The sequence below is a fragment of the Corythoichthys intestinalis genome, chromosome 14 (assembly GCF_030265065.1).
Source record: "Corythoichthys intestinalis isolate RoL2023-P3 chromosome 14, ASM3026506v1, whole genome shotgun sequence".
Lineage (NCBI taxonomy): Eukaryota > Metazoa > Chordata > Actinopteri > Syngnathiformes > Syngnathidae > Corythoichthys > Corythoichthys intestinalis.
In genome coordinates, this window is record NC_080408.1 from 6625966 (window position 1) to 6869758 (window position 243793).

At 40.2% G+C, this 243793-nt stretch overlaps 5 protein-coding genes across 14 annotated transcripts; 1 reads left to right on the forward strand and 4 right to left on the reverse strand.

The window, feature by feature from the left end:
- Positions 1-5296: 5296 nt before the first annotated feature.
- LOC130929902 (uncharacterized) lies at positions 5297-34282 on the reverse strand. Its single transcript, XM_057857521.1, has 20 exons — positions 33851-34282; positions 29859-30769; positions 26857-26931; positions 26687-26777; positions 21689-21822; positions 21555-21614; positions 21365-21498; positions 21129-21297; positions 18822-18955; positions 14061-14183; positions 13898-13991; positions 13723-13814; positions 11359-11537; positions 9707-9800; positions 9454-9630; positions 9296-9357; positions 9118-9225; positions 8791-8893; positions 8584-8734; positions 5297-6879 (listed from the first exon to the last, which is right to left on the reverse strand). Exons 1-20 carry the CDS (start codon positions 34044-34046, stop codon positions 6694-6696), a joined length of 3273 nt encoding a protein of 1090 aa, XP_057713504.1. The 5' UTR covers positions 34047-34282; the 3' UTR covers positions 5297-6693.
- Positions 34283-34874: 592 nt separating this feature from the next.
- On the forward strand, positions 34875-73478 carry gpsm2 (G protein signaling modulator 2). 4 transcript variants are annotated; one of them, XM_057857066.1, is made up of 16 exons: positions 34875-35039; positions 35370-35408; positions 41356-41681; positions 53676-53897; positions 53976-54111; positions 57382-57521; positions 57598-57721; positions 57812-57927; positions 59297-59452; positions 59997-60105; positions 60182-60311; positions 60380-60456; positions 62617-62799; positions 62870-63032; positions 64982-65172; positions 70832-73478. In XM_057857066.1, the coding sequence occupies exons 3-16, from the start codon at positions 41617-41619 to the stop codon at positions 71003-71005; spliced, it is 1986 nt and encodes a 661-aa protein (XP_057713049.1). In that variant the 5' UTR covers positions 34875-35039; positions 35370-35408; positions 41356-41616; the 3' UTR covers positions 71006-73478. The 4 variants fall into 4 exon arrangements, with proteins under 4 accessions (XP_057713049.1, XP_057713050.1, XP_057713053.1 ...); XM_057857067.1 differs by having other exon boundaries at positions 41446-41681; XM_057857070.1 differs by lacking the exon at positions 41356-41681.
- On the reverse strand, positions 71473-109897 carry wdr47a (WD repeat domain 47a). The gene is made up of 17 exons (XM_057857065.1): positions 109730-109897; positions 106869-107038; positions 106717-106800; positions 106530-106614; positions 99275-99406; positions 99028-99204; positions 96876-97387; positions 94857-94974; positions 93435-93616; positions 91403-91642; positions 91255-91318; positions 87260-87420; positions 87022-87191; positions 82511-82681; positions 82323-82454; positions 81740-81958; positions 71473-76934 (listed from the first exon to the last, which is right to left on the reverse strand). The coding sequence occupies exons 2-17, from the start codon at positions 107024-107026 to the stop codon at positions 76792-76794; spliced, it is 2748 nt and encodes a 915-aa protein (XP_057713048.1). The 5' UTR covers positions 107027-107038; positions 109730-109897; the 3' UTR covers positions 71473-76791.
- Positions 109898-123275: 13378 nt separating this feature from the next.
- On the reverse strand, positions 123276-217348 carry camsap2b (calmodulin regulated spectrin-associated protein family, member 2b). 5 transcript variants are annotated; one of them, XM_057857019.1, is made up of 24 exons: positions 217150-217348; positions 216846-217000; positions 200074-200333; positions 180147-180326; positions 174232-174315; positions 169278-169310; positions 168442-168583; positions 163039-163178; positions 151503-151593; positions 151300-151395; positions 149216-149285; positions 146474-146755; positions 143250-143919; positions 141513-141659; positions 141241-141451; positions 136340-136523; positions 135575-136238; positions 134350-134486; positions 131136-131350; positions 130964-131063; positions 130287-130352; positions 123986-124101; positions 123796-123914; positions 123276-123718 (listed from the first exon to the last, which is right to left on the reverse strand). In XM_057857019.1, exons 1-24 carry the CDS (start codon positions 217215-217217, stop codon positions 123419-123421), a joined length of 4530 nt encoding a protein of 1509 aa, XP_057713002.1. In that variant the 5' UTR covers positions 217218-217348; the 3' UTR covers positions 123276-123418. The 5 variants fall into 5 exon arrangements, with proteins under 5 accessions (XP_057713002.1, XP_057713005.1, XP_057713003.1 ...); XM_057857022.1 differs by having other exon boundaries at positions 216846-217057; XM_057857020.1 differs by lacking the exon at positions 169278-169310.
- A 7570-nt stretch (positions 217349-224918) lies between these two features.
- ticam1 (TIR domain containing adaptor molecule 1) lies at positions 224919-242233 on the reverse strand. 3 transcript variants are annotated; one of them, XM_057858283.1, is made up of 3 exons: positions 242086-242233; positions 231948-232082; positions 224919-227043 (listed from the first exon to the last, which is right to left on the reverse strand). In XM_057858283.1, exon 3 carries the CDS (start codon positions 226940-226942, stop codon positions 225278-225280), a length of 1665 nt encoding a protein of 554 aa, XP_057714266.1. In that variant the 5' UTR covers positions 226943-227043; positions 231948-232082; positions 242086-242233; the 3' UTR covers positions 224919-225277. The 3 variants fall into 3 exon arrangements, with proteins under 3 accessions (XP_057714266.1, XP_057714264.1, XP_057714265.1); XM_057858281.1 differs by lacking the exon at positions 231948-232082 and adding an exon at positions 241077-241199 and having other exon boundaries at positions 242086-242222; XM_057858282.1 differs by lacking the exon at positions 231948-232082 and having other exon boundaries at positions 224920-227043; positions 242086-242227.
- Between the last annotated feature and the right edge of the window lie 1560 nt (positions 242234-243793).

Consider the following 243793-nt stretch of genomic DNA (forward strand, 5'->3'; position numbering starts at 1 on the left):
TTTACGCTGGGCTCGTTCGTAATCCAGGGACTACCTGTACCTGCCAAAACCAGTTTTCTTAATTCTTAATTTCTGTGGTTTTAGGAGGTTTGACTGTTATGACTGTTATGTCAGGGAATTCTGGCAAGAAATTCTAGCCACTATAACCCCTGGAACAAGGCAGTTCATTTTCGTGGTTTAATTTTCCCCTACGCATTTTTTATAAAAAGTGGTATGAAAAAGTATCTGAACCTTTTGGAATTTCTCACATTTTTGTATAAAATCACCATCAGATGTGTTTTGATCTTTGTCAAAACCACACAGATGAAAAAACAGTCTGCTTTCACGAAAACCACCCAGACCTTTATAGGCTATCATATTTTAATGAGGATAGTATGTAAACAATGACAGAAGAGCTTTGGTTGCAATAACTTCAACCAGACACTTCCTGTAACTTCAGATCAGTCTGGCACATCAATCAGGACTCATCTTGGCCCATTCTTCTCGGACAAAACTGCTGTAGTTGAGTCAGATTCCTGGGATATTTGGCATGAATCGCTGTCTTTAGGCCATGCCAAAGCATCTCAATGAGGTTCAAGTCTGGACTTTGAATTGGCCACTCTAGAACATGTATTTTGTTCTTCTGAAACCACTCTGAAGTTGATATACTTCTGTGTTTTAGATCATTGTGTTGTTGTTGCAGCATCCATCCTTTTTAGCTTCAACTGTCTAACAGACGACCTCAGGTTTTCCTGCAGAAATTTTGAATTCATTCTTCCATTAATGATTGCAAGTTGTCCAGGCCCTGAGGCGGCAAAACATCCTCAAATCATGATGCTCCCTCCACCATGCTTCACGGTGGGTATGAGGAGTTGATGCTGGTGAGCTGTTCCATTTTTCCTCCACACATGGAGCGTCCAAGTGCCTTTTTGCGAACATTAAACAAGCAACAATGTTTTTTTGAGACAGCAGTGGCTTCCTCTGTGGAGTCGTCCATTGAACACCATTCTTGGCCATAGTTGTACATATAGTTGATGTGTGCACAGATATATTGGACTGTGCCAGTGATTTCTGTAAGTCTTTAGCAGACATTCTAGGGTTCTTTTTTTACCTCTATTAGTGTTCTGTGCTGAACTCTTGGCGTCTCCACTCCTTTGGAGAGAAGCAATAGTGCCAAACTCTCTCCATTTGTAGGCAACTTCTCTAACTGTCGATTGATGAACATCCAGACTTTTAGAAATGGTTTTGTAACCTTTCCCAGCTTTATACAAAACCACAATCTTTGATCACGGGTCTTCAGACAGCGCTTTTGACTGAGCCATGATGCACATCAGCCAATGCTTCTCATCAAGACAATTCTTACCAGGTGTGTGTTTTATAGTGGGCAGGGCAGCTTTAAAGCACTCATCAGTGATTGGGCACACGCCTGACTTATTGTTTTGTAAAAATTGGTTTCAATTGCGCTTTAGGTCTCCTTAGGCAGAGTGATCACTTACTTATTTTTCCCCCTTCTGTCATTATTTTCATGCTATCCTCATTAAAATATAAAAACCTATAAATGTTTGGGTGGTTTTAGTTAAAGCAGACACTGTTTTTACATCTGTGTGATTTTGACAAAGATCAGATCACATTTGATGGTTTAGAAATGTGAGGAATTCCAAAAGGTTCAGATACTTTTTCATACCACTGTACTCTAATTCGGTCAGCATTGAGTTGGGAGCCCCTTCACTGGCTGAGCGGAGACTTAACGTGCGAGACGACCTTTGTACAAACACCCATCTCCGTGCAATCCACGACGGGAGAAACACCAATTGAAGCATACTATTGCAACGTACGTTTGAAGGTCCAAGAAAAATATCCGAATGCACCATCAGCTCATTTCAGCTCGTTTATGTTAAGCAAGCCGGCGGGTTTTACATTTAAATTTACAGGTTGGCGGAGAGCCAGACGCACTCATCAAAAGAACCAGATATGGCTCACGAAACATAAGTTCCCAACCCCTGGTTTAGGAAGTCAGAATACAGAATATAGCTTTTGTCTCAAATCTCAGTGTATATTGCAGGTGTAGGTACACCTGTATGGAGTTGCAGGTGTACTGAATTGTACTTGGCACTCCGATCAGTGTGTTCTCAGGTTAATGAAAACTAAAAACCACACCTCTTTTCCATAACAATCGACTTGAACCATTCATTAATGTTACTTTTCCTGACACCCAACAACATTAGAAAGCTGATAGCCCACAACAAACATTCCTCTAGCATGGACTGACTTTGGCAGCGAACTTGCTGAATCCACAACACAACAGAAACCAAGTAAGAAAAAGCATTATGGCCATTGGACGCATTAAATAGGCAGGCGAGTAGCTCGGAGGACTAAAATTGATACTCATTTAACAATGCGGGATTTTCCTGTAATGTTATTCTGGCCTAATTTTTGACTTTGATTCATCGTTTATGGCTTTAGCCCCATGGCGGATTATGTAGATTGAATGACAAAACCATTGGAGAAGCATTCTATTAAAGTGATAGTAAACACCTTTAACATGTGCATCCATGCAGAAAGAAAGGAAACTGAATTTCGTTATTCTGATGTGTAATAGTGGAGAAAAACATTAAGAAAAAAAAAAAAAGTCCAAGACTAGATATATGGTTTTAAAAAGGTGTCAATGTTTGAAAAATAATGCACTGGCAGGTTGCTACCAAAATCTTCCATTAGAATAGTGTCTACGTTAGTTGACTGGCTGCAATGGACCTATCGCAAAACCATACCCCCAAATCCGAAAAGTCGGACATCTAGCCATGTATGTGCATAGGAATGCTATGTGGTCGTGACTTGAAACATAATTTCTCTAACTAAAAGAAGGCTCACCAAATGCACGCCACAGCTCTGTCGTCGACCACAGAAACAACTGAATGTCAAGAAGGACACTTATGCTTGCTCCAAGGTAAGTTAATGATCGATTTGTAAAAAAAATATACACACACATATGGCGGGAAACACAGACAAGACTGAAAAAGCAGTTTCTGCTCTTGCACTCCTCTTTGAAAGAAAGTGCTGTATTCTAAGCCAAAAGAACTGTTGTGTTTGATAGAACAATATGTCTATAGACCCTACCCACGTGACGTCACAACTCCGCCCTCCTGACTGATGCCGCCCAATTGTCCGTCAACACATCGTGTTTACCTGTTACGGCTACGTACATTCCTCCTATTTACGGCGTGTTTTTCTGCTCGTTAACATTAATAATCAAAATGGTGAAGGCGTGTGTGGCGGTCGGTTGCAATAACAGAGAAGATAGACGGAGAGACTTGAAGTTCTACCGGATTCCAAGAGACCCGGAGAGGAGAGAGCGAGATGGGCTGCTGCAATTCGACGAGAAAACTGGGCTCCAAACGATTACCACAGATTATGTAGTAGTCATTTTATATCTGGTAAGATGCATTTAATATATATTTAGAGGGTTTTTGGCTGACAACCACAATTAAGATCATTGCTAGGCTAATCGCCGACAACATACACGTATGTATGTAGTGAGAGTGCTATCGCTAAACCATATAAACATTAAAAGCCCTAGCTCCATTGACAAACGACATGAAATACATTAGACTTGACAGTGGATATTAGCAAGAACAAAAGATTTTGAATTGAAAATTTCGTAACTCACCTTTCCAAGCACAAGATAGATTCCTGCCGAATTTTCGTGGACGAGGACCTGTTTCACCCAACCAGCAAACAAGTATTTATAAGCCTCCAAGCTCTTAAAGTTTTTCAAACTTTCGTGAGAATAGGCTGATTTTGTGTGGACAAGATAGTTGGAGATATCAGGGTAGCAGATGTCAGGCAAATACGGCGAAGACAGCGGGTCGAAAAACATTGATTTAGGCATCAAATATGGATCTGGCGAATGGATAAACTGAAGATTTTCCACATAACGCCTTTTATGCAACGCATCCAGTGAGTTTACGGCATCCGAAAGCACCGGGTCTTCCATGAAATGCATTACAAATTGCTCGATCAATTGAGACCATTGATAATACAGACACAAAATGACGGACAAGGGGGCGGAACAATACAGCGATCACGTGATTTTGTGACGTCGGTGGGTAGGGTCTATATGCTGGCATAGCAGATTCATGGCGCACTTAGCCTCCGAACTATATTTAATTTGTCCGTTTTACCCTGGAAACCCCCGTTTACAGACGTCGCGCAACCACTTTGGTTTCAACCTAGCAATAAAAGAAGGTAAGGAATTATATTTATTATTCAAAAGTTCTGTCATTTTTAGCTCAGAATAATTAATTGATGTCTAATATTTCGTTTGAAAAAAATCGACTTTGAAAATTTTTTTACCCGCATATTTTAAACTTTTAAACAAATTTCATCGCAATGAAAAATTTGGCGTCTGTAAATAAGTCACGGATATCTACCTCATAACTATCACTTAATTGTATTTTTTTTTTTTTTTTTTGTTACTGTCGCATTTTCCCCGATATGGTAGATGATAAATAATCGATCAAAACAAAGAAAAAATGAAAAATAACGTTTAAAAGAGTAAATATATCAAAAAAGAAAATCTCGACCACTCCTTGATGTCTGCGATTTCTGCATCGAGACCCTTGTTATATTACCATGTTTCACCCATAAAAACCCCAAAAAATCCACCTGTGGCCATTCACAGCTTTGTCTTGACACTCAGTGAAACATGCTACATGGAGTTTTTGGATCGAAATCAGGTAAGTACGCGATAATATCGCATTAAAGTCATGGCGTCTGTAATTCTGCTCCCGCGTACTCTCACCTCCAGATAGGATTTCGCTGTTTAAAAAAAAATATTGTTTTTAAAAATGCCCTCCTGTTAAATTTTTTTCTTTTTTCCAGAAAATTGAGATTTTAAGCTTTCTAATGATGCATCAAACATGCGTATGGTACAATTTTGAAATTTGGCCAAATTGGGGGTCTCGGAGCGGAACTTCAAGTCACCTGAGTGTTTTCCGCCATATATATATTTGAAAGCATATAGTTAAAACGTCGACTTAATTATTAATGTTAGTTTGCTAACATTTGACTGCCTACGTGTTTGCTAGCCTGTCACTACTCAAATCAAATCAAATATAACAAATCTAAGCTGTCAAGACCCCAGCATTGAAAAAACCCGCAAACTTTCTATAAAAAAAAAGCAAGATATACTTAAGTTTGGTCACGGACGCACACAAAGGAAAGTTGAGCATTTATTTAGATGTTGCACATGTATGTTTATGATGTAAATTGTTTAATTATCACCTCTGGATAAAATTGATAATCCGAATGGAGAAAACACACATGACATAAGGTTAAGTAGCTAACGGTATAGCTAGATAGCAAGATTTTGCCTTGATTATAATAATGGTCTCCTCTCTGTAGAGTTTATTACCATGGACACACCCCTCCACTGCATACCGTCTGCTTCTAGATGAAATTCTTTGAAACAAACAAAAGACACACAAAAAAACATTTCGTTTTTTAAAAAACATGTCTATTGCCAGTTGTGGTTGTGCAAATTGAAGAAATGTAAACACCCTTCATCATTCATTCATAAATCATTTGTTCACTCAATCCTTGTCACTCAGGGAATATAACAGAGACTAGGGCTGACCGAGTTTTACGGGTGGCGGGGCTTTTGTGATAGGTCCATTGACCGCGCTAGAAATCCAATTCATTTTGACTGGATTGGACGTCTATCGTCGTCAATGGCATTGAACACAGAGTCTGTCTTGTGGGCTTTCACAGGTAACTTCCTGTTCATTTTAGGGCATTTACATGTGACTTCCTGTTGATTTTAAGTCACTTCCTTTCCATTTGAGGTCAGTCTTGCGTCACTTCCTCTTCGGTAACCCAAAATCAACAGGAAGTGATCTGTAAAAGCCCCCAAATCAACAAGTCACCCAGAAATGTCCCGAAATCAACAGGAAGTGACCGAAAATCAGCAACGGGTTGCTACAAAAATCTTCCATTAGCATAGTGTCTACGTTAGCTCACTGGCTGCCATTGACCGCACTCGACGTCCAATACGTTTTGAACAGATTAGACTTCTTGCGCTGCAAATGGAACTGAAACCAGAGCATGTTTTGCGGGCATTTACAAGTCACTTTCTGTTCATTTTAGGTCACTTATTATCCATTTGGGGAGATTCTTGCATCACTTCCTTTTCGGCAACCCAAAAACAACAGGAAGTGACCCGTAAATACCCCAAAATCAACAGGAAGTGACCAAAAATCAGCAAGAAATGACATGGAATGCCAGAAAATTAACTCATTGCCTGTCATTGGCTGCCATAGACGTCCAATCCATTTGAAGTAGGAGGGATGCCAGCGAATGAACGTATATTGCTCTTTTTCTCTGCATGATTATTGGATGATCTTACTGTGGCCGAATACCTTCTTGATTGAATCAGTGATTTTGGCGTATTAACATCTATGGGTGGCATTTTTCAATTTTCATTCCGTTGTCATGAGTTGAACCGGAGACCTTCATAATCATGCTAGCGACACGTGCTTTGTTATAAACGACTACAGAACAAAGTGTGCTTCTATTTCTGGTGTTTTTCATTGTAGCTGCTTGTGTTTGGAGACTTGGCTTCTAGTACTCTCGTTCCTCGCTTTGAACTTCCCCTCCTTGAAAGACCAGCATCCCCCACTACTACTACTGTACTATTTAAAAAGTGTCTGATGTGCTTTGCTATCTTTCTGTGAACTGCTGCGATGTTTCCCGACCCCTCGTGGCTGAATTTTGCACATTCCCCTGCGGGAGTAGTTGCGCTTTGGCCAGATCGGCTGTCAATCTCTTAGCCATGCGGTCCGTTGTCCTTTTCATGCTGCGGGCGGCCTCAATAGCTTGGTCCAGGGACCTGTTCATCTCCTCCTCCTTAAAAACAGGAGCAAATAAGTTGTTTGTAATACAGTCCCTGACAAAAGTCTTGTCGCTTATCCATTTTGTAGAAACAATTGCTTATAACCTGACTTTTAATTATTCAACTGGTTTCAGAAATGGCTCATATGAAAGCTAAGACCCTCCCTAATGATGTTGAATGTACAAAAATAATATTTGTTTCACTGAAAAAAGATTCATTTAACGAAGACATAAAGGTCAAATTTTGGCATGACAAAAGTTTTGTCGCCTACAGATAGTAGTGTGAAAATTGAACAAAAAATCTATTTCAAATACAAAAAATATGTTACATAAGATAAGCAAATTAAGCAGTGGTGCTGTGAGATCCAAATTTAATATTTTGTATGACTTCCATGGGCATCCATGCAGTTCGGCAAGGATTCATACAATTTATTGATGAAGTCATTAGGAACATCAAAGAAAGCAGTCTTGCATCTCTCCCAGAGATCATCAACATTCTTGGGTTTCGTCTTCCATGCTTCCTCTTTCATCCTGTTCATGTCTGGTGACTGGGCTGGTCAGTCCTGGAGGATCTTGATCTTCTTCGCCTTGAGGAACTTTGAGGTAGAGATCAAAGTATGCAATGGAGCACCATCCTGCTGCAGAATTTGTCCCTTTTGTGGTTAGGAATGTTACAGGCAGCTAAGATTTGTTGATATCTCAGACTATTTATGTTGCCTTCCACCCTGCAGATCTCTTGCACACCTCCATACTGGATGTAACCCCAGACCATGATTTTGCCACCACCAAACGTCACTGTTTTCTGAGTGAATCTCGGATCCATGTGGGCTACTGTAGGTCTCCTGCAATATTTGTGGTGACTGTGGTGTAATTCAATGGAAGATTAATCCGAAAATGTACCTTTTGCCACTTTTCCAGCGCCCATCCTTTTGACAGGCTGTGGGCCTTGGCAAACACCACACAGTTTTTTTAATTGTCTGCACCCTGAGAGATAAATAGTCTGAAATATCAACAAATCTTAGCTGCCTTTTACATTCCTAACCATAAAAAGGGACAAATTCTGCAGCAGGATGGTGCTCCATCGCATACTTAATCTCTACCTCAAAGTTCCTCAAGGCAAAGAAGATCAAGATCATCAGGGACTGGCCAGCCAAGGCACCAGACATGAACATCATTGAGCATGTCTGGGGTAGGATGAAAGAGGAAGCATGGAAGACGAAACCCAAGAATGTTGATGAACTCTGGGAGGTATGCAAGACTGCTTTCTTTGATGTTCCCGATGACTTCATCAATAAATTGTATGAATCCTTGCTGAACCACACGGATTCAGTCCTTCAAGCCCATGGAAGTCATACAAAATGTTAAATTTGGATCTCACAGCACCACTACTTAATTTGCTTATGTTATGTAACATAGTTTTGTATTTGAAGTACATTTTTTTGTTCAATTTTCACACTACTTTCTGTAGGCGACAAAACTTTGGTCTTGCCAAAATTTGACCTTTATGTCTTCATTAAATGATGTCTTTTTTCAGTGAAACAAATATATTTTTGTACATTCAACATCATTTGGGAGGGTCTTAGCTTTCATATGAGCCATTTCTGAAACCAATTGAATAATTAAAAGTCAGGTTATTAGCAATTGTTTCTACAAAATGGATAAGCGACAAGACTTTTGTCAGGGACTGTATAAGAATATAGCCAAAATGTATGTTAAGACCTTGCTTTCCATCCTGTTGCGAGGACTTTGGAATACAGGGGACAAAGTGTGTTGAAAGTACACATCGCTGGGTAACAGAGCTGTGTCCGACTGGGTGGAACGCTTGCGGTGTTTGTTTCTCACTTGATGTGGCGGTTCCTTCACTTTGTAGCTGAGAAGAAAGATTCAACTGGTGGAATTGGTGATGTGTTGATGTGAGTGGTTTACCTTGCAGGTAGACTGCAGGAAGAGCCGTAGTTGACCTGGAGCAGAGGTCTTTGGGAGGGTTGAGGTTGGACAAAAGACCGTCTGTCTTTGAAGAAAAGACTCTCTGGGGGAAAAAAACTAACGTTTGCTTTTAAAATAAATTCATATCTGAAATTAAAATGAGGGTTTTGAAATTTAAAGCAAAACCAGACTTCAGTCTTAAAATCTAAGGCCATGTCTACACCTAGCAGGGTTTTTTAAAACTGGGGATCCTGCCCTAATACATCAGGCGGAAAAAATAAATGGAACGGGCCGTCAATGGCAGTCATTGAGCGAGACAAAATTGACCTTGGTTGTCTTGCTGCGACTCCTGTTGGCTGATGAATCTGCTGCCTCCCACAGGCCGACTGTCAAACTGCAGCCTCCTCTCGGAGCTGGAAGAATCACTATCTGTACCTGAAGCATAAAAAAATCTACATTATAAACACTAAATCATTGATTTGTTGGAACTGAACCAATGGAGAACCTTTGCTCTTGCTGGGATCCATATCTGTTGAAATCCAATCTTCTAGTCTTAACCGACTGGAACTTTGTCTGCTTATTGACTTCCACAAACTAGAGTTTACATTCGTGGCATTCATATGTTGTGTTTTTATTAAGGAACCGGTATTAAAGTCCTCCTACCTGGCTTGTTTGTGCTGGGTCCTTGTTTTAGTTTTGGTCCTTCGTTCCTGACGATCTTGCCTGTATTTCGAGTTCAGATAATCCAGTTTTCTTGTCAGGTGAGGCAATTGGAGCAGACGTTCTTCTAGGTTCTTTTTCAGCCTGGAAACCTCGACTTGCAAGGTCAGGATGGCCTCACTGGATATTTACACACAAAAAACATCGATATATGTTCACTAAAGGAATTAAATTTTAGTTGATTGTCCATATTTACCTATTACAATTGCACATGTGGCGTTGCTTCTGATCTACTTCCATCGCAGAGTTCAGAATCGGTTCAAAAGCGCGGTGATTGTTTGCAAGCGGGTCTGTCCAGATGATGGGTGAAGATTTAAAGAGCATACGACAGGAGAAAAAAAGTCTTAAATGGCATTATTATGTGAATTAGAATCATATTTTGAGACGACTCGACTATATACAACAATTTAGCAAAGCGCAGATGACGAGAAATTAGTCTTTTAATCTGCAGTTAGCCACGCCTACCATTATCGGGCTTTGGCGTCCCCAACAGGTGGATGACGTCAGCGGTAGACTGGGCTCATCAGTTTTACTATTCAGCCTATTGAGGGGGAATTATTCAGAACGAGGAAAACGCGACGAAGAGAGCCGCAAAATGTCATTGTTTCAGTCTCTCTACTCCAACATATTCTTTTTATCCAAGTATTTTTCCCCAATAGCTATATAAATGGCTTGAGAAGGACCAGTCAGCCTGTCGAGGGGGAACTATTCACAACGAGGAAAACGCGACGAAGAGAGCTGCAAAATGCCATTGTTTCTGTCTCTTTACTTCAATATTTTTACAGGATATTCTTTTTATCCAAGTATTTTCCCCAATTGCTAAATAAATGGCATGGTCATGACAAATAACAGTCTTGTGCTAAATGGAATATGAAATAATAAAAATGCATTTATTTAGGACGACATGGCAAAATTACTCCATAATGGTCAAAACTGTCGACTTCACCTTTACTGTCGCACCTCCCGAACGATATTTTATGACATCTAAATCGGACGTGTCATTTCCCTTCCCCGGCTTCGGAGAATGTAAACAAACCAAAAGGCGTGACAGCTAGCCGGCATGCTAACCCAAACCGAGTGATGTTTCAGAGTCTTCAAAGTGGAAAATCACACATAACTAGCCTGGATTATTTGACATGACGACTGGGTTGTCGATTGTCTCTGCGGATCGGCAAACCACCTGGCGGAGAGCAATTTACAGTTCGTTCCCCGGAGGAGGGTGGCTGCAGTTGTTGTGCAGCTAACGTGCTGCTAATGTGCATGAGGATAACTTTTTACATGCCTATCAATGATCAAACATAAGTAGTCCTTTATTTAAAGAAAGTTTGTTGTGTTTACTTTGTAATAGCTGTATTAATATTTGACATAATACTAAACAAGACGTTTACTCACTTCCTCGTAAGTCCAATGGTCCCACAGTAGATATCCACGGTGAATGGGAACCTTTTGAAACTCCAAAAAGGCGCATACGCCTCTCCCTCATACAGAATGATTTTTCTGCAGCCGTTTGGCTGGCGTGATGTGAAAAATAAACGTATTGATCCGCAAAATCAGCTGAATCCTTCGTCCTCATACACAACAGTACGCTGTATAGTGAAGAGGACGCCTTCTACCGTACACATCACCGCGCCCTCCTCCTCAATGCAAGACCGAAGCCGGAAGTCACCATTTTCATGGCTCGGGATTCAAAAAACTAAATAAATATAGCGATCGCTTCCACACACATCCAAGCGGTCCATATCATTCAGGAGCATAAAATACCGCGTGTAATATGAAATAAACATGCTTTTTCGTGTCACATGCACTTTAATGGATCACCACGATGAAGAAAATATGGGATTAACTCACCATGTAGTTTGAGAGAAGACACTTTAGCGGTATTTTGCACCCACAATTTCACCGTGGTTGAACTTCCAGGCTGCGTTAGGACCGTGGAGTCCCGCCGCCAAGCGCTTACGTCCGTTGGATGGATGGCTGTCTGCAGATTGATGGACGAGGCTTCACTGTCTGAAGTTGTAAATCCATCACTGTTTGAGTTGGGAAAGCATTATTAAACATCAATACTTCAATGTGCCAGCTACATTTACTGAAATGAAGTAGTATTTTAATTGCAACAACAATAAGAAGCCTGTCTGTAATGCACATTTTGAAAAGGTAAGTTAGCATGATTATTATGTTTTTGATGCGCTAGTGGCACTTTTGCACTTGTGTGTATATGTAACAGGTGCATTGCATGCCAAGGAAAACTACCTCCCGGTGCCTTCAAGAGAGCATGCTAGCTGCTAGCCTGAGTTCTTAGCCTAGCAGTAATGATGGTCTACTACCGCGATTAGGGTTGCCAACAGTCCTGGATTGCGCAGGACAACCAAGAATATAGGAAGTTCTGATAGGTACCGCCATTGTTCCGCGCATTCTGGGACTGTTGGCAACCCTAACCACGATGGCGGCGCAGATTTGGGTCTTAACCTGGTCAAGTGGGAGTGATGCATCGCTTTTGCGACTCAAACCAGTTACATTGGTACTACGGTTGTTCCGATCATGTTTTTTTGCTCCTGATCTGATCCCGATCGTTTTTGTTTGAGTATTTCCCGATCCGATTGTTTGGTTTTTTTTCTCCCAATTCAATTCCAATCATTCCCGATAATTTTCCCCGATCATATACATTTTGGCAATGCATTAAGAAAAAAATGAATAAAACTTGGGCGAATATATACATTCAACATACAGTACATAAATACTGTATTTGTTGATTGAGACAATAAATCAAAAGAGGAGAGGTCTGAGATCGGGCAACGTGACTAAGGCTACGTTCATACTACAGGTCTTAATGCACGAATCCGATTTTTTGTCATATCTGTTTTTTTGGCGTGCCCGTTCAGACTGCCTTTGTCCATTGAGACCATTCAAGTATTACGCATGCGCACTAATTCGCAGTCCGACACGCGCTGAAAACAAATCAAAACATCAAAACAAATGACACACGTCATCCATCATTCCAGGGATATCATATTTTGCTTTTCAAAAGGAGGACACAAATAACAGACATAAATAATCCCCGTTTAGGCTTATATTCAAAGTTTATATGGATCGATAGCATGCACGCACGGTCCGTGCACGTCACACACACATACGGGCAGTTTGCCCCGACCTCGGCCGTGTAGGCAATGTTGAAATATTGCTCACTTGGAGCAGAGAGAAAACTGAGCATTCTCAGGCTTATCCTCAACCCATTTTTATTTTTTTATGACTGTTGTCAAGCCCAGCCCTTCCCCAAAAGCCGTGTTCACTGCAAGCTAGGCGCTAATAACGCACAGCGGCACCGCTACGGTAAGCGTCTCTCTCGCTATTTGATGACGTAATTGCTGCATGAAATCCGATTTGGGAGAGTGGACAGTACAGACCGCCGCGACAGTCTGGAAAAATGTGGCCCAGATCGGATTTGAACCACATACGAAAGTGACCCAGATCGGATTTGAAATGGTCCAGTTCTATGCGACTTGTCACGTTCAGACCGTCAAGTTAATGCCTCACTCGAGTCGGAAAAACACGAAAAAATCTGATTCGTGCATTAAGACCTGTAGTATGAACGTAGCCTAAGAGCGTCTCATCGAAGTCTCTCTCAGAGCTCCCCGCGCTGCTGACTTTTATTGAGGGCTTGTTGCTAGGCAGAATATAGCTACAACACTGTTGTCCAACGTGGCAGTTTCGATCGGGCAAGTTCTTGTTTATTTTAGTGATTGATTAAATTAACAGTCACACTCATTGATTAAATTAATAGTCACACTCTTGAGCGAGCAAGATAACTTTGTTTTGAACACACATTTGCACTCGAAGTAGCTTGGTGGAAAAGTACTGAGACGTTGTGTGATGAATCAACATATGTGTGTGTATCTATTTATCAGCAGAATGTGAGCAATTGCCGGTAATGAAAATGTAAGCACATGATTATGGGCTAAAACTCTATTCTTCATAATAGCTTGGGAGAGCAAACTTGTATAACCCGCAGAGTATAACGGTCATACAATCAAGCATATCTTACAGCAAGAAAGCGAAAGGAATTGTCTTAGCGCAAGTCTAGAGTGGACCAATATAAGCACTTTTAAAGTGTTGAAATTAATTCTGTAGAAGTTGAATTAACACTCCCAAATATGCAGTGTACTCATCCTCCTATTCAAAATGGAATGGACGTCTGCTTCTGATAATACATTATACCTTTCTGCTGTAGGATTAGGTTGCAATATTCCACCGGACTGAGATAAATAGGAGCTCCCAAATCCACTATCTGTTTCTCTGCAAACAATCCCCTGCCCCCCAAATCAACATCAGCAAGGTACTCACTTCTACTGTACGTCAACATCCAAACCAACTCAAAAACATGATAGTTGACCTGCGATGATGATTGGTGTACATCAGTGGAGTTGGAGACCTCCACAGCTTTAGCAAAGTCGCATTCTCTGTTTACACCTTCATCTCGTGTGCTGCTGCAATGGAAAATTTGACATCTTAAAAAAGCAAACAAATTAAAACTCATCATAATTAACAACACTGACCTTCTCCCACTGATTCCACTCCACTTGTCATGGCTAGATTTCTCCTCCAAGCAGGCAGCTTCTTTGCCTTCATCTTCAGCATCCAGAAGTCCTTTCTCTGAGACCCCCGCGCAAACAGGAAACCTGCACACAGTCCGTAAAACTCTAGCTGACCGCAATGGAACCAAACACCGAGACGGCAACTTGAAACACAATCTGCCTGTGGGAACCATGACATTATATGAAGATACGCGCACATCACTAAAAGATACTGTACATGTAGTTTTGTACGTGCTGTTTTTAAAGTGATCCTCTGATTTAAATACAGTGCCTTGCAAAAGTATTCGGCCCCCTTGAACCTTGCAACCTTTCGCCACATTTCAGACTTCAAACATAAAGATATAAAATTTTAATTTTTTGTCATGAATCAACATCAAGTGGGACACAATCGTGAAGTGGAACAAAATTTATTGGATAATTTAAACTTTTTTAACAAATAAAAAACTGAAAAGTGGGGCGTGCAATATTATTCGGCCCCCTTGCTTTGATACTTTGTAGCGCCACCTTTTGCTCCAATTACAGCTGCAAGTCGCTTGGGGTATGTTTCTATCAGTTTTGCACATCGAGAGACTGCCATTCTTGCCCATTCTTCCTTGCAAAACAGCTCGAGCTTTCCACAGATTCTCGATTGGATTCAGGTCTGGACTTTGACTTGGCCATTCTAACACCTGGATACGTTTATTTTTGAACCATCCCATTGTAGATTTGGCTTTATGTTTTGGATCATTGTTCTGTTGGAAGATAAATCTCCGTCCCAGTCTCAGGTCTTGTGCAGATACCAACAGGTTTTCTTTCAGAATGTTCCTGTATTTGGCTGCATCCATCTTCCCGTCAATTTTAACCATCTTCCCTGTCCCTGCTGAAGAAAAGCAGGCCCAAACCATGATGCTGCCACCACCACGTTTGACAGTGGGGATGGTGTGTTCAGGGTGATGAGCTGTGTTGCTTTTACGCCAAACATATCGTTTTGCATTGTGGCCAAAAAGTTCCATTTTGGTTTCATCTGACCAGAGCACCTTCTTCCACATGTTTGGTGTGTCTCCCAGGTGGCTTGTGGCAAACTTTAAATGAGACTTTTTATGGATATCTCTGAGAAATGGCTTTCTTCTTGCCACTCTTCCATAAAGGCCAGATTTGTGCAGTGTACGACTGATTGTTGTCCTATGGACAGACTCTCCCACCTCAGCTGTAGATCTCTGCAGTTCATCCAGAGTGATCATGGGCCTCTTGGCTGCATCTCTGATCAGTTTTCTCCTTGTTTGAGAAGAAAGTTTGGAAGGACGGCCGGGTCTTGGTAGATTTGCAGTGGACTAATGCTCCTTCCATTTCAATATGATGGCTTGCACAGTGCTCCTTGAGATGTTTAAAGCTTGGGAAATCTTTTTGTATCCAAATCCGGCTTTAAACTTCTCCACAACAGTATCTCGGACCTGCCTGGTGTGTTCCTTGGTTTTCATAATGCTCTCTGCACTTTAAACAGAACCCTGAGCCTATCACAGAGCAGGTGCATTTATACGGAGACTTGATTACACACAGGTGGATTCTACTTATCATCATCGGTCATTTAGGACAACATTGGATCATTCAGAGATCCTCACTGAACTTCTGGAGTGAGTTTGCTGCACTGAAAGTAAAGGGGCTGAATAATATTGCACGCCCCACTTTTCAGTTTTTTATTTGTTAAAAAAGTTTAAATTATCCAATAAATGTTGTTCCACTTCACAATTGCGTCCCACTTGTTGTTGATTCTTGACAAAAAAATTAAATTTCATATCTTTATGTTTGAAGCCTGAAATGTGGCAAAAGGTTGCAAGATTCAAGGGGGCCGAATACTTTTGCAAGGCACTGTACATGTAGGCTCTTATAAACCACAATTGTTCTCTTGTACTAAAAATGTTAAATCAATGGCAATATTTTATAATATTTAGTCCATATTTTGACCGTTAGTTGGCGCCATGGTTTGCGGGCTCGCAGTGATGACGTAATTGGCATCTTTCCGAATGTGTCGCGTGTTCAACAATTGCTTGTTGCTGCCTAAACTCGTGAAGTAAAATGCCACGATGTGCTGCTTTTGGATGCAATTTCCAGTCAAATGGAAAATAGGGGAGTGAAGTGAGTGGTCAAGGTGGAATTATTATTTTTAGTGAATAAATGTGCATAAGTGGAAGCTTCTCCCCCTTTTTGGTCCCTGTATGCATGTATCCTACCCACCACGCGTTACAACAGGCGCCCAAACATTTTTCCTGGATCCTCAGTCAAGTAAGGGTCCCATAGCGTCTGCAATAACGGTTTTGGATCTGTCCATTTATTTTTATTCGTCAGTCCCACAGCGGCTTTTCGGATCAGTCTATTTTGTGGAATCGACGGCCTAATCGGGGCTATTGCCATGGGATCGGTCTAATTCCTGGATCTTCGAGTGAGTAAAAAACGCGGATTTGGATTAGTATTGCGATCTTTTTTGTTGACTATTCGTCGTGGGAGCTTTCCCTAAGTCATACTAAATAATTAAAGCACTATGGCACGCTACAGTGACGACAGTGACACTGACGTGGACCTTACAACAATGTTGGAGCTCGTCAGGGAATGCGTGTTTGCGCACTGCTGAGCTCCCGAGTGAAGCGTGGTAAAGGTGGAAATATTATTTTTTGTGAATAAATGTGCATAAGTGGAAGCTTCTCCCCTTTCTGGTGCTTTTATAGACCCTACCCACGTGACGTCACAACTCCTTCCTCCTGACTGGTGCCGCCCATTTGTCCGTCAACACATCATGTTTACCTGTTACGGCTACGTACATTCCTCCTATTTACGACGTGTTTTTCTGCTCGTTAACATTAATAATCAAAATGGTGAAGGCGTGTGTGGCGGTCTCTGCAAAAACAGAGAAGATAGACTGAGAGACTTGAAGTTTTACCGTATTCCGAGAGACCCGGAGAGAAGAGAGCGAGATGGGCTGCTGCAATTCGACCAGAAAACTTGGCTCCAAACGATTACCACAGATTATGTAGTAGTCATTTTATATCTGGTAAGATGCATTTAATATATATTTAGAGGGTTTTGGGCTGACAACCACAATTAAGATCATTGCTAGGCTAATCGCCGACAACATACACGTATGTATGTAGTGAGAGTGCTATCGCTAAACCATATAAACATTAAAAGCCCTAACTCCATTGACAAACGACATGAAATACATTAGACTTGACAGTGGATGTTAGCAATAACAAAAGATTTTGAATTGAAAATTTCGTAACTCACCTTTCCAAGCACAAGATAGATTCCTGCCGAATTTTCGTGGACGAGGACCTGTTTCACCCAACCAGCAACGAAGTATTTATAAGCCTCCAAGCTCTTGAAGTTTTTCAAATTTTCGTGGGAATAGGCTGATTTTGTGTGGACAAGATAATTGTAAATATCAGCGTAGCTAGCAGATGTCAGGCAAATACGGCGGAGACCGGGTCGAAAAACATCGATTTAGGCATCAAATATGGATCTGGCGAATGGATAAACTGAAGCTTTTCCACATAACGCCTTTTATGCAACGCATCAAGTGAGTTTACGGCATCTGAAAGCACCGGGTCTTCCATGAAATGCATTATAAATTGCTTGATCAATTGAGACCATTGATAATACAGACACAAAATGACGGACAAGGGGGTGGAACCATACAGCGAGCACGTGATTTTGTGACGTCAGTGGGTAGGGTCTATACACGTATCCTAGCTACCACGTGTTACAATGTACAAGACCTGGATTACACAAGGTGTGCTTTTTGGCCTGTATTGTATGTAAAGCACACGACAGCTCTGGATGCTAAAATCTACATAATTTTATTGGGAAAACGTTTGAAAATGCAATATGCTTACCTTAAATATCTGCTAATAAAACCGGAGTTCCCGAAACCCAACATCATGCACTCTCGCTCCCAACCGGAGTTCCCAACAAGACTCTCTCGCATCACCAGTTTTGCCCAACTTTTGTCTTATCAGGTATTTGCTGCACGCATTTTCCCTGAAGCTCGTCTTGTGAACGACCGACAGTGCTGTCTTGCTCTTCACTTTTCAGATCTGGTTCAAATAGGAAGGGTAGAACTGACGACATGTTGGGAAAGCTAACGAGTGGCAAGCTGGAATTTCGGCATTCGGGGCCAGTGACGTCACGCACTGCGACGTAACAAGAAAGGCGACCTATCACTTAAAATAATTTTACAAACTTATTACTATTAAAACAAAAACATTAAGAGGGGTTTTAATATCAAATTATTATAACTCATACTAACATTTATGTTTTAAGAATTACTTGTCTTAAAAATAGAGGATCCCTTTAATGCATTTTAGATGAATATGTGATTTGTGATACAAGGCTCATGATAACGATGATTTCATGATATGACGATACAACAATTTTCGATACATGGGTGAGGAAAGAATTCTAAGATATTCTACAAAACAACTACCGGTAATAAACAGGAAAACAAGCTATTTTCTTCCTTTTGTTGTGAATTGGAATGAGTTTATCACTACTAGACATCCAATCCGTTTGAACTGGGAGGGTGGCAGCGAATGAACGTTCGTTCATTCGCTGCCATCCCTCCCAGTTTAAACGGATTGGATGTCTATGGCCATCAGTGGGAGCCATTGCCAGGAAATGAGTTCATTTTGGGGCATTTCCTGTAAATTTTTGGTCACAAGTAGGCAAAATGCAGTCTATTTAGACGATGCTCACCCGTTGCTGACTTGCATTGAGTCGTTACTTGGTTCCGATCCATCATTTTTACTGGTGTCATCCTTGTCTTCCTTTTGTGCTTCAGTCATTGTCTCCATTGTAAAACATTCAGTGGTCAAAGTTGCACTTGACTCCTGAAACATGAGACACACTGTTGAAGTAACTTTTTCCATGTAGTCTGCTTTCTTAACTGTAGGGTGAAAACACAACAACCAATGCAATGTTCTATTTGTTAGTAAAACTTTTTAGGTTCAATTTTGGTAAAGGAAATGCTATTGTAAATCAATTAAAATATTCTCTAGCTGCCAGTCGGGGACCTGCCAGCCACAGTGATAAGGCGGTAAGTGGGTCCCACACTTTTTCTTATTCGCATGGCCTCCTTCGCCTGGCTGCCGGTTGCGGAGGTGGGCAGGGATTGGGGCGCCGGTCCCGCGGCGGCTTCTCTGCGCTCTCCTGCTTCCTTCTTCTCTTTTTTGCCCGGGTATCTGCTTTGGGTCGGGTGCAGGTGGGTCGACGGGGTGTCGCCCACTCCGAGTGGGGACCCTGTCCTACCCTGGACCCAGTGGGGGTCTCATGGTGTGCTGTGTCGGTTGGGGGGTTGCGGCTGTGGCTGGTAGGCTGGGTGGGCAGGCAGTGTTTGGGGCAGCCATGGGGGGCGGTGGTGCGTCTTCTCATCCCTTCCCTGAAAGCCAATTAACTGGGGAGTGGACCCACCCTGGGTCCTGGGGGGATGACGGCAGCCCACTTGTTGGAGCCGCGGTAGGAGGGACAGGCTGCGCTGGCTCACCCCCATGATTGGCTGGGGGCGGCCTTGGCCCTGCGCAGCATTTCCACTTGTCTGCAGGACTGTCACACTTCTGGTGGGATTCACGCATGACTGGGTGCAACTAGACACGCCCAAGTAGAGAAACGATACCAGGATTAGCGATCAGGCAGCATAGAATAGGATGTCAACATATCCACATTTACAAGTGATTCACATAATACTGGGTTCTACACCTCACATTGCTGATTTGTGTTTGCACCACCCCACTTAATCACTTCTCTTTCTGACTCTCGCCCCTCCTTTTCCTCCTCGGTCATCAGGCCCCTGTTGGAATTTGATCTTTTAACCAAATTGCTTGAATCCCGCCAGCCAGGTCACCAGAACCGCACTAGCGCGAACCTAACAAGCCAACCAAAAGGCCAAACTCCACACTTGGTTTTTTAACTCCTTGTCCTGACTCCTTTTTAAAAGTTGGAAAAAGGCTTCGAAACACAGGTTGAAAATTTAACCCAAGTCGACGGCAATCAGACGGCAAGGCAAGAACAGCAAACAGACCCACACGAAGAGGGAGGCTGGATCCACGGAGGCAAGAACAGCAAACAGACACAGACGAAGAGGAAAGCTGGATCCAGGGTAACCAAATCACAGGTCAACAAAAGATTCCTGAGAAAAGGATTCTTTTGACGGCTTTTGTGGGCCGGAAGAAGGGTGCGTTTGGGCGTTGCTTAGGGTTATTGTCTGTTGTGGATCGGGCGGGAGAGTGTCGGGCGTTAGTGTTGCCAGAGCAACCAGAGTTGAGGATTTTGCCACCTCAGCGCCACGTGAGGGCTGAGTGTCAACTTGTCAGTCACGGGTTCCTCCGTTATCAGATGTTCCTTGTGTGAAGAGAGGATGTCCTTTCATTGTTCTGGACACTCCATTGCTTTTTATCAGAAGAGCTGTCGGTGGGATTTGGTGGTCCAGACGTGGGCTTGTAGATGTCTGCTTGTCTCGCTCCATCAACATCAATCTCACTATTTGATATCGCCCTTATCTGCCCGTTGTCTTGGTGCTGCCAATGCCAATCATTCCAACTCCACTCATACTTCAGATACATTCTACTTGTTTTCTTAAACTATGACTTCAATGCCATATACAAACAGTAAATATGGGAAAGGATACTATTCCCTTCATCCCCCACATGGTGTCAACCGGAAATACAGTTAGCTAACGATAGCACTACTATATTCATAGTTAGTGTGGACATTGAACGTATTTCTTGTTGTTGTTCTTTTTTCTTCTCTTTTCTCTCTCTCTCTCTCTCTCTCTCTCTCTCTCTCTCCTTTTTGTCCCTCCATAACCATTTCCTGCTCGCTGCTTTCTCCTAATAATCGAAATACAATGAATAATCATCACATTGGGAGTATGTCATCCTCCCATGTGATACATGAAAACTGTTCAGACCAATCGGACACTCAGATTCTATGTGTCAAGCAGCTAAACAGGACATGTTAAAAAAAGATTTTTTAAATATTGTCTCCAAAATTCAGTCCAAGTCTTACCTCAAGTAGCGATAGTGGAGTTGAAGCTTTCACTGATATTTTGGTAGTTGTTTCTTTGGAAGGAGAGGCTAAATAAGGCGATATGACCTGCTCACGCCTGTTTTTATCAATTATCTCCTTAATATCCTCCAAGTACATCCCCACCCTGAAAATATCTCCTTCCACCAGCCTGGACATGTAAAAACAAATCATCACAACTGTACTGTACACACAAATGGAACTTAAAGCTTGCTTACCTGTTTGGGTCAAATGTTCCAACATTTCTGCACAGGCCCAAATAATTCTGCATTTCCAGAGCCCGGTGTTCTTCCTTCTTGCTCATGTATTTTCTTTCCAACTGGTCCTGAGTTTCCATCAAGCTCCTGAGAATCTATAAGCAAGTTTGAATGACACTCTACAAACGGACGTATTCTGACGTCCACTTACCATTTGCTGTTCTTCCATGCTAACCGACATGTTGTTAACACTCTGCTTGAAGTCATCCACCTGCACAGATGATGCTTTGTCATTTTTTTGTTTTGTTTTTGTTTGCTCACACTCACTTTTCTTCTGTAACTCACCGACTGCATGAACTGGCTAATGACAGCTCTTAGCTCAGCAGTCATTTTTTCAGCTTCACTGGTACCATCTTCACCACATGGGTTTAGCTTCATTTCATCTTGGTTGGTTGAGTTTACTTTTTCCTCAAAGTTCTCTAAAATACACAACACTGAGTCAGCACTGTTGAAAGTGCACAAAGATTACCCTTTCTGTGGATACCAGAAACCCAGCTGTGCTTGTTTTGCTACACCTCACAACGGCATTCAATACAGTTGACTATACAGTCCCCAATAGCAGGTGACTGCGTGCCGGATCCGGCCTCAGCTCGCTAGATTCGCATAGCAATCACACTCGCTGAACGTCTGACAGTCCAGATGATAGATTATGACTGTTTCAGAGAGGACCGTGCAGACCGGATGTGCTCAAAATCTGTTTTTATCAGTCGGCTTGTAACTTCACAGTGGCGCGCACCCTGAAAGCGGGCATCCGCGCTGCGACACTAAACAGGAGACCACACAGGTTTCAGGATACAACATCTTGGCGAATGGGAAATTTTAATGGCAAGTGCATTATTTAAAGCAGAGGTGGGTAGTAACTAGGGTTGTTCCGATCATGTTTTTTTGCTCCCAATCGGATCCTGATCGTTTTAGTTTGAGTATCTGCCGATCCCGATATTTCCCGATCCGATTGCTTTTTTTTTTGCTCCCGTTTCAATTCCAGTCATTCCAGATAATTTTTCCCGATCATATACATTTTGGCAATGCATTAAGAAAAAAATGAATAAAACTCGGACGAATATATACATTCAACATACAGTACATAAGTACTGTATTTGTTTATTATGACAATAAATCCTCAAGATGGCATTTACATTATTAACATTCTTTCTGTGAGAGGGATCCACGGATAAAAAGACTTGTAATTCTTAAAGGATAAATGTGACTTTGTATATTGTGACTAAATATTGCCATCTAGTGTATTTGTTGAGTTTTCAGTAAATGATATTGTAGCCATTTAACTGTTCTGCCCAAATGCATGATGGGAAGTGGAACCATGACTGTGCGTAGTCGCACCAATTGATATATCTTCTCTGCTTTGGGAAATAACATAGGGTGTTAAGGAAAAAAAAGATCAACTACTACCTTGCTTCCCCACATTGCTCTCCATGATATTTCTAATTGTTGAGAGAGGGATTGTAAGGCTTTAGCCCATTAAAAAATGCTCCAAAGACTGCCAAAATTCACTTTACTCATTTTACACTGCGTTTAGCTCAATATATAGGTAAAACGGCGCTATTATAATTTCAACGCGACAATGTGTGAGTATGTCGTGCAGCGCATGCGTTAATTGCTTTAAATATATAAACGTGATTAATTTAAAAAATAATTTTAGAATAAAATAAAATAAAAATAATTAGTTAACAAATTTATCCCAAAATCGACGGTAATTAATTTTTTAAAAAATGTATCACATTAAAATATTAAACACAATTAATGCATGCACTGCACGACCCATTCACGTCTTGTCGCGCTCCATCCGTAATGGCGCTCATTTGCCAGTATAAAGGCAGTGTGCAAAATGAGTAGAGTGAATTTTGCCAGCTTTTGGAGCCTTATTTTAATTGGCTAAAACCTTACAATCCCTCTCCTTATGACTAGAATTATCATGGGAAGCAATGTGGGGAAGCAAGGTAGCAATTGATCTTATTCTTAACACCTTGAGTTATATCACATCGCAGAGAAGATATATGAATTGGTAGCACTACGCACAGTCGTGGTTTCACTTGTCATGGTTCCACTTCCTATCATGCTTTGGGCATGGCCTTCAGTCACATTTACTGAAAGCTCAACAAATACACTAGATGGCAATATTTAGTCACAATATACAAAGTCACAAGTCTTTCTATCCGTGGATCCCTCTCACAGAAAAAATGTTAATAATGTAAATGCCATCTTGAGGATTTATTGTCATAATAAACAAATACAGTACTTATGTACTGTATGTTGAATGTATATATATTCATCCGAGTTTTATTCATTTTTTTCTTAATGCATTGCCAAAATGTATATGATCGGGAAAAATTATCGGGAATGATTGGAATTGAATCGGGAGCAAAAAAAAAAAAAAAAGCAATCGGATCGGGAAATATCGGGATCGGCAGATAGTCAAACTAAAATGATCGGGATCGGATCGGGAGCAAAAAAACATGATCGGAACAACCCTATTTGAAATAGTTGGAAACTTTTATTTACTGACAGGTAAATGTCATTACAAATGCATACACAAACATACTGTATATTAGCTGAAACAACTTACAGCCTTATGTGGGCCAAACCAGAGTGCAGCTATCCTTTATCAATGTCAAACGTCTGAGTCTGCTTCTTAATCATACAAGGCGACAATCCAGCCAGACCCAACGCTGCCACCAGAGGGCAGTGTATCCTCGTTCATTAAACAAAATACATTACTTTTGGACTTTTTGGATAGTAATTTTATCAGCATATCAAAAGGGTTAATTCCGACTTGCGCAGAAATTCGGGTTACGTTGCCAGCGTAGGAACGGAACTCGTTCGTAACCCGGGGATTACCTGTACTATATTTTGCTTTGGGGTAAAGCACTTTGAGGACCTATCAGGTTTTTGTAAAGGGTTATGGAAATACATTCGATTTGCTTTGAGAATGTTTAAAAAAAACAAACGAAAAATGAGAGATCACCATATACAGTAAGTTAAAATGATTTATAGTAGTGATAGTCATAGGCGGATCTACTATTCAGGCGAAGTAGGCGATCACCTTAGGCCCCCAACCAGTAGGGGGCCCCCAACCAGCTGCCCTTGCCCCAACGAGCAAGGGCTTGGGCCACCGGAGCCAGCATCACATCACCCCCAACTAGCAATCATGTATAATTATGTCAGCATACCAAACACACAAATAACAAAACAAAAAAGAATTATACAAAAAAAAAAATTAGATTATCTCTCCCCCACACACACGCACTACAATGGACTGTTCCACAATGACGGACTGAGTATCAGTTGCTCAGCTTCATTCAGCACCATTTAGCTTCGCTTAGCTCCATTTAGCATCGCTTAGCTCCACTTAGCTCTCCCGCGTTTTCACGCCACTAAGTTCGCTATTTTTACAGCTCACTTGCTACTTTGTACGTCGGCTGTCGTTTATTTCGAAAACATGAGCGAACGTGCTCTCCATGAGAGCCAAAGTGCAGTGAGCGAGGGAGAAGTTGACAATTGGCTGCTAATGCCTCTTTTAGCTTTTGTTCTTCTTCTTCAGACCAAACATTAAATGCACGACAGCACACCCTGTGGTGAAACAATGCAGTACAGTTCCAATCAGTCATACAATAACACTGAACAGCTGGTTAACAGCATTTGCTAACGAAAAAAAAAATAAATCTATTTGTGACACTACAAGCAATGACGAAGAATGTTTTTTTTACGGAGTGTAAAGCTTTCGGTTTGCGGTTTAGCGAACGTACCTCCGGTGAACATTTCAAAATTAAAGCATGTCATGTTCGTCATATAAATAACGATTTCTGGAGTTAATCCCACATACCTCGGAATTAATATTATAATATGTAGAGTAAATACTACAAAATACAGATGCTACACTAATACTAAGAATAGCTTTCAAATTACACTCTTTATGACATATAGGCTTGGCAATGAATAATTATTGTTGAGTTAATTATCGAGGGTTGATTGAATATTTGCTTGATTGATTGAATATTTGCTTGTGCTCATATATTCCTAATACATACATAATTCATATTGCCATATTTTTTCTTATTTCATATAACCAGTAAATGATTATTGCTTGCTATACTAGGCTGTTTAAGTTAATGTTTAAGTGTTACAAAGTGTTAAAGAGGGTCGAGGTGACAACTGCCTTGCTTCATGGCCGCAACATTGCGTAACTAGACCTTCTAGGACATCTTTAGCATCTTACGTCTGGACTTTCGTCTAGACTTTCGAGGACAATCTTCCATTCGAGGACATCTTCCATGGCCGCAGCGTTGCATAACTGAAGTGTCTGGGTCATTCTGACCACTTTACCTAAGTGCCTTTGTGCCCTTGCTTACACATGTATTTAGTTAGTTCCACCTACATGCTCACACATAGCCAACCAAAATCACATGGGTGTCTCCAGCTTGCTTTCCCCCTCCCTTTAGGGCGGCACCCTTCTGTGTTAGGACAAACCCCCAATAAAAAGAGCAAGGAGGTTTTTTTCCTTAGATCAATTTTGGTGACTATACAGCGTTATCTAGCATTTCTCTGTCTAGTCCCTACTTGCTCTCCTTGGCCAAGAAAACTGAGTGTCTTCTCTCCTTATTTTTGGGTAATTTTACAAATGTCTACCTAAGGGATTATTTTTGAACTTGACAATTATTATAATTATTATACTACTATTATTTATAGTAGTATACTCTAATAATAATGCGAGAATTTTTGTTTTAAAAATTGTTTTGAATAATGTTGGTAGGGCAAAGTCAGTGTTCTGAATCTGTTTACTTTCCATTGTTTTGCACTAGTAAATGCTATCAGCAGTTAACGTCATTGTTTATTTGTGATTAATTATTGTTATTTACATGATTATTTGTACTTTAATCAAGAATTTAACTGTTCCAAAATACTAATCGTACACTAGTTGGCTGACTAATCAGGAGAAAATTTGTCGTTTAGGACAGCCCTAGTGTACCGGAACATATTTCTTCCCCCCCTCTCATCTTTTTAACCCCTGACCCATGAAGAGGCCCCCTGGATATGTTCGCCTTAGGCCCCAAAATTGCCAAGTCCGCCACTGGTGATAGTTATTTTTCATCTAGGTTGAATGACACTCATGTAACTTTAGCAGCCCAAAGAAAAGATGTCGGAGTAACCAGAATTGTGTCATTTGAGCCCATTTGTCTCCATAGAAACAAGCATTATATCCTCTGGCCGTAGTTGGTGAAGCAAAACGCTGTCCTGTCTTAATATTGCATGACGTGCACTGACACAAACCCAGTGTAGGAATGAGAGGAGATGCGGGTTCAACATGGCTTCCTTCACTGGAGTTTCCCAGCTCATCCTCCATGCAAAAGTCCGAGGAAGGCTGTGAAAAGAGATTAGGTGTGATAACATTTTCTTTTTTTAACCTGATTATGTTTGGATCAAATTTTAGATTTACTTACGTTGGTTCCTAACCTCATTTTGTCTATGAGATTCTCAGCCCGGACATATTTGGCAAGTAGTTTATCATATTCAGCCTAGAGATATGAAAACATACATTTAAGAAGTAAATACGTCTATCTACTCAGAGATGATACATGAGCAAAGTAGGCACCTAGTGGATTGCCTATAGATACCACAAGATGGCAGTAAAGTTAATTTATTGCCTGCCATTTAAAGGATATGCATCCAGTTCATTTAATTGCGGACTGGCTGTGAATGCTCATCTTTCAGTGCCATTGACTACATTAGACGTCCAATCCATTTGGACTGGGATGGGCGATTTGAACATTTTTTTTGTGTGTGTGTGTCTTTTTATACCTGTCCTGTTCAGCTGCTTAGACACGGAGAATAAGACTCAGAGTGTCCTTAGGGTCTGAACAGTCCCATTGAGGTTGTTCATTATGTTTTATTTATTCAGAGAAAGAAATTAGCTAACAGGAAGGGGTAATGGGGGGACAGAAAGGAACGAGCAGACATAAGAGAAGAACAAACAACAACAACAAATACATGATCACATACAGTGCCCTCCATAATTATTGGCACCCCTGAAAAAGTTGTGTTTTTTAGCTTCTCATATATATATATATATATATTTTTAATTCAAATAATAATGGACCTTAATGGAAAAAAAAGAGAAAAATCCAACCTTCAATACAAGTTCATTCATTCAGTGGGGAAAAAATCCCACATAAAGAAAAAAATATTTGACATCAAATAATGTGTGTCACAATTATGAGCACCCCTGGTGTTAATACTTTGTACAACCCCCTTTTGCCAACAAAACAAGGTCTGGGGACTGAAATGGCCATGGGAGGAGCTTGATTTTGTGTCTGGTGAACCATTTCTGTGTAGATTTGGCCATATGTTTATGGTCATTGTCTTGCTGAAAGACCCAGTGACGACCCGTCTTCAGCTTTCGGGCAGAGGGCAACAGATTTTGATTTAAAATGTCCTGGTATTTCAAAGCATTCACGATTCCATGCACCCTAACAAGGTTCCCAGGGCCTTTGGAAGCGATACAGCCCCACAGCATCACTCATCAAGCTCAATCTTGGTCCCACACAAAAATACACACGGTCTCAGTTGAAGCCTGGGACCGTGTGCTTTGGTCAGATGAGACCAAGATTGAGCTTTTTGGCAACAAACACTCTAAGTGGGTCTGGCGTGCCACAAAAGATGCGCATGCTGAAAAGCACCTCATACCCACTGTGAAGTATGGGGGTTTGTCAGTGATGTTGTGGGGCTGTTTCGCTTCCAAAGGCCCTGGGAACCTTGTTAGGGTGCATGGCATCATGAATGCTTTGAAATACCAGGACATTTTAAATCAAAATCCGTTGCCCTCTGCCCGAAAGCTGAAGATGGGCCGTCACTGGGTTTTTCAGCAAGACAATGACCCTAAACATATGGCCAAATCTACACAGAAATGGTTCACCAGACACAAAATCAAGCTCCTCCCATGGCCATCTCAGTCCCCAGACCTTGTTTTGTTGGCAAAAGGGGGTTGTACAAAGTATTAACACCAGGGGTGCTAATAATTGTGACACACTTTATTTGATGTGAAATATTTTTCTTTGTGTGGGATTTTTTCCCCACTGAATGAATGCACTCGTATTTAAGGTTGGATTTTTTTCTTTTTTTCCATTAAGGTCCCATATTATTTGAACACAAAAAAAATATTAGAAGCTAAAAATAACATCTTTTTCAGGGGTGCCAATAATTATGGAGGGCACTGTACCTATGCTACTGTAAGTAGTGCTATTGTTAGCTAATTATATTTACCCAAGGACAATATGTGGTCGGCCCGATAACAGAGGAAAAAGTTGAGAAAAAGTGAGTCGAAAGGAGACACTATTAGCTGGGGTTGAGCATTCACAATTCAGCAATGCGAGGTAGGGAACCTAGTATTATGTAAAATACCTGTAAATGTGGATATGTTGACATCCTATTCTATGCTACCTGATCGCCAATCCTGGCACCAGCAATCTCTCTACCTGCGTGCAACCAGTCATGTGTGAACCAACTTTGATGTGTGATAGTCCTGCATAAAAGTGGAAATGCTGCATGGAGGCCGCCCCAGGTCCCCGGGACCGCCCCAGCAATCAGATGCGGGATCAAGCGCAGCTCACTCCTCCTCCCGCAGCTCTGGCAAAAGGGCCTCCATCATCCCGACGGGACCCAGGGCAGTCCCCTGGACCATCTGGGCCCCATTAACCAAGGGATGAGGGGATGCGCCCCCCACCTGCCCCACCACCATTTGTACACCGAGCCACCGCCGTAACACCCAAACCGATGTGGCACTCCACGGGACACCCACTAGGAAAGGATCCCCACCCAGAGGGGGCAACACTTCGCTGCCGGCGCCCAGCCAGTCATTCGCGTTGGGGCCCTAGGAAGATGCCCGGTCAGAAAGACGAAGGCGGGAGCAGTAGAACACTGAGAAGCCGCCACCACGCAACGTGGGACCAGAGCCATAACCCTCCCATACAACCGCAACCTACAGCCCAGACAAAGAGGAGCCTCCCACCCCGGCAGTCCCTCCATACAGAAAAGTGCCCCACCTACCGCCCTATTACTGTGACTGCCAGGTCCCCAACTGGCAGCCATTACCCAGCACTGTAACGTGGTTGTGTGGGGATGGTAGTGCAATGTATACATTAAAATAGATGAGCCCAGCTACGAGGGCAGTGGGACCGCCGTGTAGAACTTCTTCCCAACCACACATTCCACCACGCCGCGTTAAAAGAGGTGTGGGCACGGCAGGGCCGACAACGGGAGGGCAATAGTCACCCCCATCCCCTACCGACCCCAGCCGCCCCACACCCAATGAACAAATGTTCTTGCGCTGTCAATGGCAAATGAGTGAAGTGTTTGTTTTATATTTTTGTAGTTACTTTTATTTAATGCTGTTTTATGTACATTACAAATGATCTATTTTAGATCTATGAATTCATTGGAGGTGTACCTTTAAGTGATGTACCAGAGCAGGACTGGTCTGCTCACGTGTCTCCTTGAGCACTTGAGGCTTCTCTGAAGAATGAAGGTCTGAATCCTGGAGGACCTTGCTGATCACCTCTAACATTTCCGGGGAGGACTGTGTTCGGATCATCGGTCTTGGAACTTGGGGAACAAGCGCAACTGGATTACTGGGACCCTTTGGGATTTTCACCTTCGGTGCAACCTTGGAAAAGTCAGGGAGCGGGTAATGGACTTGACCCTGGCCGTACTTGAGCTCGCTGAATGAGCTGCTGCGCAAATGTGAGACTTTCCTGATGGGGACTTCACACTCTTCACACTTTGTTGGTGCCGTGACACTTTCATCTTGATCGGATGGTGTGTTGTCGCCCTCCTCCAAACAGGTTTTGACAGAAAGAATCTCCGAAATGCCAGAGTTGTCATTTGTCGAGGTGTTACAGAGAGGGTCGTCTAAACTCTCCAAGAGGGAGACCTCTGGAAGTGTCTCGGCTTCAATCAGCCGTCCTGTTTGCTGCAACTCCTCCTGGGAAAAATGTCGCAGCAATAGTTGATTTATCTCAACGCTTGGTCGACTTCGTGGATGGGCGAGCTGTACATCCATTTTGACATTTGCGTCCTCTTTTCTGTTTTCTTTTTCTACAGGAGATTCATCAGAAAGCGAACAGCGAGGTGTGGAATGTTTATTCGTTGCAGTTTGTCTTCCATTAGAGGTCCTGTTACTCTGAGGACTATCCATGGGACTTTGAAGGTTACCATCATAAGGAAGGTCTTCCTGATCCTCATCGCTAGTATTTTGCCCAGATTCTTCATTTTGTCGGTTCTGGAGCTTCTCATTCGGCAATTTGTTACTCTTTGTTGATGGCGCCTTCTCATTGTTGCCGGGATTGGAAGCAATGTCATCTGCAGAAACACGAAATTAACTGATCTTTAATAAGCTTTGTTTCATTTGAGAACATGAGTAAGTAAGAATCTTACAACACACACCATTAAAAAGCATAAGGTTTACATTTCAATTAGGGCTGCAGCTATCTGTTATTTTAGTAGTCGATTAATCGATGAACTAGTTAGTTCGAATAATCGAGTAATCGGATGAGGAACATGAAAAACTTAAATACCTCAGCTGAGCCTCAAACAGTATAAAAAAAAGAGGATCCATGTATAACAAAAGAACAGTTGGCTAATATACATAGCAAAAGTCCGCTAGCTTAAATGCTATAAAATGCTAACTTTTTTTTTTTTTTTTTTTTACAATGCTCTTAACAAATGGTTCAGGCACATATTCCCACAAAAAACAGCTAAACATACCTATAAACTAAATTATGAATGCATAAAAAAAACATTAGCTCAAACAAAAACTTAGCTTACGTTGGTCCTAACAGGGAGCAGTTGGATTCAGCCATGTGAAATGAGGCAGACCAGCGGGCAGTTCATTCACCCTAATCAATAAAACTAAATGCAAACACTTTCAAAATAAACCATTACAACGCCACTTTAATTAAACGAATATTCGAAGCCATAACATTTAATTCGAATATCTTTTCTAACTGAATACTCAAGTTAATCGATTAATAGTTGCAGCACTAATTTCAATATATTTGTACAGTAGAAGCTGTCAACATAGAGTGCATTTTGGTTTTCGGAACTACATTTAGGGTTTCAAAACATGTTAATTAAGAATGTATGAATTTGTTTTTTAGTTGAGTTGAGTTGTGTGTTGAACCACACACTCACCACTAGGGGTGTGACAACATATCGAAAAGGTGATATATTGCGATACTTTGAAGCCCGAAAGGTTATTGATATGCTTCCGCCGAGAAAAGATGTATTGTTTTTAAACGGAACCACGGATCGAAAGACTTGTGTCCTTAAAAGATAAATCTTAGTATGAGTTATAATAATTGAAAGTCAAATCCCTCTTAATGTTTTCATTTGTATAAATTTAGAAAAGTTAGTTTAACTAGTAGGTCGCCATTTTTGTTGACGAAGCAATGCACTATGGGCGGTGACGTCACTGGGTGGCGCTGTCGGGCTACCACAGTGTCACTCTTTAGCTACATAAACAATCGTCGGTCTGCCATTCCAATTTAAACCCAAGCGGAAAAGTGATGAGCAGGATAACACTGTCGATATTTCACAATACGAGCAGCTAGGGTCTCCAGCGGGATTTGAACCCGCGTTTTGCCACAGACGAGCGTAGACCAAATTGAGTCATGATTTTCCTTTTAAAGCAAGCATAACCCACATGCGTTGTCTATGTGGTAAAACCGAACTGAAAATGGAACTGAAAAGAAAGTGGATGGCTTTACCACGGAATTAGAAAACGCGGCTCACTTCATACAGCAAGTAGAAAACAAAAACGGATTGCGTAAAAGGGTTTATTGAAAACACAAAAAAACATGCGATCGCGAAAAGGGATATACAAAAAGGTCCGTGACTGTTGGGCGGGATCAATTAAAATTTCTTTTTTTTTTTTTTTAAAAGCCCCGAGGGAAAACCGCGGTGAGCGGCAGACAAACGAAAAAAACAAGGCAATGCTGCAACTAGGATATACACACTGTCAAATGGCAGCAAGTCAATATCTCGGCATGCCACCTAGGATCGGTTTAAAGACACTGCTGATGGGCTGGAATTGGATGCAGGTATGACGTTGAGAACTCATCCCCAAGCTCTGTAAAATAACAATCTGACCATCAGCCTAATGTGACAAAATCAGGCCAATCGTCATATTAGCTTCGCTTGCTAGCTAGCACAGCTATTCTCCCAATCCAGGCCAACTGCATCATCACCCCCAGCATGCATTGCTCGCGTAAAACATGGTGCCCTCCGTATGTCAAAACGTACTAAATATGACAGATTTTTAAATCAATGGCAATAATATATGTGGCTTATTAGAGTCTACAAGTCGTTAAGTCCGAGGTTCCCTTTAAAAAGTCCAAGTGTTTCTTTAAGCAACTTTAGGCAACTTTTCAGTTTTGGTCGATTTTAGTGATGCTGCTGGACAAAGGCGATAATGTTTTGTCTTAGAGAAGACTGCGTTTCCCATGAGGACCAGAGCACACCCGCACAGTGTTGTAAAATCATGATCTCCCGGGTGCCTGCAGATGAATTAAATGACATTTCTGTTTCCAGCGGCTATGAGAAGGATGAATAGTAATGAGATTATGAATCCAGTTGTGGCTAAACAATAGCATATGACAGTTACCAACTGTGTGGCTTAGTATGGCTAACCCCCCTACCCCACCCAAACTTGTCAGCGCTGACCAGTTCGGTTGAGGGGTGCGGGGGGTCACGCCAGCGAGTGAAAGCCGGGCCGATGTTTATTCTTGAGAATCCTTTTATCCCTGGTAGCCTCCCCTTTTTTTTCCCTCCTCGGACAGAACTTTTTGTATCTTTTGTTGCTCTGCCATCTTTGCAGAATTCGTGCGAAAGCGTTCGCATCGACTTCAGTCTTTATAATGAATATGGAAAGGGGGATGTGAAAAATGCCGTAAAGTAGCCAGCACATTTTTAGTTTTTGGTCTGGCAGGGTTCCTGCCACCCTCCTCAAAGTTAATTATTACCGGTGAAAGCAATACAGACCCCCTCAAGAAATAAAAGAGGTGTCACTCAACTAGTTGTCAGTCGACATATTATCACAAATGTTATGAAAATATTTTATAAAGGTTGAAAAGTTAACTAGTGTTGCTTTAAGCCACTTCTTGTTCATTTGGGGACATTCAACAACAAGAAGTAACCTGATAAACCTCCAAAATCAACAGGAAATGATGTGAAATGCCCCAAAATTAACTCATTGGCTTCCATTGACGGCCAATCTGTTTGTGGTGTTCATTAGTTGTTTTGTAGAATATCCCCATGACTTATTTCTTGACCATGTATCGATAGTTGTCATATCGCCATACCGTGAGATCATAATCGTAATCGTGAGCCTTGTATCGCAAATCATATCGTTAGCTGTACCCAGAGATTTCCACTTCTACTCACCACTGAAATGAATGCCGGTCTCCGACACTGCCGACTCCGCCTGTGACAGATGCAAAGCTAAAGCAGAAGCCTGCAAATCACTCAGGTGGAGACTTTCATCCTCACTGAGATCCACCACGATTCTTTGCCGAAAGCATTTTTGCCACAATAAAGTTGTCTCGCAGTCTTCCTCTGGATCCTTTGGTTCTCCTTCCATGACTCAAAGCAAAATTTGGAAGTGTGTCAGTATTTGTCAAGAAAAGTGAACAAATCCCATTTTTTTTTAAGTCTAGTACAATTTGCCAAATACATGTCACCTTCCTGTATATGTAGAAAGTCAACTATATCTACATTTAAATACTCAAAAAGATGGGTACTTACTCAATAGACAGATATTTTCTGAAACAAAACGTCACTTATTGACATAAACCTGCAAGTAAGTAAGTCCTGAGCTTCTCCCAATTGCCGTCTTGACATATGCTTTCTTGGATAGGTTTTATTTCGGCATCATCATTAATATTGCACAATGGAGTCCATCTGGCGTCGCACTCAGCTGTGCAAGCGTCTGGTTGCCTGGGAAACGAAGCGGAAGTGACACCTGGAAGTGGACACCTGTGGACACTGACTTCGGATCAGCAGAAGATAGATGGATGGATAGAAATTGGAAAAAGAACAACTTGACAAGAGTTGCATTGCACTGTCATAAATAGGAAACATACATCAATGCAAATATTTTTATTTCTTTGAGCCAGACTAATCTCTTTTAACTGTTTAAAGCAAAAGCTCTCGTTTGATTCATTTCACAAGCATCAAATAGTAACAGTAAATTCAAATATAATCGATTGCGTCATCACGCCATCATGATTCAATTATGTTTTGCGGTCGGTAATAATAACCCAATGACAAGTTTAGAATACGTCATGAAATCCACCTATTCAAATCTTTTGGACCAATGACTGAGGTTGTGGGCGTGGCTATCTTTGAATAGCGTCCTACGATTGGCTGCTTATTGAAAACATACTCTACTACGATAGGACATAAAAAAAAAAGTAGTCCTCTTTCTTTTTCGACTCGTCAAGTTGAACAAAATTAATGAAACTGTGTTTATTAAATATTGTAATGTACGCAACGCTCTTTGCATATGAAGAGGATTAATTACTATAACGCGGTGAAATAGGGAGAGAAGAATACTCGAACTGGATCGACTCACGTAAGTTTTCGGCTAACATGCTAAGCGGCTAACCGTGGAGGGTGTTACTAGACAGTTACTCACTGTTTTTAGTATTTGTTAATTAAAAAAAAACCTTTTTTTTATGAGTTGCTATTATTGCTAGCCGACTGTGGTATTATTTAGATTGCCGGAGAAATGCTGAGTAATTTTATTATACGGAAAATGCAGTTACAGTCGAATTGCTTTTCATACATGTTAAACATTTATAATTCGTGTTATTCAGAGAATAGTAACACAACTTGTGAACATTGTCTTAAATATTGACAACTGATATTACTAATTATTATTGTTGAAAATTATTTCCTGCAGGCTATCTAGATTTCCTGCTCCTGTAAGGAAAAGTTACAGGTCAGTCTGTCATTATTTATTATGACATTTTTCCTCTTCTTTTTTTCCCCAACTTTTATTTTGCTACAGGATTTTCTTGCTTGGTGGTTTTTGAACCCTAATTGCCCTCAATGGATTCATATTAGACGTAAGCCTATCAAAATTAGCAGAAACGTCATTAGGTACACCTTACATAGTAATTTACCATGCCAACAAACAGCTTAAAGGAAACCTCGGCTCTAATAAGCCACAATTGTTCTCTTTTACTAAAATATGGTTTTAGAAACACATATATTATTGCCATTGATTTTAAAATCTATATTATTTAGTACATGTTTTGACCTGCGGAGCGTGCCGTGTTTTACGCGTGCAATGCACGCTGGGGGTGATGATGCGGTTGGGCTGGACTGGGAGAATAGCTGTGCTAGCTTGCAAGCAAAGCTAGTATGTTGACTGGCATGATTTTGGCACATTCGGCTGCTGGTCAGATTGTTTTGTTACAGAGCTGTGGGATGAGTTCCCAACGTCATACCTGCATCCAATTCCAGTGTCTCTAAACCGATCCTAGGCGGCTTTCCGAGATATTGACTAGCTCTTCCATTTGACAGTTTGTCTATCCCTTCCTTCCATCATTACATTGTTTTTTTTCGTTTGTCCGCCTCTCACTGCAGTTTTCCCTGTTTTTTTTTTTTTTTTTTTTAATTGATCTCGACCTACTGTCATAGACGCTTTTTGTGTCTCCTTTTCGCGATTGCATGTTTTTTTGCGTGTTCAATAAACCCTTTTACGCAATCCCTATTTTATAGTTGTCTGCATGCTGTCTTAAGTGAGCCGCAATTTCTAATTCCGTGGTCAAGCCAGCCGCACTTTCTTTTCAGTTGCGTTTCCCTTTCAGGTTTTACCGCACGGAGACAGAAAATGCTTGTGGGTTGCGATTGCTTTATAAGGAAAATCATGACTGGAAATGCAGTCCTGTGGTATACGCGCTCGTCTGTTGCACGGCAAACGCAGGTTCGAATCTGGCTAGAGACCTTCATTTAATTTGCTGCTTGTTTTTGTGAAATATCGACAGTGCTGCCCTGCACATCACATTTCCGCTTGGGTTAAAATTGGAAGGGCAGAACCGACAACATGTTGATTTAGCTAAAGAGTGACACTGTGCACACCACCCAGAGTGCATTTTGTCGTCAACAACAATGGCGACTAGAGCTGGGAATCTTTTGGCACCTAACGATTCGATTACGATTACGATTTAGAGGCTCCGATTCGATTATAAAATGATTATTGATGCACCCCCGTCCTTTTTTTTTTTTTTTTAATGTTTTGTACATTAGTTCCAAAATTGTTCAAAAATCTTCTCAGGCTAAACCAAACTACTATTTCACTATCAAGTTAACATATAACAGTAAACAAATAAAAAAAAAATAACAGTAAATAAAAAAACTCCAGTCCCCATTCTGTATCAGCAGCATTTAAACTACATTCAATAATTTAATGTTGTGTATCAACTGTTACAGTTGTTAAAATTGCTCCTGTTATTCCATAATTTCCCTTCTGTCTACTTTTGTCAAAGTTTTAAAACTATTTCATCATTTAAAGATAGATTCAAGACAAGATTCTGCCGATTTAGGAGTATTTTAGATAAAAAGTTAATTAGGTTCGCTACAACAGAGCCTTCTAGAGAAGTCTACTGCTTTAAGATGGCGGCTGTTTACTTACGCCGGAAAGTCTGTCATTTCGCATCTCTGTTCAATAATACATGTTCCAACACCGACGTCGTCTCTCATTTTGCATCTAGTTCTACATATGATATCTACTGCAGCTGTATGGTTGTAGCAACTAGCAACTGGGCGTTGTTTGTAGCGGCTGTCAGCCACAGTCAGGTATGATTGTTTTTTTTTTTATCTAGCGGCATGAGTTGAACATGATATTTACTCTTGGTCCGTTCCTCATTGCGTCCCAAAGACCGCGCTGACCGTGTTTTACTTCCGCTTTACCTGGTATAATTCAATAATCGGAATTTGGATATTTGTGAATCGTTCTCGAATCTTCCACGGCCGAATCGCGAATAATCTAAGAATCAGAAATTTCGCACGCCTGTAATGGCGACCTACTAGTTAATCTTAATTTTACAAATTTTAATAAAACAAAAACATTAAGAGGGGTTTTAATATCAATTATAACTCATATTAACATTTACAGTATCTTTTAAGAATTACAGTGCCTTCCATAATTATTGGCACCCATGAAAAAGATGTGTTTTTTAGCTTATCATATATATATATTTTTTTAATTCAAATAGTATGGGACCTTAATGGAAAAAAAGAGAAAAATCCAACCTTCAATACAGGTGCATTCATTCAGTGGGGAAAAAATTCCACATAAAGAAAAAATTATTTGAATAAATAATGTGTGTCTCAATTATTAGCAACCCTGGTGTTAATACTTTGTACAACCCCCTTTTGCCAACAAAACAAGGTCTGGGGACTGAGATGGCCATGGGAGGAGCTTGATTTTGTGTCTGGTGAACCATTTCTGTGTAGATTTGGCCATATGTTTAGGGTCATTGTCTTGCTGAAAGACCCAGTGACGACCCATCTTCAGCTTTCGGGCAGAGGGCAACAGATTTTGATTTAAAATGTCCTGGTATTTCAAAGCATTCATGATGCCATGCACCCTAACAAGGTTCCCAGGGCCTTTGGAAGCGAAACAGCCCCACAGCATCACTGACCCACCCCCATACTTCACTGTGTGCTTTGGTCAGATGAGACCAAGATTGAGCTTTTTGGCAACAAACACTCTAAGTGGGTCTGGCGTGCCACAAAAGATGTGCATATATATATATATATATATATATATATATATATATATATATATATATATATATATATATATATATATATATATATATATTGTTTTAATTAAATCGTTCTCTAATTGTATTTAACGTTACAGATATAATATGTTACACTCATCCAGAGTCTTCAGTTTAGGCTTAAAGAGCATACGACACCAGAAAAAAAGTCTTAAATTGCATTATTATGTGAATTAGAATCATATTTTGAGACGATTCGACCATATACAACAATTTAGCAAAGCACAGATGACGAGAAATTAGTCTTTTAATCTGCCGGTTAGCCACGCCTACAATTATAGGGCTTTAGCGTCCCCAACAGGTGGATGACGTCAGCGGTAGACTAGGCTCATCGGTTTTACTATTCAGCCCATTGAGGGGGAATTGTTCAGAACGAGGAAAACGAGACGAAGAGAGCTGCAAAATGTCATTGTTTCAGTCTCTCTACTCCCAACATTTTTACAGGATATTCTTTTTATCCAAGTATTTTTCCCCAATAGCTATATAAATGGCTTGAGAAGGACCAGTCAGCCCGTCGAGGGGGAACTATTCACAATGAGGAAAACGAGACGAAGAGAGCGGCAAAATGTCATTGTTTCTGTCTCTTTACTTCAATATTTTTACAGGATATTCTTTTTACCAAAGTACTTTCCCCAATTGCTAAATAAATGGCATGGTCATGACAAATAACTTGTGCTAAATGGAATATAAAATAATAAAAATCCATTTATTCAAGACGACATGGCAAAATTACTCCATAATGGTCAAAACAGTCGACTTTACCTTTACTGTCACACCTGCCGAACGATATTTTATGACACCTAAATCGGACATATGTCATTTCCCTTCCCCGGCTTCGGAGAATGTAAACAGACCAGAAGGAGTGACAGCTAGCCGACATGCTAACCCGAACCGAGGGATGTTTCAAAGTCTTCGAAGTGGAAAATCACACATAACTAGCCTGGATTATTTGACATGACGACCCGGTTGTCGAGTTTCTTTGTGGATCGGCAAACCGCCCGGCGGAGAGCAATTTACAGTTCGTTCCCTGGAGGAGGGTGGCTGGAATTGTTGTGTAGCTAACGTGCTAACAGCTAACTGCTAATGAGCGTGAGGATAGCTTTTCACATGCCTATCAATGATCAAACGTAAGTAGTCCTTTATTTAAAGGAATTTTATAGTGTTTACTTTGTAATCACTGTATTCGTATTTGACATAATACAAAACAAGATGTTTACTCACTTCCTTGTAAGTCCAATGGTCCCACAGTAAATATCCACGGTGAATGGGAACCTTTTGAAACTCCAAAAAGGCGCAGACGCCTCTCCCGCATACAGAATGATTTTTCTGCAGCCGTTTGGCTGGCGTGATGCAAAAAATAAAAGTATTAATCCGCAAAATCAGCTGAATCCTTCGTCCTCATACACAACAGTACACTGTAGCGTGAAGAGGACGTCTTCTACCGTACACGTCACAGCGCCCTCCTCCTCAATGCGAGACCGAAGCCGGAAGTCACTCATTTTCCTGGCGCGGGATTCAAAAAACTAAATAAATATGGCGATCGCTTCCACACACATCCAAGCGGTCCATATCATTCAGGAGCATAAAATACCGCGTGTATTATGAAATAAACATGCTTTTTCGTGTCACAAGCACTTTAAGGTAGGGTTATCAAATTTATCCCGATAACGGCGGTAATTAATCTTTAAAAAAATGTATCACGTTAAAATATTTAAGAAATTATTGCATGCACTGCACGACCCACTCACGCGTTGTCACGCTCCATCTGTAATGGCGCCGTTTGACCCATTTAGAGAGATAAAAGGCAGCGTAAAATGAGTAGAGTGAATTTTGTCAGCCTTTGGAGTCTTTTTTAATTGGCTAAAGCCTTACAATCCCTCTCCCTACGATTAGAAATATCATGGGAAGCAAGGTAGCAATTGATCTTTTTCTTAACACCTTATGTTATTTCCCAACGCAGATAAGATATATCGATATATCAATTGGTAGCACTACGCACAGTCATGGTTCCACTTCCCATCATGCATTTGGGCATGGCTACAGTGCGGGCATGGCTACAGTATCATTTACTGAAAGCTCAACAAATACTCTAGATGGCAATATTTAGTCACAATATACAAAGTCACAAGTCTTTCTTTCTATCTGTGGATCCCTCTCACAGAAAGAATGTTAATAATGTAAATACCATCTTGAGGATTTATTGTCATAATAAACAAATACAGTACTTATGTACTGTATGTTGAATGTATATATTCGTCCGAGTTTTATTCATTTTTTTCTTAATGCATTGCCAAAATGTATATGATCGGGAAAAATTATCGGGAATGATAGGAATTGAATCGGGAGCAAAAAAAGCAATCGGATCGGGAAATATCGGGATCGGCAGATACTCAAACTAAAACGATCGGGATCGGATCGGGAGCAAAAAAACATGATCGGAACAACCCTACTATAAACTAAATTACGTATGCATAAAAAAAAACATTAGCGCAAACAAAAACGTATCTTATGTTGGTCTGAACAGGGAGCAGCTGGATTCAGCCATGTTAAATGTGTTATGTCACATTAACTGTTGCAGCTAGAGGGCAGTGTATCCACCCAAATCAATGAAACTAAATGCAAAGTCTTTCGAAACAAACAATTACAACGATACGAATTAAAGGAATACTCGAAGCAGCAAAATTTGATTCGAAGCTTTTTTTTTTTTTTTTTTAATCGAATTACTCGAGTTAATCGATTAACTATTGCAGCACTACTGTAGAGTATTTCAAGTGGAACAATCTAATGTGTCAGGCTTTGTTTCCCATGAGTGCAAAGGGTGGAGACATTGGTGTGCCTTGTATGACCTCATGGAAAATTGGGCTAACGGTCGGCTCTGGTCGCGAGCTTATCTTTAGGAAGTTCACACTTGCTTTTTTCTCTCCTTTTGGAGCATGTTCTGGACTTTCTTCTGGGTCAAAGCCTGCAAAACCCTTCAGAGCTGCTTCACCTTGCAGCAACTCCATTTTCTTCTCTTGGCTTTTGATTGACAGCCAGTGTGTGCTGCTGACCACCACTGCACTTTCTCTCTCTCTCCCGTCCCATGTCACTCAGCTCGCACACGCCGCTGTTTGGTGGGTGTTGCCATGGCGCCGCGTGGTCAGAAAGAGGCTTCACACACAGCATCTTGTATTCTCTCCGCAGAGGGCCAACCAAGAGGGGCAGTGACGCAAAACGCACAAAGCAGCTCGGTGGACTCTCACTTTTTGGAAATTAGTTTTCTTTCCAAATTTTTTTCTCTGTACAATCTATTCTGTCAACGCAACCATTTGGTCAGGAACGAAACTGGGATTTTCCCTCATATTATGCACGTCAATGGATACCGACGGCTCCGTGATTAGCACAAGAGCTGAGGATCAGTCCTTCCATGTCCGCTACAGGTAGGAGCTCTGGCTGTTTATCATTTCATTCATTTTATATCAAGTCACTGACCAAAGGAAAATGAAGTTTACTTCATTCTCCCAGAGGTGGTGTAAATATGAGTGTCATGGGTTAATGAGTCTTGTGATTGACTGGACGCCAGTCTATTGTTTAGTCGGCATTTTTGTCCAATGTCAATAGGGATTGGTTCTAGCTACCAGAATAGGGGAAATCGATTGATAGGCTCTGCTTTACAGTGGGGCAAATAAGTATTTAGTCAACCACTAATTGTGCAAGTTCTCCCACTTGAAAATATTAGGGAGGCCTGTAATTGTCAACATGGGTAAACCTCAACCATGAGAGACAGAATGTGGGGAAAAAACCCTGAAAATCACATTGTTTGATTTTTAAAGAATTTATTTGCAAATCATGGTGGAAAATAAGTATTTGGTCTCGGGCTGCAGCTATCGAATATTTTAGTAGTCGATTAATCAATGGACTAGTTAGTTCGAATAATTGAGTAATCGGATAAGGAACATGAAAAATTAAAATAACTGAACGGGATTTATTAAAAAAATAAATAAATAAATGAGGATCTATGTACAGCAAAAGAACAATTGGCTAATTTACATAGAAAAAGTCCGCTAGCTTAAATGCAACAAAATCCTTAGGTTTTTTTTTTTTTTACAATGCTCTTAACAAAAGGAGACATATTCCCACAAAAAAATGGCTCAATATACCTATAAACAAAATTATGAATGCATTAAAAAACATTAGCTCAAACAAAAACATAGCTTACGTTGCTCTTAACAGGAAGCAGTTGGATTCATCCATATGTAAAGATGCAGACCAGAGGGCAGTGTATCCACCCTAATTAATAAAACCAATCCAGTTCAATGCCACTTTAATTAAACAAATACTCGAAGCAGCAAAATTTAATTCGAATATTTTTTTCTAATCGATTACTCGAGTTAACCGATTAATCGTTGCAGCACTAATTTGGTCAATACCAAAAGTTCATCTCAATACTTTGTTATGTACCCTTTGTTGGCAATAACGGAGGCCAAACGTTTTCTGTAACTCTTCACAAGCTTTTCACACACTGTTGCTGGTATTTTGGCCCATTCCTCCATGCAGATCTCCTCTAGAGCAGTGATGTTTTGGGGCTGTCGTTGGGCAACATGGACTTTCAACTCCCTCCACAGATTTTCTATGGGGTTGAGATCTGGAGACTGGCTAGGGCACTCCAGAAATGCTTCTTACGAAGCCACTCCTTTGTTGCCCTGGCTGTGTGTTTGGGATCATTGTCATGCTGAAGGACCCAGCCACGTCTCATCTTCAATGCCCTTGCTGATGGAAGGAGATTTTGACTCAAAATCTCTCGATACATGGCCCCATTCATTCTTTCCTTTACACTGATAAGTCATCCTGGTCCCTTTGCAGAAAAACAGCCCAAAAGCATGATGTTTCCACCCCCATGCTTCACAGTGGGTATGGTGTTCTTCGGATGCAAATGAGTATTCTTTCTCCTCCAAACACGAGAACCTGTGTTTCTACCAAAAAGTTCTATTTTGGTTTCATCTAGGGCTGCAGCTATCACATATTTTAGTAATCGAGCAATCGACTGAAAATTCTATCGATTAATCGAGTAATCGGATAAAACTTTTTTTTTTTTGGTAAGGAGCAATTATAAATATAGATGAGAAAACAAGACATTTCATCTAATATTGAACCATTTTCAGTCAATCAATGACTTTATTTTCGATGTACATTGTTGAAAACAGCCAACAATTGCGTCTCAAATGTGACTTTGAAAAAAAAAAAAAAAAGACTAATTCACTGCTTTCACTTAAAAAACTTTTAGATCTTATAAAATATATATATATATTTCTTACCTAAAAATGTAATTACTCTTCATAACACACATTACTTAAAAGTTAGGTGTTTTCCCCACGTGTTTCAATTGAATTTCCACTTGTGTCAAGCTATAAGTTCTAGTTAAGTTTTAAGTTATTCTAAACTGTAAATCATGATAGGATTTTAAGGTTTTGCAGTGTTCAAAATAAATGTTGTGCTGCATTGGAGCACATTAGGCACCAGTGCTACTTGGTGTTTTATCCAGCAATGACTACTGAGCTCAAAATGACAGTTAGCATTATTAAGTTTTTAATTTACACCCTAATCACTCTACAGCGCTGTTTTCACAGATTAGATAAAGCCTGTCTGTAAAAGTTAGCCACGCATCGACAGTTGTCATAATGAATTGAAACCTAGCCCTCCGCAGGGATAACGTTACGTTAGCGAGTGACAGTAACGTTAATCTTATTTATGAGCGCTGAGAACTGTACCGCTTTAAGATGGCGGCTGTTTTATTAACGCCGCCGAGTCGTTCATTTCACATCTAGTTCTACGTGCATGTGATATCTATGACACGCATACAGACGCTACCTGCTACCACGTAGCAACGTGCAGGCGCAGTTTTTAGCAACGTCGGCGCAGTTTGTAACGGCTGTCGGCTGCAGTAAGGTATTTTTTTTTATTGCTTCTTCCTCTACGCACATGACGTCAGTGCGTTGTCCCGCATTAAAAGTAGTCGGCAAAACGTGATGCTTAGAGCTGGCAAAATTAAACGATTCCTCGAGGTGAATAAAATTACTCGGATCAGTTTTTAAACTCGAGTTACTCGGGTTGCGCGAGTATTCGTTTCAGCTCTAGTTTCATCTGACCATAACACATTCTCTCAGTCCTCTTCTGGATCATCCAAATGCTCTCTAGCGAACTGCAGACGGGCCTGGACGTGTACTGGCTTCAGCGGGGGGACACGTCTGGCAGTGTAGAATTTGAGTCCCTGGCGGTGCAAGTAGCCTTTGTTACTGTGGTTCCAGCTCTCTGTCGGTCATTCACTAGGCCGCCCCGTGTGGTTATGGGATTTTTGCTCACTGTTCTTGTTATCATTTTGACGGTACGATTTCTTTACACCAAGCGTTTTACCTATTGCAGATTCAGTCTTCCCAGCCTGGTGCAGGTCTATAATTTTTTCTCTGGTGTCCTTCGACACCTCTTTGGTATTGGCCATAGTGGAGTTTGGAGTGTGACTGACGAAGGTTGTGGACAGGTGTCTTTTCTACCGATAATGAGTTAAAACAGGTGTCATTAATACAGGTAACGAGTGAAGCCTCGTTAGACCTCGTTAGAAGAAGTTAGACCTCTTTGACAGCCAGAAATCTTGCTTGTTTGTAGGTGACCAAATACTTATTTTCCACTCTAATTTGGAAATAAATTCTTTAAAAATCAAACAATGTGATTTTCTGTTTTTTTTTTCCACATTCTGTCTCTCATTGTTGACGTTTACCCATGTTGACAATTACAGGCCTCTCTAATCTTTTCATGTAGGAGAACTTGCACAATTGTTGGTTGACTAAATACTTGTTTGCCCCACTGTAGTTTAAATTTACTGATACAGAATGGGGACTTGAGTGTTTTATTTACATTTTTTAACTGTTAACTTGATACTCAAATAGTAATTTGGTTTAGCCTGAGAGGATTTTTGAACAATTTTGGAACTAATATACAAAACATTAAAAGCGGAGGGGGAGGGAGGGGTGCATCCATAATAAATTTATAATTGAATCGGAGCCTTTGAATCGTAATCGAATCGTTAGGTGCCCAAAGATTCCCACCTCTACTTTATTTGTATATGGATCAATATTAGTTAATCATGGCATGACATCATATTTTGCTCAGCTCCATCCTGTGGACGCATAATGCAACGCCAACCACTATTAATACCACTACTACTACTGCACCTTATAATGCAGTGTGCCCTGTTCATGAAACGTTTTTAAAATACACCATTCATTGAAGCTGCACCTTATACTACGGTGTAGTGCTGCAACGATTAATCGATTAACTCGAGTATTCGATTAGAAAAAAAATTATTCGAATTAAAATTTTGCTGCTTCGAGTATTCGTTTATTTAATGTGGCGTTGTAATGGCTTGTTTTGAAAGCGTTTGCATTTCGTTTTATTGAATTGGGTGGATACACTGCCCTCTAGTCTGCCTCATTTCGCATGGCTGAATCCAGCTGCTCCCTGTTAAGACCAACATAAGCTAAGTTTTTGTTTGAGCTAATGTTTTTTTATGCATTCGTAATTTAGTTTAAAGATATATTTAGCCGTTTTTTGTGGGAATATGTGTTTGACTATTTGTTAAAAGCATTGTAATAAAAACTGTGGCATTTTATAGCATTTAAACTAGCGGACCTTTGCTATGTAGGTTAGCCAATTATTCTTTTGTTGTACATTCTGTATATCCTCATTGTTTTTTATACCGTTTGAGGCTCGGGTCAGGTATTTTAATTTCTTACTCGATTACTCGATTATTCGAACTAACTGGTTCATCAATTAATCTACTCCTAAAATAATTGATAGCTGCAGGCCTACTACGATGCGCCTTATAGTGCGGAAAATGAGGTAAATGTTTATTTTCTCTGCAGTAAATCCTATAGGGAATGACGCACCATGTGACTACTCTGTTGTACGATACCGCCTCAAATTTAACTTCATTACTGTATAAATGAATTACAAGAATGTTTGTGGCATAGTTTGTCCACCTACAGAAAGAATATTAAAGGAAAAATATGTTTCCCTCCCCCATCTTTTTCCAATTTTAAATATTTTTGAAAAAGCTCCAGGAAGCCACTAGAGCAGCGCTAAAGAGCCGCATGTAGCTCTAGAGCCGCGGGCTGCTGACCCCCGATGTAGTGGATGCATAACGCAACCCTAACTACTAGAGCTGGGAATCTTTGGGCACCTAACGATTCGATTACGATTACGATTCAGAGGCTCCGATTCGATTATAAAACGATTATTGATGCACCCCCCTCCTTTTTTTTTCTCTCTTTTTTTAAAATGTTTTGTACATTAGTTCCAAAATTGTTCAAAAATACTCTCAGGCTAAACCACACACATCAAGTTAACATATAGCAGTAAACAAATATACAAAAATAACATTAAATAAAAAACTCCAGTCCCCATTCTGTATCAGCAGCTTTAAACTACATTCAATTAATGTTGTGAATCAACCGTTAAATTTGTTAAAATTGCTCCCGTTATTCCATAATTTCCCTTTTGTCTACTTTCGACATGTGAAAGTTTTAAAACTATTTTAAAGATAGATTCAAGTCAATATTTTACCGATTTAGGAGTATTTTAGATAAAAAGTTAATTAGGTTTGCTTGGAAGGTTCGCTACAATAGCCTTGCAGGGAAGTGTACTGCTTTAAGATGGCGGCCGTTTATAACGCCCGCATCTAGCTTTTTGTAGATGTGCTGCTAACACTACCAAATCTATAATGCATCTAGTCCTATATAAATGATATCCACAGTAACATTATATCGGCAGCAGTCAGGTATGTTGTTGTGTTTTTTTATCTTTTTGCATAAGTTGAGCTAGAGCAGTGAGTTGAGCATTGGTATTACCCGAGGGGTCGGGTAATGGGAAGCATGATGTTTAGCTACTCTCGCTCCGTTCCGTCCCGAAGACCGCGCGGCGCGCTGAGTGTTGTGTACTTCCGCTTTACTTCGCATATTTCAATAATCGGAATTGGGATGTTTGTGAATCGTTCTCGAATCTTCCACGGCCGAATCGCGAATAATCTAAGAATCGGAAATTTTGCATACCTCTACTAACTACTACTACGACTACTGCCCCTTAACAATGCGGTGCACAGTTTAAAAATAGGCTATTCATTGATGGTGCGCATTATAGTGCGGAAAATACGGTATATTAGTTTATTTCCCCAGAAGAGGCGTCTCCAATTACCTACCAAATATCTACTGTCAAAGCTCCTATTGAAGGTCGCTTTAATTTTTAACCAGCGTTTAAATATTTATAGCTTGCTTGCTTTATCTACATGTCAACAATATTGGGGTGGTTCAATTAATTTGACTCTATCGGACCACGAGTGAGGTCCACGACCACATGACATAAATCTACTTAAGCGCTCGTCCGATCTGGAATCCGTTACACTCCTGCCACCGTAATCTCAAATGACTAAGTCATGGAAGAGAGACGATGAAGGTGAGCCGAGAGAATGCCGAGTCGTCGCTTTCTCTGCCCCGCTTGCATTTAGGCTTAACGCAGTTGACGGTGTCACACGGCTTCGGAGGGTTTTGTCGTCTTTAATATCTCTGACGTCAGACGCATCAATGTCATTTGGAATTTTTTTTCTTGGTTAGCAGCAATAAGAGAATAGGTTGTTTTGGGGTTGTGTTTCTCGTTAGCCTGGATGACGTGGGAAACTAATACATGCTTCTCAGATGCACCATGTGCTGTTGTTGTTGTTGTAAGGCAAGAAAAAGCTGCAGGTAGGCTTGGGTGCATCACATCTACTTGGGCTGAGTCTTGCTTGGTTGTACTGTACGTACTGAATTCACCAGACATTCTTTCATGTTATTGTAAGACACTTTAAAATTGTGCGCAGATGGAATTAGGGGTGTGACAATATATCGAAAAGGTTATACTTTGTAGCTTAAAAGGTTATTGATACAGTGGTATGAAAAAGTATCTGAACCTTTTGGAATTTCTCTCATTTCTGCATAAAATCACCATCAAATGTGATCGGATCTTTGTCAAAATCACACAGATGAAAAAACAGTGTCAGCTTGAACTAAAACCACCCAGACATTTATAGGTTTTTATATTTTAATGAGAATAGTATGCAAACAATGACAGAAGGGGGAAAAATAAGTAAGTGAACAATCACATTTAATATTTTGTGGCCCCCCCCCCCCCTTTGGCAGCAATAACTTCAACCAGACGCTTCCTGTAGCTGCAGATCAGTCAGGACTAATCTTGGCCCATTCTTCTCTACAAATCCGCTGTACTTCAGTCAGATTCCTGGGATGTCTGGCATGAATCACACTGTCTTAAGGTCATGCTCTGAACTTATACTTGGCCACTCCAGTACGCGTATTTTGTTCTTCTGAGACCATTCTGAAATTGATTTACTTTTGTGTTTTGGATCATTGTCTTGTTGCAACACCCTCTTTTTAGCTTCAACTGTCTGTCGGCCTCGGGTTTTACTGCTAAACATCTTGATAAACTTTTGAATTCATTCTTCCATTAATGATTGCAAGTTGTCCAGGCCCTGATGCAGCAAAACAGCCCCAAATCACGATGCTCCGTCCACTATGCTTCACGGTGGGGATGAGGTGTTGATGTTGGTGAGCTGTTCCATTTTTCCTCCACACATGACGTTGTGTGTTACTCCCCAACAATTCAACTTTGGTTTTATCAGTCCACAAAATATTTTAGGGCTGCAGCTATTGAATATTTTAGTAATCGAGTAATCGACTGAAAATTCTATCGATTAATCGAGGAATCGGATAAAACAAATATATTTTCAGGTGAAGAGCAATTATAGATATACATGAGAAAACGACATTTTATCATTTTCAGTCAATCAATGTCTTTTTTTTTTTTATGTATATTGTTGAAAACAGCCAACAATTGCGTCTCAGATGTAACTAGAATTTAAAAAAATGACTAATTCACTGCTTTCACTCAAAAAAACCTTTAGATCTTATTTTTAAAAAGTATATACATATATATATATATATATATATATATATATATATATATATATATATATATATATATATATATATATATATATATATATATATATATATATATATATATAAACACACCTAAAAATGCCTTTACGCTTGATAACACACATCACTTAAAGGATTTTTTCCCACGTTTTTCCATTGAATTTCTATTTGTGTCAAGCCATTTTTAAGTTCTAGTTAAGTTTTAAGTTAGTCTAAACTGTAAGTCCTGATAGGATTTTGAGTTTTTCACTTTTCAAAATAAATGTATGATACAGGCTGTATTGGAGCACATTAGGGACTAGTGCTACTTGGTGTTTTATCCAGCAATGACTACTGAGCTAAAATTGACTGTTAGCATTATTGAGTTTTTATTTTACACCCTCATCACTACACAACGCAATTTTATGTTAAAGCCTGTATGTAAGACACGTTAGCCACGCATCGACTGTGGTCATAATTAATAGAAACCTAGCCCTCCGCAGGGCTAACGTAAGGTGAGCTAGTAGTGACAGTAACGTTAATCTTATATATTAGCGCTTAGCGCTCTTTATTAGCGCTTAGCGCTCTACTGCTTTAAGATGGCGGCTGTTTGCTAACGCAGCCCAGACGCGGCCTAGTCTATCATTGTGCATCTAGTTCAACATACATGTGATCTCTATGAGACTCATTGGACGCTACCTGCAACTAACGTAGCATGTGCGGGCTAGTATTTAGCAACGTCGGCGTCGTTTGTAGCGGTTGTCGGCTGCAGTAAGTTTTTTTTTTTGCTTCTTCCTCTACGCACGTGACATCAGCGCGTTGTCCCGCATTAAAAGTAGTCCGAGCAAAACGTGATGCTTAGAGCTGTCAAAATAAACGATTACTCGAGGTGAATAAAATTACTCGGATCAGTTTTTAAACTCAAGTTACTCAAGTTGCTCGAGTATTCGTTTCAGCTCTAAAATATTTTGCTAAAACTTCTGTGGACTGTCCAAGTTCCTTTTTGGGAATATTAAACGAGCAACAATACTTTTTTAACAGCAGTGGCTTCCTTTGTGGAGTCCTCCCATGAACACCATTCTTGGCCATAGTTTTACATATAGGTGACGTGTGCACAGAGATATTGGACTGTGCCAGTGATTTCTGTAAGTCTATAGCAGACACTCTAGGATTCTTTTTTACCTCTCTGGGTATTCTGTGCTGAACTTTTGGCATCATCTTTGGTGGACGGCCCCTCCTTGGGATAGAAGCAACAGTGGCCAAACTCTCTCCATTTGTAGACAACTTCTCTGACTGTCCAGAACTTTATATATGGTTTTGCATCCTTTCCCAGCTTTATACAAATCAACAATCATTGATCGCTGGTCTTCAGACAGCTCTTTTGACTGAGCCATGATGCACATCAGACAATGCTTCTCATCAAGACAATTCTTACCAGGTGTGTGTTTTATAGTGGGCAGGGCAGCTTTAAACCACTCATCAGTGATTAGGCACACACCTGACTTAAATTGTTTGGTAAAAATTGTTTTTAATTACTCTCTAAGTCTCCTTAGGCACTTATTATTTTTTAACCATCTGTCATTGTTTGCATGCTGTCCTCATTAAAATATGAAAACCTATCAATATTTGGGTGGTTTTAGTTAAAGCAGACACTGTTTTTCCATCTTTGTGATTATGACAATGATCAGATCACATTTAATGGTGATTTTATACAGAAATGTAAGAAATTCCAAAAGGTTCAGATACTTTTTCATATCACTGAATATATATATATATGTTGTCAGTGAGTGTAATTTTTTGGATTAGGAATATGCCAACGTATAAACAAACTTTTTCAACACCGTAACTCAAGTTAAAACAATACAGTTCTGATGAATAAAACTAAAAGTTGCACAATTCCTAATACTCACCTTGATTTATGTGGTACAGCCAGGGCTTGAACTTTGCCATTTCTGTCCATTTTGGGTCCCAGCCAGATTGCCTGTGTTTGCGTCTACTTGATCTGAGTCTCAAAATGTGATCTTGCATTTTTCCATTTTGGAAAACGTTATCGTAACATTGAAATACAACACTCGCCTTAACGATTTGGTTATTTCTACATTCCGAAATATTTATTTAGCCTGAGGCAAATGCTATGCTAGGACACGACGATTCGGGTCATAGACATGCCATAAAGAACTTACATGTTACGTCAAAACGTCATTTTCACAGGCTTAGTCCCGTAAATACATTCATTAAAATGAAATAGCTCTTCGTGGATTTTTTTCCCCCGATTTCCAACTCCGCGAGCGCCGACGTCATACGCAAGTTCACAACAGAGAACAGATGTGATTTTCAAAATAAAGCATGTAAAGGAACAATTTGTATTTGATGTGCTATTTCAGATAACCTATCGCAAATAGTGCGTAAATAATGAGCTATATATATATTAGGGGTGTGACGGTACACAAAAATCTCGGTTCGGTACGTACCTCGGTTTTGAGGTCACGGTTCGGTTCATTTTCGGTACAGTAAGAAAACAAAATGAAAAATATAAATGTGCTAGTTGTTTATTACACACCTTTGTGCTTTCAACAATAGGAACATTAGCCTATAGAAAGCCAGAATTCTGCTCAAAAAGTAGTGGGTATTTAAAGATAATCCAACAACAATTTGCCTTTCAGGCCCTGCGTATTGGTCAGCTTTCTTTCTGAAAGAAAGAAGAAAAAAGAAGTCCTGTGCTAAAGAGAAAAGCAATCCCAATGACAAAGATTTTAACATGTATTTTACAAATGAAATGCCTCAATGAATCTTTTTTTTTTTTTTTTTTTTTTTTTTTATGAACGGTTTTCAAAAGCTTTATTGGTGTATTTTTCTCAAGTTAAAGCGCCACACAGAAATTAATAAATTTAATTGTGTAAGCAGGATCTGTGTATTATTCTTATTATTTAATTACATTTTTTTTAAGCTCATTTCATTTTATTTTATTTAAATGGGCTATTATTTCTTTTATTATGTGTTTATATTTTACAAATGTGATGTATTATTCATTTATATTGTATATTTTTATGTTGTATAACTTTAGTTCCTATGTGAATATTAGTTCCTACTTGTTTTGTTGTGGTAGGAGGGTTTTGTATTGAACACGGGGTCGTGTTGACAGCAGTAATCAACAAAGACAAGTCAACTGTGCCCCGATCTACCACTCAAGAGATCTGATGGACTCAAAAAGTGGATTACGATTGCATATTAGTTTGAAAATCGACCGGATCCACCGTATTTTTACACGAGTGACTTCCGGTCTGCCCGATCCTAGCTACCGGTAGTAGTATTGCCGCAGGACGGTCGCATCTCGCGTCAAATAATAAACTCTGCCGTTCTTTTCGTGTGCGTCGTGTTGAGCCGCTTTTGGGACGCATCTAACACGCGGCTGCACTGCGACTGGTGTGCATTGGCTGATTGACTTTAACGCCCGCGTTTCTCTATGTTCTCGCTGCTGCCACGTTGTCGCGCCGTTGACGTTTCTGGGTTATACTGTCCTACTGTGTTGGTCCTTATTATAGTAGAGAAGACAGAGTAAATATAATCTACACAAAGAAACTGTAACCCGATTGACTCACAGCCTCGAAAAGTAAGGGTTACATCACGTCAGAAACTCGTTCGATACGCCTCTGTTCCGAACCGAGCACCATATACCGTGTACCGTATACAGTGCGCCACAATCTTTTATGTGTAGGGGAAACCCTGGATTCATCGTTCTAAAAAGGTGTCAGTGTTTAAAAAAAAAAAAAGGAACCAGCAGGTCACAACCTAAATCTTCGATTAGAATAGTGTCTCATGAGCTCACTGGCTACCATTGATGGTGCTAGACATCCTATTCATTTTGACGTGATGGGACATCTGGCGCCGTCAGTGGCACTGAAACGAAGGCATTCATAGCCAGTCTTTTGTGGACATTTACTGGTCACGTCCTGTTCATTTTAGGGAAATGAAAAACTGGAAAATTGGTCTTGAAAGCCCATAAAAAGTTCTAGAATTTGGACATGAAATAGCTGTATGAACTAGGAGCATTCAAGTGATGCAACTGGTCTGCAACAACGCTTTTTCTTGTTGATTACTGCATGATTTCTTGAAGTTTTTGTATTGTTATTGAAATTGAATACTGAAAACTTAATTATAAATGTCCGTCAATGGCAGCCAATGAGTTAATCTACTCTACGAGACACTCTATGAAAGGATGTGATCTACCATAACAAATAAGGGCGTACACGTACACATTGGCCAGTAAGATACACAGTTCACGTCCATTGTTCTGTATAAGTGGAAGGAAGCAGTGAAACAACATCCTCTACTGAAGGTTTTCACTGTGCCGGAGGTTTTTCTTCCACTCAGTTTGCCTACTTGACTGCTCAGCATTAGTTGAACCTTTTCTCGTAGGATGGAGGTGTCCTGCCTCGAGCTGGCGTTGGAGGGCGAGCGGCTCTGCAAAGTCGGGGACTACAGAGCAGGCGTTTCCTTCTTCGAAGCCGCCATCCAGGTGGGTACGGAGGACCTGCAGGTGCTCAGCGCCATCTATAGTCAGCTGGGGAACGCCTACTTCCATTTGCAAGACTACGCCAAGGCGCTGGAGTTCCACCGGCATGACCTGACTTTGACCAGGTGGGTGAATTCAGCAACAACAACAGCGAGCGACCTCGATATAAGTGCTCTCGTTTTGATTCGCTTGTCTACGTGCAGGACCATCGGAGATCTTCTCGGAGAAGCCAAAGCCAGCGGGAATCTCGGGAACACGCTGAAGGTGTTGGGAAGGTTTGATGAGGCCACGGTATGCTGTCAGAGGCATTTGGATATAGCCAGGGACCTCAATGACAAGGTAAATCGCTCAAATAAAAAGTGGCGTGGTGCCTTCGACGTTTAATTTCATCCAAGGCGATGGACATTCAATCTATTATAATGGCAGTCAATGATAACGTTTTAGTGCTGATATGATCGTCGGTTATAGTAGGTTATTTTGGCAATCAGTTACGAGCGTATTTCAAAAGTTGTTTGTGACAACAGCAAATTTAGAGTCGATTAGAAGCAGACGTCTAAGATACAGTGAAGAAAATAAGTATTTGAACCCTTACCCTCAAAGACCTGTTAGCTCGCCTATTAAAGGTCCACCTCCACTCGATGTATTATCCTGAATCAGATGCACCTGTTTGAAGTCAGTAGCGGCATAAAAACACCTGTCCACCCCATACAATCAGTAAGACTCAAACGTCTAACATGGCCAAGACAAAAGAGGTGTCTAAAGACACCAGAGACAAAATTGTACCGCTCCAAAAGGCCGGAAAGGGCTATGGACCAATTGCCAAGCAGCTTGGTGTAAAAATGTCCACTGTTGGAGCAATCATTAGAAAATGGAAGAAGCTAACCATGACGGTCAATCTCAATTGGAGTGGAACCCCTTTGCAAGATATCAACTCGTGGGGTGTCAATATTCCTAAAAAAGGTGAGGAATCAGCCCAGAACTATTGGACAGGAGTTGGTCAACGACCTGAAGAGAGCTGGTACCACTGTTTCCAAGGTTACTGTTGGTAATACACTAAGACGTCATGGTTTGAAATCATGCATGGAACGGAAGGTTCCACTGCTTAAACCAGCACATGTCTAATGTTTGCCTATGACCATTGGGATGATGCACATTTCACATTTCAGGCTTCAAACATAAAGATATGAAATTTAATTTTTTTGTCAAGAATCAACAACAAGTGGGACACAATCGTGAAGTGGAACAACATTTATTAGATAATTTAAACTTTTTTAATAAATAAAAAACTGAAAAGTGGGGCGTGCAATATTATTCGGCCCCTTTACTTTCAGTGCAGCAAACTCACTCCAGAAGTTCAGTGAGGATCTCTGAATGATCCAATGTTGTCCTAAATGACCGATGATGATAAATAGAATCCACCTGTGTGTAATCAAGTCTCCGTATAAATGCACCTGCTCTGTGATAGTCTCAGGGTTCTGTTTAAAGTGCAGAGAGCATTATGAAAACCAAGGAACACACCGGGCAGGTCCGAGATACTGTTGTGGAGAAGTTTAAAGCCGGATTTGGATACAAAAAGATTTCCCAAGCTTTAAACATCTCAAGGAGCACTGTGCAAGCCATCATATTGAAATGGAAGGAGCATCAGACCACTGCAAATCTACCAAGACCCGGCCGTCCTTCCAAACTTTCTTCTCAAACAAGGAGAAAACTGATCAGAGATGCAGCCAAGAGGCCCATGATCACTCTGGATGAACTGCAGAGATCTACAGCTGAGGTGGGAGAGTCTGTCCATAGGACAACAATCAGTCGTACACTGCACAAATCTGGCCTTTATGGAAGAGTGGCAAGAAGAAAGCCATTTCTCAAAGATATCCATACAAAGTCTCGTTTAAAGTTTGCCACAAGCCACCTGGGAGACACACCAAACATGTGGAAGAAGGTGCTCTGGTCAGATGAAACCAAAATGGAACTTTTTGGCCACAATGCAAAACGATATGTTTGGCGTAAAAGCAACACAGCTCATCACCCTGAACACACCATCCCCATTGTCAAACATGGTGGTGGCAGCATCATGGTTTGGGCCTGCTTTTCTTCAGCAGGGACAGGGAAGATGGTTAAAATTGACGGGAAGATGGATGCAGCCAAATACAGGAACATTCTGAAGAAAACCTGTTGGTATCTGCACAAGACCTGAGACTGGGACGGAGATTTATCTTCCAACAGGTGATGATAATGATGATGATCCAAAAGATAAAGCCAAATCTACAATGGAATGGTTAAAAAATAAACGTATCCAGGTGTTAGAATGGCCAAGTCAAAGTCCAGACCTGAATCCAATCGAGAATCTGTGGAAAGAGCTGAAGACTGCTGTTCACAAACACTCCCCATCCAACCTCACTGAGCTCGAGCTGTTTTGCAAGGAAGAATGGGCAAGAATTTCAGTCTCTCCATGTGCAAAACTGATAGAAACATACCCCAAGCGACTTGCAGCTGTAAGTGGAGCAAAAGGTGGCGCTACAAAGTAGAGGTTAGATTTTGTGCCCGAACCGGGCCCACAATTTAAGCATTCACGTTCGGGTCAGGTCGGGTCGGGCCGCCATGCCGGACTAATAAATTATTTAAAAAAAAAAAAAAAAAAAAAAAAAAAAATGGAGAGCAAGCACTCTGTATTGCGCTTTTGCTTGTGCGTGTGCACGAACGCCGTGGCGCCGGCCGCTTATCCTTCTTGTCCTCCCTCTCTACCGTTTGCGCACGGCCGAGGCGCCCCCCTCTCCTGTTCCCTCTCCTTGTCAGAGAAGCACGTCCATGTGAGAACAATATCCCACACACTCAGAAATATGTTTAACAAACTTTCCCAGCGTTATTTCGTTGTGTGAATGCTTTGATAATTCTCAAAAAAATATGTAGATTATTTAAACATTAAGAAAACTTGCGTTTTTTTCTGCCAACTTGAAGAAATGAAAATAAATTGCTGCTGCTGCGTTTTTTCCGCGTCACTCAAAAAAAAAAAAAAAATCGGGTTTTTCGGGCTCGGGCCTGCAAATCTAGTTAAGTGATCGAGCTCGGGCCGGGTCGGGCCTCAATACCAGCGGGCCGTGTCGGGTCGGGCTGGATTTTTTAGGCCCGAACTAGGCTCTACTACAAAGTATTAACACAAGGGGGCCGAATAATATTGCACGCCCCACTTTTCAGTTTTTTATTTGTCAAAAAAGTTTAAATTATCCAATAAATTTTGTTCCACTTCACGATTGTGTCCCACTTGTTGTTGATTCTTGACAAAAAATTAAAATTTTATAACTTTATGTTTGAAGCCTGAAATGTGGCGCAAGGTTCAAGGGGGCCGAATACTTTTGCAAGGCACTGTATATATTCGTCTGGATTTTATTAATTTTTTTCTTAATGCATTGCCAAAATGTATATGATCGGGAAAAATTATCGGGAATGATTGGAATTGAATCGGGAGCAAAAAAAAAAAAAAAAGCAATCGGATCGGGAAATATCGGGATCAGCAGATACTCAAACTAAAACGATCGGGATCGGATCGGGAGCAAAAAAACATGATCGGAACAACCCTAATTATAACTACTGCGTTCACTTTCCGTGTTTCAGGTGGGTCAGGCCCGAGCTCTATACAACTTTGGGAATGTTTACCACGCTAAAGGGAAAAATATTTGCTGGAGCGGAGCTGAGCCCGGAGATTTCCCGGAAGATGTCATGATGGCCCTGAGGAAGGCCTCGGAATATTACGAGTATGTCACATTGTATTTATCGTTGGTGTTAATTTAGCCTGTGTTGTGCAGTGTCATCATTTGCTGTTTTTTTCAGGGCAAATTTAGGGCTCGTGCAGGAACTCGGTGATCGGGCCGCCCAGGGTCGAACCTACGGTAACCTGGGTAACACTCACTATTTGCTGGGGAACTTTCGAAATGCGGTGGCATCTCATGAGCAGGTGAGGTTCGAGGCTAGTAAAAAAACGCCTATTTTGTGTGTAAAATGTCCTCTCAAAGAGTCATCTTTATTTTATTTTTTATTTTTTTAGCGTCTGCTCATAGCGAGAGAGTTCGGTGACCGTTCCGCAGAAAGACGAGCTTACTGCAACCTGGGGAACGCTTACGTCTTCCTAGGAGAGTTTGAAGTGGCAGCTGAGCATTATAAGTAAGTTGCTCGTATATCATGGCGTGTTTTTTAACTCATTGGCTGACATTGACAGCGATAGACGTCAAATCTATTTGAACTGGCAGTGCTGGCAATGAGTGATTAAGTTTTAGTGCAATCACCATCAATGGCCGCTAATTAGTTTGTTTACAAAATAACATTAAAGCCGCGAGAACAGTGGGGAGGTTGGTCATGTGTTTCTTTATTTTCAATCGTGTCCTGCAAAAGTTACAGTGGGGTCACTGGAAAAACTGTTCATTTTTAAAGCATCCTGAAATCAACAGGAAGTGACCCTAAAATGACAGAAAACCAACAGGAAGGGAAGGGAAAGTGCCTCAATACTAACAGGATGTGTCCAAAAATCAATAGGAAGTGAGCTGGAAATGCCCCAAAATCAACGGGAATAGGCCTAAAATCAACAAGAAGTGATCTGGAAATGGCCTACCCTCAACAGGAAGTGACAGAAATCTTGAAATTAAAACAAACCAACCCAGAAATGCCCAAAATTCAACAGGATGTGACCCGGAAATGGCCCAAAAGCAACAGGAAGTGAACCGTAAATCCAAAATTAAAACACAGTGACCCAGAAATGCTTGAAAATAACAGGAATTGATCCAGTACCAAAAAAGATATAGGCAGAAAGTGACTTGGAAATGGCCCAAAATCAACAGGAAGTCACATCGAAACTGTCACATCAACAGTAATTAATCCCGTATTAACAGATATATAAACATGAAGTAACCTGTAAATGGCACAAAATCAACAGGAAGTGACCCTGAAATACCCAAAAATCAACAGGAAGTGAACCGTAAATCCAAAATTAAAACACGGTGACCCAGTAATGCTTCAAAATAACAGGAATTGATCCAGTACCAACAGAGGTATCAGCAGAAAGTGAGTTGGAAATGGCTAGAAATCAACAGGAAATGACCCGGAAATGGTCCAACATCAACAGGAAGTGACAGAAATCCAAAATTAAAGCAAAGTGACCTGAAAATATCACAAAATCAACAGGAAGTCACATCAAAAATGTCACATCAACAGTAATTAATCCCGTATCAACAGATATATAAACAAATCAACAGGAAGTGACCCTGAAATGCTCTAAAAAACAACAGGAAGTGACCCGGAAGTGGCCCAACATCAACATTTAATGACAGAAATCCGAAACTAAAACAAAGTGAGCTGGAAATGCAACAAAATCAACAGGAAGTGTCCCATTAATTTGCTTAAAACAAAAGCCAGTGACTCAGTATCAACAGGAAGTTTTGGCGGGAATTTTTTGTGGTTTTTAGATAGGCTCTAGTTCATCTATCATTGTCTATAGCGGCCAGTGAGTTTAAGTGTCATCTGTCCTTGACGGATCCAGGAGGACGTTGCAGCTGGCGCGACAGCTCAAGGATCGCGCGGTGGAAGCTCAAGCGTGTTACAGTTTGGGCAACACGTACACTCTGCTGCAGGACTACGAGCGAGCCATCGACTACCATCTTAAACACCTCATCATTGCCCAGGACCTCAACGATCGGTAGGTGTGGTCAAACGAAAAGGGGATGGGTACTACTTCTTCTTTGGTTTTCTACAATACAACTAATAAACAGGACAAACAAGCTATTTTTCTGCTCTGAATTGGAATGTTTTTATCACTAGTAGACGTCCAATCCGCTTGAAGTGGGAGGGTGGCAGCGAAAGAACATTCGTTCGTAAAGAACAATGCAAAGAGTAGTGGCATTCACAAATTCAAAATCAAAATAGATATCCAAAATGCACATAAAACTTACTCAGACTTTGGCCAAACTCTATTTAACCATTTTAGCAACTCGTTTAGCTTAACAAATACACTGGATGGCAATATTTAGTCACACTATACAAACTATGCTGGGAGCCATTTAACACATGAACTCTACTCGTCTCATCCCGTCTTTCCTGTTCATTTTGCTTTTGCTGTCCTTCTCATTAATTTTCCACTCCGGGAGCATATCGAAAACCTTTTAGGCTACAAAGTATCACCATATATCACCTTTTTGATATATTGCGGACCGCTCATTTTGACTCGATTGTCACGTGTGCAGGATCGGAGAAGGTCGAGCGTGTTGGAGTCTGGGAAATGCTCACACCGCGCTGGGTAACCACGACCAGGCCATGCACTTTGCTGAGAAACACCTGGAGATCTGCAGAGAGGTTTGTGTTTGTCACGTTAAATCGCTTGTCGCAAAAACAACAACAAAAAACAACTGAAAAGTGATCAATCTACCAGACTGGAGACAGGAGCGGCGAGTTGACGGCGCGTATGAACGTGACAGATCTGCAGACGGTGTTAGGCCTGAGCTACAGCACGAATAGTTCCACATTGTCCGAGAACAGGGATGCAGACTACAAGATGCAAGGTGAGCGTTCCGTTTGGGTTTTTTCCATCCACGCCATAGCCGGCGCCAGCACGTGTTTGTGTTTGAAGGCGCCAGGCCGAGGATGAGCAGGAGGCACAGCATGGAGAACCTGGAGTTGATGAAGCTCACGCCTGACAAGATGAACGTAAGCCACTCTATCTTTGTTGTTTTTCTCCAGTGTTTGATGGTAATTTGTGTATATTTATATACAGTGGTGCCTCTACATACAAAGTTAAGTCGTTCCAGGACCTTGTTTGTAAGTCAAAACGGTTGTATGTCGAGCAGGATTTTCCCATGAGAATACATTATAATTCCAACTAGAAACTGTTTGAGGCGATACAGATTTTAGCCCTTCCCAGGTTGGTTTGGGGACGTTTCGGGGACAATATCAGGTCACATCCTGTTTATTTGGGGGCGTGTCCTGGTCATATCAGGTCACTTGGTGACATTTGGGGGGTGTCTCCTAGTCATATTGGGTCATTTGTAGACATTTGAGGGGCGTGTCCTAGTCATATCAGGTCATTTGGGGTCGTGGCCTGTTCATATCAGGTCATTTGGGGACATTTGGGGTCGTGTCCTGGTCATATCAGGTCATTTGGGGGCGTGGCCTGATTATATTAGGTCATTTGGAGGGCGTGTCCTAGTCAAATCAGGTCATTTGGGGTCGTGGCCCGGTCATATCAGGTCATTTGAGGGGCGTGTCATGGTCATACCAGGTCACTTGGTGACATTTGGGGGGCGTACCCGTCATATTAGGTCATTTGTGGACATATGGGGGCGTGTCCTAGTCAAATCAGGTCATTTGGGGTCGTGGCCTGGTCATATCAGGTCATTTGAAGGGCGTGTCCTGGTCATATCAGATCATTTGGGGGGCGTGTCATGGTCATATCAGGTCACTTGGTGACATTTTGGGGGCGTGCCCGTCATATTAGGTAATTTGTGGACATATAGGGGGCGTGTCCTAGTAATATCAGGTCATTTGGGGTCGTGGACTGGTCATATCAGGTCATCTGGGGGGTGTCATGGTCATATCAGGTCACTTGGTGACATTTGGGGGGCGTGCCCGTCATATTAGGTCATTTGTGGACATATAGGGGGCGTGTCCTAGTCAAATCAGGTCATTTGGGGTCATGGCCTGGTCATATCAGGTCATTTGGGGACATCTTGGTGGTGTAGCCTAGTAATATTAGGTCATTTGGGGTCGTGGCCTGGTCATATCAGGTCATTTGGGGACATTTGGGGGCGTGGCCTGATCATATCAGGTCATTTGGAGGGCGTGTCCTGGTCATATCAGGTCATTTGGGGAGATTTGGGAGGCGTGGCTTGGTCATATCAGGTCATTTGGGGGCGTGTCCTCGTCATATGACGTCACTTGGTGACATTTGGGGGCGTGTCCTTGTCATTTTAGGTCATTTGTGGACATTTGGCGGTCGTGTCCTAGTCAAATCAGGTCATTTGGGGTCATGGCCTGGTCATATCAGGTCATTTGGGGACATCTTGGTGGTGTAGCCTAGTAATATTAGGTCATTTGGGGTCGTGGCCTGGTCATATCCGGTCATTTGGGGACATTTGGGGGCGTGGCCTGATCATATCAGGTCATTTGGAGGGCGTGTCCTGGTCATATCAGGTCATTTGGGGAGATTTGGGAGGCGTGGCTTGGTCATATCAGGTCATTTGGGGGCGTGTCCTCATCATATGACGTCACTTGGTGACATTTGGGGGCGTGTCCTTGTCATTTTAGGTCATTTGTGGACATTCGGCGGTCGTGTCCTAGTCATATGCCATTTGGGGTCATGGCCTGGTCATATCAGGACGTTTGGGGGCGTGGCCTGATCATATCAGGTCATTTGGGAACATTTGGGGAGATGTGTCCTGGTCATATCAGGACATTTGGGGGACACGACCAATTGATATCTGGTCATTTCCTGTTGATTTGGGGACATTTGTTTTTTGCCTTTGAAAATGAATGGGAAAAATATTGAACGACCATTGGAAATTCCAATTGGAAGTGAATGGGAAATTTGAACGTTGCATCCCATTAAAAATAAACGGGAAAGTTTTTGGCAAATTTCCGGGGAACCGTAAATTTATTTCCATGTTCTGTATACATCCATTTTTGTTGCCCCAATTTTTGATGTCCAAATTATGTGATTTAGTCAAAAATTGTAGGACTTGATACTGTACATTTTGAATCCCCCCCCCCCCCAAGAAAAAATGGTGAAAAATCAGTGTTTACGGGCAAATTGAAAAATTTTCTGAGTCGTTCGAAAAATTCCTTCATAAATACTTCTGGTTGTGTGTGAAGGGTCCGAAGTGGAGCAGCGACATCCTGAGCAAACAGAGCAAGCCCACCCTCACCAAGAGCTCCTCCAAGTTGTTCTTCGTCAGCCGTCTACGCGGGAAGAAGTTCAAAGCGGGCGGAGGTTCCGCCAAGGTTCTCCAGGACGCTAGTAACACTCTGGACAACGGTCACGCACCCTCACATAAGGTTTAAGGACGACAACACCCACACGCTCTTTCTTGACCCCCGTCTGACCGCCGACTTTGTTTGCACGTAGCGATCCAGTCCCGACACGCTCGGAGACGAAGGCTTCTTCGACCTCCTGAGTCGTTTCCAGAGCAACCGCATGGACGACCAGCGCTGCTCCGTCCGGGAAAAAGGCGGCAGCAGGTTGTCGCTGAGCAGCCGCCCGGAGTCCCCGCCCAGAATCATAAGAAAATGTGAGTCTAAATTAGGGCTGCAGGTATAGATTATTTAAGTAATCAAGTAATCGGATTAGGAATATTTAATGCATTTCAGAATTAATTTTAGGAGCTGTAAAACAAAGGCTTGCTAAGATTGCACTTTCAAAAGAGCATTAATGCGAATACAAAACAAAATTCAAAGTGTTTTTTTTTTCCCAAATTCTAAACAATTGCACTAGAGCAATTTCACAAGAGCAATAAATGCATTTAAAAATAAAATACCTGAGCTTAGCCTCAAAAGGTATAAAAAAATTTAAATAAATAATTGAGGTTCTAAGTACAAGCTAACTTGAACTCTATAAAATCCTAACATTTTTTATAATGCTCTTAACAAATTGTTCAAACGCGTATTTCCACAAAAAACGGCTAAATATACCTATAAACTAAATTATGAATGCATAAAAAAAACACATTGGCTCAAAGAAAAACTTAGTTGATGTTGGTCTTAACAGGGAGCTGGATTCAGCCATGTTAAATGAGTTATGTCATATTCACTATTACCACTATAGGGCAGTGAATCCACCCGAAGTACAACAAGAAAACAATTGGCTAGCTTGCATAGCAAAAGTTTGCTTGCTTAAATGCTATAAAATGTTTTTTTTTTTTTTTTATGCTCTTAACAAATTGTTCAAACACATATTTCCACAAAAAACTGCTAGATATACCTCTAAACTAAATTACAAATGCATAAAAAAAAAATTAGCTAATGAAAAGACCAACATTAGGTAAGTTTAACAGGGAGCATGATTCAGTTAAGTTAAATGAGTTATGTCATATTCACTATTGCCACTATAGGGCAGTGTATCCACTGAAGTACAACAAGAGAACAATTGGCTAGCTTGCATAGCAAAAGTTTGCTCGCTTAAATGCTATAAAATGCAAACTTTTTTTTTTCCTAACAATGCTCTTAACAAATTGTTCAAACACATATTTCCACAAAAAACTTTTCAATATACCTATAAACTAAATTACAACTGCATAAAAAATACATTAGCTCAAACAAAAATTTACCATATGTTGGGTCTTAACAGGGAGCAGCTGGATTCAGCCATGTGAAATGAGTTATGTCATATTCACTGTTGCCACTAGAGGGCAGTGTATCAAGCCAAATCAATAAAACTAAATGAAAACACTTTCAAAATAAACCAGTGCAACGCCACTAATCAAGCGAATCCTCGAAACGGCAAAATTTTCCTAATAGTCGTACTCGAATTTATCGATTAACCGTCGCAGCGCTATCATCGACTAATCTATTGATTTGTTTGAATAATCGAGTAATCGAATGACATTTAATTCCTGCAGAATAAATTTTAGATGTAAAAACGAAACAAGCGTTTATCTATTTTAAAATTCCTGAGTGTTTCTTCAAGCTACGCAGAACTGCACTTTCATTTCACAAGAGCAATAAATGCATTTAAAACTAAATTAAAATACCCGAGCTTGGCCTCAGACAGTTAAAAAATACATTGAATGAGGTTTTAAGTACAACAAAAGAACAATTTGCTAACTTGCATAGCAAAAGTCCGCTAGTTTAAATGCTATAAAATGCTACCTTTTTTTTTTTTACAATGCTCTTAACAAACCGTTCAAACACATATTCCCACCACAAACTGCTACATATACCTTTAAACAAAATTACGACTGCATAAACAATCATATTAGCTCAAACAAAAACTAATGTTGGTCTTAACAGGGAGTAGATAAGTTATGTCATAGTCACCGTTGCCACTTTTGGGCAGTGTATCCACCCAAATCAATACAACTAAAGGCAAACACTTTAAAAAAAAAAAACCATTACAATGCCACTCTAATTAAAAGAATCCTCGAAATAGCAAAATTTGATTCGAAGCTTTTATCTTATCAAATTACTTAAATTGCAGCACCAGCCTAAATGTCCAAAAATGACCAAAATGAATTTTCGACAGCCGTGTCCGAGTCCGCCGACGTGTCCGGCGCTCATAGCCGGCGGCTAGAGGATTCCTCGGCCGCGGGCGGGAGCCTGCCGGGCCTCCGACTCAACCAGAACGGCAACCGGGCCGTGCTCAGCCACCTGATGGCCAACGCGGACAACGCCGAGCCCGACGAAGACTTCTTCAACATGCTCGTCAAGTGCCAGGTAGGGGCGGCTCAGTACGGTGGCCGAGAGGTGTCAGGCGAAATGCAAAGTCCAAACACTTTGCAAATGGAAAAAAGCACGAACCCAAATTGTAAACGCTTTGCAAAAGAAAAAAGCACGAATGCAAACTGCCACAACACGATCCCCAATTCCTAAAGCGCGATTGCAAATTGGCAAAAGCACAAACCCCAATTGCCATAGCGCGACAGCAAATGGCTCGCAGCACGGATGCAAACTGCCACAACACGATCCCCAATTCCTAAAGCGCGATTGCAAATTGGCAAAAGCACGAATCCCAGCTGCCACAACACGACAGCAAATAGCTCGTAGCACAACAGCAAACGGCTCACAGCACAGCAGCAAAATCACGCAACACAACGGCAAGAGGATGACCCGGAAGTTAAAAAAAAAAAAAAGGACGCAAAATTTATATAAAAATGATGTCAATCGTTTGTGCTGCAACGGTTTTGTAGATACAGTATTATGCTTTTATTGAGATATTGATATTAATTTCGAGTGGTGACGTCATTCGTAGCTTTTCCTCAGTTTAGCCAGGTTTTTAGCTCCCGCGGCTAATGGAGCGTACCAACTCTCTCAATAACAGAGGGGTGTCCTAATAACTAGCACGAGCATAACACAAATTCGGGTCCATTTTGCAGTAAATTGGGGGCTTAGAGGGACGTCATCACTTGAAATCAATATCTCAAGCCCCCCAACCTACTGCAAAATGGACCCGAATTTGTGTTATGCTCGTGCTAGTTATTATGACACCCCTCTGTTATTGAGTGAGTTGGTACGCTCCATTAGCCGCGGGGAGCTAAACTGAGGAAAAGCTACGAGTGACGTCACCACCCATAATACGGTATCAACAAAACCGTTGCAGCACAAACGATTGACATCATTTTTATATAAATTTGCGTCTGATGGGGGGCAACTTCATGGAAGTCCGTATAGATGGTCACAAAGCACATATAAAGTGTATAAAGTGTCATCCTTTTTTTTTTTTTTTTAAACTTCCGGGTCATCCTCTTTGCCGTTGTGTTGCGTGATTTTGCTGCTGTGCTGTGAGCCGTTTGCTGTTGTGCTACGAGCTATTTGCTGTCATGTTGTGGCAGTTGGGATTTGTGCTTTTGCCGATTTGCAATTGCAGTTTAGGAATTGGGGATCGTGTTGTGGCAGTTTGCATTCGTGCTGCGAGCCATTTGCTGTCGTGCTGTGGCAATTGGGGTTCGTGCTTTTGCCTGTTTGCAATCGCGCTTTAGGAATTGGGGATCGTGTTGTGGCAGTTTGCATTCATGCTTTTTTCTTTTGTAAAGCGTTTACAATTTGGGTTCGTGCTTTTTTCTATTTGCAAAGTGTTTGGACTTTGCATTTCGCCTGACACCTCTCGGCCACCGTAGGTCAGCAATAATTATGACACTCAAAGAGTTGTCAGTCTACCTTAAAAAGAAGTCCACTTTTACCCCACCACCTGTTTGTGCTCATTATTGGCATCCATGTACCCTATAGTCAGTAATAATCCAACTGCTACCATGGGCAAGACCAGAGAGCTTTCAAAAGACACCAGAGAAAAAAATTGAGCTCTACAGTGCTGGGAAAGGCTATGGGACAATTAGAAAGAAGCTTGGTGGGAATAAATGAACAGTTGCAGCAATTGTTATAAAATGGAAAAGGCTAAACATAATTTTACCTCGGACTGGGGCTCCGTGTAAAATCTCTCCTCGTGGGGCATCCCTGTTATGTGCCACAGGTAAGTAACAGATGTTGTTAATTACACAAATTAGAGAAGCATGACGTGATTTTTCAAAGGTTGCCATTACTTTTGTAATGTGTCTTTTGCCTGTCTGAAGTTTGCCAGGGACCATATGAATGGCGCAGAAGGCACAGTGTACCCTCCTTTGTTTCGTTGAAATAAGTCCATGCTTTGGCCACTCTGGTGGGCTTTTCTTACTTTGGCGCTTTTGTGTCCTTTTTTTTTTTGCAAATTTAGAGACCATAGTAGGTGTATGACCATACCTGCTGTTTTTCTGTTTGTTTTCTATTTGAAGAAAATGGGTACATTTCAGCCATGATAAATGTGTTGAATTTTGATATATGGTTGTTTAAAATATCTGATATTGTGACCACCCACTGCAAAGGTATCCATGTTGACTCCAAATGTAAACATTGGTCTCATGTCTGACGTAGGAACAAAGTTTATCGCACACTGACAATTCCACATGATGGCACTTCAAACGCAGTATTTGCACATCTTCACTTTGGTCGGCGTTTTTAAAGTGATCCTCTAACTTAAATACATGTAGGCTCTAATAAACCACAATTGTTCTCTTGTACTAAAATATGTTGTTAGAAACACATAAAATGTTAAATCAATGGCAATATTTTATAATATTTAGTACATATTTTGATCGTTAGTTGGCGCCATGGTTTGCAGGCTCGCAGTGATGACGTCATTGGGATCGTTCCAAATGTGTAGCGTGTTCAACAATTGCTTATTTTATCAAGTAAAATGCTACGATGTGCTGCTTTTGGATGCAATTTCCAGTCAAATGGAAACAAGGGGAGTGAAGTGAGTGGTCAAGATGGAATTATTATTTTTAGTGAATAAATGTGGATAAGTGGAAGTTTCTCCCCCTTTTTGGTCCCTGTATACACGTATCCTACCCACCACGCGTTAAAACTGGCGCCCGAACATTTTTCCTGGATCCTCAGTCAAGGGATCCGTCTATTTTCTGGATCCGACGGTCCCACCGCGTCTGCAATATTGGTTTTGGATCTGTCCATTTTTTTGATTCGTCCGTCCCAAAGCGGCTTTTCGGATCCGTCTATTTTGTGGAATCGACGGCCTGATTGTGGCTACAACATTGCCATGGGATTGGTCTAATTCCTGGATCTTCCAGTGAGTAAAAAAAAACGCAGATTTGGATTACTATTGCTATCTTTTTTTGTTGACTATTCTTCGTGGGAGTTTTCCCCCAAATCATACTAAATAATTAAAGCACTATGGCACGCTACAGTGACGACAGCGACTCTGACGTGGACCTTACAACAATGTTGGGAGTTCGTCAGGGAACGAATGTTTGCGTACTGCTGAGCTCCCGAGTGAAGAGTGGTCAAGGTGGAAATATTATTTTTAGTGAATAAATGTGCATAAGTGGAAGCTTCTCCCCTTTTTGGTACTTTTATACACGTATCCTAGCTACCACGCGTTACAATGTACAAGACATGGATTACACAAGGTGTGCTCTTTGTCCTGTACTGTAAGCACACGACAGCTCTGGATGCTAACAATCTACATAATTATATTGGGATAAGTTTGAAAACGCAATATGCTTACCTTGAATATCTGCTAATAAAACTGGAGTTCCCAACAGCATACACTCTCGCTCCCAACCGGAGTTCCCAACAGCATACGCTCTCTCGCTCTGTTGTCATTGAGATTTTTGTCCAACTTTTGTCTTATCATTATTTGCTGTAGGGCTGCTGCTATCGAATAATTTAGTAATCGAGTATTCGACTGAAAATTCTATCGATTAATCGAGTAATCGGATAAAACATTTTTTATTAGGTAAGGAGCAATTATAAATATACATGAGAAAACAAGACATTTCATCTAATATTGAACCATTTTCAGTCAATCAATGTCTTTATTTTCGACGCACATTGTTGAAAACAGCCAATAATTGCATCTCAGAAGTGACTGGGGGAAAAAAATTATTATAGTAGTCGATTAATCGATGAACAAGTTAGTTCGAATAATCGAGTGATCGGATAAATATGAAAAAATGAAAATACCTGAGCTGGGCCTCAAACGGTATAATAAATAAATAAATAAATAAGGATCTACATATGTACAACAAAAGAACAACTGGCTAACTTATATAGCAAAAGTCCACTAGCTTAAATGCTATAAAATACCAACCTTTTATTTTTTTTTTTAAACAATGCTCTTAAACAATGGTTCAGACACATATTCCCACAAAAATAACGAATGCATTAAAAAACATTAGTTCAAACAAAAACCGAGCTTATGTTGGTCTTAACAGGGAGCAGCTGGATTTGGCCATGTAAAATGAGGCAGACTAGAGGGTAGTGTATCCACCCAAATCAATGAAACTAAATGCAAACACTTTCAAAAACAAACCATTGCAACGCCACTTTAATTTTAAACTAATACTCGGAGCAGCAAAATTTAATTCAAATCTTTTTTTCTCATCGAATACTCGAGTTAATCGATTAATCGTTGCAGCACTAGATTGCTGCACACATTTTTCCCTGAAGCTCGTCTTGTGAACGACCGACAGTGCTGTCCTGCTCCTCACTTTTCAGATCTGGTTCAAATAGGAAGGGTAGAACCGACGACATGTTGGGAAAGCTAACGAGTGACGCGCTGGAATTTCGGCAACGGGCCCGGTGACGTCACGCACTACGACGTAACAAGAATGGCGACCTATCGCTTAAAATAATTTTACAAACTTTATTAAAACAAAAACATTAAGAGGGGTTTTAATATCAAATTATTATAGCTTGAGATGTCGATCGGGTCCGATCATGTCATTTTCAAAGTATCGGAATCGGCAAAAAAAATATCGGTCATGCCTTTTTTTTTTAAAATACATTTTTTTATTAAATCGTTTTCTAATTGTATTTAACGTTACAGACATAATATGTTACACTCATCCAGTCTTTAGTTTAGGCTTAAGGTAGTATCAAATTTATCCCGATAACGGCGGTAATTAATTTTTAAAAAAATGTATCACGTTAAAATATTTAACGCAATTAATGCATGCACTGCACGACCCACTCACGCATTGTCGCGCTCAATCTGTAATGGCGCCATTTTACCTGTGAGAGATAAAAGGCAGCGCAAAATGAGTTGAGTGAATTTTGGCAGCCTTTGGAGTTTTTTTTTAATTGGCTAAAACCTTACAATCCCTCCCCCTACGATTAGAAATATCATGGGAAGCAATGTGGGGAAGCAAGGTAGCAATTGATCTTTTTCTTAACACCTTATGTTATTTCCCAACGCAGAGAAGCTATATCAATTGGTAGCACTACGCACAGTCATGGTTCCACTTCCCATCATGCATTTGGGAATGCCTACAGTATAATTTACTGAAAGCTCAACAAACACACTAGATGACAATATTTAGTCACAATATACAAAGTCACAAGTCTTTCTATCCGTGGATCCCTCTCACAGAAATAATGTTAATAATGTAAATGCCATCTTGAGGATTTATTGTCATAATAAACAAATACAGTATTTATGTATTGTATGTTGAATGTATATATTCGTCCGAGTTTTATTCATTTTTTTCTTAATGCATTGCCAAAATGTATATGATCGGGAAAATTTATCGGGAATGATTGGAATTGAATCGGGAGCAAAAAAAAGCGATCGGATCGGGAAATATCGGGATCGGATCGGGAGCAAAAAAACATGATCGGAACAACCCTAATTATAACTCATACTAACATTTATCTTTTAAGAATTACTTGTCTTAAAAATAGAGGATCCCTTTAAGAACCCTTGTTTTAAATGCCCAAACTGTGTGTGGATGATAGGCCAAACCGTGGAAAAAGTTCTTTTTGCAAAATATCCTGCTACGTGTAGACATGGCCCAAGTCTTAAGCCCATCCCTTCTGTTATCTCCAGGGTTCTCGTCTAGACGACCAGCGTTGCGCGCCTCCCCCTCCACCGGCGCGTGGACCTACGGTACCGGACGAGGATTTCTTCAGCCTCATCATGCGCTCGCAGGCCAAACGAATGGACGAACAGCGCGTCACGTTGCCCTCTTCCGCAAAAGCCACCGTCGCCAATTCCGGCTGAACGTAGCACTTATACAAGTTGAAATGGACTCATCAGAAGCAACAGCTATCATGTAGTACAGGAACTCAACTCAGGCTATCAGGGAACATTAGTGTCATTATTTCAAGCTGTTTATTACTTTTAATATTGATTTGTATGTGTTATACTCTCTATGATTTTGCGTGTATTTTACATTTGTGTGCTATTTTTCTCTTTTACTGTTCAGAAAATTATGAACTTGATATGTTTCTTTCCATAGATTTTGTTTCCTTTTTTTCTGAACCCATCTATCGCCATTGACGAATATAGATGTCCCGTCCATTCGAATGATGACACGATTGTTTTCTGCCCAGTTCAAATGGATGATGGAACGTCTATCGTTGTCAATAAGTTAGTTCTCAATCGTCTAAAGAATTCCCAACATATGTACTGTGATAACCTTTTGTACTTATTTGTTAGATCAAAGGCATTAAAACGGACTCATTCAATTACAGTGGATGAAAAGTCACTTTATTGAACATAAGACCTATATGTTAGCTTGCGTTAAATAAAATCCCTTTTTTCTAGAAAACAATAATTTAGACAAGCTTAATACATCAGCATTTTAAAACACTAATAACTGTACATAACTGAAATAAATATACACGTATTAGTTTGGTGTTATTTGTTTACAAGCGAGTTAAAAACAATTGTTAGACAAAGTGCATTAAACTTAAAAATAAATTTCTCCAAATACTGTCTTCAAATAAATGATAATGGTGCGGATAAGCCTGCCCCCTATTGTTATTAACTCAGTACAGCAGTATTTGAACACAACCTAAAAAAAATTCCCTTTTTGGACACTGGCTTTATAACAATCTTTCCGATGAAAAATACTGATAATTCATTTTTGAAAACAACATTTGGGCTAATAATCCAGTAGATGCAGTAATGTTAGTACGTCAAAAAGCAACAGCAGAGACGTTAAAAGCTGCCACAAGCTTGCTATTGACACACCGAACACGAGAACTTCCACTTTTCCCAGAAATGAACTACAACAGCAGCTACAGAAATTTGCAAAAAGTTTGATCTGGTTTGCTTAACATGAAAAAAAAAAAAAAAAATCAAGGAAGGCACCATCATGAAAAAAGCTCGCATGCAACCTGGTATGAAGTGTGAGTATGTGTGCAAACAGTTCCAGTGCTTTGTGTTCCTTTGCGATGCCAACTAAGGGTGTTACAATATATCGGAAAGCTGATATATCGCGATACTTTGCAGCCTAAAAGGTTATCGGTATGCTCCCGCCAAGAATCGCTGTATCGTTTATAAAAGGTGTCACTGTTTAAAAACAAACAGGTCGCGACCAAAATCTTCCAATAGAATAGTGTCGACTAGTGGTGGGAACCTCTTGGTACCTCACGATACGATTTGGGATACAAAGCCTTTTTATCACGGAAGCCCAACGTGTGCGTCATGCAAATGACTGAGCAAGATTAATGCTGACAAGCCCACGTCTGCACCTGACAGTCCAGAACAAATGGCGGGACGCCCTGTCCCAAAACAAGGAACACCGGAGAACGCCCGATATCCAACTGATAACACGACTGACAAGATTCCCTTTGACGCTGAGGTGGCAAAATCCACAACTCTCGTAGCCCTGACAACCGTAATCCTCCGGTCCAATCCACAAACAGACAATCTTAAACAACGCCCAAACACACCTTTCTTACTGCCCACGGCCCGCCCAGTGAGCGCCTTCAAAAGACTTGTTTAACTAAGAGTTGTCATTTTTCTCGGGAACCCTTTGTTGACTTGTGATGGGGTGATGGGGGAAAATATTACATTATGCCTTTGTGATGTATGATTGCTTCTAGATTCTAACAACTTCGATTGTTTTTGACCTTGAGTTTCATAGTTAGGAGGGAATCTCACGAGATAACTTGTTTTGCACCATAGTATTGTTTCTAACACGCCTGGGTTCCATAGTTAGGAGGGAATCTCACGAGATAACATCTTTTGCACTCATAATATTTACCGTGGGAACACAACATCTGCTACCGGACGACACAACCTGGGAACCACGCAGGGAAAAGCCCCTTTTTCGAGGGGCTGAACCAAAAGTAGCTTTGTCATTGGACGGGGCCGCGCCGCCTGGGAGTGGAGGTTGGCAGTCTCCTCCCCCGTGTGGCACGTTCCTACAAAAACCGGGCATTTCCGGGCGACCAGTGAAGTCCACCAGCGGGTCACGTACGGATCGCCTGGCTTTGTTCCTTCGCCGCCTTACCGGAGCGTTGGCTCCCGCTCATTTGTCACGGTAAGCGGTTTTCATTGCTAAGGGACATTTGTGCTGTAACAGTAGCGCGGGGATTCTGGGATTGACAAACTCAATCTAGCGTCATCGTTACCCTTGTTATGCTTGTTTTTGATACTTGTTGCTTGCTCTTGTGGGATTGTAATCAATAAATCTAATTTTTTCTGCATTTTCTAATCAATAAACATTGTCTATTTTGAAAAAGTGTGCCTATTACTGATTCACCGCGAACCTGGAAATTTCGGAAAACATAGGGTGACCTTGCCTCCCTGCCTGAGTCTGTTTCTGTTTCGCCTTGCCGTTTGATCGCTGTGGACCTGAATAGACTCTCAACTCGTGCTGAGAAGCCTTTTTTCCAGCTTTCAAAATGGAGTCAGTACAAAGGTTTAACCTAGCAACATGAAGCAATTGTCAGGAATCACAAAATTTGAAAAATAAGGTCTTAAAGAACCCTTTTTTTTCAAATTTGTAAATAAAGTCAAAGGAATATGTATAATAAGCGCTCTATATCTATAGCCCTTGCTAAATCCTGTTTCTTTTTCTCATGAAACCTGCAGATACATGTGTTGACTTGCATCCATCATTTTTTTTTTTTTTAAAAGTCAAAATTCTGATTTAGTCTCAAAATAATGAAATTCTAGGTGTATCAAATGTGATACATTTGGCAATAAGGGGGTTTGGCAATAAAGGGTCAAGACTAAGGTGAACGCGCGGAGTTTGGCCTTTTGGCCGGGATGTCACAGTCCCACCAGCCCGGGTCGTTGGAGATGCACCAGTCTGGCTAAAATGTCTGATTCCTTCAAAGCTATCACCAGTAGACGTCCAAGCCATTTGAGCTGGGAGGGGTGGCAGCAATTGAACCCCTCCCTCCCACTTCAAACAGGCCCCTCCCACTTCTGTGGCAGCCAATGCCAGACAACGAGGTCATTTTTAGCCATTTCAGGTGAAGGAATCTGACCTTCGAGCCAAATTGCCCGGCCGAACCCGCGCTAGCGTAGCTCCAACGGCCCGGGCCGGCGGGAATCCAACAATCCGGCCAGAAGGCCAAACCCCGCACGTTCACCTTAGTCTTAACCCTTTGTACTGACTCCATTTTGAAAGGTTTAACCCTTTATTGGCAAATGTATCACATTTGATACACCTAAAATTTCATGATTTTGAGACTAATTCAGAATTTTGACATTTCATTTTGAAAAAAAAATGATGGATGCAAGTCAACACATTCATCTGCAGGTTCCATGAGAAAAAAAAAAACATGATTTAGCAAGGTTTAGAGATATTAGAGCGCTTATTACACATATTCATTATGACTTTTAAAATTTTGAAAAAAAGGTTTCATTAGGACCTTATTTTTCAAATTTTGGGATTCTCTGATAATTGCTTCATGTTGCAGGTATTTAAGGATTTGAAGACGGCTCACCGAAAACAAATTGACAATTTATTCAAGTCGACAGCGATTAAAACGGCAAGGCGAAACAGAAACACTCAGCCGGGGAGGCAAGGTCACCCTATCACACGTCAACAAAAGGTTCCCAACAAAAATGACCAATTGGGGATATTCGAGTCACTTCTTTATGAGTAACCCAAAATCGACAGCAAGTAATGAAAAGTAAAGTAAAGAGCATACGACAGGAGAAAAAAAAGTCTTAAATAGCATTATTATGTGAATTAGAATCATATTTTGAGACGATTCGACTATATACAACAATTTAGCAAAGCGCAGATGACGAGAAATTAGTCTTTTAAACTGCTGGTTAGCCACGCCTACCATTATAGGGCTTTAGCGTCCCCAACAGGTGGATGACGTCAGCGGTAGACAGGGCTCATCGGTTTTACTGTTCAGCCCATTGAGGGGGAATTATTCAGAACGAGGAAAATGCGATGAAGAGAGACGCAAAATGTCATTGTTTCAGTCTCTCTACTCCAATATTTTTACAGGATATTCTTTTTATCCAAGTATTTTTCCCCAATAGCTATATAAATGGCTTGAGAAGGACCAGTCAGCCCGTCGAGGGGGAACTATTCACAACGAGGAAAACGCAACGAAGAGAGCTGCAAAATGTCATTTGTTTCTGTCTTTTTACTTTAATATTTTTACAGGATATTCTTTTTATTCAAGTATTTTCCTCAATTGCTAAATAAATGGCATGGTCATGACAAATAACAGTCTTGAGCTAAATGGAATATGAAATAATAAAAATGCACTTATTCAGGACGACATGGCAAAATTACTCCATAATGGTCAAAACTGTCGACTTCACCTTTACTGTCGCACCTCCATAACGATATTTTATGACACCTAAATCGGACATATGTCGTTTCCCTTCCCCGGCTTCGGAGAATGTAAACAAACCAAGAGGCGTGACAGCTAGCCGACATGCTAACCCGAAGCGAGTGATGTTTCAAAGTCTTCGAAGCTGAAAATCACACATAACTAGCCCGGATGTTTTGACATGACGACTGGGTTGTCGATTGTCTTCGCCGGAGAGCAATTTACAGCTCGTTCCCCGGAGGAGGGCGGCTGCAGGTATTGTGCAGCTAACGTGCAGCTAATGTGCATGAGGAGAGCTTTTTACATGCCTATCAATGATCAAACCTAAGTAGTCCTTATTATAAAGAAAGTTTGTAGTGTTTACTTTGTAATCGCTGTATTCGCGGCTATTTTTAACTCAAAGTTGCAATTTCTGATCGGTCGGGAAATTTGACAGAACACCGGGCACATGAGCACAATAAGAATATAGTGCTCTCCCGGCGGGTGGATGTGCGACAAGCCAACGGTGTTGTGCTGAAAAATAGCCGCCCCGCATGCATGTCAGCCACAAAATGCAAGCCACTTACATATTAAAATGATCCCAGTATTTGACATAACACAAAACACAATGTATACGCACTTCTTCGTAAGTCCAATGGTCCCACAGTAGTAGGGCTTGTTTTGGCCAATATCCACGGTGAATACACCGCGTGTATTATGAAATAAACATGCTTTTTCGTGTCATATGCACTTTAAATGCCCGAAAGTCAACATACAGTGACCCCAAAAATCAACAGAAATTGACGTGACATGCCCCAAAATGAACTGTTTCCTGGCATTGGCTGCCACTGACGGCCTTAAATGTCCAATCCGTTTGAAAGTGGGACGGATGGTTGCCAACCTCCCACTTCAAATGGATTGGACATCTAGTAGTGATAAACTCATTCCAATTCACAGCAGGATGAAATATTTTTTTTTCTGTTTTGTCGTATCGTAGATGATCGTAAAATGATTTCCTCACCCATGTATCGATCGTTGTTGTATCGCCATATTGTGAGATCATCGTGAGAGGTTCCCACCACCTGGTAATCCACAGACCTTAAACTGCCTACTAAGAATATTGACTAAATCCAAACAAATTTCTGTAGTGAGTGTACGCAACTATGTATGTGCTTCCATGTGTCGCTAATTTTCTCATCGTTTTGATTCCCTACGCAGTACTTCTTTTTGTGTGCGTCGTTGAGGATAAATGTGCTATGGCGGGCGTCACGGGTTGTGAGTCCACAGTGTGACGGTTCGATCAGCGGACGACGACAGGAAGGAGAGGTCGTCGGTGTGCCACCGGCATTGGATTACCTTGTCGCCGTGCTCCCCGACCACGGTCAGAGGAAGCTGCTTGGTCAGGTCGCCTAGTGGTGGAAAAACAAAATCAATCATGGGACATTCAAATATAGACGCAATATGAACATACATTGATACTCTATACTAGAGCTGAAACGAATACTCGAGCAACTCGAGTAACTCAAGTTTAAAAACTGATCCGAGTAGTTTTATTCACCTCGAGTAATCGTTTATTTTGACAGCTCTAAGCATCACGTTCTGCTCGGACTACTTTCAATCCGGGACGCGCTGATGTAACGTACGTAGAGGAAGAAGCAGCAGAGAAAAAAAAACTTACTGCAGCCGACAGCCGCTACAAACGACGCTGACGTTGCTAAATACTAGCCCGCACGATGCTAGTTGGTAGGAGGTAGTGTCTGATGAGTCTCATAGAGATCACATGTATGTTGAACTAGATGCGAAATGACAGACTCGGCCGCGTCTGGGCAGCGTTAGTAAACAGCCGCCATCTTAAAGCAGTAGCGCGCTAAGCGCTAATAAATAGCGTTAAGCGCTAATAAATAAGATTAAGGTAACGTTAGCCCTGCGGAGGGCTAGGTTTCTATTAATTATGACCACTGTCAATGCTTGGCTAACGTGTCTTACATACAGGCTTTAACATAACAGTGATGTGGAGTGATGAGGGTGTAAAATAAAAACTCAATAATGCTAACTATCAATTTGAGCTCAGTAGTCATTGCTGGATAAAACACCAAGTAGCGAGCAACTCGAGTAACTCAAAGATTAAAAACTGATCCGAGTAATTTTATTCACCTCGAGTAATCGTTTATTTTGACAGCTCTAAGCATCACGTTTTGCTAGGACTACTTTTAATGCGGGACAACGCGCTGTCACGTGCGGAGAGGAAGAAGGGAAAAAAAAAAAAAACTTACCGCAGCCGACAGCCGCCACAAACGACGCCGACATTGCTAAATACTAGCCCGCACAATGCTACATTGGTAACAGGCAGCGTCTGGCGCGTCTCATTGAGATCACATTTATGTTGAACTAGATGCGCATTGACAGACTCGGCCGCGTCTGGGCAGCGTTTGTAAACAGCCGCCATCTTAAAGCAGTACAGCGCTAAGCGCTAATAAAGAGCGCTAATAAAGAGCCCTAAGCGCTAATAAATAAGATTAACGTTACTGTCGCTACTAGCTCACGGAACGTTAGCCCTGCGGAGGGCTAGGTTTCAATTAATTATGACCACTGTCGATGCGTGGCTAACGTGTCTTACATACAGGCTTTAACATAACATAGCATTGTGGAGTGATGAGGGTGTAAAATAAAAACGTAATCATGCTAACTATCAATTTTAGCTCAGTAGTCATTGCTGGATAAAACACCAAGTAGCACTGGTCCCTAATGTGCTCCAATACAGCCTGTATCATACATTTATTTTGAACACTGCAAAAACTCAAAATCCTATCAGGACTTACAGTTTAGACTAACTTAAAACTTAACTAGAACTTAAAAATGGCTTGACACAATGAGAAATTCAATTGAAACACGTGGGAAAAAAATCCTAACTTTTAAGTGATGTGTGTTATCAAGCGTAACGGCATTTTTAGGTAAGATATATATATATATATTAATAAGATCTAAAAGTTTTTTGAGTGAAAGCAGTGAATTAGTCTTTTTTTTTTTTTTTATTCTAGTTACACCTGAGATGCAATTGTTGGCTGTTTACAACAATATACAACGAAAATAAAGACATTGATTGACTGAAAATGGTTCAAGATTAGATGAAATGTCTTGTTTTCTCATGTATATGTATAATTGCTCTTCACCTAAAAATATATTTGTTTTATCCGATTACTCGATTAATCGATAGAATTTTCAGTCGATTACTCGATTACTAAAATATTCGATAGCTGCAGCCCTACTCTATACTAGACATCCAGACACAAATTTATATAAAAATGTCAATCGTGCAGTGGGGCAAATAAGTATTTAGTCATCCACCAATTGTGCAAGTTCTACTTGAAAAGATTAGAGAGGCCTGTAATTGTCAACATGGGTAAACCTCAACATTGAGAGACAAAATGTGACAAAAAAAACAGAAAACCACATTGTTTAATTTTTAAAGAATTTATTTCCAAATTAGAGTGGAAAATAAGTATTTGGTCACCTACAAACCCGCAAGATTTCTGGCTCTCAAAGAGGTCTAACTTCTAACCAGGTCTAACGAGGCTCCACTCGTTACCTGTATTAATGGCACCTGTTTTAACTCATTATCGGTAGAAAAAAAGACACCTGTCCACAAACTCAGTCAGTCACACTCCAAACTCCACTATGGCCAAAACCAAAGAGCTGTCGAAGGACACCAGAGACAAAATTGTAGACCTGCACCAGGCTGGGAAGAGTGAATCTGCAATAGGTAAAACGCTTGGTGTAAAGAAATCAACTGTGGGAGCAATTATTAGAAAAAGGAAGACATACAAGACTAGAGCTGAAACGAATACTCGAGCAACTCGAGTAACTCGAGTTTAAAAACTGATCCGAGTAATTTTATTCACCTCGAGTAATCGATTGTTTTGACAGCTCTAAGCGTCACGTTCTGCTCGGACTACTTTTAATGCGTGACAACGCGCTGTTGTCAAGTGCGTAGAGGAAGAAGCAAAAAAAAAAAAAAAACTTACTGCAGCCGACAGCCGCTACAAACGACGCCGACGTTGCTAAATACTAGCCCGCACGATGCTACGTTGGTAGCAGGTAGTGTCTGATGCGTCTCATAGAGATCACATGTATGTTGAACTAGATGCGAAATGACAGTCAGCGGCGTTAGTAAACAGCCGCCATCTTAAAGCAGTAGAGCACTAAGCGCTAATAAAGAGCGCTAAGCGCTAATAATTAAGGTTAACGTTACTGTCACTAGCTCACGTAACGTTAGCCCTGCGGAGGGCTAGGTTTCTATTAATTATGTCGATGCGTGGCTAACGTGTCTTACATACAGGCTTTAACATAACATAGCGTTGTGGAGTGATGAGGGTGTAAAACAAAAACTCAGTAGTCATTGCTGGATAAAACACCAAGTAGCACTGGTCCCTGATGTGCTCCAATACAGCCTGTATCATACATTTATTTTGAACACTGCAAAAACTCAAAATCCTATCAGGACTTACAGTTTAGAGTAGCGTAAAACTTAACTAGAACTTAAAAATGGCTTGACACAAATAGAAATTCAATTGAAACACGTGGGGAAAAAAATCCTAACTTTTAAGTGATGTGTTTATCAAGCGTAACGGCATTTTTAGGTAAGATATATATATATATATATATATATATATATATATATATATATATATATATATATATTTTTTTTTTTTTTAAAATAAGATCTAAAAGTTTTTTGAGTGGAAGCTGTGAATTAGTCTTTTTTTTTAATTCTACTAACATCTGAGATGCAATTGTTGGCTGTTTTCAACAATATACATCGAAAATAAAGACATTGATTGACTGAAAATGGTTCAAGATTAGATGAAATGTCTTGTTTTCTTGTATATTTATAATTGCTCTTCACCTAAAAATATATTTGTTTTATCCGATTACTCGATTAATCGATAGAATTTTCAGTCGATTACTAAAATATTCGATAGCTGCAGCCCTATACAAGACCACTGATCATCTCCCTCGATCTGGGGCTCCATGTAAGATCTCACCCCGTGACGTCAAAATGATAACAAGAACGGTGAGCAAAAATCCCAGAACCACACGGGGGGGGACCTAGTGAATGACCTACAGAGAGCTGGAACCACAGTAACAAAGGCTACTATCAGTAACACAATGCGCCGCCAGGGACTCAAATCCTGCACTGCCAGACGTGTCCCCCTGCTGAAGCCAGTACACGTCCAGGCCGGTCTTCTGTTCGCTAGAGAGCATTTGGATGATCCAGAAGACGACTGGGAGAATGTGTTATAGTTAGATGAAACCAAAATGGAACTTTTTGGTAGAAACACAGGTTCTTGTGTTTGGAGGAGAAAGAATACTGAATTGCATCCGAAGAACACCATACCCACTGTGAAGCACGGGGGTGGAAACATCATGCTTTGGGGCTGTTTTTCTGCAAAGGGACCAGGACGACTGATCTGTGTAAAGGAAAGAATGAATGGGGCCATGTATCGAGAGATTTTGAGTGAAAATCTCCTTCCATCAGCAAGGACATTGAAGATGAGACGTGGCTGGGTCTTTCCGCATGACAATGATCCCAAACACACAGCCAGGGCAACAAAAGAGTGGCTTCGTAAGAAGCATTTCAAGGTCCTGGAGTGGCCTAGCCAGTCTCCAGATCTCAACCCCATAGAAAATCTGCGGAGGGAGTTGAAAGTCCATGTTGCCCAACGACAGCCCCAAAACATCACTGCTCGAGAGGAGATCTGCATGGAGGAATGGGCCAAAATATCGGCAACAGTGTGTGAAAAGCTTGAGAAGAGTTACAGAAAATGTTTGGCCTCCGTTATTGCCAAAAAAGGGCACATAACAAAGTATTGAGATGAACTTTTGGTATTGACCAAATACTTATTTTCAACCATGATTTGCAAATAAATTCTTTAAAAATCAAACAATGTGATTTTCTGTTTTTTTTTTTTTTCCCACATTCTGACTCTCATGGTTGAGGTTTACCCATGTTGACAATTACAGGCCTCTCTAATATTTTCAGGTGGGAGAACTTGCACAATTAGTGGTTGACTAATTACTTATTTGCCCCACTGTAGGTCAATCTGAGATCAAGCAGCCCCCTGATTAAAAATGGTGCTTCCTGTCTGGCCCCCGTGCTGTTGAGTGTTAAAAGTAAAATCACATGCTCATAAGTGACTCATAAGAGATAGCTGACCTTGAAGATTGGTGACCATGACTTTGGTGTCGTAGGAGCCTGTTAGCAGGTAGTGAGCGCCAGGGGAGAAGCGCACCGAGCGTACGTCGCTGCTGTGTGGACGGTACACCTGCACGATGCGCCCGCCGCGGATGTCGTACAGCATGCAGGCGCTGTCTTCCTGTCCCGTCGCCAGCAGACGCCCGCTCGGGTCCACCGCCACCGATGCCACGGGGCTGCCTGTGACAAAACACAATTTTGTGTCAATAGTGTGGTCACAAATGTGGCATTTTAATGTGTAGTTAGCCTGCATCGTAGCAGTGTCTGGTTGTGTCACTCATGTGACACGCTGTGCTCCCCTTCACCAGTTTCCTCTCCAGGCTTGCAAACACTGTAAGATTTATTTTTATTAGCTTGGCCAGAGACCAATAAATCAACAAATAAGCTGCACTGGACTATATTTTTGCACCTGAGTCTGAATCACCTGATTTTGAGAATCTTCCGATACAGAGTCAAAGGCAGTGAAAAACAAATGTTCAAGCAAGTTCTCCCATCCCAAAGTCACCACGTTAAGACTGACTGTATACTTAAATATTTGCGATACCTGAGCCGTGGAAAGCCGTGCCCACCACTCGCACGCAGCTGGGCACTCTGAGGTCCCAAAATCGCACCGTCTTGTCTTGGGAACCGGACGCGATCATCCATCCTCCCCAGGTGTAAAGAGAAAGGATGTGACCTGTGCACAAAGCTACGTGAGCGCCTTCCACGGGATCGCGGTGCTGCGAATCGTACCCGTGTGTCCGCTGAGGGCGTGCAGTCCCTGCCCCCGCTGACAGTCTGTGGTGTAGATGTTGCAGTCTCCCGCCCCGGCGCTGATCAAGATGGCCCCGCCGCTTTCCGGACCTTCCATAAAAGCCAAGTCCCTGATGGTGCCGTCGTGCATGCTGAACTCCAAATCTGGGCCTGGGCAAAAAAAAAAAAACATCATTGACACCAAGTGCTTCCAGAACTGATGCACACAACTGTTTGTCTAAATTTCGGATAGATATTTCTCTCCTGTTGGTCTTAAAAGTAAGACAGAAATTGATGCTCTTACTCAGTGCTATTGGTCCAGTGATATACACTGTGATATTCTGTTTGAAAAAGAGAAAATTCTGATAAAGTAGCTTGATTTCAACCCGGTTTCGCTTCTTCTCTGTCTCTCAAATGACTGTGTTAATGATAAATATCACAAAAGACTGTATAGTGGCATGACCTTTTGTTTGTATTGGACACTATTTTTAATGTACCTGTCTGCTATTCCCAGTGGGAGGGTAGCAGCGTTCGCTGCCATCACTCCCCCTTCAAACAGTTTGGATGTCTATGGTCATCAATGGCAGTCAATGAGTTAATTTTGGGACATTCCAGGTCATTCCATATTGATTTTTGGGGTGTTGACGGGTCACAATCTGTAGATTTTGGGTTACTGAACAGGAACTGACCTGAGAATGTCCCCAAATGAATAGGAAGTGACTTAAAATCAAGAGGAAGTGGGCTGTCAATACCCCCAAAAAAACAAAAAAACTGGTGATGAATGCTGTTTTGATTTTCGGTCTTTTTCTGTTGATTTTTGGGGCGTCGACGGGTTACTTTCTGTTGATTTTTGAGGCGTTGACGGGTCACTTTCTGTCAATTTTCGGGGCGTCGACGGGTAGAGGTGTGCAAAATTTCCGATTCTTAGATTATTCGCGATTCGGCCGTGGAAGATTCGAGAACGATTCACAAACATTCAAATTCCGATTATTGAAATATGCCAAGTAAAGCGGAAGTACAACACACTCAGCGCGCCGCGCGGTCTTCGGGACGGAACGGAGCGGGAGTAGCTAAACATCATGCTTCTCATTACCCGGCCCCTCGGGTAATGCCAACGCTCAACTCACGGCTCTAGCTCAACTCATGCCACGAGATAAAAAAAACACAACAACATACCTGACTGCTGCCGAAAAGCTGCTACAAGTACAGCTACATAATGTTACGGTAGATATCATTTATATAGGACTAGATGCAATATAGACTCGGTAGCGGTAGCAGCACATCTGCAAAAAGCTAGATGCGGGCGTTAGTAAACGGCCACCATCTTAAAGCAGTACACTTCCCTGCAAGGCCGTTGTAGCGAACCTTCCAAGCAAACCTAATTAACTTTTTATCTAAAATACTCCTAAATCGGTAAAATATTGACTTGAATCTATCTTTAAAATAGTTTTAAAACTTTCACATGTCAAAAGTAGACAAAAGGGAAATAATGGAATAACGGGAGCAATTTTAACAACTTTAACAGTTGATTCACAACATTAAATTAATTGAATGTAGTTTAAAGCTGCTGATACAGAATGGGGACTGGAGTTTTTTTTATTTAATGTTATTTTTGTATATTTGTTTACTGCTATATGTTAACTTGATACTGAAATAGTAGTTTGGTTTAGCCTGACAGTATCTTTGAACAATTTTGGAACTAATGTACAAAACTTTGGGGGGCGGGAATTTTTTTTTAAAAAATAAAAAAAAAGGAGGGGGGTGCATCAATAATCGTTTTATAATCAAATCGGAGCCTCTGAATCGTAATCGTAGTTGAATCGTTAGGTGCCCAAAGATTCCCAGCTCTATCGACGGGTCACTTTCTGTCAATTTTCAGGGCGTCGACGGGTCGCTTTCTGTCGATATTCGGGACGTCGACGGGTCGCTTTCTGCCGATTTTTGGGGCGTCACCAGGTCACTTTCGGTTGATTTTTGGAGCATCAACAAGTCACTTTGTGTCGATATTTGGGGCGTCGACAAGTCACTATCGATTTTCGGGGCATCGACCGGTCGCTTTCTGTCGATTTTCGGGGCGTCGACGGGTCACTTTCTGCCGATTTTCGGAGCGTCGACAAGTCACTTTGTGTCGATATTTGGAGCGTCGACAAGTCACTTTGTGTCGATATTTGGGGCGTCGACAAGTCACTATCGATTTTCGGGGCGTCGACAAGTCACTATCGATTTTCGGGGCGTCGACAAGTCACTATCGATTTTCGGGGCGTCGACCGGTCGCTTTCTGTCGATTTTTGGGGCGTCTGCGGGTCACTTTCTGTCGATTTTTGGGGCGTCTGCGGGTCACTTTCTGTCGATTTTTGGGGCGTCTGCTGGTCACTTTCTGTCGATTTTTGGGGCGTCTGCGGGTCACTTTCTGTCGATTTTTGGGGCTTCTGCGGGTCACGTTCTGTCGATTTTTGGGGCGTCTGCGGGTCACTTTCTGTCGATTTTTGGGGCGTCTGCGGGTCACTTTCTGTCGATTTTTGGGGCGTCTGCGGGTCACTTTCTGTCGATTTTTGGGGCGTCTGCGGGTCACTTTGTCGATTTTCGGGGCATCGCCAGTGTTCCACCAAAATTTCCCACATCGGCGAAACGTCCTACATTAGTCGCAGAAAAAAAAAAAAGCCTTCAGAAAATACTTAAATGTAGTTATATCAAATAAGGACGGTTTAAATACGTACGTGACTAGTGTGGTCAACTGCCTCAAAGCTAACACAAAAAAACACAATGGTTAAAAGTAGGGATGCCCCGATCACGTCATTTTCAAAGTATCGGAATCGGCAAAAAAATATCGGCCATGCTTTGTTTTTTTTTTTTATATAAATATATATTTTTTTAATTAAATCGTTTTCTAATTGTATTTAACGTTACACACATAATATGTTTCACTCTTCCAGAGTCTTAAGGCTTAAGGTAGGGTTATCAAATTTATCCTAATAACGGCAGTAATTAATTTTTTTAAAAAATGTATCACCTAAAAATATTTAACGCATTTAATGCATGCGCTGCACGAACCACTCACGCATTGTCGCGCTCAATCTGTAATGGCGCCGTTTTACCTATATGGAGAGATCAAAGGCAGCGTAAAATGAGTAGAGTGAACTTTGGCAGCCTTTGGAGCCTTTTTTAAATTAGCTAAAACCTTACAATCCCTCTCCCTACGATTAGAAATATCATGGGAAGCAATGTGGGGAAGCAAGGTAGCAATTGATCTTTATCTTAACACCTTATGTTATTTGCTAACGCAGAGAAGATATATAAATTGGTAGCACTACGCACAGTCATGGTTCCACTTCCCATCATGCATTTGGGCATGACTACAGTATCATTTACTGAAAGCTCAACAAATACACTAGATGGCAATATTTAGTCACAATATACAAAGTCACAAGTCTTCAACTCTATCCGTGGATCCCTCTCACAGAAAGAATGTTAATAATGTAAATGCCATCTTGAGGATTTATTGTCATAATAAACTAATACAGTACTTATGTACTGTATGTTGAATGTATATATTCGTCCGAGTTTTATTCATTTTTGTCTTAATGCATTGCCAAAATGTATATGATCGGGAAAAATTTTCGGGAATGATTGGAATTGAATCGGGAGCAAAAAAAAAGCCATCGGATCGGGAAATATCGGGAACGGCAGATACTCAAACTAAAACGATCGGGATCGGATCGGGGGCAAAAAAACATGATCGGAACAACCCTAGTTAAAAGTATTAGAGGGTAATACAATCAAAAAGTATCTTTGAGGCAATGAAAAGGTTGTAAAAAACGAAATAAAAACAAGAATAGTGAGTACTCGCCGCTTCTAATCGATGTCCGCATGCGTGCGGATGGTTGCGCAAAGGCGCTGAGCATTGTGTAGGACGTTTCGCCACGTAGTACGGAATGGCCGAACACTTTCTGTCGATTTTTGGGGCGTCGCCGGGTCACTTTCTGTCGATTTTTGGTGCGCGGAAAAGTCACTTTGTGTCGATATTTGGTGGGTCAACAAGTCACTTTGTCGATTTTTTTGAGGCGTCGGCGGGTCATTTTCTGTCGATTTTTGGGGCGTCGACGTGTCATTTTCTATTGATTTTTGGGGCGTCGACGGGTCGCTTTCTGTCGATTTTTGGGGCGTCGACGGGTCGCTTTCTGTCGATTTTTGGGGGGTCGCGGGGTCGCTTTCTGTCGATTTTTGGGGCGTCGAAGGGTCGCTTTCTGTCGATTCTTGGGGCGTCGACGTGTCGCTTTCAGTTGATTTTTGGGCGTAGCCAGGTCATCATCTTTTGCTTTTGGGTTACTGAACAGGAAGTGACCCGGGAATGCTCACAAATGAATAGGAAGTGACTAAAAATCAACAGGATGTGACCTGTAAATCCTTCCTGTTCGGTAAACTGGCTGTGAATGCTCTCATTTGATTTTCACACAGCACTAAAGCCATCCGATTTATTATTAGTTGAAGCAATGACTTAAAAACTTGCTCACCTGTGGCATTACAGGTCTCGGCACTAAATGGTAGAACTTTAACGTATTTGTCATTGGAGCCGGTTGCCAGTAGCTGCCCGCAGTGACTCCAGGCCACGCAGTAGATAGAACCTTTATGGTGTTTGTTCCTTTTAAAGCGGACCACCGGCTGCTTGACTGGACTCGAGCCACTGATGATAGGAAGAGGAAGACAAAGGAATAAATAGAGGAAAAAGTTCTGTTTGACTTCTATGCTCACCTGGTGTCTAGTTTTTCTGGATAAGCGCAGACACGGAGCGTTTTAGAGTTGGAGCCAACGGCGTAGAGGGCCCCTGAAGGGTGGAAGGAAACGGCGCGGACAGCCTGCGTGTCTTCCAGCGTATGCACGGCCACGAACAGACTTTTTTCTTTGTCGCCACCCTGTTCAAATGAAAAAAATCACGTTACAGGCCTTTAAACTGTACTCATGGGTCAAGAAATCATTCTAGGATATTCTACAATACAACTAATAAACAGAAAAACAAGCTATTTTGAATGGAATTAGTTTATCCAATCTGTTTGAAGTGGGAGGGTGGCAGCGAATGAACAAATATTCGCTGCCAGCCCTCCCGCTTCTAAAAGATTGTACATCTATGGTGGTCAGTGGCAACCAATGACTTTAATTTTGGGGCATTTCAGGTCATTTCCTGTTGTTTTAAGTCACTTCCTGTTGATTTTGGGACCCAGGGATTGGGGATTTTTGGCCTGAAAAGTGTGAGAGACTCTTTAGCTGCCCAGAGAGTCACTCTGGACAATGTAAGTGTAGCCTCCAGCACCACAGTTAAAAACCTAGGAGTTTTATTCGACCCTGACTTATCGTTTGAAGCTCACATTAAACAAACCTGCAGAACGGCCTTCTTTCACCGCCGCAACATAGCCAAAATTAGAAATATTTTATGTAAAAGCGATGCAGAAAAATTAATTCATGATAGATTGGATTACTGTAACTCCCTACTTGCAGCTTGTCCTAAAAGTTCTCTAAAAGGTCTTCAGCTAGTCCAAAACGCAGCAGCAAGACTTTTAACAGGAACCAATAGAAGAGAGCACATCACCCCTGTGCTCCAGGCCCTTCACTGGCTTCCAGTCGAGTTTAGAATTAAATTTAAAATCCTCCTTCTTACATTTAAGACCATTAATGGGTTGGGGCCATCTTATCTCACCGATGCTCTGGTTCCATACCGCCCCAACAGAACACTCCGCTCTCAGAATGCAGGTCTACTGGTAGTTCCCAGGGTTTCTAAAAGTACTGTCGGAGCTAGAGCCTTTAGCCACCAAGCCCCTGTTTTATGGAATCAGCTTCCAGCTAATATTAAAGAAGCCGAGACAGTCTGCACATTTAAGATTAGATTAAAAACGTTCCTTTTCGACAAAGCTTATGGTCAGGCTAGTTGAAGTCGGAGTAGACTCACAGTTTAGTCTAAGCTGCACTAGAAGCTACAATGCTGGGGGAAGTACAGCCACTGAGTTCTATCTCCTTTTTCTCACTCTACCTACCACTTGTCTCACTTTATTTCTATTTTCCAATCTTAATATCTAGTTGTCTAGTCCCTTCATCACTAGTCACCCGTTGTCCCCTTGAGGGGAGGGGCTATTTTTCAGCTGCAGCCTCCTGACTGTCCGGACCCCTGGCTGGATGGACGTCCTCGTTGCTACCGTCTCATCTGACTAGATGGACCTCTTCTTGTTCCTTTACTCCACTGCATCTTTACGGACTGTAACTTCACCTGCTAATTCCCATTAGCAGTCCTGGGGCTTCCTGTCTATCCGTCCTGGGAGTGGATCTCTCCTGACTGTGGTACTCCCCAAGGTTTCTCATTTTCTCCCAAAGACTTTGGAGTTTTTGGAGTTTTTCCTTGCCGACATGGAGGGTCTAAGGATGGGGGATACCCAGTACTTGAACTTTATTTATTCATCTTTGTTGCTTCATTTGCTGTTTCTGATTGTGTATCATATTGCCTCTGCAAAGCGCTTTGAGACAACCTTGTTGTGATCCAGGGCTATACAAATAAAATTGAATTGAATTGAATTTTGGGACATTCTGATTTTGCGGATTAATTCGTTTATTTTTCGCATTACGCCAACTCAATGTGCTGCAGGCTTTTGTTGCTGCACCAGGGAGAGGCGTGTGAGCCTTTTTGGGTTTCAAAAAGATCCTGTTCACCGCCCTCTCGGCCTTCTTCGTGAGCCCACCAAGAGAGCACTGCTTGGGCTCGGGCAGTCCACCAGGAATGCACCATTTTTGCCGTTCAACGACGAGCTGAAACTTGCTCACCGGCAGGGGCTGGCTGATCAGTGAAGGCTATCACCACCGCCGCCTTATGTGACATGAGTCGGGGTAGTTGTGTGTGATTTTTTGTTTTCGAAAGGCGAGGAAGAGACTTGGAAGTGCTGCTCGGTTCGGGTCAGCATGTAGCATGCTCTCTCAGACTCTTTTGTTTACACGCTTTCCTTGGAAATGACAACAACTAACTCCGGTGACATAAAATGCCATTCGGCAGTTTTGACCATTATGCAGTAATTTAGCCCTGTCTTAATGAATAAATGAATTTTTAATATTTCATATTTCATTTAGCACAAGACTGTTATATGTCTTGACCAGGGGTGTCCAAACTTTTTGCAAAGGGGGCCAGATTTGGTGTGGCAAAAATGTGGGGGGCCGACCTTGGCTGACATCCTTTACGTAGAACAATATATTTAAGCAAATTTTAGCTAGCCGTTCTGTATGTCACATTTGCTTTATTATAGGGCTGCAGCTATCGAATATTTTAGTAGTCGATTAATCGATGGACTAGTTAGTTCGAATAATCGAGTAATCGGATAAGGAACATGAAAAATTAAAACGCCTGAGCTGAGCCTCAAACGATATAATTTTTTTTAAAAAAATGAGGATCCGTGTACAACAAAAGAACAATTGGCTAACTTGGATAGAGGGTTAGTCTGCTAGCTTAAATGCTATAAAATGCTAAAGTTTTTTTTTTTTTTTTTTTTACAATGCTCTTAACAAGTGGTTCAGACACACATTCCCACAAAAAACGGTTAAATATACCTACAAACTAAATTAAGAATGCATTAAAAAAACATTCGCTCAAACAAAAACTTAGCTTATGTTGGTCTTAGCAGGGAGCAGTTGGATTCAGCCATGTGAAAAGACCAGAGGGCATTGTATCCACCCTCATCAGTGAAATTAAATGTGAACACTTTTAAAATGAACCATTACAATGCCACTTTAATTAAACGAATACTCGAAGCAACAAAATTTAGTTCGAATTTTTTTTTCTAATCGAATACTCGAGTCGATCGATTAATCGTAGCAGCACTACTTTTTTTTTTTTTTTTTTTAATTAATAATTTCAACAATTTTGCAACTAGCCTTTGTGGCGTTCTCTTTCGACTCTCGGGCTCTTGCGAAATACTGCTGCTGTGAAATTAAACTAGCTTCAAGTTGCTTCAATTTCTCGCTACGTATCTACCCTGTAATCTTGTCGTACATGTCAGCGTGTCTTGTTTGGTAATATCACCTCATATTGAACTCTTTAAAAACAGCGACTGTCTCTTTGCAAATGAGGCAGACACAATCGTTGCGTATTTTAGTGACAAAACAGTCCATTTTCCACCTATCCTTGAAGCGCCAGCAGTTGCAGTCAACTTTTTTTTTGTTGATTGTCGCCATTTTAGAAAATTGGGAGTAAAAGGTCACGTGGTAATGTTGCTTAGAGTGCTGCTCCCTTTTAGTGGGTTAATGAGGGGCAGCATTTAGTGTGTAAGCTACTTCATATGCTTGTAGCGAAACTGCTGCCCAATTTATTAAGTCTGTGTGCGGGCCAGACATTATTGATTTTATGACAGAGGCTGGGGGCCGGATGAAATCTGACCACGGGCCGGACTTTGGACATGTCTGGTCTTGACAGATAAAAAAAAAAAAGATATTTTGCTGCTCCCTGTCGCATTTTCTTCGTTCTGAATCTTCCTCTCCATTGGGCTGAATTCTAAATCAGCTGAAATCGTTACTCTGCCGCTGTCATCACGCAGATGGCGGCGCCAGAGGCTATAATGACAGGAATAGCTAAACGCTAGATTGAAAGACTCATTTCTCGTCATCTGCCCTTTGCTAAATTGTTGTATTTTGTCGAATCGTCTCAAAATATGATTTCAATTCACATAATAATGCGATTTGAAGATTTTTTTAATGGTGTCACAGCCACTCTGTAAACATACCTCTTTACTGCGGGATAAAGAGCCAGGTGAGTCACCATGAGGACCTGCTTTGTGATTTTGCCCACTGTCAACAAACAAAAAATACATTAAAAAATGTATCATTTAAACGGCTTGACTGTCTAACTGAACCTTGTGAAATCGCACCAACCTGTGTGAAAAAACGGGAGATTCATTCAGTGGCGACACTGGACGGCCCCCCGCTACGTGCTGCGGGGTGCTGCTGAGCACCCCTCCCCCACGGCTCCTGTTGTGCTCCGGGCTGGCGGACGGTGGGTTGTTGTTGCACTCCGAGATGGGCGGGTTGCCATTGCACTGCTGGGCCAAAGACTTCACTTCTTCTCCTAAACCGTCCATCCCCACGTTGAGCTCTTCCAGCTTCTGGATGGATCTGACAACACGCATTAGGATCTGCATCAGGACCTTTTCTGATTAGCGTTAATATTCTATCAAACACTGACACCATATGGTCCGTTAGAAATCTAGTGCGATATAAATAAAATGGAATTGAACGATACAGCTGACAAGTTGAATAATGCAAACACTCAGGGGAAATGTTAAAGGGCCTAGATATGATAATGAGCATGTGTGATTTGACAATGCCTGTCTGCACAGATGGCGCACGAAGGGAGGAGGTGGTGTGCGTCGATGTGGGTACAAATCATTGAAAGTGTGCCCCTCCTCTCAAGTAAGCTTGAGATAGATAAACCGATACGACCGGATATCCAGTTTTCCAGGTGAGAGATACAGATGTATCGATAGTAAAGTTACCATTCGACAGTAATTAGCCATTAAATATTCAGTGAACCGATAGTAGAGATAGAATTCGGCTATCGTGAGCACAAGAATCGGCTTTTAATGCCTAGTTCAATGCATTGCTTAATATGATAATTTAGCTTTTACTTCACATGCTGCGCTTGTGTCTTTCAGTGAATGACACAAATGCGCGTCATTCACCACACAGCGCACACTTAGATCGAGACCGCACGCATGATATAATATGGACAAGCACTCCTCACAGTCGTGGTTGCCACAAGTTACTTCCCATGCATTTCGGCAGAACCGCTACTAGTCGCCGTCATTACCCGATCGTCACGGGTGTGTCATAACAACGCGAGAGCTAACAAAACCACTGTAACGCACGCAGCGTAGCGTTTTCTTCACAGCCCAAAACGAAAACGAAACTAGTAGTGGCAACGAAGCAACATGCTAAAACAATGGACAGTGTGATCACCGACGGCAGCGACGTGCTGCGATTGATTTTCAACGCACCCAGGAAAACAAAAGTCGGACTTTGAAGTGATGAAGGCAGCCAGATCTGTTCGCAGGGGACAGAGCTTGTGTGAAGTGTGGAGCGGTACAGAAATCGTGAGTTTTAACCCTGAAAAATAACCCACTACAATGCTGGAAAGGGCGGCATATTGTTTCCACGAAACGCAGTCTGCTTAAACATGAACATGTGGATTAGTTGATCTTCCTCAAGAAAAATCTGCCCTTCAAAAAAGATATGGACAGTGATGAGCAATAAAAAATGAGGAAGCACGGGCATAAGTGAATGACTTTGCTGTGTATTAGGTTAAAGTAATGATTATTGACCTGTCTAAAATGCTATGTTTTTATTCCCCCAATTATACCAGTCGTAAAGCATAATTTATTATTTATTTATGATAACACTAGCAGGTTTAATTTTTTTTTCAAGAGCTGCTGCATATAATTAATATTTTTTGTTTGAAAGTTTGCACTTAAATTACTTACCTATTGTGTTAAAAACACCAGGAAATACAGTAATTGAATTACTGCACTTTATTGTTGTCTGTGACTGGAGTTTTATTGTATTATCAATCCCATCCAACAAAATGACGGTCATATAGTAAGCTTTATTTTTTTCCTCATAAAAAATAAAACATAGGTATGAAATTTTGTTAATTTTGCTATTAAAAAAATGTGGTCTTTTTTATATTTTTAAAATACTGTACGAACACACACAACAAATGTTTACTATCGTATCGTTTTCACTCTGTCTCGAACCGTATCGTTCTTAAACTGTATCGAATCGCTCGGCCTTAAAAATGTATCGTTTTTTAATCGAATCGTAACCTGTGTATCTAGATACATATCGAATCGGCTTCATGCCAGAGATTCCCAACCCTACTCTCAAGCCGGACCATCCATGTTGTTCTTACTTGTTGAGGAACTTCTCTGTGAGGCTGTGCTGCATGTCAGCAGGCGGGGGATCCTGCTGCACACCACCTTCCAATAGCATCTGCTTGTACATCTGCCTCTGCTGCTGCTTCTGCTCCAGGTGCTGCTGCACACGCAGGCGCTGACGGAAATATTCTTCGTACTTTTCTGTGGAGTCCCAGGGCTGCGAGGTGAAGCAGAAGAGGCATGCATTATACACGGGACACAAAGGATTGATTCAGGGATATGACGGAACAAATGAAGATTCAGATTTTCTTCCAATTTCATTTTTATATTCATGACGGCAAGCTTTTCACGCGACGTTAGCCCGTTGCGTGTCAGTGGAGGGAATCTGAGGAGAGGGGGCAGATGATCACATAGTTCCCCACTGTCTCCAGGGTGACAAAAAAGGGGACTGAAGCACTAACTTTACGCTCTTCTGCACTCCAAGCCCAGAAAGGAAGAGAAGGGGGAGATAGACAGATACTGTTCAAATGCTGCTTATTGGAAACTCATTTGGACTTGTTTCCACATATCTTGCTGATACGATCTTATCCAATGACTTCTGTAAGAAGTAACGTAATTTTTGGGCTATAAGGCGCACCTGACTATAAACTGCCACCCACCAAATTTGACACGAAAACGGCATTTGTTCATAGATAAGCCTTACTGGACTATAAACCACAGCTATTCTCACTGTATACTATATATATGTATATATTTACTGAAGGAGGTCAAACTCCTGAACTTTTAACCCCATCAAAGGAAATGAAATCGTTTGTATGGGAATTACTTCGGCTACAGAAAAGTTAAAGACGGCTGATTTTGCATTTCTACAAAATTAAAGGTTAGTCAACACTGTCATGAACGTTTCCCACCAGCTACGAAAGTTAACTCCAGTGTGTTTAGTGTGTCTAACGGTGGTAAAACGTGTATAATGTAAACATGATACAAGTCATACACACGTGCTTTTTATGGAAAATAATTCAATTATTTTTGTTCTGATGGTAATAATATTGAGCTGTGGGTTTAGGCTCACCTAAAGGACTGCAATTATCTTAAATGTTATTTAGAATATTTTAGTTATTTGATGTTGTTTTTTTAACATTATACTTTTTATACTTTTTAACCCAGATATCTCAAAGTTACACATTTTAGAGCTGTCATTGCAATACAGTGATACCGTGAAACAGTGATGTTTTGGCTTAAGGTTATCATACCATCAGAATCTCATACCGGCACATGCCTAGGAAGACGACAACAGTGTTTACAGCAGGTGGCAGCAGAAGTTGACTGTCTCCCCCAAGGGAGCAGTGATGGCTAAATAAAGCTTCTTCAAACAATGGTAACTTATTAACAATAGACTTATGTGAACTGTGAGGACTGGCTGTCAGTGCCATTCATGAATTAAGTTTGGGTTTAACCTCATTCTTTTCAGCAGAGCCAGCTGCAGGTGCATCTTCGCCTGGAGCTGAGGCAGGACGAGAGTTCTGAGTTGCGCTTGAACCCATCATTTTGTCCACAGGCGTGTCAGTTCTCGACCTACACACGCACGAAAGGACACACGTACATATTAAGGGATGGGAACCTCACGATACGCAATGCAAGGCTGACGATAACGATCTTGGGATCCGGAGAGACAACAATTATCGATACGTGGGTCAGGAAATCAATCTACAAGCAGTGAACAGAAAAAACAAGCCATTTTATTCCTTCTGCTATTTATTGGAATGAGTTTATCACTAGTAAACGTCCAATCATATATATATTAGGGCTGTCAAACGATTAAAATTATTAATCGAATTAATTACAGCTTAAAAATTAATTAATCGTAATTAATCGCAATTCAAACCATCTATAAAATATGCCATATTTATTGTAAATTATTGTTGGAATGGAAAGATAAGACACAAGATGGATATATACATTCAACATACGGTACATAAGGACTATTATTTGTTGATTATTACAATAAATCAACAAGATGGCATTAACATTATTAACATTCCGTTAAGGCGATCCATGGATAGAAAGACTTGTAGTTCTTAAAAGAAAAATGTGAGTACAAGTTATAGAAATTTTATATTAAAACCCCTCTTAATGTTTTCGTTTTCATAAAATTTGTAAAATTTTCAATCAAAAAATAAACTGGTAGCCCGCCATTGTTGATGTCAATAATTACTTACACAATGCTCATGGGTGCTGAAGCCTATAAAATCAGTCGCACCCGAGTGCCAGCAGAGTGCGGCAAAACTCCATAAAACACAACAAGTGAGCGTTTCACTGTACTGTCATTTAAATCTGTCTGAGCAGGGAATCTGCGTTAATTGCGTCAAATATTTTAACGTGATTAATCAAAAAAATTAATTAACGCCCGTTAACACGATAATTTTGACAGCCCTAATATATATAAGTTTCATTTTGTGGCATTTCATGTCATGTGCTGTTGATTTTCAGTCACTTCCTGTTGACTTTGGGGCATTTATAGGTCACTTCCTGATGATTTTGGGCTACTGAACAGGAAGTGCTCCGGGGACCGCCCCAAATTAATAGACAGTGACTCAAAAATCAACAGAAAGTGACCTGTCAATGCTTGAAAATGAACAGAAAGTGACCCGGAAATGCCCCTAAACAACAGGAAGTTACTGAAAATCAACAGCAAACGGCATGAAATGCCCCAAAATTACACTCGTTAGTTGCCATTGACCGAAATACATGTCCAATCCTTCCGAAGTCGGAGGGATATCAGCCAATTAACATGCGAAAATCAGAAAAAAACTGGCTGCGAATGCTCTGGTTTGGAATTAAAGCATGAATCCAGTCTAAATCTATTGGATTGGACAGCTATAGCTGTCAATGGCAGCCAATACCAGGCAATGAGTCTTTTCCTATTGATTTTCTGTCACTTCCCTTACCTTTAGGAGCATATACAGGTCATTTCCCGCTGATTTTGGGGCAATTACAGATCAATTCCTGTTGATTTTGGAACATTTACAGGTCAATTCCTGTTGATTTTGGAACATTTACTTGTCCCTTCCTGCCGTTGACAGCACTAGACGTCCAATCCAACCAAAATAATTTGGATGGCTAACACCATCAATGGCAGCCAGTGAGCTAACATAGACACTATTCTGATGGAAAATTTCGGTAGCGTTTTTAAAAAAAATGTAGCCCAATTAAAACGATATATCAAACGTAGCCTAATTAAAATGATATACCAATTCTTAGTAGGAGCATATGGATAACCTTTTGGGCTACTAAGTATCGCTATATATCACCTTTTTGATTCATTGCCAGACCCCTAGTACACATACATAATCAGAAAGGCTTGTTACAAAAAGTGTTCTCCCGCTCCATCCCTAAAATGTTTAAATGTACAGTATTTAAAGTGTCTAGGAAGTGTCAAACTATATAGAGATACAATATCTCTATTGCCCGCTTACGTTTCAGGCGATTCCTCAAATATGCTGTGGCAGTCGGAACTCTCCATCATGAGGCTCCTGCTGAGGTTTTGCCCTCCCGATCCAGGGTAGTGAAAATTGGCAAAGGAGTGGGACATTGAGGAGACACCTTTACCCGGCGTGACTTCGCCGCCGCCGGTTCGTTTCTCCTGACCGGATAGCCCGTAGGCCAAGCCGTCCAAGGCTGGATTCAATGAGCGCGACATGTAAGTGTCGGCGGACTGTGGCCTGCGCAGCGGCGATGACGGGTACGGAGACAGTTTGCTAATGAGCGGCGTGAGCAGGTCGGCGTAGCCGGTCTTGGCCGGTTTGACCAGGCGGTCCACGTGGATGTTGAGCTGCTTTTGTTCAAAGGCGCAGGAGAAGACGCTGTGGGCCAGGTTCTGCATCCAGGACAGCAGGGACAAGTCCACGTCGTCGCAGCCGTTACCGCACAGCATATCCACGCCGAGCAGCACCTCGCTTTCGGTGATCTCCTCGCCGGTCGCCTTACTCTGCACACAAAAACAGAAAATCCAAATCATGTAACAATCCTCCTGATGGCTCATTAGTAAGTCCCCCAAGGAATCAGTATTAAAAATAGCAATTCCCGATTGCAGGTTTGAATGTTGTTTTTCCACTGGCAATAAAAAAAACATCCTAAAATGAAGCAAACGCATTTTGTTGTAGGTTGAACAGCAAAAATGTTTTATACCATTCATTTTTAACATTTTTACGATACAAGGCTGGCGAAAAACGATGTCATTATATGGCGACACAACAATTAGTCATTGGTCAGGAAATCATTTTACGATTGAATGCGATCCGAAGTCACGCAAGAATGTCCCCAAAATGTCCTGCTTTGACTAAACAAAAATATAATGAAGAAATCTGATAATATTTACAACTGAGAAGTTATATGTATGTTATAATTTCAAGAATTTAGAAAAGTTTAAGGTGAAGATGGTCCTAAACGATTAATTGGTTATCAAAATAGTTGTCGATTCATTTGCTAATCGATTAGTTGTCGATTAATCCATTAATTGTTGCACCTCTATCTGTAAGCCTTTTATTTCATAGTTCAATGTCCCAAGCAGAGGTCGCGTTAACCGAATATTTTCCGTCATTGACAGTGACGGAAAAAACTGAAGTCCGTCCGTCATTTTGACAGTTTGTAATTCACACCCCAGACCACAGGGTGGCGAGTGAGCCTATTCATTAGCTATTGTCTCTCTTAATGCATAACGTCGTTGGCTATTCTGTCAGAATATTGTAGCGTCACCAGGGTCTGGCGGCGGCACCGTGATTGACACATCAACGCGAGGTTCTTATTGGTGCACCCAGTGTGCCAGCGCGTCATCCATTTGGTGGACTAGATTGCCGCCTTTGTATAGTCCCCAATCACATGACGCCACAACTCCGCCCCCCTGACTGGAGCCGCCATATTGTGTGTCAGCTCGTCGTGTTTACACATTACCGCTACGTACATGCCTCCTATTACGGCGTGTTTTTCTGCTCGTTAACATTAATAATCAAAATGGTGAAGTGTGGTGTGGCGGTTGGTTGCAGTAACAGAGAAGATAGACGGAGAGACTTGAAGTTCTACCGTATTCTGAGAGACCCGAAGAGGAGAGCGAGATGGACTGCTGTAATTCGACAAGAAATCTGGGCACCAAACGATCACCACAGACTATGTAGTAGTCATTTTATATCTGGTAAGATGCATTTAGTATATACAGTATTTAGAAGATTTTGGGCTGACAACCACAATTAAGATCATTGTGTGACGTTGGTGATTGGGGTCTATATCGTTGCCTCTTTTTCTTTGGGGGTGGAGTTGTTGTTTTGTTGGTGTTGTTGGCGGTAAGCAGAGTAAAAAGAAGGAGAAAAATACCACGACTTCCGTGTCTAATTTTTCGCCGCCAAGCAAGCGTTACAATATTAATTAAAAATGAATGAAAACTAAATACTATTGAATATGTCATCATTATCATTTTAAAAATTTAAGTGACGGGTAAAAATAGATTATGACCGGATTTTTATGACCCTGTCAGTCAAAATGACAGACAACGAAAATGTCTAGCGCAACCTCTGGTCCCAAGACAAGTTTAAAATGATCTAAAGTAATCATTAAAGTGCAACGGTGGTTTCTAACCTGGCAGAACTCCACGCAGCACTCATAGAGGACGCCTTTGAGGAGCAGCTGGAAAAGGCGATCACTGCTGGCTTTGAATCCAGCCTCGCTAAGCTTCCTGTCCGCTGGAATGAACTCGGCCACCATAGTGCAGGCCTCCTCGAAACATTGCACCCTGGCCGTGCTCGGGTTCCAGTCCTGACGCAACACCAGCAATACAGTCAATTTACTTAACCAGTAAGTAACTCCAGTAACGGAAATTCCTTACCTTAAATTCAGCGTGGTTTGTGAGCCGAGGCAAGGTAAGCAGCAGACAAAGTTTGCTGTAATCGTCTTTTGAGGGGCAAAACTCCTCCAGGGTGTGGAGACACTTGACCGCTTCCTGCATAGTGAACTCCAACTGAAAAAAAAAAAAATTATGGAGGAAATTATTTAATTAATTAAAAATTGTCTTCAATAATTGATTTAACAGTTCAGAAAATGACTTCAAATAATGTTTCTTGATTTATATATTTATGACAGAGGAAAAACAGGCAAAAAAAAATCCAGTATTTTGACCTACTATTGATGGTACGTGTGTGTCATGTATCGGAAATATGACATTTTGAGATATTTTGCAGCCCGAAAGGTTATCACTACTGTTGAAATTCGCCCCCCCCCCCCGGAAGGCGCACGGAAACAGTGACGGCCGAACAAAGTGCCGCTCTGCCGATGCTGCCCCGCGCGCGCCAACCGGGAAGGCAGAACTTCGCGCGTTCACCTCTGATATCAACCCTTTGTACTGACTCCATGTTCCAAAAGTTTGAAAAAGACTCACCGAAAGCAGGTTGACAATTTATTCGTCGACAATGGTCAAAAACAAGGCAAAAACAGACGACAGAGGGTCAATTCTGGATCCAAAACAAGGCTACATGTTTCCGAGCAGCAAAATCTGTGTTATCTCAGTGTCCAGTCTTTTTAAAGTCCTTGGTGAAGCGGGCCGTGTTGAAGGTGTGTCCGAAGGTGTGTCTGGGCATTGCTTTTGGGTCTTACCCTCTGTGGCCGGTTTTGGGCGGCTTAGGTTCGTGCGCGGATGGGACACCCGCTATCAACTTTGTTGTCCGGGCTGTCTGTACTTGTTTTAGGACAGAGCACTTTATCCTTGGAGTTTGCTGGGAGAGCTGATTGCAAGAGTTGGTGCGTCAATCTTGTTCGTGACGCACGCGTTGGGCTTCTGTGATAAGACGGCATTGTGTATCTCTTCTATTTCTTCTCATTAAACTATGGTGTGCTATTTATTTTATATTAGTAGTGCAGTCCTACCGTAAATATAAAAATGATACTATTTCCTGATTAATTATATTACGTGTGTTAGAGTAATGCAAACAGTTAGACAGTGCCTACGAGAAACGGTACCATTTTTCTCATCTCCCCCTCATTAGCCCGGATAAGGTGATTCACTTTACTGTGTCAAAGGGCATGTAGTGGAGTCTGCTTAAACAATAGTTAGATGAATGTGTTAGACTAATGCAGTACTTCTCAAATAGTGGGGCGCGCCCCCCTGGGGGGGCGCAGAGCAATGCCAGGGGGGGTGCATGTGACCTCGGGGAACATGTTTTATGTGTTTTTTTTTTTTTGCCGTACTGGAATAAAGTGTACTTGCACATCCACTCAGTAGGTGGCAGTGGCGCTCTCATTTTCAGAGTGCGCGCAGTATTTTTGAACTAAGGAAGAGCACTCAGCACACACAGACAACAGATATGAAGAGCAGTGTGCCACCGCCGTTTTCGAAAGCCGTTTTCCGACCGGACTCACTCACGCAGCGACCCACTGTCTTGTCCGGTTCTCACGTCGCCGCCCGAGAAGTGCCATTTTCGGCTTGGGATCGTCACGACGACTGCCCTCACCTACGGTTCTACCTCGGCCGCCGTGAATGCGCTTTTTTCGTGCCGTTTGCCTTTTAGCTTTGACTTTTAATACAGTGGGTGATGATGAAAGACCACTGTTTACTGTGTCTAAAAATAATTATAGCAGACAGCAAGAAGTCAAATCAATTAAGACGCCACTTAAAGACATTAGACCCCAATCTCATTGTTAAGCCGCTTGATTTTTTTCAGTGAAAACGTGCCGAATATTGCCAACAATCGTCCTGCTTTGTCAGTGTTATATCAGTAAGCCAGTGAGCATTGTTAGCATTTTAATTGAAAAATAACTCCACATCATTGCAAAGGAGGTAAATACTGTGAGCAGCAAAAATAAAAACTGTCCTGTCCAAGGACACTCCCCCCCCCCCCCCCCCCTTTTATTCAGATTTGTTTTTTCGGTCAAATTTTTTGGCACATTGTCCTCATGAGTGAATGTTTCTAATCAATTTTAATTTGGTATTATTTACTGATTTTATTACATTTTATTTTTCTGTATCAAATGGTCAAAAATGTACTTTGAGTGTATTTTTTAGTTTGGATGTGATTTTTTTTTTTTTTAATTCAGGCAAATTGATGCACATCAAGTCTTCTCTGTTACAAACAAAACAATGTTTATAATAAAGTTATACTTTATTATAAGTTGATCTATGTTACTTTTTTTCTTTATTAGAAAAAAGGGACACAATGTTAGGCAGATGCGTATTTATAATAGTAATTTTATAGACAAATGATACTATTTACAGTGGCGGCAGAGAGTTTGGGGGGGCGCGAAACATTTACGTCTTCCTTGGGGGGGCGTGACAGAAAATAATTGAGAAGCACTGGACTAATGCAAACAATTATATAGTGTGTGCGATGACGGTACCTTTTCCCTTCACTATGCTCCCGACAAGAATCGATATATAATTTTTAAAAAGTTCTTACTGGTTAAAAGAAAAAAAATTAAACAAGTAACCAACTAGGGCTGCAGTGCAGCTATTAATTATTTAAGTAAAAAAATGATCTAAGCACAAAAAAACCCAAAAAAACTTTAAATGTCTAATTAGTCAAATTGATATGTAATTTTAGTAAATTGTGATAAATTTGCATAGCAAAAGTCTGCTAGCTTAATGCTATAAAAAAAATATGCGTTTGAACGATTTAAGAGCTTTTTTTTTTTTTAAAGCTCTTAAATCGTTCAAACGCATATTCCCACAAAAACCTGCTAGATATACTTACAAACTAAATAACGACTGCATGAACAAACATATTAGCTAAAACAAAAACTTAAAACCTTATGTTGGCCTGAACAGGGAGCAGCTGGATTCAACCTAGACGAGTTACATCATATACATTGTTGCCACCAGAGGGCATGGTATCCTCCCAAACCAATAAAACTAAATGAAACACTTTCAAAACAAAACATTACAATGCCATTCTTTTTAAATAAATCATTGAAGAAGCAAAATTGAATTTGAAGCTTTTTTCTTATCAAATTACTTGAATTAATCGATTACTCGTTGGAGCAATAGAACCAACAAGTCACAACCAAAATCTTCCATTAGAATAATGCACTGAATTCAGAGCATTCACAACCATTCTTTTGCGGGCATTTACAGGTCACTTCCTGTTCATTTTAGGACATTTACAGGTTACTCCCTGTTGATTTTAAGTCACTCACTATCCATTCATTTCTTTTCAAGATCAATCAGGATTCTGGGCTGTCACTAAGAAACAATGAATTTGAGCTTCCTCCAAAAATTTTCTATTGGGTTTGAGTCTCCAGAACGTTGATACGCTTTTTACGAAGCCACACCTTGGTAATTCTGGCTGTCTGCTTCAGGCCATGGTCTTTTTGGAAGACCTATTTTCAATGTTTTAACTGAGGGAAGGAGGTTATTCCCCAAAATCTCACGATTCATGGCCCTGGTCATCCTCTCTTTAATACAGTGCAGTCATCCAGTCCCATGTGCAAAAAAACACCCCAAAAGCATGATGCTACAACCCCCTGGCTTCACAGTAGGGATGGTGTTCTTGGGATCGTACTCATTATTCCTCGTCCTTCAAATACTATGAGTGGAACTAAGACTAATCTCATATGACCACATGACTTTCTCCAATGACTCCTCTGGATCATCCAAATGGTCATTGGCAAACTTGTGCTGGTTTCACCAGGGGAAATTTCCGTTCCATGCATGATTTTAAACCATGACATCTTAGTGTATTACCAACAGTAACCTTGGAAATGGCGGTCCCAGCTCCTTTCAGGTCATTGACCAGCTCCTCCTGTGTAGTTTTTGGCTGATTCTCAGGATCATTGAGACCCTACGAGGTAGATCTTGCATGGAGCCCCGGTCTGAGGGAGATTGACAGTCATGTTTGGCTACTTCCATTTTCTAACAATTGCTCCAACGGTGGATCTTATATCACCAAGCTGCTTGGCAATTGCCCCGTAATCCTTTCCAGCCTTGTAGAGGTCTATAATTGGGTCTCTGGTGTCTTTGGAAAGTTCTTTGGTCTTGACCATGTTAGTAGTTGGAGTCTTCCTGATTGTATGGGGTGGACGGGTGTTTATATGCAGCTAACCGCCTCAAAAAGGTTAAAAAGTCAGACTCAAAAAGTCTACCGCCACTTATTCTTTGGACTTTTTAAAGGCGACTAACAGGTCTTTGAGGCTCACAATTCGAGCTGATACACAGGTGTTCAAATACGTATTTGCAGCAGTATAATACAAATAAATAGTTTAAAAAAAAATCATACACTGTAATTTCTGGATGTTTTTATCTTTAGATTGTCTCTCACAGTGTACAAGCACCTACCATTAAAATTTCAAACCCGCCGATCATTTCTAGGTGGAAGAACTTCGCAGGGTGTTCAAATACTTATTTCCTCACTATACTAGTGCTGTCAAACGATTAAAATTTTTAATGGAGTTAATCACAGCTTAAAAATTAATTAATCGTAATCAATCGCAATTCAAACCATCTCTAAAATATGCCATATTTTTCTGTAAATTATTGTTGGAATGGAAAGATAAGACACAAGACGGATGTATACATTCAACATACTGTAATTTTATATTAAAACCCCTCTTAATGTTTTCGTTTCAATAAAATTTGTATAATTTTCAATAAAAAAATAAACTAATAGCTTGCCATTGTTGACTTCGCAGAGCGGGATGGCACTCGGGCTCCCTACCGTTCTTCCACAGTGTCTTTAACTACGTAAGGTAGTGATTAAAATACAACACAAGGTGTCAATGCCGAGTTTTAAATTTATTAGAGATCTAGCCAACGAGTGCGTTTTGCCCCTCGACTGACGCCGTAGTTTCCGGGTTCATTGTATCTTACATTCACTTGAGTGTTGACTTCACAACGTACGGGACCTCTGATAGTTTGTATATTGTGACTAAATATTGCCATCTAGTGTATTTGTTGAGCTAAACGAAATGTTTGACCAAAGTCTGAGTAAGTTTTATCTGTATTTTGCATAGCTAATTTGATTGGGAATGCCAGTTCTCTTTGCATTGAGCGCTTTTCTTTTTGTGAACATTATTATTTTTGAGACCTAGGAATATTATTTTTGCTGTGCTTTCACTAAATGATACTGTACCAACTTAACTGTTCTGCCCAAATGCATGATGGGAAGTTGGGCAACCATGACTGTCAGTGGTGGCTGCAAATGGTATATGTTCTGCGTTGTGTTCAATGAGGCGTGTTAAGAAAAAAATAATCTCCTGTCATTCTTTCCCACATCGCTCATCACAATAGTTATGTTTGTTGGGAAAGAGTTGCCAAAGCTTATGCCAATAAACGGCGAGGTCCAATGAACGCCTGTGTCCACTCGCATTTTTCTGCCTCTTAGCTCTCAATGTGCAAAAAAAAACAAACAAAAAAACAACAACAAAAAAACCAGGTGATTAATTAAAAAAAATAATTACCGCCCGTTAACGCAATAAATTTGACAGCACTACACTATACGTCTAATCCGTTTGAAGCTGGAGGGTTGGCAACAAATGCTTGCATGATGTGACCTAATCCTGTCACTGTGCACAATTTGTAGCACACTGTTACAGCTGCAACTATGCGACATCTCAGTTAAACCATTTAACACTGTTGACCCAATTGAGTTCAATCAGTTATTTCAATACAGATCGACAATCTGGACCGACATGACAATTAGAACTAGCGCCCCTACTTTTGTAGGGAAGGGGTGCTGTGAACAAAATACATACTTTAATAAGGTTTCGGCGAGAGTGCAGAAAGCTTTTTGAGTGATGATGATGAAGTGATTTAAGATTACAAAAACATCTTTTGCATTATTTATACAATAGCGATGAGTCACTACTTGCAGGCCAATTACATCAAAAATGCTTACTTGGATAATGTATTTTGTGCAGTGTGCCATTTTTCTAAAGTCAAAATCATCAACCATTTTTGTAAGGCTGCAGCTATCGAATATTTTACGAATCGAGCAATCGACTGAAAATTCTATCGATTAATCGAGTAATCGGATAAAACTTTTTTTTTTTTTAGGTAAACAGCAATTACAAATATACATGAGAAAAAAGACATTTAATCCAATGTTGAACCATTTTCAGTCAATCAATGTCTTTATTTTCGATGTTCATTGTTGAAAACAGCCAACAATTGCATCTAAGATGTGACTAGAAAAAAAATTCACTGCTTTCACTCAAAAAACTTCTAGATCTTATAAAAAAAAAAAACAAACATATTTCTGACCTAAAAATGTAATTACGCTTGATAACACACATCACTTGAAAGCTACGTGTTTTTCCCACGTGTTTCAATTTTAATTTCTATTTGTGTCAAGCTATTTTTAAATTCTAGTTAAGTTATAAGTTAGTCTAAACTGTAAATACTGATAAGAGTTTTTGCAGTGTTCAAAATAAATGTATGATACCTACTGTATTGGAGCACATGAGGGACCAGTGCTTCTTGGTGTTTTATTCTGCAATGACTACTGAGCTAAAACTGACAGTTAGCTTTATTATGTTTTAATTTTACACCCTCATCACTCTACAGCGCAGTGTTTTTACAGAGTAAATAAAGCCTGTATGTAAGACACGTTAGCCATGCACCGACAGTGGTCATAATCAATAGAAACCTAGCCCTCCGAAGGGCTAACGTTACGCGAGCGAGTGACAGTAACGTTATATCTATTAGCGATGAGAAGTCTACTGCTTAAAGATGGCGGCTGTTTACTAACGCTGCCCAGACGCGGCTGAGTCATTTTGCATCTAGTCCTAAATGCATGTGATATGTAGGAGACGCATTGGACACTACCTGCTACTAGCATCATGCGGGCGTAGTTTTTAGCAACGTCGGCGTAGTTTGTAGCGGCTGTCGGCTGCGGTAAGTTTTTTTTTGTTTTTGTTTTATTGCTTCTTCCTTTATGCACGTGACGTCAGCGCGTTGTCCCGCATGAAAAGTAGTCCGGGCAAAACCTGATGCTTAGAGCTGGCAAAATGAAACGATTCCTCGAGGTGAATAAAATTACTCGGATCAGTTTTTAAACTCAAGTTGCTCGAGTATTCGTTTCAGCTCTACATTTCTGTAATTTGTGCATACTCTAACATACACAAGTACATAGAGCAAGATGCGGTGTATATTTACTTACGTGTTGTGGCTCATCCTCAGCAGACATGGCATTATTCACACAAAGAGCTTCCAGAAACTTCTGCTTTAAGACGATGTATCGGAACCTAGGATCGAAAATGAGTCAACATTATATTTTGATGCAATCTACTGTGTATTTTCGTACAAAACGTTGACTGATGACTAAAAATTGACGAGTTGTCCCTTACCTCTTTTTGTCAAACTTCTCCATACACTCCAAAGGCTGAATGAACTGTAGGACCTCATCCCATTGGCCATCCAGCACAAGTTGCCTAAAAGAAATCACAGCTGTTTCACAACTTCTGCGGTATCTCAAGAGTATGCGACGACGGAAGCCTACCTAAGGAAGAGCATGTCGTCCGAGTAGAGGCCATTGATCACACCGCTCTCCTTTTCTAGAGCCAGCATGCTGATGTGCAACTTCCTGGAGTGGAGGAAGTCCAAGATCCCCTTGATGATCTCTACCTCCTTCACATTTATAGTTTCCTCCTCTGTCATGGTGGCGAAGGGCTGCAAATATCAATCTGGAGTAAATCCTCAGGAATAGAGTTGTCCGATATTATCGGTTGATAAAAGCATTTTAAAATGATATCGGTCATATCGACATCGGTTTTGGCCAACTATGCATGTTGCCTTCAAAGTGAATGTACCTTTGTACCAGGGCTGGTCACAACTTAGCACAGCTTCATACTTTTCACTTAATGTTTAGTTGGAAAAACCTCAAAGTTGTTACATTTATCATTATTAAGAATCCAGTTGGGCGTCACAATACAATTACAGGGTTTCCTCTACATATTAAATATTGTGGCGCACCGCCACACCAAAACAAAAAAGCCGCCACGCCGTGCAAAAGAGATGTTTTATTTAATATATTTTTTAAGGCCGTTTCAAACTAGCGGCAGCCTAGAGTGAAGCGGCAACCTATTCATTGTGTATTGTAACTATACGAGGCCCCCTTAAAGTACCTGTGTCACGAAAAAGCATGTTCATTTCATAATACACGGGGTATTTTATGCTCCTGAATGAAATGGACCGCTTGGGTGTGTGTGGAAGCGATCGCTATATTTATTTTATTTTTTGAATACCGCGCCATGAAAATGAGTGACTTCCTGCAACAGTCTCGAGTTGAGAAAGAGGGCGCTGTGACGTGTACGGAGGAAGGAGTCCTTGTATGAGAAGGACTAAGGATTCAGCTGATTTTGCGGATTAATACGTTTATTTTTCGCATCACGCCAGCCAAACGGCTGCAGAAAAATCTTGCTGTAGGAGGGAGAGGAGTGTGCGCCTTTTTGGGGTTTCAAAAGTTCACCGGTGGATATTGGCCAAAACAAGCCCTACTACTGTGGGACCATGGGACTTACGAGGAAGTGAGTAAACATTGTGTTTTGTATTATGTCAAATACTGGGATCATTTTAATATGTAGGTGGCTTGCATTTTGTGACATGTTCCTTGTCCCCTCGGCCGACGCCGGGAGAGCACTACTAGTATACTCGGCTTATTCCCCTCTTCATTCAAGTGCCCGGTGTTCTGTCAAATTTTCCGACCGATCAGAAATTGCAACTTTGAGTTAAAAATAGCCGCGAATACAGCGATTACAAAGTAAACAGGACAAACTTTTTTAAATAAAGGACTACTTACGTTTGATCATGGATTGGCAGGTAATTGTAATTGATTCGCAGCGGTTATTGTCCAGCTGCTTCCCCGGCGAGCTCCCCTGTCCATAGTAGCTAGGAACTAGCTGTATATTGCTCTCCCTCTGCCGGGCGGTTTGCCCATCGGTGAAGACAATCGACAACCCCGTCGTCATGTGAAATTATCCGGGCTAGTTATGTGTGATTTTCCGCTTCGAAGACTTTGAAACATCACTCGGTTCGGGTTAGCATGTCGGCTAGCCGTCACGCCTCTTTGTTTGTTTACATTCTCCGAAGCCGGAGAAGGGAAATGACATAAGCCTGATTTAGGTGGCATAAAATATCGTTCCGGAGGTGCGACAGTAAAGGTGAAGTCGACAGTTTTGAGCATTATGGAGTCATTTTGCCATGTCGTCTTGAATAAATGCGTTTTTATTATTTCATATTCCCTTTAGCACAAGACTGTTATTTGTCATGACCATGCCATATTTTTAGCTATTGGGAAAAAATACTTGGATTAAAAAATAATATCATGTCGTGTTTTCCTCGTTCTGAATAATTCCCCCTCAACGGGCTGACTGGTCCTTCTCAAGCCATTTATTTAGCTATTGGGGAAAATACTTGGATAAAAAGAATATCCTGTAACAATATTGGAGTAGAGAGACTGAAACAATGACATTTTGCGGCTCTCTTCGAAAAAGGCTTCAAAGCGCGGAATTTGGCCTTTTGGCCGGGTCGTCGGTATCTCGCCAGCCTGGGTTGTTGGATAAACTCGAGCGTGGGTCTGAATTAGCTGACGGGATTCCGGCATTCTGGCTAAAAAGTCAGATTCCTTCACATATAATCACAAATGTGATGAAAATATTTTATAAAGGTTGAAAAGTTACCTAGTATTGCTTTAAGTCAATGTACCACTGTAGCATTTTTTAAAAAAAGTGCAACATTGTAATTTAGTGCAAATTAGTTGACAGTGTTTCAATTTGGAACCACTTCACTGACATGGAAACATTAGGGTACACCTATAAAATCTAATAGTGCATCATTTCATTCTTCGAATAATAATAATATACCGTCAGTGACGATGTCTAATACTTCGTATTTTAATATTACATTAATATTATCGATTCAATTATGCCTTAAAATACCTCGCAGAGAATTATAATTCATATTTCTGAGAATACTGCCAAACATTTAGGATTTTCTTTGAATGAAAAGCGACACAAAAACAAGCTGAACTATTAGAAACGTATTAAAGAAAAACGATGTTAGGTTAGCATGCGAAAGGAGCAGTTAGCAAAAAAATGCCATAAGGAGATTAGGCTACTTGTTAGCATTACATGCCTAGTGGTGCTGTCGGATTACAGCAAAGCAGCAAATAGTTACCATAAGGAGCTCATACCGAACTGGCTAATTTACCAGGCGTCACAACGACAGATTTGGTGAGCAATAGTTAGGCGGAGGCAAGGAGAAGAAGGAGGGCGGCATCATCCGCTCGTTAGCCGGGCGGGGTGCTGTGTTCCCCGGCGACAAGAGCGACGTAGTTGAGGGGCAACCGTGAGAAATACTCACCAGTTAGGAGAAAAACATGGAGTGAAAACACACAGCCGCCGCGTCTCCGTGAAGTTAACACGCGCTGTCAGTCGGTGTTGTTGACTGGAGGTTGACGGTCTGCCTATGGGTGGTCGCCTCCTCCTCTGAAGCCGACTTGTGACCCCCTCCTCCCGGATTGACGTGCGTCTGGCGTGGCCCTCCTATTACCTCGTGGTGGTGCCTTCAGGAGCATCGCTTTTTTTCGACACACAAATGAACCAAAAACTATTCTTTGTAAAAAAATAAAATAAAAAAAATACCGAGGAAGAAAAGTAAGCACAGCCTATTATTTAAATTTAAAAATGATTTTGTTACCATGGTAACATACCACCCGCGGTTCCCAATTTGTATACCCCTTAGAAAATACATACAAATCACCATTTTCAAAGCGTTAAAATACATTACATTGGGAACAAAGTGTCAAGCGAAAATTTAAAAAAAAATGCATTTAACCCTTTTATTGGGCAAGTGACCAATGTTTCATGTGCTTGAGCAGACACACAAGTTCCCTGAGCACACTGCGGACCACGGTGAGCAACATCAGATGGGTACATGGTGGCCACACACTTGTTCACAACTTTGGATCATAGCAACTTACATGGCTCATTAAAGAATGAAATTACGGCAGCAATTTTCCATTAGTTTACTTTCAATATTATTGATTTGGCCCAATTAGAATGAAAAACTAAATTTCGTTGTCCATGAGATGTGTACTATATTATATGTGAGAGTCCTTTAACCAGTGGAAAAGTCCTTCTTTGGCCTGTGTAAGGTCCAGTTGTGGCATGGGTGGGTTAATAAATAAAACCTAATGAACAACCACAATGGGAGTACAGTATATCAAACCCCCACATTTAAACTGTTCAGACAGTAAGGACTCTCAAGGTTCGTATTATCCATGTCTGAGCAGCTACACTGCAAAAACACATCACCTTTAAACTACCGGTAGTTAAATTCCTTTGTTTTCAGTGTAAATCTACTAGAAAATAAGTGAAATTATCTGCCAGTGCTTCAAGTACATGTTACTCACTTAGATTTCTTGTCATAAGAAAAATAGCTAGCTGAAAATAAGCTTAAGAGACTTGTTTTAAGCAATAAATTAGTAAAGTATATTTATTGCTAAAAAGCTTTGAAAGGACAGAAATGTTCTTAATTCAAGAACAGATATTGTTCAAAACATTATTTGAAGGCAAATTTTTCTTCATTTAGGTGAAAAATAAACTTTAGATGTATGGGCTTACTAAGAACAAATAGTAGTATTTACTTGAAATTAAACGACAGTTGAACTACTCCCGTTGCCATATCGAACGCACCAATAGAGAGACAGCGAGAACGAAAAGTAATATTTGATATGTGGCAAAATGACTTTTGGTATGTGGCGTTTTTTTGCCATATGGCAAAATGGATTTTGCTATGTGGCATTTTTTTGGTATGTGGCAAAATGGATTTTGGCATGTGGCTTTTTTTTTTTTTTTTTTTTTTTTTTTTTTTTGCCATGTGGCTTTTTTTCCGGTAAGTAGCAAAATTGATTTTGCCATGTGGAATTTTTTTTAGGTGGTAAAATGGATTTTGGCATGTGGCATTTTTTTTGCCATGTGGCATAATTGATTTTGCCATGTGGAATTTTTTGGTGGTATGTGGAAAAATGGATTTTACCATGTGGCATTGTTTTTTTTTTGGTATGTGGTAAATGGATTTTGGCATGTGGCATTTTTTTGCCATTTGGCAAAATGAATTTTGCCATTTGGCATAATGGATTTTGCCAAGTGGCATTTTTTTTGCCATGTGACAAAATGGGTTTTGGCATGTGGCGTTTTTTGGGGAATGTGGCAAAATGGATTTTGGCATGTGGAATTTTTTTGCCATGTTGCAAACTCATGGATTTTTCCATGTGTTAAATGGATTTTGCCAAGTGGCATTTTTTTTTGCCATTTGGCAAAATGAATTTTGCCAAGTGGCATTTTTTTTGCCATGTGGCAAAATGGGTTTTGGCATGTGGCATTGTTTTTTGGTATGTGGCAAAATTGATTTTGCCTTGTGGCATTTTTTTGGGGTATGTGGCAAAATGGATTTTGGCATGTGGCATAGTTTTTTTTGGTATGTGGCAAAATGGATTTTGGCATGTGGCATTTTTTTGCCATGTGGCACTTTTTTGCCATGTGGCAAAATAATGGATTTTGCCATGTGGGAAAATGGATTTTGCCATTTGGCATAATGAATTTTGCCAAGTGACATTTTTTTTGCCATGTGACAAAATGGATTTTGGCATGTGGTGTTTTTTTGGCATGTGGCAAAATATTTGGACTTTGCCATGTGGCATTTTTTAGGGTATGTGGCAAAACACATGGCATTTTTTTGCCATATGGCAAAATGGATTTTGGCATGTGGCATTTTTTTGCCATGTGGCAAAAATAATGGATTTTGCCATGTGGCATTTTTTTGGGTATGTGGCAAAATGGATTTTGCCATGTGGCATTTTTTTGCCATGTGGCATAATTGATTTTGCCATGTGGAATTTTTGGGGGGGATTTTGGCATGTGGCATTTTTTTGCCATGTGGCAAAATGGATTTGCCGTGTGGCATTGTTTTTTTTGGTATGTGGCAAAATGGATTTTGGCATGTGGCATTTTTTGCCATGTGGCAAAATGAATTTTGCCATTTGGCATAATAGATTTTGCCAAGTGACATTTTTTGCCATGTGGCAAAATGGATTTTGGCATGTGGCGTTTTTTGGGGAATGTGGCAAAATATATTTTGGCATGTGGCTTTTTTTTTTTTTTTTTTTTTTTTGCTGTGTGGCATTTTTTTGTGGTAGGCCTATGTGGTGAAATTGATTTTGCCATGTGGCATTGTTTTTTTGGTATGTGGCAAAATGGATTTTGGCATGTGGAATTTTTTTTCCATGTTGCAAACTCATGGATTTTTCCAGGTGTTAGATGGATTTTGCCAAGTGGCATTTTTTTTGCCATGTGGCAAAATTGATTTTGGCATTTGGCGTTTTTTTTTTTTTTGGGCATGTGGCAAAATAATGGATTTTGCCATGTGGCATTTTTTTGGGGTGTATGTGGCAAAATGGATTTTGGCATGTGGCATTTTTTTGCCATGTGGCAAAATCATGGATTTTGGCATATGGCAAAATGGATTTTGGCATGTGGCATTTTTTTGCCATGTGGCAAAATAATGGATTTTTGCCATTTGGAATTTTTTGGGTACGTGGCAATGTAGCAAAATGGATTTTGCCATTTTACTATTTTGTACTTTTGTACTATTTTGTATTTGGCAAAAAAAATTTGGCATGTGGCATTTTTTGTGGAATTTTTTGTTGTTGTTGTAAGTACGACCAATAGGACTGTCGCGCTGACACATCACTGCGGCGCTGACTGTGACACTACAATCTGTTTCTGTTGAATTATATTTTGTGCTCTGCATTGATTTTCTTGTGTGCTGAGTCTATGCAAGCAGTTTAGAGGGAACATTGCACATAACTAAATGATACTCCAGAAGTCTTGAATGTTGCTGCATTTTTAATAAAGCTCCAAAAAATGGGGGGAAACAACAAATGTACATGATCTGTTGAGAATATTCAGTCAAATGAACATCACGAGTTGGAAAAAAAAAGAGCATTATTACAGTCTATTTAAAAACTGCATATATTACACCCACACATTTAATTTGACATCCTTCACTTCCTTCAACACACCACCTTTGTTAAATGTTACAAAAAATACTTTACTGTATGTCAAAATATATCTGTACAGTGCCAATGCATACTGGATGGTTACCAAAAAAACTAAAGTTAATGAAGAAATATGTGACACAACCCATTTAAAAAAAACCTTCTATTTACAACTGTGGATAGTCAGGATCTAAGACAAGAATACTGTGTTTCTTTCCATTGCACGATAAGGGATTTCTGTCAATCAGAGATACTGATGAAGGATGACATTTTCGCAAAATGAACACATTGGAATAACGGGTGATAAATTACAAAAGCTACTGAAAGGCTTATATACAAATAAGAAGTATATGACGTTGCTCGGGATAAAATTGCCTTCAAAAAAAGTGTTAAACGAATGACAACAGTAGAAATAAATAAGTTTTTTAATTGGTGGACTCCAGGATAGTTTGATAACACGCAATCAATTGTTGGAAAAAACTGGCAAACACTCTTCTTGGCACTTAAAATATACACACATACACAAAACATGGCTGTACATTAGGGGTGCGAAGCTCTGCGATACAAAAACGATCTTGATAATCTCACGATATCATTTTACGATATTCTACAAAACTTTCTGCTGTGAATCGGATGGAGTTTATCACTTGTAGACGTCCAATTCGTCTGAAGTGGGAGGGTGGCAGCGAATGAACGTTCGTTCATTCGCTGCCATCCCTCCCACTTCAAACGAATTGGACGTCTATGGCGGTCAGTGGCAGCCAATGTTAATGTTGGGGCATTTCACGTCATTTTCTGTTGATTTTCAGTCACTTCATTTTCCGTTTGGGGCATTGGGCATGGCATGGGCCATTGATTGATAACTGATGGACAAAACGTTCTGATATCGTGGGCGAAACTCCCCGGCTGGAATGTCTATGGCGGTCAATGGCAACCAATGAGTTTCATTTTTGGGTCTTTCAGGTCATTTTTTTGTTCATTTTAAGTCATTTCTTGTTGATTTGGGGGCGTTTCTGGGTCACTTGCTATTGATTTTGGGGCATCTATAGGTCACTTCCTCTTGAATTTGAGTTACCTGAAAAGGAAGTGACCCAAGAATGTGCCATAATAAGTACAAATTGACTCAAAATAAACAGATGTAAAGATGTCAATGCACTAAAATGGACAGAAAGTGACTTTTAAATGCCCTGAAAATCGTAAAAACTGGCTGCGAATGTTCTGGTTTCGAATGATCGGATTGGACGTCTAGGGATGTGTATGGCCGTCAGTGGTAACCAATGTCAGTTAATGTGAGGGCATGTCATGTCATTTGCTGTTGATTTTCGGTCACTTCTTGTTGGTTTTGGGGCATTTACATTGATTATTAACTGATGGACATACCGTTCTAAGCTGATGTCGTGGGCGAAACTCCCGGTTTCTGGATAGGTCGTCAATGGCAATCAATGAGTTTAATTTTGGGGTCTATTAGGTAATTTTCTGATGATTTTAGTCACTTTCTTTTCCTTTTGGGGCATTTACATTGATTGATAACTGATGGACATAACTTTCTAAGCTGTTGTCGAGGGCGAAACTCTCGGCTCCTGGATTGGACGTCTATGGCGGTCAACGGCAACCAATGAGTTTAATTTGGGGTCATTTGCTGTTGATTTTAAGTAATTTCTTGTTGATTTGTGGGTATTTCTGGGTCACTTCCTGTTGGTTTTGGGGCAATTACAGGTCACTTCCTGTTGATTTTGGGTTACTTGAAAAGTAAGTGACCCAAAAATGTCCCATAATAAGTACAAATTGACTCAAAATCAACAGAAGTTGACGCGTCAATGGTCTAAAATGATGAGAAAGTGACCTGAAAATTGGGGAAAAAAAAAAAAAAATGGTTGTAAATGCTCTGGTTTCGAATGAACAGATCATTTGCCCCTGGACGTCAATGGCCATCAGTGGCAGCCAATGTCAGTTAATGTTGGGGTATTTCACGTCATTTTCAGTCACTTCCTTTTGCTTTTTGGACATTTACATTGATTGATAACTGATGGACAAAACATTCTAAGCTGATGTCGTGGGCGAAACTCCCCGGCTGGGACGTCTATGGCGGTCAATGGCAACCAATGAGTTTCATTTTGGGGTCTTTCAGGTCATTTGCTGTTTATTTTAAGTCATTTCTTGTTGATTTGGGGGCGTTTCTGGGTCACTTGCTATTGATTTTGGGGCATCTATAGGTCACTTCCTGTTGATTTTGAGTTACTTGAAAATTAAGTGACCCAAGAATGTCTCATAATAAGTACAAATTGACTCAAAATCTACAGATGTAAAGATGTCAATAAACTAAAATGAACAGAAAGTGACCTATAAATGCCATGAAAATCGGAAAAACTGCGAATGCTCTGGTTTCGAATGATCGGATTGGACGTCTATGGACGTGTATGGCCGTCAGTGGCAATCAATGTCAGTTAAAGTGAGGGCATTTCATGTCATTTTCTGTTGGTTTTCAGTCACTTCTTGTTGATTTTGGGGCATTCACATTGATTATTAACTGATGGACATACCGTTCTAAGCTGATGTCGTGGGCGAAACTCCCGGTTCCTGGATAGGTCGTCAATGGCAATCAATGAGTTTAATTTTGGGGTCTATTAGGTCATTTTCTGATGATCTTCAGTCACTTTCTTTTCCTTTTGGGGCATTTATATTGATTGATAACTGATGGACAATAACTTTCTAAGCTGCTGTCGAGGGCGAAACTCTCAGTTCCTGGATTGGACATCTATGGCGGTCAACGGCAACCAATGAGTTTAATTTGGAGTCATTCGCTGTTGATTTTCAGTCATTTCATTATGATTTGTGGGCATTTCTGGGTCACGTCCTGTTGGTTTTGGGGCATTTACAGGTCACTTCCTGTTGATTTTGGGTTACCTAAAACGTAAGTGACCCAAAAAATGTCCCATAATAAGTTGACTCAAAGGTGTCAATGGTCTAAAATGGTGAGAAAGTGACCTGAAAATCGAAAAAAAAAAAAAAAAGGCTGCAAATGCTCTGGTTTCGAATGAACGAACGATCATTCGCCCCTGGACGTCAATGGCCGTCAGTAGCAGCCAATGCCACTTAATGTTGGGGTATTTCACGTCATTTTCAGTCACTTCCTTTTGCTTTTTGGACATTTACATTGATTGATAACTGATGGACATAACGTTCCAAGCTGATGTCGTGGGCGAAACTCCTGGCTCCTGGATGGGACGTCTATCGGGGTCAATGGCAACCAATGAGTTTCATTTTGGGGTCTTTCAGGTCATTTGTTGTTCATTTTAAGTGATTTCTTGTTGATTTGGGGGCGTTTCTGGGTCACTTGCAACTGATTTTGGGGCATCTATAGGTCACTTCCTGTTGATTTTGAGTTACTTGAAAAGGAAGTGACCCAAGAATGTCCCATAATAAGTACAAATTGACTCAAAATCAACAGATTTTGACGTGTCAATGCACTAAAATGAACAGAAAGTGACCTGTAAATGCCCTGAAAATCGGAAAAACTGGCTGCGAATGTTCTGGTTTCGAATGATCGGATTGAACCCACCCAATGTCAGTTAATGTGAGGGCATTTCATTTCATTTGCTGTTGATTTTCGGTCACTTCCTGTTGATTTTGGGGCATTTATATTGATTGATAACTGATGGACATACCGTTCTAAGCTGATGTCGTGGGCGAAACTCCCAGCTCCCGTATTGGACGTCTATGGCGGTCAATGGCAATCAATTAGTTTAATTTTTTTGGTTCTTTCGGGTTATTTGCTGTTGGATTTCAGTCACTTCTTGTTGATTTTGGGGCATTTACATGGATTGATAACTGATGGACATAACTTTCTAAGCTTACATCATGGGCCAAACTCCTGGATTGGACGTCTATGGCGTTCCACAGCAATCAATGACTTCAATTTTGGGGTCTTTCAGGTCATTTGCTGTTGATATTCAGTCACTTCCTTTACATTTTGGGGCATTTACATTGATTGATAACTGATGGACCTAACATTCTAAACTTAGGTAAAACTCCCGGCTCCCGGATTGGATGCCTACGGCGACCAAAGCCAATGGATTAGTTTAATTTCGGGGTTTTTCAGGTCATTTACTGTTGATATTCAGTCACTTCTTGTTGATTTTGGGGCATTGACATTGATTGATAACTGATGGACATAACGTTCTAAGCTGATGTCGTGGGCAAAACTCCCAGCTCCCGTATTGGACGTCTATGGCGGTCAATGGCAATCAATTAGTTAAATTTTTTGGGTCTTCCAGGTTATTTGCTGTTGAATTTCAGTCACTTCTTGTTGATTTTGGGGCATTTACATGGATTGATAACTGATGGACATAACGTTCTAAGCTTACATCATGGGCCAAACTCTTGGCTCCCGGATTGGACGTCTATGGCGATTAACGCCAATTGGATGAGTTTAATTTTGGGGTCCTTCAGGTCATTTGCTGTTGGTTTTCAGTCACTTCTTGTTGATTTTGGGGCATTTACATTGATTGATAACTGATGGACCTAACGTTCTAATCTTATGTCATGCACCAAACTCCCGGCTCCCGTATTTGGACGTCTATGGCGGTCAATGGCAATCAATTAGTTTAATTTTGGGGTCTTTCGGGTCATTTGCTGTTGATTTTCAGTCACTTCTTGTTGGTTTGACGGCAAAAATGTCCCAAAATTAGTAGGAAGTGACTCAACAGGAACAATAAGTAACCTGTTAATGTCCTAAAACAGGGAGTGGCCTGTAAATTCCCACAAAAGACTGGCTGTGAATGCTCTGGTTTCAGTGCCATTGACGGCGCTAAAAGTCCAATCCAGCCATATTTAATTGTGTCGTCAATGGTGGCCATTGAGTTAACAGAGACACTACTCTAGTGGAAGATTTTGGTAGCTGTTGGTTCCATTTTCAAAACACTATATCGATTCTTTGTTGGAGCATATCGCTAACCTTTTGGGCTACAAAGTATCGCAATTAATCAAGTTTTTGATATATTTTCACACCCCTACTGTACAGCAACAGTTGTAGATGCCAACTCCGATCTGATCCCTGATCAGATAGGTGAGCATTTGCATGGCGTGGTTTCGACGAGAACCCGAACAACTCTTCACGATAGAATCGCAACACATCGAGGTGACGCAAAACAAGCATAAGGCCACGCATGATCAACTTCGAGAAACCGCGCTGCCTCTTTAAGAGGCGGGACATTCATTTGGGAGGTACACCCATCCTCTCATTTTGGCACATGAGGAAACATTTACTGTAATTCCTATATGTCATCTGTAAGTTTTTTTTTTAATTCACACTCCAGTTGTGATATTAGAATTGAAAGTATTTCCAGTATGAAAAGAAGTCTGAATTCAAATCCATGACACTGAGTTTAAGGTCCATGTAGTAATCCGCTTTGTCTTCAGTATCAAGACGAGTGAGCTCACGATTAGAATGTCGATGATCTCCTGATATGGTGGTACAACGATTATTGATACATCGGTCAGGAAATCATTCTAATATGCAATATAATGCAACTAATAGACGGAAAAACAAGCTATTTTGATCATTCTGCTATGAATGAGTTTATAATGAGTAGATGTCCAATCCGTTTTCAAGTGGGAGGGTGGCAGCGGATGAACATTTCGCTGCCATCCCTCCCACTTCAAACGGATTGGACATCTAACGAGAGACGGTGAGAACCAAAAGTGGTCTTTTGCCATGTGGCAAAATGGATTTTATCATGTGGTATTTTTTTTTTTGCCATGTGGCAAAATGGATTTTGCCATGTGGTATTTTTTTTTTTTTTATACCATGGGGCAAAATGGTTTTTGCCATGTGTCAAAATTGATTTTTCCATGGGGCATTTTTTATTGCCATGTGGCAAAATGGATTTTGGCAAACGGCAAAAAAAAATTTGCCGAGTGGAAAAATTGATTTTTGCATGTGGTAAAACGGATTTTGCCATGTGGCATTTTTTTTTTTTTTACAATGGTGCAAAACGGATTTTGCCATGTGTTGAGTTTGCCATGTGGCAAAAAAAAATTGCCATGTGGTTTTTCCATGTGGAAAATGGATTTTGCCATTTGGCAAAAATAATGCCACATGGCATAATCCATTTGCCACATGCCAAAAAAAAAATGCCACAAGGCAAAATCAATTTTTCCACATGGCAAAAAAAGCCACATGGCAAAATCAATGTTGCCACATGACAAAAAAAAATGCCACATGGCACCATCTATTTTGCCACATGCCAAAAAAATGCCACATGGCAAAATCAATTTTTCCACATGGCAAAAAAAAAAAGCCACATGGCAAAATCAATTTTGCCACATGACAAAACAATTGCCACATGGCAACATCCATTTGGCCACAAGGCAAAATCCATTTTGTGGATAAAATCCATTTTGCCACATAGCAAAAAAACATTGCCGCATGGCAAAAAAAAGGCAAAATCGATTTTGTCACATGGCAAAAACAAATGCCACATGGCAAAATCAATTTTGCCCCAATGCAAATAACACTTTTGGTTCTCGGCCCTGCTGCATCTAAGGCCGCTAGTGGCAACCGATGCCAGGCAATGACTTCTTTTTGGAGCATTTCAGTCACTTCCTTTTCCTTTTTGGGCATTTACCGATCACTTCCTGTTGATTTTGGAGCATTTTCAGGTCACTTCCTGTTGAATTTACGTTACTGAACTTGAAATGTCTCGAGAATGTCCTCGAATGAAAGGTGACTCAAAATCAACAGTCACTGTATGAACAGGAAGTGACCTCCACAAATAGACTGGCTGTGAATGCCCTGGTTTCAGTGACATTGACGGCGCTAGACCTCCAATCCAGTCAAAATTAAGTGGATGTCTAGCGTCATCAATGGCCGCCAGTGAGCTAACGAAGACACAATTCTCATGAAAGATTTTGATAGCAACTAAAGATATGACCAAAAATTTGGCGCCAAAAATCATCGGCCGAGAATAGCCAGAAATATTTTTAACATCGAAAATCAAAGGTTTACCAACGAATAGCAGTCCTCTTGTGATGATCTCATCAAAACACGGCGAGAAACAACATGTCTGTCTCGCTAAGACTACAGGCTTACAGCCAACGTGTCCCATGTTTGGATAAAATTCAAAATAACTGTCAAAAAGTCCTGGACTGTCATTCAATAATGCTTCCGTACAGGGGCACTCAGAAGTATGACATTGATAAAGGGTAGCTGCGCTCTGGTTTGGCCCACATAAGGCTGTAAGTTGTTTCAGCTAATATATCTTTGTGTATGCATTTGTAATTAAGTTTAGAACTGCACTTTGTGGAGTTACGTGTGAGCGATTTGCTATTAGAATTGTATACGGCGGAAAACAGACAAGACTGAAAAAGCAGTTTCTGCGCTTGCACTCCTCTTTAAAAGAAACTGCTGTATTTTAATCCAAAACAACTGTTGTGTTTGATAGAACTATATGTCTATATGCTGCCGTAGCAGATTCATGGCGCATTAAGTCCCCGAACTATTTCTAATTTGCCCGTTTTACCCTCATAACCCCTGTTTACAGACGTCGCGTCACGTTTTTGTTTTAACCCAGCCATGAAATCAAGGTAAGCTGTTATATTTATTATTCAAAATGTCTGTCATTTTTAGCTTAGAGTCATTAATTGATGTCTAATATTTTGTTTGAAAAAAAAAAAAAAACACTTAAAAAAATTATTCACTCGCATATTTTAAACTTTTAAACAAATTACGTCACAATGGAAAAAATGGCTTCTGTAAAAAAAATCACGGATATCTACCTCAGAACTATCGCCTAATTGTAGGGTTGTTCCGATCGTGTTTTTTTGCTCCCGATCCGATCCCGATCGTTTTAGTTTGAGTATCTGCCGATCCCGATATTTCCCGATCCGATTGCTTTTTTTTGCTCCCGATTCAATTCCAATCATTCCCGATAATTTTTCCCGATCATATACATTTTGGCAATGCATTAAGAAAAAAATGAATAAAACTCGGACGAATATATACATTCAACATACAGTACATAAGTACTGTATTTGTTTATTATGACAATAAATCCTCAAGATGGAATTTACATTATTAACATTCTTTCTGTGAGAGGGATCCACGGATAGAAAGACTTGTGACTTTGTATATTGTTACTAAATATTGCCATCTAGTGTATTTGTTGAGCTTTCAGTAAATGATACTGTAGCCATGCCCAAATGCATGATGGGAAGTGGAACCATGACTGTGCGTAGTGCTACCAATTGATATATCTTCTCTGCGTTGGGAAATAACCTAAGGTGTTAAGAAAAAGATCGATTGTTACCTTGCTTCCCCACATTGCTTCCCATGCTATTTCTAATTGTGGGAAGAGGGATTGGAAGGCTTTAGCCAATTAAAAAAAGGCTCCAAAGGCTGCCAAAATTCAATCTACTCATTTTACGCTGCCTTTTATCTTTCTATATAGGTAAAACGGCGCCATTACAGATTGAGCGCGACAATGCGTGAGTGGGTCGTGCAGCGCATGCATTCATTGCGTTAAATATTTTAACGTGGTACATCGGGATAAATTTGATAACCCTACCTTAAGCCTAAACTAAAGACTCTGGATGAGTGTAACATATTATGTCTGTAACGTTAAATACAATTAGAAAATGATTTAATTAAAAAAAAAAAAAAAAAATTTTAAAAAGGCATGAGCGATATTTTTTGGCCGATTCCGATTCTTTGAAAATGACGTGATTGGACATCTCTACTTAATTGTATTTTTTTTTGCTACTGTCGCATTTTCTCGGATATGTTAGATGATAAATAATCGATCCAAAAACAGAAAATTGGGCAAAAAATGTCTAAAGTGGTAAATATATGAAAAAGAAAATCTCAACCACTCCTTGATGTCTGCGATTTCTGCATCGCGACCCTTGTTATATTGCCATGTTTCACCCGTAAAATCCCCCCAAAATCCAGCTGTGGGCATTCACAACTGTGTCTTTACGCTCACTGATACATGCTACATGGAGTTTTTGGATCGAAACAAGGTAGGTACGCGACAATATCTTGTTAAAGTCATGGTGTCTGTAATTCTGCTCTCGCCTCCAAATAGGGTTTTCCTGTTTAAAAAACTTTAAAAAAAAAAAAAAAAAAAATGCCCTCCTGTTCAAAATTTTTCTTCCCCCAGAAAATGAAGATTTTAAGCTTTCCAATGATGTGTCACACATGCATATCGGACAATTTTGAAAGTTGGCCAAATTGGAGGTCTCTGAGCGGAACTTCAAGTCACCTAAGTGTTTTCCGCCATCTACGTTAGCATAGTAGCATTTAAGCTAGCGGACTTTTGTGAAGCAAATTAGGCTAATTTAATCTACTAAATTCACATCTTGATCAGACTAGATGGACGTTTGAACCCCAATCGTTTTGTGTCGATAGTTTTATTGTTAAAATGTGTGTCTTTTTGAATAGACGTGTACAACTTTACAAATTGTCAAAAGTGAAAGAATTTAAAAGCTTCAAAAAGCACAAAGGCTTTGTTTGCTGTCTGTCAGGCTGAACAACTTCACGTTTAGAGGGGACAGAACAAGTCATGTTAATAAAGTAAAAAACAAAAAAAAAAGATACTGTGAGGCACAATTAGGCAATGTTTGTGTGGCTAACAAAAAAAAAAAAAAAAAGACTGGAGACAAAATCACGTAGGTCGAGTACGTCGTAACCCAGGGACAATCGGTACTTCCAAACCACGGCTGTGTTTTGATGACATCATCACAAGGGGATTTCTATTCAATGGTACCAAAATAACATTTTTCGACACCGAATTTTCAGTGTATATCACCTTTTTCGGTAATTGCCAAACCCCAAACAGAGATATTATGTGGAAATCTTTCCACTACTTGCTCTACGAGTGTACCAGAGTAAAATTGTCTTAAGAAGACAAAGAGCATCCTAGTACATGGACTTTAAAATGGATATTGAATATCAACAAACGACTTTCTATATCCCAGAGAATGTTGCTCTGTGGCTACTTCAAGTGCATCTTTTTAGGAGTGCCCTGCTTCTTGTTCTGCCACAAATGACTGGCAATGGTGATGGCGTCCACGCTGGCTGACATGGTTTTGGCCGGGATCTGGCTGAACTGTTTCCGGTCCGAGTTGTACTTATAAATTCGTTCTATCATCTTGCCCGTGATGGTCTTGGGCCCGATGCCGACCAACCGGGTGATCTCCTCCGTTTCGGGGCAGTAGGCGTACACCGAGCGGAACTGGCAGCCGGCGTCACGGAACAACACCAGGAAGTTATTGGCTTCGGATTTCTCGATTTCCTGCAGAGGAATCAGAGGAAAAAATGTGCATGTTTGCTGCAAAATAACATTCGCGCAAGAATAAGTCCTAAACGTACATCGATGATCTTGTTTTTCTGCCCTTCGTTGACCTTTCCAGCGAGGCAGCAGTGGGCCAGGGCGTTCTGGATGATGTGCTTGTTGGATTTAGCACTGGGTTCCTTGTATAGTTTAGGTCCTGGATTGCATCAACACAGTGTCAAGTCGATAAAGGAGCCGAGTAAACTGAGCGAGCCGACAAAACAATACCTGTGTACTCAGTGTTGGACGGAGTGGAGGAAGTGGTGGAATCATTCTCCCAATCCTTCTCTCCGTTACGACTACCGGCGGAGGGACATGAGGAGAAACCCTCGGCAGAGTCTGGCCTGCGGGTAACAGATAGACAGTGAGCGGGACATACACAAGGTTACGCAAACCGGAGTAGGATGGGATGGAAATCGGCCGGTTAGCTCGCATCACAGAGTCCTACAAAGCTGCGCAGAGAGCGACAGGAAGGCACGTTCAACCAAGCGAAGCAAATCATGGCTTCTGTTAGAGCGCATTGAGGCAACATTTGGAAATGCGGCCAGCCAGCATAGAAAGAAAGACAAATATTTGGAAGAAAGACAAATATTTGACAGGAGACAATGGAAAGGAAAGCTGAATTGATATGAAAGACCCAGCTGTAGTGTTACCTTGACTTACTACGGAGGGATCAAATGGGACGGAATGAAATATATAAATACATCGCTAAATAAAAACCTGAATGAGTCCATCCATTATCTACCGCTTAAGGTCGCGGGGCTTTACCAGGGAAGCCCAAACTTCCGTCTCCCCAGTTACAGTACTTGCAAAAGTATTCGGCCCCCTTGAATCTTGCAACCTTTCGCCACATTTCAGGCTTCAAACATAAAGATATGAAATTTAATTTTTTTGTCAAAAATCAACAACAAGTGGGACACAATCGTGAAGTGGAACAACATTAATTGGATAATTTAAACTTTTTTAACAAATAAAAAATCTAAAAGTGGGGCGTGCAATATTATTCGGCCCCTTTACTTTCAGTGCAGCAAACTCACTCCAGAAGTTCAGTGAGGATCTCTGAATGATCCAATGTTGTCCTAAATGACCGATGATGATAAATAGAATCCACCTGTGTGTAATCAAGTCTCCGTATAAATGCACCTGCTCTGTGATAGTCTCAGGGTTCTGTTTAAAGTGCAGAGAGCATTATGAAAACCAAGGAACACACCGGGCAGGTCCGAGATACTGTTGTGGAGAAGTTTAAAGCCGGATTTGGATACAAAAAGATTTCCCAAACTTTAAACATCTCAAGGAGCACTGTGCAAGCCATCATATTGAAATGGAAGGAGAATCAGACCACTGCAAATCTACCAAGACCCGGCCGTCCTTCCAAACTTTCTTCTCAAACAAGGAGAAAACTGATCAGAGATGCAGCCAAGAGGCGTACACTGCACAAATATGGCCTTTATGGAAGAGTGGCAAGAAGAAAGCCATTTCTCAAAGATATCCATAAAAAGTCTCGTTTAAAGTTTGCCACAAGCCACCTGGGAGACACACCAAACATGTGGAAGAAGGTGCTCTGGTCAGATGAAACCAAAATTGAACTTTTTGGCCACAATGCAAAACGATATGTTTGGCGTAAAAGCAACACAGCTCATCACCCTGAACACACCATCCCCACTGTCAAACATGGTGGTGGTAGCATCATGGTTTGGGCCTGCTTTTCTTCAGCAGGGACAGGGAAGATGGTTAAAATTGACGGGAAGATGGATGCAGCCAAATACAGGAACATTCTGGAAGAAAACCTGTTGGTATCTGCACAAGACCTGAGACTGGGACGGAGAGTTATCTTCCAACAGGACAATGATCCAAAACATGAAGCCAAATCTACAATGGAATGGTTCAAAAATAAACGTATCCAGGTGTTAGAATGGCCAAGTCAAAGTCCAGACCTGAATCCAATCGAGAATCTGTGGAAAGAGCTGAAGACTGCTGTTCACAAACACTCTCCATCCAACCTCACTGAGCTCGAGCTGTTTTGCAAGGAAGAATGGGCAAGAATGTCAGTCTCTCGATGTGCAAAACTGATAGAAACATACCCCAAGCGACTTGCAGCTGTAATTGGAGCAAAAGGTGGCGCTACAAAGTATTAACGCAAGGGGGCCGAATAATATTGCGAGCCCCACTTTTCAGTTTTTTATTTGTTAAAAAAGTTTAAATTATCCAATAAATTTTGTTCCACTTCACGATTGTGTCCCACTTGTTGTTGATTCTTGACAAAAAATTTAAATTTTATATCTTTATGTTTGAAGCCCGAAATGTGGCGAAAGGTTGTAAGGTTCAAGGGGGCCGAATACTTTTGCAAGGCACTGTACTTCAACCAACTCCTCTGGCGGGATCCTAACGCATTCCCAGGCCAGCTGAGAAACATAGTCTCTCCAGTGTGTCCTGGGTCGTCCCCGGGGCCTCTCGCCGGTGGGATACGTCCAGAACACCTCTCCAGAAAGGCGTCCAGGAGGCATCCAAACTACATGCCCAAGCCACCTCAGCTGGCTCCTCTCAATGCAGATGAGTAGCAGCTTGACCCCAAGTCCCTCCCAGAGACTCTAAGGGAGAGCCCGGACACCCTGCGGAGGAAACTCATTTCGGTCGCTTATATCCAGAATCTTGTTCTTTCAGTCACGACCCACAGCTCATGACCATGGGTAAGGGTAGGAACGTAGATCGACTGGTAAATCGAGAGCTTCGCCTTTTGGCTCAGCTCCTTCTTCACTACAACGAACCGGTGTAGAGTCCAAATCACTGCAGACACTTCAGCGATCCGCCTGTCCATCTCCCTCTCACTCCTGCCTTCACTCGTGAACAAGACCCCAAGGTACTTGAACTCCTCAACTTGGGGCAAGATCTCATCCCCGACCTGGAGAGGGCACGCCACCATTTTCCAACTGAGGACCATGGTCTCGAATTTGGAGGTGCTGATGTTCATCCCCACCGCTTCACGAATGGCTGTGAACTGGTCCAGTGAGAGTTCGAGATCGCGGCTTGATGAAGCCAACAGCGCCACATCATCTGCAAAAAGCAGAGATGCAATGCTGATGCCTCCAAACCAGATCCCTTAACCAACGTTTCGGCTGTGCCTTGAAATTCTGTCCATAAAAGTTATGAACAGAATCGGTGACAAAGGGCAACCTCACTGGGAACGAATTCGACTTACTGCTGGGAACGTGGACCGAACTCTGACACCGGTCGCACAGGGACTGAACAGACCTTACCAAGGGGCTCGTTACCCTGTACTCCCGAACCATCCCCCACACGACTCCCTGATGGACACGATCAAACGGCTTCTCCAGATCTACAAAACACATGAAGACTGGCTGAGCGAACTTCCATGCACCCTCAAGGACCCTGCCAAGGGTCTAGAGCTGGTCCACTGTTCAACGACCGGGATGAAAACCATACTGCTCCTTCTAAATCCGATATTCGACTTTCCAATGGACCCTCCTGTCCAACACCCCTGAGTAGACTTTACCAGGTAGGCTGAGAAGTGTCATCCATCTATAATTGGAACACACCCTCTGATCCTCTCGCTTAAAAAGGTGGACCACAACCCCGGTCTGCCAATCCAGAGGCACTGTCCCCGATGTCCATGTAATGTCGTAGAGGCGTGTCAGCCACGACAGCTCCACAACATCCAATGCTCATGACAGTGTTATGTCATAATTATGAGTCTTATGACGCCAATGTCAAATAAAGCGTAACCAAAAATTTGAATTAAAAACTTGCTTACAAATTACACTCTGAAGTCAAGGTAGCACTTTCATTTGCTATCATCCACTTTTGTATTCCAACTGGGAGGATGGCGGCGAAAAAAATGACATGATGGATCCATCTTGCCAGCTTGTGTGGACAAACTAGAACAGTGTTTTTCAACTTTTTTTGAGCCATGGCACACTTTTCTCATGAAAATCTCAAGGTACGACACCAGCAAATTTTTTTAAAATTAGTTTCTGTATACTATATTAACATTATAAAGTAGTGTATTGAACAAGGATCAAACAAAAACAAAGCATTTACAGTCATGTGAAAAAATTAGGAGAGCCCATGAAGTTCTTTATTAAGAAATGTCAAAATTATCGCGTTAACGGGCGGTAATTAATTTTTTAAAATTAATCACGTTAAAATATTTGACGCAATTAACGCACATGCCCCGCTCAAACAGACTAAAATGACAGTACAGTGTAATGTACGTTTGTTACTTGTTTTTTGGTGTTTGGCTCCCTCTGCTGGCGCTTGGGTCCAACTGATTTTATGGGTTAGTACCATGAGTGAGCATGGTGTAATTATTGACATCAACAATGGAGAGCTACTAGTTTATTTTTTGATTGAAAATTTTGCAAATTTTAATAAAACGAAAACATTAAGAGGAGTTATAATATAAAATTTCTATAACTTGTACTAACATTTATCTTTTAAGAACTACAAGTCTATCCATGGATCGCTTTAAGAGAATGTTAATAATATTAATGCCATCTAGTTGATTTATTGTTATAATAAACAAATACAGTACTTATGTACCGAATGTTGAATGTATATATCCGTCTTGTGTCTTATCTTTCCATTCCAACAATAATTTACAGAAAAATATGGCAGATTTTAATAGATGGTTTGAATTGTGATTAATTAATTTTTAAATTGTAATTAACTTGATTAAAAAATTTAATCGTTTGACAGCCCTAGTATCAATGTCTGATCTTGTAATTCTTTATCTCTGGAAAAGAAAGTGATTTAATTGCAGGTAAACAACAAAAGTTAACATTGTTTTACTCATTAAACCAAATATATGAACAAAAATGCATATTCTAACTGAGGAAAAACTTAGGACACCACCTAATAGCTAATATTACCCGTCTTTGGCTGAAATAACTACAGTGAGACACTTTTTGTCGCCATCTATAAGTCTTTGACATCGGTCCGAAGAAAGTTTGCCCCACTCCTCAACGCAGAATACTTTCAGCTGTCAGATGTTTGAGGGGTTTTTGCATGTACAGCCTGACAGCATCTCAATGGGATTAAGATCTGGGCTTTGACTCTGCCATTCCAGGACTCTCAGTTTCTTCCTTTTCAACCAGTCCTTGGTGGATTTACTGCTATGTTTTGGGTCAATGTCATGTTGCAGGGTCCAGTTTTTTCACAGATGATCTCACATGTTCCTCAAGCACCCTTTGATACACGATTGAATTCATGGTGAATTCTGCGATGGTGAGCTGGCCAGGTCCTGCCGTAGCAAAGCATCCCCAAACCATGACACTTCCACCTCCATGCTTCACAGTTGGTATGAGGTTCTTTTCCTGGAATGCTGTATTGGGTTTACGCCACACATGTCCTCTGTTCTGGTGTCTAAATAATTCAATTTTAGATTCATCTGTCCAAAGAACATTATTCCAGAAGTCCTGGTCTTTGTCTACATTCACTCTGGCAAACTTCAGTCTGGCCTTCATGTTCTTCTTAGAGAGCAAAGGTTCCTCCTTGCACACCTCCCATGAAGGTTAAAGTTGTGAGGTTTCTTTCTGATCGTAGAGGCATGCACTTTCACATCAACAGTAGCAAGTGCCTGCTGTAGGTCCTGTGATGACATTTTAGGGTTTTAGGAGAGTTCTTTTAGCATCTTGCGGTCTGCTCTTGGCTTGAACTTTCTTAGACGGCCAGATCCGGGCATGTTGGTAGTTGTTTTGAACGTCCTCCACTTGTAGACTATTTTCCGGACATTGGAATGGCTGATTTTATTTCCTTTTGAGTGCTTTTGAAATCCCTTACCAGACTCATAGGCGTCTACAATCTCCTTTCTGAAGGCGTCAGACTCTCCTTTAATCTCACCATGGTGTTTTCTTTTACTTCAACAGTCAGTCACTGTTGAACGTATTCTTCAGACCAATGTCAAAGACTGGTAAATGGCTACAAAAAGCATCTCACTGAAGTTATTTCAGCCAAAGGAGGTAACACTAGCTATTAGCTCAGGGGTGGCCAACCCTGGTCCTCGAGAGCTGCAATCCAGCTTGTTTTCCATGTCTCCCTCCTTCAACACACATGAATCAAATTATCAGGATTGTTATCAGGCAACTGCAGAGCTTGCTGATGAGCTGATCATTTGATTAAGCAGGAAACAAGCTGAATTGCGGCTCTTGAGGACCAGGGTTGGCCACCCCTGCATTAGGTGATAGGGTGTCCTAACTTTTTCCTCAGTTAGAATATACATTTTTGTTGATATATTTGGTTTAATGAGTAAAAGAATGTTATTTTTTGTTGTTTTCCTGCAATTAAATCACTTTCTTTTCCAGAGATAATGAAAAACAAGATCAGACATCGATATGTGAACATTTGTCAATAAAGAACTGAATATTTAATGGGGTGTTCTAAATTTTTTCACATGACTGCATAATCATTTTTACTCAGTGTGACACCTGGGCTTCTGTATTCAAGTTGGTATCTGTGCACAGTAGTGTGCTGCGGCACAGTGGTTGAAAAACACTGAACTAGAAGAACTACTGACCTTCCCTTTCTTTCTTTAGGAGAGTTTAGAAAGAATGGGATGTGAGAATGTGCTACTTTATTGCCTCTGAGGGAAGCATGCAATAAGAGGGAAGGGAGACAAGGACAAAACAAAGATGTGTAAAAAGGTTAGAAGCAAGTCATTAGTATATCAACACTGCAACATTTAGTAAAGTTCTTCTCAAACAGTGGGGCAAAAAGCGATTCTGGGGGTGGGGTAGGTCACATGAGACCTCGAGGAACATACTTTTTTCCCATACTAGAATAAAGTGTAATCACACATCCACTCAGTGGCGCTCTTATTTTCACAGTGTGCGCAGTATTTTCGAACCGAACAAGAGGGGGCAGCAAAGAGCAGCAGATATGAAGAGCTAAGATGAGGAAATATGACAAATCGTATGTCGCGTTTAGCTTCACTTTTACTCCAGTGGGAAATAAGACCAATATGTTTACTGCGTCTAAAAATGTTGGCAGCGGAAAGTCAAATCAATTAAGAAGTCACTTAAAGACTTTCGACCCCCAATACAATGTCCAAATCATATTAAAAATCGTGAGGTACTCAGAGGTTTCCACCCCTAGAAGAAAAAAATATTAATTTGACTGTCAGCTTTCCTGATATAAACAAAATGCTAACTCACAATAAAATTCTTCACAGAAAGAGGAGAGAAAAGTCTTTACCTGTAGTTCTTCTTGTTATCTGGATGGTTGCTCTCATTATCAGTCAGATTGAGAGAGGCCAAAGAGACGCTTGACACAGAGTAGCCTCGAGGACGCACTCCTGCCCCGTCACAGTAACATCGTGCACGTTAACCAAGATTCTTTTTGTGCTTAGTGTGCGCATAACGCCTACCTGCTCCTCTCACGGGGGTCACAGAGGACTCCATGACATCCCTGTGTATGGACTTGGGGCGAGGCTTCTTCTTGAGACTTCCGCATCGGGGCTTCACGACCTGATCCATGTCCTCCATGAGCTTCAGCTGCTTCCTCCTCAAATACTCATTCTTGATGAATTCTCGTCTTTCTTTCTCCTCATCCTTCTTCTGCTGCTCTTCCTCTGCTTTCAGCCTAGAAAACAGGAACGCTCATTGAAAACTTGAAACATGTAAGACTGCAAAAACTAATCAATTAATAAATGAGTTGCCAACTTATCTGGTAATGGATTTTTGCCGGGAGGTATGAGCAGTCCCATTTGGGTCTTTGTGTGTAATGTGAGGCTTCACATGTGCGTGCCAGTGATTAATGCTCGAGAGAGAGAGTTCACTGCTAGTCTGCTTTACTCAGGTTGGGTTGCTGAATCAATAACTACAAAGTATTGTGAGTGAGAGTGAGGTAAATGAAGCCAATAGTATTGTTTGTATTATTTGTTGATGAGACGTTACTAGTTAGCACGGAGAGCTAAGCTAGTTAGCGATTATACTAATAAAGTGTATATAACATGACAAATTAAATCTTAAATAGCATTATTTTCAAAATTAAAATCAAACATTGAGATGATTCAATGATATAAAATAATTTGGCAAAGAGCAGATGAATACAAAACTAAAGGTAGTGTTGGTCCTGTTGAATCATGAGGACATGACGCCATTTTTGGTCGGTATTGGCAACAAAATAAACCACACATATTCCAAAAATGGATGATGGACTGTCGTCCTCGGCTCTACAATCCAGTAGCAATTTAATTGAGTTTTGTATTCAGTTTAATTTAGCTATTTTCAGCTTGCCATGTTGATAATTGCGATGTTTGTTTACTGCTTTTCGTCTTACTGCGAAGAAAGAGGAAATGACGATCGGCCCGCCATTAAATTTACGTCATGAGCCATCGTGCTGAGACCTGGGAATTTAACGCCTGCTTTCACACATACCGCTTTCCGGGAAAATCCTGGACATTACACTAAGACGCGAATCGGTAAATGTCCGCATCATCTCCTTGTCAGTCGACCCAGGAAATTGCTTTCACACATAAGGGCTGTAAGTCCCGGGATTTTAAGGGTGTTTAAGTATGTGTGAAAGGGCTTAGGTGAAGTATTTAGCATTGATCCCAATGGAGGAGGAAGCATTTTTCAGCGATTCTGGTTTAAGTGTAGGGTTTTCGGACGATATTGTCGATCCAGAGGAAGTATGTGATGTACAGCCATATATGTTTAAGTCGTATTTGGAGAAGGAGGAAGATACAGAATGAGAAAAAGGCGACAGACACCACCAAAACGAAGCTGACGACTAGAGGACACGTGTTTTATTCTTTGTATCTAAGTATTTTTTCCCCGATTGCTAAATAAATAAGATGGTCATGACAAATAACAGTCTTGTGCTAAATGGAATATGAAATATTAAAAATGTATTTAATCAGTACGACAGGGCTAAATTACTGCATAATGTTCAAAAATGCCGACTTCTTAAACCTCCCGAATGGTATTTTATACCACAGGAGTTAGTCCGGCTCTTGTCATTTCAGTACCGTGGCCTCGGTGACGGAAGAAAGAGCCTAAAAAAAGAGGAGGTGTTAGAGCTAGGCGACAGGCTAACCCGAACTGAGCGGCTCTTCCAAGTCTCTTCCTCGCCATTCAAACACGAAAAATCACACAAAACTACCGCGACTCTTGTCACACACGGCGGCGGGAGGGATTGCCTTCACCGATCGGCCAGCCTCTGGCAGCGAGCAAGTTTCAGCGGACTATGATGGCTCGTCATTCCCCTGCTGCAGCCCTGGCAAGCAGTCGTGCTAGACCCAGGGCAATCTTAGCGAGGGTCCAGCGTGTGTGTACCGTTAAATCCGGAGTACTTAGTATCATATATTTTTTTGGTATAAAATTTTTTTTCCCACAAGACGTCAGAAACTGTTATCCACCTAGTCCAGGGGTCCCCAAACTTTTTCCTGTGAGGGCCACATAACCCTTCCCTTCTCTGATGAGGGGCCGGGGTCAGTTTGTAACAGAAAAAGTGTGACGATTGCAAGAGTGCCTAATTGTAAAAATGTATTGTTTGTCAGAAAGCCACAATCAAATAACCCTTTCTGGATTCTTCACAGAACCAAAGTAAATTAAATGATAATAATATAATATAATATAATATAATATAATATAATATAATATAATATAATATAATATAATATAATATAATATAATTAGGGCTGTCAAACGATTAAAATTTTTAATCGAGTTAATCACAGCTTAAAAATTAATTAATCGTAATTAATCGCAATTCAAACATCTCTAAAATATGCCTTATTTTTCTGTAAATTGTTGGAATGGAAAGATAAGACGGATATATAGATACAACATACTGTACATAAGTACTGTAGTTGTTTATTATAACAATATATCAACAAGATGGCATTAACATTAACATTCTGTTAAAGCGATCCATGGATAGAAAGAAAGACTTGTAGTTCTTAAAAGATAAATGTTAGTACAAGTAATAGAAATTTTATATTTAAACCCCTCTTAATGTTTTCGTTTTAATAAAATTTGCAAAATTATCAATCAAAAAAATAAACCAGTAGCTTGTCATTATTGATGTCAATAATTACACAATGCTCACGGTGCATAAAATCAGTCGCACCCAAGCACCAACAGAGGGAGACAAAAAACACAACTCTGCTGTCATTTTAATCTGTTTGAGCGGTGCATGTGCGTTAATTGCGTCAAATATTTTAACGCGATTAATGAAAAAAATTAACTACTGCCCGTTAATGCGATAACTGACAGCCCTAAATATGATATGATATGATATAATATAATATAATATAATAATAACACTATTAATTAAATAGATAATAACCAAATAACCCTCTCTGGGTTCTTCACAGAAAAAAAGCCAGGAAACAAATAACACTATTGAAATAAAAAAAATGTATTTATTTTTTTTGTTCAGGGGGCCGGACCAAATGTGGCTGCGGGCCGTGTCTGGCCCGCGGGCCACAGTATGGGGACCCCTGACCTAGTCCAATCCATTCATCCAATCCATGTGCAATTATCATCAATGATCTTATTGATCAAATTATTGTTATTGAGTATACGTTAGGAAAACCATCAATTTGAAGTAGTTTAAGAATGCAAGAAGCAGACCTTGCAGCTTCCTTTTTCTGCTCCTGATCCAGCTCTTGCTGTTGTTTCTTCTCCTGCGCCTCCTTCTCCCGCCTTAGCCTTTTCTGCAGGAGAGCTGCTTTCTTCGCCGCCATGTCTTCTTCACCCTTTGCGTCATCCTAATGTTTTACGAATAAGGAATGGGATAATTATTATTTTGAAATTCAGTGATTAAGCGCAACCAAGGTATAACGGTTGAACACTTCCAGTTCCGTGATGGTGTTGTTTTGAGTTCAATCAACAAGCAATTGGACACAAAACATTTCCTGTTGAGTTTTGGTCATTTCCTTTACCTCTTGGGGCATTTACAGGTCACTTCCTGTTGATTTTGGGATACAGAAAAGGAAATGACTCAAGAATGTTCCCAAAGGAACAGGAAGTGACTCAAAATCAACAGGAAGTAACCTGTAAATTCCCTAAAATGAACAGAATGTGACCAGTAAATACTCCGAAAATCAGAAAGACTGGCTGCAAATGCTCGGTTTTTTGGAATAATCCCTCCCACTTCAAATGGATTGGACGTTTATACCCGTCAGTGGCAGCCAATGCCAAGCAATGAGTTCATTTTGGGGGCATTTATGGGTCACTTCCTGTTTATTTTGGGTTACTGACAGTCAGCTGGGATGAATCAAAAAAACAAAAAACAAAACAAAAAAAAAACAGATGGAAAACCACAGTGAGAGGCAGACAAATGAAAAAAAAGTATATTACACAACTAACAACAAAGGGATATACAAACTGGCAAGCCGCCTAGGATCGGTTTAAAGACAATGCTAACGAGCTGGAATTGGATGCGGGTACGACGTTGGAAACTTATTGCAAACACATCTCTCAAACAATCTGACCAGCAGCAGAATGTGACAAAATCCTGCCTCGTCTTACTAGCTTCGCTTGCTAGCTAGCACAGCTATTCTCCCAGTCCAACAGCTATTCTCCCAGTCCAGACCAACCGCGTCATCAACCCCAGCTTGCATTGGGCGCGCAAAACATTGCGCTCTCCATAGGTCAAAACATGTATGTACGAAATTTGATAGATTTTTAAATCAATGGCAATAAAGTGACTCGAATTCAACAGGAAGTAGCCTGTAAATGCCCACTAAAGACTGGCTGTGAAAGCTCTGGTTTCAGTGCCATTGATGGCATACGTTAATGTAATATTACTTCATAGGCTTCTTATATGCTTATCACCATCCGTGATCAGGCTCACCTTGAAAAAGAATCCACAGCACATCTTTTGGTCCTCTCCAGTTTCTCCACCTGCTTCCTGAGCTTCAGACTCTGGAGGCCAGCTTCCAGACAGCGTCACCTCCACCAGTTCTCTCTTATCCTGAGGTTGTTTGCTACCTTCGGTTTCCGACCTCGGTTGACGCAGGACTTCAGAAGTTCTCGGCTGTTCCTCCCTTAGGAGCGATTCTTCCTGCTCTGCTGATTCTTCTTCCGTTTCTTTGGCCGCAGTAGGCTGAAGAGTGCCCGCGCTCTTCTTCTCCGTGATCTCGTTTTCGTCCTTTGTGTTTTCTTCTCTTTGCTTAGTCTCCGAGCTTTTGCTATCCGCAGATCCCTCGTCGGCACTCAGGTACGCAAACGAGCTAGTGTGCGTTTGGCTCGACGTGAACCGCCTCAGTCTCGGTAAGCTATCCACCGAGGTGGGAGTGTTGAGCATTCGGTTTATGGGCGTGATTTTCAGGTCGGTCGGTCGCGGAGTTCGCGGAGTTCTGGCGTGGAAGGAAGCCGGCCGTCGCTTGAGGCCGGTGGAGGGACGACTGATGGGATTGGCGGAGCCAGACGAGGACAAAATAGGGGACAAGGAGCCGACCGATCCTCTAGTTGATCCTCGACCTGTGACGCTGCTGCTACGTAACTCACGGAGCTGCCTGGGGAGGGAAATCAAGTTTATTTAGTTCTGCATCCACTGTGACCCATGTACCGAACCGTGACGTGTGTGTACCTTCCCCCCCGACTATCGGCAAACTACCTGTGAGGTGATGGTGCAGGGGGAGAAATAACCCAGGCCTTTTGCTGCTGTTCTTTCATGGACATGATCCTCTCCTGCTGCTGAGCCAGCCGCTGCATTTCTGTCTGCAGGAAGCCCAGCGACGTGTTCAGACGCTCGATGGAGCGCGTGTACTCGGCGAGGTCAGTTTCCCCAGGCGTCAGGCCTACATCACATACAGAATTGGAATGGGGGGTGTTGAGATTGCCTTTCCTTAATATTACCCAACAAAAAGATGCATAACTATATTGCTGCCACCCAAAAAAAAAGGCCAGGATCACGTTTTTACATGATAGCAAGGCCGGCCCAGCCTATACACAGACTATGCAGCTGCTTAGGGCGCCTGACCACAAGGGGGCCCCCAATCTGGCAACCTCATTTTATACGTTGTTAATAGAGCATCGTGAATAACGTGGCGCGCATTGCCATTTATCCATGCAAAACATTCATTTTCTTGTCATTACATGTCATTTTGGGTGAGAAGTTTGAAGTATGAAGTCCAACAAAACATGATTAATATACAAAATATGGATGTATGGGTTGTATTCCATGAATGGGTTTCACAGTACACTGTGACGAAATGGTTGGCATAAAATTATGGGCCCCTTGGCATTATTTTGCTAAGGGCCCCCTGAACCCATACATCTAAAAGTTGGTCATTTTTCACCTAAATCAAGGAAAAAATTCTTTCAAATAATGTTTTGAACAATATTCTTGAATTAAGAACATTTCTGACAAACACGTTTTTCTTTTAACATTAAATATACAACCTTTTTGCTTAAAATAAGTCTGTTAAGCTTATTTTCAGCTATCTGTTTTTCTTACTTGAGAAATCTCAGTGAGTAAAATCGACTTGAAGTACTGTAGCAGTGGCAAAATTAGTGGAGTGTTCCCCCACCTCCACAACATTGACGTCTTTTTACATTACTTACAGTGGCTGCTGCTGCTGGCGCAAAAAAAAAAAAAAACCTTTTAATATCCCTCATCTTAGAAGGGGCGGGGGAGGCGGCATGTTGTATTTCTGTTGGGCTGTGAATGCGTGTGTGTGGGGGTGGGGGTGGCGGGTTCAAGTCATCAGCCAATCAAACGTGCGTTTGAGGGAAAAAAATGGACTGGCACACACGGTAGGATCAATTCTATCCTTGCAACATATACGTATGCAGTGCAACAAAATATGATTAATATACAAAATATGGATGTATGGGTTGGATTCCATGTATGGGTTTCACAGTACACTGTGACGAAATAGTTGGCCAAAATTATGGGCCCCTTGGCATTATTTTGCTTAGGGCCCCCAAATGGCCTGGGCCGGCCCTGCATGATAGTTATCACGTATTCACATGATACTAACATGTAAAACATGTTCGCCAGTAGTCCAGTACCAAGTTTTTATATGATAGTTATCACATTTTTTAATGATAATTATCATGGTTTTACACGATGGTATTACGTTTTACATGATAGTTATCACGTTCTTACGTGATAAATATCACATTTTTACTAGGGCTGTCAAAATTGTCGTGTTAACGGGTGGCAAATAATTTTTAAAATTGATCACGTTAAAATATTTGACGCAATTAACGCACATGCCCCGCTCAAACAGATTAAAATGACAGCACATTGCAATGCCAACTTGTTACTTGTGTTTTTTGGAGTTTTGTCGCCCTCTGTTGGCGCTTGGGTGCGACTGATTTTATGGGCTTCAGCACCCATGAGCATTGTGTAATTATTGACATCAACAATGGCGGGCTACTAGTTTATTTTTTTGACTGAAAATTTTACAAATTTTATTAAAACGAAAACATTAAGAGGGGTTTTAATATCAAATTTCTATAACTTGTACTAACATTTATCTTTTAAGAACTACAAGTCTTTCTATCCATGGATCACTTTAACAGAATGTTAATAATGTTAATGCCATCTTGTTGATTTATTGTTATAATAAACAAATACAGTACTTATGTACCGTATGTTGAATGTATATATCCGTCATGTGTCTTATCTTTCTATTCCAACAATAATTGACAGAAAAAATGGCATATTTTGTAGATGGTTTGAATTGCGATTAATTACGATTAATTAATTTTTAAGCTGTAATTAACTTGATTAAAATTTTAATCGTTTGACAGCCCTAGTTTTTACATGATAATCATCACATTTTTCCATGATAGTATCACAATTTTAAATGATTAGTGTCACGTTTTTACATAATAACATCACATTTTACATGATGGTATCACATTTTAGATAATAATTATATTTAATCATGATAGTGTCACAATTTTAAGTGATACATATCAAATTTTTACATGAGAGTATCACATTTTTACATGATATTTATCACATTTTTACATCATAGTATCACATTTTTACATTATACTAGTATTTATCACATTTAGACATATTTATCACATTTGTACATGATAATTATCTTTATACATGATAGTATCACAATTTTAAGTGAACACCATGTTTTTACATGATAATTATGACATTTTTACATGACAGTATCACACGTTTTTATATGATAATGATCACATTTTTACATGATATTCATCATGTCTTTGCATGACTGTATCACGGTTTCACATTTCAATCACATTTCTCCCATTTTTAAATGATAGTTGAGATTTCCTTTCCTTAATATTACCCCAAAAAAAGATGCAGAACCGTATTGCTGCCACCCAAAAAAAAGGCCAGGATCACGTTTTTACATGATAGTTATCACGTATTCACATGATACTAACATGTAAAACATGTTCGCCAGTTGTCCAGTACCACGTTTTTATACGATAGTTATCACATTTTTAGATGATAGTTATCATGGTTTTACACGATGGTATTATGTGTTACATGATAGTTATGTTATAGTTACATGATAGAGATTGTATCAGGTTCTTTCATGATAAATATCACGTTTTTACATGATAATTATGAAATTTTTACATGACAGTATCACGTTTTTATACGATAATGATCACATTTTTACATGATATTCATCATGTCTTTGCATGACTGTATCACGGTTTCACATTTCAATCACATTTCTCCCATTTTTAAATGATAGTTATCAACTTTTTACATGATAAATATCACATTTTCACAGGATAATAACCACATTTTTACATGCTAGTATAACAATTTTAAATGATTTTTTTTTTTTTTTTTTTTACATGATAGCATCACATTTTTACTAGGGCTGTCAAAATTATTGCGTTAACGGGCGGTAATTAATTTTTTAAATGAATCTCGTTAAAATATGTGACGCAATTAACGCACATGCGCCGCTCAAACAGATTAAAATGACAGCAGTGTAATGTCCGCTTGTTACTTGTTTTTTGGTGTTTGGCGCCCTCTGCTGGCACTTGGGCCCAAATGATTTTATGCGTTCAGCACAATGAGTGAGCATGGTGTAATTATTAACATCAACAGTGGCGAGCTACTAGTTTATTTTTTGATTGAAAATTTTACAAATTTAATCAAACGAAAACATTAAGAGGGGTTTTAATATAAAATTTCTATACCTTGTACTAACATTTATCTTTTAAGATCTACAAGTCTTTCTATCCATGGATCGCTTTAACAGAATGTTAATAATGTTAATGCCATCTTGTTGCTTTATTGTTATAATAAACAAATACAGCACTTATGTACTGTATGTTGAATGTATATATCCATCTTGTGTCTTATCTTTCCATTCCAACAATAATTTACAGAAAAATATGGCATATTTTAGAGATGGTTTGAATTGCGATTAATTACGATTAATTAATTTTTAAGCTGTAATTAACTCGATTATAAATTTTAATCGTTTGACAGCCCTAGTTTTTACATGATAATAATCACATTTTTACATGATAGTATCACAATTTTAAATGATTAGTGTCACGTTTTTACATAATAACATCACATTTTACATGATGGTATCACATTTTAGATAATGATTATATTTAATCATGATAGTGTCACAATTTTAAGTGATAAATATCAAATTTTTACATGAGAGTATCACATTTTTACATGATATTTATCACATTTTTACATCATAGTATCACATTTTTACATTATACTAGTTTTGACATATTTATCACATTTCTACATGATAATAATCTTTATACATGATAGTATCACAATTTTAAGTGATAAATACCATGTTTTTACATGATAATTATGACATTTTTACCTGACAGTATCACGTTTTTACATGATAATGATCACATTTTTACATGATATTCATCATGTCTTTGCATGACTGTATCACTTTCACATTTCAATCACATTTCTCCCAATTTTAAAAGACAGTTATCAACTTTTTACATGATAAATTTTCACAGGATAATAATCACATTTTTACATGCTAGTATAACAATTTTAAATGATAAACGTCCTTTTTTTTACATGATAGCATCACATTTTTACATGATTATTATCATGTTTGTAAATAATTATCATGTGTTAACATGATAATCATATTTATACATGCGAGTATCACAATTTTAAATGGTAAATATTAGAGGTGGGAGTCTTTGGGCACCTAAAGATTCGATTACGATTCAGAGGCCCCGATTCGATTATTGATGTAGCCCCCCCCCCCCCCCCCCCCTCTTAATGATTTGAACATTAGTTCCAAAATTGTTCAAAAATCCTCTCAGCCTAAACCAAACGACTATTTAAGTATTAATTTAACAGTAAATAACAGTAATTTTGATGAGTATTTTAAGTTTTACTTGAGTATATGCAGATACACTGGGACTGAAGCTAATAAAGTGCTGGACTCCAAAATAGAATTACCACAATATGTTAGAATTGGACATAAATGTTAATTTGCCATTCTTTTTTAGGGAGAAACCAAGTCAAATTAGTGCGAATGCTTGGTCGCTTACCCCCGCCATCTTCACAGGGCGATTTAGGAGCAGCGCCATCAGGCTTGCATCGTTCCGCTCTCTCCATGGTCCCGTGGCTGTTTAGCATCTTAGCAGGAGGCGTTACACTTGAATTGGGACTGAGCGGACTAGTGACTCCTTTTCTTCGGACAACGTTCAGAAAGGCCGTTCTGCCCATCTTCTGACGATGCCGCGTGAACGCTTCCTCCACCTGGAAAGGAGATGACGTGAGTTTTTCTTGTGATCATTTCGATATTTTGTTCTGGTTTTACCTTCTTCTTTTGGGCTTCGATGGCTCTGCGTTTCTCTTCCAGCTTCATTCGAAGTTGGATCATCTCGGAGGCGATCAGGTGGGAAGGGTCTCGGGGAGGAGGAGTGATGGGGGAGGGAGATGTGATTGGCAAAGGAGGTGTACCGATCTAAAAAAGCAACAAACAAAATTACATTCAATTTATGACTTTTTAATAGTGTTTTATTCAACTTCCAGGTAAGTAGTTGTAAAAATAATTCCAAATCATGCATAATTGTTAGAAAGTAGGTTCTTTAAAAAAGTAGTCCTTTGACGCCATCTTGTGGCAGCTATTAGCAAAGGGTGTCAATTACATGCAGACATCATGATTCTATCATGATTCACATACAGTGCTGGCCAAAAGTATTGGCACCGCTGCAATTCTGTCAGATAATGCTCAATTTTTTCCCAGAAAATGATTGCAATTACAAATGCTTTGGTAGTATTATTGTCATTTATTTTGCTTGCAATGAAAAAACACAAAAGAGAATGGAAAAATAAATTAAATCATTATCATTTTAACAGGGCTGTCAAAATTATCGCGTTAACGGGCGGTAATTAATTTTTTAAAATTAATCACGTTAAAATATTTGACGCAATTGACGCACATGTCCCGCTCAAACCGATTAAAAATGACAGTACAGTTTAATGTTCGCTTGTTACTTGTCTTTTGGTGTTTGGCGCCCTCTGCTGGCGCTTGGGTCCAACTGATTTTATGTGTTACACCATGAGTGAGCATGGTGTAATTATTGACATCAACAATGGCGAGCTTCTAGTTTATTTTTTGATTGAAAATTTTACAAATTTTGATAAAACGAAAACATTAAGAGGGGTTTTAATAAAAAATTTCTATAACTTGTACCAACATTTATCTTTTAAGAACTACAAGTCTTTCTATCCATGGATCGCTTTAAGAGAATGTTAATAATGTTAATGCCATCTTGTTGATTTATTGTTATAATAAACAAATACAGTACTTATGTACCGTATGTTGAATGTATCCGTCTTGTGTCTTATCTTTCCATTCCAACAATAATTTACAGAAAAATAGGGCATATTTTATAGATAGTTTGAATTGCGATTAATTACTATTAATTAATTTTTAAGCTGTAATTAACTCGATAAAAAATTTTAATCGTTTGACAGCCCTACATTTTAAACAAAACTCCAAAAATGGGCTGGACAAAGTATTGGCACCCTTTGAAAAACCATGTGATACTTCTCCAATTTGTGTAATCAACAGCACCTGTTACTTACCTGTGGCACATAACCGGTGGTGGCAATAACTAAATCACACTTGCATCCAGTTAAAATGGATTAAAGTCAACTCAACCTCTGTCCTGTGTCCTTGTGTGTACCACATTGAGCATGGAGAAAAGAAAGAAGACCAAAGAACTGTCTAAGGACTTGAGAAGCAATATTGTGAGGACGATGGGCAATCTCAAGGCGACCTGAATGTTCCTGTGTCTACCGTGCGCAGTGTCATCAATCAGTGTAAAGCCCATAGCACTGTGGCTAACCTCTCTAGATGTGGACGGAGAGGAAACATCGACGAGAGATTTCAATGAAAGATTGAGCAGATGGTGGCCACGCCAATAATGCAGGCCCCCTGTTAATCTGCGCCGCGCCCCGTCAATATCATTATGAAGTCTATGCCTTGTATGTAGCCTTGTCATGATTGATACCTAATGACTCATTAAAAAGCTTGAGGAACACAAACCTTGGAGTAACTGTTCTTCGCTGGGTGTTTATACGACATGTTGACATCTGAACTCTCCGGTGTTGTTCCTCCACTACTCCGTCCTTCCAACTTTCTAAATTTCTGTTCGGCGAAGCTGGTCATGCGCACCACGGCGCCCCCGGAACCGCCGTAGGAAGAAGCGGGGCTCACAGTGTGCGATCTGGGCAACGTTGGTGCTGAACTCCTGTCTTCGCCGTCCCCTCTATTGCTAGGGCTTGACTCCCCGACCCCTGTATGGCGTCCGTCCCAGTTCCGCTCCCTCTCAGGCAGGGGGCACGAGCGTGTCATGGTCTCACAGTCCGGGTCTATATCCGAATAGTCTCTCAGAGAGGAGTCTTCATCTAAGCTTTGGATTTCCTCTGTCCTAACATGGATGCCTGTGTCATCTGTTGAGAGAGAGTTAGGGTCATGGTCATTGAACCGGGCTTTAGCCGCACCCGGGTCGTCTCCTTGACCCGCCGCCCCCGGAGGTCCTGAAGATGGCACGTCATGGAGAAAGAAGCCATTGTTTCTATCCAGCATGCCGAAACTGGCGTGGGGCCTTTCTGTGTCGTGGATAATCTTTAGTGCCTCCTCAATGCTCGGAGGAGTCGAGGGACTGATGTGGTTACCGTGGTGATTGGTGTCAGGAAGGACTCCATTGGGATGCCTAGGGTTAAAGCAGATGGCTCAATTAGGAAGTGGAGACTTTAAATGCTGTCCACTAATGATTAAGTGTTTTTGCATGGTTGATAGTACCATATTTTCTGGCGGTGGTGGTTCTAGGATTTTTCTGAAACAGGGGCCAATAAGGGGCCACTTTGAACTCAGCATGAGCCGGTTACCGGTTTTAAGGTTTTCCGTGGTATGAAAACGTCACCGTTTCAAAACCACTAAAATTTTCCGTAATACGGTATAAGCTTGGAGCGGCAGCGCTCATGTCCCATCCCTCCGGTTGTTGCTCTGCCCTGTGTCTGTCGGTGACACTACACCTGAGCTCTTTCCCCCCTCAAAAAAGACAAAGTCGCTAGTATGGAAGAACTTCGGCTACCGAAAAGAAACAGACGGTCGCGGTTTGGAGGAGGAAGGACAGCAGGATCTCCAACATGATTTCACATTTACATGACCATCATCGTCACTTTACCCAAAATGTTATATACATAAGTAAAAGCTGTCATGAACGTTTCCCACCAGCTACGGGAGTTCACTCCAGTGTGTTTAGTGTGTCTAAGCGATAGTAAAACAAAAACTATAACGGAAGCTTTTTAATGAGGAAGATAACGTGGATAGTTAGCATGCCAAGACGGCTAACTACTTTCCTCTCGACCATTAGCCTACTTTTGTAAAGTCGGGACATGCCTACTTGTAACCCTCAGGGGCCAAGTATCACTGCCATCTTTGTTCAGTGTTTGTTTTGCTCAACAAGGCAACAGTTTAAGCAGGGAGGCCCAAACTTCCCTATTCCTGGCCACATTAACCAGCTCTGACTGGTGTATCCAGAGGCGCTCCCAAGCCAGAGTCGAGAGATAATCCCTCCACCTGGTCCTGTGCCTGCACTGAGGTCTCCTCCCAGCTGGATATGTCAGGAACACCTTCCTAGGGAGGTGCCCTGATGGCATCTGCACCAGATACCCGGACCACTTGAACTGACTCCTTTCTACGTAAAGGAACAGCGACTCAACTCTGAGCCTCTCAGGAATAGCAGCGTTTCACACCCTGTCTCTTAGAGAGAGGCCAGCTATCCACCTGAAAAACACCCATTCCAGCCGCTCGTACCCGCGATCTTGTTCTTTCAGTCATGACCCATTGTGCATGAACAGAAGTGAGGGTAGGACCGAAGATCGAAAGCTTTCGCAACCTCATCGTTGCAACAGTGCGATAAAGCGACTGCAACAACACTCCGGCTGCCCCGATTCTCCGTCCTATCGCATGCGCCATTGTTCCCCGAGATACATGAACTCCTTCACTTGAGGCAAGACCTCATTCCCTACCAGAAGGCAATCCATCGGTTTCCAGCCGAGAACAATGGCCTCAGATTTGGAGGTGCTGCTGCTCATCCCGGCTGCTTCACACTAGGTTGCAAACTGGTCCCGTGAGTGCTGCAGGTCACAGGCTGCCTCCCAAACTGTAAACCCTCTCTGTGACAACTACGCCTCGATATCCTTCTGTCCATGAGAACAGAATTGGTGACAAAGCGCAACCCTGGCGAAGGCCAACACCCACTTGGAACAAGTCTGACTTACTGCCGAGGACACGGACATAACTCTCATTGTGGGTGTACAGGGATTTGATGGCCTAAGGAATGGCCCCCTCACCCCATACTCCCGCAGTACCTCCCACAGTATATCCCGGAGGACCTGGTCAAATGCTTTTCCAGGTCCACAAACCACATGTAGACTCCTAACCCCCATCTGGGATTCTAGCGATAGTAAAGAGCTGGTCCGTTGTTCCAAGACCAGGAAGGCACCCACCTTGTATCTCCACAATCCGAGGTTTGACAATCGGCTGGACCCTCCTTTGCAGTACCTTGGAGTAGACTTTCCAGGCTGAGGAGTGTGATGCCCCTGTAGTTGGCACAGACCCTCCAGTCACCCTTTTAAAAAAGGGGAACCACCACCACCACCACAGTCTGCGTCTCTTTCGGTACTGTACCAAATTTCCATGGAATGTTAAAGAGGCGCACTAGGTGTGCCCGCTAATTCCAGAGTTGGCAGAATTATTCAGAGTGGCAATTCGTTGCCAACCCTCCTGCTTCGGATTGATTGGACATCTATTAGTGACAAACTCATATCAATCCTCAGCAGGAGGATGAAGAGCCACACAATTAGACGGCTATCCTTGTCAATGGCACTAAAAGAATGGATTTGCTAGTGATTTGGAGTGAGATAGAAAATTTGGTAAAATTTGGGGTGGCGTTGCTCAGTGGTAGAGTAGTTGTCCCCCAACCCAGAGGTTGTGGGTTCAATTCTCTGCCCTGATGAACTCGTCTAAGTGTCCTTGAGCAAGCCACGTTGCTCCTGGTGCTGCGTCACCTATAGGTGGATGGGAGCTAGTGTAAAGCGCTTTGAGCGCCTTGAAAGGTGGAAAAGCGCTATATAAGTATAACACCATTTACCATAAACATGTTGTTTGTTTTTTTAATATGTGCACTCCTAACCACTGAAAACCGTGTTGCTCCTTCCACAATAAACCTTGACATCATTTTAGTTCAATATTTTAGCCACCTGCTTTGGTTCTTGATTGAAAAGGTGTTGTTCCTGCCCAGTGGTTTGCGCGGGGCTAAGTCTTCCTCCTCCTCGGCAAAGTGTCGACTCTGTCCGTTCACGCTGACGGGCGTGAGGGACACGTGGCGCTTCATGGCACCTCGGGGCGCATGGTGAATTTTAAACCCGAGACCGTCGCTGCTGGCGGAGCGGGTCATGCCGCGGAGAGAGGTTGCGTCACAGGGCGGCACTGTGGCGTCTCCATCCAGAGGGATCTCAAAGGAGATTCCACGTGGCGAACAGCTGAGGGAGGAAGATTTTCAGATTATTAACTAGAAGAGGAAAATAACAAAAAGTAAAAATGCTGTGCGGGGGCCGCCAAGAGGCCCCGGCACTGTCCCCGCCAAACGGGTGCCACGAGCGCAGCACACCCCTCCCCCTGCAGCTCTGGCAAAGGGGCCACAGTCATCCCCCTGAGACCCACGGCTGTCCCCGGGACCATCCGCGCCCCCATCAACCAGCCCTTGGGGAAAAGACGAGGTGATGTGCCACCGCTTCCCACGCTTGTCCCCTCCATCACTGGCCACCCACTCGATCCCCCAGCCAACCACCCCCGCCGCAACCCACAGACCGACGCAACACACTGTGGGACCCCCATGGCTCGCTACACCCCGGGCAGGACAAAGGTAACACCCCGCCATCTCACCCCTCCCCCGGCACCTCTGGCAAAGGGGCTGCCGTCATCCTTCCAGGGACCCTGGGTGGTGCCCGGACCAACCGTGGCCCAATTAACTAGCCCTCAGGCAAAGGACGAGGAGATGCGCCACCAAATCCCCACGCCTGTCCCTACAACCGCCGCCCACCCACTGGAACCCCCAGCCAACACCACAACCCCAACCCCGACCCGGCACACTGCGGGACCCCCACGGCTCACTAGGCCCGGGGCAGGAGAGGATCCCCACCTTGAGAGGAGTGACACCCCGCCACCCCACTGGCGCCCAGTTGCTGATCTGTGCCGGGGCCCAAGGAGGACACCCGATTAGAAAATGGAGATTAAAGCAGAAGCGGGAGATCGCCGAAAGGCTGCTGTGGAGCAGAGTGGGACCAGGGCCCCAAACAACCCCCCGCAACCGACAGCCCAGACGAAGAGGAGGCCCCGCCCCGGGAGCCCCACCCAACAGAAAAGTGTGGGATTATTAACTATTGAAAAATTAATATAAATTCACAGCAGAAGAATTAAAAGAGCCGCAAGTTGCAAGATCCTGATTGGAAAGGTAACCTCGTCAATCACATTATTTTTATAATCGATTAATGGGATTATTAATTAATTGGTTAATCAGAAGAATGCCACTTAATTCAATTACCTTAAAGTTGTTTTAGGTAAGCAACAATGAAGACATAATGGATGACTATTTCCTTCAAAAATAATATTTTATTACAGCTTCCTCACTTAAGTGTAGTCTACAACTGTTTTAAGTACATAAAACGTATTTTTAATAAAGGTTTTAGTGCTGCATCGATTAATTGATTAACTTGAGTAATTCGATTAGAAAAAAGCTTCGAATGTAGTCGTTTAGAGTGGCGTTGTAATGGTTTGTTTTGAGAGTGTTTGTATTTAGTTGTATTGATTTGGGTGGATATACTGCCCTTTAGTGGCAACAGTGAATGACATAACTCATTTAACATCGCTGAATCCAGCTGCTCCCTGGTAAAACCGACATAAGGTAAGTTTTTCTTTGTGCATTCGTGATTTAGTTTATAGGTATATATACCTCTTTTTTGGGGGAATATGTGTTTGAACAATTTCTTAACAGTATTGTAAAAAAAAAAAAAAAATTAGCATTTTATAGCATTTAAGCTAGCGGACTTTTGCTACGCAGGTTAGCCAATTGTTCTCTTGTTGTACTTAGATACTCATTTACTTTTTAAAAAAAAAATTTTTATACCATTTGAGGCAAAGCTCATGTATTTTAATTTATTTTCAAATGAAAGTGCAACTCTGCATATTTTAAAGAAACACTTAGTAGGAAATTTTATTTTGTATTCATATTTAATGCTCTTTTGAAAGCGCTATATTAAAACTCGTTGATAGATTAATCGACGACTAAAATTATCGATAGCTGCAGCTCTAAAAGGTTTTGAGTATAAAACTTTAAAAGGATTTCTCACTACACAAATCAGTCAAAAGTCCTGTTCAAATTAAAAAAAAAAAAAAAGTGCTGCTGACTGACATTTTTTTCTTGTGGGCAAGCTGTTATTTAGTTTATGTGTTTGGTTTCTTTATAAAAAGAAAAGACACAACTTTACGCTCTAACGATAACTCGAGTGCTAATATGCTTCTCCAGAACACAATAAAAACGGACACTTAAGATACTACTTAGCAACATTGGTAACTAGCTTAGCGCTCCGTGCTAATGCCTCATCAACAAGAATACAAACAATACAATTGGCTTCCTATACTCATCTCTGACGAAGGCACACTGGATCTAACAACACAAAAGGCAATCTAACTTTCGACACTTTGTAAAATTACTGTATTGATTCAGAAACCCAACAACTGCAGTTGCAGCAGTGAACTCTCTCTCCCTCTTGCTCTAACACCTGACATGCGCAGCCTCACAATACACACAAAAAAGGACCCAAACGATTAAAATCGATGATCAAATTAGTTGACAACTAATTTATTCATCCATTATAATCAGTTAGTTGTTGCAGCCTTGGTTACCATATATTTCAGTATGGAAGGTTTAGATTGGTACACACCGTCTCTCCTGTGGCCAGGTTCCAACACAGCTTTCCACAAAGGACATGGAGGTAGATCTCTTCATTAAACCTAATGCAGAAGGAAAAACATCTAGGAATTACTTTAATTATTGGAAGACTTGATATTGATTGCTAGTTTTGACAAGATTTTGTCCCCCTCCACAGATGCTATGTTGCTTTTATCATTCACCGGGACAGCCTTAGAGTCTAGTTGGCTCTCTGTGATGTTTTTATGTTTGAAAATGAACGACAAAAAGAAAAAAAGAAATCAAAGGAACAGTTTCAGATTAAAGGGCAGGGAGAAATTTACTCAATGCTTGAAAGTAAACTCAATGTGTAGGTGTTAGCCAACAGTTTAGCTGTAGATTAGCATCACAATTCCCAACTAGAAAATGGCAATTCTGGAGAAATTGCGAAGGTAGCTTTGCTGTTATGGTTGGTCACCTCCTGTTGTTTTTCAGGCATTTTGGGTCACTACCTGACAGGTCACGTCATGTCAATCCAATTGACGTACATGGGCATCAACGGCACCAAGGCACATTGGCAACAACAGAATGGACGTACATGGGAGCCAATGGCACGGCCAGTTAAATGTTAATGAGCTTTAAATCAATACCATGTAACTTTCAGTTTTAGTTGATTTTAGCGAAACCGGTGGACAAAAGCGGTAGTGTTTTGCCTTAAGGAAGACTGTGTTTCCCGTGAGGACCAGCGCAAACCCGCAGTGTCGTAAAATCATCATTCAATCAGCATTTCTGTTTCCAGTGGCTCTGTGAAGTATGAATAGTATTAAGTTAATAAATCCAGTTGTGGCTAAACAACAGCAGTCGACGGTTAGCAACAAAAATTTTCATCTCTTGGTGCTCTGCCATCTTTGAAGAATTTGCGCGAAAGTGTATGCATCGACTTCTGTCTATATAATTGAATGGGAAAGGGGGAAGTGACGTATGCCGTAAAGCGGTCAGCACATTTGTAGTTTTTTTTTTTTGTGTGGCAGTGTTCCTGCCACCCTCCTCAAAGTTAATTAGTGCCGGTGAAAGCGATACAGACCCCCTCAAAATATAAAAGATAGTGTCATTAAACTAGTTGTCAGTAGACGTATCATCACAAATGTTACCTAGTTACCTAGTGTTGCTTTAATAGAATGTTTTTGGTCAAAAATCACGAGCGGCGAGACACGTTTTTGGGTGTGCCAATGTATATTTTTGCAGGTTTTTGCATTGGAAATCAATAAGAGCGAATTGTAATGTTTGTGTGCCGTTTAAAGTTGATGGGAAATTTTATCCATTCGAAATCAATGGGAAATTTTGGCCATTGGAAATGAGTTTTTGACAAATTTTGGCCGAACCGTACCTTTTTGGCAAAAACTGCATAGAGTGATCCCTCGCAACTTTGCACCCTCAGTCATTTTTCAAATTTTAATTTTTTTCCCAAATAATAAATAAATACAGATGAGTTGTCCCGATCCGATCACGTAGTTGCACTCGTCCTCCTGCAGCTTTTCCTGGTCATGACGTGCACTGGAGTTGCTTATTAAAGTTAACGATCATTGACAGATGTTAAAGTTTGATCTTGCCAAAGATGTTTGGAAGCCAAAACCGCTTAGAAGCTGAATGCGTCAATCATCGTTTAACTTGTTAAACAGTTGCTGTGGCAACTAATTGTGTGTACGTGAGCAGCTGGAGCGGATTTGAGTGGACTTACTCAATGAAGCATTTAATAAAGACAAGCACGTCTTATATGTATCGCTTTCCGATGCTAAATATGAATAAATACATTGAACACACATATACAAAAAACTTTGCGGTTTTTCACTTATCGAGACGGGTCCTGGTCCCTGTTAACTGCGAAAAATGAGGGATCACTGTCCTACTTTTGTGCCCCTTAGCGTCCTGAATTTTCTGTTGTGAATTATGTGATTTGGACAAAAACTGGAGGACAAGTAGCATTTTCAATACAAGCAAAGCTACCATCATTTATCCTTCAGATTGGTGCATGACACTTATTATGAAAATAATTCCAGTGATATTACTAATATTCATAATGCTGTGCCGTTTCCTCAAAACTCCAAATCAAATCTATACCTTCATCAGAGATGTCCTCTGGGCTATCAGGTCTATCAACATTGTTCTGCTTGGACACAGGAGCCATTTTTCTATGAGACGTTATAGGCTCACATGCTGTGGAGTCAAGAGAACTTGTAGTTAGATTCCACAAATTTCCTGTTGTATCAATTGAGCAAAGAGTAGGTTGATATTGCTAGTGGTCATTAAGTTGCAGTCGTTACCGTTCGGGTTAAAGACTCTGGGCTGGACGAACGAGGGTTTAACCACTTCAAACCACCAGAAAAGCTCAGCCAAGAACACCAGGTAGTTACTCTGCAAGAAAACACAGACACATGCTTAAATTGTGATTTATGGTAGCATTTAAAGATAATATCCTGTTTTTGTTGTTTAAAAAAATGTTTGTTGATCAGGTTACAGTTCTCAGTTTTGTGGCACTGTAAATTCACAAATCTGAATAAGTACTGGGCCTGGCTAAGGTTGGTGAATATTCTCTGACTACTCCCATAGTTCAAACTATGCATTTTACTAAACCAATATTTAGAAACATGAAATAAAAGTCCTACATGTACAGTATACTTTGAGTTACATTTCTCATTTTGTGGTACTGTAAATCCACAATTCTGAATTCTGGTGAACATTGGTTGCGGACACCTCTGACTACTCCGAGACTCAAATTATGTACCAATATTTAGAAAATTTGAATTTAATGTCCTAAATTTGGACTTGATCTGGTTACAGTTATCATTTTTGTGGTACTGAAAATCCACAATTCTGAATATGTTCTGAACAAAGATGGTGAATATTAGTAGTGGACCTCTCTGACTACTCTCAGACTCAAAACTATACATTTTTAGAGTACCAGTATTTAGAAAATTTCAACTAAATGTCCTAAATGGGGACTTTAATCTGGTTACAGGTTACGGTTCTCTTTTGTGGCACTGTAAATCCACAAATCTAAATAAGTACTGGCTAAGGTTGGTGAATATCCTCTGACTACTCCAATACTCAGAACTATGCATTTTAATATACCAATATTTAGAAACATGATTTAAAAGTCCTATAAGTATACTTTGATCAGGTTACAGTTCTCAGTTTTGTGGCACTGTAAATCCACAATTCTGAATAAGTTCTGGACAAAGATGGTGAATATTCGTAGTTGACCTCTCTGATTACTCCCAGATGCAAAACTATGCATTTTTACTGGTCCAGTATTAAAAAAAAAAAAGAATTAAATGCTATAAATGTGGACTTTGATCTGGTTACAGGTTACCATTATCATTTTTGTGGTACTGTAAATCCAAAATACTGAAGTTCTGGCCAAGTAGGTAGGTGAATAATACAAGTAGACCTCTCTGACTACTCCCATACTCAAAACAATGCATTTTATGATACCAATTTTAATTAATATCAATTAAAAGTCCTACATGAATACTTTGATCAGGTTACAGTTCTCATTTTTGTGGTACTGTAAATCCAAAATACTGAATAAGTTCAGGCCAAGTTAGGTGAATATTAGAAGTAGACCTCTCTGACAACTTCAATATTCAAAACTATACATTTTACTATACCAATGTTTAGAAACATTAAGTAAAAGTCCTACATGTATACTTGGATCAGGTTACAGTTCCTGTTTTTGTGGTACTGTAAATGCACAATTCTGAATAAATTCTGGCCAAGGCTGATGAATATTAGAAGTAAACCTCTCTGAGGGCTCCCATACTCAAAACGATGCATTTTACTATCCCAATAATAAGAAATTAAAAGTCCTAAAAGTGGACTTTGATCTGGTTACAGTTTCATTTTTGTGGTACTGTAAAGCCACAATTCTGAATAAGTTCTGGACAAAAATGGTGAATATTAGTAGTGCACATCTCTGACTCCTCCCATACTCCAAACCATTTTTACTCTACTATTATTTAGAAAATATGAATTACAAGTCCTTCATGTGTACTTTGATCTGATCACAGGTTGCAGTTCTCATTTCTGTGGAACTGTAAATCCACAATTCTAAATATGCTCTAGACAAAAATGGTGAATATTAGTAGTGGACCTCTCTGACTACTCCCAGACACAAAACTATGCATTTTTACTGCACCAATATTTAGAAGATTGGAATTAAATGTACTAAATGTGGACTTTGATCAGGTTACAGATCTCATTTTTGTGGTACTGTAAATCCACAATTTTGAATATGTTCTGGACAAAGATGGTGAATATTAGTAGTGGGTCTCTCTGAGTACTCCCAGGCTCAAAACTATGCATTTTTACTGTACCAGTATTTTGAAAATTTGAATTAAATGTCCTAAATGTAGACTTTGATCCGGTTACAGGTTACAGTTATCATTTTTGTAGAACTGTAATTCCACAGGCCAAGGTTAGTGAATATTAGTGTCTGTGTCTTTAGGATAGTTCACTGAAGCAGATCATGAAATCACCAACTCTGTAAAGCAACGGTTACCACTCAAAAATTGTACTCAAAAGTCTTTGAACAATTCACAGGGTCAAAATTGTAATAGATTGTTAAAAATAACACTTCATCAAGTTGCCGGTCATTGTGTTTATTAATGTGATACATTCAAAATGTGTCTATGTTGCCTCTAACAACCTGTGTGGTTATAGATGCTAGATGATCACAGTGTTTTTGCCTGTGTTGCTAGGTAACTGGAGAAGTGGGAGCACATGTATTGCACTCTGTGTTTTACTATCTGAGGTGTTCAATGACAAACCCCTTGAAAGCAGTCAAAACTCCATCTGGAAATCAGTTTATGCATGTCGTACGTGCTCATAAAGATTGTTAACGACAAATCCATTCGTATCTTAGGGGCCCGTACGGATGTTTTATGTGCATGAGAGCGCACACATAACTTTTCATTCATCTTTGATTTTTTTTTTTTAAACACAATTCAGTCATAAGATGCTGATTATAAACAATGGGGTTTATCAGTAGTAGACATCTACTTGCGATAAACTCCATTCAATTCACAGCAGAAGGACGAAACTTTTTTTTTTTGACCTATGTAACGTTCATTGTTATATCGCCATATTGTGCGATCATCGTTATCGTGAGCCTTGTCACGCAAATCGTATCTTATCGTGAGGTACCCAGAGGTTCCCACCCCTACTGTGAATGCTGTGTTTCTGTGCCATTGAAGGCGCTGGATGTAAGTAAGTCAGATGGGAATAAGCTCCCGACCCTAATGAGGGCAAGAACCATAGAAAACGAACCAACGGATGGTAGAAAAAAGAACCCGTGTGGTGAATATCAAGTGTTTTGTTTTCCCCTAGAGACAGAAAGCAAGTGTTGAAGACCAAACAACAAATAAACACGCCTTGGCAAGGTCACAATAGTGACGTTTTATAGCCCGCAAGTCAGCTGTGGCCCAGAATGGGAATCTTTCCACCCACACTCTCTGTTCAACCACTAAAACTTTTTTTTGCATCGTCCCGTTTTGACACCAGAGAGCTCCTATTACACGGCAAGTTGGCATTGATCAGAGGCATCACGATTGCTACTTGTATTGTGTTTAAAGTTCCCGTGGTTTTGTTGTCGTACAAAAGCGGCAGAGTGAACAAGAGAGGCAGGCAGAGACAGGCTAGCATTGGGAGGGTCGCTGCTCTGTGCTACTGATGAACCCAGTCACACAAAGACTGTCTCATTCATTCTGTCTGGTGGCGGAACAACCCTCGCCGTAGCAAAAAAAATTGCCTGTACGTCCTTGCGTGCGCGCATGAACAGCCGCAAAATAACAAGCCCAGTAAGTCAGGCCTACAACACACTCACACACGGTATTTTTCCTTGCGTGACTCATTCTCCCCTATTGGTAATATCCCGCTGTCACTCTTCTTTTTGTTCAAAACAACCTTCCTTTAACGCCTTTCAGCTGAATCCACATTCAAAATGCATCACTTTCTGCATCTTTCATATTCATCTATTATCTCTATTCATGAAATTTAATTTCTCTAGTCACAGCCAGTGACGTCATTGGGTTTTATTGGGACCCACGGTTAGAAGGACATGTAGTTCTTAAAAGATAAACGTTAGTATGAGTCAAAATAATTTGGATATTATGACCTCTCTTAATGTTTTCGTTTTTATACAATTTGTAATATTAGTTCAACTAGTAAGTCGCCATGGTTGTTGACGTTGCAGGGCTGTGACGTCACTGGGTTACGCTGTCGGACTTCCAGAGTATGACGCTAGCGACATAAACATATCATCTGTTGAGACCTTTCAATTTGAACCCCAAAGGAACATTAATGAGCATGACAGCACTGTTGATATCCCACAAAACGAGCAGCAAAAGCAAAATGAACAGGAAAGACGGGATGAGCAAAAGCAAAATAAACAGGAAAGATGGGATGAGACAAGCAGTGTTGGGAGTAACGCCGTTATAAATAACGCCGTTACGTAACGGCGTTATTTTTTTCAGTAACGGGGTAATCTAACTAATTACTTTTTCCGCCGTTACGCCGTTACCGTTACTGACGGTCAAAAGCGGTGCGTTACTGACTCTGAATAAATTGAAGAAACTACCAGCCGTGTCGAGTCGACTCTCTGCTCTGTTGATTTGTCATCCAAGACTTGGGGTGCGTTCAGGTTCAAGAATAGCGCACGTACTTCTGACTCCAAGCTGTTTGTCCCTGCTCATTCAATTAGACAATGCTTTCCAAAGTTTGGTAACATTTCTGTGTTTGCGACACCTGATGCTAGCCTACTTCCCATCTCCCACTGTCAGCCAGCAATAATTCTGCTACCATCTTGAGGACGGCAGACGCTTTGACGCCGAGAAACGTCAACGTCGCGTCAATGATCCCGCCGCGATAACGCAGTGAAACGCGGCCGTTAAAGTCAATCAGCCAATGCACACCAGTCGCAGTGCGGCTGCGTGTTGGACGCGTCCCAGAAGCGCTCAACGCGTCGCACGCGAAAAGAACAGCGGCGTTTTATTTGACGCGAGACGCGGCCCCCCTGCGTCAATACTACTAGGTAGGATCGGGCAGGCCGGAAGTCACTCGTGTAAAAATACGGTGGATCCGGTCGATTTTCAAAATAATATGCAATCGTAACTTATTATAAATAAATTGAAATGAGCTAAAACACCTGTAATTAATACAAATAATACCAAATCCTGATACACAATTACATTTATTAATTTCTGCGTGGTGCTTTAACTTGAGAAAAAACATCAATAAAGCTTAGAAAAATGTTCATAGGAAAAAAAATGATTGAGGCATTTAATTTGTAAAATACATATTAAAATCTTTGTCATTGGGATTGCTTTTTGCTTTAGCACGTGACTTCTTTTTTCTTCTTTCTTTCAAAAAGAAAGCTGGCCAATACACGGGGTAGGAAAGGCAAAGTGTTGTTGTTTTATTGCCTTTAAATACCCGCTATTCTCGCGCGATCTTGCAATCCTCGCGTGAACCGATCGAGCCGCTCCACAGACGCGCTGCTCGTGGATCGCGTCCTCTGGAAATTGACGCCGAGCGTCACTGGTGCGTTACTGCGGCGGGATCGTTGACGCGACGTTGACGTTGCTGGTGTGTTACCATATGCGGCCCCTCGAGAGATGCGATGGAAGTGATTGTGATTGGCTGAGGGTTAGAGTCATGTGTCGTGGTAAGCCAATCAGAGCCGGTGATTTCACAAGCAAACCGGAACAGCGCGTGCGGCAAACACACACACGCAAAACAGATGCACAGGGTCGGGATGGCAGAGCATTCAGAAGAAAAATTGTCGTTTAAGAGGTGGAGATACAGACACTATTTCAAGTTTGTCGAAATTAAAGGAAAGAACCTGCATGTAATGTGTAATTTATGTCCCGGGGCAAAGCTTTTGTCGACATCTGTGGTAAGCAATTCAAATCTGCTAAAGCACCTAACAAGTTAACTACCTGTCTGTTCTTCTCTATTCCACTGACTCGAATACTGCTCAGAAAATTTCAAATTCTTGGACATACAACAAGTTCTTTTCAAAGTAACGGAAATAGTTACTTTCCCTGGTAACTAGTTACTTTTACTATAGAGTAATTCAGTTACTAACTCAGTTACTTTTTGGAAGAAGTAGTGAGTAATGTAACTAATTACTTTTTTAAAGTAACATGCCCAACACTGGAGACAATACAAGAGTAGGACAAAACCGGTGTCCTGCCAAAATGTGCTACACCGGCGAAACGTCCTACAAGAGGCGAATTTGACACCCAAAGTACTACCGTGCGCTTTCAGCTCGTTTTTTTTTTTTTTTAGATGCATACAGGTAGAACATACTAAAGATGCTTTAAGAAAATACTTCAATGTAGTAATATCAAATAAAGGTGGTTTAAATAGGACTAATGTGGTAAACAGATTAGCAATCTGCTTTAAAGCTACCATAAGAAAACACAATGCTGTAACGTATGAGAGGGAAACACATGTAAAAAAGTATTTTAATGCAAAGAATAGACAATAAAAGACAAATAAAAACACAAATACCATAATTTTCACACTATAAAGTAGGCCTGAACGATATCGGAAAAAACTATTGTTGCGATTTTTGGGGGGTTTGCGATAATATATTGCGATATTAAAAAAAATTATATATATTTTTTTTAAAGAAATTTTCACTTCATGACTTGAATAGCTGTTTGGAAAGACTTTGGATGACTCACCATCCCCACAGTGTACAGTGATCCCTCCTTTTTCACGGTTAATGGGGACCAGAACCCGTCGCAATAAGTGAAAAACCGTGAAGTAGCGCACCCCCCCCAATTTTTTTGTTTGTTTTTTTGGTGTGTGTTTTTTGTGCTCAATGTATTTATTCAGATTTAGCATTGGAAAGAGATACATATAAGACATGTTTTTTCTCACTTTTTTGCCCAAAGTGATTTAAAAAAATGTATATAAAATGGTTTTTAAGCACTTCATATGTCAAAATTATGATCAGTTTTATACATTACTGTCCAACCAAATCATTTTTGAACAAGAATAAAGTACTGTAGTAGATAAATGCTTGGCTTTATTAAATGCTTCTGTTTATCTACCTTAGCTGTGACGGTTGGAGTGACATGTAGAAATTTCAGACTCCTCATGATCACTTCTGGCATTTATATGTCTCCAACGTCTCCACACACACACACACACACACACACACATTAATTTTAAGTCTCCAATGTCTCCACACACACACACATTAATTCCAGCGCGGCTTCCTTGCAGAAACTGTTTAACAAGTTAAACGATGATTGACAGATGCCCGTGTGAAGTCTGCTTCTTTGGCCAGATCAAAGCCATCGTTAACTTTAATAAGCAAGTGCCGCAGTGACTGAGGGGCCGTTTACATGGTGACTCTCCGAGAATACGAAAAATGTCAAATTTGCATTTGCATTTGCGTCTCCATTTGAACAATGTCGCGATTCCGCATGAAAACGATGTAGTATTCATGCCAGGCCCTAGGGGGCAGTGCAGATTTACTGGGCGAGAGAATGATGCACTTTGACCCCACCAAGCTCCCTCAGCCCGGAAAAAAAATACGCCTGCCCACTCGAAGCAATGTATTTTTCTTTTGTTCAAAAAGGCACAAAAATTGAAACGTTCAAAATATTTAATTTAAAAATATTATTAAAACAGTAAAATAAAGCCGACATTCCGCCATATTTGCTGTTTTTAATGTTTAGTAGCACCGCTGCGCACGCCCAGTGTGACGTGTATGAGTGCTGACGTGTACGAGTGCTGACGTTAACGACGCGGTCTTGCGCCGCAGGAGCCTTTGATATGCATGCTGAGGAAGCCTCCCTCAACCCCCCGCAATCGGATTCTTCCACTTTGGAGGTAGGATTCAGAATTTTGCGTCTTCACCGACACCATATGCACGCGAGGCGACTCCGCAACTCAGTCATTGCGTCTTTGTGTCGCAGTCGCCATGTAAATTGCCCCTGAGAGGAACAAAGGGCTGGGAGAGGGAGGGTGTGAGCCTGTGCTCAGAGTAGAAAGCAAGGCGTATATGGATTTTTAAAAAAAAGAAAAAAAAAAAAACTATCGCACGTACTTCTTCACGATGACCGACGTAATTTTGACCATGTCGGTAAATTCTGTAATTTAATAAAACAAGAAAATATAGTCTTTTCATCCCGCTTTGACTGTGTGTTGTTCGGCTATGTTCATTCCCCTTTAAGAAAGCAGTAAGTGTGCTTACGTATGGAGACACGTGGTTATCAGGAAGCCAAAAAAACAGAAGCCCGGTAGGCTAACGCTAGCGGCTAACGCTACAAGCAAACGTGATGGAATGTGGGTTAAGGGAGATTCGTCAAACTTTCACCCGACATTAAGTAGACTCTTTCCGGAGAGGGTGCTTTCAGTGCTTTCTACTGGTAGCCAGTCCACAGGCTAACGCTAGTGGCTAACGCTACAAATGAACGTGATGGGAGTCGGATAGCGGCCTAACCATGTCGAAACAGCTGAACTTAATGGAGTGGATTGGGCACGGACTGCATCTAGATATTAGTATGTCGCGTTATTTTGTATCTCTGTCTGTCTGTTATTTCTCTGATAGCTTTTGTGATGGTAAAGCATTCAACATACAGTACAATCCAACATTGAAACTTATAATATGACCGTTTAATGGCCCAAGCCATTTTTCTGTATGTGCTTAAATCTGTATCATTACTGCCATCATAAAATCCTAAATGTTTCATTTTGCAGAAGATCAATATGGCTTTAATGTGTGTGTGTCTGTGTGGGGGTTCATGTGTGCTTGCATGTATTAAAAAATGCACTGGGGAAAAAAAGCCTGAAACCTTGACGTAAACAGTTGTGTTGAGTAATTATGTCACACAGCCATTAACAATAAGTTGTCTTTTTGACGTGTACTGTTCAAACTGAAAGTCATTGCGCATGTAAAACATGGCGCCCCCCGTAAGTCAAAACATGTACTAAATATGATAGTTTTTTAAATCAATGACAATGTTTATGTTTCTAATAAATTATTTTGGTCAAAGAGAACAAATGTGGCCTATTAGAGCTTACAAGTCTTTAAAGTGCATGTGACACGAAAAAGCATATTTATTTCATAATACACGCGGTATTTTATGCTCCTGAATGATATGGACCACTTGGATGTGTGTGGAAGCCATCGCTATATTTATTTAGTTTTTTGAATCCCGCGCCATGAAAATGAGTGACTTCCGGCTTCGGTCTTGCATTGAGGAGGAGGGCGCTGTGACGTGTATGGTAGAAGGCGTCCTCTTCACTATACAGCGTACTGTTGTGTATGAGGACGAAGGATTCAGCTGATTTTGCAGATTAATACGTTTATTTTTCGCATCACGCCAGCCAAACGGCTGCAGAAAAATCATTCTGTATGAGGGAGAGGCGTATACGCCTTTTTGGAGTTTCAAAAGGTTCCCATTCACCGTGGATATTGGCCAAAACAAGCCCTACTACTGTGGGACCATTGGACTTATGAGGAAGTGACTAAACATCTTGTTTAGTATTATGTCAAATATTAATACAGCGATTACAAAGTAAACACTACAAACTTTCTTTAAATAAAAGACTACATACGTTTGATCATTAATAAGCATGTAAGAAGCTCTCGTCGTGCACATTAGATGCACGTTAGCTGCACAACAACTGCAGCCACCCTCCTCCGGGGAACGAACTGTAAATTGCTCTCCGCCGGGCGGTTTGCCGAGCCGCGAAGACAATCAACAACCCAGTCGTCATGTCAAATAATCCGGGCTAGTTATGTGTGATTTTCCGGCTTCGAAGACTTTGAAACATCACTCGGTTCGGGTTAGCATGTCGGCTAGCTGTCACTCCTCTTGGTTTGTTTACATTCTCCGAAGCCGGGGAAGGGAAATGACATATGTCCGATTTAGGTGTCGTTCGGGAGGTGCGACAGTGAAGGTGAAGTCGACAGTTTTGACCATTAAGGAGTAATTTTGCCATGTCGTTCTGAATAAATGCATTTTTATTATTTCATATTCCATTTAGCACAAGACTGTTATTTGTCATGACCATGCCATTTATTTAGCAATTAGGGCAAATACTTGGATAAAAAGAATATCCTGTAAAAATATTGAAGTAAAGAGACAGAAACAATGACATTTTGCAGCTCTCTTCGTTGCGTTTTCCTCGTTGTGAATAGTTCCCCCTCGACGGGCTGACTGGTCCTTCTCAAGCCATTTATTTAGCTATTGGGGAAAAATACTTGGATAAAATGAATATCCTGTAAAAATATTGGAGTAGAGAGACTGAAACAATGACATTTTGTGGCTCTCTTTGTCGCGTTTTCCTCGTTCTGAATAATTCCCCCTCAATGGGCTGAATAGTAAAACCGATGAGCCCAGTCTACCGCTGACGTCATCCACCTGTTGGGGACGCGAAAGCCCTATAGACCCTACTCACGTGACGTCACAGCCACGCCCCCGCGCCATGTTGTCCATATACTCGTCATGTTAATGCATTAGCGCTTCGTAAATTCCTCCTATTATGGCGTGTTTTTCTGCTCGTTAACATTAATAATCAAAATGGTGAAGTCGTGTGTGGCGGTCGGTTGCAAAAACAGAGAAGATAGACGGAGAGACTTGAAGTTTTACCGTATTCCGAGAGACCCGAAGAGGAGACCGAGATTGACTGCTGCAATTCGACGAGAAAACTGGGCTCCAAACGACTACCACAGATTATGTAGTAGTCATTTTATATCTGGTAAGATGCATTTAATATATATTTAGAGGGTTTTGGGCTGACAACCACAATTAAGATCATTGCTAGGCTAATCGCCGACAACATACACTCAGACGTTGTGAATGAACTACCTGAAAAAATATAATTATAAGAAGATAGTCAGACAGTTGTCATACAATTAATTTACAATTTCACTATTGAGGTCAAAAGCCAAAAAATAAATTCAACTAGGGACAATCTGTGGTATTGCTATCGCACTTCATATTTATTACATATTATATATGTATGTAGTGAGAGTGCTATCGCTAAACCATATAAACATTAAAAGCCCTAGCTCCATTGACAAATGACATGAAATACAATAGACTTGACAGTGGATGTTAGCAAGAACAAAAGATTTTGAATTGAAAATTTCTTAACTCACCTTCCGAGCACAAGATTCCTGCCGAATTTTCGTGTACGAGGACCTGTTTCACCCAACCAGCAACGTAGCATTTATAACCCTCCAAGCTCTTAAAGTTTTTCAAACTTTCGTGAGAATAGGCTGATTTTGTGTGGACAAGATAGTTGTAAATATCAGGATAGCAGATGTCAGGCAAAGACGGCGAAGCCAGCGGGTCGAAAAACATCGATTTAGGCATCAAATACGGATCTGGCGAATGGATAAACTGAAGCTTTTCCACGTAACGCCTTTTATGCAACGCATCCAATGAGTTTACAGCGTCAGATAACACCGGGGCTTCCATGAATTGCTCTATAACTTGCTCGACTAATTGAAAACAATGAGAATAGGTCTAAAAAATAGGTACAATATGGCGGCCGGAAACAGCGACACGCCCATTTTGTGACGTAGGTGAGTAGGGTCTATAATGGTAGGCGTGGCTAACCGGCAGATTAAAAGACTAATTTCTCGTCATCTGCGCTTTGCTAAATTGTTGTATATAGTCAAATCGTCTCAAAATATGATTCTAATTCACATAATAATGCCATTTAAGACTTTTTTTTTCATGTCGTATGCTCTTTAAGTCCGAGGTTCCCTTTAAAATGACTAAAAAATGACTCAGACTGATGAAATGGGGTCCAAACTGTTCATACCTTTATGGATGCATGCGCGTAGAGCATGTCCTCCAGGCTGAAGTGGCAGCAGTGGTTCAGGTTAGTCCTGCAGAACTCCTGCACCAACTGGAGGTTGTACAGGCTGTCAGCCAGTGACATGATCTCCTTCAGGCAGATATCTGTTCGGCCCGGGGGCGGGGTCAAGCGTGCATACATGGGAGGGGTAACAGGAAGCAGAGAGAGATAGATAAGGCTTTGTTTACATGGAACAGAAAATATTTCCTATCCTATAAAAATAGCGTCATGAAAGTAGGAATAAAAACTACATATACATATAGAATGAATCATGCGTAAACTACTGTATGTAAAGTAAAAGAATGCTCAAAGCAAATGAAAGCAATGCTTCCACATAGAAAAATGTCTGGTAAGAAGAAATTATCTTGGAAGTCAAACAACAACCACGTTGAGTGTTCGTAATGATATGCTCAAAATGCTTTTCTGAGGTAAAATATAACTTGATGTATTGTCAAGATCTTTCTGTTTGTTATATTACGCCTATAACTATCTTTCAATTTAGCTTTACCGTATCAAACTGACAGCAAACATATTTATGAATTTTACATTGATTTCAATCTATTTCACATCTGGTGCACATGTGTGCTTGGGTGTGTATTCACAAGAGAGAGAGAGTTCAGAGCGTCGCAGTGTGAGTTGTTTATCTTTGAAATAGCAGCCGAATACGTCACGCAGCCCTGGCGACCAATCAGGAGAGAGCAGAGCATTTTTAGAAATGAATGCGAGCGCGGAGCAGAATGGCCTTTGTTTCTTCTATTTCCTTCCTGCACTCTTTTTAAGGTCATCATCATCTGCACAACTTGGTGCTGACCGGCAGCCAAAATATGATTTTTAGCCAATTCAGATTCAACCTTAATGGCTCTTTTCTAGTCTGAACAGTCCCAAAGCACAGAGATAGACGGATTGAAACCACATACGGTAGGTAGTTTCATATCAGATATGGATAAGATGCTCTTCAGTCTGAGCAGCTCAGATGGATTTTGACGATCCGCAAAGTCACTCTTTGCCAGGGGTCGGGAACCATTTTGACCAAGTATCTTTTTTCGTGAGCGCATTTCAACGCATCATGCGGGAGCAAGACTGAGGGCACGCTCGGCTTTTACGAGCAGTCGCTGAGTTGCGGTCGAAATAAATCTTTAGAAAACAACAATGAAAGCCTGACATTAGGGTTGTTCCGATCTTGTTTTTTTGCTCCCGATCGTTTTAGTTTGAGTATCTGCCGATCCCGATATTTCCCGATCCGATTGCTTTTTTTTTGCTCCCGATTCAATTCCAATTATTCCCGATAATTTTTCCCGATCATATACATTTTGGCAATGCATTAAGAAAAAAATGAATAAAACTCGGACGAATATACAGTATACATTCAACATACAGTATATAAGTACTGTATTTGTTTATTATGACAATAAATCCTCAAGATGGCATTTACATTATTAACATTCTTTCTGTGAGAGGGATCCACGGATAGAAAGACTTGTAATTCTTAAAGGATAAATGTGAATTTGTATATTGTGACTAAATATTGCCATCTAGTATATTTGTTGAGCTTTCAGTAAATGATACTGTAGCCATTTAACTGTTCTGCCCAAATACATGATGGGAAGTGCAACCATGACTGTGCGTAGTGGCACCAATTGATATATCTTCTCTGCATTGGGAAATAACATAGGGTGTTAAGAAAATAATCAACTACTACCTTTCTTCCTCACATTGCTTCCCATGATATTTCTAATTGTTGAGAGAGGGATTGTAAAGCTTTAGCCAATTAAAAAAAGGCTCCAAAGGCTGCCAAAATTCTCTCTACTCATTTTATGCTGCCTTTTAGCTCTAGATATACGTAAAACGGCGCCATTATAGATTGAACGCGACAATGTGTGAGTGGGTCGTGCAGCGCATGCGTTAATTGGGTTAAAATATATTTAACGTTATAACCACTGTTAACGCGATAAATTTGATAGCCCTACTTTAAGCCAAAACTAAAGACTCTGGATGAGTGTAAGACATTTTGTCTGTAACGTTAAATACAATTAAAAAACGATTTAATTAAAAAATATTTATATATTAATAAAGGCATGTCCGATATTTTTTTGCTGATTCCGATACTTTGAAAATGACGTGATCGGACCTGATCGATCGGCATCCCGATCGATCGGGACATCTTTACCTGACATCGTTACTTGGTATGTTTAAAATCGTTGCGCACGCAACACTTGGAAAATAACAAATAGAATCATGCTGTGGCACTGCATATATTTCCTAGAAGTAGAAACCGCAACCAGGGAACGCGACAATTTTGACAGGCGAAAAAGTGCTGGATATCAAACTGATTGCGCACCTCTATGACTTGAGGTACCACGCAGTTCACTTCTGTGGTTTAATTTTCTTCTACGCATTTCTATACACTCCAGATCGCTCAGTGAATCGCTGCTCTATCCTGTCCAGGGGTGTAAGTGGGTCGGAATGGTCTGGATCACCGTTCCCGTAAAGCAGGGGTGTCCAAACATTTTGCAAAGGGGGCCAAATTTGGTGTGGTAAAAATGTGGAGGGCCGACCTTGGCCTTTACTTAGAACAATATATTTAAGCAAATTTTAGCAAGCCATTATGTGTGATACATTTGCATTATTATTTTTTTATCAATTTAGGTCTGTCAAAATTATCGCGTTAACGGGTGGTAATTAATTTTTTAAATTAATGATGTTAAAATATTTGACGCAATTAACGCACATGCCCCGCTCAAACAGATTAAAATGACAGCACAGTGTCATGTCCACTTGTTATTTGTATTTTTTTTGGTGTTTTGTCGCCCTCTGCTGGCGCTTGGGTCCAACTGATTTTATGGGTTTCAGCACCATGAGCATTGTGCAATTATTGACGTCAACAATGGCAAGCTACTAGTTTATTTTTTGATTGAAAATTTTACAAATTTTATCAAAACGAAAACATTAAGAGGGGTTTTAATATAAAATTTCTATAACTTGTACTAACATAACTAACATAACTTGTCTTTCTATCCATGGATCGCTTTAACAGAATACTAATGTTAATGCTATCTTGTTGATGTATTGTTATAATAAACAAATACAGTACTTATGTACAGTATGTTGAATGTATATATCCGTCTTGTGTCTTATCTTTCCATTCCAACAATAATTTACAGAAAAATATATCATATTTCATAGATGGTTTGAATTGTGATTAATTTCGATTAATTAATTTTTAAGCTGTGATTAACTCGATTAAAAATTTTAATCGGTTCACAGCCCTATATATATATATATTAGGGCTGTCAAAATTATCGCGTTAACGGGCGGTAATTAATTTTTTAAATTAATCACGTTAAAATATTTGACGCAATTAACGCACATGTCCCGCTCAGACAGTATTCTGCCTTTTGGTATGTTTTACAGCAAGGCTTTTTGTGCTGTCTAACAGCGAACTCTTGTGGTCGCTTTGTGACATGGTTTATTGTTTTCTTGCCAGTTCAATATGGCTGCACGACGTCTTGGGCTGACGCCTACGTTGTAATGTTGTGCTTATATGATCCTTGGACAAGACTTGTCCGTAAGTATGGTTGTTGTAAAGAATGTACATATTATATTAGTAAGCGAAATGTTATATTTTTGTATGAGACGCTTTTTGTTTATGTTTAGTGAACCTGTATTGCGTGCTAAGCTAACGTTGTTGCTAATGCAATGCTTGTGTACTTTTTTTTGTAGTTTTACGACGGTCCAAAGAGGTCAATGGTTTGAGGACATTTTATTAATAAATCAGATGAAAAAGGAAGAAGTCTGGTTATTAAGGCATCGTTCACTAGCTGTCTAGCTTTGGAAAAAGTAGACGCTTCGGAGTGAGGACAGCATAGACAGATTTAAATGACAGTAGAGTGAAATGCCCACTACAGTCCTTATGTACCGTATGTTGAATGTATATATCCATCTTGTGTCTTATCTTTCCATTCCAACAATTTATTTTACAGTATATATATATAATTTACAGAAAAATATGGCATATTTTATAGATGGTTTGAATTGTGATTAATTGCGATTAATTACGATTAATTAATTTTTAAGCTGTAATTAACTCGATTAAAATTTTTAATCGTTTGACAGCCCTAATATATATATATATATATATATATATATATATATATATATATATATATATATATATATATATATATATATATATATATATATATATATATATATATATATATATATATATATATTAGGGCTGTTTAAGGCTGTCAAACGATTAAACGATTATATATATATATATATATATATATATTAGGGCTGTTAATGCATTGCCAAAATGTATATGATCGGGAAAAATTATCGGGAATTATTGGAATTGAATCGGGACCAAAAAAAAAGCAATCGGATCAGGAAATATCGGGATCAGCAGATACTCAAACTAAAATGATCGGGATCGGATCGGGAGCAAAAAAACATAATCGGAACAACCCTTTTTTTTTTTCTTTTTTTTAAATTAAATTAATTTAGGGCTGTCAAAATTATCGCGTTAACGGGCGTTAATTAATTTTTTAAAATTAATCACGTTAAAATATTTGATGCAATTTAACGCAGATGTCCCGCTCAGACAGATTTAAATGACAGTCCAGTGAAACGCTCACTTGTTGTTATGGAGTTTTGCCGCCCTCTGCTGGCGCTTGGGTGCGACTGATTTTATAGGCTTCAGCACCCATGAATGAGCATTGTATAAGTAATTATTGACATCAACAATGTTTATTTATTTATTTATTTTTAAACGAAAACATTAAGAGGGGTTTTAATATAACATTTCTATAACTTGTACTAACATTTTTCTTTTAAGAACTACAAGTCTTTCTATCCATGGATCGCTTTAACAGAATGTTAATAATGTTAATGCCATCTTGTTGATTTATTGTTATATTAAACAAATACAGTCCTTATGTCGTGTATGTTGAATGTATATATCCATCTTGTATCTTATCTTTCCATTCCAACAATAATTTACGGAAAAATATGGCATATTTTATAGATGGTTTGAATTGCGATTAATTGCGATTAATTACGATTAATTAATTTTTAAGCTGTAATTAACTCGATTAAAATTTTTAATCGTTTGACAGCCCTAATATATATTTATATATAATAGTAACTTATGGTTTATTCCTGCCACCCACCTCAAAGTTAATTAGTACTGGTAAAAGTGATACAGACCCCCTCAAGATATAAAAGCGGTGTCATTTAACTCGTTGACATATTATCACAAATGTTATGAAAATATTTTATCAAGGTTGAAAAGTTACCTAATGTTGCTTTAAGTGCAATAAAACAACAAAGATACATATACAAGGAACATGACGACCCCCCCACCTTCAAACCGAACAACCTTCGGGCAGTAAAAATGCAGCAGAGCTGCGAGGGCGCAACCGTCCGTGTTGTCCTTCAGCAGATTGTCCACCAGGGGAAGCAAGGGTGCGTTGCTCTGCTGGACATGCGCCTTCCTGTACCGAGCCTGAAACCATGGCAACGAGACAAAGACATCATCACAAATATGGTTCTACTGTATGTGTCATCTGGCTGTTTTTTTCATGCACACAAACTGGGGAGGAAAGCACAGGGTGGCAAGACCAAATGCAATTCAATCATGCAAATCCTTGGAAGTAAGTGCTTGTTTTAAAGGGACTGTAACCAGTGCAGCAAGTCAGTGGTGTCTTAAAACTGTAGAAATAATCGGATTTAACATCATTTATTAAACATAACGTGTTGTGTTGGGAGTGTTTCATGAGATTTCTAATGGAAAATATGTGTTTTAAGCTCAATAAAGGTTAAGGAAACACTGCTGTAGTAGAGAACAGATGTGAGTTTGAAGCTTAATAATAGGTTTCCTAACTGTAGATATCCTGAGTCTCCTTGCTTGTGGGCCAGTTTGAAGCCACAGAGACAACATCGCTACATTTGTCTCGAACTGTATTTTAACTATAAACATACGTGACTGGGGCCACACCTATATTTGACGGGACAACATAGGTTTTCTAACATTCTCTGTGTCGACCATCTCTTATTATTATAGATCGCTTCGACTTGAATGTGGGTATACGGTATGGTTTAAGGCTACATGCAAAGGATTGGGGATTGAGGAAGACAAATGTGACTGGTTAGCTACAAGGTTTGGGGGAAAAGTGTATTTTATGACTGAATGGACTTACAGGTACAAGTCTCCAGTACCATTTGTTGGGAGACTTGATGGTGGAGGATGATTGGACAACAACAGGAGAAATTGGCATTAAGGCTAATAACAAAGCCAGTGGGGAGAACAAGTATTACCTTGCATTTAGAAGAAAAAAAAATATATATATATATATAATATATATATGTTAGGGCTGTCAAAATTAACGCGTTAACGGGCGGTAATTATTTTTTTAAATTAATCCCGTTAAAATATTTGACGCAATTATCGCACCTGCCCCGCTCAAACAGATTAAAATGACAGCACAGTGTCAATCACACCTGTTACTTGTGTTTTTTGTCTCCCTCTGCTGGCGCTTTGGTGTGACTGATTTTATGGGTTTAAGCACTGTGAGCATCGTGTATTTATTGATATCAACAATGGCGAGTTACTAGTTTGGTTGAAAATTTTACAAATTTTATTAAAACGAAAACATTAAGAGGGGTTTTAATATAAAATTTCTATAACTTGTACTAACATTTATCTTTTAAGAACTACAAGTCTTTCTATCTGCTATCTGATCGCTTTAACAGAATGTTAATGTTAATGCCATCTTCTTGATTTATTGTTATAATTAACAAATACAGTACTGATGTACAGTATGTTGAATGTATATATCAGTCTTGTGTCTTATCTTTCCATTCCAACAATAATTCACAGAAAAATATGGCATATTTTATAGATGGTTTGAATTGCGATCAATTACGATAAATTAATTTTTAAGATGTGATTAACTCGATTAAAAAATGTAATCGTTTGACAGCCCTAATATATATATATATATATATATATATATATATATATATTATATACAGTGGAGAACAAGTATTTGATACACTGTCAATGGGTTTTCCCATTGGCTGTGTATCAAATACTTGTTCTCCCCACTGTATATATATATATATATATGTATATTTACAGTATATATTAGTAACTTAAGTAACCTATGTTTTATATTTTTTAAAATTTGAGTTTTTATATACAGGACTGTCTCAGGAAATTAGAATACACAATATTCTAATTTCCTGAGACAGTCAGGAAATTAGAATATTGTGTATTCTAATTTCCTGAGACAGTCCAGTATATATATAAACAAAAGAGGCCTTTCCTTTGTATATTTATTTTTTTAAGTGTTCATAAAGAAAGGAAAAAACAACATTAATTTCCCCCCATTTTTAATAATTAAAAAAAGTTTAAAGATAGCTGTAGTTTTTTTTAGTTCCTATATAGATTTTTTAAATAAAAAACAAGACACCAATATAAATATTTTCATTTTAAAAAATTTGTCTATTTAAAAAAAAAAAAAAAAAAAAAAAAATTACATACTTTTTTTTTAGTTCATATATTTTTTTTTATTTTTCAAAGTGTTCATAAAACACAAAGGAAAAAAACATTAATAAAAATATTTTTTAAATATTTTTTTTAGTTCATATATATATAAATATAAATTTATTTTTAAAGTCTTCATGAAAAAACAAAACAAAGGAAAAAACATTTTTAATGATCAAAAAATAGTTTAAAGATAGCTGTAGCTTTTGTTTGTTCATATATGTTTTTCTTCAAATAAAAAACAAGACGCCATAATATTCTTTCATTTTTAAAAACTTGTTCATTAAATAAAGGTAAACACTAATAAAAATATTTTTTTTAATTCTTTTTTTTTTGTTTTATAACTTTTTAAAAATGTCATATAATATATATATATATATATATATATATATATATATATATATATATATATATATATATATATATATATATATATATATATACATTTACGCACATATTAAATCTCATAATAATCTTATGATGTCATGTTGTGATAAAGAACTGCATTACATTATACCCATTGATCCGTCAAGTCACTTACCTTATAAATTAGAAAAATGTCTTGCATGGGCTAAAGTATGTCAATTTCATGAACAATAACAACAACAACAAAAATTTGATCTTAGGAGTTTGAATATACTGTACAAGCGTTCTCACAGTCTCCACCCACAAATGTGCTGGGCAATTAGTCATAAGACCTTCGATATGATTATTCACACAGTCCCAGAATAGACAAAGTGTCTTGTGCTCCTGCATCAGTGTGTGTTTGTGAAATTGGCTCCTCCGTCTCAATGAATAGGCGTCTGTTTGAGCTCCAGAGACAGAGAACGGGTGAGCACACTTTCAAAGACCTCGCCTCTCTTCATTGTTGTAACATGCAAATTCCAGTACAAACAATGCATAGTAAATCAAGGTTCATGAAAACACACTTGGATGAGTTTGGTGTGGACAAACTTGAGAGCCCTGACCTCAACTATTGCATTTTCACTTCTAGTAGGTGTCATGAGCTTTAGTTTTTGTAGTGTAATGTGACACAGGAGAACTGCTTCAGGGGAACTCCCACAGTAGATGAAAAGCTCTTTTACTGAACAAATTTAGCTACTCGTATAACACTGCAGGCTTTTTTTTTTGAGTGACTTTGTTCCATGTCGGGTAGTCTCACCATATGACTCAACCACTGTACCTAATACAAGCAGCCACGTCTGCAATTACTCACTATTAGTTTCATCAATATTGGGAGGACGACACAATTTTCGTCCTTTTTGTCTCTGAAACTAACTACAGAATTTTAGCTGAAACTAGAAAATGCAATTTCTGGAAAAGTTGCGATGGTAGCTTGACTTTAGCAGGTGAGATCAATTATTCCTTTTTGGATCACATCCTGTTGATATCAGTTCACTTCCTGTTGATATCAAGTCACGTGCTGTTGATTTGGGGGCATTTCAGGGTCACTTTCTGTTGACATCAGATCACTTCCTGCTGATATCAAGTCACTTCTTATTAATATGAAGTCACTTCCAGTTGATATCAGGTCACTTTCTGTTGATTTTGGGGCATTTTGGGGTCACTTCCTGCTGATATCAGATCACTTCCTGTTGACATCAGGTCACTTCCAGTTGATATCGAGTCACTTCCAGTCGATATCATTTCACTCCCTGATGATATCAGGTCACTTCCTGTTGAAATCGGAGCATTTTGGGGTCACTTCCTGGTGATATCAGATGACGTCCTGCTGAGATTAGATCACTTCCTGTTGACATCAGGTCACTTTCAGTTGATATCAAGTGACTTCCTGTTGATATCAGTTCACTTCCTGTTGATTTCGGGGCATTTTGGGGTCAATTCCTGCAAATATCAGCTCACTTCCTGCAGATATCAAATCACTTCCTGTTGATAAAGATCACTTCCAGTTGATATAAAGTTAACTCCTGTTGATATCAGGTCACTTTCTGTTGATTTGGGGGCATTTCAGGGTCACTTCCTGTTGATACAGATCACTTCCAGTTGATATCAAATCCCTCCTGTTGATATCAGTTTACTCCCTGTTGATATCAGTTCACTTCCTGTCTATTTGGGGGCATTTCAGGGTTATTTCCTGTTGATACAGGTCACATCCTGCTGTTATCAGGTAACTTCCAGTTGATTTGTGGGCATTTCTGGGTAACTTCCTGTTGATATCAGGTCACTTCCAGTTGATATCAGTGCACATCCTGTTGATATCAAGTCATTTCCTGTTGAAATGACCAGATATCAATAGGACACGCCCCCAAATGACCTGATATGACCAGGCCACGCTCCCAAATGACCTGATGTGACCAAGCCACGCCCTCAAATGTTCCAAAATGACCTGATATGACTAGGCCACGCCCCCCAAATGTTCCAAAATGACCTGATATGACTAGGCCACGCCCCCAAAATGTTCCTAAACTACCTGATATGACCAGGCCACGCCCCCCGAAATGTTCCCAAATGACCTGATATGACTAGGCCACGCCCCTACATGACCTGATATGAGAAGGCCATGCCCCCCAAATGTCCCTATTGACCTGATATGACCATGTCACGACCCCCAAATGTTCGAAAATGACCTGATATGACAAGGCCACGCCCCCAAATGTTCCCAAATGAACTGATATGACCAGGCCACGCCCCCCAAACTGTTCCCAAATGACCTGATATGACTAGGCCACGCCCCTACATGACCTGATATAAGCAGGCCACGCCCCCCAAATGTCCCTATTGACCTGATATGACCAGGCCACACCCCCAAATGTTCACAAATGACCTGATATGACCAGGCCACGCTCCCCAAACGCCCCAGATGACCTGATTTGACCAGGCCACGCCCCCAAAATGTCCCCAAAGCAACCTAGGCTGGGCTAAGATCTGTATCTCCACAGAGCAAAGACCCAGAGTAATTTCTCGAGAAATTGCAGTTTCTAGTAATAACGCAAAGTACAATAAGGTACTGTTTACGCAACAAAAAAAACAAAACAAAAACAAAAAACGACTGGAGTCATAATGGCGGACAAAACTCTGGCATCGTATGGTATTGCATTACATGCAAAGCTACCATCAATACCCAAATCACTATGTATTATAATAGTAAAGCTCAATTTCTCAAACATTTTTTTTACTTGTACAAAATCATTGTGCAGTTGATGAGAAGAGCTGAAATGTTTCACTAAGTAGAAACATGCATTAATTGACCTAATTATTCATTGTTACGTAGCAGTATGTTCTAGTGTTAGACGTGCATTTGTCTCTCCACGTGTTTGTTGTGTCATCCTCTTCTTACATAACTACTTTTTGCCCCAGCTGACTGAGCATCTCCGTCCCACGTTTTTTCTCCCTCGCTCGGATCGCCCATCCTCAATTTCCCCCGTCTGTCGTTGTCTGCCGACAGAAATGTTGAAGCTCATGCCAACATTTCTCTGCAGCTGGAGCGTGACTGAGCAGCTCATGTCTGTCTGATTTAGTAGAAGATCTGTGTGAACTGTTCATGTTGCCTGTGTGAGTGCAGGCATGCAACTGTGTCTGTCAAATTATGGCTGGAATTCACCTTGTAATGTAGTATAGGTAGTTGTTTTTTTTTTTTTTTTTACCTTGGGTGTTGTGTTTGATTCTTGATGGGAAACTTCTCTCAGCTTCTGCTCTTCAATAAGAATGTCTCTCAGGTGTTCGTTCACCTGTGGAGTGACATATATAGCGTAAGAAAGGTCACATTTTACACGAGCAGCTAATGAGCTGATTAGGATATAGTGTTAAAGGGGAGTTAAGTAGGAACCTCTCGGTCGCTCACTATATGATACGATTTGCCATACAAGGGTCATGATGAGCTCACGATATGGCGATACAACAATTATCGATACATTGGTCTGGAAATCATTTTAGGATAGTGTTTTTCAACCGGTGTGCCGCGGCACACTAGTGTCAGAGATCGTCAGTATGCCGCGAGATATCATCTAATGTCGCATTTATATATGGCGGAAAACACTCAGGTGACTTGAAGTTCCGCACTGAGACCCCCAATTTAACCAACTTTCAAAATTCTCCAATATGCATGTGTGATACATCATTAGAAAGCTTAAAATCTCAATTTTCTGGGGGAATAAAAATTTTGAACAGGAGGGCATTTTTTAAAAAAGTTTTTTAAACAGCAAAACCCTATCTGGAGGTGAGAGCACGCGAGAACAGAATTACAGACGCCATGACTTTAACGAGATATTATCGCGTACCTACTTTGTTTCGATCCAAAAACTCCATGTAGCATGTATCACTGAGTGTCAAGACACAGCTGTGAATGGCCACAGCTGGATTTTTGGGGGATTTTAAGGGTGAAACATGGTCATATAACAAAGGTCGCGATGCAGAAATCGCAGACATCAAGGAGTGGTCGAGATTTTCTTTTTCATATATTTACCCTGTAAATGTAAATGTTTTAACTTTTTTTTAGTAAACTTTCCCAGCGTTATTTCGTTGTGTAAAAGCTTTTATAATGATCATAAAAATATGTAGACTATTTAAACAAACTTGCGTTTTTTTTGCCAACTCGAAGAAATGAAGATAAATTGCTGCTGCTGTTTTTTTCCCCCCGCGTCACCCCAACAAAAAACAAACCAAAATAAAATCGGGTTTTTCGGGCTGGGCCTGCAAATTTAGTTAATTGATCGGGCTCGGGCCGGGTCAGCCTTCAATACCAGCGGGCCGTGTCGGGTCGGGCTGGATTTTTTAGGCCCAACCTAACCTCTATTGCACATATATAGTGGGCAAGGCCTACATTTTTACTTTTGTTCTACATTGCAATTTAGTTGATGTTTTGTTTGCAACTGAACTGATCCCTGGATTGATATTGCTATAAAGATGCTGCTGCACTACAATATTTTCTTTGTCGTTTTCTTTAATATTTTCTTGAATATTTTTATTGATGGGTCGTTGTGACTAAAATACAGTGACTGTTATTACTGATTTTGCACAGGAGTTCAGATGTTGCACTGTGTGAAAGGCTGCTACTGTGTGTAAAAAAGAAAGCCCTGGTCTCATTCAAAGCACTGATTAAATGCTGTGATCTTTTTTTTTAATATATACATATATGAAAGTATTTTCATTTGACTTCAACCAGGAGTGACACAAGAGCCAATAAAAATTTGTTAAATGTCTGACCACTTGTGTTGCCTCATGATTCATGAAAAATATGCTTTGCTTTAGAATTTTAATGCATCCCAGGCTTTAAGGCATCGCGATGCATTGCCGAATCGAATCGTGGCCCTCCGATTCGTAATCGAATCGAATCGTGAGGGCAGTGCCGATGCACACCTCTACCAAACACCACGGTTTGTTATTCTGTTGTTTTGTAGAATATCCTAATGATTTCCTGACCCGTGTATCGATAATTGTATAATCGCCATATCGGGAGATCGTCTTTAACATGGTGTTTCGCAAATCGTATCGTGAGGTACCCAGAGGTTCCATCGTTTAACTCAAGGACAAGAACAAAAAGCCTCCGGACATCAAATAAAACTCTACTCTCTGAACTACTTTTAATTACTGCATTTACAGTCTTAAAAGATTCAGTATAAACAGTGATGCAACATCTTGGCCTGGGGATGTAGGAATTAATCAGCCAATCCAAAGCATGCGAGCTCTGGAAAACGGAAACAATCCACCGTGTGTTTTAAAGTCTGTAAATAAGTTTGCTCGTCTTTGCCGTTGGCTTCGCATTGAGAACGGGAAGCACATGAGGAATAAAAATGATCATGAGAGCTGCATAATTTATTGGATTTCTTGTACAATTCCAAGATATATAGTGTCATACCACGCTTCTGATAACATACAGGTTTCTAAAGGTATCAGGAAATATCATTTAATGCTTTTTAATGCCACTTTAACTATTTTAATGCCCATGTCCAAATGGAGATCGTTTCACACACACAAATTGTAAGTAAAGTTGCCCGATATACAGTGTATCACAAAAGTGAGTACACCCCTAGCATTTCTGCAGATATTTAAGTGCCGTAATTTCCCGAATATAAGGCGCACCCGTTTATAATGCGCACCCCAGATTTACTTGTAAAATCTAGGGAAAATTATTGTACCCGCTTATAACGCGCACCCTAATTTTAGCACCAATAAATAGAAGAATACAAGAAAACAGAGCTCGTGTACAGATACAGAAATGTCATTTTACTGACTAATGAAACACAGCACAAGCATAGCACATTGTAGTTCAAAACAATACCATAAACGGACAATATTTACGGTAATAATATGATTTGACAACTTCTCCAACTTACCAGAATCTAGGAGAAAACAAAACAGATGTGACTTTTCTTTTAAAGGTAGCTGTATAACTTGCTCGTTTCATCATGATGAATAAATGTTTCTTCCATGGATTGATACGGTAAAATGAAAGTGAGAACGTAAGTCGGAAATCCGTGAGAGCTCATCGCTGTCAACACGACAGTAACAATGGTAACTATTGTTATTTGGGTTTGAGTTTCTCGATGGACCGATATAGTTGACGGGTTAGGGTTATAGTTGCTTACGTTTGTTATGGTCAGAGTTGCGGAGCTGCAATAAACGTCGACTCAAATGAGTTCAGAAACTAAATTCTGTGCTTTATATAGAGTGAAAAAAGCTGACGAAATCATTCGGCCGATTAGAGTGAAGTATTACCGAAACAAAATGGTGACGTCACGTAACGTAATAGTCGGCAACGGCTCGCCGCATAGGTTTCTTCAACACAACGTGGCCGTGTCACAAAAAAAAAAAAAAAAAAAAAAAAAAAAAAAAATCGGTTTATATATATATATATATATATATATATATATATATATATACATACACATACACATATATACATTAGGGCTGTCAAAATTATCACGTTAACGCGCGGTAATTAATTTTTTAAATTAATCACGTTAAAATATTTGACGCAATTAACGCACATGTCCCGCTCAGACAGTATTCTGCCTTTTGGTAAGTTTTACAGCAAGGCTTTTTGTGCTGCAGCACAACAGCGAACTCTTGTGGTCGCTTTGCGACATGGTTTATTTTTTTCTTGCCAGTTCATATGGCTGCACGACGTCTCGGGCTGAAGCCTACGTTGTAATATTGTGCTTATATGATCCTTGGACAAGATTTGTCCGTAAGTATGGTTGTTGTAAAGAATGTACATATTATGTTAGTAAGCGAAATGTTCTATTTTTTGTATGAGACGCTTTTTGTTTATGTTTAGTGAATCTGTATAGCGTGCTAAGCTAACGTTGTTGCTAATGCAATGCTTGTGTACTTTTTCTTTTGTAGTTTTATGACGGTCTAAAGAGGACAATGGTTTGAGGCTATTTTGTTAATAAATCAGATGAAAAAGGAAGAAGTCTAATTATTAAGGCGTCGTCCACTAGCTGTCTAGCTTCGGAAAAAGTAGACGCTTCGGAGTGAGGACAGCATAGACAGATTTAAATGACAGTAGAGTGAAATGCCCACTACAGTCCTTATGTACCGTATGTTGAATGTATATATCCATCTTGTGTCTTATCTTTCCATTTCAACAATTTATTTTACAGAATATAAATAATTTACAGAAAAATATGGCATATTTTAGAGATGGTTTGAATTGCGATTAATTGCGATTAATTAATTTTTAAGCTGTAATTAACTCGATTAAAAATGTTAATCGTTTGATAGCCCTAATATACATATATATATTAGGGCTGTCAGAATTATCGCGTTAACGGGCGTTGATTAATTTTTTTAATCGATCACGTTAAAATATTCGACGCAATTAACGCAGATGGCCCGCTCAGACAGGTTTAAATGACGGTACAGCGAAATGCTCACTTGTTAATTGTGTTTTATGGAGTTTTGCCGCCCTCTGCTGGCGCTTGGGTGCGACTGATTTTATAGGCTTCAGCACCCATGAGCATTGTGTAAGTAATTACTGACATCAACAATGGCGGGCAACTAGTTTATTTTTTGATTGAAATTTGTACAAATTTTATTAAAACGAAAACATGAAGAGGGGTTTTAATATAAAATTTCTATAACTTGTACTAACATTTATCTTTTAAGAACTACAAGTCTTTTTATCCACGGATCGCTTTAACAGAATGTTAATAATGTTAATGCCATCTTGTTGATTTATTGTTATGATAAACAAATACACTACCTGTATATATCCATCTTGTGTCTTATCTTTCCATTCCAAGAATAATTTACAGAAAAGTATGGCATATTTTATAGATGGTTTGAATTGCGATTAATTGCGATTGTGATTAATTAATTTTTAAGCTGTAATTAACTCGATTAAAAACTTTTATCGTTTGACAGCCCTAATATACATATATTTATATGTAATATATATATATATTTCTGTCTCCATCCATGTACCTGTTTATAATGCACACCATGATTTTACAAGTTGATTTGGGGGGGGGGGGAAATGCGCGTTATATTCGGGAAATTAGGGTATATCTTTCCATGGGGCAACACTGACAAAATGACACTTTGACACAATGAAAGGTAGTATGTGTGTGTGCAGCTTATATAATAGAGTTAATGTATTTTTCCCTCAAAATAACTCAAAATATAGCCATTAATACCTAAACCCCTGGCAATAAAAGTGAGTCCACCGCATGGGAACTACGTACATCCCTAAATCTCCAAATTGAGTACTGCTTGTCATTTTCCCTCCAAAATGTCATGTGACTCGTTACAGGAGTGCTGTCAGAATTGCTGCAGAGATTGAAGAGGTGGGGGGGGGGGCAGCCTGTTAGTGCTCAGACCATATGCCGTACTCTACATCAAATTTGTGTGCATGGCTGTCACCCCAGGAGGAAGCTTCTTCTGAAGACGGTACACAAGAAAGGGCGCAAACAGTTTGCTGAAGACATGTCAACAAAGCACATTACTGGATTATTATTGGAACCATGTCCTATGGTCTGATGAGACGAAGATTAATTTGTTTGGTTCCGATGGTCTCAAGCATGTGTGGCGGCGACCAGGTGAGGAGTACAAAGATAAGTGTGTCATGCCTTCAGTCAAGCATGGTGGTTTAAACGACCGCCACCACCACCTCTTCGATCTCTGCTGCAATGCTGACAGCACTCCTGTAAAGAGTCACATGACATTTTGGAGGGAAAATGACAAGCAGTACTCAATTTGGACATTTAGGGATGTGCGTTTTTTCATAGGGGTGTACTAACTTTTGTTGCCAAGGGTTGGATATTAATGGCTATATTTTGTTGTTATATTTTGAGCGGAAAATAAATTAACTGTATTATGTAAGCCGCACATAGACTACTTTTCATTGTGTCACAGTGTCCCATGTTGTGTTGTCCCATGAAAAGATATACTTAAATATCTGCAGAAACGCAAGCGGTGAACTCACTTTTGTGATACACTCTACTTTCTAATCTATTACTGATATCCTGGTATTGTTGGTTTAACCTTCCTTCGAATTTCTTAGATATATTTTAGATTTGCAAGGAATTTAAGGACACGTGACACGTGCACTTCTCACCTTGTTGAGCCACGTGGTGATGGCATCCTCGGTGTCATAAGGCAGCTCGTGGACATGTGCGTCAGTATGCGACGGCCCGGCGGAGCAATGTCTGTTGATGCAGGACATTACCCGTTCCACGCTCATCATCTCCACCGTGTACGCCATCATCAGCGTGTCGATAAGTGCCAGATGGGATGTCTGAGGAGAAAGTTAACAAACAGTGATAATGTAATTTAGATGTAATGGAAAGAATTCAACAACTTGCACCATTGCCGGTGGAAATATGTCATGCTCGTGATTTTTCTCCATACAAGGTGTGCACAAAGGCAGTACACTTGCATATATACAGTGGGGCAAATAAGTATTTAGTCAACCACCAATTGTGCAAGTTCTCCTACTTGAAAAGATTAGAGAGGCTTGTAATTGTCAACATGGGTAAACCTCAACCATGAGAGACAGAATGTGGGGAAAAAAAAAAAACAGAAAATCACATTGTTTGATTTTTAAAGAATTTATTTCCAAATTAGAGTGGAAAATAAGTATTTGGTCACCTACAAACAAGCAAGATTTCAGGCTGTCAAAGAGGTCTAACTTCTTCTAACGATGTCTAACGAGGCTCCACTCATTACCTGTATTAATGGCACCTGTTTTAACTCATTATCGGGAAAAAGACACCTGTCCACAACCCCTATCAGTCACACTCTGTTACAAGAAATTTACGGGTTCGCGGTGAGTCAGTAACAGGCATACTTTTGCAAAATAGACAATGTTTATTTATGACAATTGCAGAATTAATGATGTTTATTGATTACAATCCCACATAAAAGCAAGCAATACAGACATAAAATCGAGCATAACATGCGATAACAATAACACTAGATCCAGATTGTCACTTCTAAATCCCCGCGCTACCATCTAAGCCAAGGGTGGGCAAACTATTCCACAAAGGGCCGCAGTGGGTGCGGGTTTTTGTTGCAACCCAGTAAGAGGACACATTTTCACCAATCTGCTGTTTTACAAGTGCAATCAGTTGATTGCAGTCAGGTGCTTCCCATTTCTGCTGAAACCTCATTGGTTATACTATCTGTGCTGGGTCAGTTGGAACAAAGACCAGGATCCACTGCGGCCCTCGAGGACCGGTTTGCCCACCCCTGGTCTAAGCAGAAATATTCCTCTAAGAATAAAAAGAGCTCTTACCGTGACAAAAGGGCAGAGAGCCAACGCCCCGATCAGAGTCCGCCAAAGGCTGACGTACGAATCGCTTGGTTTTATTCCTCTTCTGACTCTGATCGGGGTGTTGGCTGTCCGCCCTTTTGTCACGGTAAGAGTTCTTTTTTATTCTTAGAGGAATATTTGTTCTTATACGGTAGCGCGGGGATATTAGAAGTGACAATCTAGATCTAGCGTTATCGTTACCACTTGTTATGCTTGTTTTGATATTTGTTTGCTTGCCTTTGTGTGGGATTGTACTCAATAAACATCATTAATTCTGCAATTGTCATAAATAAACATTGTCTATTTTGCAAGTGTGCCTGTTACTGACTCACCACGAACCCGGAAATTTCGTGTAACACACTCCAAACTCCACTATGGCCAAGACCAAAGAGCTGTCGAAGGACACCAGAGACAAAACTGTAGACCTGCACCAGGCTGGGAAGACTGAATCTGCAATAGGTAAAACGCTTGGTGTAAAGAAATCAACTGATAATCTCCCTCGATCTGGGGCTCCATGCAAGATCTCACCCCATGGTGTCAAAATGATAACAAGAACGGTGAGCAAAAATCCCAGAACCACACGGGGGGACCTAGTGAATGACCTCCAGAGAGCTGGGACCACAGTAACAAAGGCTACTATTAGTAACACAACGTGCCGCCGGGGACTCAAATCCTGCACTGCCAGACGTGTCCAGCTGCTGAAGAAAGTACAAGTCCAGGCCCGTCTGCGGTTCGCTAGAGAGCATTTGGATGATCCAGAAGAGGACTGGGAAAATGTGCTATGGTCAGATGAAACCAAAACTTTTTGGGAGAAACACAGGTTCTCGTGTTCGGAGGAGAAAGAATGCTGAATTGCATCAGCAGAACACCATACGCACTGTGAAGCACGGGGGTGGAAACATCATGCTTTGGGGCTGTTTTTATGTAAAGGGACAAGGACGACTGATCTTTGTAAAGGAAAGAATGAATGGGGCCATGTATCGAGAGATTTTGAGTGAAAATCTCCTTCTATCGGCAAGGGCATTTAAGATGAGACGTGGCTGGGTCTTTCCGCATGACAATGATCTCAAACACACAGCCAGGGCAACAAAAAAGTGGCTTCGTGAGAAGCATTTCAAGGTCCTGGAGTGGCCTAGCCAGTCTACAGATCTCAACCCAATAAAAAATCTTTGGAGGGAGTTGGAAGTCCGTGTTGCCCAACGACAGCCCCAAAACATCACTGCTCTAGAGGAGATCTGCATGGAGGAATGGGCCTAAATACCAGCAACAGTGTGTGAAAAGCTTGTGAAGAGTTACATAAAACGTTTGGCCTCCGTTCAAGTATTGAGATGAACTTTTGGTATTGACCAAATACTTTTCCACCATGATTTGCAAATAAAGTCTTTAAAAATCGAACAATGTTATTTTCTGGTTATTTTTTCCCACATTCTGTCTCTCATGGTTGAGGTTTACCCATGTTGACAATTACAGGCCTCTCTAATATTTTCAAGTGGGAGAACTTGCACAATTAGTGGTTGACAAAATACTTATTTGCCCCACTGATCAGGTCCGATCACGTCATTTTCAAAGTATCGGAATCGGAAAAAAAATATTGGACATGCTTTTTTTAAATATACGTATATATATTTTTTTTAATTAAATCGTTTTCTAATTGTATTTAACGTTACAGACATAATATGTTACACTTTTATCCAGAGTCTTTAGTTTAGACTTAAGTTAGGGTTATCAAATTTATCCCGATAACGGCGGTAATTAATTTTTAAAAAAATGTATCACGTTAAAATATTTAACGCAATAAATGAATGCGCTACACGACCCACTCACGCATTGTCGCGCTCAATCTGTAATGGCGCCATTTTACCTATATAGAGCAATAAAAGGCAGCGTAAAATGGGTAGAGTGAATTTTGGCAGCCTTTGGAGCCTTGTTTTAAGCCTTACAATCCCTCTCCCTACGATTAGAAATATCGTGGGAAGCAATGTGGGGAAGCAAGGTAGTAATTGATCTTTTTCTTAACATCCTATTTTATTTCCCAACGCAGAGAAGATACTGTATATCAATTGGTAGCACGACGCACAGTCATGGTTGCACTTCCCATCATGCATTTTGGCATGGCTACAGTAACATTTACTGAAAGCTCAACAAATACACTAAATGGCAATATTTAGTCACAATATACAAAGTCACATTTATCCTTTAAGAATTACAAGTAAAAAAAAAAGCAATCGGATCGGGAAATCTGCAGATACTCAAACTAAAACGATCGGATTGGGAGCAAAAAAAAAACATGATCGGAACAACCCTAATACAGTATATTCAGATCGGCCAGATTGACGATCACGTGATCGAACAGGGACATCCATAATGCTTACTCAGCCCAATATAGCAAAGCATACAACTACATGCGCTCCTTATAAACTTCAGTCCCACTCTAATGTTAAAGAGGAGCTTTTGTGCAATATCCCCATCACTTCAAACCTGCTTCTCTCATGACATTTAAAACCACTCTCTGAAGGCGAGGTCTGCTTTTACGCTTCACATATATGAGCTACTCACTCAAGGCAAATGCTCCTAGCAGCCATTAACACCTACACAAAGCTTGACATTCTGCTGGCCTTTCTAATCTAACTCTAGGGCAGGCCAGGCAAGAACAGGCGTGCCATTTGACCTTCACTTCCCTTTCCTGTCACGCTGCAGGTCGACTTAAAAATATTAAACTTAGCAAAGCATCCATCCTGACTGAACAAACATATCAAGTCAGCTGCCCTGCGACCTCGTCACACCACAGTGGTTCGGTTGGCGAGCATTTTTTAAAAAAAATTCTGTGCTCGTGGTTGATGTCGTCTCTGCACGCTCATCCTGCCAATTCAAGCAGACGACGTGCTTAGAAAGAAATACGCTAGTGGAAGCAAACTACTTCAGAAGAATAATAAGTATGATATGTGACACCAAAAACTGACTCAAAAAGGCCTAGTGTCAGCAGTACTTGTTAAATATTTATTAAAAAGAAAATCAAGTACATTTGATCTGGGAGAAAAAGCAGGGAGGCTAATTTTTCTCAGCTGGAAAAAGAATCAGAGAATCAAGAAAGTAACAACAATGAAGTTTTTCTTTTAATCTAATGTTAAAGGGAACCTTGGACTTAAAGACTTGTCGCGTCTTATAAGCCCCAATTGTTCTCTTTTACTAAAATATGTTATTAGTAGGGCTGTCAAATGATTGAAATTTTTAATCGCGTTAATTACAGCTTAAAAATTAATTAATCGCAATTCAAACAATCTATAAAATGTGCCATATTTTTCTGTAAATTATATATATATTCTGTAAAATAAATTGTTGGAATGGAAAGATAAGACACAAGATGGATATATACATTCAAAATACGGTACATAAGGACTGTATTTGTTTATTATAACAATAAATCAACAAGATGGCATTAACATTATTAACATTCTGTTAAAGCGATCCATGGATAGAAAGACTTGTGGTTCTTAAAAGATAAATGTTAGTACAAGTTATAGAAATTTTATATTAAAACCCCTTTTAATGTTTTCGTTTTAATAAAATTTGGAAAATTTTCAATCAAAAAATAAATTAGTAGCCCGCCATTCTTGATGTCAATAATTACTTACACAATGCTCATGGGTGCTGAAGCCTATAAAATCAGTCGCACCCAAGCACCAGCATAGGGCGGCAAAACTCCATAAAACACAATTAACAAGTGGGCATTTCACTCTACTGACATTTAAATCTGTCTGAGCGGGACCTGTGCGTTAATTGCGTAAAATATTTTAACGTGATTAATTTAAAAAATTAATTACCGCCCGTTAACGCGATAATTTTGACAGCCCTAGTTATTAGTAGTGATGTCAAATTTCTTGCGGTAACGGGCGGTAATGAACTTTTTTAAATTAATCACGTTAAAATATTTTACGCAATTAAGGCATGCACGGAATGACCTGTTCATGCGTTGCCTCAAACAGTTTATAATGAAGCCGTTTTAGCACATTGAGAGCGAAAAGGCAGAGAAATGCGAGTGGACACAGGCGTTTATTGGGACGTGGGGAAGAATGACAGGAGACGATCTTTTTCTTAACACGCTAAATTGAACACAACACAGAACAAACTGGATACCATTGGCAGCCACCACTGACGGTCATGGTTGCCCAACTTCCCATTATGCATTTGGTTGGAACAGTTAAGTCGCTACAGTATCATTTAGTGAAAGCACAACAAAAATAATATTCCATCTCTCACAGGAGACCATCTTTGTCTTAACACGCTTAATTGAATACAACACAGAACAAACTGTATACCATTGGCAGCCACCACTGACGGTCACGGTTGCCCAACTTCCCATCATGCATTTGGGCGGAACAGTTAAGTCGCTACAGTATCATTTAGTGAAAGCACAACAAAAATAATATTCCTATCTCTCAAAAAAATAATGTTCACAAAAAGAAAAGCGCTCAATGCAAAGACAACTGGTATTCCCAATCAAAATAGCTATGCAAAATACACATAAAACTTACTCAGACTTTGCCTTGGCTGGATCTCTAATTAATTTAAAACTCACCATTGACACCTTGTGGTGACTTCAATCACTACCTTATGTAGTTAAAGACACTGTGAAAGAACGGCAGGAAGCCCATGTGACATCCCGCTCGGCGACATCAACAATGGCGAGCTATTAGTTCATTTTTATGATTGAAAGTTTTACAAATTTTATTAAAACTATTAACTTGTACTCAAATTTATCTTTCAAGACCTACAGGTCTTTCTATCCGTGGATCCCTTTAACAGAAAAAATGTTAATAATGTTAATGCCATCTTGTGAATTTATTGTTATAATAAACAAATATAGTACTTAAGTACAGTATGTTGAATGTTTATGTCCGTCTTGTGTCTTATCTTTCCATTCCAACAATAATTTACAGAAAAATATGGCATATTTTGGAGATGGTTTGAATTGCGATTAAATATGATTAAATAATTTTTAAGCTGTGATTAACTCGAATAAAAATTTTAATCGTTTGACAGCCCTAGTTATTAGAAACACAGAAAATATTGCCATTGATTTCAAAATCTATAATATTTAGTACATGTTTTATGGACCCTCGGGGTGATGACGTAGATTGCCACTGTCACTCAACGAATACCACCGGGTTACTGCAATAGAGTACCGCACGAATGCTATTTTTAGACCGTGACATCGCTACGTAACGCGGAAGTGAGACATTTTCAACACGCCCTCGCATGCACACCGTGTAATTTCTGCTTGTTTTCTCCGGTAATCTTTCAAAAAAGAACATGCCGATTAAACACAGCTGCCAAGGAACTTGTAGAAATGACGCTAGACATTACGACATATGAAGAAGGTTTTCTTCATATGTTTCCCGAAATCAAAAACTGTGAAGAATGGATCTACTTGTGCAGACGTCCAAAAGACCAGTTTAACGCCAGCAAGGTGAAGCCATTCAAATTTTATACGCAGTAAACATTTTGTTGGGGGGCATGGTCCTAGAGGGGACGAAGAGGCAAGCCATTTTTATATTTTTACTTATGTTTTAGCGTGGCATTTTGCCATGCTGCTTCTGTCTGACAATGAATGAGCTGAAAAGAACTGATTGCCACTGTTACTTTTTCTGTTGTAAAAAAAAAAAAAAAAAAAAAAAAACTTTAGTAAGGGGGAAGTGTAAATAAATTACAGAATAAAGTTTTATTATTAATGAAAAAATTTGAAGTGTTCGTTGGCTGTCACCGTGTAGCATTTGCGATCGCTACACAAAATACCAATGTAAATTGCCCCCAAGAACGGTCAGAGACGTAAGACAACCAGAAGATATAATATATAAAAAAAGACAGGGCATATGGTGGTAAAGGATAGCTTGTTGAAACAGGAGAATGTCATTGTCACAGCCCTCGACACTCAAGCCATCTCTTTAACTGAACATTTGTATGCTCATCCTAGGGCTGGGCGATATGGCCTAAAGTACGTATCACGGTAAATTGAGCAGATTTACCTCGATAACGATAAATAGCGATAAATTCGCCCAAGCTGACTGTTATATAATTTGAAAATCTGAATCAATGCGTGAAATACAAATTAATTGTTTCTCTTTGATCTATTTACCAGATTTCAATTTAACACATTTAAACAACTCTACATGTAGTCTAAACATTAAGTATATAAAAATTTCTTGTAAACCATAAGAATTCATGTATGAACATTTATAACAGCTTGTATGACTTGAACAATGTACAACATTATAAAAATCAATACGACGACTGTGCAAACATGTCATTGTAACACAAATGACTTACAGTTCGAACACAACACTTAAGACAAACTACTTATTGTTAATGGCTGCTGTGACACAATTACTCAACACAAGTGTTTACTTCAAAGTTTCAGGTTTTTTTCCCCCAGAGCATTTTTTAATGCATGCATACACACATGCAACCCCCCCCCCCCCCCCACACACACACACACACACAGACACACACATTAAAGCTATATTGCTATTTTGCCAATGAAACATTTAAGATTTTACAATGGCAGTAATAACACAGAATGAAGCAAGCACAGAGAAAAATAGCTGTGGCCAAACGGTCATATTATAGGTTTCACTGTTGCATTGTAATTTATGCTTAATGCTTTACCCTCATAAAATGTATCAAAGAAATCACACCCAGATACAAAATAATGTGACATACAAATTGCTAGATGCAGTCCGTGCCCAATCCACTCATTAATTTCAGCCGTTTTGACAAGGTTAGAGCCGCTATCCGACTCCATCACGTTCATTTTATGGCCTAAGCCGCTAGCGTTAGCCTGTGGCCTGGCTACCAGAAGAAAGCACCCTCTCCTGAAACTGTGAGAACCATGGAGGAAAGCTGGTGAAAGCCCGTTTGTAGGACGCCAAGAGTCTACTTAATGTTGGGTGAAAGTTTGGTGAAGCTCCCTTAAGCCTGACTCATCACGTTTGCTTGTAGCGATAGCTGCTAGCGTTAGCCTACCGGGCTTCTGCTTGCTTGAGTTCCTGATAACCACGTGAGTTTGTAAGTAAGCACACTGACTGCTTTCTTAAAAGGGAATGAACATAGCCGAACAACACAGTCAAAATGGGATGAAAACACTATTTTTCTTGTTTTAATAAAGAGCATATGACACGAGAAAAAAAGTCTTAAATGGCATTATTATGTGAATTAGAATCATATTTTGAGAGGATTCCACTATATACAACAATTTAGCAAAGCACAGATGACGAGAAATTAGTCTTTTAATCTGCCGGTTAGCCACGCCTACCATTATAGGGCTTTAGCGTCCCCAACAGGTGGGTGACGTCAGCGGTAAACTTGGCTCATCGATTTTACTATTCAGCCCATTGAGGGGAAATTATTCAGAACGAGGAAAACGCGACGAAGAAAGACGCAAAATGTAATTGTTTCAGTCTCTCTACTCCAATATTTTTACAGGATATTCTTTTTACCCAAGTATTTTTCCCCAATAGCTATATAAATGGCTTGAGAAGGACCAGTCAGCCCGTTGAGGGGGAACTATTCACAACGAGGAAAACGCGACGAAGAGAGCGGCAAAATGTCATTGTTTCTGTCTCTTTACTTCAATATTTTTACAGGATACTCTTTTTATCCAAGTATTTTCCCCAATTGCTAAATAAATGGCATGGTCATGACAAATAACAGTCTTGTGCTGAATGGAATATGAAATAATAAAAATGCATTTATTCAGGACGACATGGCAAAATTACTCCATAATGGTCAAAACTGTCGACTTCACCTTTACTGTCGCACCTCCCGAACGATATTTTATGACACCTAAATCGGACATATGTCATTTCCCTTCCCCGGCTTCGGAGAACGTAAACAAACCAGAAGGCGTGACAGCTAGCCGACATGCTAACCCGAACCAAGTGATGTTTCAAAGTCTTCAAAGCGGAAAATCACACATAGCTATCCTGGATTATTTGACATGACGACCCGGTTGTCGAATGTCTTAGCGGATCGGCAAACCGCCCGGCGGAGAGCAATTTACAGTTCGTTCCCCGGAGGAGGGTGGCTGGAGTTGTTGTGCAGCTAACGTGCTGCTGCTAATGTATTAGGAGAGCTTTTTACATGCCTATCAACGATCAAACGTAAGTAGTCCTTCATTTAAAGGAAGTTTGTAGTGTTTACTTTGTAATCGCTGTATTCGTATTTGACATAATACAAAACAAGATGTTTACTCACTTCCTCGTAAGTCCAATGGTCCCACAGTAAATATCCACGGTGAATGGGAACCTTTTGAAACTCCAAAAAGGCGCATACGCCTCTCCCTCATACAGAATGATTTTTCTGCAGCCGTTTGGCTGGCGTGATGCGAAAAATAAACGTATTAATCGGCAAAATCAGCTGAATCCTTCGTCCTCATACACAACAGTACACTGTAGCGTGAAGAGGACGTCTTCTACCGTACACGTCACAGCGCCCTCCTCCTCAATGCAAGACCGAAGCCGGAAGTCACTCATTTTCCTGGCGCGGGATTCAAAAAACTAAATAAATATAGCGATAGCTTCCACACACATCCAAGCGGTCCATATCATTCAGGAGCATAAAATACCGTGTGTATTATGAAATAAACATGCTTTTTCGTGTCACAGGCACTTTAAATTACCGAATTTACCCACATGGCCAAAATTACGTCAGTCATCGTGAAGAATTTCGGTAAATGTAAATTTTCGGTATACCGCCCAGCTCTAATTCATCCACATCTTTACGATTGAATTTGGCACCAGGGACATCATTTTTGGACAGAATTGGTAGGTTTAGCTCCCAAAAACCTGTCAATTTTGTGAAGACTCTTATATCCCGTGAATGTAAAACGTTCAGTCAGAGTTGTGTACAAACACTTTTGATCGTACACTGTACACAAAACCAAATTCCTTTAAGTTGCCACATTTTGTAAACATGTTTCAGACATTTCAGCCTTGTACAAACATTGCCCAATATTCGGCACAGCATGCAGAGTTAATGCAACTGGCTGGCTGACTGACGGAGCTTGGGCCAGAGCGGCTTTAGACTGACGATCCAGCAAAGATTTCCATTCAAAGCTACTGCTTTTTTTAGTGACTGAAGCTTCTGGAAGCTTGAGTTTGCATAAAACTCCTTAATCATTAATGAGGGCAAGAAGCTTATCGAAGTATGTGAGGGTGCTCTAGGCAGAGAGGCCTAAAGATTTTTTAATATACTGTACTGCTAGTGCACAAAGGACATGGCTTGTTTTGACAGTGACACATGTGACTAAGACTGTGACAATATATCGAAAGGCCGCGACACTATGTAGCTCAAAAGGTTATCGATATGCTCCCGCCAGTGGTGTTACCAGGATGCCAGGTGTGGGTGGGCATTAGTCTTACCTGGGCGGGCAAAAAAAAAAAAGCCACAATGCTCAAGTAGGTCGAAATCCAGCGTAGGGCAACTGCACTGTAAAACATGTTTTGTTTTCTCCGCGAGATAACTGTTGTTGTGATTTGGTCTAAACAAAGAAAAGTTGATTTGATTTCATTTGACTTAGACCACATCCATAACAGTATGGACATGCAGGTGACAATGTTTTTTTTTAGGTAACCTGTTGTGGTTTTATTATTATTATTTTCGTTATTCTTTGTTCCGCAGCCCCTTTTAGCTCAATTTGACCCCCTTAGAATGCTTCAAAATGCACCAAAATCGGCAGGCAGTTCAAGACAGGTGCAGTCTTTGATACAATGTAAAGACAAATTCCAAATACACAATGTAGCGCCCCCTGGCAGTCATTCTTTGTCCCGCCGACGCTTTGAGCTCTACTTTGACCCCCTCAGAATGCTTCAAAACTCACCAAACTCAATAGCCAGTAGAGCAGTTCCAAAAAAATCGATTATTACATGCAACACAATTCAACACGTGACGATTCGATTACGATTCATAAAGGTTCAAAAACGATGATTTTCACTCATAACTTTATGAGAGCCGCTCGTACCGCACACCTTTAACGGACACACGCACAACGTTATGATGGATGCTCCCAGTGCCTAGGAGAGAGATTTCCTCTTTTTTAAAAGACTGGAAAAAATAAATTTGTGTATGAGACAGAAGAGAGATAGTTGTTGCTCCTTGTCTTTCAGATGTCCAGCAGTAGTTTTAAGGCATTTTAATTGAAAAATGTCCTGATGATGTAGGAGGACATGACGTGCAGTAATGCCTATAAGAGGTGAGTACACGAACCCTCTTGTACTGTTTAGCCCTTATTGTTGTAGTTTTTGAGATGTTAATAGTTAGCGCCGAGCGCTAAGCTAATTCGCTAACGTGTATTTCATATGCAGAACGTGTAAAACCATGACTAAGTGCAGCGGTAGCACTACAAACATGCGAAATAGTACAGAAATCTGTTGTTGAGGGAGAGAAGAAAGTGCGTGCGCTGTAATGAGTGTATGTGTGTGGCGGTGTCAAGAACAGTTGTGATTTCCACTTGTCACTCCAAGAGTTACACAAGGGAGGTAACACTGTGAAAACAAAGTATATTGGTTAAAAGAAGTCTTATTTCTAAAGACACTTTGTTTGTTTCCAGAAAATGTGGAATTCATTCCACCAGTGTGAATTTTATTGTATTGTTTAGAGAAATAAGTACTCACTTTAAAATGGTTAATGTTTTTGTACTTTCTTGTAAAAAAAATAATAAAATAAAAAAGCAGCTTAAGGGAAGCTTTTTGTTGTATGGGCATGTTTCCATCTTTCCTGTTGAATCATAAGGATATTTTCAATAAATAATGGACATAAATTTGTTTGACTACTTTATAATCAGTACTGTACGATGCATCAATAATCGTGATAATCGCGATTACTGCAATCATCGTCAATACCGTGATCATCCTTCAAAAATCGAATCGTAGCACCCTGAATAGTAATCGAATCGAATCGTGGGGTGCCTAAGATGGCACACCCCTAATAGCCAGGTGAACACTGGTGAAAACTTTGAAGAAAAAAACAAAAACAAAATATGCGTAAATGTGTGTAGCGCCCCCTAGGAGCAAAACCAACATTTCATTTCTTTTTTTTTTTTTTTTTTTTTGAGGTAAAAGAGGTAACAACTAGGGTTGTTCCGATCATTTTTTTTGCTCCCGATCCGATCCCGATCGTTTTAGTTTGAGTATCTGCCGATCCCGATTTTTCCCGATCCGATTGCTTTTTTTTGCTCCGATTCAATTCCAATCATTCCCGATAATTTTTCCCGATCATATACATTTTGGCAATGCATTAAGAAAAAAAATGAATAAAACTTGGACAAATACATACATTCAACATACAGTACATAAGTACTGTATTTGTTTATTATGACAATAAATCCTCAAGATGGCATTTTCATTATTAACATTCTTTCTGTGAGAGGGATCCACGGATTGAAAGACTTGAGACTTTGTATATTGTGACTAAATATTGCCATCTAGTGTATTTGTTGAGCTTTCAGTAAATGATACTGTAGCCATTTAACTGTTCTGCCCAAATGCATGATGGGAAGTGCAACCACGACTGTGCGTAGTGGCACCAATTGATATATCTTCTCTGCGTTGGGAAGCAACATAGGGTGTTAACGAAAAGATCAATAACTACCGTTCTTCCCACATTGCTTCCCATGATATTTCTAATTGTTGAGAGAGGGATTTTAAGGTTTTAGCCAATTAATAAGAGGCTCCAAAGAACGCCAAAATTGTCTCGACTCATTTTACGCTGCCTGTTAGCTCTATGTATAGGTAAAACGGCGCCATTATAGATTGAACGCGACAATGCGTGAGTGGGTCGTGCAGCGCATGCGTTAATTGCATTAAATATTTTAACGTGATTAATTTTTTAAAAATTGATTACCGCCGTTTACGCGATAAATGTGATAGCCCTACTTTAAGCCAAAACTAATGGATGAATGTAAGACATTTTGTCTTTAACGTTAAATACAATTAGAAAACGATTTAATTGAAAAAAATATATATATTAAAAAAAGGCATGTCCGATATTTTTTTGCCGATTCCGATTCTAAAGATGTCCCGATCGATCGGGGTCCCAATCAACTGGGACATCTTTAGTAAAAACGCAAAGGTTAAAACTTAGAACACATCAGTACTGTATGAATGGGATACCATACGCGGTGCCCAGACTGCCATTCGTACTACATCCAGTTTTCTTTGGGTGGACAGAGCGTGTCTGCGGGTGGGCACTGCCCACCCCTGCTCCCCCCGGTAATGCCCCTGGCTCCCGCCAAGAATCAATATATCATTTTAAAAAGGTTTTACTGTTTAAAAATACAAGGAACTAACAAGTCGCTACTAAAATCTTCCAACAGAATAGTGTCTACGTTAGCTCATTGATAGTTTTGAGTCATAATTTTAATGTTTTGTAACCGAGTCTGACAAGTACGTGCAAAATCCTGCTGTAAAATCACTTGTTGTGCTCCCGTTTTCTAACTGTGTCCCCGTTTGAAGTTGGCACTTTTTGGTTTGGGGATAAGGAAGCTATTTGTGTTTGTATTATGAATGCCTTTCAGCAAGGACAAACATACCTTGTGCAATAATAATGAGGATGATAACTGATGGTCTTTCTAGTTTGACCGCTATGCCATTTTCACACCCTTATAAGGTATGTCTGTCACCATGCGTAGGGTGGCCTTCTGGCTTCTGTGCACACATGCACACATCCTGACAGCACTTGGTGTTTTAAGTCCATGCGACAGTTTGCAGGTGTCTGCTAAAAAGTGCATGAAGCCAGCGTCCTCTGACACCAGGGATTTCATGTATAAAGCAATATTCCTAATGCCAAACAAAGTGTTATTATGAAGGATTCGTGCCCTTTTCCAGACAAATTACTACTCAATGGTTCTGTTCTCTCTTTTAATACTCAACAGATAATTAAAAGGGGGAGGTCATGCTTACATTGATGGTCTGACAGACTTTGCAGTGTGTGTTTAATAAACAGGGGAGGGGTGGCAACCAATTCACGCGTTGACTCACTGAGAGAGTCCGCCCTCCACTCTGCTGCAGTATTGCACGTCATGTCCTCCTCCTTTGCTTCCACCCTCGTGCTTTTCCATGCTTTTTCCTTTTCCTCCTTGGCTCGCTCTTCCGTTTAATGGTTTCTACTAGTCAGCATAACCACCCCACCCCCTTTTTAGCATCATTTCGTCCTAAGACTGACTGACTGACTTACTGCCACACTCCTCCTCAACATGAGTTATTCCTCTTATAGTCAATGGAAAAGCATGAGGTCACCATTTTCATGGCCTATAATTCAACTGAAATGAAAAGCAAGAGCTTTGGCACAGAAAGTTGTAGATATACACAGCACCTCAATATCCATAAAGGCTGAAAACGAAAAGTGGTATTTGGTATATGGCAATATGGCTTTTGGCATGTAGCATGTTTTTGGCCATGTGGCAAAATTGATTTTGGTATGTGGCATTTTTCTGGTATGTGGCAAAATGGCTTTTGGTATATGGCCTTTTTTGTACAGTGCCTTGCAAAAGTATTCGGCCCCCTTGAATCTTGCAACCTTTTGCCACATTTCAGGCTTCAAACATAAAGATATGAAATTTAATTTTTTTGTCAAGAATGAACAACAAGTGGGACACAATCGTGAAGTGGAAAAACATTTATTGGATAATTTAAACTTTTTTAACAAATAAAAAACTGAAAAGTGGGGCGTGCAATATTATTCGGCCCCTTTACTTTCAGTGCAGTAAACTCACTCCAGAAGTTCAGTGAGGATCTCTGAATGATCCAATGTTTTCCTAAATGACCGATGATGATAAATAGAATCCGCCTGTGTGTAATCAAGTCTCCGTATAAATGCACCTGCTCTGTGATAGTCTCAGGGTTCTGTTTAAAGTGCAGAGAGCATTATGAAAACCAAGGAACACACCAGGCAGGTCGGAGATACTGTTGTGGAGTTTTGGTATATAGCGTTTATTTTTATTTTTTTTTTGTATATGGCATTTTTTTGTACATGGCATTTTCTGCAAGCCATGCACGACCATGTCATTGACATCTCTTTTTCTGCCATTCAAAATGAATGGAAAATTTGGACGTGAATAGCCATCAATGGCATGGACGTGTACGGCCTGCAAAAATGCCATATACCCAAAAAAATGTATATACAAAAAAGGCCATATACTGTACCAAAAGTCATTTTGCCAAATACCAAGAAAATTTCATATTTCTAAAGTCCTTTTGCCACGTACCAAAAAAAAAGTGCCACATGCCAAAATCCATTTTGCCACATACCAAAATCCATTTTGTCATATACCCAAAAAAATGTCACATATAAAATAAAAAGGCCATATACCAAAAGTTGTTTTGCCACATACCCAAACAATTCCATATACCTAAAGCCATTTTGCCACATAGCAAAAAAAAAAACAAAAAAACAAAAAAAAAATGCCACATACCAAAATCTTTTGTCATATACCAAAAAAATGCCACGTATCAAAAAGGCCGTATGCCAAAAGTCATTTTGCCAAATACCAAAAAATACATATACCTACAGCCATTTTGCCACGTACAAAATAAATAAAAAAATAAATGTCACATACCATAAAGAAAGGCCATATACCTAAAGCCAATTTGCAACGTACCAAAAGAAAAGAAGCCCACATACCAAAACCCATTTTGCCACATACCAAAAAAAAATGCCACATACAAAAATCCATTATGCCATATACCTAAAAAATGCCACATACCAAATGAAAATGCCATATACCCAAAGCCATTTTACTATGTACAAAAAAAGCCACATACCAAAATCCATTTTGCTACATACCAAAAAAATGCCAAATACCAAAAGCCATTTTGCCCATTTTGTCGCATACCATCAAATAACTCCACGTACCAAAATCCATTTGGCACATACCCAAAAAAATGCCACATACCAAAATCCATTTTGCCACATGCCCCCCGAAAAATGCTACACCAAAATCAATTTTGCCACATACCAAAAAAATGCCACATACCATATAAAAAGACATTTACCAAAATCAATTTTGCCACATACCAAAAAAAAAAAATCCATGTTGCCAACACCAAATAAAAATACCATACTGTATACCAAAAGCCCTTTTGCCACATACACCTCCCCCCCAAAAAATGCGACATCCTAAAATCCATTTTGCCACAAACCAAATACCACTTTCGTTCTCACTGTCACTGTCACTTCTCACTTCAGCAACTAGGAATTTATGGGAAACGGAATTGACCAAGAAATGTTAAGATCCCAAGAAGCTTTCACAAGAAATGCGTCTGTTATACATTAGCATCATGTCTTGAAATAAGATCAGATCAGTAATCGAAAGGGGAAGTTCAGAATTTTTGACATTAGGCTTAATTTTCGAGTTAGTGGGGGTTTAATTCGTTGGTGGAGTATAAAATTCCGTGCAGTTTGTTAGTTATTTGTTGGTTGCAGGGCTCTGGAGTGACTAAGCTAGCATGAGTCAACGGTGGGAAGGAAAGGGATTTCCCATCCACCAAATCAATCACCTTGACACACAGTACTGTTGACTCTTTGACCACGACATGGCTTCATTTGAACAGTTAGATCTGTTAATATTGTATTTTTATCGCCATGCTAGCAAACACCATTGACTTGTGCCAGCTTAGCTTTTTTCTCTTTATTAGTTCTTTTGTAGAATATCATAGAATGATTTCCTGATCATTTCTGTAGCGCCATATCATGATATCTTCGTTACCATGAGCCTGGTATCGCAAATCGTATCTAGTGCCACAACGATTAATCGATTAACTCCAGTAATTCGATTCGAAAAAAAGCCTTGAATCCAATTTTGCTGCTTCAAGGATTAATTTAATTAGAGTGGCGTTGTAATGCTTTGTTTTGAAAGTGATTGGATTGAGTTATATTGATTTGGGTGAATACGCTGCCCTCTCGTGGCAACAGTGAATATGATATAAGTCATTTAACATGGCTGAATACAGCTGCTCCCTGTTAAGAACAACATCAGGTAAGTTTTTTTTGAGCTAATATGTTTTTTTTTACGCATCAGTACTTTATTTTATTGGTATATTGGTATATTTAGCAGTTTTCTTTTTGTTAAGAGCAATCGAGAAAAAAACGTTAGCATTTTATAGCATTTAAGCTAGCGGACTTTTGCTATGCAAGTTAGCCAATTATTTGTTTGTTGTACTTAGAGCCTCGTTTATCAAGTTTTTTGACATTGTTTGAGGCCAAGTGCCGGCGTTTTAATTTATTTTTAAATACATTTATTTCTCTTGTGAAATGAATTCTGCGTAGTTTGAAGAAACACTTGGAAAATTTGTTTTGTTTTTGCATATAATGCATTTAAAGTGCATTCTTAGCAAGCCTTTGTTTTACATCTCCTTCAATTTATTCTGCAACGCATAAAATGTTTCTAATCCGATGACTCGATTTTTTTGAACTAACTACTTGATATATTAACCGATTACTTAAACAATTGATAGCTGCAGCCCTAATCGTATCATGAGGTACCCAGAGGTTCCCACCATACTACATACGGTATACTGTGGAAAGACTGAATATCAATGTCCTTAACTCATGGTTTAGAATGTCTTTAACCATATGTTAAGTGCAACTGTGAGTCATATTTGTGGAAAGATTCATTCTGGTTGTAATTTATAAGCTACACATACAGAGAGGGAATATTAAAACAATAGCCAGAAGCAGGGAGCAAGTGTAGGCAGGTGATGAAGCAAGAGACAGAGGAATGAGAGCTTGAGAAGGATGATAGAGGGAGGAGTCTGGGAAGGGAGGGGAAGGCACACCGCAATGCAGACACCTTTTGAAGTGACGGTCGCCAACCATCTTGATGCCACATGTGCTTTCATCATGCCATACAGTAAAATACTTCTTGGGAACTCTTTAACTGATCTTAACCATGTTTTGCTACGGAATAATATGGCTGCCAAACCAAAAACAAAATTCAGTACCATGTTTCATGATATTATCATGTAAAAAAGTGATAACAATCATGTAAAAATGTGAAGACTCACATAAATATGTGAAAACTATCAGGTAATAACGTGATAATTATCATGTAAAAATGTGATAATTTTCATGTAAAAACGTGATCACTATCAGGTAAGAACGTTATACTTATCATGTGAAAACGTGGTAACTATCAGGTAACAACCTGATAATTATCATGTAAAAATGTGATAACTATCATGTAAGAACGTGATAACTAGCATGTAAAAACGTAAAAATTATCATGTGAAAATTATGTAGTAACGTCAAAATCACCATGTAAAAAATTACTGTCAGGTAAGAACGTGGGAAAAAAAAAAAAAACTTATCATGTAAAAACGTGATAACTATCAGGTAACAACGCGATAATTATCATGTGAAAACATGATAACTATCATGTAAGAATGTGAAAACTATCATGTAAAAATGTAACAATTTTCATGTGAAAATGTGAAAATTATGTCATAACGTGATAATTATGTAAAAAACGGGATAACTATCAGGTTAGAAGGTGTTAATTATCATGTAAAAACAGAACTATAATGTAAAAATCATGCGAAAACGTGAAGCTTGTCATGTGAAAACGTGAAAATTATGTGAAAATGTGATTACAGGTAACCTGATAATTATCATTTAAAAACGTGATAACTATCATGTAAAACCATTACTGTCATGTAAAAATGTAAAAATTGTCATGTGAAAACCTAAAAATTATAATCTAAAAACATGATCACTATCTGGTAACAATGTGATAATTATCATGTAAAAACATAACTATCATGTCAAAAGGGAAAGATTATTATGTGAAAACGTGAATATTATCATGTAAAAAATGATAATGTGATAAATATCAGGTAAGAACGTGATAATTATGTAAAATGTGAAAATTATCATGTAAAACGGGATAGTTATCAAGTAAAAACCTGATAATTATGTAAAAATGTGAAAACTATAATGTAAAAACATGACAATTTTCATGTAAAAACATGATAATTTTCATGTAAAACGTAATAATTATCAAGTAAAAATGTGACAGTTATGTACTGTAAAAACGTAATAATTATGTAAAAAAGTGATAATTATGTAAAAATATGAAACTATAATGTAAAAACATGATAACATGACATTCATAAATAGAATATTGTTCATGTAAAACGCACCATCATGTAAAAATGTGATAATTATGTAAAAATATGATCATTAAACATTTTATAATTTGACTTATGTAAAAAATGTGAAAACTCATGTAAAAACATGACAATTGTGTAAAAATGATGTTTATGAAAAAATCTGAAAAACATATCTCATAAAAACGTGAAAACTATCACCTAAAAACATAAGTATGTAAAAACGTGATAATTATCAAGTTTTCAAATGTCAAAATTAGATCATTACGTAAAAATGTGAGATGTAAAAATGTGATCACTATCAAGTAAAAAATGATCAATTATCATGTAAAAACGTGAGATTATCATGTAACACGTGTAAATACATCACTTTAAAACATTGAAAGAGGAACGATTTCCTGACCCATGTATTGTTGTATCACCCTATCGTGACATAATTGTTATCGTGAGCCTAATATTGCAAATCGTATCGTATCGTTAGCATCTGGTTTTCTTTCAATATAACAAAGAGAAATCAAATCGTAAAACAAATATACATACATATTTCTTGATTGTATCAAGACATAATCACTTACCATGAGTATCGGAGTGCGAGTCAGATCTCTCTCTGTGACAAGTCTATCCTGATCCGTGACATAAAGACCTTTCTGGGCCAGCGCCTGGATGACGGCATTGTGGCCTAGTAAAGGTTTGACGGCATCACTTCGAAGGATCAGACTTCCCGCCCGGCAGTAGAGCTCTGCGGACTGGAGTAGGCTGGCCACTGGTGGCTTCAGGTGCTCCTGGTTGTACTGGTCCCTGTAGAAAGGCTCCGCAAGCTCATCCGGCACTTCATCTGGAAGGCAAGAGGGTTATATAGAGAGTAAATACCAAAGGAATATTAGCTATCGTACTGTAAAAAAAAAGTCAGGCAAATCAGATCAAATCATAATCAATTCCTGCTAGTTTTCTGCCAAAAGATGAACAGTTTGATGTGATAGTTTGGCTAAATCCACTAAGAGTATGATAATATATCGAAAAGGTGATGTATCGCGATACTTTGTAGCTCAAAAGGTTGGCGCTGCAGAGTTGATGCAAATAACCCCTACAGGACCCTTTAGGGTACGACTCCTATTAAGCACTGGAAGTTTGGCGCAGATGTGTGCCAAGTTATGACTTTTCCAAATTTGTGGCGAGACAAAATGGCGATGGTCATTTTCACTTTCCTGTTTTGACTCTTCTGCTTCAATGAAAACTCATCAGGCAACTGAACACATGTCTTAAGTCTCCCCTGATGCAGGTTTGAGGTCAATTTTTTTTCCCCTTGGAGGAGTGCCTGTCTAGTAAAAAAATGGCGTTTCCTGTTCCCAGCAAGGGGCGCCAGGCCTTATTTCAATGCAGTCGTGTTCAGGCTGGGGTACCTCACATACATGCCGGATATGAAAAAGATTTAACCTTGTATCAGGGATTTATTAGTCGTTTACTGAATTAAGCGTGTCGCCAAAAAACTTTGCCACCCCGCCCAGGTCAGGCCCATGGATGAAAACTCACCATTTTGAAAACTTAAGATCTCATATGTCTCATGAACAGTCTCACCAATTTTGAGGAGGCTCCAACTAATTCGCTAGGTGCCAATGTCTCAGATATGCATCCTGTTATTCGATATAAATTTCACATTCGATCCAAAATACGTGATTCTTGTTGGGTTTACGGGTGCAAGACAAACCTATTTTTATTTAAAATCTGAAATAAACTTACTAATTACAAATCAGGTTTTGGCATGTTGCCTTCCAACCATCCCAATTTGCAGCAAAAGTGTTTCACAAAGAATAGCAGTAAGCTTCGCTAGCTTTGGCTATTCCGTTTGCCTCTCGTTTTACAATATTCATATGAGCAGGACCTCAGGACTGACAGTGAGGTAGAGTATCACTAAAACATATGCCTAGATGCTAAAAGACAAGCTTGCCTAGACCATAAGATTGCTTATTTCAGCAATTGTATAATGACATTATCTTTATAAAACAAGAATATTATCCAAACAATGTTTTTCAAATACTTGCAAGACGCTCAAAGATTAAATCTGAACTGTCCTGGAATGACTGACTATCACAGCAAACTGTTTGTCTGTGCTTTGACACAGTACAGCTTGCTATTTTCTTCAAATCTGTTTGACGTGATGAGCTAATAGGATTAGAGTTGTCTTCATACAGTGTGCAGGCTACTTCTTCCACACAGACACAAGTGTACAATACACACATAAGCATTTCTGTCATGCTTTTTGTTTGGTCACATGGTCTCCAATGACACACCAGAGCTCACCTCTGCTTCATGTGCATAGGATTAGTCATACAAATGTCTGCGTTAGCACATCTACAGTATGTGCGCAAATCGGAGAGTGTATTCCTGGTGGGAATTTCCTCCCTGCTTGCGTTTTAGTCATTCAAAGGATGCTAAAGCATCTGTTTTCTTATCTTTGGTCCTCCAAATATAAAGGGATAAAGCGGGACAAAAAGAAAGTCAACAGAAGAGGAGAAGAACAAACAACAACAAGACATACATGATTACACACCTATGCTACCTATGAGCTTAGTGGTGCTATCGTTAGCTAATGATGTTTACCAGTGGACACCATGTGGGGCGCCCGATAATCGAAGAGAAAGAGGAGGGAAGGTGAGTCAAAAGGAGACTTGATTAGGTAGGGTGGAGCATACACAATTCAGCAATGTGAGATGTGAAACCCAGTATTATATAAATCAGCTGTAAGTGTGGATATGTTGACATCCTATTCTATGCTGCCTGATCGCTAATCCTGGCATTGACAATCTCTCTGCCTGAGTTTGTTCACGCATGACTGGGTGCAATTAGACAAACTCAGACGTGTGATATTCCTGCAGAAAAGTGGAAATGCTGCGAGGGGGCCAGCCCAAGCACTGCCCTAGCCAATCGGGGAAGGGGGGCAGTGCGGCTCACCCCTCCTCTCGCAGCTATGGTGAAGGGGCCACCGTCATCCCCCCGGGACTCAGGGCGGTCCCGCAGACTATCTGCGCCCCCGTTGACGAGCCCTCAGGGAAGGAATGAGGGGATGCACCACCACCACGCCTTGCCGGCCCACACCACCGCTTGCCCAACCAGACCACAAATCCCCAAATCCACAGCACACCATGGGACCCCCACGGCCCAAGACAGGAGAGGATCCCCACCCGGTAGGGGCGTCACCCCGACACCCCACCGGTGCCTAGCCAGCGAGCCGCACTGTGGCCTAAAGAGGCTCATCCCTCCTCCCGCAACTCCAGCGAAGGGGCCACCGTCATCCCCTAGGACCCATGACCGTTCCGCAGACCATCCGTGCCTCCCATTGACTAGCCCTCAGGGAAGGGATGAGGGGACGTGCCACTGATCCCATGCCCACCCCCACCAGTAACCCGCCCACTAGGCCTGAACGATATATCGTTTAAACATCGCCATCGCGATGTGCGCATGCGCAATAGTCCCATCGCAAGGACGTGCGATAGTTTTTTCATTTCATTTTTTTAAATCCACAAACGTTTGTTTTGAGCAAGGAGCGAGAAGGAGAGTGAACAGTCTCTCATTCTCTCCAGCTCGCAGTCATCGGCTCCTCCCCCTCCCCTGCTAGAGCGGAGTGGAGGGAGGAGGGGCCGAACAGCAGAGCGGAGGGAGGAGGGGCCGTTTTCAAAGTGAAAGCAAGCAATCAAGCAGCACGTTGAATAGGGAAGACTGTCTCCAAAAGGAGTTTTGGAAGTATTTTGGCTATCGACAAGAATATAAGGAACAAAAAACAGCCCTGTTGACAGTGCCTCGCCATGGTTGCCTCAACAAGAAGTAATCCGTCGAACATGTGGGACCATTTAAAACGCAGGTATCTATGCATTCCTGCTACGAGCTTCCCATCAGAGGCTTTTTAGTACAGGTGGGAACATTGTTACGTGCCAACGTTGTTGTCTCAAGCCTGCAATGGTGGATAAACTAGTAGTCTTGGCCAAAAACCTATGAGACCCAGTTGAGAATTGCTGAGCAAGGAAGGTGGACGATATGCAGACAAATACATAAATTTGGGAGTTAAAATGGTTCTGTTATTCATCAGTTATTTGCTGTTATTCAGTTCAATTATTTACAAGTTCAATTGAGTTTCTGTTTCTTTTATATTTAAATTAACTGTAAATCGTATTTTTCAAATAACTATAGTACAGCTGCACATAAAGTTTTGATACTTAATATTTTTTAAATATTTTTACAACTTTGTTGCAGTTTTGCAGTTCTATATTGTTATATTTTGTGTAAACAACTCAGGGGACTAATGCACTTGCACTTTTATTTGACAGATTTAATATTTAAGTTCAAATATGTTGACAACTTTATTGTTTTACTGAGGTTCTTATTTATTGTTATAGTTTGTGAACAACTCTTATTTGTCATATTTAATATTTTTGTTCAAATATGTTTACAACTTTGTTGTTATTTTACCGAAGTTGTTATTTATTGTTATATTTTGTCAAAAACTCAGGGGACGAATGCACCTGCTCTTTTATTTGTCATTTAATGTATTTGCTGCTGTTGAAGTGTCAAATATTGTGTTCAAGAAATTATCTATTTTGTGCAGACATGGCTTCCTGGATCCCTTCATAATAATACAGCAATCTTAATCATTCACAAATGAAACGGTATTATATGAATACACTGTGGTCACGGTGTGTCATGCAAAGTATTTCCAAACAGCTATTCAAGTCATCTAGTGAATATTTCTTTAAAAAAAATTTTTTTTTTTTTTTTTTTTTTTTTTACTATCGCAATATAATATCGCAATATATTGCACACCTAAAAAAAATCGCAACAATAGTTTTTTCCAATATCGTTCAGGCCTACCGCCCACCCAGACCTCCAACTCCCCAACTGACACAGCACACAGCGGGACCCCCACGGCTCACTAGGCCTGGGGCAGGAAAGGATCCCCACCTGGAGGAGGCGACACTCCGCCACCCCACTGGCGCCCAGCCAACCATCCGCACTGGGGCCCCGGAGAGGCTCATCCCTCCTCCCGCAGCTCCGGCTAAGGGGCCACCTGTCAGGCCTCGGGCTGGGCAAGTGTGTGGGTGTGTCTGTCATGGATCAGGACCAGCACCTGACAGGTGGAGCGACGGCAGCTGTCAGCAATCATCATCAATGGCCTACATAAGCCAGCCAGAGCTCCACCACGTCGCTGGATCGTCTCTTTCAGTTTACTGTTAATGCCTTCTCATGTTGTGAATAATTCTATGTGGACTCATTTGATCATCTACCTATTTGCTTTCTTCCAGGATCTTGTCTACGCCTGTTGTGTATGGTACCTTTGCCCAATATTTCCACCCCACAGACTCCACAGCCCCAGTGAATAATAAGCTGCTTAAATTCCTACCCTCGCTATCTAGCGTGACTGTTTTGGGGTTCTAAGCCCATGATCATCCCCCGGGACCCAGAAAAGTCCCGCAGACCATCTACACCTCCCATTGACTAGCAATCAGAGAAGGGATGAGGGGACGTGCCACCACTCCCCATGCCTGCGCCCATCACAACCCCCCAACAGACATGTCACATCGCGGGACCCCCAAAGCTAACTAGGCCCGGGGCAGCAAAGAATCCCCACCCGGAGGGAGCGACACCCCGCCACACCACTGGCACCCAGCCGGCGATCTGCACTGGGGCCCAAGCAGGATTCCCGGGTAGAAAAGAGAGAGGAAGACGTAAGCAGCAGAACACCGAGAGGCGGCCACGGGGCGGTGCGGGACCGGTGCCCTGACCCCCGCAAACAACAGCCCAGAAGAAGATGAGGCCCCGCTCTGGGCACCCCGCCATACTGTACTATTTAAAAGCATCAAGCATATACTGTAAAACACTTCATAGTAGCACCTTGAATGACAGCTAGTTACAACAACTTACCTAGCCTGACTACAGAGAAAAAGCCTCAGGTAATTAACTCAAAGGTAATATCAACTTCTAATTAAATTCCAAATAAAGAATCAGACAATGAGAAAACATAATGTTTTAACAAAGCATTCATAATGATCTGAAGTGTGCAACTAAATGGCATTTACCCTAAAAATGAATACATAAAAATTGCTGCTAGCACAAAAAATATGCTTGGTCAAGAGGAGAAAAATTTCCATTGTGTTGGCCATCAAAGAGGAAAAAGACAGGAAGTAACAGCAACAGGAAGTCCAGGAACGTAGATGACTGCTGCCGGGGGACCCCCGAGGCCCAGCTCAGCAATGTTTACCAACCGACATTGCAGCTATACTTTGTAAAACAATCTATTATTGTCTAGAAAATATACAGTACTGTTGAAATACCGAGTCATTCTTCAGTAAACTGGACACAAGCTAGTTTCTTAACATAGCATTGAATGCTTGTTCCAATGCATTTTACAAGAGACATTTAGGACACCATCTGAAGTTTATATGGGAATCCAAATTTAGTGTGGCACTCTAGTACCCGGTGTCCCTTTTTTGTGCTTTGATGATAAAAGATAAGAGCATCACAGCCATCTAAGGGCATCTGGAAAGTGAGCAACACTAGTTACATCACAGCCAGTCAGGGTCATTGCAGGGTCTGCTACAATGCTAGCCGTTAACACAATGACATGCGATTGTCCCTGTCCATCTTTAACAATTAAATTATCATATATTTACAGTTAGAATTTCCAGCAGTGATATAAATATTCATAACCTTTAAAGCAATCCAGTCATTCACAGCCTGTACTTTTAAGCTAGCTGGGCTAATGCTTTGCCATTTTACAAGGCATATCATTGAAAGCAGCTAGCTATTTTCAAATTAAAGTTCTTAAAATATTACAGAACTTCATGTATCATGTTATTTGCATTCTTTGTCCGAAGCAGCGTTTAAACTGACAGTCATAGGATGTATTTTTTTACTTTATTTATTTATTTTCCCTTCAGGCATGACAAATCCGAACAAACATACAGCATTTATATGTGTTTACAATTAATTCAACCCGAAAAGAAAAGGGCAGACGGGAGAAGCCGAAGCTTATTGAAACCCACCCCCAGTTAGAGCTGGGCGGTAAACCGAAAATTTACCGTCACCGAAATTCTTCACGATGACCGACGTAATTTTGACCATGTCGGTAAATTCGGTAAATTAATAAAACAAGAAAATAGTCTTTTCATCCCGCTTTGACTCTGTGTTGTTCGTCTATGCTCATTCCCCTTTAAGAAAGCAGTGAATGTACTTACGTAGGGAGTCACGTGATCATCAGGAAGCCAATCAAAGAGAAGCCCGGTAAGCTAACGCTAGCAGCTAATGCTACAAGCAAAACGTGATGGAGTGTGGCTTAAGGGAGGTTCGCCAAACTTTCACCCGACATTTAATAGACTCTTGGTGGCATCCAGACGGGCTTTCACCAGCTGTCCTCCCTTGTTCTCACAATTTCCGGAGATGGTGCTTTCAGTGCTTTCTACCGGTAGCCAGGCCACAGGCTAACGCTAGCCGCTAACGCTAGCGGCCGCTAGCGGCTAACGCAACAAATGAACGTGATGGAACCGGATAGCGGCTCAAACCTTGTCGAAACGGCTGAATTTAATGAGTGGATTGGGCATGGACTGCCTCTAGCAATTACTATGTCGCGTTATTTTGTAACTGACTGTGTGTGATTTCTCTGATAGCTTTTGTGATGGTAAAGCATTCAGCATAAAGCACAAATGGCCCCAGCTATTTTTCTGTATGTGTTTAATTCTGTGTCATTATTGCTATCATAAAATCTTAAGTGTTTCATTTGCAGAAGATCAATATAGCTTTAATGTGTGTCTGTCTGTCTGTCTGTTTGGGGGTTCATGTATGTGTGCATTTATTAAAAAATGCACTGGGGGGGGGACCCTGAAACCATAAAGTAAACACTTGTATTGAATAATTATGTCACAGCAGCCATTAACAATAAATTGTCTTTTTGAAGTGTACTGTTCGAGCTGCAAGTCATTTGTGTTACAATGACATGTTTGCACAGGCATATCGATTTTGACAATGTACATTGTTCAAGCCATACACTCTGTTATAAATGCTCATACTTGAATTCTTATTGTTTACAATTCATTTGTATAAACCTAATGTCTAGACTGCATGTACATTTGTTAAATATATCAAATTGAATGCTGGTAACTAAATCAACAAGAAACTGTTAATCTGTATTTCATGCATTGATTCAGATTTTCAAATTATATAACAGTCCGCTTGGACGACTTTATCGTCATTTATCGTTATCGAGATAAATCTGCTCCATTTATCGTGATACATGTTTAAGGCCATATCGCCCACCCCTACCCCCAGTATACCATATAGGACGCAGAAAATATCGAATAACAATTTTTGACACTCAGATTTCGTAGTGATTACAAGTTTTTGTTTTGTTTTTGTTTTTTGAATCACTTCCTTTTCAATAGCCCAGATCAACAAGAAGTGACCAGTAAATGCCCCAAAATATACAGGAAATGACGACCCTCGTGAGGAAAAGCGGCATGGAAAATGGAAGGATGGATGGATGCCCCGAAATGAACTCGCTGCCTGGCATTGGCTGCCATTGACGGCCATAGGATCATTTTAGGTCACTTCTTTTTCAGTAACCCAAACTCAACAGGAAGTGACCTGTAAATGCCCTAAAATCAACTCACTGAAAATAAACAGGAAATGACATTAAATGCCCCATAATTAACTTGTTGGCTGCCACTGACGACCATAAAATAATTTTGGGTCATTTCATTCTTTAGTAACCCAAAATCAACAGGACCTGACCTGTAAACGTCCTAAAATTAACAGGAAGTGACCAGTAAATGCTCCAAAATCAACTGGAAGTGACTAAAAATCAACAGGAAATGGCTTGAAATACCCCGAAATTCACTCATTGCCAGGCATTGGCTGCCACTGACGGCAATACGATTATTTTGGGTAATTTGCTTTTCAGTAACCCAAAATCAACAGAAAGTGAGTTGTAAATGCCCCAAATCCAAAGGAAGTGACTAAAAATCAACAGGAAATGACTTGAATTGCCCTGAAATCAACTCATTGCTTGGCATTGGCTGCCACTGACGGCCATAGGATATGAGAGACAGTGAGAACCAAAAGTGGTTTGACATGTGGCAAAACTGATTTTGCCATGTGGCATTTTTTTTGCAATGTGGCAAAAGTGGCATTTGCCATTTGGCATTTTTTTGCCATGTGGCATGTTTTTGCCATGTTGCCAATGGATTTTGCCATGTGGCATTTTTTTGCCATGTTGAAAAATGGATTTTGCATGTGGCATTTTTTTGCCATGTGGAAAAATTGATTTTGCCATGTTGCATTTTTTTGCCATGTGGAAAAATGGATTTTGCCAAGTGGCATTTTTTTTTTTTTTTTGCCATGTGGCTTTTTTTTTTTTTTTTTTTTTTTGGTCATGTGGCAAAATTTGCATGTGCATACTCATCAATGGCACGAACGTGCATGGCCTCCAAAAAGGCCACACACACACACACAAAAAAAGCCACAAAACAAAATCAATTTTGCCACATACCAAAAAATGTCAAAATTCATTTTTCCAGATGCCCAAAAAATGCCACATGGCAAAATCCATTTTGCCACATGGCAAAAAAAAAAAAAATGCCTCATGGCAAAATCAATTTCGCCACATGGCAAAATCCACTTTGCCACATACCATATACCAATTTCGTTTTTGGCCCTGCTGTAGGATAGGATCATTTAGGGTCACTTCCTTTTCAGTAACCCACAATCAATCAGGAAGTGAGGTGAATGCCCCAAAATCCACAGGAAGTGACTAAAAATCAACAGGAAATGACATGAAATCCCCCCAAATTAACTCATTGGCTGCAACTACGGACCATAAAATCATTTTGGGCCCTTCCTTTTCAGTAACCCAAAATCAACAGGAAGTGACCTGTAAATGCCCTGAAATGAACAGGAAGTGACTGAAAATCAACAGGATATGACTTAAATTGCCCTGAAATCAACTCATTGCCTGGAACTGGCTGCCACTGACGGCCATAGGATAGGAGAGACAGTGAGAACCACAAGTGGTATTTGCCATGTGGCATTTTTTTTTTGCCATGTTGCAAAATGGATTTTGCCATGTGACATTTTTTTTTTGCCACGTGGCAAAATTTTAACGTGCAAAGCTGTCAAATGCATGGACGTGTATGACCTGCAAAAATGCCATATACCCAAAAAATGCCACGTACCAAAAAAAAAACAACACAAAACAAAATCCATTTTGCCACATACCAAAAAATACCACATGTCAAAATACTTTTTGCGGTGTGGCAAAATCAATTTTGCCACACCGCAAAAAATAAATGCAAAGGGCTATACAAATAAAATTGATTTGAATTGAATTGAAAATCAATTTTGCCACATGGCAAAAACCATTTTGCCACATAACATATACCACTTTTCAAATACCATATACCACTTTTCGTTTATGGCCCTGCTGTAGGATAGGATCATTTTGGGTCACTTCCTTTTCAGTAATCCAAAATCAACTGGAGGTGAGGTGTAAAAATCCACAGGAAGCGACTAAAAATCAACAGGAAATGACATGAAATGCCCCAAAATTAACTCATTGGCTGCCACTGACGGCCATAGACGTCTAATCAGTTTGAAGTGGGAGGGATGGCATCAAATGAACGAATGTTCATGTGATAAACTTGCAGTACAAGGATGAAAATAGATTGTTGATGATGATGATTTTATGACTCATGTATCGATAATTGATGTATCGCCATATTGTGAGATCATCTTTATCGCAAACCATATCGTATCGTGATCTACCCTGAAGTTCCCACCCTTACTGTTTATTTACACCCTTTTTCCCTATACTTGTGTTTTTATATTTCAACTCTTCGGCACAAACATCATTTATTCTAATCACAGCCGTACAGGCTCGAGGTTACGGCTATGAATCGGGCCACAGTTCTTGGCAAAGCTCGGAGCGGAAAGTATGTCATCAGAGGGACAAGGAAAAAAACCAAGCAAAAGGAAGGCTTTCAAAGAAGAGCAACAGTGGAGTGTTCTCACATGTTGCTTTCCTCTCTTTTCACTATTAGATCGTGGTTTTGGGTGGCTTTAAAAGAATTAAACGAGGCTCAGTTTGACACACTGATGGTTTTCGGTCTTTTGATTGTCCTTATCTCAGATTTGTTGTCAGACCATTTTCAAACAAAAGGTGTCGTGCCATAACAGATGAGCATTCATATGCGTGAGGATAGAAACAGAACCAATCCACATTGAGTAATAAATCCAGTGGCTTGGCAGGATTTATACAAGTGGCAAAAAAAAGCTTAAGGCTGACTGGTGCTGAGAAGGTTGACTACCAACTGTTGAGACACATTTGTTTTGTATTGTACAATATTACATTTAGATTAGGGCTGTCAAACGATTAAAATTTTAATCGAGTTAATTACAGCTTAAAAATTAATTAATCGTAATTCAAACCATTCCTAAAATATGCCATATTTTTCTGTAAATAATTGTCGGAATGGAAAGATAAGAGACAAGACGGACATAAACATTCAGCATACTGTAAATAAGTTCTGTATTTGTTTATTATAACAAAAAATCCACAAGATGGCGTTAACATTATTAATATTCTTTCTGTTAAAGGGATCCACGGATAAAAACTTGTAGTTGTTAAAAGATACATTTGATTACAAGTTATAGTAATTTTATATTAAAACCCCTCTTAATATTTTCGTTTTCAGCCACATCGCTTTTCTTTTTGTAAAACTTTTTTTTTTTTAAGAGATAGGAATATTGTTTTTGTTGTGCTTTCACTAAATGATACTATAGCGACTTAACTGTTCCGCCCAAATGCATGATGGGAAATTGGGCAACCACGACTGTCAGTGGTGGCTGCAAATGGTATACAGTATGTTCTGTGTTGTGTTCAATGGCGTACCGCAAGCAACACGTCACTTCCGCTCATTAATATTCATGACATTAGCTACTGTTGCTAAGTAGGGACAAGCCACCGGTTGTCCCTAATTGGAAATGAATGGAAATCGTGTACGAAGGAGATGTTTACAGAGCTAAACCTACCAATTCTCTCCGAAAATGATGTGCCTGGTGCCAAATTCGCTGGCAAAGATGTGGAAGAACATAAAAATGTTCAGTTAAAGAGATGGCTTGAGTGTCGAAGGCTGAAAAAGACGAAAAAAACGAGCCGACCTAAGCATAGCTTCAGCTTTTTTATCGACGCGACTGACAATGACATTCTCCTGTTTCAACAAGCTATCCTTTACCATCAGCCCTGTCTTTCTTATATATCCTCTGGTTGTCCTACGTCTCTTACCGTTCTTGGGGGTAATTTAGTTAGCTTTGTGTAGCGATCGCAAAAGCTACTCAGTGACAGCCAACGAACACTTTAAATTTTTTCATTGATAACAAATCGTAATTCTATAATTTATTTACACTTCCCCCTTACTAAAGTTGTTTTTTATATATACTGTATATAACAGAAACGGTAACAGTGGCAGTCAGATACCATTGTAATTCTTTTCAGGTCATTCATTGTCAGACAGAAGCAGTACGGCACAACGTTACGCTAAAAAAATAAGTTAAAAATATAAAAATGGCTTACCTCTTTGTCCTCTGAAAGACCATGCCAACCCAACAAAATGTTTACTATATATGAAATGTGAATGGATTCACCAAGCTGGTGTTAAAGTCCGCGCAAGTTGATTCTGTCTTCACATTTTTTCCTCCCGAGTTTTTGGTTTCCGGAAACGTATGAAGAAAACATCCTTCATGTGTCGTAATCTCTAGAGTCGTTTATACAAGTTCCAAAAAAGCAATGGGTGATCGGCATGTTCGTTTTTGAAAGATTACCGGAGAAAAGTGGCACAAATTACGTTGTTTCTATGCGAGGGTGGGTCTATAATGTCCCACTTCGGCTTTACTTCCGCTTTACGATGCGACGTGACGGTCTAAAAATAGCATGCAGGCGGTACGCCATTGGGCATGTTAAGTAAAAGCGTCTCCTGCTCGGCCCAAATGCATGATAGGAAGTTGGGCAACCATGACTGTCAGTGGTGGCTGCAAAGTATCGGAATCGGCAAAAAAAATATCGGACATGCCTTTTTTTAATAAATAGATATTTTATAATTAAATCGTTTTCTAATTGTATTTAACGTTACAGACATGATATGTTACACTCATCCAGAGTCTTTAGTTTAGGCTTAAGGTTGGGTTATCAAATTTATCCCAATAAAGCGATTATTAATTTTTTTTAAAAATGTATCACGTTAAAATATTTAATGCAATTAATGCATGTGCTGCACGACCCACTCACGCATTGTCGCGCTCAATCTGTAATGGCACCATTTTACCTATAGAGAGAGCTAAAAGGCAGCATAAAATGAGTAGGTAAATTTTAGCAGCCTTAGGAGCCTTTTTTCAATTGGCTAAAGCCTTACAATCCCTCTCCCTACGATTAGAAATATCGAGGGAAGCAATTTGGGGAAGCAAGGTAGCAATTGATCTTTTTCTTAACACTCTATGTTATTTCCCAACGCAGAGAAGATATATCAATTGGTAGCACTACACACAGTCATGGTTGCTAAAGGTGTGTTACATCCACCCAACATGCATTTGGGCATGGCTATAGTATCATTTACTGATAGCTCAACAAATACACTAGATGGCAATATTTAGTCACAATATACAAAGTCCCAAGTCTTTCTATCCGTGGATCCCTCTCACAGAAAGAATGTTAATAATGTAAATGCCATCTTGAGGATTTATTGTCATAATAAACAAATACAGTACTTATGTACTGTATGTTGTATATATTCGTCCGAGTTTTATCCATTTTTTTTCTTAATGCATTGCCAAAATGTATATGATCGGGAAAAATTATCGGGAATGATTGGAATTGAATCGGGAGCAAAAAAAAAAAAGCAATCGGAACGGGAAATATCGGGATCGGCAGATACTCAAACTAAAACGATCGGGATCGGATCGAGAGCAAAAAAACATGATCGGAGCAACCCTAATTTCTGCATTGAGTTCAATTAGGTATTTTAAGAAAAAGAACGACTCTTGCGCTGCCCAAATGCATGATGGGAAGTCGGGCAACCATGAGTGTTAGTAGTGGCTGCCAAAGCTTAAGCCAATAATAGGCACAGTTTAATGAACGCCTGTGCATGCTCGCATTTTCACTCTGCTTTTTCACTCTCAATGTGCTAAAACGGGGTCATCGTAAACCATTTGAGGCAACGCATGAACGGGTCATTCCGTGCATGCGTTAACTGCGTCAAATATTTTAACGTGATTAATTTAAAAATTTAATTACCGTCTGTTAACGCGATAAAGCCCTAATTTAGATACAATCCAATTAAAAGCCCTTGTAAAAGTGAAAATCTTGGATATGACCTGAAGTGATTTAAAGCTGCTGTAACACTTTTAAAATTCCCCCATGACTCTCCCGAGACTAACATGTTTCTGTGTCAATGTTGCGGACAGACAAACAGCTATCTGGCGATACATGGGTCAGGAAATCATTCGTTCATTCTCTGCCATCCCTCCCACTTCAAACGGACTGGACATTTATGGCAGTCAGTGGCAGCCAATGCCAGAATATGAGGTCATTTTAAGGTATATGATGTCATTTCTTCTTGATTTCCGGTCACTTCATTTTCCTTTAGGGGCATTTCCTATTCATTTTGGGTTACTGAATAGGAAGTGACCTGTAAATGCCCTAAAATGAACAGAAAGTGACCTGTAAATGCCCACAAAATGCTCTGGTTTTAATGCCATTGACAGTACTAGATGCCCAATCTGGTCAAAATTAATTGGACGTCTAGCGCCATCAATAGCAGTGAGCTAACATAGACACTATTCTAATAGAAGATTTCAGTAGCAACCTGTTAGTTCCTTTTATTTTTAAACAGTGACACCTTTTCAAAACAATGTATCGACTCTTGGTAAGAGCATATTGCTAACCTTTTGGACAACAAAGTTTCACAATATATCGGCCGTCATGTCATTTCTTGTTGATTTTCGGTCACTTCCTGTTGACCTGTTGATTTTAGAGCATTTAAGGGTCACTTTCCTTTCGAAGGAAGTAACCCTTCCTACAGGTAACGTCCTGTTGATATTGGGTTACTGAATAGGAATTGACTCAACACTTGGTAACTTTTCAGTTTTGGTTGGTTTTAGCAACGCCAGTGGACAAAAGCGGTAGTGTTTTGCCTTAAGGAAGACTTGTGTTTCCCATGAGGACCAGCGCACACCCACAGTGTCGTAAAATCATCAATCAATCAATCAAAAAATAATCTCCCGGTCACCTGCTGATGGATTAAACAACATTTCTGTTTCCGGCGGCTGTGTGAAGGATGAATAGTAATACAGTAATGAATAGAGGCGTGCCAAATTTCCGATTCTTAGATTATTCTCGATTCGGCCGTGGAAGATTCGAGAACAATTCACAAACATCCAAATTCCGATTATTGAATTATACCAGGTAAAACGGAAGTAAAAGACAGTCAGCGCGGTCTTTGGGACGCAATGAGGAACGGACCGAGAGTAAATATCATGTTCAACTCATGCCGCTAGATAAAAAAACAATCATACCTGACTGCGGCCGACAGCCGCTACAAACAACGCCCAGTTGCTCGTTGCTACAAACATACGGCTACAGTAGGTATCATATATATGTAGAACTAGATGCAAAATGACAGACGAAGGCGGTGTTAGAACATATATTATTGAACAGAGATGCGAAATGACAGACTTTCCGGCGTTAGTTAACAGCCGCCATCTTAAGGCAGTACTAAAGCAGTGACTTCTCTAGAAGGCTCTGTTGTAGCGAACCTAATTAACTTAATTAAATTATCTAAAATACTCCTAAATCGGCAGAATCTTATCTTGAATCTATCTTTAAATGATGAAATAGTTTTAAAACTTTGACAAAAGCAGACAGAAGGGAAATTATGGAATAACGGGAGCAAATTTTAACAACTGTAACAGTTGATTCACAACATTAAATTAATTGAAATGTACTTTAAAGCTGCTGATACAGAATATTTTATTTACTGTTATTTTTGTATATTTGTTTACTGTTATATGCTAACTTGATACTGAAATAGTAGTTTGGTTTAGCCTGAGAGGATTTTTGAACAATTTTGGAACTAATGTACAAAACATTTATTTCAAAAAAAAAAAAAAAAAAGGAGGGGGGTGCATCAATAATCGTTTTATAATCGAATCGGAGCCTCTGAATCGTAATCGAATCGTTAGGTGCCCAAAGATTCCCAGATTCATTCCTAGTAATTAATACAGTTGTGGCTAAACAATAGCATTTGACGGTTAGCAACCGTGTGTCATAATGTGGGTAAACCACCCATCCCGAGTTCGGTTGAGGGGGAGGGGGGCCAGCAAGTGAAAGCCAGGGTGATGCTTTTTCTGTATATCCTGGTAGCCTCCCTTTTTTCCTCCGCAGACAAAACGTTTTGTCTCTTTTGTTGCTCTGCCACCTTTACAGAATTCGCACGATAGCATTCACATCGACTTCCGTCTTTATAATGAACGGGGAGAAGGTGAAGTGACATGCCGTAAAGCAATCAGCACATTTGTAGTTTTTTTTTGTGTGGCAGGATTTCTGACACACTCCTCAAAGTTAATTAGTGTCGGTGAAAGCGATACAGACTCCCTCAACATATTAAAGAGGCGTCATTCAACTAGCTGTCACTCGACATATTATCACAAATGTTATGATTTTATAAAGGTTGAAAAGTTACCTAGTGTTGCTTTAAATGCCCTAAAATGAACAGGAACTGACCTGTAAATGCCTAAAAATGAATAGGAAGTGATCTATAAATGCCTACTAAAGACTGACTATGAATAATCTCGTTTCAGTGCCATTGACGGCATTAGACGCCCAGTTTGGTCAAAATGAATTGGACATCTAGCGCTGTCAATGCAACCAGTGGGCTAACGTAGACACTAATCTAGTAGAAGATTTCAGTCGCGACCATTTGGTTCGTTTTATTTTCAAACGGTGACACCATTTTAAAACGATATATTAATTATTGGCAGGAGCATATCGATAACCTTTTGGACTACGAAGTACCTTTCTGATATATTGTCAAACCACAACCCAACACTCTTAACCACTAAACTAACCCATCAAAATACACTTAAACCATAGTCTTAGAAACACTATAGGTTTTTAGCTTTAGGTAATACATAAGGAAACTTTGAAACACTTTGCAAATATTTCATTTTTTGGGTGTATTTTGTGTCACTTGTCAATGACAAGGATATTTAAAACCTGTATTCCAAGGGTGAGAAAAATGCATATAAGGGTACCACCACCTACCCGAGCCAAACGCCTTGGCCACCAGCCACGTCAGGCTGGAGCAGATCTTCGCCCTGGTGAAGTCATAATGCTCGAAGCTCCTGATGGTAGGAACGATGAAGGTCCGCCTCACACCGCCGTCGTGCGCCGCATCTCCCATCGTCTCTGCTGCTCCACTGCGGCAGGAGGAGGTACCAAAAGCGAGTCAGGCGAAGGAATTCCTCCCGACGACGCTGGGTGACATCGCGTCCGTAGGAATTTAACACAGCTCGGAGGGAAAAAACGAAGCTTTCAGATGGTTGGAAGATCACGATTCCAAACTCACATCACTTTCACGTCCTCGCTTGTGCTGTAGTTGAGTAGATTCCTCCCCATTCCCGAGCACAAGGACATCCACGGAAGAAACTTTCACGCTAATAAGACACTTGTGATCATGTTGCTCCTTTGTTTTCTTTTTCTATTTGGTTCTCCTTCGCTAGCTCTTTCCTCGCCAGGCCGTCTCTGCGTTTTTCTGGCCGAACCGAACCGAGTCTACTGCGCAAGTGCGCATGCGTGCTCCACCCACCCGTTTCATCCTTGTCTGAGTCGTTTTTACGACTGTTTCCATCTTTTTTTTTTTTTTTTTTTTTTTAATACTGACACTTACTTAGCTTTCTGTGTATTTTGCAGATGATTAGCATATATTTTTCAAATTCAAATGTCTTTCTATCGTCCTGTACAAAAACCTGAGAGGTAAAAGTCCTTTAAAACAAAGGCAGGAACGTACTAAACGTATGATATAATCGAAAACATATTGTATCATATTTTTATTTAAATATCTTGTTCCTAAATTTTATCACGACCATTAAAAGAAAAAGATTTAGAAAAAATATTTGCGGAAAAATAGTGAATTTCCCTATCCGGCGCAATTTAAAAAAATATTGACTTATTTTTGTTCCGTAAAAAAACTGATACATGGCATTAAATATTGACAGAGCTTATTATAAAGCTCTCTGTCGCCCCCATTGGAGGCACGTTTTTATGTTTAAAAACGTTTTTTCATCCTTTGTCATCGTTAATGTATGTATTTAAAATTGTAATGTTTTTTTTTTATTAGCTACTCACTGATTAAATTAATCATTTTAGCGATATAAATGTACATAACTGGCTGCACGAGCCAAATAATTCCGAAAGATGGCAGTAGAGAAGCATACTAGTTTTAACCTGCCGTAAAACCACACTGAATTAGAACTAACGAAAGTTAGCATTAGCAACAATGTACTCCTACTGCAATCAGCGACATTTTAAAGAAGAAATTTATTTCTTCTTAAAAACGTGATTTTATCATTCAGAAGCTTCCCTTTAAACTATCAGAATTTCATAAACAAGTCCTCTTATCTTGGAAAAAATGGAAATTGGAAAAATTGATTTCCATATCCGGTGCATTTTTTTAAAATTATTTCTTATTTTTGTTCCTTAACTCACTCACTCCCAGACATTTTCACCGGAGCAAGGCCCTTCGCTCCCGGCCGTTTTACTGGATTTTGACTGATTTTGCAAAGCCCACAGAAAATTCGGTTCTATTGCTATATAAACATGGAACCCACCAAAAGAAAGATTAAACTCCCTTCTTTCAGCAGAAAAAAGTAAGTTCATATGTTTTTCCATTCTTTAGAAATCAGCATTAGAAAATAGCTTAGTTTGAGCAAGTTTCCAATTTCTGATGAAAAAACGGAGAAATTGAGCTTTTTGTGAAAGCATACATTTCAAACATAACTTTGACTTTAACCCAGCTATTTTTTGCTTTAGTTACATCCCAAACCATAGGCGGAGTTTGACTTTTGGGGTAGGGGGGGCACAACATGTTGATGACCCCAAAACGCAGTGTCAGCAATAAAATTAACTCACAAGAATATTAATAATAATAAGTTGACAATGAGCGTTTTTTGTCTCCTATCATTCTTGAGGGGAGTTCTAAATCAGGCTCCTTAGGCAATACTTTTCGCCAAGATTGTCATCCATTGAATTTGGTACGCCTGCTGGTGTCGTGCCAATGTAGTTACCCCAGTCAAAAATTGTATGCCCTGGGAGGAGCCATATGGAGGTAGATTTGTTTCTATATTATTAAAAAAAAAAGTTGCTTCAATAAAAAAAAGAAAAAGTTGCTTCAATTAAAATATATATTTTCAACCAAAAAAAGTCGCTTAATCAAAAAAAAAAATGTTTGAATGCAAAAATAAATTTGAAACTCAAAAAACAGCATGTGAAAGCTATTTTTCTTCGATTCGTTTTTATTTTATTTTATTTTATTTTATTTTATTTTTATTTATTATTTTTTTTGATGCAACTTTTTGATTGAAGTCATGTTGATTTGTGTTTGGGTCACATTCTGGCTAGGACATTTTTCTCTATTATTCAATCAAAAAATAAGTTACTTGAGATTTTCAAAAAGAAAAACCACTTCGATCAAAAAAAAAAATTTTGAATCATGTGAAAAAGTTTTTGAATGCGAAAAAATATTTCAGATTTCAAAGAAAAAAATCATTTTTTTAAATATATTTTCTTCAATATATATACATATATTATTATTATTATTTTTTTAATTGTATGCAAAGCTGCCCCCCCCCCCCTTAAAATCCACTTATGTCCCAAACATCTGAATAATGTTTTCCTTTTAGAAAATAACAGAAACAATAAGACAATTAGAGCGTTTGATAGCAAAGTAACAATTTATTTACACATAACTAATTGAAAGATGACACTATTGTGGCCACGACAGCCGGTTAAACTTTTCCCTCATCGCCGCCTGTTTCAAAAAGATGATTTTTTTTTTTTTTTTTAGTCTCTGCGGGCTCTGCTCGCGAGCAACACGGACTCAACGGCATCTAGTGGTCCTGGTTGTTCTGCTCGGTCGTCCAGCGCCTGGCATCCCGGGCGTCCTACCGGTTGTTCAGCTCGGTCGTACGCCGCCTGGCATCCATTTGGTCGTCTTCCGCCAGCGCCCCGGCTTTGCGGCTTGGCCGTTCGTTGCCATTGAATAGGGTTGCGGATCTTACCAAATGCGCTACTCCCCTGCAGTGGCCAGTTTTATTGCTTTAAAATGGATTTTCAGCTCTGTGCTTTGGAGCTAAATTGAATCACAACCCAGAGATGTCTCTTTTGAAAAAAAAACGTAAAAGACGTATAAATACATCTTTGGGACACTGAAACAATTAAAAATAGAACGTATTTATACGTTTTTGGGAGCAAATGAGTTCAAAGAACTAAATGATATGAAATGTCAACAGAGGTGACGATAAAGATCTCTGTCACCCCCATTGGAGGAACGTTTGCATGTTTAAAAACTATTTTTCATCTTTTGTCATCATTAATGCATGATTTAAAATCTGTAATTTAAAACCGTAATATTTTTTATTAGCTACTTACTGATTAATTTATTTTTTTAATTTTTGGGATATAAATGTACATAACTGGCTGCACGAGCCAAATAATTCCGAAAGCTAGTCGAGAAGCATACTAGTTTTAACCTGCCGTAAAACCCCACTGAATTAGAACTGACGAAAGTTAGCATTAGTAACAATGTTCTACTACTGCAGTCAGCGACATTTTTAAGAAGAAATTGATTTCTTCTTAAAAACGTGATTTCATCTTTCAGAAGCCTACCTTTAAACTATCGGAATTTCATAAATAAGTCCTCTTATCTTGGAAGCTTTTGTATAATCATAATTTCACTCTACACAACACACCAATATGGAATAACAGTTGGAAACAAATTGTTGTATAACAAGGACAGGATGGACAACGGTATTTGGTGTGTATTTCATTTGATTGATTGTGATGGGTGTTTGCTGTCATATGAAAGTTTTCTCAAAATTATGTTTTTGGTGTGAATTACAAATACTTGGCGTTTTTGATAAAAGCGATCCCTCTTCGATTGGTAGGTTTGATTAAAATGATTTTCTCCACCTCAAAGTCTATTGCTCTGGATTTTACACAGCTCTGAATTGAATACATTGAAAATGTTAAAATTCCCAATAAATTAATTACAGGTAGTCCCCAGTTTACAAACGACTTCCATTCGGGCGCTGGCGATGTAACCCGGATTTCCGCGTAAGTCGGAATTAACCCTTTACTTACCTCAAAACATCCTCTAAATTAAAAAAACTATCCAAAAACGTGTATTACACGTCATTGTACTGTCCTCACTAAGACGTTGGAGCTAAGTCCTCAGTAGACACCGAGCTAAGCTCTGAAATGATGATGTCAGACGTCCGTATGATTTGCTGATTTTGTTAAAAACGACGAGTGAAAAATTGAGCTTCTGTTTCAGTTTTTTTTTGTTGTTGTTTTTTTGTAGCTACTTGTGTTTGAAGACACAAGTAGACATTGACTTCTGACACTCTAGTTTCTTTCCCTACTGACCAGCGGGTGCCGCTGAGCCTCAGAGGCAGACACACTTTGAGCTTCCATTCACGGAAAGACCAGCATCTGCCACTGTTCCCACACGTTATTACACACACAGATTCCAAATTCCTGATAACCTATTTTCCTGCTCAGCATAGGAATGTTCACACTAGTGCTGCAACAATTAATCGATTAACTCGAGTATTCGATTAGAAAAAAATATTCGAATTAAATTTTGTCGCTTCGAGTATTCGTTTAATTAAAGTAGTGTTGTAATGGTTTATTTTGAAAGTGTTTGCATTTAGTTTTATTGACTAGGGTGGATACACTGCCCTCTTGTCTGCCTCATTTCACACGGCTGAATTCAACTGCTCCCTTTTAAGACCAACGTAAGCTAAGTTTTTGTTCGAGGTACTGTTTTTTAATGCATTCGTTAGCATTTAGTTTATAGGTATATTTAGCCGTTTTTGGTGGAAATATGTGTCTGAACCATTTGTTAAGAGCATTGTAAAAAAAAAAAAAAAAAAAAAAAAAAAAAAAAATTAGCATTTTATAGCATTTATGCTAGTGGAATTTAGCTATGTAAGTTAGCCAATTGTTCTTTTGTTGTACTTACGGTAGATGCTCATTTATTAATTTCTTTATGCCATTTGAGGCTCAGCTCAGGCATTTTAATTTTTCAGGTTCCTTATCCAATTACTCGATTATTCGAACTAACTAGTTCATCGAGTAATCGACTTAATTGATATAAATAAGTAAATAATTAAAATTATTTACTAAAACTATTTACTATTAACTAAATAATTGATAGCTGCAGCCCTAGTTCACACTTAATTTTTGCTTTCACTTCCGGAGTTTTTTCAAATTTATTTATATATTTATTTTGCATGACTCATTTATCCTATCAATTAATTAGGTTCATATTGGTGAGAAATGTAGCCCTGACCGCCGTTCACCCAATCTGTTTGGTCTTATTAATGTCCCCAGAGCTTATTTTGTACATTATAAGGTGACGTAACACAAAGTACATATGACAGCGCAAGGATGACGACACAGGCACAGGTCCCGGAACATACGCAGAAAATGGTGCTGGAAAAAAAAAAAAAAAAAAACGCAAATGCCCACTTGCTATGCTGTGAGGCTTTTCTTTTCTTTGTGCTTTTCTGTCTCGCTTTGAAGCATCTTCCTTCTTTTTGAAAAAAGACAGTAAATGCAACTGTCTTTTTGGCATGTTGAAATATTGTTTGATCCTGGCTGCTTGCTCCCCGGTTGCCGCAATTTTTTTTTGTTGTGTTTTGTTGGTCCAGATTTTCAGTGCATCAACAAATCTCCGACTCTTTCAAATGACGTTAATTTTTTCTAAACATACAACCCTTTGGGATTTGTTCTGTAAATGAATTTATGCATATTATTATTTTATTTTATACTATAATGTCCTTAACTATGTCTAATATTCTGATATGTTTTCCGAGGCACCCTGGAATGCACACAACGTTACTGTTGTTTTGGTCACGTGATGCGGGAGTGAGATAGAGAGGCACAGCCTGCCGAGAGCCACAAGCTGTATTTGTGCTGTTAGCTCCATGTGTTAATTATAGGGCTGTCAAAATTATCGCGTTAACGGGCAGTCATTAATTTTTAAAATTAATTACGTTAAAATATTTGACGCATTTAACGCACATGCCCCGCTCAAACAGATTAAAATGACAGTACAGTGTCACGTCCGCATGTTACTTGTGTTTTTTGGTGTTTTGTCGCCCTTTGCTGGCGCTTGGGTGCGACTGATTTTATGGGTTTCAGCACCATGAGCATTGTGTAATTATTGACATCAACAATGACGAGCTACTAGTTTATTTTTTGATTGAAAATTTTACAAATGTTATTAAAATGAAAACATTAAGAGGGGTTTTAATTAAAGATGTCCCGATCGATCGGGACCGATCACGTCATTTTCAAAGTATCGGAATCGGCAAAAAAATATCGGATATGCCTTTTTTTTAATATATATATATATATTTTTTTAATTAAGTCGTTTTCTAATTGTATTTAACGTTACAGACAAAATGTCTTACATTCATCCAGTCTTTAGTTTTAGCTTAAAGTTGGGCTATCAAATTTATCTCGTAAACGGCGGTAATTAATTTTTTAAAAAATTAATCACGTTAAAATATTTAATGCAATTAACGCATGCGCTGCACGACCCACTCACGCATTGTCGCGTGCAATCTATAATGGGGTGGTGTGGCTCAATGGTAGACTAGTTGTCCCCCAAACCAGAGGTTGTGGGTTCGATTGTCCGCCCTGATGTACTCGTCAAAGTGTCCTTGAGCAAGATACTGAACCCCACGTTGCTCCTGGTGCTGCGTCACCCAGTAGGTAGATGGCGAGATAGTGTAAAGTGCTTTGAGTGCTTTGAAAGGTGGAAAAACGCTATATAAGTATAACACCATTTACCATAATGCTGCCGTTTTACCTATATATGGAGCTAACAGGCAGCGCAAAATGAGTAGAGAGAATTTTGGCAGTCTTTGGAGCCTCTTTTTAATTGGCTAGAGCCTCAAAATCCCTCTCTCAACAATTAGAAATGTCGTGGGAAGCAATGTGGGGAAGAACGATAGTTGTTGATCTTTTCCTTAACACCCTATGTTACTTCCCAACGCAGAGAAGATATATCAATTGGTGGCACTACGCACAGTCATGGTTGCACTTCCCATCATGCATTTGGGCAGAACAGTTAAATGGCTACAGTATCATTTACTGAAAGCTCAACAAATACAGTAGATGGCAATATTTAGTCACAATATAAAAAGTCACATTTATCCTTTAAGAATTACAAGTCTCTCTATCCGTGGATCCCTCTCACAGAAAGAATGTTAATAATGTAAATGCCATCTTGAGGATTTATTGTCATAATAAACAAATACAGTACTTATGTACTGTATGTTGAATGTATATATTCGTCCGAGTTTTATTCATTTTTTTGTTAATGCATTGCCAAAATGTATATAATCGGGAAAAATTATCGGGAATGATTGGAATTGAATCGGGAGCAAAAAAAAAAAAAGCAATCGGATCGGGAAATATTGGGATCAGCAGATACTCAAACTAAAACGATCGGGATTGGATCGGGAGCAAAAAAACATGATCGGAACAACCCTAGTAGATATCATATATATGGAGAACTAGATGCAAAATGACAGATGACGGCAGTGTTAGAACATGTATTATTGAACAGAGATGCGAAATGACAGACTTGCCGGCGTTAGTAAACAGCCGCCATCTTAAAGCAGTTGACTTCTCGAGAAGGCTCTGTTGTAGCGAACCTAATTAACTTTTTAGCTAAAATACTCCTAAATCGGCAAAATCTTGTCTTGAATCTGTCTTTAAATGATGAAAAAGTTTTAAAACTTTGTCAAAAGTAGACAGAAAGGAAATTATGGAATAACGGGTGCAATTTTATCAACTGTAACGGTTGATTCACAACATTAAAATAACTGAATGTAGTTTAAAGCTGCTGATACAGAATGGGGACTGGAGTATTTTATTTACTGTTATTTTTGTATATTTGTTTACTGTTATATGTTAACTTGATACTAAAATAGTAGTTTGGTTTAGCCTGAGAGGATTTTTGAACAATTATGGAACTAATGTACAAAACATTAAAACATTAAAAAAAAAAAAAAAAAAAAAAAGGAGGGTGGTGCATCAATAATCGTTTTATAATCGAATCGGAGCCTCTGAATCGTAATCGAATCATTAGGTGCCCAAAGATTCCCAGCTCTACTAACTACAACTACTGTTGAGAACTGCAATAATGAATTGTAAATCACACTTTTGTCAGTAGATGGCAGTGTTCAGCTAAACATGAATCCAGCACTTTACTGTAGCGACAATTCATTTGACTCCTTTCACTAGACAGTTTTATTGATTTTTTTATGGAGACACTTGGAAATGCAGCAGTTCACGTGATTGTAATTACACCCACGAGCTTTTAAAACCAGGTAGCTGTTAGTGTTAAAAAATAGAGAATCTTATTCCTTGATGTTTTATAATTATTAACCCCAAATCTTCTATTTATTCCCTGTTTTCTCTAACAATTGGATGTCTCTCTCTGCAACGCCACAATAATCCACGGTCATTTGAGAGTCGTTACCGATCATCACATAGTTGGCATTTGCAATATGAATGTTCCGATGCGGCTCTAAAACCGATGCGGCATTGGAAAAGTCCACTGAGCCCTTGAAGTTGAGATTTTCCAGCATATGTGCTACGCGCCCCTGAGGCAACCCCCTTTGATGTGTTCTCCTCTCTTCCGACCAAATGCTCCTCTGCCGATTAATTTTTGCCGGCGATAATGCCTTTTTTATTTTGGTTTCAAAGCTTTTGTTCTCTTCCAGCGGAACAAACGTCCGCAGTACCATGGGCAGGTCACGTCTGGGCATGCCGTTCTCCTTTGGCAGCAAAGGTATGACGGTGTTGTACTTGTGCAGGTTGCTAATAGAGTTGGTCAAGGCCGAGTCGGTCTTCACCTCCAACATGCGTGTGTTGAAGTTTCGGGTAAGCAGCAGAACGGTAAAAGCCGAGTTGTTGATGGCGTCCTCGATGCACTTCAGGGTGCTCATGCCCGGTAGCTCAAAGTCCCCGAAGAACGTCGCACCCTGACCCTCACCGATGACAGTCTCCAGTTTTTCCTTCATCCTCTCGGCCAGTTCGCTGTCTTCTACAGCGTGAAAGATGACGAATGAATAAAATATGGCTTCATCCTCTTCTTCAACACGTTTACTTAAGTGCGCCCTGAGTGTCTCTGTTTTTTTGGTCGGAGTATAGTTTGTGGAAAATTGTGTTTTTTGCGTGGTGCTTTGGTTGCAAGGTTCTGTCTGGGTTAACTCCTGTTCCTGATGCTTGCCCTGCTCAGTTTCCAATGCTGTGTCCATCTTTGGTTCTTCCGCTTCGGGAGATTCATCGGATGTCGGTTGGAGTTCCACGGATAAAAGATGAGATTGTTCAGAAGTATTACTTTGACAGTCATTAGGGATTTGTTCAGGGTTTCCTGGTGCTTCTGGGGTTGTTTGGTCCTCTTCGTACGGGATCGTTGAAGGCAAACTGATCTCCAGATGCGAGGGATATGATGGCTCAGAGCAGCTCGATGGAAGCAGGCTGGAAAGACACGGATCTTGTGTTGTAGCGCCGTCGGCCTGAGTTTCATCGTACGAGCCCGATTCGAGGTTCTTAAATGAACCCAACCACACGGCAAGCTGAGGCCCGCACACATTTTTAGCTTCTTCTTTGAGTTGTTGGTATAAAAGATCCTCACCATCGTCTGATCTTTCACCGTGGCTGGAAAGGGCAATCTTGTACGCCTGATTCCTTAAAAGCTGATCGCAGAGTCTGTGTTCGGACAGGATTTTAAAAACACGAGCCAACGCCGCCAAAGATTCTCCTGTTAAATCCGGAGATTTACCACAGAGCTCTGCAAAGTCTTGTAATTTACATCCGCTCTTACGCCATATTTCAGCAAGATGCCTGGCAAGGTCGTTGTTCTCAAGCGTATGGAGTATGTCTAGGGCTTTTTCTTCTTTGCGGAGAATGATCAGACACAAAGCGTGGATGATATTATCTTCAGGAGACTCCTCAAGCTGGAATGTCAGGCTCAAGATTTGCTCAGGTGGGACACTGGTTAGTATGTCATAGACATCCTTTAAGCCAGTCCCTTCGTATCGTTCCTCTCGATTCATTATGAGTTGGTGCTACAAGTTGTTAATCTAAATTTTTAGAGTAAATAAAATCCATCAACATGGTAAACTGTCCGTGGCGCCGTTTCCAAATCGGGCTTGTCCTTTAAAAGAGAAGACATATAATCAGAAATCAAGCATTGATGGTCATGCTTCTAGCTCAGTTCGCGTCACACTGCTGTGCTACGGTAACACATACACATTCATGTCATTTTCTGAAACAAATAGCCATAAAATTCTCAACACTGTTTGCTTCTTAGCCTTCATGTCCACTTGATAGCGCTATAGAGCAAATGAACCACCATGAAGCTTTGAATCAGTTGGCTGTAGTGCTGCGATGATGACTCAATTAATTTGAGTAATTCAATTAGAAAAAAGCTTTGAGTCCAATTTTGCTGTTTTGAGAATTTGTTTAATTACAGTGGCGTTGTAATTAGAGATGTCCGATCACGCCATTTTCAAAGTATCGGAATCGGCAAAAAAATATCAGACATGCCTTTTTTAAATATATATATATATTGATTAAATCGATTTCTAAATTTATTTAACGTTACAGACAAAATGTCTTACACTCATCCAGAGTCTTTAGTTTTGGCTTAAACTAGGGCTATCAAATTTATCGCATTAACGGCAGTAATAACTTTTAAATATCTAACGCAATTAATGCATGCGCTGCACTACCCACTCACGCATTGTCGCGTTCAATCTATAATGGCACCGTCTTATGTATACATAGAGTTAAACGGCAATGTTAAATGAGTTGAGAGAATTTTGGCAGCCTTTGAAGTTTTTTTTAATTGGCTAAAGCCTTACAATCCGTCTCTCATTAACTAGAAATACCGTGTGAAGCAATGTGGGGAAGAAAGGTAGTAGTTGGTTTTTTTCTTAACACCCTATTTTATTTCCCAACGCAGAGAAGATATATCAATTGGTACCACTACGCACAGTCATGGTTGCACTCCCTATCATAAATTTGGGCAGAAGTTAAATGGCTACAGTATCATTTACTGAAAGCTCAACAAATACACTAGATGGCAATATTTAGTCACAATATACAAGGTCACATTTATCCTTTAAGAATTACAAGTCTTTCATTCGGTGGATCCCTCTCACAGAAAGAATGTTAATAATGTAAATGCCATCTTGAGGATTTATTGTCATAATAAACAAATACAGTACTTATGTACTGTATGTTGAATGTATATATTCGTCCGAGTTTTATTTATTTTTTTCTTAATGCATTGCCAAAATGTATATGATCGGGAAAAATTATTGGGAATGATTGGAATTGAATCAGGAGCAAAAAAAAGCAATCGGATCGGGAAATATCCGGATAGGCAGATACTCAAACTAAAATGATCGGGATCGGATTGGGAGCAAAAAAACATGATCGGAATAACCCTAGTTGTAATGGTTTGTTTTGAAAGTGTTTGCATTTTTTTAAACCTGTGCTCTTCAGCTGCTTGACACGGATAATGGAAATCTGAGTGTCCGATTGGTCTGAGCAGTTTTAACATATCACATAGGAGTATGACATACGCCTATTGAGATCATTTAACGTGCCTCGTTTATTAGGAGAAAGCAGCGACAGGAAGGGGTTATGGAGGGACAGAAGAAAAGAAGGAGAGCGATAAGAAGCACAAACAACAACAAGAAATACATTGAACGCTAACACTAACTATGAATATTTTGGTGCTATCGTGAGCTAGTTGTATTTCTGGTTGACACCATGTGGGGGGCCTGATGACCAATGAGAAAGGGGAGGGGTCAGAAAGATAAATGTCTGGGAGGGGTGGAGTGTACACATATCAGCCATGTGCGGTGTAGAACCCAGTATTTGTGTGAATCCCTTGTGTGTGTGAGTACGTTGGAATCCTATTCTATGCTGTCTGATTACTAATCCTGACACTGAGTTTTTCTACTTGAGTGTGTCTAATTGCACCTAGTCATCCGTGAATCCCATCAGACATATGATAGTCCTGCAGATGAGTGGAGGGCAAGCTAGCCCAGCCCATCCCTTTTCCTGCAGCCCAGCAAGGGGGCCGCTGTCACCCCCCTGGAATAGGGTGATTCCCAGGCCATCCGCGCCCCCATCATCACCACCACCATAAACCCTAAACCCAACCTGCCTTCAAGAATGGGATGAGGGGAGGCGCCACAAATTCCCCCCCCCCCCCCCCGTACATCCGGCCCACGAGCCACAGTCCCCCAACCGGCACGAGACACCGCGGGACCCCCAACGGCCCACTAATCCCAGAGCAGGATCTCCACCCAGAGCAGGCGATACCCAGCCAACCCACCGGCACCCAGTCAGTGACCTGCACCGGAGCGCAGGGAGGATACCCAGGCGAGATCGGAGCCCCGCCTCCACGTCCGACCGCCCAGGTAGAGAGGAGGCCACGCCCCGGGAGTCACGCCATAGAGAAAAAGTGTGGGACCCACCTACCACCCTATTACTGTGGCTACCAGGTCCCCGACTGGCAGCCATTACCCAGCACCCTGATGGGATTGTCTAGGGAGGGTAGTGCAGTGTAGGGCAGTGGGACCGCCACATGGAAGTTCCACCCAGCTGCCAGTCCCATCGTTCCTCGCCGAAGCTCCCCCGTGGAGTATGATGTATGTAGTGCGTTAAAAGAGCTGCAGGAATGGCGGGGCTTGCCATGAGGAGACAACCCTTATGTTACCCCCCGACCCCCGGAGAGGCGCCACAACGAGCGCTGGGGACCAGAGGGGTACCCACCCTACCGGCAGGGGACAACAAGCCCTATCCCAGGCCCCAGGATGCCCCGCCGATGACCCTGCTGACAGAAGGGCAGCGGCAGCTTTGGCAGGTAGGTTTTTGCATTTAGCTTTATTGGATGAATGGATGGATATACTGTCCTCTAGTGGCAACAGTGAATATGACATCACTCAGCTAACATGGCTGGATCCAGCTGCTCCCTGTTAACACCAACATAATGTAAGTTTTTGTTTGAGCTGAAATGATTGGTTATACATTCATAATTTAGTTTAGAGGTATCTTTAGTAATTTTTTTGTGGGTGTATGTGTTTGAACGATTTGTTAAGAGCATTGTTTAAAAAAGTTAGCATTTTATAGCATTTAAGCTAGTGGACTTTTGGTATGCAAGTTAGCCAGTTGTTCTTTTGTTGAACTTCGATCCTCATTTATTATGTTTCTTTATACCTTTTGAGGCTAAGCTCAGGTATTTTCATTTATTTTTAAACGCATTCATTGCTCTTGTGAAAAGAAAGTGCAATTCTGCATAATTTATTTCATGCCATTTTATTTTGTATTAACATTTAATGCTCTTTTGGAAGTGCAATCTTAGCAAGCCTTTGTTTTACATTTCCTAAAATGTGTTCTGCAACACATTAATTGTTCTTAATCCGATTACTCGATTATTCAAACTAACTAATTGACAGATTATTCAATGACTTAAATCATCGATAGCTGCTGCCCTAGTTGGCTGCAAAGCTTCAAATAGCTTCATTTCTTACTTCCTTTGGAAGAGACAGACAACCTTGCCACCTGCTGTCAACACTGTTGTCGAACGGTGTTCGGGTATATGTGAAAGGGGCTCAAGATGAATAAGTAATATCGTCCATAAAACTAAGACAAAAATGAAAAGGGCTTCCAAAAACAACACTGGCTACGTATTACATTTAGTGTATGATTATCACTCAGCACAGACCTTTAAATGCCTGTGACGGCATAAAAAAAAAATCTTAAATAGCATTATTATATGAATTAGAATCATATTTTGAGACGATTGACTATAAACAACAATTTGGCAAAGCGCAAATGACGAGAAATTAGTCTTTTAATCTGCCGTTTAGCCCCGCCTGTCATTATAGCACTCTAGCGTCCCAACAGCTGCAGGATGACGTCGGCAGGGTCACGATTTCATCTGATTTAGAATTCAGCCCATTGTGGGGGGAATTATTCAGAACGAGGAAAATGCGACAAAGAGAGCAGCAAAATGTCATTGTTTCAATCTTTCCAATATTTTACACGACATTCTTTTTATCTAAGTATTTTTTCCCAATTGCTAAATAAATCGTATGGTCATGACAAATAATTGTCTTGACTAAATGGAATATGAAATATTCAAAATGCATTTATTCAGTACGACATGGCAAAATTACTCCATAATGGTCAAAACTTTCGACTTTTGTCACCTCTCGAACAATATTTTATGCCACCGGAGTTAGTCCGGCTTTTGTCATTTCCCTGCCTTGGCTTCGGAGAGCACAAACAAACCAGGAGGCGTGACAGCTAGACGACATGCTAACCCAAACCGAGTGGCGTTTCAAAGCGTTACTCTTGCCTTTCGAAGCAAAACATAACGCAAAACTAGCCCGGATCATGTCACACGGCGGCGGGATATTCGATTGTCTTCGCCGATCGGCAACCCCCACCAAGTTACAGCTCGTTGTTCCCCTGCTGTGGGCAGGAGAGCTCGTTTGCGGGGGAAGCAGCTATAGAATGACAGCAAGACAAACCGGCCGACATTGGAGGAGCGCACAGCTGCCACATGGTCAACACGAATATGCCGAAAATTAATGCTTAACTACACGGTGAAGATGTAAACAGTGAGAGAGTGGCATGCTGTTGTTGTGTGCAGCTAACGAGGCAGGATGTTATCTGAGAAGAACATTTCTACATGTCCGTCCATGATCAAGAGTAAGTAAATATTCTTTTATTTAAAAAAAAGTTTGTTGTGTTTACTTTGTAATCACTGTATTCGCGGCCATTTTTAACACAAAGTTGCAATTTCTGATGGGGTGGAAAATTTGACAAGAACACCGGGCACACGAAGAGGGCACAAGCCGAGTATAGCGATATAGAGGACCGAGGGGAGGGTGCGACCAGTTGCCGGTCGTCGGCCGAGTGGCATTCTCAGTAGACAAGGAGCATTGTCAGCCACAAAATGCAAGCTACCTCCGTATTAAAACGCGTGCCATGATCCCAGTATTTGACAAAATACAAAACATGATGTTTACTCACTTCCTTATAAGCCCAATGGTCCTGCAGTTGTCGGACTTGTTTTGGACAATCTCCGGGTAAACGGGAACTTTTTGAAACCCAGAAAGGCTCACATGCCTCTCCCTGGTGCAGCAACAAGCCCTGCAGCACAATGGGCTGGCGTAATGCGAAAAATGAACAAATTAATCCGCAAAATCAGCTGAATCTGCAGTCCATCTACATGGTATAGACCCCACTCACATGACGTCACAACTACGCCTCCGCGCCATATTGTCCGTCAGCATTACCGCTACGTAAATTCCTCCTATTATCGCGTGTTTTTCTGCTCGTTAACATTAATAATCAAAATGGTGAAGGCGTGTGTGGCGGTTGGTTGCAGTAACAGAGAAGATAGACGGAGAGCCTTGAAGTTCTACCGTATTCCGAGAGACCCGGAGAGGAAAGCGAGATGGACTGCTGCAATTCGATGAGAAAACTGGGCACCAGACGATCACCACAGATTATGTAGTAGTCATTTTATATCTGGTAAGACGCATTTAATATATATTTAGAGGGTTTTGGGCTGACAACCACAATTGAGATCATTGCGAGGCTAATCGCCGACAACATACAGTTTCAAATTCAAGATGCTTATTTCTTCCGACATCATTATTTTTTTGAATAATATTTAGCTGGTAACAAGTGAAAGAAGCTGGCCTCGTCTAAGGATCATCAGTTAAACAGGGGTGTCCAAACTTTTTGCAAAGGGGGCCAGATTTGGTGTGGTAAAAATGTAGGGGGCTACCTTGGCTGATTTACGTAGAACAATATACAGTGCCTTGCAAAAGTATTCGGGCCCCTTGAATCTTGCAAACTTTTGCCACATTTCAGGCTTCAAACATAAAGATATGAAATTTAATTTTTTTGTCAAGAATCAACAACAAGTGGGACACAATCGTGAAGTGGAACAACATTTATTGGATCATTTCAACTTTTTTAACAAATAAAAAACTGAAAAGTGGGGCGTGCAATATTATTCGGCCCCTTTACTTTCAGTGCAGCAAACTCACTCCAGAAGTTCAGTGAGGATCTCTGAATGATCCAATGTTGTCCTAAATGACCGATGATGATAAATAGAATCCACCTGTGTGTAATCAAGTCTCCGTATAAATTCACCTGCTGTGTGATAGTCTCAGGGTTCTGTTTAAAGTGCAGAGAGCATTATGAAAACCAAGGAACACACCAGGCAGGTCCGAGATACTGTTGTGGAGAAGTTTAAAGCCGGATTTGGATACAAAAAGATTTCCCAAGCTTTAAACATCTCAAGGAGCACTGTGCAAGCCATCATATTGAAATGGAAGGAGTATCAGACCACTGCAAATCTACCAAGACCCGGCCGTCCTTCCAAACTTTCTTCTCAAACAAGGAGAAAACTGATCAGAGATGCAGCCAAGAGGCCCATGATCACTCTGGATGAACTGCAGAGATCTACAGCTGAGGTGGGAGAGTCTGTCCATAGGACAACAATCAGTCGTACACTGCACAAATCTGGCCTTTATGGAAGAGTGGCAAGAAGAAAGCCATTTCTCAAAGATATCCATAAAAAGTCTCGTTTAAAGTTTGCCACAAGCCACCTGGGAGACACACCAAACATGTGGAAGAAGGTGCTCTGGTCAGATGAAAGCAAAATTGAACTTTTTGGCCACAATGCAAAAAGATATGTTTGGTGTAAAAGCAACACAGCTCATCACCCTGAACACACCATCCCCACTGTCAAACATGGTGGTGGCAGCATCATGGTTTGGGCCTGCTTTTCTTCAGCAGGGACAGGGAAGATGGTTAAAATTGACGGGAAGATGGATGCAGCCAAATACAGGAACATTCTGGAAGAAAACCTGTTGGTATCTGCACAACACCTGAGACTGGGACGGAGAGTTATCTTCCAACAGGACAATGATCCTAAACATAAAGCCAAATCTACAATGGAATGGTTCAAAAATAAACGTATCCAGGTGTTAGAATGGCCAAGTCAAAGTCCAGACCTGAATCCAATCGAGAATCTGTGGAAAGAGCTGAAGACTGCTGTTCACAAACACTCTCCATCCAACCTCACTGAGCTCGAGCTGTTTTGCAACGAAGAATGGGCAAGAATGTCAGTCTCTCGATGTGCAAAACTGATAGAAACATACCCCAAACGACTTGCAGCTGTAATTGGAGCAAAAGGTGGCGCTACAAATTATTAACACAAGGGGGCCGAATAATATTGCACGCCCCACTTTTCAGTTTTTTATTTGTTAAAAAAGTTTAAATTATCCAATAAATTTTGTTCCACTTCACGATTGTGTCCCACTTGTTGTTGATTCTTGACAAAAAATTAAAATTTTATATCTTTATGTTTGAAGCCTGAAATGTGGCGAAAGGCTGCAAGGTTCAAGGGGGCCGAATACTTTTGCAAGGCACTGTATTTAAACAAATTTTAGCAAGCCCTTCTGTGTGTCACATTTGCTTCATTATTTTTTTTAATTCATAATTTCAACAATCTCGCCTTTGTGGCGTTCTCTTTCGACACTCGGGCTCTTGCGAAATAATGCTGCTGTGAAATTAAACTAGCTTTAAGTTGCTTTCATTTCTCGCTGCGTATCTTCTCTGTAATGTTGTCGTAAATGTCAGCGTGTCTTGTTTGGTAATATCGCATCTCATCGAACTCTTTGAAAACAGCGACTGTCTCTTTGCAAATGAGGCAGACACAGTTGTTGCGTGTTTTATTGAAGAAATAGTCCAATATCCAACTATCCTTGAAGCGTCGGCCATCGCAGTCAACTTTTTTTTTTTAATTGATTGTCGCCATTTTAGAAAATTGGAAGTAAACGGTCACACGGGGTAATGTTGCTTAGAGTGCTGCTCTTGAAGTTTTTCAAAGTTTCGTGAGAATAGGCTGAGTTTCTGTGGACAAGACAGTTTTAGATATCAGGGTAGCAGATGTCAGGTAGAGACGGCGAAGACAGCGGGTCGAAAAATATCGATTTAGGCATCAAATATGGATATGGCGAATGGATTGACCGAAGCTTTTCCACATAACGCCTTTTATGCAACACATCCAATGAGTTTACAGCGTCTGAAAGCACCGGGGCTTCCATGAATTGCACTATAAATTGCACGAAAAATTGAGACCATAGAGAATACGGACGCACAATGACGGACAATATGGCGGCACAATCCAGGACACGTCATTGTGTGACCTTGGTGAGTGGGGTCTATAAAGCAATGCTGTATTGTGAGATGCTGACCCGGATGACGTCACATTTGCATTCCAAGTTATTCATGTTCATGGCGCGAGATTAAAAAAATTGAATCTATAAATCGATCGCTTCCACACACATCCAAGTGGTCCATTTCATTCAGGAGCATAAAATACCGTGTGAAATATGAAATAAACATGCTTTTTGCTGTCATAGGCACTTTAAAGGCTGACGCAACATTGCATATTCTCTCTTGCTAAGATGAGAAAATATTCTTACCGTGTGTGTTTCTAAACAAGCAGGCCTGGGGAAGACACTGGTGAGTTGGGGGAGGGGGGCATGCAGCAAGTTACATAAGTGACACAACCAGACACTGCTACGATGCAGGCTAACTACACGTAAAATGTCACACATTGTGAACATGTGACGGAAACTATGCCGCATTTTTGTCTCGTCTCGTCAGACAAAAACTGGCATTCGTCTCGTTATGTTTTAGTCTCCCAAAACGCATTTTTAGCGATTGCGCATGAACCCCTGTATGGTTTTAAAGTGATCAAACTTTCTCTTTTGCCCGAACACGTCCACTTTTCACATCCTTCCCGGGGCGTCCGGCGGGGTTTTATAAATTCATGAAAATGTCCGGTTTTCATTGTGTTGAAATTGACTGACGCTTTGCACAGAATACTACAGTACTCTGCTGCCTGTGACGGGTTCCCACAGAGCCTGCCCAGTTGTTAAGACTTTTATCACGATCAATAAAGTATAAGGCATTATAGGAATGGAGTTTGGAAACATGCTGGTTGAATCGTTTGTCAATTTATTTCAGGTGTTGTTTGTGTGCAATCTAGAACATTGAATGAGAATAACAATTGAGTAGGAATAGCAATTTGTCAAAAATTGTCGCGATACTGTTTTATAAAAATGTTTCATTAGCACATAGCCTACTGTGTGTGTGTGTATTGTCTGGACTACCGTAATTTTCGGACTATAAGCTGCTACTTTTTACCCTCATTTTGAATCCTGCAGTTTATAGTCCAGTGCGGCTTATTTGTTGATTTATTTGGGTTAATAGGTAACACTTTATTTGATAGCGGCGTCATAAGACTGCCATAAAACCGCCATAATTATGACATGACACTGTCATGGGCATTAATGATTGCTTATGACAGATGTCATTGTCACCTGGAAAATTTTGTCACTCCAGCTCGGATCTTTTACATCAATTCAAAAGTGAGATAATATGCCTGATGACACAAAATGACATCTGTCATCTGCATTCATGAATGCTTATGGCATTGTCATGTCATAATTATGATAGTGTTAAGTAGAGCTGTCCCGTACGGTGGCCGAGAGGTGTCAGGCGAAATGCAAAGTCCAAACACTTTGCAAATAGAAAAAAGCACGAACCCAAATTGCAAACACTTTGCAAATTAAAAAAAGCACGAATGCAAACTGCCACAACACGATCCCCAATTCCTAAAGCGCGATTGCAAATTGGCAAAAGCACGAACCCTAATTGCAACAACAAGACAGCAAATGGCTCGTAGCACGAATGCAAATTGTCACAACACGATCCCCAATTCCTAAAGCGTGATTGCAAATTGCCAAAAGCACAAATCCCAACTGCCACAACACGACAGCAAATAGCTCGTAGCACAACAGCAAACGGCTCACAGCACAGCAGCAAAATCACGCAACACAACGGCAAGAGGATGACCCGGAAGTTTAAAAAAAAATAAAAAATAAGGATGACACTTTATACACTTTAAATGTGCTTTGTGACCATCTATATGGACCTCCATGAAGTTGCCCCCACACACATTTATATAAAAATGATGGTAATCGTTTGTGCTGCAACGGTTTTGTAGCTACAGTATTATGCTTTTAATGAGATATTAATTTCGAGTGGTGACGTCACTCGTAGCTTTTCTTAAGTTTAGCTCCCGCGGCTAATGGAGCGTACCAACTCTCTCAATAACAGAGGGGTGTCATAATAACTACCATGATCATAACACAAATTTGGGTCCATTTTGCAGTAAATTGGGGGCTTAAGATACTAATTTCGAGTGCTAACATCCCACTAAGCCCCTCATTTACAGCAAAATTGTGCTAGCTAGTTCTTAGGACACCCCCCTGTTATTGAGAGAGTTGGCACGCTCCATTAGCCACGGGAGCTAAACTGAGGAAAAGCTACGAGTGACGTCACCACTCGAAATTATTATCTCTATAAAAGCATAATACTGTATCAACAAAACCGTTGCAGCACAAACGATTGACATCATTTTTATATAAATTTGCGGTGTGGGGGCAACTTCATGGAGGTCCGTATAGATGGTGTCGTCCTTGTTTTTTTTTCTTAACTTCCGGGTCATCCTCTTGCCGTTGTGTTGCGTGATTTTGCTGCTGTGCTGTGAGCCGTTTGCTGTTGTGCTACGAGCTATTTGCTGTCGTGTTGTGGCAGTTGGGATTCGTGCTTTTGCCAATTTGCAATCGCACTTTAGGAATTGGGGATCGTGTTGTGACAATTTGCATTCGTGCTACGAGCCATTTGCTGTCGTGTTGTGGCAATTGGGGTTCGTGCTTTTGCCAATTTGTAATCGCGCTTTAGGAATTGGGGATCGTGTTGTGGCAGTTTGCATTCGTGCTTTTTTCTTTTGCAAAGCGTTTGCAATTTGGGTTCGTGCTTTTTTCTATTTGCAAAGTGTTTGGACTTTGCTTTTCGCCTGACACCTCTCGGCCACCGTAGTCCCGACTAGTCAACGTCATCGATGACATAAATGCGTTGACGAGCAAAACATACAGTCGACGGGTAGTGACGGGTTAAAAAAAAATTACATGCTGATAAAGTTTAGAATGGCGTGCGCTCGCGATGCAAGCGGTTGTTACCGGCACCCTCAAGGCGGCCGCTGTTAATCTCAATGTGACCGGCAATGTCAGATTGAGCGGAGAGGAAGAAAATGGGCGAGTGAGAGAGGGGGAGCGAGTTAGGTGAGAGTTGGGAAACTGCGCGGGTAGCGCGGAGTTAAATGGGTGCATCCCCCACGTTTTTGTTTTGGTCAATAAAAGTATCCATAAAAAGCCATCCGACACCTCTTGGTGTTTTAATGCACGCCGCCACCTTCCTGAGGAGGAAATCGGACGAACCGACGACAATGAGCCAAGTGAATCGCTGGTTCAATCCTCACTACGGCGAGGAGTTGAACACTGCCAATTACCAAGAAGGGCAGAATTGGTAACACGGTGAAAACGGCATGAAGCCAAAAAAGCGGACCAGAAAAGCCAGCGCCAGGAATTATTTCAAGGAAAATATGGAGGATGCCATTGTGTGTACTGTTTGCTAAGCTCGCATACCACGGTAGCACGTCGGCTAAGAACGAACACTTGAAGCGCCGTCACCCACGTGTAATTTTGGAAGACAACAAGAAACAACAAGCTAGCGGATTGTAAGTCCATACAACTTTCTCATGATTTTTTAAAAATTGAAGTTGCCTTTATGTGCGTCATTATCAACGTGCATTTTTATTTAATAAAATAAATAATTATATATATATATATAATTATTATTAAATTTATTAGGATCATGGAAGCTCCCTCTCGGGGAAAAAAATATATAAATCCTGTAAACACATAATATAATACAAATATACATGGAAAACCCAGCACTGGCCTGTTTACTGTAAATCATGACTGCACTAATGTTAGTTACTTTATATTATAAATAGGGCTGTCAAAATTATCGCGTTAACGGGCGTTAATTAATTTTTTAAATTAATCACGTTAAAATATTTCACGCATTTAACGCATGCACTGAATGACCTGCTCACGCATTGCCTCAAACAGATTACAATGACGCCGTTTATGGACATTAAGAGTGAAGAGAATGCCACCGGCCTCTTGGGGGCAGCGCCGTTCCATAATAATGTTATTCCTTCTAAAAGTGGGAGAATTAGTAGTTGTGAGACGTTTATGCTGTTGGATTGGACATGTTTCTGTAAGTTTTCTTTCTTTTAGTGGCAATTATGTGTCTGTTGTTGTATTTTGGGTAAGATATGTTCAGAGATATATATGTTATAAAGGCGAGTGGACAAAGGCGGTCTTTGGACCGCGCCGTTTATTCGCATAAGCTTCGGCAACTCCTTCACAACAAACATAAGTATCTTTTAGTGAAAGCACAACAAAAATAATATTCCTGTCTCTCACAAAAAATAATGTTCACAAAAAGAAAAGCACTTCAGTCTGTAGTAATGAGGCCCTATTCTCACACAGTTAAACAACAATGCAAAGTGAACTGGCATTCCCAATCAAAATACCTATGCAAAATACACATAAAACTTGGTTACTCTATTTTTATTATTGTTATTTTTATTCTTATCATATTAACTCTACTTTTGATTGAAAATTTTACAAATTTTATGAAAACGAAAACATGAAGAGGGGTTTTAATATAAAATTACTATAACTTGTAACTATAACATTTATCTTTTAAGAACTACAAGTCTTTCTATCCGTGGATCACTTCAGCAGAAAGAAGGTTAATAATGCCATTTGTGGATTTATTGTTATAATAAACAAATACAGTACTTATGTACAGTATGTTGTATGTATATATCCGTCTTGTGTCTTATCTTTCCATAACAACAATAATTTACAGAAAAATATGGCATATTTTAGAGATGGTTTGAATTGCGATTAATTAATTTTTAAGCTGTGATTAACTCGATTAAAAATTTTTATCGTTTGACAGCCCTAATTATAAAGTATATACATATAGTAGTATACAAAAAATTAATACTACATATTCAATTTTTGTTACTTTGACTATGTGTGACTTTCATTCAAAATAACTGTGGTAATATTTCAGTGTGCCCTCTGTTTTATCTATTTTCAGGTTAAAACAAACAAAAGTTGACCAGTTTTTCCCCTCCCCAAAAAATGGGGAATGCACACCAGAAAGAGCATCTCAACTCACACAAAGTATTCTGATACTTCTTATGAGGCCCATTGCAATTCATTTTAACATTTATAACAATATAGACATACCACAAAAAGAGTAAGAATTGTTTTGACTCCTGTTAAAAAGGTGAAGTCACAATGTTTCCGTTTACATTTTTTCGCACTAGTTAATACTAGCAGCATTTGACCTCATTGTTTGTGATTTATTATTTATATATATGTTCTTCATACTTTAATAAAGAATTTAGGTATTCCAAAATGTTTCGTGAATTAATAGGCTTCAACAAAAATGTCATTTTTAAATTAGTAAACAAAAAAAAAAAACAAAAAAAAAATTATTAGTCGACTAATCGTAAAAATAGTCGGCTGACTAATTGGGAGGAAATTAGTTGTTTGGGACAGCCCTAGTGTTAAGGCGCCACTGTCAAATAAAGTGCTACCAAATACCATAACTAGCCATTAAGGAAACAACTGGGACAGTAACTGAAGAAATAATTAGCACATAACATTAATTTTGATTGTTATTTACATCTATAGCGCCGCAATGCATGCTAGGAGGCATGGTGGAGGACAACAGTGTTGACAGCAGGTGGAGCAGAGATGGCCAAATGAAGCTTCTTGAAGCAATGAAGCATTGCAGCCAATTGGTTCAAAGCTTCATGGTGGTTCATTTGGTCTTATGACAGTTGTATGATGTTGCTGTCAAATAAAGTGTTACAGGTTAGTATCTTTTGGTGAAAATACAGTGAGGACAGCTGCGGCTTATAGTCCAGTGCGGCTTATCTATGAACAAAGGCCGTTTCCGTGTCAAATTTCTTGCGCCTTATAGTCTGAAAATTACAGTACATTTCCATTATATTATAATTATTATTTATCATTATTTAATTTTAGGTTTAACTCGAGTTTTTTTTGGGGGTGCATTTTTATTGTGCCATTGTTTTTTTTTTAATTTATTTATTTATTTTAGAAATAATACAACCTGTTGATGACATCCAGGGGTGAAAGTGGGCGGGAACGGTCAGGAACGCAGTTCCGGTATAAGATTCAGGGCCGGAACGCTGTTCCGGTATATGGTGCTTTGATTCCGAAAATATGACGGCAACTGTCAAAAAAAAAAAAACACAAAAAAATACAAAGCTGCCACAAAAAATGTTTACATTATCTTCAATTTGAATATAAATCCTATGTTCTTAAGTAGTTCAAATTGAGATTTGGCATTTAGTATGTGAGGAAATGAGGGAAAATAAAAATTTGCAGATGGAGGTTGGGGTTATAACTGTTTTTGTTAACTTTTATTTTGCAAATCATTGAAAAAAATACAATTTTGAATGAAAATCAGTTTTTGTATGTGTAATAGAACTAACTGAACAAAACAGTTTTCTTTGAATTTCAGTAGTTTTGACCCGGAATAAAAATAAAAATAAAATTTCTGGCTCCGTGGCGACCTTCACGCCAGGGAGTTCCGGCAAGAAATTCTAACCACTTTCACCCCTGGTAACATCTGACCATTTGAATTTGTGTCTTTGGTTATATACTATATGGCTAGGAAGTTCAAGTAAAAATCAAGTATCTTGAGGCCAGGCCGAGTGTCCTCTTATTTTGGAAATCAAAATATTGTCCCCATACATTACAGCTGCATCTCTAAGGAAAGCATGCTAAATCTACCATACGGTTGAATTGTGTTCACATCAGCTAGCTGTTAATATTACAGACTCAAGAGTTTGAAATTTGAAGATTTGGTGGTGTGCCTTGAGATATTTTTCAATGCTAAAAAGTGTGCCTCAGCTAAAGAAGGGTTGGGAAACACTCTTCTAGCCTGAAGAATTACAAGGAATCTTCCTGAAATGGAATTGTTTGTGCAGTAAAATCATTTTAACCTTTGAGCAAGTTTCCAGCCGTAAAATAAACGAAAGCACTGTTCACAGACACCTACAGGCATGAAAATCTTAAGTTTGTTTCCAGCTCAAATCAGGAAGTCCTCAACTCACCTCAGTTAAGACACTCTATCTCTTCTCCACCGTAACTTGTTGATTCTCATTGGAAATCAACTTTTTTTGCATTGAACTTCTGGATGAAGTGGAAGACAGATTGCTAATCTGTGAGTTTAGCTGCACCGGAAAAATCGTCAGCCTTAACATGTCATAAATGACGTCGTACGGCAGGTCGTGAAGGACAAAAGACTTGAAAGGAGGAAGTGTTTGCCTGCTTAATGTGTCTTGCTTAATATGTTGCGTCTCAGCTTTGCAAACATGCCTGGCTTTCACTCCTTAGCGTACAACGGAATTCTAACTCTTCTCCCAACTCGGCTCAGTGTATTTTTATCCACGGAGGAAACCTCCAACCCTGTATTTACCAGGGGTGGGGTCACACTAGGCAAAGTGCAAGCCAACATCAGTTCTCCCTGTACGGCGCAGACAGAGAGCTCCTCTGTTCTAGAGGCAGTTTGATATGTTTGCCGTGCGACCACTTCTGAGGCGTCGCAGTCCTTCTATAGGAGCGGCGGTTTCCCGGCCTCCCATAAATACAGCAATTGTGGAGTCGCTATATACGTTCGCTTACAGAATACAGTATAGCTATTCAGTTGAGCTTTAAAGTGCGTGCCTCCCAAGCCGCAGCATTACAGCGAGTCGACACGCATAGTCCCGGACGCGCTTGATGATACGCACACGCGTTCTGACAGCGTTGCCACAAACTCGGTATCATCGTCACTAGTTACGTAACATAGTGCCAAACGTCCGTCTTTATTGAGGTCAGTGCCTTTTAACGAGACACGCTCTCCCCCAGCAGCTGTGTTAGTCACTATTCGGGTTCACCTCCGAGCAAAACCTCTTGTCGGTTTTGCAAACTATGACATTGAAAAGCGGCGTTTTCATCGGGGGATGGGGAGGACCGCGCTTTGACCTTCACTTGTTTTCTCTCATTTTTTACATGCACAAACAGTGGGGCAAATAAGTATTTAGTCAAGCACTAATTTTGCAAGTTCTCCCACTTGAAAATATTACAGAGGCCTGTAATTGTCAACATGGGTAAACCTCAACCATGAGAGACAGAATGTGGAAAAAAAACCACAGAAAATCACATTGTTTGATTTTTAAAGAATTCATTTGCAAATCATGGTGGAAAACAAGTATTTGGTTTAAACCAAAAGTTCATCTCAATACTTTGTTATATGCCCTTTGTTGGCAAGAACGGAGGCCAAACGTTTTCTGTAACTCTTCACGAGCTTTTCACACACTGTTGCTGGTATTTTGGCCCATTCCTCCATGCAGATCTCCTCTAGAGCAGTGAAATTTGGGGCTGTCATTGGGCAACACGGACTTGGGGACAGTTGGGATCTGGAGACTGGCTAGGCCACTCCAGGACCTTGAAATGCTTCATACGAACCCACTCCTCTGTTGCCCTGGGTGTGTGTTCGGGATCATTGCCATGCTGAAAGACCCAGCCACGTCTCATCTTCTATGCCCTTGCTGATGGAAGGAGATTTTCACTTAAAATCTCTCGATACATGGCCCCATTCATTCTTTGCTTTACACAGCTCAGTCGTCCTGGTCCCTTTGCAGAAAAACAGCCCCAAAGCATGATGTTTCCACCCCCATGCTTCACAGTGGGTATGGTGTTCTTTGGATGCAATTCAGTATTCATGGCTCTCAAAGAGGTCTAACTTCTTCTAACGAGGTCTAACGAGGCTCCACTCGT

Coding starts and splice junctions, on each gene's coding strand:
- gpsm2 (XM_057857066.1), top strand. CDS start 41,617: ATGGATACCGACGGCTCCGTGATTAGCACAAGAGCTGAGGATCAGTCC. Junction 41,682..53,675: donor TCCTTCCATGTCCGCTACAG/GTAGGAGCTCTG, acceptor CTTTTCTCGTAG/GATGGAGGTGTCCTGCCTCG. Junction 54,112..57,381: donor CCAGGGACCTCAATGACAAG/GTAAATCGCTCA, acceptor TCCGTGTTTCAG/GTGGGTCAGGCCCGAGCTCT.
- camsap2b (XM_057857019.1), bottom strand. CDS start 217,217: ATGTCCTTGTGCTCGGGAATGGGGAGGAATCTACTCAACTACAGCACA. Junction 151,396..151,502: donor CAGAGTCTTTAACCCGAACG/GTAACGACTGCA, acceptor TTGACTCCACAG/CATGTGAGCCTATAACGTCT. Junction 124,102..130,286: donor CCTAAAGAAAGAAAGGGAAG/GTCAGTAGTTCT, acceptor TGTTACCCGCAG/GCCAGACTCTGCCGAGGGTT.
- ticam1 (XM_057858283.1), bottom strand. CDS start 226,942: ATGAATCGAGAGGAACGATACGAAGGGACTGGCTTAAAGGATGTCTAT.
- LOC130929902 (XM_057857521.1), bottom strand. CDS start 34,046: ATGGAAGGAGAACCAAAGGATCCAGAGGAAGACTGCGAGACAACTTTA. Junction 21,823..26,686: donor TCCTCTCATTCCTACACTGG/GTTTGTGTCAGT, acceptor TGTGTATTTTAG/AGAACTTTGAGGAAAAAGTA. Junction 8,894..9,117: donor GTCGCAGCAAGACAACCAAG/GTCAATTTTGTC, acceptor TTTTTCCCCCAG/AGAGTCTTTTCTTCAAAGAC.
- wdr47a (XM_057857065.1), bottom strand. CDS start 107,026: ATGACAGAGGAGGAAACTATAAATGTGAAGGAGGTAGAGATCATCAAG. Junction 99,407..106,529: donor CTGAGGATGAGCCACAACAC/GTAAGTAAATAT, acceptor TTTTTTTTTCAG/TTGGAGTTCACTATGCAGGA. Junction 97,388..99,027: donor GCTGCGTGGAGTTCTGCCAG/GTTAGAAACCAC, acceptor TTTTGTGTGCAG/AGTAAGGCGACCGGCGAGGA.